A 270847-nucleotide genomic window follows, 5' to 3' on the forward strand; every position below is an offset into this window, starting at 1 on the left:
TCGCATTTTCTACTTACTATAAAACAGGAAGCATTTGCTGAGGTGAGTGGAGTATCAACAACTCTCAAGAAGTTTGACACCATCCAGGACAATGTAGACTGCTTGCTCAGTATCTCTTCAATAATATTAAATATCATTCTAGCAGCAGAACATGGTTGAAGTGTATATCATCTAAAAAATTAACTTCCGTTACTCACCCAGGCTACTCTTGCACCATCTCACAAACTACTGACAACTATCACCAAGTAGGAGAAGATGCAGGGGAATATCATTATCTGAAATTTCCCATTTAGTTTGTACAGTGCCCTGACTTGGGAATACATTGCCATTCCTACATTGTTGCTGAGTTCAAATCCTGGAATCTCCTCAATGAGGGTTCATTGGGAGCACCTTCAACAGGATTTCATGAAGTTTGCAAGCTTTCAAGAAGACAACTCACCAGCAGCTTTTTGAGGACAAGTAGAGGTGGACAATATTTGCTGGCTCTGTCAGGGACGTTCAAGTCCCAAAGGCGAATTCAGGGTCATGCAAATCAAAGGATCCATTGGGGGGAAATTAATATTTCAGAATGCAAAGACCCTTCATGCCATGATGTTGTGCTGACCTTGTAAGATGAATCTAACCCTTCTCTTCTACATAGCCCTCCATTTTTTTCTCATCCATGTGCCTGTACAATAATTTATTTAATGTCTTCAATGTATATGCATGTTTCGCTACCCTTGGCAGGGCATTCCACATACCTACCACTCTGTGTGGAAAAACTTACCTCTGCAAAAGTCTCTAGTTATAAGTCTCTTGTCATCCTCCTTTGCTCCAAAGAAAAAGCCCAAGCTTTCTCAACATGCAACTTCTGCTAAACTCATTTTTCTTGTTTCCACTTTAGTCCATAAACATCACTGACATCAATCTTAGCAGCACAGTACCATACATTTCAGTGGATAATAACTTGCTGTTGCTAGGGGCAACTTGTGCCATGGAAGTGGTTTGGGCAGATCTCAGTATATTTGTAAGACACAGGATATCCAAATGGTAATACAATCAAAGGTAAGATCTTACACTAAAGGTCTACATTCTCTTTGTTCTCTTTCTTGAGAGATACTGTGACAGTGTGTAGAATGGGTAAATCTCTCTTGTTGTAACAACAAACCATTTGCTGCAGGAACTAAGTGGATTGCGTACTATTTGTGCAGGGAAAGGATTTGTCAATATTTTCATGACCATTGGAGGGTTTCAACCTGAAACATTGAAATTGTTTGTTGCTCCAAATTCCAGCATTTTGCATTCTAGTGTCTGCATTGTACCATGTTTTGGCCTACACTTTGTAGTGTATTTAATATTCTATAATATTTGAGTAATATTGTAAATATATTGTTTGATAAAGCATTCTTTGCTTGTTTACATAATTCATTATGGATTATATGTAAGAAGCATGTGAATGACATACATCATTACACCACCATGTCATATGTGAGCGCTTCACTAAAGAAAATCTAACAAGCAAAATTAACAAGCAGTGATTACACCCATGAGTTCATAAACAGTGTGTAATGGGCAATTATAATAACTAGAAAAAAAACAAAACTGGCTGGCTACATCAGAAAGATAGATATGTTTGAATAACAGATAACTAGATGAGGTATACTGAATGAATTGAGCAGTATTTTGAAGCAAATGAAAAAGTGGAATAGCTGAAAAAGTATACAGTTTGCTTATCTATTTAACTGTTCCAACTAAACCAGCTGAAATGAGCTTTCGTGAAATTATTGCAAGAATATTTGGAACAACTGTTGATTGCAGAACACTTTAGGTTTCGTGACCAGAATCAAAAGGAAGTGTAATCCATTTCAGTTTATGTGGCTGAATTGAGGAAATTGTCTGAATCTCTTCAGGTCAGTGCTGGGCTTAATGATGCATAGAGAAATCATTTAATTTGTGGAATCTTACAAGAATGTATTCAAAATCAAGTTCCTAACTGAAGCACAACTCACATTTAAAAGAACAGTTGAAATCATTGTAGTGATAGAAACAGCAGCAAAAGACACAATTAAGTTACAGTCAGGAATGAAAGTGAGTGTGAACAAAATGGAAACTTACCTGGCTGAACAAATTGTGTTTACCGTTGTGGCAGGGGCTCGTATACACCAGTACAATGCAGATTTAAAGGTGAAACCTGCAGACAATGCACCAAAGTAGGGCATATACAAAGAGCATATTGGGCAGACAACAATAAATGGACAGGAAAGAGAAAGAGTTAAAAAGTCAACTTGCAGTTTCAAAAAAAGCACTAATCTGCATACTGTTGATGAAAAATATGATAATGATGAGAGTGACACAGGGCTGAGTAACCTTGAGACTTTCAATGTGAAAACTTACAAGAGACAAGCAATTTGGTTTACACCAGAAGTGAACAGCAAATTAATTAAAATGGAATTGGACACTGGCTTGGCTGTCTCAGTCATTCCACAAAATGATTTTGAATGGCATTTCAAAGATAATGAACTGAAACCTGCAGATATCCAGCTAAGAGCCTATACTGGAGAAAGGATAACTCCTGTGAAAATGTCATTTGTAACAATGAAATACGGACACCAAGAAGTCACATTGGGCTTGTATGTGGTAAAAACTGGAGGGCAGCAGTGTGAGGCCGTAATTGGCTGAGATAACTGCAACTTGATTGGAGATTTATTCAGCATTAAACTGAACTGCAAGAGAATTAAGTATGATACTGGATGATGTCACAGCCATGTCCAGGGATGGCACTGGAAAACTCAAACATATCAAGGGTTAAATAGTGTTAATTGCCACACCCAAGTTTTACAAAGCCCATCTGGCTCCTTATACCATCCATGATAAAGTAGTCAGTGAGCTAGATCGCATGGAGGCTATGGAAATTCTTCCAAGGTTGAGTGGAGCCCATGGGCAACATCAGTGATCCCAGTACCCAAGAAGAATAGGTTTGTCTGGATCTGTGATGATTTTAAGGTCACCATCAACCCAGTACTGAAAGTAAATTAATACTCTCTGCCCAGGAGAGAAGATATCATTGCAATTTTTTCTCGTGGGAAACACTTCAGCAAAGTGCACTTAGCTAAGCCCTACCTACAGACAGAGATGGTAGAAGAGTCCAAAGGGTCTCTCACCATAAACACTCACAAAGGATTTTATTGCTATGATTGGCTTATTTTTGGAGAAGCATCTGCACCCACACTGTGGTAGAAAGCTATGGACCAAGTGCTGCAAGGCTGCCCAAGTACTCTATGTTAGCTGGATGACATAATTGTTACCAGTGAGGATGACAAGGAACATCTCCAAAATCTAAAGACAATGTTAAAAAGATTAGAAGATTATAGGCTCAGAGCAGGACGTGGCAACTGTGAATTACTTAAACCAAGCATTGCTTACTGTAGTCACACCATTGATGGGCAAGATTACAAAAGTGTGCTCAGAAAATTCAAGTAGTGGTGGATGTCCCAAGGCCAAAGGACATGTTACAGTTGCAGACCTTTATAGAATTTGTCAATTACCATAACAAGTTTCTGCCAAACCTGGTTACTGTGCTCAACCCCTTGAACTTATTACTACAGATTGGGAAGAAAAGGCAATGGACAAAGCAGTGAGGTGGCTTTCCAAAAGGTGCCTTATGGTATAGGAGCAGTCATATCACATGCTATGAGTGATAGAAGTGAATGCCCCATAGTCTTTGCATCACATTCCCTAACTGCTGCTGATAAAAATTATGCACAGATTGACATAGAGGCCTTGACTCTGGTTCGGGGTGCAAAACGTTTTAAACAGTACCTTTATGGGAGAGAGTTTAACCTCATTACCGATCATCAACCACTAGCGTCCATTTTCAATCCATAGACAGGTGTTCCGGTGACCGCATGGTCAAAATTAATAAAGAGATGGGCTCTGTTTCTTGGAGGATTCAATTACAAGATCGAATTCAAGAGGATAACTAATCATAGAAATGCTGATGGATTCTCCTGTTTACCCTTGGAAAAGGAAAAACCTGAAAAATTTACAGATAGAATACACTCCTCTTGACGTATTCTCCCTAATGCAAATTAAAAGTCTCCAGGTAATTGCAGAGATGATCCAAAGGGAAACCAAACAAGACCCCTCACTGTCTCAGGTCTGCATGGCAACCCAAAATAGTTGGAATGTGCAGCAGAAACTCCAGTTCCCACAGTTTTACCAGCACAGGGATGAACTTGCCCTTGATGGGGGTTGCTTTCTGTGGGGATTGAGAGTTGTTGTACCATCCAAACTGAGAGTTAAAGTGTTGAAGGAGCTACATACTGGCCTTATAGGTGTGGTCAAAATGAAAGCATAAGCTCGAAGCCTTGTCTGGTGGCCTGGGATAGATCTGCAGATCAAGAGGCTTGCCATGTATTGTTTTGGATGCTAGCATGTCCAGGAGATGCCAAGAACAGCGCCTTCGCATCCCCACAAATGGCCTGCGTTGCCCTGGCAGAAGATTCATGTCGATTTTGCCAGACCCCTCATTGGCACAACTTCCTTGGTTGGAGCTACAAAATGGCCAGAAGCGTTCCCAATAGCCTCCACTACAGCTCACACAGAGTGGATGTGCTGGGAAGCCTCTTCTCAAAGACAGGTGTTTGAGAATACTTAGTCAGTGAGAACGGACCACAGTTTATTACAGAACAGTTTCAGTCAATCCTACAAAATGAATGGAATAAGACATGTTACATCTGCGCTGTGCCACCCAACCACAAATGGCTTGGTAAAAATGTTTGTCCAGAGTCTAAAGAATGCATTGCGAGCAATGTCAGAAGAACATAACACTGGATCAGAAGGTCTGCCAAATTCTTCCTTGCATATCGCAAAAACTTACCAGCTATGCTGTTCCTGGGTCGTCGGTTGCGCTCACATTTGGATCTCCTCAATCCCAATCTCAGAAGGAGTATGCAGGACAAACAGCTGAGACAAACTGAGGGCTCCTTAAACCAAGAGGTTTGATGTTTCACTCCTGGCAAGTGATTGCAGATATGTGTATATGACCAGAAATCAATACATTACATATTTGAATTGGGATGCATTCTATGTTAAGTTGGAACTTATAGCTAAGCAGGAAGGAATGTTGTGTATTTAATATTTCACTAATATCTGAGTAATATTGTAAATATATTATTTGATTAAGCATTCTTTATGGGTTTTATGTAAGAAATATGTGAATGACATACACCATTACACCACCACATTGTATGTGAGTGCCTCACTAAAGAAAAGGAAAACAAAGTAGATGAATATCCTGGCTCCCTTGTTTTTCCTTTGATTAATTTCTGGAGTTACAAAACATAATACCCTTAACCTGCAACTCTCACACAAATCAGCAATTTCTTGCTTATATTTATTTTAAAGGCAAAGGCCAACATTTACACTTGGTGGTTACTTTATTAGGTACCTCTTGTACTAATAAAGTGGCCACTGAGTATATGCTCATGGTCTTCAACTGCTGTAGCCCATCCATTTCAAGGCTCAATGTGTTGTGCGTTCAGAGATGCTCCTTTGTACAATACTGTTGTAACATGTGGTTATTTGAGTTACTGCTGCCTCCGTCAGCTTGAATGAGTTTGACCATTCTCCTCCGACCTCTCTCACAGAACTGCAGCTCACTGGATGATTTATGTTTTTCACACTGTTCTCTATGGGTAACAGCTAAACCTCTTGACCATGCCCGCATGCATTTATGCTTTGAGTTGCTGCCACATGATTGGCTGATTAGATTTATGTTTTAGTAAGCAGATGCACTAGCATACCTAATAAAGTGGCCACTGTGCGTATTTCCCATCCTTAATTTCCCTTGAGAGTCATACTGCTTTGGATGGATTTCCAGGATTTAGCGAAGATAAAATACTGGAGATATATTTCCAAATAGGGGTGGTGTGGTGTATGGGAACTGCTCTATTGGTCACCCCCCCACCACATCAAATGATGAAATTTGCCACTGAGCTAATACAGAAAATATCAACCATTTCAATATCCAGTATGGCCCACTATAATTTAACATCTTAAATAATCTGTTGATGATTACTCTTGAATTGTGGCTGCTAACATATATATATATATATATTGATGGTGTTGATGAGTCGTAAATCGCACAGGACAGGATTAGGTGAAGGTGACCTATTAGAAAAAAATGCATCAATACATGACACTATTTAATTAATGATTTATTTATTCAGTTTTTCTTGGAAATAAGACAAAATGAACAGTAAGTGTGAAAAGGTGATTTATTAATCTATAATATGCTGGCACTAATGCATCGTACTGTTAAAATTAGAACAACTGTCCATTAATAACTATTTTGTTTCAGTTAATTCCTGCTATCAGACACTAAAATCCAACAAGGAACAAGATACCTCTCATATGAATTGCTGTATGTATTAACTTTACATGGAAACTACTTGCAGCTTTTACACTGAGAATATGAAAGGATACAAGGCTACTATTCCATTAATTCTCCTGTTATCAAACTTACCTTCTGTGGCAATTAATCTATTACATGTAACTGGATTTGACATCTTTTGTAACTGGTTTACAAATGGTCAGATTCCTACTCTAAGCATGACCCAATTTTATATTTAAATGCCTTTAGTGAATAGTCGAAATGATTTCAGTTCAGCTGAAGAAAAGGGTGAATGTTATCATCATTCACTCTCAACAAAGAGGCATATTGGTTAGCAGGGTGTGTCAGTAAATAGCGTGGAGGTAAGTGTGACCACAAATTCATGGGTGTGACTTGCAAAGAGGAAAACAGTAACGGTGTGTGTTCACTGTTACAATAAATGAAACCCATGCAGCCTCCGATGTATGCGCATGAATAGATAAATGCCAAAACTAGAGGGTGTTGTTGGTGATACCTTCCCCACCTAAGGTTGTTTCACAGATTTCTCAAGCAAAATCTGCAGGAGCTGACAGCAACTTAAAGATGCAGAAATTTGTCTTTTGTTGCATGTTCTAACACACCATGTATCAATACTGTACATGTGCATTGAAATTCCCTTCAGAAATTGGCTGCAATGTCTTCAATGAAATCAAGCTTTGAAGCATATTTTGCATAAACAGGATTTTTAGGAACGATTTTCACAAAATGTGATGCCATTTTGCTTGAGTTGTGAGATTTTGATTGCATCATTTCTGCTAATTAAAATCTGTAGGGTTATTTTGTATCTTTGGATTGTCGTTCTCTCAGAGAAATATTACAAAATTTCATATTGTTTAAAATAACAGAAATGTTACTTGTTAGTTGTAGAGTCATACAGCATAGAAATTCATCCCATTTGGTTGATATCTTTCTAAATATTTCCCATCCATGCTCATGTCTAACCTGCTTTTTATAAGTCATTACAGTACCTATCTCAACCACTTCCTCTGGCAGCTTATTCCATATCCTTACCACCAGCTGTATAAAAAAGTTACCCCTTGAGATCCTATTAATTCTTTCTCCTCTCACCTTAAATCTATGCCCTCTAGTTCTTGATTTCCCAGCCATGGGGCAGGGGTGGGGGGAAAAACTGAGTACATTCAACCCATACATGCATTTCATGATTTCACACTCTTATATAAGATCACCTCTCAACCTTTTCTGCACTCTGTCTAGCTTAATACCATCTTTACTATAGCACAGTGACCAAAAATTGAACTCAGTACTTGAAGAGTGGTCTAATGACTGTTTTGCACAACCGCAACATAACCTCCAAAATTCTATATTCAATGCCCTGATTGATGAAATGTACCAAAAGTCCTCTTCAGCATATTATCTACCTATGTCAAGGAAACATGCACTTGAACTCCAAGGCCCCTCACCTTAAACATCTTTCCATCCCTCTGATTTACTGTGAAAGTCCTGTCTTGATTTGATTGTCCAAAATACTATGCCCCACACTTAACTGAAATAATCTGCCATTTCTAAGCCTACTTAGCCCACTGATCCAGTTACCATTATAATTTTTGGTAATCTTTTTCATTGTTAATGATATCCTTGTGTTCTTGTATAATTTTTTGTCACCTGCACGGTTACTAACAATGGCTCATATAGTACATTCTCAACCTAATCACAGATATAGATGACAAACTATTATTATCTTATCTTTTATCTTAGCCCTAAACATATTTATTACTTCAAATTTACAAAATGTTATAACTAAAAAATCTCTTTGTTTCTGAGTTTACTTTCTGTACAAACTTTTAAATATGATTGGCAGCTGAGCACAATTAATAGCATCACTATTACTGAATAGTGGAAATCCCCTCAGACTGCTTCCCAATAGCAACTAATGTTTGGGAAAAGAAATCATGTCACAGGGATCTCCAGAGTTTTAGAGGCAATTTTCTTTAAGGGCAGCACCAAGTATTGTAATTTCACAGCTAATTGTAAAACATACAACATAGAACTTCCCTTCCTTTGACCACTAATTTTCACTTGTGGATACTTCATGAGCAGAGATTAGCTTTCAGAAACACAGATAACTGCTTTTGTTCATCATTCAATTGCAAAATGCTCATTTCCACCTTGATTAATAAAGATTAAACTGCTAATTCACTAGATAATTTTTTTTTCAAAATCAAAATTAACCTCAAGGTTGAACCAACTCAGTAGATGTTCTTTTTTATTATTTTTATGCGATCTCTAACTCATTCACGTCTTCACTGTTCTCCAATTTTTTTGCATGTCTCCAATTTCCATGGCCACAGATATCTACGATACCAGAGAGTGAATTGTGGAAGCTTGTTCAGCTGTCTGGTCTAATATTTATCTTACATTCCTCCTTCAGCTCTTAATAACAAAGTCCGACTGAAATTTCTTCTCTCCAGACTAGAAATCATGCAACTCACCTAGTGGGACTAAGATCAATTAACACAGTGCACAGGCAGAATTCAATCTTATCTCCCTACCCTTGGGCAAAAGGCTGAATTGCACACTTCCTTATCAGCTGAATCATCTAAAGAAATTTGTAACTCCTTCAAATATTGGCACATATGTGCTACTCTTAGCATTAGAATTTCAGTGAATAAAGTTTGTACTGTAATACTTTCATTTTAATTGCTTACTGATGTGTATTCATTTGTTTTTCATCCCTATTTGCCTCTGGAACCAAATGGCTTGCTAGACCACTTCAAAATCCAATACGAATCCACCACTTTGCTGGCAAGATCAGTTCAAGTCAAGTGGAGCAGTTTATTGTTAAGTGCACAAGTACAGTGATGAATGGGTACAATAATAAACTTGCTTGCAGCAGGACTACAGACAACAGACAGGATATAACATTTACTAAAGTTATACCATATGGTGAAAAAGACTGTAAAAAACAAGTCTTTAGCCCTTAGTGCAAGAAAAATACACAGTCAGTGACGTCCATGATATTGCAAGAGGTGGTCAGTAGTATTCCATTGCTAAGGTAGGATTAGAGTTATGCAGGTAGGTTCAAGAACCTGATGGTTGTGAGAAACTTCGGGTTTCTGTACTTCCTTCAGTGAGAAGAAGCATGATCTTGTTAATGGGGATACTTGATGAAAGGTACCGTCTTATTTGCCTTCAGATTTACTTTGAGGGATACAAGTTAACTGAAAGGACTTTTATGACAATTCTGACAATCATTGCCACCATTACTGTTTATTTCAGATTTATTTCCCCTCGTTTAATACGAATCCCCCAGCTGTCACAATCAGGTTAAAGCTTTCAGAAAATGGTGTTGACATTCCCTGAATGCCGTCAGTTTTTCTAATTGGGTTACTTTAATGTCTTTAATAGTTTCTGAATGACAGATGCAAAACTGACTGATCTGTAGAGTCCTGCTTTCTGTCTGCCTCCTTGTTAGAATTAGAAGAATTACATTCGCCATTTTCCAATCTAATTTAACCTTCGCTGAATGAAATGAAGTTTGGAAAATTGAAACAAATGCATCAACTATATCACTAGCCATCTATTATTCTGGGACAAATTCATCACAAACTCAATCTCATCCTCACCGCAGAAATCCACACCAGGCTTACTTCCCTCACAGGAAAATAGCCACTCACAGGAGACCTTGCCCACGCCCAGGATTACGGCTGCACAGGTGGAAGGTCAACTGAGGAAGATCTGTACCAGCAAGGCTGCTGGACCGGATGGAGTTTCCCCACGATTACTGAGGGCCTGTGCTACTGAGCTGGGAGAACCACTACAGCGCATCTTCAACATGAGCCTGGAGCAGAGAAGAGTACCCAGACAGTGGAAGACATCCTGTATTGTCCCGGTACCGAAGAAACCACAACCAAAGGAGTTGAATGACTTCAGACCTGTTGCCTTGACGTCGCACGTGATGAAGACCATGGAGCGGCTGATAATACAGAATCTGAGGCCACAAACCAGGCACGCCCAGGATCCTCTTCAGTTTGCATATAAGGAGAAGGTGGGAGTGGAGGATGCTATCACGTATTTGCTGCACAAATCACTATCTCACCTAGAGGGGGTCAGTTGTGCTGTGAGGATTACATTCCTTGACTTCTCTAGTGCCTTTAACACCATCCAGCCCAAGATCTTAAGGCACAAACTAACGGAGATGGGAGTAGACTCTCACATGGTGGATTGGATAGTGGACTACTTGACAGATAGACCTCAGTATGTGCGGTTGGGAGACTGTAGGTCTGACACGGTGGTCAGCAGCACAGGGGCGCCGCAGGGAACCGTACTCTCTCCGGTCCTGTTCACCCTGTACACATCAGACTTCCAATATAACTCAGAGTCCTGCCATGTGCAGAAGTTCGCTGATGACACGGCCATAGTGGGGTGTGTCAGGAATGGACAGGAGGAGGAGTATAGGAAACTGATACAGGACTTTGTGATATGGTGCAACTCTAACTACCTGCGTCTCAATATCACCAAGACCAAGGAGATGGTGGTGGACTTTAGGAGATCTAGGCCCCATATGGATCCAGTGATCATTAATGGAGAACGTGTGGAGCAGGTTAAGACCTACAAGTATCTGGGAGTACAGTTAGACGAGAAGCTTGACTGGACTGCCAACACAGATGCCTTGTGCAGGAAGGCACAGAGTCGAATGTACTTCCTAAGAAGGTTGGCGTCATTCAATGTCTGTAGTGAGATGCTGAAGATGTTCTATAGGTCAGTTGTGGAGAGCGCCCTCTTCTTTGTGGTGGCGTGTTGGGGAGGAAGCATTAAGAAGAGGGACGCCTCACGTCTTAATAAGCTGGTAAGGAAGGCGGGCTCTGTCGTGGGCAAAGTACTGGAGAGTTTAACATCGGTAGCTGAGCGAAGGGCGCTGAGTAGGCTACGGTCAATTATGGATAACTCTGAACATCCTCTACATAGCACCATCCAGAGACAGAGAAGCAGTTTCAGTGACAGGTTACTATCGATGCAATGCTCCTCAGACAGGATGAAGAGGTCAATACTCCCCAATGCCATTAGGCTTTACAATTCTACCGCCAGGACTTAAGAACTTTTTAAAAGCTATTATTAATGCTTTTTGAGACGGTGATTTAGATGCATATCATATTTTTTTACTGAGTTAAGTATTGTATGTAATTAGTTTTGCTACAACAAGTGTATGGGACATTGGAAAAAAAGTTGAATTTCCCCATGGGGATGAATAAAGTATCTATCTATCTATCTATCAAAACATAGAGATATGTCAGCCACAGCACTTGTTCAGTATTCTTGTTCAGAAGTTATAATTTTCTAAGTTCTTTCCTCCCATCTAATTTCCAACTATAAATATTATTTGTAATCTCTATAATGAATGCTGATGCTAAATACCTGCTTAATTGAGCTGCTTCATCTTCAAATTCTACTTACAGCAGTTTTGAATGGACATTCAGTGTTAGGCAAAATGTCAAATGGCAACATTTGATTTTAATTGGTTAATCCCCCATACAAGACATCATACAACTCATCTACTGCAAGTTCTTTGTGAATAAAATGTGCTTTGAATGTGCTGTGACATGACATTGCTCGGCCTTATTTCTAGTGGTGATGAGACATCCTTCAGTGGGGAGGTTAACAGCCTGACACAGTGGTGCCAAGATAACAACCTCTCCCTCAAAAAAATAAAAGAGCTGATCATGGATTACAGGAGGAATGGTGATAGGCTCGCCCTGATCAATGTCAATAGGACTGCAGTTGAGAGGGTGAGTAGTTCCAAGTTCCACAGTATACACATCGCTGAAGATCGCACCTGGACTGTACACACCAGCTGTGTGGCAAAAAAAAAAGCACAACAGCGTCTCTTCCACCTCAGGCAACCGAAGAAGTTTGGCATGAGCAACCAAATCCTCAACTTCTTCTACAGGGGCACCATTGAGAGCTTGTGACTGGCTGTATCATCACCTGGTACAGGAACTGCACCAACCTTGATTGCTGGGCACTGCAGAGAGTAGTACAGACAGCCCAGCACATCTGTGGATGTGAACTTCCCTCCATTGAGGATAATTACAGCAGCAGGTGCACAAAGAAGGCCTGGAAGTTCATTGGGGACACCAGTCACCCCAACCATAAACTGTTTCAGCTGCTTCTGTCTGGCAAACAGTACCATAGCATTCCAGCCAGGACCAACAGGCTACAGGACAGTTTCTTTCTACAAACCATTAGACTTATAAATTGACATGTCGCTACATTGTGATGGTCATAACGTAAACATTTTTACTCCCTCACGTTGTGGGATGGATGTAAAATTTAAATAAATTCAAATTCAAATAAAGGGGACCATAGGGGTGTAAAATACTTAAGATTTCTAGAAGGCATTTAATAAGGTGACATGTCATTGCAGAAAAGCACCTCTTGGTGTAGGAGGTAATATACTGGTATGATTAGATTATTTGCTGGCCAATAAGGAACAGAATTATACCCAGGACCCAAAGATTAAGCTGCAGAAAGGGCTAGCTTCCCTGAGATTCAGAAGAGAAAGAAATAATTTGATCAACATTTAAGACATTAAAGGATTTATAGGGAATAAAGTATTTTTATAATGGTTGCCAAGTCTAGGATTTCAAAGTCAAAGTCAAAGTAAATTTATTATCAAAGTGCATGTATGTCATCAAATACAACCCTGAGATTCATTTTCTTGTGGGCATATTCAATAAATCAATAATAAAATAATAACCATAATAGAATCAATGAAACAACACATAAACTTGGACATTCAAACAGCATGTGAAGGATAACAAATTGTGCAAAATACAAAATTAAAGAAATGTCAATAATATATAAATAAGCAATAAATATCAAGAACATGAGATATCACCATATAACCATATAACAATTACAGCACGGAAACAGGCCACCTCGGCCCTTCTAGTCCGTGCCGAATGCTTACTCTCACCTAGTCCCACTGGCTCGCACTCAGCCCATAACCCTCCATTCCTTTCCTGTCCATATACCCATCCAATCTTACTTTAAATGACAATACCAAACCTGCCTCTACCACTTCGACTGGAAGCTCGTTCCACACAGCTACCACTCTCTGAGTAAAGAAATTCCCCCTCATGTTACCCTTAAACTTTTGCCCCCTAACTCTCAACTCATGTCCTCTTGTTTGAATCTCCCCTACTCTCAATGGAAAAAGCCTATCCATGTCAACTCCATCTATCCCCCTCATAATTTTAAATACCTCTATCAAGTCCTCCCTCAACCTTCTACGCTCCAAAGAATAAAGACCTAACTTGTTCAACCTTTCCCCATAACTTAGGTGCTGAAACCCAGGTAACATTCTAGTAAATCTTCTCTGTACTCTCTCTATTTTGTTGACACCTTTCCTATAATTCGGTGACCAGAACTGTACACAATACTCCAAATTCAGCCTTACCAATGCCTTGTACAATTTTAACATTACATCCCAACTCCTATACTCAATGCTCTGATTTTTAAAGGCCAACATACCAAAAGCTTTCTTCACCACCCTATCCACATGAGATTCCACCTTCAGGGAACTATGCACCATTATTCCTAGATCACTCTGTTCTACTGCATCCTTCAATGCCCTACCATTTACTATGTATGTCCTATTTGGATTATTCCTACCAAAATGTAGCACCTCACACTTATCAGCATTAAACTCCATCTGCCATCGTTCAGCCCACACTTCTAACTGGCCTAAATCTCTCTGCAAACTTTGAAAACCTACTTCATTATCCACAACGCCACCTACCTAAGTATCATCTGAATGAAGAGTCATTGATAGTGAGTCCATAGTTTGTGGGAACAATTCAATGATGGGGCAAGTGAAGTTATCCACTGGTTCAAGAGTCTGATGGCTGAGTGGTAATAACTGTTCCAGAACCTGTAGGTGAGTCCAAAGGCTCCAGTACCTTCTTCCTGATGGTAGCAGTAAGAAGAGAGCATGTTCTGGGTGGTAGGAGTCACTGAAAAAGGATACTGCTTTCCTGCTACAATGTTTCATGTAGATATGCTCAATGGTGGTAGGGAAGGCTTTACCATGATGGACTGGATTGTATCCAGTATTTTTTGTAGGATATTCCATTCAAGGGCATTGGTGTTTCCATACCAGGCTGTGATGTAACCAATCAATATACGCTCCACTACGCATCTATAGAAGTTTGTCCAAGTTTTAGATGTCATGCTGAATCTTGGCAAACTCCTAAGGAAGTAGAGGTACTGCCATGCTTTTTTCATAATTGCACTTACATGCTGGGTCCAGGACAGGTTCTCCAAAATAAAAACACCAAGGAATTTTAAGTTGCTAATTCTCTCTACCTCCGATCTACCAATGAAGACTGCCTCGTGGATCTCTGGTTTACTTCTCCTGAAGTCATAATCAGCTCCATGGTCTTGCTGACATTGAGTTAGAGCCTGTTGTTAAGGCACTCAGTCAGATTTGCAATCCCCTCCTGTATGTTGGTTTATCACCACCTTTGCTTCAGCCCACAACAGAGCTGTCATCAGAAGACTTGAATACAGCATTGTAGCTGTCATAAGTGTAAAGCAAGTAGAGCAGGGGGCTAAGCACACATCCTTGTGGTGCACTTGTGCTGAAGGAGATTGTGGAGGAGATGTTGTTGCCAATCCAAACTGTCTGGGGTCAGCAAGTGAGGAAATTGAGGATCCAATTGCACAAAGAGGTATTGAGACCAAGGTCTTGGAGCTTATTGATTAGTTTTGAGGGGATTATGGTATTGAATGCTCAGCTGCTGTCGATAAAGAGCATCTTTGGTCTCTGGATGTCAAGAGGTTGAGTGAAGAGCCAATGAGATATCATCTGCTGTGGACCTCTTGCTCCGTTAGGCAATTTGGAGTATATCCAAATCACTTCTCAGGCAGGAGTTGATATGTTTCATCACCAACCTCTCAAAACACTTCATCACCGAGGATGTAAGTGCTTCTCGACAATAGTCATTGAGGCTGGTTACCATGTTCTTCTTTGGCACCAGTATAATTGAAGTCTGCTTGAAGTAGGTGATACCTCAGGCTGCTGAAACAAGAGGTTAAAGATCTCAGTGAACACACCAGCCAGTTGATCAGCACAGGTCTTTGGTGTGTAGCCAAGTACCCCGTCTGGCCTGGATGCTTTTCATGGGTTCATCCTTCTGATGGCTACTCACATTTCAGCTTCAGAGACTGAAATCACAGGATCATTGGGGGCTGTGGGAGTTCATGATGGTTCCTCCATGTTTTGACAGTCAAAGCAACTGCAGAAGGCATTGAACTCACCTGGAAGAAAAGCCCTGTTGTTACCTATGCTGCTTGATTTTACTTTATAAGAGGGCATAATACTAAAGTCCTGCCACAACTGTAGAGCATCCTTGTTGATTCAAGTTTAGTCCAGAATTCCCACTTCGCCCATGAGATGACTTTGCAGACATCGTACCTGTACTACTTGTAACTTCTTTGATCACCAGATTTGAATGCTTCTGATCTGGCCCTCAGCAGATTGTGGATCTCATGGTTTGTCCAGTGCTTTTGGTTGGGGAAGACACTGAATAATTTTGTGGGACACACTCATCCACGACTGTTTATTAATAAAGTCCATAACAACTGTGGTGTATTCATTCAGATCCACAAATGAGATCTTGTACAGAGCCAAAACACTGGCTTGAAGCAATCCTGTAGCCACCTCCCTCCCTCCCACAACTATCTCTTTGTTGTCCTAATCTCTAGAGCTTTCCTCTTTAGTCTCTACCTGTATGCAGGTAGGAGAAGGACAGCCAAGAGATGCAATTTACCGAAATGCAGTCTGGGCTTGGTATGGTAGGCATTGCTTATCTTACTATAACGATAGACTAGTGTGTTGGGACCTCTGGTGCTACAGGTTATATGCTGATGGCAATTGGGCAGCGTTTTTTCAAACAAGCCTGTAGAAATTCCCGACTATAATTTGAAATGCATCAGGATGGACTGTTTCTTGTTTGGATATGGCATCATGCAGTATCTCAAGTGCTTGTCAGCCACTGGCAGTATGTAAACTGCGGTGAGGATTACGGAGGAAAATTCCCTAGGTAAATAGAATGGATGGTATTTGACCATTAGGTGATCAAGGTGGAGGGATCAAGAGTTTGACAAAACTGCCACATCTGAGCACTAATGAGAGTTAATCATAAAACACATCCACCTTTTGTCGTTTCTGAATCAGCAGTTCAGTCCATTCAGTAAATTGAGAAGCCCTTAGTTCTGACTACTGTATCTTGGGGTTATAGAAAGTAGAGCCATGCCTATTACAAATGAAGCTGGGAAAAAATTCTACATGCAAAAGCAGCTTAAGTTTAAAACCATCTTAACAAACAGCATTTGCTGTTTGATCAGTTTTTAATTTTACCTCTGAGATAGTTCAGGTGATATCTATCACACTACCAAGTTCAGGAACAGTTGTTACCTTTCAACTATCAGGCTCCTAAACCAGTTTGGATATCTTCATTCACCTCAACATTGAACTGATTCCACAACCTACAAACTAACTTTCATGGATTCTACCATTCACACTCTTAGTATGTATTATTTATTTATTTGTTTGCTTATTATTATTATTCAAATTTGCACAGTTTGTCTTCTTTTCCAGTTTGGTTGTTTGTCAGTGTTTGTAGTTTTTCATTGATTCTATTGCATTTATTTGTTCTACTGTGAGTGCATGTAAGTAAATGAATCTCAAGGTGACATGAATGCATTTTGATAATAAATTTACTATGAACTTTGATTCAAAGATATGAAGGAATATCTGGCAAAAGTGGGGGATAGATCAATGGTGGGATAGATAGGGGCTAAAATAGCCAATGCCTGCTTGTACATTCTCTGTTCCTAGTGTCATGTTGCTAGCTGTAGTAGCATAGTGGTTAGAATCCCAAAGCCTGGACTAATCGACTAGTCACTAGTTTAGTACAGTGGTTAGTTGTTTTAAATTCTATTAATTAACTATATGGTATTAGTCATCAGTATTGGAATATTTTTGATAACAATCTCAATAATCTCCTTCAGGATGTAGAAGCTTCGGAGAAGGACATATGCTTTTCTTACATCTTCTAATCTCTATTTGACACCATATCCACATTGTCATTGTTACAGCAAATGGCAATACTTGCTGGCTTGTTTGTATCTCCAGAATTCACTGAATGAGAGTTTTTGGGTGGATTTCTGGTAATGGTCTAAATTGTCAATATTCTTACTTTATAATTGTTTATAATTAATTATTTGTAATAGTTCACGTATTTTACGAGAAATTTAATAGAAAAGCTTGATATTTTTAAACTTGATCTCATTGAAATAAGGAGTAAAATTTTAATTCACATTTCTCACTGAAAGAAGTTTCATCTGACTATATCAGGGAATCAGAATCAGGTTTATTATCACCGGCATGTGATGTGAAATTTGTTAACTTAGCAGCAGCAGTTCAATGCAATACATTATATAGGAGAGAAAAAATAATAAATAAAATAATACTAATAACAAATAAACAAGTAAATCAATTACATTAAATGTATATCGAATAGATTTTAAAAACATGCAAAAAAACTGAAATACTGTATATTTAAAAAAGTGAGGTAGTGTCCAAGGATTCAATGTCCATTTAGGAATTGAATGGCAGAGAGGAAGAAGCTGTTCTTGAATCATTGTGTGCCTACAGGCTTCTGTACCTCCTACCTGATGGTAACAGTGAGAAAAAGGCAGGCCCTGGGTGCTGGAGGCCTTATTAATGGACACAGCCTTTCTGGGACATCGCTCCCTGAAGATATCCTGGGTACTTTGTAGGCTAGTACCCAAGATGGAGCTGACTGGATTTACAATCCTCTGCAGCTTCTTTCTGTCCTGTGCAGTAGCTCCCCACCCGCCCCCCCCCCATACCAGACAGTGATGCAGTCTGTCAGAATGCTCTCAACGATACAACTATAGAAGTTTTTAGTGTATTTGTTGACATGCCAAATCTCTTCAACCTCCTAATGAAGTATAGCCACTGTCTTGCCTTCTTTATAACTACATCAACATGTTGGGACCAGGTTAGGTCCTCAGAGATCTTGACACCCAGGAACTTGAAACTACTCACTCTCTCCACTTCTGATCCCTCTGTGAGGATCAGTATGTGTTCCTTTGTCTTACCCTTCCTGAAGTCCACAATCTTATGGACACAATCTTGTTGAATGCCAGGTTGTTGCTGTGGCACCATTCCACTAGTTGGCATATCTCACTCCCGTACACCCTTTCATCACCACTGAGATTCTACCAACAATGGCTGTATCATTAGCAAATTTATAGATGGTATTTGAGCTATGCCTAGCCACACAGTCATGTGTGAGAGTAGAGCAGTGGGCTAAGCACATATCCCTGAGGTGCGCCAGTGCTGAGTGAATGAAAATGGTTTTAAAAAATCATTCGGATATTTATTTGAAAAAAAGGACAGGGTGGCTTCAAGGATGAGAGGTACTTATATTAGGTTAATATTATTGATGTAAAACTATTTGATAAATATAATTTGGATGTGCTTTTGGTTAATAACAAGAAATGTTATCCTACAGATTATTACTTTTGATATAAGAAGTGAACAATTTACATGCATGAAAAGCATTTTCCATTATATTATCCAATTAAATGGAAAGATGGTAAGTCATTTGATCATGTTTAATGATAAACTATTAAATTCATATATAATTTCTGGGCTGTTTTCATTCCTGGAAAAATATCTAGTTGTTTATTTCAGCTGCAAGATGCTCATGTTAATTACAGCTCTTCAGTTGTATTATTCCACATGTGTAATTCAATAGGTCATGAGCATATAATTGTTGGTCAGATGTGTACAACACGTGACATCTATAATTCTGACTGTATTCTGGACAATCAATGACTCAGCCTACATTGAGTTGATTGAACTGTTGAACATTTGAGTATTTATTGAAAGTTGGAGGGTGTAAATGTGATTTTAAGCTATATTAAAATGACTAACCTACATTTCAATCACATTTAGGTGATTTTCTTCACATGGATCAATATGGTTATTCAAATCTTCAAGTTCGAATAGAATACTTGACTAAATATTGTTGAAGTAGTTGTACAGAAGTAGTGTGCTGATGGTGCCTTCAAAAGGTGAGCAAAATAAATGAAATTTTCCCTCTTTGTTCTGTATGCTTCATGAATCTATATAGTATTAATGCCAAGCCTCTATCAATATATTAATAGCAAACAATTAAGTTACATTTAAAATTAAAATTAATAAGTATCACGGAATAAAGAATCTATTGCATAAGTTATTTTTTTCTTCACTATGCAAAAGATTTAAAGCCAAAAATCAGTCACAAAATACTGCTCACACCTCTTTGTCTAGTGAGAATTGGGCAGTCATACAACACAGAATCAGGCCCTTTGGCCCATCCTATTCATTGAAGTGCACTTTTGTGCTAATGAAGTGGAGGCTCAAATAGAAAAGTAGGCCATAGAAAGAAGGTGTATTAGTTTTAGGTTAAACATCCTATCCTTATTTGAACCTTTGCTTTCCAAGATGACCATAGAATTTTCTCAGATCAACTTTATGTTATTAATCTTGCAAATAGAAGCTTTGATTTCGTTCAGCGGAGAAGAGGAACTACAGACAAAGTTCCTAACCATTCTTGTGTTTCCTATAGACTATAAAACAGTACAACACAGGAACAGCTCTTTTTGCCCACACCATCTGCACCCACTATGATGCCAATTTAAGCTAATCCCATGCACCTGCATGTGATCCATATCTCTCCATCTCCTGCCTCTTCGTCAGCTTGTCTAAATGATAATGTTGTAGATGCTTCCACCACTTCCCCTGCAGTTCATTCCAGGTACCCATTGCTCTCTAAGTGAAAAAAAAAATTGTCTTACAAATCATTTAAAATTCCCTCTCTGACTTACAGCTATGACTCATAGTAGTTGACATTTCCACCTTGGGTAAAAGATTCCGACCAATCTACCTTATCTATGCCTCTCATAATTTTATATACTTCTATCAGGTCACCCCTCAGCCTTGAACATTCTAGAGAAAACAATCTAAGTTTGCCCAGCCTCTCCCTTTACAAATGTGATGTTACCGGGTTTGCTGTCTGTAAAGTTTTGAACTTGAATGAAGAACTTAATCCCTTTCCAGTACAGATAGCTATGGGTACTCTGACAAAAGGGAGGTTATTCTATACCCACCTACCCTTCAAAGGCTAGATCACTTCCCTGTTTATCCTCCATGGCAAGTTTAATTGCTGAAACCCACTGTGCCCCCGACCAAGGAGGAGATAATTCCAGCTAAGTAGACTTAAACACAGTTCATTTACTTTTAGTGATATACATTTATTTTTAGATAAAATTCTTAAAACGCATTTAAAACTCTTAGAGGATTTCTATCTTATAAAAGTTTTCTAAACTAAAAATGTTTTCTAAAACACAAAGGATTTCCAAAACACAGGTACAATTTCTGTAAGCTAAAAGGACATATGAACAATTTGCATCCGTATAAGTCATTTGTCACAGAAATCGAAAGCAGGGGAGTGGATTTTAGTCAACCCATCTTTCTGTCATTCTTCTTGTCATCCCTTGACCATCTGTAACCATCCTGACTGCTCTCTATCATTTATTCTTTTTTTGCCACTTGGGTGACTTCACAAAGCTTCGGGTGACAGAGCTCCAAAACACACAAAATTAATGTTGTGAGGGCTGACTATCTGAGTACACGATCAGTTGTTTATTGTGCTAGGTGATAGTATCACTCTGATTTGTAAGTTTCCCTGCAGTAAATAACTTAGCCAGTGTTGCCTTGTTCAATGCAGGCCAATTAACATCACCCCATTGCTTGAACAGCTAGCCCCATGCTGTGGGCCAGAGCATTTGCTCTAAAGACAGTGCTGCTTGTTTGCAAATTTGTTCTTTTAACTTCCGACTGATTATTGCTTGCAATTTACATTAAAAACTGAAGGCTGGTTTTTGTTTATGACAAGAAGCTAAGCAAATAATATATTGGGTGTTTAACCCACTTAAAACAACTCCTTGATCCCCGGAAGTGTCAGCTGCATTTTTAGAAATCAAAATGGATTCTCAGCCCTGGATAGTGAATATCCATCACACTACTACAATCTAATCCAGGCAACATGCTGGTGAACTCTTCTGTACTCTCTCCAATGCCTTCACATCCTTCCAGTAATGCCATGATCAGAACAGTATGTGATACTCCAAATGTGATTTAACCAAAGTTTTATGCAGCTGCAACGTAACTTCCTGACTTTTATACTCATGCCCTAACCAATAAAGGCAACAATAGCTTACACTTCCTTTACCATCCTATCCACTGCTTTTCCACTTTCTGGGTACAACAGTAATCCTAAGGGTCTTGCTATTAACTTATATGTTCCTCTCACATTTTACTTCACAAAGTGCAACACCTTATACTTGTCATGACTGAACTTCTTCTGTTATTTCTCCACCCATATTTCCAACTGATCAGTATTCTCTTATATCTTTTGTCAACCTCCCCCATTATCCAAAACTCCAGCAATTGTCCTGTCCTCTGCAAACTCACCAATCAGCACATCTACATTCCTGCCCAAATCACATAATATAACTGATTTGGACAAATCATTCTTCATTACCCAATCTACCATTTTCAGGGAATTATGGACTTGAACCCCAGGGTCTCTTCTTTTCATGAATGACTATATTTAGACTATATTGGCTGGGACACTTATTGCTGTTGTGACTAATGGTTGTAGAGTGGTGTTTGAGTGGTTAGGAACAGAACAGGAGCAATTTTGATTTCCATAAATTAGATGTTTTGGAGTTAGAAAAGATGTAAAAGTCACAATAATTGAACATTCAGCACTGAAGAAAGTCTCTTAAATGGATCTGAATATTCGGTAATCAAACAATTCTTTTCTAGAAAGTGTGTTGACCATGTCATATTTATCATACCATACTTTCCAACAACATAGATGACCATTCAGCCCATTGACTCTGTGCTAGCTCTCAGACCACTTCTATCATTGGCCCACTAACTGCTGTATAACACATTCTTTCACATATCAACTCTCCTTATTCTCCTGCCACCCAAGTGCACTTTGCAATAGTTAATTAATCTGTGATGCAGGAGGTAACAGCACATTGGAGCTAAACTTACAGGGAAGAATGTGAAAACACACAGCCAAAACCTGAGATGAGGATTGAATCAGGCTGCAGAGTTGTGCAGCAACACACTAACTGATGCATTAGTACACCAGTCCCATTTCATCCCCAAAATTAAATCAAAATAAATAAAAAGGCTTGTATTTTTCACCTCTTCCAGGTTTAATTTTGGAAACCTAGCAGATAAATGGAAGCATGGATAAGTTATGAAATAGATAAATGCCACCACGGCTTTACCTCTTCCACCTCAGTGAGAAAATGCGTACCTCTACATCAGAGAAAATGATATTAAGAATCTGAGTACTTACCGATTTACTAGACGTACAGAAAATTAATTCCTCCTGTCTAGTAGCTGCAAAATATCTATCCGCCATGTTTCAATTTCAGAGATGCATTATTATTCTAGAGTAATATTAAAATAATTGTAAAAATGAACCATTCACATTGCTGCTTAAAGTTGAAAAGCTTAAAAACTAATGTAACTTCCATAATTATAATGTGGAACAGAAACAAACTGCAAATAACCAACCTCGTCTCTAAGATGAATTGCTGTGCTCTTGATTTTTAATGAGCCAGTAACAAATGTGATGAAAATTATTATTATTATTCTGACAAACTCTGCAATTAGACAAACGTGATCATACAATCCTTCTTCTCGCTATATACTCTGTTGAGTTGAGGATTTCTCTTCACTGCAGTTTTGTGGCGATAAGGTGTTGAGGCCAATGTGAGACTCCCAAATTTTGCCGGAAATGAGGCAGGAAATGTTTGGTAGGATGGACACGTGGATAGTTTGTTAAAATGTGTGTTTCTTCTGCCATTTATGTTGGATTTCTCTGGGGTCGTAGGCAGTCATAGGCCAGCGGCACCTGGAAGGAAACAGGGATATTTCATTTCTTTTCAAACAGTCCTTGAGAACATACAGAATCTTCCCTTCCATGCACTTGGGACACAGAATTGCTCAATTTACTTGTTCATGGACTGCAGACCAGAAACATACTGCTGTTGATATTTTACTGAAGACTTCACAATAACGACTCTATTTCAAATTCCTTAGAGTGTGGTTGCTGCTATGGCAGTGATTGGGTGGATAACTAAGTTGAAATTGATGTCTTCCTAGTAAATGACACCTTCCTGATAGCAGCAGCAAGAAGAGAGAATGTTCTGGGTGGTGGTGGGGGAGGGATGGGTCAATGATGATGGATGCTGCTTTCCTGTGATGTGCTCAGTGGTGGGGAGGGCTTTCCCTGTGATGGACTGGGCCGTAATTTTCCATTCAAAGGCATGAGTGTTTCGATATCAAGCTGTGATGCAGCCAATCAATATATCAAAACCACATATCTATAGAAGTTTGTTAAAGTTTTAGATGTCATTTAAAATCTCTGCAAACTCCTAAGGAAGTAGAGGCGCTGCTGTGCATCATTGTAATTGCACTTGTGTGCTGGGCCAGGACAGGTCATCTGAAATGATAATACTGAGGAAGCTAAAGTTGCTGACCCTCTCCACCTATATAATCCCAAAATAAAAAGAGCTATTGAATATTCATGATCACCCCCAAAAATATAAATGACTTTGGAAAGAATCTTAAATATAAAAATTCAACCTACTCCATACACTGAAAAACTACACAACATATTTACTAATCCCAAGTTCCCAGAACAGCTACAGAAAGTAAAAGTGCATGAACTTTCTACCCCACAGTTTTTGAACACAGGTCCCCACCAGGAGTGGTGAACGAATGCACTTTGTTGACATTTATAATGAATATATATCTCAAAGTATATGTACCATTATTACTGATACATCATCCATATAATGGATAGTAATATCAGACCATGTAATACCATAAGCTAATAAAACCATAAGGAAAAAGGAGGAGAATTAAGCCATTTGGCCCATCAAGTCTGCTCCACCATTACGTCATGACTGATCCAATTTTCCCCTCTGCCCCAATCTCCTGCTTTCTCCCCATATCCCTTTATGCCCTGACCAATCAAGAACCCATCAACCTTTGCCTTAGATATACTTAAAGACTTAGCCTCCACAGCTGCCTGTCGCAAAGAATTCCACAGGTTCACCACTCACTGGCTAAAGAAATTCCTCCTCATCTCCTTCCTAAAAGGACACCACTATATTTGTTCTCTGGTTTTAGATACTCCCTCCATAGAAACATCCTCTCCACATCCACTCTATCAACCACTTGATAGGTTTCCATGAGGTCACCCTTCATTCTTCTGAATTCTAGTGAATACAGGCCCAGAACCATCAAATGCTTTTCATATGACAAGCCATTCAATCCTGGAATCATTTTTGTGAACTTCCTTTGAACCCTCTCCAGTTTCAGCACCTGCATTCTAAGATAAAGGGACCAAAACTGTTCACCATGCTCCAGGTGAGGCCTCACCAGTGCTTTATAAAGTCTTATCATCATATTCTTGCATTTATATTCTAGTCCTCTTGAAATAAATGCTAACATTGCATTTGCCTTCCTCACCACAGACTCAACCTGCAAATTAACCTTCAGGGAATCCTGCACAAGGACTCCCAAGTCCCTTTGCACCTCAGTTTTTTGTATTTTTTTCTCCATTTAGAAAACAGTCAACACTTTCATTTCTTCTACCAAAGTGCATGACCATACACTTCCTGACACTGTATTCCATCTGCCACTTCTTCATCCATTCTCCTAATCTGTTCTTCGGTAAGCTTTCACTTCCTCAAAACTATCTACCCCTCCACCTATCTTCATATCATCTACACAATTTATTATAATGTGCAGAGGGAAGTGTATTAAGAAATAGACAAGTTTTAGCATAATATTAAAATAGGTAAACAAATTTCAGAAAGTTATAACAGAATGACATAAAGTAGTGTTAAATGAAATAAGTAGTTCACTTAAAAGAAATGCAGAATACATGTGTGACTTTTAATGTAAGCAAAATAGATAATTAAATACATTGGGGTTGGGACATACTTTCAAAAGCTTGCATTACAGTGAGCCAATTGTCTACATCAAAATAACTAACAATATCTATGTCCCAAAGTGATTAGTGATAATTTGCATCATAGTAGTTGTGCAATGTAAATGAATTTATCAGAACCTCTCTAGCATTTAAGATTAAAACTACTCATTTCTCTGACTATCATGCCTTTCTAATTTATACAATTGTCTTTTTAATATATCAAATAGATGACTTTAGCTTATTATCCATATCTAAGCATTCATACTTAATGACTTAAGACTACTTAAAATTCATTATTTAAAAGAAGTATTCATTTTCAGTGACCGTGTATTTTGGCATCTTTTGTTTCTTAGGACATCCTTCCTTCTTTATCTCCACAGTTTATTATTTATGAAATGTAAAAGTGCAAATGTTGGAACACTCAGTTTCCGTTGAAAATGAAATTGGGTTAATGTTTAATGCTGAAGAGCCTTCATCAGAACAGAGGTGAAAAACAAGATTGTTTTAAGTTGCAATAAAGGGTGGGAATAATGGTATGACTTGAATAACTAGTCAGTTCTAATGCAAGGTTATCTATCTGCAATATCTACTTGGCTTTCTTTTCTCCACAGATGCTGCCTGATCTGTTGGACATTTCTGGCATTCATCAGACTTCAGCAACCATTCTGGCTATTCATCACACAACTGTCTTGAGAAGAAAGCTGATGCTGTTTGTACCTATACTTTTGGAGTATTGAAGAACGAAAATCAGAATCAGAATCAGGTTTATTATCACCAGCATGTGTCCTGAAATTTGTTAACTTAGTAGCAGCAGTTCAATGCAATACATAAAATTGAAGAAGAAAAATAAAATATTAATTAATTTACAGTATCTGCTGTGTGCTGTGTGCATACTGATGCTTCTGGACACATCATCAGTGATGTTCCTGGAATCATCGGGTGTTTCGGGTCTTTCAACATCATACACCCTTCTCCAGGTGACCCAGCCGGGGCTGATCAGACCCCAGCTTGTGTCCAGATGGCTAGCTACACATGACTCCATGGCTCCCCTCTCTTGAGCCACAGCCACCTTGAGGCCCTCTCTGCCGCATCAGTGGTACTGCGGATGGCTCTTCTCTTCCTCTCTCCCTCGATGCCCAAATTGCTGTAGGCTCTGACTAAGGAACAGGCTGCGAATCGCCTATAACCAACTTCCACTGGGAGACACCACACTCTCCATCCAGCCTGCTGGCAGTTGCTGACCAGTCCTGCATACTTAGATAGCTTCCTTTCAAAGGCCTCTTCCAAGTGATTAATTAATAAATATATTGAACAGATTAAAATCATGCAAAAACAGAAATGATTATATATTAAAAAAGTGAGGTAGTGTTCATGGGTTCAATGTCCATTTAGGAAACAGGTGGCAGAGGGGAAGAAGCTATTCCTCAACTGCTGAGTGTGTGCCTTCAGACTTCTGTACCTCCTACCTGATGGTAACAATGACAAAAGGGCATGCCGTGAGTACTGGAGGTGCTTAATAATGGACACAGCCTTTCTGAGACACTGCTCCTTGAAGATGTCCTGGGTACTTTGTAGGCTAGTACCCTGGATGGAGCCGACTAAAGTTACAACCCTCTGCAGCTTCTTTCGGTCCAGTGCAGCAGAACCCCATCACCCCCACCAGACAGTGATGCAGCCTGTCAGAATGCTCTCCACGATGCATCTATAGAAGTTTTGAGTGTATTTGTTGACATACCAAATCTCTTCAACCTCCTAATGAAGTATAGTCGCTGTCTTGCCTTCTTTATAATTGCATCGATACATTGGGACCAGCTTAGGTCCTCAGAGATCTTGACACCCAGGAACCTGAAACTACTCATTCTCTCCACTTCTGATCCCTCTATGAGGATTGTTATGTGTTCCTTTGTCTTATCCTTCCTGAAGTCCTCAATCAACTCTTTTGTCTTACTGACATCAAGTGCAAGGTTGTTGCTTCAAAACCACTCCACTAGTTGGCATATCTCACTCCTGTATGCTCTCTCGTCTCCACCTGAGATTCTACCAACAACGGTTGTATCATCAGCAAATTTATAAATGATATTTGAGCTGTTTCTAGCCACACAGTCATGTGTATATAGAGAGTAGAGTAGTGGGCTCAGCACACACCCCTGAGGTGCACCAGTTTTGATTGTCAGCAAGGAGGAGATGTTATCACCAATCTGCACAGATTGTGGTCTTCTGGTTAGGACATCGAGGATCCAATTGCAGAGGGAGATACAGAGGCCCAGGTTCTGTAACTTCTCAATCAGGATTGTGGGAATGATGGTGTTAAATGCTGAGCTATAGTGGTATTGTCCAGGTGGTCTAAGGCCATGTAAAGAGCCATTGAGATTGCATCTGCCATTGACCCATTGCAGTGATAGACAAATTGCAATAGGTCCAGGTCCCTGCTAAGGCAGGAGTTCAATCTAGTCATGACCAAACTCTCAAAGCATTTCATCACTGTAGATGCGAGTGCTACCGGGCAATAGTCATTAAGGCAGCTCACATTATTCTTCTTAGGCATTGGTATAATTGTTGCCTTTTTGAAGCAAGTGGGAACTTCCACCCATAGCACTGAGAGGTTGAAGATGTCCTTGAATATTCCCGCCAATTGGTTGGCACAAGTTTTCTGAGCTTTACCAGGTACTCCATTGGGATCTTCCACCTTGGGAGGATTCACCCTCTTTAAAGACAGCCTAACATCAGCCTCTGATACAGAGATCACAGGATCAGCAGGAACAGCAGGGATCTTCACAGCTGTAGTTATATTCTCCTTTTAAAAGGTGGCATAGAGGGCATTGAGTTCATCTAGTAGTGAAGCATCACTGCCATTCATGCTATTGGTTTCATTTTGTAGGAAGTAATGTCTTGCAAACCCTACCAGTTGTTGTACATCAATGTTGCCTCCAACCTTGTTCGTAATTGGCTCTTCGCCCTTAAATTTCTCATTGAAATTTATTAAAATCTTATTGATTCCTGATGAAGGGTCTTGGCCCAACATGTCCTCTTCATAGATGCTGGTGAGATGGTGAGTTCCTCTAGCATTTTGTGTGTGTTACTCATTGAAAGTTATAGGATTCCGCGATGAGTTGACATGCAAGAAGCTGAAGGTATTTCACAGCTGGGGAAGAATCTAGAAGATAACAATCAGGAAATAGGTTTTTGAATAACATATGGAAGAGGAATTTCTTCCCTCAGAGGGCAATGGATCATTGGATTTCTCTTTTCAGAGTGTCTGAAGGGTGAGACACTGAAGAACTACACAAACTTTTCCATATTGTGAGTCAAGATAAATGGTGAACAATGTAGTTGTGTAAATGATCAGAACAACCAGGATCTTTTTGAGTGGTGGAACAGGCTCAAGAAGATCACATAATCTACCTGATCACTTTTTTAATGGATTCTGTTTGGGATTTTCTTGTTGGTTCTTTTTATTATAAGTATTAAGCAAAATCAGGTACATTAGATTATGAAAAAATTGAGACAAGACCAACTGTCACATTTGTGCATTTTGCTTATAATAAAGTGCATTTTAATTATATTAATAAAAGAGAACTAGACAAACGTGGGATGTTGAAAGTCTGCAATAAATAATCTGCTGGAACTCTGTGGGTTGAGCAGAGTCTGTGGGAGCAATAGAATTGTCAATGTTTCCAGTCAAAATGCTGCATCAGAAATAAGCTGCAGAGTTAAAACTTAGTCAACTCCATGATGGGCACTAGCTTGTATAATATCCAGGACATCTTCAAGGAGCAATGCCTCAAAAAAGGCAGCGTCCATCACTAGGGACCCCCGTCACCCAGGTCTTGACTTGTTTCCATTGCTACCATCATGAAGGAGGTACAGAACCCTGAAGCCAAATATTCAAAAAATCAGGATTAGATTCTTTCCCTCTGACATCTGATTTTTGAATGTTCATTGAAATCATCAACACTACCTCACTACAAAATATTTTTTATACATTTACTGTAATTCCAAATTTTCTTCTCTATTATTATGCATTGCATGGTACTCCTGCCTCAAAGACAACAAATTTCACAACATATGCCAGTAATATCCAACCCAATTCTGATTCAGAAATCCTCCATTCCCTTCGCAGATGCTGCTTAAACTGCTGAGTTCCCCAGGAAGTCTGTTTGTTGCTCCAGATTCCAGCATCCACATTCTCTCATGTCTCTACATTTTCAAATACTTGCATTATCTTAGTTCTTTATGAAAATTTCTCACGCCCTACCAGACTATCACGGCACTGACCAATGCATTCCAGGAAGATCAGAAAGTGGTCAGTGGTTTCTGCATTTTAAAGGTACTGTGGTTAAAACAAAATTAATGCAAGCATCACCATTGAGCTTGCATGGTGGAAAACAATTTTTTTTCTTTTATGCCACCAGTGTTCAGTTTCTATTAGTTAAAAGGTAAAATCTTTAAGCATTAAGAAGATATATTTGAATAGGTCAAATAGAACAACAGTCTATATATGAGTAAGGTGCTTTTAAGACCAGGAGTATGTTGCATATGACAGGTCTGATGCAGTGTAATGCTCGAACTTGATATTACAATTCTTTATATGCCCAGCCCCCACACCCACCTTAAAGTCGTTGCTAGTAAAAGCGATTCATGGTTTGCCTTATTTCATCTTTGCATACTGTAAAGAGGTGAATGGAATGTCTTCCTTCTTATTTCATAATATTCACAATTAATATTTTTAGAACATTCTATTTAAATTTGCATTGTACTTGGATAGCTTGCAGCAATTTCAATGAAATTGGCTTAATTGATGTCATGTACAAGTTCTAAAAATAGCTTTTCCCTGACACAGTGAAAATAATTTGTTCATAAACCTCACTGACATAACTCCAGCAGAAATGTTCTTATAATTTGCTGACATATTGTCTCACCCGAGGTATAAGTGATTTGTGCATAAATAAACATTCCCTCCTGCTACTAGTAATACACCCAGAAGTCATACGCTATTATATTCCCTACCCAGAGGAAGATCTGAATTTATTCCAATTAGTACATTTTGTGTATTGTATGAAGCATTTCTATTTGCTGTCTGTGCAGACATATTAATAATCTATATTAAGACTAACGTCTGTGGAGTTTTTCCATTGTTTCTCCAAATTTCTGACACATCTGAAATTAAGCTGGTCAAAACATTTAAATTACCAATGTAGACAAATGCATTAATTAGATAGCATTTATAATGAATCTAATCTACTTGCACTTAAATTGCCTCTATTCAAGAATAAAATCGATTCTGTCTCAGGTCAGCAATATTCCAGATTCAGTAGAATGGCTAAAATGGCCCTTGTTTTTACTTAGAGATGGTTTGAAATTTATTCTACACAACTCTCCAACCACAACACACACAACTGAAGAAAAACAATGATACACTTGAATGATATATTTGGCAACGATAAAGAAGATCATTCTGTTAGCTACACAGACAAAATGCTGGAGGAACTCAGCAGGTCAGGCAGAATCTATGGAGAAAAATAAACTGTTGATGCTTTGGGCCGATACTCTTCATCTGGTCAGTTATCATTTCATTAAATTATTTTGTTAGGAGCTGCAAATCAGTTAAGCACACCTCCAGTATGGCACTTAATCATAAGATTTGAGATTCAATCTGTGATTGAATATATTTCATGCTCATCGTCACATATAAGGCATATGGTATGTATAGTTTCAGACAATTCATGGTAAGTAGAAGGTAGGAAGAGAATAACTTTGGACTTTTAGCTCCAAAGCTTCTAACAACTTCAGTTTTCTGGTTGTATTTTCTGCTGGAAACTGCTGGCATTGATTGCAGAATTAATTAATAATTCATATTTCTTTGTGTCATGCAATTACCCAAATGGTGAATTAAATGGTCTCCGATCACTATCCACCTAGCAGCTCTGATGCTCCTACAGAGCTTTAAGATCTATGTAACGCAATAGAGTTAGCTGCAGTACAGAGATGAAAAGTCTGCCAAGATTCTCTTTGGCTAATCACAGTAAAGTGAGACGAAATGGAAAATCATATGTATGAATATCAGCTAAAGACAGGATTATCTTCCACGGTAATTACCTTCAAGTTGAGCAGCCTAGTAATATTCATTGTTCAGTTTAATTTGGGAAGAACAGTCACTTACACAAGGAAAAGAAGGATTTTTTTTTGTTTTTGCACACAAAATGCTTGAGGAACTCACCAGGTCAGGCAGCATATCTATGGAGAGGGATAAAGAGTTGATATTACAGCCTGAGATCCTTCATTAGGAGTGGAAAGGAAGACAGAAGAAGCAGAATAAAAAGGTGGGGCAAGGGGAAGGAGTACAAACTCGGAAGATGATCGATGAAGATAGGTGAGGGGCAAGTTAGGTGGATGGGGGAGGGAGACGAAGTGAGAAGCATGGAGATGATAGGTGGAAAAGGTAGAATGCTGGAGAAGAAAGAATCTGATAGGAAAGGAGAGTTTGTTGTTAATATTGCTAAGTGTTCCTACTGGTTGGTATGCATGTATCGACATCTACATCTAAATGCTCATTTACTGGTATGTTATGGTTAATTATTATCCAAATAATGCTAGTACTTAAAGTCATAGGAATATTACCACAGGGAAGGAATCCACTTGGCTCAACAAGTCCGTTCTGTCTCTCTGTAGGGAAATTCATTCAGTCCCTTTCCCCAAGTGAGTTACCCAATATATGCTATGTTCTTCTGAGCATGCTGCAGTCTTGTAAACTTAATATTGGATTTTACAACTTACTTTCTCTGTCTTTATCAAAATTGACCATTTCTGCTGCCAGTCATCCATCTGCAAAACTGGCTTAGTTTTTCTCAATGTATTTTACAACTTTTACATTTCTTTGTTTGCTTTTCACGCTCTCCGATAAGCATAAATTTATTTTCTCTCTCTCACTAACTGCCCCCATTAATGTATTGTCTAGATAGTCTATACAATGCTGTCTTCAATCTATCAGAGATATTGCATTTGACCTACCCATCTATCCTTCTATCCATCTTCTTATATCTTCTCTGCAACTTAAAATTAACTTGATTTATCTCCTTTCTAGTTCTGATGAAAGATATTTAACTGGAAATCTCAAATCAGAAATGGTAACTGTTTCTCATCGTATTGAGTACCGATACTGCCTGATTTAAATATTTTTTGTTTATTTCATCTAAGTCAAATAATCTGGTCATTGAAATAATCTTCTTCTTCTTCTTCAGCTGTCCATTGATTTCGATGTTGACTATGCTGAGAGTTTAGTCTCTGCAGACATGTTTATGGGCCACAAGACCAACATTGGATGGACACTGTCTCCCACATTGGTTGCATTTGTGATTTGACTGGTCTAGCACCAAATGCACTCATGACCTGCTTCATATTTCTTCTGCTTTTTCTCCTCGATAGCTGGGATTGTCTTCTTGACAATGCAGTGCCAACTTCTTCTGTCCAAAACATCTTTCTCCCAGGTGTTGACATTCATGTCAGTGTTCTTCATATGGCGCTTGAGCACATCTTTGTAGCGCAGCTTCTGACCACCATGCTTCCTCTTTCCTTCATGTAGCTCGCTCTAGAAAACAGCTTTGAGTAAATGATCATCGCTCATTCTTGTGACATGACCAGTCCAATGCAGCTGAGAAGCTGTGATGAGTGATTCTACACTGACTGTCCCAGCATGTTTGAGCACATCAACATCTGGTACCCTTTCTTGCCACTTGATGTGTAATACTTGGCATAAATTCCTGAGTTGTGTCTTGGTCAATTTCTTGATGTGCTTCTGATAGAATGTCATCGTTTCAGATAAATAAAGCAGAGATGGTAAAACAGCTGTATTATACATTTTGACCTTGGTTGCCATTTTAATGTTGTGGCGAGACCAAAGTCGCTTCTGCAAAGCACCAAAGACTTTTGTAGCTGATTGAATTCTCCTCTCAACTTCCAGATCTGATGAGTTGGTGTAGGTCACAGCACTTCCTAAGTATATGAATAGAGTCAGAACATTTCAGTGCTACCCCATTGGCCGATATGACTGGTGGCTGGGTCTCACTGGGACTACACAGAGGAGGAGGCTGGTACAGAAGTTCGGTTTTGGAGACATTGATTCTTAGGCCAAAATAAGTGGTAGCAAACGAGAAACAGTCTACATTTTCTTGAATCATATTAACATCAGTAGCAACCAGGGCTGAGTCGTCTGCATACAGAAGCTCTCTGACACCTATCTCTCTTGATTTGGTTGAGGCTTTGAGTCTTGACAGGTTGAACAATTTTCCATCTGAGCAAGTCCTGATGTACACACCTTTGTCCGAATTATGGTCCATTATTTCCAAAACTGCAGCAAGATATAGTGTGAACAAATTTGGAGCAAGAACGCATCCCTGTTTTACCCCGTGGTTAATGGTGAAGGCTTCGCTGGCGTCTCCTCCAATAGATACTTTGCCAGACATGTTCTCATTAATAGTTGAATTGATAGTTGTCATGGTTACAAAGTCAAATAATTGTGAGAGGAAGTGTCAAATAGATGGACATAATTTCCACATTGCAAGAATTACTGCACTTCAGAAGTTTTTCGTAAGACCACAAGATATAGGAGCAGAATTAGGCCATTTGGTCTATTAAGTATGCTCCGCCATTTTCATCACACCTGATCCATTTTTCCTCTCAGCCCTAATCTCCTGCCTTACCTGACCTTCCCCCCCACTGCCTCCTGCATCCCTTCATGCCCTGACCAATCAAAAATCTATCAACCTCTGCCTTAAATATACATAAAGACTTGGCCTCTACAGCTGTCTGTGACAAAGAAATCCACAAATTCACCATTCTCTGGCTAAAGAAGTTCCTCCTCATCTCCATTCTCAAAGGACACTTCTCTGTTCTGAGATTGTGTCCTCTTGTCTTAGATACTCCCACCATAAGAAACATCCTCTTCACATCCACTATATTAAGGCCTTTCACCATTTGATAGGGTTCAATTAAGTCAACCCTCATTCTTCTAAATTCCAATGAATAAAGTCCAGAGCCATCAAATGCTCTTCATATGACAAGCCGTTTAATCCTGGAATCATTTTCATGAACCTCGTTTGAACCCTCTCTAGTTTCAGCACCTCCTTTCTAAGATAAGGGGCCCACATCTGCTCACAATACACCAAGTGGGGCCTCACCAGTGCTTTATAAAGTCTCTACATTGCTTTTATATTCTAGTCCTCTTGAAATGAATGCTAACATTGCATTTTCCTTCCTCAGCACTGACTTAACCTGCAAATTAACCTTTAGAGAATACTGCACAAGGACTCCCAAATCCCTTTGTGCCTCAGATTTTTGTATTTTCTCTCCATTTAGAAAATAGTCAACCCTTTCATTTCTTCTATGGAAGTGCATGAATATACACTTTCTGAAACTGCACGTGCATGTAATGAGAGCGTCTTGGACCTCCAGGTGGTCCACAGCAGGGGTGATTGATAACTTTGTGGCCTAGGGTAGAAGGAGATGAGTTATACAGCTCTCACTAAATGCATGTGCAGTTCAACTCTTTGAGTGAAAATGCAGAAAGTTTGAAGTTAGTAACTCACCTCCTTCTATCTTAGGCCACGAACTTATCAATCACCCCATGCTGTGGACCACTTCTGGAGGTCCAAGACACCGACTTCTACAAAGAAGGGATCCGTATGCTCCATTACTGCTGAACTAAGTGTGTAAATGTAGGAAAAATAAATGTGCTAGGTTTTCTAAAATTGACTCCTTCTACCTTAGGCCACAGACTTATTAATCACCCCTCGTAATGTCTGCAAACTTTGCAACAAAGCCATCAATTCCATCATCCAAATCGTTGACATGAAACGTAAAAAGAATCAGTCCCAACACAGACCTCTGTGGAACATCCACTAGTCACTGGCAGTCAACCAGAAAAGGCTTCCCTTATTCCCACTCTTGGCATCCTGTCAATCAGCCATTGCTTTATCCATGCTAGAATCTTTCTTGTAATACCATGTAGCTTATTAAGCAGTCTCATTCGTGGCACCTTGTCAAGGCCCTTCTGAAAATCCAAGTACACAACAGCAACTGATTTTCCTTTTTCTATTCTGCTTGTTATTTCGTCAAAGAATTCCAACAGATTTGTCAGGCAAGATTTTCCCTTGAAGAAACCATGCAGAGTATGACCTAATTTATTGTGGTGCCTCCAAGTACCCTGAAACCACATCCTTAACAATTGACTCCATCATCTTCCCAACCACTGAGGTCAAACTAACTGGCCCATAATTTCCCTTCTTCTTCCTCTCTCCCATCTTGAAGAGTGGAGTGACATTTTCAAATTTCCAATCTTCTGGAACCATTCCAGAACCTAGTGAATCTTGAAAGACCATTACTAATGTCTCCACAATCTGTTCAGGGGTGCACACCATCTGGTCCAGGTGACTTATTTACATTCAGATCCTTCAGTTCGTCAAGAACCTTCTCTCTAATAATGGTATCTTCATACTCTTCATGACCCCTGACACCTGGAATTTGCACCATACTGCTAGTATCTTCCACAGTGAAGATTGATGAAAAACAGTTATTCAGTTCGAGTGTCATTTCATTGTCCCCCATTACTACCTCTCCAGCATCATTTTCCAGTGGTCCAATATCTACTCTTGCCTTTATGTATCTGAAGAAACTTTTGGTATCCTATTTAGGCTGTGAAGCACTTTAGAACATCAGAGATGCCAAAGATTCATGAGACTTTCCTTCTTTTTTTTATTTTCTTGATTCTTTCTTACAATTTTCTCTTCCTTATTTTCCTTTTTAAACTTTTTTTTTAACCATTGAGTATGACTTCTGATCAACTCTATTGGCATGGCAAGGTTATTTCCTATTTCAACATTAACTGCATTGACATTGGCTAGTGTTATCAACTCATTCTCTTCACCCCCAAGCTCCTTATCCCTGGTTTTGTTACTTACACACTTAGTTTCTCCAAGACTCTCTTAACATGTCTTCTGACAAGCTGTACAACTTCATCCTGAAATACAGTATATTCCTCACTTTTATACTGAACCCAATCGCCTATTACCTTATCAGCACTGGACTGTATCAGGACCTAGTTCTCTGAGAAAATTTAAAATTCTTATTATCTTTAGAGGTTCACTCCTTCCTAATGACACAACTTCTGTAACTTTTGCCTGTCTGCTCCTTTATTTGATTCTCCACAATTTATTTTTCTCTCACTTTCTTTTTATTCCATCAGGGCAGACTATTCAAAACTTGTATTCTGCTTTTGCCATTGTGAGAGCTTAAATGTACAAAGTTTTGGCCATTAGAACGGTTATTATGACTCCAAAGCTATCTGTATAAAAGACCTTCCTTGAGTTGTGAATGGTGCTATATAAAGTCATGTCTTTATTTCTTCAGCTTCTTGTTATTTAATTTTGTGTAGATATCCTATGAGACCCACATGAAAAAGATTATTACCTCGCCTGATTCATTTTCCATGTTTACTATTCAATATCTCTAACTGACACAGCCTGGTGTGGACTCGTTATTCCTCTCCATAGCTGCTGCCTGACCTGCTGAGTTCCTCCAGCATTTTGAGTATTACTCTGGATTTCCAGCATCTGCAGAGTCTCTAGTACAACATTTCCCCTCACAATTGTCGACTTTGCAACTATGATATACTTTGCCACATTAAAATATAAGGACAATAATTTATTTTTGTCTTTATCTTTAAAATAGGTTTTTAGTAAACCGATTATTCAGAGGAAAGGAAAACATTAACTTGTGCACATAGATGGAACCAAGCATCTTAAGCACTTCGCATGGCCAGATAAAAAAGGACCTTCATGTAAAACACCTATTCATTGTGGTTTGAAAAATAAATAATTTACATTTCAACTATTTAAATAAACATCCAGTTACAAGTTAATCTGCTATTTTATTTTAAAAATGTATCATTTTATTTAAAGATACAGCCCATCTTTCCAGCCCATCGACACACAATGGCCAGCAACCATCTATTTAACCCTAGCCTAATTACAGGATCATTTACAATGACCAATTAACCTACTAACCAGTACATCTTTGCAGTGTGGGAGGAAACCAGAGCACCTAGAGGAAACCCACATAATTCATGTGAAGAATGCACAAACTTCTTATATGTGGCACCTGAACTCCGGAACACACAAGCTGTCATGGCACCGGGTGCCCTAACTGCTATTTTACCATACTGCTCTTCTAATACAACAGATCTCCAGACAGAATATCATAGTACTAATAAGTTTACTCTCTGAAAACTTGTGTAATCAGGATTCCCAAAGTGCACTAAGAGTTTCCAGTGGTTGACACTTGGGTTTTTTTTACGCTACCAGTGTTACTTTCCTCTTCCTTTTTTTCCCTCTTTTCATGCCTTGTGGCGCATCAGGAGGCATTTTTTTTTGCCATTCCCTAGCCCTTGTCTGTTTTTTACGAGCCCGAGTTGCTAGTTCGACACACAACCCAGCACGGATGGAAAGCGAGCAAGGTGTCAGCTAGACTTGAACCTGGGACCATTCACCAGGACCCCAGTGCTGTTGCCATTACTTTCCTGTGCTGTCCCAATAACCCTCAAAGATTTTAACATTTAAACATCTCTTGAACATTTTGAGTGGCAGTGAACATTCCTACAAATATATTTTTCAGGTGCTGACAAATACCCAGTGTGCGTCCAATACTTAAAACATTCATCTCTTGCAGTTAAACCAACTTGATATTCCAATGCAGTATTTTGACCTGAAGTGTTGACAATTCCTTTGCCACTCCAGTTGCTTGACCCACTGAGCTTCTCCAGAAGGTTGTATGTGGCTTAAAGTAAAACTTTCAGCACTTTTAGGAGACACAAGAGACTGCTGATGCCAGAATCAAGAACAACAATCTGCTGGAGGAACTAAGCAGGTGCAGGGTTTTGACCGGAAGCATAGACGTTTCCTTTCCTCTGACAGGTGCTTCTCAACTTGTTGAGTTCCTCCAGAAGATTACTTGTTGGATGCTTTTTATACTGCTCATCTCATTCCACACTTCCTATTTGTGATTCTGAATGTAAGTTGACATTCCTGGTGTTGTGGAAGTTGTCACCAGGAATAGCTCATCTTAGTTCTGTTTGATGATACAGCAACAGTCTGCCGGAGGAACTCAGACGGTCAAATGGCATTTGTGTGTGTGTGTGGGGGGGGGGGGGGGGGGGAGAATGTTGAACTCCTTTGTGTCTCTCTGTTTGATGATGCTGTTTCCAAACACTGTCTCAGCGACACGAGAGACTGCAGATGCTGAAATCTGACACAAAGGCAGTGGAGGAACTCAGCAGGTCAGGCAGCATCTGTCAAGAGGATTGGGCAGTCTATGTTTCGGGTTGAGACCCTTCAGTTAGTGCCTCATGTAGATACTTACAGTGGTGGAAAAGACTGTCCTTGTGGGTTAAGTCCGCTTCTTATTCATTTTACAAATTCTCCACCATCCAGACCATGTCATTTTCTCACAGCTTCCACAGCGGCAGAAACCTTACGGGACTAAGTTCAACAACATCTACTTCAATCATTTGGTTCTTGAATCGTCTGGCACAACCCTCAGTATAACAACACTACGAACAGTTTGCAATAAAATGGGCTCTGTTTTGTTCTAATTGTGCTTTTTCTTGTAAAAAATTGTGGTTTATGTTTTTTTCTTGTGAACATTGTGATACTGCTGTATGTATTTCATTGCACCTGTGCCTACGTGTACTTGTGCAGACAACAATAAACTCCATTTCGACTTCATTGACTTAGCGGCATTTTTCCGCTCTATTTTAGACTTCTCAAAGAGGTGTGTGTGTGTGTGTGTGTGGGGAGGCTGGAGGGGGAGAAGATATCCTCTTTAAACGCAAGCAAGGCAGCCACTCCGCCCCCGATGACACTGCCGCCTCCTCCCTGCTGATCGGTTGCAGTTCAGGTCGCTGCCAGGAACGGCGCTGCTGAGCGCCCGGCGACTTCACATCCGGGCACGGGCGCTCGGATCTCCCAGGCAGAGACAGAAACAATATGGCGGAGGTGAGGCGGCGAAAGAGCTGGTTTTACCCCGATGTGATTTAATGACGGCGGCCGCGTACTTACCGGCTCCCCGAGCGGCCGGCTGTTGAGGTGTAGGTCGAGGTGGCGGAGCTTGAAGCGCTGGGGTTGTTGGATTTTGGAGCCGGCGGGGTGCAGGTATTGACGGCGAGTGATTTTGCATCGAGGGAGGGGGGTGATGGTGGGTGGGGGGCGCGAGCGCCTGTCCCGGCCGGGCTCGAGCTGACAGCTGCCCGCGCGTACTGCGCCTGCGCGTCAGCCAACTGTTTGTAAACTTCGTGCCACATTGCGCTGTGTGTGTGTGTGTATGTGCTGGAATGAGACCGCGGGGTTGTCTTACGTGCAATGCCGGTAGCTATCTGTATCCTAAGCGATTAATGGCTAGTACACACTTTGCCGTTTTGCGCACACCTAAGTACATTGGACGCACAATGCATGTTTTAGTAAATTGTGCGGCCACTTATTTATTTTATTTGGGTGTGCGCATGTGCGTGCAAGAGTGCGTATCTTTAAAGAAAATCCTTTTAAAAAAAAGCTGCAATGTGCAATAAAAGCCGGAAATGTTGAGCAGGTCAGGCCGCTTCTATGGAAGAGGAACTGTCAACGTTTCAGATCGAAGACCCTCCGTGTACTGACCTGGGGGGGGGGGGGGGGGGGATGGGTTTAGGGCGAAGGGTCTTCAACACGAATTGTTGACTCTGCTCTTCCCGCAGATGCGGCCTGATCTCCCGATTATTTCCAAGTGTTGATTGTATATATTTACGTACGGTTGTGTGTATGTGTGCACGTGTTCATACTTGTGTCGATGTTCTTTAAGTTTGTGTGTACAAACGCACTGGCGGGTATGTGTGCAAACATAAACTGCAAGCATTTAATTGCACATTCCGAAGCAAAAAGGATCTGAGATTTCGTTTGCAGTCGGTTCTTAACCAAATGTTGTTAACTCATCAGTGGAATTATCTTTCCATTCATTGTGCATTTGTAAACTGGTATGATGCACGTGGTAAAAATATATGAAAGATTGAGGTTTTTTTTTGCCGTGATCGACTTCCGATTCTTCTAACATAAAGCAAAAACTTATAACCTTCCATTGCTCTTTCCCCCCTCCCAAGAAAGTTCATTTCAGACCATGTTACTTTTCTACACGGCCTGTTTGAGTCTGTATGTCAAATGTTCGTTGGCAAGGCGATGAGCAATCAGTGGGTCGATAAGAATTTGTTGGGAGTGGGAAGAAATTGCCGGCGTTTCGAGTTAAAATCTTGCATCAAGAAGGTTTTTGTAAAATTATAGTTGTTAAGAGCGGTAAAGGAGTTTTGAAAACTTGTTTGTTGGCTTGCGATTGGATGACTTATTTCTGTCGCTAAATACCATTATGTTACAGTCAATGCATTGCTCTTTGCGCAAGTCTGGTCCTACAACGGTAATATTGGACATTATTCCGTCACAGTTGGGCGTGATAAACTCTGTCAAGTTGTGTAAATGACGTAAGGCAGGCAAACTGAATCGCATTGTTCAGTTGAGTGAAGAAATGCGTCAAAGCAGCAGAAGTACACGTGGGGCGGAAGATTAAGAGATTCAAAAACCGGTTTAATAGCTGAAAGTTGTTTTTATTTATGTTGTTAAGATCCGAAACTCTGGAAGGAGCTGCGAAATGTGACAATGGCTTTGTAGAAATTTGAAAGTCCAATGTAAAGCCCTTCATTGCAGAGTAAGAAAGATGATTAATCTCATATTCATTTAATTTAAAATTTGATAAACGATGGCGTAGAGTGTGGCGCTGAGGTTCAAATTTCCGATTTGGGTGCTTTTGTGTGGAGTTTGTATGTTCTGCCTGTGACTTACCTCTGGGTGTTCTGGTTTCCAATCGTATCCGAAAGACATACGTTTTTTCAGGTTACAAGACCATTATAAATTATACCTATTTATACTGTATAGGTAAGCGGCAGATTCTGTGGGGAGTTGATCAGAATATCGGTAGAGTAAATTGGTGGTTGATGGTTGCTGCTACTCTGTAGTCTTGAAGGGTTTGTTTCCGTGTTGTATCTCTGTGACTCAATGAATTCTATAATCACAATTTATATTGGGGACCAGTCATAATTTCCCACCAATATTCTAATAGCAACCTTGCCTCCTTGCATCCATGTCTAGTTGTTAATGGGTGAAAAGCACAACGTGCATTGTTTTGTTGTACATCTGTTCATTTTCATTTTGAGTTTTCTGGAGTAATTCTTCAGTAATAGCAAAATATACGAAAAGTATGCACATTTGAGTGCACATCTGTGCTGAAATATAAGAAAGCTGAGGGAGATATAATAAAATGAATGTCTTAATTAGCTGACAACCTGGACTAGATGATGCAATGGAATCCCATTCCAATCAAAATATAAACTGGAAGAAATCTGCCGTGCTGGAAATTCAAGCAACACACACAAAATGCTGGTGGAACGCAGCAGGCCAAGCAGCATCTATACGAAGAAGCACTGTTGACGTTTCACACCGAAACCATTCGTCAGGAAGATCCAATCAAAATATACTTTTGTTTGAGGTGACACTAGTAAGTTATAAATCTACATTTATTGAATAAACCTTAGAAGATAGTTGGACCTTCTTGAACTATTACAGTAGCTTGTGGTATAGATTCTGACCAGCAGCAATAAGAAATAGGCATGGATGCCCTTTACGTTATGGTTAATTTTGTATATTTTCTTTTCTATAGTAATTGTAGAATTAGAGTTTTAAAATGTTCGAATTCAAACATTGTTATAGAACTTCAGACTTATTGAACTAGTTCTTTTATTCATTCATCTGGTGTACAGTAGTTGTTAATGTCCTTGAAGATGTTGGTGAGTGTCAAGTTAATGTGAAGATATAGATTTTGCCCCAGTAGTAATGAATGAACTGTTGTATTTTTCTAAAACTTGATGGTATGTGATTTGGAGTGAAACTGGCAATTGAGGATCAGCCATAATGAAATGGCAGAGAAGACTCGATGGGCCAGATGGCTTAATTCTGCTCCTATATCTTGTGTTGTTATGGTGTTTTTTTGTTAGGAGGTAGATATTACAGATTTGGAAGGCATTGGCAAAATTACCTTGACAAATAATTGCACTGTATCTTGTAGATAGGGTGCCCCTATTTGTGCAGCTAGTAGTGGAGTTGCAGCTTGAAGGAGGTTGGTAGAATGTGGTGGGAGTTGTTCAAAATGTGGTGTGAATAAAAGAAAATGGGATTAGCGGAGTGTTTGTGTAAATGAGTTGATGGAGGTTGTCGTTTAATGGGTTGACGGTGGGATGGTGTAAATGGGCTGACGGTGGGATGGTGTAAATGGGCTGACGGTGGGATGGTGTAAATGGGCTGACGGTGGGATGATGTAAGAGGGTTGACGGTGGGATGGTGTAAATGGACTGACGATGGGATGGTGTAAATGGGCTGACGGTGGGATGGTGTAAATGGGTTGACGGTGGGATGGTGTAAATGGGTTGACGGTGGGATGGTGTAAATGGGCTGACGGTGGGATGGTGTAAATGGGCTGACGGTGGGATGGTGTAAATGGGCTGACGGTGGGATGATGTAAGAGGGTTGACGGTGGGATGGTGTAAATGGACTGACGATGGGATGGTGTAAATGGGCTGACGGTGGGATGGTGTAAATGGGTTGACGGTGGGATGGTGTAAATGGGTTGACGGTGGGATGGTGTAAATGGGCTGACGGTGGGATGGTGTAAATGGGCTGACGGTGGGATGGTGTAAATGGGTTGACAGTGGGATGGTGTAAATGGGCTGACAGTGGGATGGTGTAAATGGGTTGACGGGATGGTGTAAATGGACTGACGGTGGGATGGTGTAAATGGGCTGACGGTGGGATGGTGTAAATGGTTTGACGGTGAGATGGTGTAAGAGGGTTGACAGTGGGATGGTGTAAATGGGTTGACGGTGATTCATGTAAATGGGTTGATTATGGTTGGTGCAGACTCTGGGCTGAAGGACCTGTTTACATTATTTATGACTCCATGGTGTACACTGTAGTCTCAGTACACCATTGGATGATTGAATATTTTTAATAGATGTAAATAAGCTCATGTTATTGGGGCTGTACTGTTACAGATTAGCTTTATTTGTCACATGTATGTGAAAACATACATTGAAATGCATTGTTTGCATAAATGACCAATAGAGTCCCAGAAGGTGCTGGTGGAATCCACAAGTGTCGACGTGGTTCAGGAGCCAACCTAACATGCCCACAGCTTACTGACCCTTAATATCTGGACGTATTTGGAATGTGTGAGGGAACTGGAGCACTCAGAAGAAACCCACGCAGTCACAGAGAGAGCATAGAAGCTCCTCACAGACCGTGCTGGGAATTGAACCCTTATTGCGATTGTTGGCACTGTAAAGCATTATGCTATCCACTGTGCTACTGACTGCACCCCTTCCCACATACACATTTGTACAAATGAAGTATATTCTATCACTTCTAATGTATGCCTTCTGATTGATGCAACTTCGGGGAATTTAGAAACAAGTTATTTGCTGTGTAATGCTCAACTTCTATCGGTTCTTGAAGGGATTGTGTCCATTGTCTATTTAGTAGTGTTTCTGGTCAATGGAGATGTATTTTGTATGGATAGTGGAAGATGGTAGCATGTTATTTTATTTAGATCCAAGCTGTGTAATATTAACACATCTGGTCACATTATTTTGTAGGTAATAAAACAATTATTGGGTAGAAGTAACTCGGTGAATATTTCATCCTCAATGAAGGTGGAAACTAGTATATGAATATTGAGGAAAAAGTTAAAGCATTTGCAACCATTTTCATCCAGAACAGCTAACTAGATCCATTTTGGCATCCTCCAGAAGAATTGATTCAGAAGTTATCTGCTAATAGCACCTGATCCAGTCAAGACTATGGGACCAAACAACATCTCAGTTGTAGTTCTGAAGAATGCTCCAGAACTAGCTGCACTGCTGGTCAAGATGTTCCAGTACAATTATGAAAATTACATATATCTAACAATGTAGAAAATTTACCCAGTTATCTCCTGTTCATCAAAGCAGGAATATCCAGCTTTCTGGTGCTCTTATAGACTGATACATCAGGAAAAATTGGATTACTGCAAAAGACATTGAAGTTTTTATGATTTTGTGCTTGGGTATTTTCCCCTTTAGTTCCTCTCATTCCTTACCATTGCTAGATGAATATTGCCTTTCTCGATTTGCTTAGCTACATCAGCAGTGATACTATGTTGGCTGTTTTGCTCATAGACATTGAGGTGCCCTGCATAGGGTAGATACTGTGTCGTTGTTCACTTAAGTACTTCTTCCAGGTGGTCCCCAATGAGTATGAGTATTGATTCATTATCTGAGGTATGTGGTGGAATCAACAGGAAACTTTGTTACTCAGAATCGGATTCGGGTTTAACATCACCGGCATATGTTGTGAAATTGGTTAAATTTGCGGCAGCAGTACAGTGTATTACATAATACTGGAGGAAATAGCATGAATTACTATATATAATGTGTTATTGTGTATTTATATTTAAATAAGTAGTGACAAAATAGAAATAAAAAAGTAGTGAGGTAATGTTCATGGGTTCAATGACCATTCAGAAATCGATGGCAGAAAGGAAGACTCTGCTCCTGAATCATTGAGTGTGTGCCTTCAGACTTCTGTACCTCCTTCCTGATGGTAGCATGACCTGGGGACCCTTAATGATGGATGCTGCTTTATTGAGGTATCAATCCTAGAAGATATCCTGGATACTATGGAAACTAGTGCCCATGATGGTGCTGACTAAGTTTACAACTCTCTGCAGCTTATTTTGATCCTGTGCAGTAGCCCCTCTCCATACTAGATGGTGATGAAGGCAGTTAAAATGCTCTCCATGGTACATCTGTAGAAATTTGTAAGTTGGTGATATACCAAATCTCAAACTCCTAATTACATATAGCCACTATTGTGTCTTTGCAACTGCATCGATATTTTGAGTCCAGGATAGATCCTGAGAGATAATTATACCTAGGAACGTGAAATTGCTCACTCTTTCCACTTCTGATCCCTCCATGTGGACTGGTATGTGTTCCCTCATCTTACCCTTTCTGAAGTCCACATTCAGTTCTTTGATGGTAGTGGCATTGAGTGATTAATATGAAGTGATGTGGGCACCCTGGTCCACTCTTCCAAACTGCACCATTGTGTTACTACCTCTTCTATCATAATGGAGCATTGATGCAAAAAATGTAGGCAGCTAGTCACCTCATGCTTGTGAGAGAAATCTTTTGGTGAAGTGTAAGATCTATTTAGTGCATGGTTTAGAGCCGTGCAGCACATTTTCTCTAATGGGCTGAATGATGCTGATGGCTAATGGGCAGTTTTGAAGTGAATTGCCAGTATGTGCCAGTGGGCATGTCTGCATGTCCCTTAATTAGATTTCACCACACTATAGCACAGATAAATGGAATTGGTGTGAATGTAAGTAAATGTTTTACTATTTATATTTTTATGCCTTTCCTTGTGTATAAATTATTTGAGATTTAACATTTTTAATTCCTTTGGATAGATTGCTTCAACTATTTATGGGAATCTCTGACCAAGATGACAGAAGGGCATCTGCAGGGGATCTGTTTGCACTGCCCCAGGCCTAGTTGTCGCTTACAACTAGTCCACCTTGAACAATCATTGCAGTGTGGCTGGAAAATGGGCACCCTGTTGGGAGGTGAGCATAACATACTGATTGGATCCTGCATCTTCCAGCCCAATACCTCACTATAGCATTTTGATAAAACTAATTTTCATGAGGCATTTATGTCAGTCACATTGTGGTGGGTCTGTGGTCACTGGCGAAGTCAGATAAGGACAGCAGATTTTCATCCTTGGAATTTTTTTTTAATTGCAGTCATCACTTTTATTGATGCTATCTTTTTATTCCAGGTTGCTTAATTAAGTGAATTTAAATTCCCCAGCTCCCGTGGTGGAGTTTGAGCTCGTAACTCCAGATCTTTCATTCAAGTCTCTGGCATACTAATTCGGCAACTCAATCACTACTAAAGTGTGCACAATCTTTTGATACATTATGTGATGAGGTATTGTTCAAATGAATGACTTTTATTCTTTTTTTAAAAAATTGCTAATGTGTATATTGAAACCACACATTAAAAGTAGAATTGGAATAACACTTCAATTATTTTATTTTATTTAGAGATATAGCACGGAGCAGGTCCTTTCAGCCCTTCGCTGCACACCACCCAGTAGCCCACGTATTTAACACTAACCTAATCACAGGACAATATACAATAACCAATTAACCTACTAACCATTATGGCTTTGGACTGTTAGAGGAAACCGGAGGACTCAGAGAAAATCCATGGGGAGGATTCCTTACAGACTCCTTACAGATGATATTGGAATTGAACTCCGAACTCCGATGCTCCAAGTTGTAATAGTCTCGCGCCAACCACTGCACTACCATGGTGCCCAATTATGTTCTATTAAAACAGTTTATTTTATAACTTTGAAGAAATAATTAAAGGTTATAATGTGTATGTACTTTGTTTATCTTGAACAAAGTGATAAAGTCTGCGTAACAGATCCTTACTTCACAGGAGAGTATTAAGCTGGGGACAGTTTTCAATATCTACAGAGTTGCCCCTTAATGAAGGCAGATATTGGTGATAAAATCCATCATCTTTACTGTTAGCAGTGCTTTGGTTAAATTTCGAAGCATATTTAAAAATAGAATTCTCAGACTTGGCTGAGAACTTACAGAATAGGCTAGACAGCAGTGATCCATACCTGCCTTTGTGTTCTGAGACTTGGATTATCTACAGCAGGATCAGAAGGCACTGCAAAAATCTTACTAACGCTGTTTCTGTAAAATACTGTAAATTTACTGGAGCGATAAGTGAACCAAAGGAAGTGACTCCTTATAGATCAAAGACACGAGCATTCTGTGTGTGGCCTCTCGGTCGTGGTCAACCATAGGTACTGTGCCTCTGGTAGTCACTGGTTGGAGTGGCCTCTCCAGGGTGCAAGCATTGAGACCCTGATTACTCTCATTTGGCTGAGTGGGGCAGACCACCTCACCCTCATGCCTGACACCAGGCTCCTGAAACAGAAACTCTACTCAAAGTCTGTTGTGCAAGGAGGTTACTAGCCAGTGTCAGATCCATGTAATTTTTGATGCCTGTGTTTTATTAGGAGTTCAGGAATGAGCAAAGAACTTGGATTCATTGATTCTTTATGATCGTTTATTTTCCAGTTTAAATAAAGTTAAAAGGCTTTTGAAACAAAGTGAACAGCTGAGAAGCAAAGTATAGATTCAATGAAAAGAAGACGAAGATGGCACATTTGAAAAAAATCTACCACCTTTTTACTCAAGATAACAGAAATTCTTCAGATAGAAATAATTCAGTTAATATGCTACACAATTAAAACAATTATAACATGAGTATAATGTGCTAATACTTAGCCAATTAAAAATTAAATGGTATTGTAACCGCTATACCACCTTCTGCTAGTAAGGTGGGGACAAACCACCATATTGTAAAAAATGCATGAGTTTGTTAAAGATACAAATTGTTAAAATTATGAATTATGTCAGTAAAAAGGAAATTTTGATTAAAACTACAGTTTTAGTCTTGCATTAAATCAACTAATATCTTATAAATAGTATTTACAACAACAACTGATTCCAACACAAGGCAGAATTACAAGCTCAAAAGTTTGCTTGATGTACATCTAGAGTGACTCTTGGTATCTTCTCTCCCATAACCACTCTAAGATGAAACTGATAGATAGATAGATAGATAGATAGATAGATAGATAGATACTTTATTCATCCCCATGGGGAAATTCAACTTTTTTTCCAATGTCCCATACACTTGTTGTAGCAAAACTAATTACATACAATACTTAACTCAGTAAAAAATATGATATGCATCTAAATCACTATCTCAAAAAGCATTAATAATAGCTTTAATAATAACTGTTAAAGTTCCTTTCCAATCTTACTTGATTTGTGTATCTTCAAACTTTTAAGTTCTGACTAAGTAGTTCTGTTGATTCCACATTGCCCTAGGGTACATTGCAAATGCGAAATGAAGCCACTTCAGAGCCTTTTTGTATAATGCAAACCCTGAGTTCAGTGCAGTTGATTTCCATAATTTTTAAAAAACATTCAGATTTACAGTCTGTGCTACAGTTGTGTCTTTGTTACTGTACAGGGAGAGGCTTGATGTCAAAAATGAGCCACAGATATGACGTATGAAATGCCTCACTTTGCAATACCACTTCAAAAAATACTAAAGTAGTTTTCCATTGGGCTTCTTTGATTTAAGATTATCCATTGTTAATGTTGCTTTCAATATCTTTTGTCCATGCTACAGATAGAATTGCTGATATACAGTATGTTCTGTAAGTGGCATGAAGTGGGGTGAAAATGGTTTCAAGCAGTTGAAATGTGGAGCTTGAATTCTGAATAGTAGCTCGTAGTGAGTTATAAGTTGATGCATGGTGTAACCAAGTTACCAAACATTATTCTATTTTCATGGATTCACACAATCATTTTGTTGACATACATGTAAGGAGGAGTTGATATCTAAATTATGCATTTACATAGTGTCTTTAATTCAGTATAACCTCTTAAGGGCCTTCATAAGATCGTTTTCAAACAATATTTAATAGGCTGTTGAAGGTGATCTATTGATATTTGGTCAAAGTAATAAATATTGAAGATTATCAAGAGTCTAGTCTGTTGGAGGGGTTTAAGAACCTGGGGTCCAGATGGTTGGAAGCCTTCCTGCCAGTAATATATGAGAGGTGTGAATCAGAAGGTGGTAGGACTGGAAGAAGTTGGGGAGCTGAAATGGAGAGGAATTAGGGTCATGAATAAATTTAACAATAGGAAATATAATTTAAAAATATAGTGGATTCTAGTTAATTGGGACACATTGAGACCAGTTCATTTTGGCCCAATTAAGCGGCTGCCACAATTAGCCAAAATTTCATGGGAATAGTTAAAAAGGGATAAAAAGATAAACTACAGTTTAACTGAGTAACAATATATATACAGTGCTTATAAACAGTATTCAACCCCCCCACCCACCCGGAACTTTTCATGTTTTATTGTTTTACAACATTGAATCACAGTGGATTTATTATGGCTTTTATGACACTGATCAACAGAAAAGACTCTTTTCATGTCAGAGTGAAAACAAATTCCTAGAAATTGGTCTAAATTAATTACAAATATAAAACACAATAATTGATTGCATAAAGTATTCACCCCCTTCAAGTCAATATTTAGTAGATGGACTTTTGGCAATAATTACAGTCTAGGGTCGGTGTGGATTGGTCTTTATCAGCCTTGCACATATGGACACTAACTTTTCCCCATTTTTCTTTACAAAACTGCTCAAGCTCTGTCAGATTGCATGGGGATCATGAGTGCACAGCCTTTTTCAAATCCAGCCACAAATTCTCATTTGGATTGAGGTCTGGACTCTGACTTGGCCACTCCACAACTTTAACTTTGTTGTTTTTGCGCCATTCCTGTGTAGCTTTGGCTTTATGCTTGGGTCATTGTCTAGCTGGAAAACAAATCTCCAAAGTTGCAGTTCTCTTGCAGACTGCATCAGGTTTTCCTCCAGGATTTCCCTGTATTTTGCTGCATTCATTTTACACTCTACCTTCACAAGTCTTCCAGGGCCTGCTGCAGTGAAGCATTACCGCAGCATGATGCAGCTACCAGTATGCTTCATGGTAGGGATAATGTATTTTTGATGATGTGTGATGTGTGGTGTTGGCTTGAGCGAAACATAGCGTTTAGTCTGATGGCCAGAAAAGCCCAATTTTGGTTTCATCAGACCATTGAACTGTCTTCGAGCTGACTTCAAAGTCTCCCACATGCCTTCTGGCAAACTAGCTGAGATGTCATTTGAGTATTTTTCAACAGTGGCTTTATCTTTGTCACTCTCCCATGAAGCTGTGACTGGTGAAGCACCCGGGCACCGTTGTATGCACAGTCTGTCCCAACTCAGCCGCTGAGGCTTGTAATTCCTCCAGAGTTGTCATAGATCTCTTGTTGGCCTCCATCACTTGTCCCCCTTCTTGCACGGTCACTCAGTTTTTGAGGATGACCTGCTGTAGGCAGATTTACAGCTGTGCTATGTTCTTTCCATTTCTTGGTGATTGACTTAATTGTACTCCAAGGGATATTCAGTGACTTGGAAATTTTCTTGTATCCATCTCCTAACTTGTGCTTTTGATTAACCTTTCAACAGAGTTGCTTGGAGTGTTCTTTTGTCTTCGTGATGTATGATTCAGCAGCAGTTGGACCTTCCAGTTACAGGTGTATTTTTACTACAATCAATTGAAACACCTTGACTGCACACTCCACCTAACCAGTTATGTGACTTCTAAAACCAATTGGCTGCACGGTTGATGATTTGGTATGTCATGTTAAAGGGAGTGAATACTTAAGCGATCAATTATTTTGTGTTTTATATTTGTAATTAATTTATCTCACTTTGTAGAGATCTGTCTTCACTTTGACACGGAAGAATCTTTTTCAGTTGATCAGTGTCAACAAAAAGGCAGATTAAATCCACTGATTCAATGCTGTAAAACAATAAAACATGAAAACTTCTGGGGAGGTGTTTAATACTTTTATAGGCACTGTATTTAAATGAAATATAGAACAAATTCAAACAGTATTAAAACTACTACAGTACTCTAAAACTGTGTAATAGTTCTGAATAGTTATCGATGGAGGAATTCATCCAGTGTACACTTCTTATTCTTTGATTATCTGTAAATGAACAAAATCAGCACAGACACCTGTTGCAGATAATGAACTGTGTTCATACAGTGCTTTTGACGATTGCATCTTCTAAATCTTCATTTTCATTGTAATATTCAAGATAATTGTTGAGTCCTTCAAATTCTTTGTAGTTCCTAACTGGTTGAAGTAGTGAAATCGTGTAATTTTCACTTGCTAACCATCTCTGGCATCTCCAAGCCTGAATGCTTTACACTGCAGTGAGCAAAACAGTTCTGAATTGTCTCTTTGCTTTTTTCTCATCGACTGTCAGTGACAAAAATCACTGATTTTTGAACACAAGCGGATGCAACTGACACTATTTTAAAAACTTTGCTCTAAGCATGTTGTAGTGCCCAAAGTCCATATTCAAGTGCATGTGATAGATGCTAGTTGTAAACTGTGTAGCAAAGGTCTCCTGGTCCAATTAAGCAGCATAGTATTCCAAATAAATGAAGGGAATCCCAGCTATTTTCTTGATTAGTTTTTTTTTTCTTTTAATATTTCACAGTTTGGTGTTACCTATGTTAAGAGCGACAGATGTTTGGATAACCAAAAAAGCATTTTAATAGTCAAGTTGAGTGATTACAGAAGATGTTGGTATCATAAGAGCTAACTGAGATGTGTTTCATTAGTGATTTATGTAGATGATGGTCTTGCTAGCTTATCACTGGTCAGATACAACATTAAATTTATGACAGTGTACTTCATCCTCCGACTATTTGCTAACAGATAAGGATGGAATTGGTGACTACAGAATTTTCCCAATGCATTGACTTGCTTTAACAATAGCATTTTGGAGGAAGCATTTCACAAGAAATTTTTAAATTAAAAAAAAAGCCGCAGATGCTGGAAATCTAAAATAGAAACTGCTGCAAATATTCAGGAGGTCAGACTGTATCTGTGGAAGACAAACAGTTGATATTTAGGCTGTTTGATCCTTCACCCCAACCCTGACCCTTCATCCTAATCCTAACCTTCCATCAGAACATGAAAAGCTTTCAACTGTTAAACTGTTTATTTTCCTACAAATGTAGTCTGACGTAAGTATTTATATCATTTTTGCTTTCATTGAATTAAATTGACTTTATTTCTTACATTCTTCACATACATGAGGAGTAGAAATCTTTGCGTTACGTCTCCGTCCAAACGTGCATTTTAATCTGACAAGCAGTCTGACAATTCACAGAGATTGAAGGAGATGATAGGTCATGGTCAGTGAGAAAATGCATTGGAAGTGATTTGTTACCTGAACCATGTGCTAATTGTCACAGGGTTAATAAGATCATTAAATGTATGGCTCAAAGATTGGTGCAGGAGAAGTAGATTTGAATTTGTGGAACATTAGCACTGATGTTGGTGAAGGATGGAACTGTTCTGATGAATTGGGCTCCACCTGTCCCATTCTGAGACCAGGGTCCTGGGAAATTACATAACTAAAGCTGTGGACAGGACTTTAAACTAGTAGGGGGTGGGTGTGTGGGTTCAACCGCTCAGAAAAATATGGATAATATGAATGGGAAGAAGGATGCAAGGGAGGTTATTGAAGTACTGAATAAAACAAAAAAATTAGAAAGGGATAAGAATTTAACTTCAGGCAATATGGAGGCAAAATTGAAAAGAAAGGTGATGAATATAGAGCTGAAAGGTGTTATATTTTAATACACACAGTATATGAAAAATGATAGATGTAGCACTGTCAAAATTGGCAGGTATGATGTTGTGGGCACCATAGAGTTGTGGTTGAAAGAAGATTACAGCTGGAGCTTAACATCCAAGGATACACATCACATCGAATGGACAGGCAGGTGGGCATCGGGGTGGAGTAGCTTGATTAAGTAAAACATTAAATCAAATCCTTAGAAAGAAGTGACATAGCATTAAAAGATGTAGAACCCTTGTGGGTACAGTTAAGAAACTGAAAGGGTGAGAAGACTCTGGGAAGTATCTAAAGGCCTCCGCATAGTTGCCACGATGTGGGGTACAAATTATAACAGCTAAGTTTAGGGATGATACAAACTTAATTGGAGAAGGTGGTAGTGTTGAGGAAGCAAGTAGTCTGCAGAAGAACTTGGAGAGAAGAGAATGGGCAAAGTGGCAGATGGAATACATTGTCAGGAGTGTATAGTCATGTACCTTGGTGGAAGGACTAAAGGTTTAGACTATTTTCTAGGACCAAAGGACACAGCCTCAGAATAGAAGGAGATCACTTTACAACAGAGAAGAAGAGGAATTACTTTAGCCAGAGGGTGATGAATATGGAATTCATTGGTGCAGACGGCCATGGAGGCAAAGTCATTGGATATATTTAAAGCGGAAGTTGCTACGTTCGGGTTCAGAATCAGAATCCCATTTAATATCACAGGGAAATGTCATGAAATTTGTTGTTTTGCGCAGCAGTACATTGTAATACATAATAGAAAAAATCTATAAATTTCAATAAGAAATATACAGTACAGTGCTAAAGTCTTAGGCACATGTAAAAAATTCTGAAAAGCAAAGAAGCTTTCAAAAATAATGAAATGAAAAAATTCTGAATATCAAATACTATAAAGAGCAGTAAACAGTAAAAAAAAATCTAAATCAAATCAATATTTGGTGTGATCACATTTTGCCTTTAAAACTGCATCAGTTATCTTAGGTACACTATCGTGCAGTTTTATAAGAAAACTGGCTGATAGGCTGTTCCAAGCATCTTGGAGAACCTGCCACAGTTCTTCTTCAGACTTTGGCTGTCTTGCTTGCTTCTGTCTCTCCAGGTAATCCCAGACTGCCTCAATAATGTTGAGAGCAGGGCTGTGTGGAGGCCATACCATCTGTTGCAAAACTTTTTGTTCTTTTCACTGAAGATAATCCTTTATGACCTTGGCCGTGTGTTTGGTGTCATTGTCTTGCTGCAAAATTAAGTTGGGACCAATCAAATGCCTCCCTAATGGTATCGCAGGATGGATGAGAACTTGCTTTTACTTCTCAGCATTGAGGATTCCATTAATTCTGACCGTACCACCAACTCCACTTGCAGCCTCAACTTGCAGGGAACCTCTGCTGTGCTTTACTGTTGGCTGCAGCGACTTATCCATGTCGTACTCTCCAGCTCTTCTACAGACAAGCTGCTTCCTGTTTAAGCCCAGAATTTCAAATTTTGACTCATCAGTCTAGAGCACTTGTTGCCATTGTTCAGCACCCTAGTCCTTGTATTTTTGTGCATAGGTGAGTCTCTTGGCTTTGTTTCTGCTTTGGAGAAAAGGCTGTTTGGTTGAAACTTTGCCGTGAAGATCATTTCTGACAAGACTTCTCTAGACTGTAGAGGGGTGTACCTGGGTTCCAGTGGTTTCTGTAAGTTCAGAGCTTCTAGCAGTACAGCACTACTTCCAATTTAGAAAGGTTGTCAGTTTGATGTATCTCTCATATGCTACACTCAGTGTCCATAACTGACCACTGTTTTTAGTCCTCAACCTTGCTTGTTTCTTTGTGCTTCTTCAGAAGAGCTTGGACAGCACATCTTGAAACTCCTGTCTGCTGTGAAATTTCTGCTTGGCAGAGACCTTGTTGATGCAGGATGACCACTTGGGTCTTGTTGCTATGGTCACTCTTCACATGGTGTAAGAATTGATGATCTGAAGGTTAAACTGTCACATTGGTCACACCCTCACCTTGTTTGGTTGTCCTTCATACAGTTTGATTCCTTATACACCCATTTCTGTTTCAGTTAATCAGTTTAGCTTATTCAACTTTATTATGTCATTGATCATTAGCATCCTGTTTGTCGCCTGCAACACATCACAGCAGCAACGGAGGAAAGCAGGTGGTGGTTATGGCATCAAGATTTGACTGCCTTTTCTTAACTTTACTCATGAAGCAATTCTCTGTGGCAGGAAATTATGTTAAGAACACCTCTCTTTGCCTTATTGCTTTGCTGCCAGTAAGTTATTATTGATGAACTGGTCCATGACTTGTGATCGTCATGAAGCTAGTGCTGAGGAATTTTGTGGTGAGGTTTCTTGCTGTCCTCAGATTCACTCAGGATGTGTTGCTCTGCCAATTCTCAAAGATCTTTGTTATTAAGGCTCTCACTATGAGAATTCAGTAACTCTTCAACATTGCCATCATTAACATCCTCTAATCCCGTTTCATTGGCTTGTTCAATGATGTTTTGGATGACTGGTTCAGCCTGAAATACTAGGATGTCATTACATGCCTCAGGCCATAGCTTCTTCCACTCTTCATTCATGCAGTTTGAAGTTACTTCATCCCAGGCTGCTCTGATATTGTCTACAGCTTTCATAACGTTGTAGTTTTTCCAAAATTCCCTGATGGATTATTTGTCTTGACTTTTTGTTTCATCTACAAGTTGATTGAATGTGTGACAAAGGTAGTAGGCTTTAAAATTCGATATTACTCCTTTGGTTGGAGTAATGAAGTGGTGCTATGTGAAGGTAAAGTATACTAAGTAAGATTTATGTATTTTTTATTATTATTATTTTAATTTTTTTTCTATGTTATGTATTACATTGAACTGCTGCTGCTAAGTTAACAAATTTCATGTCACATGCTGGTGATAATAAACCTGATTCTGATTCTATAAGAATGCAGGTCTGAAGTGTGTCAAGGTTCTCAGGGCGACTGAGGCATTATCAAACGCCAGCAGTGCTGTAGGTTCAAGGTCATGCTCTTCACAATACCGTTTCACTGCTGGGTACAAATGTGAAACAAACCAATTTTGGAAAACATCAATTGTCACCTAGGCTTTCTTGTTTGATTTCAAAATCACTGGTAGACTTGACCTTAAAACGCCTTTCATTGCTCCTGGTGTTTCAGAGTGATACACATCATAGGCTTTAACTTAAAGTCACCTTTAGCATTGCCTCCTAGCAAGAGTGTTAACCGGTCCTTTGCAGCCTTGAACTCAGATGTATGTTTCTCTTCTTGGGAGATGAAAGTGCGAGGAGGCCTTCTTTACCAAAATAGACCCTTTTCATCCACGTTAAAGACAAGCTCGGGAGGATAATCGTCCTTTTCGATTATGGCCTTCAGTGCTGCAGGAAAATCATGGGCTGCCTTGCTGTCTGCACTAGACACTTCACCACAGATGTGTATGCTGTGGAGGACACTGTGCTGTTTAAATCTATCAAACCAACCTCTGCTGGCTGTGAATGTTTACTGGTGTACTTTCTTGAATATGATTATCAGCTGGCTTATAGGCATGTTTTGTTGTGTTTGGTCATCCATCTATATATTTAGTCTATTTTCCATTTTTTTTCAAGCAAATGGCTCCTTGAACGAGTCACCTTCGTTGATGATAAGTTTGGGGTTGTTGTTGCAGAAGCCTTATTCTTGTTTGCTTTTTTTCTAATTGTTCTGATTGTTGATGTAGCTAATTTCAAAGGGGCACCACCATCAACCTGATGCTCACTAGTTTCCAAATGCTGTATCACTTGCAGTTTCACATCCATGGTAATGCTCTTCCAAGACATCTTGGATGTACTACCCTCACTGGAAGTTGCAGGCCATTTTCTAAACATTGTGGGTGAAAAAAATTGAATATATTGGCGAGGGAGCAAGACGTTTACACACGCTAGGGAGGCAGAGCATAAACTAATGTGATTGGCTGTGAGTGGCTCAGAGTTTCTGTAAAGCGCTGTCATTGGCTTATAGAATGTTAACTGTTTTAAGTGTTTAGAATGACTTTTTGTCATTTTTTAAAAATTTCAATAAAGAATTGAACAACTGCATTGTAACAAATCAGCGCTCTGTGGGTAGTGTTATGCAGGGTCTGAGTTTTTTTTTGAAAAGTTGTTTATTAAAATGTTATTTTCTTTAACAAAATATAAGATATGTCTAATATTTAATATTTTGGAAAATGAATTACCTGAAATCTAAAATCTGCTGTTTTCCACTGACACACTAGTGCAGAAGACAGAAAATAAACATCTAAGCAAAGTTTATATAAAATATCTAGAGCGCTTAAAACTTTTGCACAGTACTGTATATGAAAATTTTGTGATTAATAAGGGTGCCAAAGGTTGCAGGAAGAAGGTATGAAAATGGTGTTGAGAGGGGATAAATCGGCCATGATTGTTCGTGCTCTGATGCCTATATAGGCTTATGACACAAGTTTAAGAATTGTCACCCGGAATAATCCAAATGAAACACCAGCTCCAAAATGGGCATTGAGTCAGCACTTTTACTTAGTTTATGGTACCAATCCAAGGGTAAGACACTGTCTAGTCTTTGGATGTATCTTGGGCAAGTTAGGTTTTTAATTGAATTGTGTTTTCAGCTCTTGCCCATTTATTTCTGTCAAGTACTCACATGTGTTTTGGCTATAAATTCATATTTAATTCCTTCAGTATCTCATTAATTTGCAAATACATGAAAAATAACGGTGGGTTATGGTATTTTAAAGAATGCTAACATTTTCTATTGTGTGCAAAGTTAATTGCTTTTCATTTTGTATTTTCAGGCCTCTGTTGGTAGACAGAGTCCTCGTGTGGTGTTGTATCGAACACAGAATCTATGTTCTTTAGAAAACAGAGTTCAGTCTGGAGGAGGTATAGTAATCAAACTGATATGATAACATACACTTTTGTATCTTAACATTTTCTTCTTTGGCAGTTTAACAGTTTTATTTATACAAGACTTTTTTTGTAATTGATCCCAAAAAATAAGGGATAGGAGCATGAATGGACCTTTGAGCCATCATGACTAAACTTTGACCTCAGTGGCATACCTTTTAATTTTCTTTAGTGTCCAGGAAACCTGTCAAACACTGTTTAGAATGAACAGAATAATTGAGCCTTTTATAATCATCCAGAATTGAGAATTATAAAGGTTTACCATCCTTTAAGTAATGATATTTTCCTCTCATTCTGGTAAACTCAATAGAACACTGTTTTGTCAATTAGCAAAATCACTGGAAATGAGCTAGAGAACACCTGCAGTACTTACTTTATGGCAAGTAGATCCTTGTTTGGATAAGGAGACCAAAAATATGCACAGAACTCCAGGCATAAAAAAAGAACATGACAAAAGGTGGAGCTAGGACATGGTGTGCAGTTTTGTCTGCTGTACTAGAGGGAGGACATGATTGCATTATGGAAGATACAGAGGATATTTCCTAAGTTGTTGACTGGGATGGAATGATTCAGTTTGAGGAGACACTGGTAGTGTGGGATTATTTTGCTTCAAGCAGAGGAGGCTGAGGTAGGACCTAATAAAGCTATATAAAATTATATAAGAAAAAAATAGATAATGGGAATTAGTAATAAATTTTCCCCATGGAGGAGGTGTCTTCAGACCAGAGAACATGGTTTAAGGTAATGAATAAGGTGTATAGAGAGGATCTGAGGAATATCTTTCAATGTACTGCCTGAGAAGGTGCTAGAGATGCGTACTGTGTGAAAACTTATGAAGCATCTGGATGAGCTCTAGATTTAGACTATGCTGGTAAATGGAGTTACTCTAGAAAGATACTTGATAGAATACGTAAATACTGGCCTTCAAAGGCCTATTTCTGTGCTGTATGATGTATGTTCATAAAGTCCTTTGGCAATTGCAATAAGACTTCTTTACTCGTATAATCTGATCTCCAACCCATCTCCCTTAATAAAGGCTGACATACTATTTGTCCCCTGATTGTCCTCCACTGATTTGTGTATGCACCAAAGCCCCTTGGAATATCAAAACTGCACAGTCCACATTATCTTAACAAGTAACCGCTTGTCTGTTACTATGACCAAAATGGATAACCTTGCGTTTTTCTATATTGTATTTCATTTACCATGTGCTTACCCACACATTCAGCTCATCTGAATCCTGTGATGCTACCTTACATTTTCTTTCATACACTGTATCCCACTGGTGATGGTGGCAGAATTATATAGCTGCACAGAATTATATAGCAAAAATAGGTGGTGTAGGTATTAAGATACTTGCCCCATGGAAAGGTGTCTAGGATCAGAGGATATAAGTTTAAGGTGAGGGGTATGAAGTATAGAGGAGATCTGAGGAACAACATAGAATTTGTCATTTGTTCCCTTCATCCAAGACATTGATATGAAACACTTGAATTTGTCATTCACTCTGTGCCAGGTTGTTCAAATTCCCTGAGGTCTTTACTGGAACTATATAGGTTAACAGTCCATTAATTTATGGAGCTTCAAGAATTTGCATTAAATAGCAAGAGTGTTCAGTTTCTTGGGTGATAATCTTGCTTTTCAGGGATTCCCTCTGCATACTTATGCATCCTTTGCTAGTAATCATGTGGTTCTTGGGGCTAAATTTTGAGTTCAGAATCAGAATCAGGTTTAATATCACCGGCATATGTTATGAAGCTTGTTAACTTAGCAGAAGGAGTACAATGCAATAGATGAAGAATATAGAAAAAATAAATCAATTACAGTAAATATATGTATAGTGAATAGTTAAAATAAAAATAGTGTAAAAACAGAAATAATAAAAAAAGTGAGTTAGTGTTCATAAATTCAATGTCCATTTAGAAATCAGATGGCAGAGAGGAAGAAGGTGTTCTTGAATTGCTGAGCATATGCCTTCAGGCTTACCTGATGGTGGTAATGAGAAGAAGGCTTGTCCTGGGTGATGGGGGCCTTTAATAATGGACGCTACCTTTCTGAAGTGCTGCTCCTTGAAGATGTCTTGGATACTGTGGAGGCTAGTACCCAAGATGGAGCTGACTAATTTTACATCTTTCTGTAGCTTCTTTTAGTCCTTTGCAGCAACCACCACGTCCACCACTCCCCCATACCAGAAAGTGATACAGCCTGTCAGAGTGTTTCCCGTGGTACATCTGTAGAACTTTCTGAGTGTTTTAGGTGACAAACCAAATCTCCTCAAACTCCTAATGAAATATAGCCGCTGTCTTGTCGTCTTTATAGTTGCATTGATATTTTAGGACCAGGTTAGATCCTCAGAGATATTGACACCCAGGAACTTGAAATTGCTCACTCTCTCCACTTCTAATCCCTCTGAGGATTGGTTTGTGTTCCCTCGTCTTATCCTTTCTGAAGTCCACAATCAGCTCTTTGGTCTTACTGACATTGAGGACAAGTTTGTTGCTACGCCAATACTCAACTCACTCCTGTATGCCCGCTTGTCTCCATCTGATGGCATTTGAGCTATGCCTAGCTCCACGGTAGTGGGTATAGGGAGAGTACAGCAGTGGGCTAAGCACACATTCCTGAGATGTTGATCCCCGTGTTGATTGTCAGCAATAGGAGATGTTATTACCAATTTGTGGTCCTCCGGTTAGGAAGTTGAGGATCCAATTGCAGAGAGACATACAGAGTCCTGGGTTCTATAGCTTTTTGATCAGGACTTTAGGAATGATTATTCAAATGCTTGAATGTCATTTTCTTACACAAATCTCTGCTACACAAAAATGTCCCATTCACCTGTATTACATTCTGTATGAGGACAGTCTTAGATATGTTTTCTTCCCTTATGATTTCTTGATCTATCAGGGTGTATATTACTTTCTCCCCTAGCCTTTTTCACCCATTCTTACCAGGTGGAAATTTGAGAGACTTGTTTCAGTGACAATAAGGTCTTATGAAGATGGAAATAAGTAGAGATGGAGGAATCCTAAGCAGTTCAGCAAAAATATTGGTTCCAGCATTTAGCACTTGAGACAGAACATAGCCAGAACAAATGAACACTTTAAAGCCATCAAAACTGGCCTTCTTGCTGTAATTTTTCAATAATTAATCTACAATTCCTGCTATCCTGAATAGTAGCCTTAAAGGAGTACCTGTGAAAAGAAAATCTGAGTATTCTAAATACAAAATGTCTCTAATATGAAAATGGTTCTTGCACAAATACATATTTAACAATACTTTGAAGCTTATCATAGTTGCCAAGATATTGAGAGTTTTCCTTTAAATTTGAAAAACAATTACTGTTTGGAAAGTTGGTGTTTTATATCCATTAGTTTTGAATGTAGAGAATTAAGTATTTTTGTTAAGACTGTGGAATGTAATTGTTAAATTTTGTTTTTGGTCCTGCAGCTGGCTCAATGGGCTCAGCAGATCACAGATTCAATTTGGCCGATATCCTGTCTCACAATTACACTCCTCAGGAAGAAGAGGAGACGCCTGAGGCAGATAAATCGTTTGAAGATCTGGAGAGGGTAATTTTTTAAAAAGTTCTCAACTAACCCTGTATATCTTACTGGTATAAGCCTAATGAGTCGTTTTTCAACAGCAGGTGAAACAGATTGAATACTAGCAACGTGTCTCAAATGGATGAATGATGTGATTCTCTTTTCATCTTTGTTTCTATGTTTCTACCACTTATCCCACCCAACCCCCACCCTCTCTGCAGCATCAAAATGTAGATGAGAAAGATAGTTGATATATAGAATTCTTTGAATGTAAAAGCACTCTATCTCCTTGATAATTGATCACGGGTAAAACAGTTCACTCTGTGTTCAATACTTTAGTTATTTAATCTAATTGCTGGCAAACATAGTTTGAACAGTGTCCTATAACAAATAGAATAATTTAGTTGAGATATTAAGCACTACATTACAGAGAACAGCAGAATGAGAATTTGGAACTTAAAAGTTATTTAACAGATAATTTAAATACATTTTGGCTAAGATTGTACCCTAAGTGTTTTGTAAAATATCTTAATGGTATTTTTTGTATTTGCATTCAAAAGCCTCAAAATGGGGGAAATGAGGAAATATGGTCAATTAATATTTATTTTAAATTTCTTAAGGAAAGTGATGTGCCTCTGGAAGAACTTCTAGCACTTTATGGCTATGAAGCATCTGATCCAATCTCTGAACATGAAAGTGAGGGCAGCTCTCCCAGCGAGCTTGCTGATAACTTGCCGGATATGACCCTGGACAAGGTTAGCAAATCGGAACTCTTAAGAGATCAATTAATAAGATAATCATACAATACAAATACTGGCTCTTCGGCCTACCAAGTCTGTGCTGATTATAAAGCACCCATCTATACTACTCTCTCTTCAGTACATGATCTATGGCTGCCTTTGCATTGGTGATTGAAATATTCATCTAATCGGGGTACCCAACCTGTGGTCCACAAATTCCCTGTTTAAATGTATTGGTCCATGGCATTTAAAAAAAAGTTTGGGAATCCCTGATAAAGATACCAATGATTTGTGAAAAATGCTACCATCTGTGGTGAAATCATTCTTGTATTGCCTCAATCATCAACCTCTTCCCTTCGATCTATGCTGTCTAATTTCAGACATCTCTGCTTTTGGGAGAAGTTCCTTCCTATATATGTTTATACTAAATTACTGCCGTTTTGTAATTTTATTACCTCAAGCAGTTTCTCAGCTGCTCACCCCTACTTCAATTTCCGCTGCTCCAATGAAGACATCCAATCTCTCCTCATAACTAAAATACTTCATCCTAGAGTATTTAAAGTACTATTGATACTCAGCTTAACATTTACAAAACCATTGTTCTAACTCTCTTGATGTTCTTTAATTAAAATAAGTGCATGGAAGATTTGGAAGAAGGGAGAGATGCAACATTTTTGATAAAGTTGTTGAACAGTACAACACAGAAACAGGCCAATCAGTCCATCTAGTCTGCGCCAAACCATTAATCTGCCTAGCCCTATTGACTTGCACCTGAACCATTGCCCTCCATATCTTCCCATTCATGTACCTATCCAAGTTTCTCTTAAATGTTGAAATTGACCCCACATTCACCACTCATGCTGGCAGCTCGTTCTACACTGTCACCACATGTTCTGAGTAAAGAAGTTCCCTCTCGTGTTCCCCTAAACATTTTACCTTCCACCTTTAACCCATGAATGCTAGTTGTAGTCTCACCCAACCTCAGTGGGAAAAAAAATGTTTGCATTTAGCCTATCTGTACTCCTCATCATTTTGTATACCTCTATCAAGTCTTCCCAGAACCTTCCACGTTCTAGGGAATAAAGTCCTAAGCTGTTTAACTTTATCCTATAACTTAGGTCAATAAGTCCCTGAAACATCCTTGTATATTTTTGTCTGCACTCTTTCAATCTTATTTATTTCTTTTCTTTAGGTAGGTGCCCAAAATTGGACACAATGCTCCAAATTGGGCCTCACCAACATCGTATACAATTTCAGTATAGCATCCCAACTGCTGTATTCAGTACATTGATTTATGAAGTCCAATGTGCCAAAAATTTTCTCTATGACCATATCTACCTGTGACGCTATTTTCAAGAAATTATGAATCTGTACTCCCAGATCCCTCTGTGCTCTACCACTCCCTTGTAAAACCTACTGTACCCTGGTTGGTTCTGTCAAGTGCAAAACTTCACGTTGTTAAATTCCATATGCCATTTTCTAGCTAATTTTTCCAGCTGCAAGCTTCAATAGACTTCCTCGCTATACTACACCCCCAACCTTGTGTCATCTGCAAATTTGCTGATCCAGTTTACCACATTATCATACAGATTGTTGATACAGATGATGAACAGCAGTGGACCCAGCACCAGTCCCTGTGGCACACCACCAGTCACAGGCCTCCAGTCAAAGAAGTAATCATCTATGACAACTCTATAGCTTCTTTTGTGAAGCCAATGACTAGTCCAGTTTACTACCTCATCTTGAATGACAAGTGACTGAACCTTCTTGACCAGCCTCCCATGTGGCACCTTGTTAAATGCCTTGCTAATTTCCATGTAGACAACATCCACTAATTTGCCTTCATCAAATTTCCCTCTACCTTCCTTGAAAAACAAGATTGGTTAGACATGACGAACCATACACACAATCATGTTGACTATCCCTAATCAGTCCCTATCTATCCAAATACTTATATACTGTATCCAGTCCCTTAACATACCTTCCAGAACTTTTCTACTACTGATGTCAGGCTCACTGGCCTATGATTTTCTGGCTTACTCTTAGAGTCTTCCTTAAACAGAACAACATCAGCTATCCTCCAGTTCTCTGGCACCTCGCCTGTGGCTTAGGATATTTTAAATATCTCTGGTAGGGCTCCTGCAATTTCTGCACTAGACTCCTACACAGGGTCCGAAGAAGCACCTTTACAGGTCCTGAGGATCTATCCACCTTAATTTGCATCAAGACAGTAAACACCTCCTCCTCGGTAATCTGTATATGACCTTGCTGCTGCATCTACTCACACTTGTGGACTCTGTGTCTATCTCCTGAGTAAATATAAATGCAAAAAAAAATACATTTAAGATCTCCTATCTCTCTTCTGGCTCCACGTGTAAATTAACACTTTGATCTTTTGACGACTACTTTTGTCCCTTGCTATCCTTTTGCTCTTAATATTTTGTAGAAGCTCTTAGGATTCATTTTCAGCTTGTCTGCTTGAGCAAAATCATGTCTTTTTGCTCTCATGACTTTTCTTTTAAGTGTTATCTTGTTTTCTTTTTGGTGTCACTTAAAAAAAAAAATCACTGCAGATTTTTTTTTACCACTCTTCGGTACCCTCCTCTCTCTTAAGGCTCTGGACACATTTGGAACTTGCATTCTATAATGAAGACAAATTTTTTTGTTGTTCATGCCCAATTATTGTGGAACAGTGTTTAATGGTAAATGTGTTGATTACCATCTGAATCTGCATCTTCGTCAACAAAAGTTCACTGCTTCACTGCATTTTGTATTCTCCACCATCTCTGATGCTATCTTTGGCTTAAATGGCTTCCTTCTAAAGCTAGATTGATGAAAGGAAAAAAAAAGCATAGTTGCAATTTTTACCATAATCTACATAACTATCAGCATCAGTTGAAATAGTTCTGATGAAATCCATTTCAATGCAAACTCCATAAGATGTAGGATCAGAATTAGGCCATTTGACCCTTTGAGTCGTCTTTGCCATTCAATCATTCTAATTTTTTTAAAGCCTCATTCTTCATCTTACTTCCTGTAACCTTTAACCCCCCTTATCATTCAAGAACCTATCAATCTCTTCCTTAAATATACCAAATGACTTGGCTTCCACTGCACTCAGTGAATTCTACAGATTCATCATCCTCTGGCTGAAGAAGGGTTAAGTCAGGGTATATCAGTGGTTTCTTGTTGGTATGGCTGAAGGGCCTATTCCGTGCTGTAAATTCTTGTTCATCTCAGTTTTAAAGGATTGTCCATTCATTCTGAGGCTATAATATGCCCTTGTATCCTAGACTTTTCTATTAATGGAAATATCCTCTGCTTGTCCACTCTATTGAGGCCTTTTAGCATCCTGTAGGTTTCAATGAGATCTTCCCTTATTCTTAATTCCATGGAGAGCCGGGTAAGGGACATCAAACGCTCCTCATAGGTTAAGTCTTTCATAACACAATTGAGTTTGATGTGGAAGTAAAAGAGTAAAAAACTAACATGGCTTGAAATTTGTTGAGGGAGAGGCAGATCATAATTTCTCTTTTTTTCCATTAATTCACTTACATTAGAGGTGGAAAATATTTTTCTGGCCTAATTATTAACTCTCTCAACTTTTGAACTTCTGAAGGACATAAAGGTAAATGTCTGTTGGTGGCTGGTTTCAGGGTTAGTCCAGCACTAAATATGATATGAAAAGAAATTTGAGCTGTGCAAATCTACTGAGAAAATAAAAGTGAACTGCTAAAACAGAAGCAGTTAACAAAATAAACCTACATAATAGACCTATTCATTTTGTTGACAGGAACAAATAGCTAAAGATCTTCTTTCTGGAGAGGAGGAGGATGAAACCCAATCTTCAGCAGATGATTTGACTCCATCAGTTACTTCCCACGAGGCATCAGATCTTTTCCCTCACCCTCTCAGATGTAAGTTCTGTGATACTTTGCTTTATAAAAACCCTAGGAAGGTTGCTATTTTAATATGCGGATTGCTAATTTGAGCCCCTGTCATTCTAATCCTAATTTCTCTTTTTATTTTCCTTTAATTGACCATACATTAGAGGTGGAAAGGATTTTTCTGGCCTCGCACATTCTGAAAAAATATGGAAGTAAGGAGAATGATTTGTGAATATGAATAATTTGAAGGAAAAGGCCTCCCTACCAACCATCTCAGTTTTAAACTAGTTATGTTCAACAAACAGGCTTTGTCAAACTGACAGAAAGCATGGGGGTTAAATAGTTGGAGAAGAATATTGGCGATGTCTGATAGTCATTCCAAGTTTCCTTGTGATCAAATTACATTAACTATCATTAATCTGATGTCCATGTCCTTTTTCGTTTTGAAGCCCCTTTAAAATTGTGTTCAGCCATCTGTGCCGCTTGTTGTTCTTCATATATTTTATTGTTTAGAGATACAGCACCACCCAATTACACCCTTATGATCATTTAACCTACTAACTTGTACATCTTTGGAATGTGAGAGGAACCTGGAGGAAACCCATGTGATCACATGAAGAACGTACAAGCTCCTCAAAGTCAGCAGCGGAATTGAATCTGGGTCGCTGGTGCTGTTACAACGTTACGCTAACTGCTACACTAATGTGCCGCCCAAATTGATCAACCTTTTTTTAAATAGTGCAATCCAAACAATTTGGTCTTGAAAATCTATGGCGTGTAAACAAATGGGTAATTTCCAACTTTAAGATTAGAAAACATTAAATTTCTATATATAACAAGAGAAAATCTGCAGATGCTGGAAATCCAAACAACACATACAAAATGCTGGAGAAACTCAGCAGCCCTGGCAGCATCTATGTAAAAGAGTACAGTCGACGTTTTGAGCTGAGACCCTACGGCAGGACCTGTACTTTGTTCCATAGATGCTGCCTGGCCTGCTGAGTTCCAACATTTTGTGAATGTTACCTTTTATATATCTTCTGTTTTGAGAAAGGAGTGCAGCAGTTGAACTTTTAAGTCTAACCTTTAAGTCCTGGTATTCTATCTTTTGTCAAGTACTTCCAGATTAATGTTGTGACATACTAGGCAAAGTTTTTTTTCAATTTGAATTTTAGCATGAATGCTTTACTTGACACAACAGATCCTGCTGTACCATTCACTTAAGTTATGGTTGATCTAACTTGATCTCAGCTCCACATTCTCAGTTACCTTTCACGCTCTTGCTTTCAAGAATCTATTTAAGAAAAATTAATTTAAAGACTGCATCAATTGCCTTGAAGGAAGAGGGCTTCAAAGTCTTAATAGCTGCAAAAATATTTTTCTTAATGGATGATCCTGTGGCGACCCACTTCCCGGCGCACTCGAACCGGCTCACAAAGTGGCGCATGCCGGCATTGAGGCCGGTCGCAAAAAGGGCGCCAAGCCTGTTTCACCAGCAAGGGGAAAAGGCCGCGCGCAGGACGGGACTATGAATACGCGCCCCCTACAGCATTCCACCCGGGGAGGGCGGGATCAGGAAGGCTTTAAAGTGAGGCCGCGAAGTTTGAATAAACCTCTTTTTGCAACTGCAGCTCACCGACTCCGTGTCGGTATTTCAGCGCTGCGTGTAGCACACCGCTACAATCCCTTATTTTTAAGCAGTGATCCCTAATTCTAAAATCTCCGAGAGGAAACTTTCTCTATACCTTATCCTGACCCCTCAGGAAATTGTGTTTCAGTCAAGTTTCCTCTCATCACTCCAAACTCCAGTAGATTGTAGCAGATTTATCTCGGGGCAGCACAGTAATGTAGTGGTTAGTGTAAACTTTACAGTACAGCTATAAGATCGGAGTTCATTTCCTGCTGCTGTCTCTAATGAGTTTGTACGTTCTCCCCATGACCATGTGGATTTCCTCCCACTTTCCAAAGACAAATGGGTTAGGGTTAGCAAATTGTGACTGCACGACGTGCACTGATCTGCAGCTCCTCAGAGACCATATTAAGGAACTGGAGCTGCAGCTCAATGACCTTCGGCTCATACGGAAAAATGCAGAGGCGATAGAGCTACAAGGAGGTAGTTGCAGGAGGCAGGTACCTGGAGGAGTGCCAGTAATACTGCTTTCGATGCTGTTGGGGACAGTTTACCAGGGGCGGGGGGGTGGGGGTCGCGCGCAGTGACTAGGTCTCTATGGCTCCAAAAGGAAAGGGGAATAAGAGGACTGCAGTAGTGAAAGAAAAGAAAATTCTGTGGACATGAACAAGACACCCAGATGGTATGTTGCCACCCAGGTGCCAAGCTCAGTGTGACGAGAGCACTCGGCAACTGAAGTCCTTACACATGTGTATTCACTCACACACAAACATTGCGTTGCCATTCTGCTGCTGCTGTTGTACTTCGGTGCCTTCCCTGGTATATCCTGTAATGAATCCAATGTTTCCCTCTGCATTTTTACATACACTCAGAGTCAGACACCAAAGTTGTTCTTTACTTGTACTTAACTGTAAGTCCTAAACTGAGCTAATGCTTTCGGTTTGGCTTCATGCTACCTTTCCTGCCATATGTGACAGAATATTCTATTTCCTTAGTAATGAGGTTGTGTAAATGTGTATATGTTATTTGTAATCTGAAATTAAGGTAGATACTTATGTTTATTTTGTAATGATTGTAAAAGCATATTCTGATTCATGTATAGTCTTAAGATAACTTTGTCGGTAATTGTTAAATTTGATGGTATCCTGGTGCCTAAAAAAAAAAACAGGGCTTATCCTTTCAATATGGGAGAGAGATAGGGGCTGCCAAGAGTTCACAATGGACAAGAATAAGTATGGAGCTATTATTGTGTTTCCTGGTAGATATCTTTTTTAAGTATTGGCATTTTGCTTTTCACTAATTTTCCCTAGATTTCGATTTTTGACACACCTAGCAAACACCCTTGCACTAAAGTACTAAGCAACTCCAGGCATTTTTCCTTTACCCATAACCCACGTTTAACAGTCAGGGACATCTTGGATTGGGTTGGCAGCATTCTGAAGGAGGGGAGTGTGAGCAGCCAGAAGTCCTGGTACATATGGGCACCAATGACATAGGTAGGAAAAGGGAGGAAATCCTGAAGAGAGAATAACTTCTTAGGTAGAAAGCTGAAAAGCCAGACCTCCAGGTAGCAATCTTGTATACAAACTGCCCCATCCTCAGCCCTATCACTCCTGTTCCCATCCCCCTATCAAAGTAGTTTGTACCCTCCCCAACAGCTCTAGTAAACCTGCCAACAAGGGTACTGAAACACACCAGTGAGGGTAAGAATAGGATGATTTGTTAGGTGAATGCATAACTGAAGAACTGGGGGCAGCGCTTCAGATTTCTGAATCATTGGGATCTCTTCTGGTGAAGGTAGGACGTGTAGAAAGGGAAGGGTTACACGTAAACCTGAGGCAGACCAGTATCCTTGTTGTTGTTGTTATTGAGTCCTGACGAAGGGTCTCGGCCCGAAACATCAACAGTGCTTCTCCTTATACAAACCCCATTTCTAGAAAAGTTGGGATATTTTCCAAAATGCAATAAAAACAAAAATCTGTGATATGTTAATTCACGTGAACCTTTATTTAACTGACAAAAGTACAAATAAAAGATTTTCAATAGTTTTACTGACCAACTTAATTGTATTTTGTAAATAAACACAAATTTAGAATTTGATGGCTGCAACACACTCAACAAAAGTTGGGAAAGAGTTAAAATAAGATTGAAAAGTGCACAGAATACTCAAGTAACACCGGTTTTGAAGACTCCACATTAAGCAGGCTAATTGGTAGCAGGTGAGGTATCATAACTGGGTATAAAAGTAGCGTCCATCAAAGGCTCAGTCTTTGCAGCAAGGATGGGTCGTGGCTCACCCCTTTGTGCCAAAATTCGTGAGAGAATTGTTAGGCAGTTCGAAAGGAACATTTCTCAACGCAAGATTGCAGAGAATTTAGGTCTTTCAACATCTACAGTACATATAACCATATAACCATATAACAATCACAGCACGGAAACAGGCCATTCCGGCCCTCCTAGTCCGTGCCAAACTCTTAATCTCACCTAGTCCCACCTACCCGCACTCAGCCCATAACCCTCCACTCCTTTCCTATCCATATACCTATCCAATTTTACCTTAAATGACACAACTGATCTGGCCTCTACTACTTCTACAGGAAGCTCATTCCACACAGCTATCACTCTCTGAGTAAAGAAATACCCCCTCGTGTTTCCCTTAAACTTTTGCCCCCTAACTCTCAAATCATGTCCTCTCGTTTGAATCTCCCCTACTCTCAATGGAAACAGCCTATTCACGTCAACTCTATCTATCCCTCTCAACATTTTAAATACCTCGATCAAATCCCCCCTCAACCTTCTACGCTCCAATGAATAGAGACCTAACTTGTTCAACCTTTCTCTGTAACTTAAGTGCTGAAACCCTGGTAACATCCTAGTAAATCGTCTCTGCACTCTCTCTAATTTATTGATATCTTTCCTATAATTCGGTGACCAGAACTGTACACAATATTCCAAATTTGGCCTTACCAATGCCTTGTACAATTTTAACATTACATCCCAACTTCTGTACTCAATGCTCTGATTTATAAAGGCCAGCGTTCCAAAAGCCTTCTTCACCACCCTATCTACATGAGACTCCACCTTCAGGGAACTATGCACTGTTATTCCTAGATCTCTCTGTTCCACTGCATTCCTCAATGCCCTACCATTTACCCTGTATGTTCTATTTGGATTATTCCTGCCAAAATGTAGAACCTCACACTTCTCAGCATTAAACTCCATCTGCCAACGTTCAGCCCATTCTTCTAACCGGCATAAATCTCCCTGCAAGCTTTGAAAACCCACCTCATAATCCACAACACCTCCTACCTTAGTATCATCAGCATACTTACTAATCCAATTTACCACCCCATCATCCAGATCATTTATGTATATTACAAACAACATTGGGCCCAAAACAGATCCCTGAGGCACCCCGCTAGTCACCGGCCTCCATCCCGATAAACAATTATCCACCACTACTCTCTGGCATCTCCCATCTAGCCACTGTTGAATCCATTTTATTACTCCAGCATTAATACCTAACGACTGAACCTTCTTAACTAACCTTCCATGTGGAACTTTGTCAAAGGCCTTGCTGAAGTCCATATAGACTACATCCACTGCCTTACCCTCGTCAACATTCCTCGTAACTACTTCAAAAAATTCAATAAGGTTTGTCAAACATGACCTTCCACGCACAAATCCATGCTGGCTACTCCTAATCAGATCCTGTCTATCCAGATAATTATAAATACTATCTCTAAGAATACTTTCCATTAATTTACCCACCACTGATGTCAAACTGACAGGTCTATAATTGCCAGGCTTACTTCTAGAACCCTTTTTAAACAATGGAACCACATGAGCAATACGCCAATCCTCCGGCACAATCCCTGTTTCTAATGACATCTGAAAGATCTCCGTCAGAGCTCCTGCTATCTCTACACAAACTTCCCTCAAGGTCCTGGGGAATATCCGGTCAGGACCCGGAGATTTATCCACTTTTAAATTTCTTAAAAGCGCCAGTACTTCCACCTCTTTAATTGTCATAGGTTCCATAACTTCCTTACTTGTTTCCCACACCTTACACCATTCGATATCCTTCTCCTTAGTGAATACCGAAGAGAAGAAATCGTTCAAAATCCCTCCCATCTCCCTCGGCTCCACACATAGCTGACCACCCTGATTCTCTAAGGGACCAATTTTATCCCTCACTATCCTCTTGCTTTTAATATAACTGTAGAAGCCTTTCGGATTTACTTCCACCTTATTTGCCAAACCAAACTCGTAACTTCTTTTAGCTTTTCTAATCTCTTTCTTAAGTTTCCTTTTACATTCTTTATATTCCTCGAGCAATTCCTTTACTCCATGCTGCCTATATCTATTGTAGACATCCCTCTTTTTTCGAACCAAGTTTCTAATATCCCTTGAAAACCATGGCGCTTTCAAACCTTTAACCTTTCCTTTCAACCGAACAGGAACATAAAGATTCTGTACCCTCATAATTTCACCCTTAAATGACCTCCATTTCTCTATTACATCCTTCCCATAAAACAACTTGACCCATTCCACTCTCTCTAAATCCCTGCGCATCTCCTCAAAGTTAGCCTTTCTCCAATCAAAAATCTCAACTCTAGGTCCAGTCCTGTCCTTCTCCATAATTATATTGAAGCTAATGCTATTGTGATCACTGGACCCGAAGTGCTCCCCAACACATACATCTGTCAGCTGACCTATCGCATTCCCTAACAGGAGATCCAACACTGCCCCATCTCTAGTCGGTACTTCTATGTATTGTTGCAAAAAGCTATCCTGCACACATTTCACAAACTCTAAACCATCCAGCCCTTTTACAGAATGAGCTTCCCAATCTATGTGTGGAAAATTAAAATCTCCCACAATCACCACCTTGTGTTTACTACAAATATCTGCTATCTCCTTACAATCTTACACATAATATTGTGAAAAGATTCAGAGACATCTCAGTGCGTAAAGGGCAAGGTCGGAAACCACTATTGAATGCGCGTGATCTTCGAGCCCTCAGGCGGCACTGCCTAAGAAACCGTCATGCTACTGTGACAATTATAGCCACCTGGGCTCGGGAGTACTTCGGGAAACCATTGTCACTTAACACAGTCCATCACTGCATCCAGAAATGCAACTTGAAACTGTATTACGCAAGGAGGAAGCCATACATCAACTCTATGCAGAAACGCCGGCGAGTTCTCTGGGCCTGAGCTCATCTCAGATGGACTGAAAGACAGTGGAACCGTGTGCTGTGGTCAGATGAATCCACATTTCAGCTAGTTTTCGGAAAAAACGGGTGTCGAGTTCTCCGTGCCAAAGATGAAAACGACCAACCTGATTGTTATCAGCGAAAGGTGCAAAAGCCAGCATCTGTGATGGTATGGGGGTGCATCAGTGCCCACGGCATGGGTGAGTTGCATGTATGTGAAGGTACCATTGACTCTGAGGCGTATATTAGGATTTTAGAGAGACATATGTTGCCATCAAGGCGACGTCTCTTCCCGGGACTTCCACGCTTATTTCAGCAAGACAATGCCAGACTACATTCTGCATGGGCTACAACAGCATAGTTTTATAGACACAGAGTGCGTGTGCTGGACTGGCCTGCTGCCAGTCCAGATCTATCTCCTATTGAAAATGTATGGCGCATCATGAAGAGGAGAATCAGACAACGGAGACCACGGACTGTTGAGCAGCTGAAGTCTTATATCAAGCAAGAATGGACAAAATTTCCAATTGCATTTCTACTACAATTAGTATCCTCAGTTCCAAAATGATTAAAAAGTGTTATTAAAAGGAAAGGTGATGTAACACAATGGTAAACATGCCTCTGTCCCAACTTTTGTTGAGTGTGTTGCAGTCATCAAATTCTAAATTTGTGTATATTTACAAAATACAATTAAGTTGGTCAGTAAAACTATTGAAAATCTTTTCTTTGTACTTTTGTCAGTTAAATAAAGGTTCACATGAATTAACATATCACAGATTTTTGTTTTTATTGCATTTTGCAAAAAATATCCCAACTTTTCCAGAAGTGGGGTTTGTAGATGCTGCCTGGCCTGCTGTGTTCCACCAGCATTTTGTGTGTGTTGTTTCAGTATCCTTGTTGGCAGGTTTGCTGGGGCTGTTGGGGAGGGTACAAACTACTTTGACAGGGAGATGGGAACAGGAGTGATAGGGCTGAGGATGGGGCAGTTTGTATACAAGCAGATGCAGTGTGTAGAAAGTCACAAACATGAGAAAATCTGCAGATGCTGGAAATTCAAAGCAATACACACAAAATGCTAGAGGTACTCAGCTGGCCAGGCAGCATCTATGGAAAACAAATGAAATCAAATCCTTAGAAAGACAGGACGTAGAATTGGAAGATGCAGAATCCTTGTGAGTAGAGTTTAGAAACTGCAAGGGTAAAAAACCCTGATGGGAGTTGTATACAGGCGTTCAAACAATAACAAGGATGTAGTCTACAAATACAGTGGGAAATAGAAAATGCACATTAAAAGGCAATGTTACTATAGTCATGGGGGATTTCATTATGCAGTTAGATTGGGAAAATCAGGTTGGTGGTGGATCCCAAGAGAGAGAGTTTGTAGAATGCCTATGAGATGGCTTTTTAGAGCAGCTTGCAGTTGAGCCCCCTCATGGAAAAGCTGTTCTGAATTGGGTGCTGTGTAATGAACCAGTGTAGTAAAAGGAATTATAGAGGCCTGAGAGAGGAGTTGCCCAGAGTTGATTAGAAGAGTGCACGAACACAGCAGAACAGCAACAGCTGGAATTTCTGGCAGCAAATTGGAAGGCAGAGGATAGATATATCCCAAAGAAGAAGTAGTATTCTAAAGGCAAAGTTGTCATGTTTTGTAACTCCACAAAAAACGTGGGAGCCCAAGAGAACGTGTATACTTCATTTTTACTTTAGTGAGACTCGCACATATGATGTGGCGTATTGAAGTATGCCATTTACATACTTTTACATATAACCCGTAATGAATTATGTAAATAACAAAGAATGCTTAATCAAACAATATATTTCCAATACTACTCAAATATTACTGAAATATTCAATAGACAATAAGGATGTCACATCCATGGCTGACAAGGGAAGTCAGAGACAACATAAAACAAATAAGAGAATATATAATAGAGCAAAAAATAGTGGGATGTTAGAAGATTGTGAAGTTTTTAAAAACCAACAAGGCAACTTAAAAAGCCATATGGAGGGAAAAGATGAAATATGAAGGTAAGCTAGCCAATAACAGAAAAGAGGATATCAGAAGATTTTGTTTTAGATAAAGAGAGGTGAGAGTAGATATCGGACCGCTGGAAATTGACACTGGAGAGATGCTAATGGGAAAATAAGGAAATGGCAGACGAACTGAATAAGTATTTTGCTTCACAGTGGAAGACAATAGCAGTATGCCCCAAGTTCAGGAGTGGCAGGGGCAGAAGTGAGTGCAGATGCTATTACAATGGAGAAGATGCTTGGGAAGCTGAAAAGTTTGAAGGTAGATAAGTCACTTAGTCCAGATGAACTGCACCCCAGGGTTCTGAAAGAGGTAGCCGAAGAGATTGTGGAGGCTTTAGTAATGATCTTTCAAGAACCACTGATTTCTGACATGGTTCCAGAAGACTAGAAAGTTGCAAATGTCATTCTATTTTTCAAAAGGGGAGGGAGGCAGAAGAAAAGAAATTATAGGCCAGTTAACCTGACCTCAGTGGTTTGAAAGATGTTGGAGTCGATTGTTAAGGATGAGGTTTCAGGATACTTGGAGGCACATGATAAAATAGGTCAAAGTCAGCATGGTTTCCTTAGGGGAAAATTTTGCCTGACAAACCTCTGGAATTCTTTGAGGAAATAACAAGTAGGATAGGCAAAGGACAATCAGTGGATGCTGATTTTCTGAAGGTCTTTGACAAGCTGCTACATTTGAAGCTGCTTAACAAGATAAAAACCCATGATATTACAGGAAAGATACTAGCATGGATAGAAGATTGGCTGATTGGCAGAAAGCAGGAATGGGAATAAAGGGGACCTTGGCTGGTTAGCTGCTGGTGACTAGTGGTGTTCCGCAAGGGTCATTGTTGGGACCACTTCTTTTCATGTTATATGCCAATGATTTGAATGACTGAATTAATGGTTTTGTGGCCAAGTTTGCAGATGACACAAAGATAAGTGGAGGAGCAAGCAGTGTTGAGGAAATAGGGAGTCTGCAGAAGAACCTAGACAGGTTAAGAGAATGAGCAAAAACATGGCAGGTGGAATGCAGTGTCAGGAAGTATATGGTCATGCACTTTGGTAAAAAGAATAACAGCACAGACTATTTTCAAAAATCCAAGGTGCAAAGAAACTTGTGAGTCCTAATGCAGGATTCCCAAATGGTTAACTGGCAGGTTGAGTCGGTGGTGAGGAAGACAAATGTGATGTTAGCATTCATCTTGCTAGGACTAGGATATAAAAGCAAGGATGTTGTGCTGAGACTTCATAAGGCACTGGTGAGGATTCACTTGAAATATTATGTGCCGTTTTGGGCCCCTTATCAAAGAAAAGATGTGCTGACGTTGAAGAGAGTTCAGAGGAGGTTCACAGGAATGATTCTAGGAATGAAATGATTATTGTATAAGGAGCATTTGATGGCTCGGGACCTATACTTACTGAAATTTAGAGGAATGAGGGGATCTCATTGAAACCTATCAAATTTTGAAAGACGTAGGTAGAGTTAATATGGAGCAGATGTTTCCTATAATGTGGGATTCTAGTACCAGAGGGAACAACCTCGTAATAGAGGGACTATCATTTAAAACGGAGATGAGATGGAATTTCTTTAGCCAGAGGGTGCTGAGTCTGTGACATTCCTTGCTACAGGTGGCTGTGGAGGCCAGATCATTAGGTGTATTTAAGGCAGAGGTTAATAGGTTCTTGATTAGTCAGGGCATGAAAGGTTATGAGGGGGGCAGGAAATGGCATTGAAAGGGAACATGGATCAGACATGATGAAATGGTAGAGCAGATGTGATGCCTAGATCCTTTTTTTTTTAGGTAATTATGTTTTTAACCCTATGCCATTCAGCAGGACAAAGATTATTATTTTGTGAGCTTGTACTTAATTGTTTACCTAAATAAAGGGAAACCAGTGAAATAAGTGACACAAAAACATTATTCTTTTCATTTATTTGCTGAGAAAAATTATCCAATACTATATGTATTTGTTGGGTAAAGTACATGTACCTCTGGGGTAATACCTTCTACAAAAGCTATGTGGAGTCAGGTGTTCCAATCAATGAGATGAGATTGGAGGTGTGGTTGGTAGAGGTGCCCTGCCTTATAATAAAAGACACACAAAATCACGTTACTGACGAGCCTGCTCTTCTCAAGTAAGATCTGTTATGTGCAACATGCCTCAATTAAAACAACTATCAGAGGACCTTAGAAGAAGAATTGTAGAGATGCATGAAGCTGGAAAAGGCTACAAAAGCATCTCTAAAGACCTGAGTGTTCATCAGTCCACAGTAAGAGAAATTGTGTAGAACAGAGGAAACTCAGTACTGTTACTACTCTCCCTAGGAGTGGGTGCCCTGCAAAGATCACACCAAGACCACAACATGCATTGCTGAAGGATGTGAAAAAGAATCCAAGGGGAACAACAGCAAAAGACGTGCAGAAATCTCTATAACTTGCTGAAGTCTCTGTTTATAAGTCCACTAAATGAAAAACACTGAATAAGAATGGTGTTCATGAAAGGACACCACAGAGGAAACCACTGCTCTCCAGAATAAACATTGTTGCATGTCTCAAGTTTGCAAAAGACTACCTGAATGTTCTACAACATGCTGGGACATTTGTTCTGTAGACAGATGAGACAAAGGCTGAACTTTTTGGCAGAAGTGCGCAAAACTCTTTGTGGAGGATAAAGGGCACTGCACACCAACACCAAAAACCTCATCCCAACTGTGAAGCACAGTGGAAGAATCATGGTTTGGGGCTGCTTTGCTGCCTCAGGGCCTGGACAGCTTGCACTGTTGAGGGCACAATAAATTCAAAATTGTATCAATTTTACAGAAGAATGTCAAGGTAGCAGTCCATCACCTGGAACTTAATAGAAATTGGATAATAGAACAAGACAATGATCTGAATGACATGAGTAAATCAACAGCAGAATATCTAAAGAAGAAAATTCATGTTTTGGAATGGCCAACTCAAAGTCCTGATCTTAATCCTATAGAAATCTTGTGGAAGGACCTGAAGCAAGCAGTTCATGCAAGGAAGCCCACTAACATCCAGAGTTGAAGCAGTTTTGTAAGGAGGAATAGCCTAAAATTCATCCAAGCCGATGTACAGGACTGTTCAACAATTACTAGAAACATTTAGTTGAAGTTATTGCTGTACAGTGGAGGGGAGGGGGGGTCACACCAGTTACTGAAAGCAAAGGTTCACATACTTTCTCCTACAAATACATGTAATATTGGATCATTTTTCTTAATAAATGAATAAGTATAATTTTTTTGTTATTTATTTAATTGGGTTCTCTTTATCTAATTTTAGGATGCATGAAGATCTGATCACATTTTCGATCATATTTATGCAGAAATAGTGAAAATTCTACAGGATTCACAAATTTTGTAGTACCACTGTAGATGCTCATACATGAAACTGTCTGGGCATCTCTGGAAATACGGCACGTTAGCCACTTGCTGACAGCCATTGGATTCGGCGGCAAGAAACCCACCTTTCTCAGGATTCATATGCCTAGGGTGTAAATGACTTTGGTCCTGCCTAATTCGTAAGTTAGGGATGTCTCACCCACTCAAACTCTGGTTTGTATGAATGCCATGTGATTTACTGACCCCGGCAATCACCTGTCAGCAAGAAATAACAGATTGTACACTGCATACAATTATACAGAAGTATATTTTAAACTGTTAACTTAACCAACCAGTTATTAAAGGAAATAAATACAAAAAGGACCCATTATACTTAAACAGAAACATGTGCACGGTGGAGTTCAAATCTTGAACTTGTCTGTAACTCGCGCGCTGGACCCTCAGTCTGCGTGGAAACACACACAGCCTTCTGCAGGTCGCTCGAAATCCAGCTTGAATCAAAGGGCTCTCCCACAGGATATTGGTCCTTCCTCCTCAAAGCCATTCATCTGCACAGAGAGAGCACCTTCTGCTACCGGGTTGGCATCCTCCACCATCTTCCCTCCAGTCTTCTCCCAGCTCTTGCAAAACAAAGATCTCTCCACCCAGCGTTCTCTAGAACCTTCTCTGAATTCTACCATCCTGATTGGCTGACAGCACATTCCTAAGTTGAACAACAAGCTTCTCATCTCAACTCAAACCCAAGCAAGTTGAAAGATGAACAGACTGCTCTTACAGAACTGCTCAAATGAAACACCTAAAGCACAGTAGTAAAAATCTTAACCAAAGTGTTACATGCAGACTATGCAGACCATCATTTCTTTATCTTTCATACGTTTTTGGTAACTACATGACAGAATTCTTTTCTTTCCTCTCCAGCTCTCAGCAGATACCCTAAACTCTTGGCATTGGGCAGGAAGCACATCAGGATGTTTTTTTTATCTATTATAGCTCAGCATTGAATACTATAATCCCTCAGAATTAACCAATAAGCTTCAAGACCTTGGCTTCAATCCCTCCTTGTACAATTGGATCCTCGATTTCCTCACATACAGACCCAATTGGCAAAAACATCCCCACAGTCTCCATCAGCACTGTTACACCATGCAGCTGTGTGTTTAGCCCTCTGCTCTAACGTTTTAGACTTACGACTGTAAGGCTAAGCATAGTTCCAATACCATATTCAAATTTGATGACGGCATCACTGTCTTTAGCCAAATCAAATATGGTGACGTATTAGCATATAGGAGGGAGATTGAAAATCTGGGGGATTGGTGCCACAATAACAAGCTGTCTCATAACATCAGCATGACCAAGGAGCTGATTATAGATTTCAGGAGGAGGAAACCAGAGGTCCATGAGCTAGTCCTTATTGGGGATGAGAGGTGGAGAGGGTCAGCAACATTAAACTCCTCGGTGTTATCATTTCAGAGGATCTGTCAAGGGTCCAGCACGTAAGAACCATTACAGAAAAGCATGGCAACGTCTCTACATCCTTAGGAGTTTGTGAAGATTTGGCATGACATCTAAAGCTTTGACAAACTTCTATAGACTTCTGGTGAAGGGTATATTGACTGGCTACATCACAGCCTGGTATGGAACCACCAATGCCCTTGAACAGAAAATCCCACAAAAAATAGTGGAGATGGCCCAGTCATCATGGGTAAAACCCATCCCACCATTAAACACATCTATACGGAGCGCTGTTGCAGGAAAGCAGCATCCATTAATAAGGACTCCCACCACCAAGGCCATGCTCTTGTCTCGCGTTTGCCATCAGGAGGAAAGTACAGGAACCTCAGGTCCCACTCCACCAAGTTCAAGAGCAGATATTACCCCTCAACCATCACGTTCTTGAACCAGAGGGTATAACTTCATTCAACTTCACTTGCCTCCATCACTGAACTGTTTCACGGTCTATTGACTCACTTTGAAAGATTCCTTATCTCGTGTAAGATTTTTTCTCAGCTCAAGCTGGTAAAACCTGAGGTGCAGGCATAGTCAAGCATGCTCATTTTTCAATTGCTTTGAACTTTTGGACTATTCTAGGGGTGTCTAGTATTGTGGCTTTCTGAAGGTTAACATAGATATTGCTGTGTAGCCCTAATTGTTTCATGCTATTGTGTAGCGCCTTTGGGATGAAACCAGTTGTAGATATTACTGTCAGGACAATGTATACCATGCTCATGTTCCAAAGTTTATCAACTTCCTTTTTTAATTCAGCATATTTAAGGTGTTTTTTACTCATTGATTTCTGTAAGTTATGTGTGTTTGGAATGGCTATATTTATTAACCTTGTTTATCCTGTGTATTATTATTTCTAGACAGTTATGGATTGTCCTATATGTAACAGAATAGTTATAATGTAATTTGTGGGATTCTGACTACAAAACTGGATTAGGCTTGTACTTATATTAAGATATGATTTATTTTATGAGTTTGTATTTTAAAGCAAGATTTTGGTGAATGATTGTGTCTGTGTAAGTAATCAAACTGCTACAGGATCCTGTAATGTGTTGGATTGTTTCTGGTTTTTCTTGGTATTTTCCATATTTATCATCATGAATTTGTTGGTCTTTTACTATGAATTTTGATTTTTTTTGTGTGTTAACCGCCTGTATTACCACAATGAACCCTTCTGTTTCTGGGAAGAGATCTCCAACTCTGAGCCTGGTGTTCAGCGTCTCCTTGTTGACATCTAGTCTGCTCAGATTGTGGGGATCTCTTCCATTTGTTAACTTTTTCTTCAATAGTGATAATTTTTTCTGGGTTGCACTCTCATTTAATTATAGTGATCTGTACTTCCTATCAGAATTGCATATACTCATGTGGAGTGCTAAACCCTGTTTTTGTTGATGAAAATATATCCTTAGAAGTTTTATCTGATTGTTGTATAGATTTATCATTATTATTTTTGGATTTTCAGTTTGTTGTCTTGCAAATTGGTTGTTGTCCTTCCTTTTGGTTGTGGACTTCTATTGATTCCACTGTGTTTCTTGGATTTACTGAGTATACTCACAAAAAAAATCTCAGGGCTGTGTATAGTGACATATGTACTTTGATAATAAATTTACTTTGAACTTTGAATTTTGAGCATAGATATAAATCTGAATAAAAATAGTAGTATTTGTCCAGTCTTGAGCAGTATTGTAGGTATATTTGTAAATCCAATGTCAGCAAGACCAAAGAGCTGATGGTGGACTTCAGGAAGGGTAAGACAAGGGAACACATCCCAACTCTCATAGAGGGATCAGAAGTGGAGAGAGTGAGCAATTTCAAGTTCTTGGATTTCAATCAATATCTCTAACTCTAAGGACCTTGCCTGGATGCAACATGTTGATGCAGCTATAAAGAAAGAAAGATAGCAGCTATATTTCATTAGGAGTTTGAGGAGATTTGGCTTGTCAACTAAGACACTTGAAAACTACAAGTGTACAGTGGAGAGCATTCTGGACTGGCTGCATCACCATCTGGGATGGGGGACGCTACTGCACAAGATTGAAATAAGTTACAGGAACTTGTAAAATTAGTCAGCTCCATCATGGGTACTAGCCTCCGTAGTATCCAAGACATCTTCAAGGAACGGTGCCTCAGGAAGGTAGTGTCCATCATTAAGAATCCCCACCACCCAGGACGTGCCCTCTTCACACTTACTGTCAGGAAGGAGGTACGGAAGCCTGAAGGCACACACTCAGTGATTCAGAAACAACAGCTTCTTCGCTTCTACCATCTGATTTCTAAATGGACATTGAACCCATCAACATTACCTCGCTACTTTTTTATTTCTGTTTTTTGCACTACTTATTTTAACCTATTTAATTGACATATATATACTTAATGTAAATACTTTTTCCCTCTATATCTAACATGTATTTCATGGTACTACGGCTATAAAGTTAACAAATTTCACAACATATGTCGGTGATGTTAACTCTGATTCTGAATTAATCTGTGTATTTAATGACTTACAAATCTCTTCTAATAGTTGTTAATTATATGCCTAGCAATAACCAGTAAATTGCATGATTTGGTGTATCCTTAAGCCACATTCATCTTGTATCTCACTCAGATTCTTTCATTGTTTCTGCTTCTCTGAACTATGTTTTTGGTCCCCTTTTTTAAAGACGTGTTCTTTTGCTGTTGGTGATTATAAAGCTGTAAATCATAAAAGAGACTTGGCTAGATCTGTGCAGCTTTGACTAAACAAGAAAACTGAATGTCCTGAAGCCTGTGATCAGGGTGGGTTATTACAGATGCAAGACTAAATCCACTGTTAAAATATTACAAGTGGAGTGAAGCAGTGACTTAGAAGAGCTGAAACTATCTCATGCTCTATGGGGCTATGTTTTCTGAGTTTTTTTTTAACTACTTGGCATTATTAATTCATGCCAGCAGTGAAAGTATTCAGTAATGTAGACTTAACAAATGGCATTAATTCCTAGTGGGGCCATCCCTGCTTTTGTGTGTCCAAGGAAATTAATCAAAAAATGTTAGCACGCAAGTACAGCAAATAATTGTGAAGGCTAATGAAACGTTGGCCTTTATTGTAAGGTGTATGGAAAATAAAAATAAGGATTTAGATGCAACTCTTGAAGGCACTAGTGATACTGCGGCACTGTGCACTATTGCTGTCTCAGTATGATGTTCTTGTGATTCCTGGTATGAAGCATGAAGAAAGACTGAACAGATTGGGCCTCTCCCTAGTGGATTACAGAAGAATGAGAGATGTTGAAATATAAGCGTCCAGAAGAATTGACAGGGCCCACGCGGAGATAATTTTTTCCCTACTGGGAAATAACCAGAGTTTTTCATTAGTGTAATTTACCCTCAATAATGTTAATTTAATATTGTTGTTTAATTCTGTGTTGCATTAAATACTGAGTCGTTTAGTTTAGGCAGTTATTAGTCTTCAGAAATCACTTTTTATTCGTCTGGCAAAATTAGATCTGTGAACTTTGCAAAAAAATACATTTAAACACAGGTTCTATTAAATTCATTTTCTTATCTATTATGAAAAATAATCCATTGCATTTGTACCAGAAGCACTAGTGTAGACCTGTAGTGTGGTCAGAACAGGCAACAACTGAGATGGAGAAAAAGGGAAGAATAGAATAGAATGGAATGTTTCAAGAAGCAGGAGGAAATTTAGATAAGGTGAAAAGGTGAATTGGATCTTGATTGCTAACCTTAAAAAAAGAAGAGTTTTAGCTGGAACGAGTGAAAGTGAGAGCAAGATGGAAATCAAGAGTTGCAAAAGGTGATGAAATGTTTGAGTGGAGGATTGGAGTGTGTAACAACACCAACATACTAATGTACTGGGAAAAAAGGCAAGGGAATGTACTTAAGTGAGGACAAGAAATGCACCATGTATTCCATGAAGAAATATGGATAGCTTGGATCATTATGGGTTGAAAACCATTGTGGCTATCATTATTAATTGAAAAGCAGTACATAGAATTAGAGAAGTTATTCAGTGTGATCAGTTGAATTAAGCAAAGGAATCTGGTGGTGGAAGGAAATCTGGTTGAGCCTCTATTCAAGGGGGATTTAAGTTCAAGAAGATGGAAGCCAATAGTTGATTTAGTTATGGGGAGTGGACTAGGGCATGTGGAAAGAATATCAATGAGAAGGTATTGGGTAGTACTGATCATAATTCTGTTCGACAATAACATTGTTGTGGTAAAAGCTAGGAGTCAATGTGCACGAGTCCACATAACCTTCTGCATAGGGTGCAGGAAAGGTCAATATGCCAGTTAAAATGACATATGCCATGCTTATATTCTATTTATTGAGATATTGACTATAAGAACAGTGATGCTTGGCAAGAACTATGTACATTAGGCTACAGTTTGTACAGCTCTGGTCAACACATTACAGGAAGGATAAAATTGCAGTAGGGAGGATGCAGAGGAGACTTGAAAAGGTGCTGCAGGACCTGGAAAATTATAGCAGTGAAGGAAGTTTAAACAAGCTAGAGCTGTTTTCTTTACTGGCTATGAGACCGAGAAAAGACACGAGTGAACTTTAGGAGATTGAGGAACCTGGAAAAAGTACATTGGAAGGAAAACAGGGTGCAGATATTAAGTATTTTTTAATTGGGGAGTAAATGAAGCAAACATTTTTAATTAGAGGGTGATTAGGAGGGGATCTGAAACATGCTCTATGAAAAGATAGCGGAGTTAGAAACCTTGAACAGTACTTGATCATTTGGAAAAGCTGTTAACCTGTAGCTGTGGAAGGCATCATTAGGCTTGGGAAATTTTTTCTGTCTGCCAAAGACAGAAGTTGTTAAATAATCACCACCTATGATATATTTTCTGATTTTACAAGCAAAGGGTTCACAGGTTATAATGTGGGATGGCATGTGAGGGTATTAGGTGAGAGAAAATCAACTGGTTGGAACCAACTATGTAGAAATAGTTGAAGTGCTGAAGATGTCAGAAAACTTTGTAGGTGGAGATGGGAAGAAGCTGGAAGTCATGAAAAAGGATAGACCACAGTTACAAATAATATACTAAGCAAGAACTGGCAGTACTGATTCTACTGGTACAGTACTCCTGTAGACAATAGGGAGAGGTCTTTTTTGGGGAACGAGATTGGAAGCTGGAAGGATGATTACTGAACTGTAAAGCAGAGCATGTCAAACATGCACATAAATATTAAAGTGCATATGTATACATTGTAAGAATGAGCATTATTTACAAATCAAAGTACTAGTACCCTAATAAATCTGCGTTTTTGTAATAGAATGACTGTTGCTAAAATCACTTTTAAGAGAGATTAAGGTAAAAAAAATGTACAACTTTCATAGATCCTTTTTGGATTGCTCCAAATTTCCTAAGTCATTGAAGTACCTTTTGCCTTTGTAAGAAAGTTTGAAAACTTATTTGCACATGGTGCAAATAAGATAAATCAGATAAATGACCCAACATTGGATGGTGAGAAACAATGGCCAGATTGACTAGGAGGTACAGACAAGGTCTACAAAGGAGAAATTAAAATCTTTCAAAGCTGTTTTTCACTGTGTAGGTCCCTAATATTAAAAGCTATTTTTAATAGTTGTCCTAAATTAAATAAAAAGATGCATATTTTTTGTTAGTTTTAAGGATTCTAACTTACTTTTTGGGGAACTGGACAGGTACTAAAATCCCTTCATAGGCTGAATTCTTCCAGCATTCCTGAAGAATTCCCCACTGGAGTTTCATTATTCATAAATACAATTTATTGATTTGGTATGTAAACAATTCACCACAGTCCTCATATCAGTGGTGCAGTAGAAGTGAGCAATATTATTTGATCACTTAACTATACCTGGTCAAGTGATAATCCTCTAGCTTATGTGGACTGGTGTAATGCATCGCTCATCTACACTTCGAATTCTGTTTCTGGCATTGATGTGAACTCCAAAATCAGCTTCAAAAACTGTGGAGAAACAAAATTTCACAGATCCAAGAACATTTCCCTTCATCTAAAGGCTACTAGATTTTAACAGCCGGTGATTGACTGCTTGAATAATTTAAAGCATTTTTATGGAGGTTATCTAGAACTTGTGGGTGATGTTTTCTGAGAGGAGGAAGTCATCTTTTCACATGTGGAACCCAGACATTTAACTTGAGAGAACTAACAAAATGACCACCAGCTTTTACTGTGTACATTATTATGTGCTGAGTTTCACTGTAGCCAGCAATGGAAAACAATGTCACAGTGTTGCACATGGTTGTGTGCTATCTGCTTGACAGAACAGTCAGTGAAAAATTAATCCTTGAGTAAATAGTCATTATTGACTTGGGTGCAAACTTACTTCAGTGCTGTGGGTTGAAGAAATTTTAGAATAGGAACATGAGGTTACAATTAAAATTTTGGCAAAAAGAGCCAAAAATACATTAGTTGGGTTCTTGCATCACAAAAATAGGCTGTTCACAAGTTACATAATTTACCTCTTTGGAGCCTCTTCTAATCATCTAATTTTGCTGGGATTTTCTAATACATTTTCCTTTGTGCTTGACAAATTTCCCTTAATGCATCTATGCTATTTATATCTCCATCCCTACCATATTGAGTCCCTTAATAATTAAAGACTGTATTGAGCCTTAATTTACTTGTTCTTTCCAGATAGATATATCTCTCCTCTGTGGCATCATTCTAGTAGATCTTTGCCTAGACTCTGTCTATCTAGTGCCTCTGTCCTCTGTATAATTTGGATTTAAGATGTGTACATGCTTTAGTCAGTATGTCATCTAATATTCACTATTCACAGACTACAGAATAGAATGGTAATCTGTTACTTTGTGCATCCTAGCAAAGTCAACCCATTAATGCAAAAATAGGAATAAGTAGTGATAACTTAATTTAGAAATTTTTAGCCAATATTAAGGATAGTCAAGGTACAAAAAAGGACATCCTTGGTAACTTGTACCACAATTCACCGGTCTTTTACTTAAAAAAAACTGAGGAAACATTGGTGGGTTAAGATCCTAGTTAGAATGCTCTCGAATTATTTAAAACCTTCATCCAGATACACACCTTTGCACGTTTGTGTGGTTTTGAGAAAAATTGGCTTCAGTATTTGATGAGTTATCTAGTATATAGCTACGAATAAATTCTTCTCGGGCTTCCAGCTGGGTACAGGTATCAATTATAACCGATGTTTCAATGACAAACTGCCACCTTCAGCAGGGATGATGCCTGAAGATGGCAGTGTTTGTCATCGAAATGTCGGTTATAATTGATAACCATACCCGACTGGAAGCCCAAGAAGAGTTTATTTCTCAGATACGCTGGGGAAGCATTAGATCCTAGTAGCTAACTGTTTCAGCTGTTAAATATCTACAGATGACTAACAGAGTCCATTTTTGAATTTCACACCTTTCAACATTTTCATATGAGTTAAACTGACCTTTCCCAAATCTTTTTCTTATCATCTTTAATTATTTGGATAGAGGTGCGGAGTTATTGACACTACTGTGAATATTTGATATGATACAATAGCCCATGTCAGTTAGGTTAGTTTTTTTTGTTATTTTTTTGGGGGGGGGGTCCATTTTTCCATTTTTTGTAACATACTATGAGCTTGGGAGGTTATTATATTTGGGTTATTAACTGTTTGTATTTGTATTTTAGCCTTATTAATTATGTACTCTCAAGCTCTCTACTCGATGTTTTTCTTTTATGCTTGTTTGAAAACTAATAAAAAGATTTTAAAAGAAAGTAAAAGAATGTCACACCAGTAAACCTACATGAAGTAAAAATAAATTATTGCTCCCTGTCAATTGTATTTAATTACTTTATTTGCATATTAATCACCAATTTTATTTGATTTCTAGCAAATTCTATTGAAGATGATAAGGAACTTTCATTAACAGATGAGGATTCTGAAGAAGATGATTCCATTTTGTCAAATGACTGTAAAAAGGTTTGTGCCTGCGAACATAAGAGACTGATAAAGGATGTATGCTACTCTAGATATTTAAGTTCAGAAGAGATACCACCATTACAGTATATGACATTAAAACAATTTTTGTAACAACAAGAAAATGCTTGTTCTTGACACAGTTGTTACATCTTTTACGTTCACTTTATATCATTTTTATCTTTCCTACTTTCATTGTTTTTGATAACACTTCACGTTGTTGAGATGGCATATAACTGTTGATACTCATCTTGCAAAATCTGTGCTTTAATTCCAACCCATTTCTTGTTACCTTATATCAGCTAAGATGCCAGAATTTGCATCTTTACTGAACTAAGACACGGAAAAATAATGGAAGAGAAAGCACAAAAGCATTCATTATATTTTGAATGGTAGCTGGGTATACGAGGTGGACAAGTGACAATATTTGTAAGGTTTATTTTACCAAATTGTTGACTGCAGCATGAAGTTAAGGTAGTTACACACATGGGTGCAACCTAAATAATCCAGCATGCTTGGGAATTTGATGCCAGGCTCATGGATCTTTTGGACTATTGGATCTTATTTTTTTAAACTGTTGCTCAGTGTTCTAGAAAATCCAATAGGTCTACAGGGAGTACAGGAAATGGGATCCTGCTTGGTTTAAAGAGAGCACAGGAAATGGCCCTGTTGGTTTGAATGGGAATTAAGGCCCCTTTGAAACCTCTGAGGAGTGAGTGTAAACAGTGAGGGAGCTGGAGCTCTAGCAAGTCAGAAGGGAGCAGTGGTCTGGGTGAGTCTGAGGGGAGCTTGGCAAATGTCACCTGGAAAGCCAGATGCTGAATTGTTGGGATTTCCAAAAGATTGAATAGCAGATTACAGCAATTTTGCTGTACTGGGTTTTGTTTTAAGAAGTTTAGATTATAGAGGTAGCTAAGTCCAAATTTATTCTAAATCTGTTTGAAACCTAAGAGGTATGATTGAATGGATTAAAATAAAAGGCTATAGTAATCATGTTCATTGCGGGCGTAGAAGCCGTATATCTATTTTTTCAGTTTGAAGGAGCTATGTATCTATTTTCTCTCTGTATTGTATTTTTGCAGTGTGGTTATTATGGGTAGTCTGTCAGGTGGGTTGGGGCATGGTAGAATCAAATGAGTATAGTTATGTGTTCACACTGGGTTAGTTCGTTGTTAGCCAGAGGAAGTGAGCCATGGCTTAAATAGACTAACTACTAATTGGAATGCTAATTTAGTTTGACTGCTGATTACGTTTGGTATCCCTTATATCGCTAATTAGAATGCTTTGTTACGCTGATTTGAATGTTAAGATCGCTACATCGCTAATTTAGTTTCGTCGGCTTTTTATCGCTACAAGATTGTTCGTCTTTGCTGGTTTCATAATAAAGGATCAAATGTACCTTTTTGATTTAGAAATTCATTATTTGGAAGCACGCCATACAGCGATTACCCTGCTGTAGTCTCTTAGCAGATTTGGTTTGTTTTCAAGTAACTGTTACAGTAGGAAAGGTGTTAAATTTATGAACTGTACCAATGAAGTAGGCAATTGAATTGGTGACTATCCCAGAATTTAACAATGTGTTACAGATGGTTGATGAATGAGAAGAATATGGAATATATGTAAAGCTTCTGCTTGTGTCAAGGTTGAGTGATTGGCGTGAGTGGCATTTTACCAGGTTGTTACATCAATGGAATTTGCATGCAGAGAATATTTGCTGCATTATGACATGAAGTTATAGAAAGATTGAATGCAACAAAAAATATGATTAGAACACAGTAATTGCAAGGATGGTTATAGAAGCTTTGATGTTTAGGTTTGCATGAAAAATCTTCGGCAAATTTTCTTGTAGAGAATCTTTATTCTCTTAATAACAGAGAAGGAAAAATGTAATGCCTTTATTCAGATAACAAAAGGCAGCAGGATGCAACATTGCGGTTACTGTTAAAAGACATTTGCCTTTCATTCGACTTGCCTTTGGTTCCAAGCATTAGAGGATTTTGTATTACAATTCATGGTAATTGAGAAAGGAAAATTTGTTCTGTTGTGTGCATTAAACATGCAATATTGTAACAGTTGAATTTGAACATAAGAATTGAAGTAGGAATAGCCATTTGACCTCTCATGTTCTCTGTTTCTGAAATTTGGTTCCATTAAAATCATTGTAGCAAATTTTAGAAGCAACTTTTAATGTGTATTTATTGAGTTTGTGAATCCTTTACAATTACCTGTTTTTCTGCATTAGTTATTCATAAAATATGGTCTGATTTTCACTTAAGGTTCAAAGGTTTACAACTCTGAAATTCTTCTTCTCCATGTAGCCACGAAACCAGGAAAGAAAACAATGGCAGCATGATCATCAGCCCCCAAATCTCCCTCCCCCATACACAAAATAAATTAGCAAGATCAGGCAAAAAACACAGAATATATAAAAGTATAGGACTGGGAAAAGTCTACAGTCCAAGTCCATTTCCAAAAGCAGAAAACTGGGTACATTCTCCGGGCGCAGCACCAGGGCTTTCCTTCTGCGGCAGCAGAGCAATCCCACCAGCAATTAGAAATAGGTGCCCTCTCCACTTCTGAGTAACAATAATAGACAAACACAATCTGCCTAAACTAATATCACACAAACAATTGTATTTTTCATGTCTTTATTGAAGACATTGTTTGAACATTCACAGTCCAGGCTGGAAAAAGTTTGTGAACTCTTGTTCCATTTAATAAATGGTATAACCTTCTTTAGCAAAGTAATCTCCACCAAGCATTTCCTGTAGCTGCTGATCAGACTTGCACAATGGCAAGCAGGATTTTCAATCATTTGTCCATACAAAACTGTTTCAGTTCATCAGTATTTCCGGGATACCTTCAAGACATGCCACAGCATCTCATTTGCGTTAAGGTCTGGACACTGACTTGACCATTCCAAAACACATTTATTCTTCTTTTTAAACTATTCTGTTGTTGACTTACTCTTGTGTTTCAGATCATTGTCTTGTTGCATGATTCAACTTCTATTAAGCTTCAGGTGAGGACCACCACCCTGACTTTCTCCTGTAAATTGTCTTGATATAATTTTGAATTCAGTGTTCCCTTAATGATTGCAAGCTGTCCTGGCCATGAGGTAACAGAGCAGCCCCAAGCCATGATGCTCCTTCTACCATGCTTCACAGTTGGGATGAGGTTTTGATGTTGGTGTACAGTACCCTTTTTCCTCCTAACATAGCGGAGTGTGCGTTTGTTTTTTTTCGGAGAGCAGTGGTTTCCTCCATGGTGTCCTTCCATGAACACTATTCTTATTTAGTGTTATTCTCATTGTGGACACATGAACAGAGACTTTAGCAAGTTCTCGAGATTTCTGCAGGTCTTTTGCTGCTGGATTCTTTTTCACCTCCTTCAGCATTGTGCACGTTGTGCTCTTGGCATGATCTTTGCAGGGCACCCACTCCTAGGGAGAGTAACAACAGTACTAAATTTCCTCCATTTGTAGACAATTTCTCTTACTGTGGACTGATGGACATTCAAGTCTTTAGAAATGCTTTTGCAGCCTTTTCCAGCTTCATGCATCGCTACAGTTCTTTTTCTAAGCTCCTCTGAAAATTCTTTTGATCAAAGCATGGTGCACATAAACATTTCTTTCTTGAGAAGAATAGGCTCATGTCAGTAACATGATTTTTGTCTTTTTATAGGGCAGTGCACCTCTACAACCCACACCTCCAGTCTTCTCATTGAATGGAACAGCTGTCTCGAAATAGCTTTTGTAGAAGGCATTACCCCAGGGGTTCACATATTTTTTTGAACCTGGAATGTGATTGCTTAGCTGGTGTACTCAGTATTGATGATAAGAAGCACAATTGTTTGTGTGTTATTAGTTTAGGCAGATTATGTTTGTCAATTACTGTGATTTAGATGAACATCAGACCACATTTTTTAAGTAATTATTGCAGAAAACCAGGTAATTGCAAAGGGTTCACAAACTTTTTCTTGCGGCTGTACATAAAGTAGGATGATTTTCTGCTCTTCTACATTTTCTTTGGCAATTGAAACCAGCCATCAACTGGAAGACAAGTTTATTGCCTATTCCTAATTGCCTGTGAACTGAATGGGTGATTTTGGAGAGCATTTAAGAATCAAGCAAATTTATAGATCTGGAATCCTATTTACATTAGATGGCAAACCTCCACTATTGGGTATAATCCAGTCATGACTGATTTTTAAAAAAACTGAAAAATATTGTCAATTCTATGCATTGAAAAAATAATTAAGAATATTAAATGAATATATAGTCCTCAACCTCCCTGACTGAATTTGAACTCTGATCTCTACATTGTTGGTACAACCTTCTGGGTTACTAATTTAACTGCTGTGTTACCTCCATACCCAATGGGGCTGATCCCATGTTTGAGTGACTACAACTTGTCCTGTATATTACCAAATCTAAGCATTATCTTGACCTTACTGAAGATTCCTAATTGTGTAATAGGCTTTAGTTAGATGCTGTTGTGTATTAAATCCTTTGGATAGAATTTGAGAATGTATTTTGTACCCTGCAAGATAACTTGACGAAGTGTGTGTTTTGATTTACTTTAGGAAATTATGATTGGTCCTCAATATCAAGCTCCAATTCCACCTTTTATAAGCAAATATAGGCAGAATGAAAAAGGTAAGATCAGAAAATGGTCTAAATTCCTTCTTGGTTACGTTTTTTTCATTTCAATCCTTTTTTTGATTTAAAAAAAATGAATAGGTACAAATCAAAGGAGAAGTTATTTTCAAATACATAATGCAATAAACGTACAAACAACAAAAGGGATGTATACTGTCAAAGTCTTATGAATGTAATGTTAGGCTATTGTGTATAAAAACAAAGAACCACAACTCCTCTTGGCAATTCATACAAAAAAACTGGAAATTTTTTTCCAAAAAAACCCACTGAACTAACCTAACACACAAAAAAAAAGACTGGGCAGTCCATTTGAGGATAAAATTACAAAAGAAAAAAGAAAACATCCTTCTGGTCAGCTCTGAACCTTTGTGGAGAAAGAGGGAAAAAAAAGAAAAAAAAATTACCTAAAAAAAAGAGAAAGAAAAAAGCATTAGATCATATGAAAATATTGAATAAAAGGTCGCCAGGTTTGCTCAAATTTAAAAGATGTATCAAACGTCTGACTTCTAATTTTCTCCAAACTTAAACGGGACATAATGGAGGAGAGCCAAAGAAAAACAGTAGGTGGATTAGAATCTTTCCAGTATTCCAGGTTACGTTTTTTAACAAATTACTTTCTTTGTTTCCTCAACTTTATAGTTCTTACTATTGTGGATTGATGTGGATGAAAATATTGTTTTGTTATAGAAATGAAGAAAATTGGGAGCGCGAACAGGAGCAGACTACATGGCCATTCTGTTATTCAGTATAGTTGTGACTGATCAGTCTTCTATTTTAATATCACATTCCTACTATACCCCCATACTCCTGATTGCCTTTTACATCTAGAAATCTAACTCTTTAATTATTTTCAGCAATGGTACTTGCTCATCCTGAAGCAGAGAATTCCACAAGTTCTTTATTCTGGGGTGATGAAATTTCTTTTCCTCATAGCCCTACGTATCAAAGTTGCTAAACTCCGGTGAATATAGCCTGTGTTATCCTTATGCAACAGTTCCATTACTCTTGCAATAGTTTGGCAAACTATTGGTGTATTTCCTCTCTGCCAGCTATATCCCCTTCTTGGGGATGGAGGCCAAAACTGCACACGGTACTCCAGGTGTGGTCAGCATAATTAGCAAGGTCTCCATATCCTGTACTCAAACCTCAATCCAGGCCAAATATCTTCAAATATGAACTGTTTGCTGTACCTACCTGTATGCTTTAAGTGACTTGTTACAAGGACACCCAGAACCCAGAATTTACCTTCTCATTAAAAGAACCTTTTGTCCTCTTTGCTAAATTCTAAACTGTTCCCAGTCATCAGGTCTGCTTTTTTTTTAACCTTTCTGATATTTATATATCCTATTTCTATCAAATGCCATCTAAATATTCTTTTGTAAACTGTCTTTCTAAACTTATTTTTGTGCCAGACAGCAATGAAAACTTGTGGTAAATCACATTAACATTCTTTAAATATTATCCATTGTCTCTCTCTGCTGTCAACCCATTTACAAAAAACTTCCCTAGTCTTCATAGTTTCTCAGATTAAAGATTAGAAAGAGATTGAAGGCTAGTTTTATTTGCCACATATGTTTCGTTTGAAACATCCAACGAAATGTGTTTTGTGCGTCAGCAAGCATAACACAGTCTGATGATTGTGCTGGGGTCTGCCTGTAAGAATTGCCACACTTCTGCTGCCAGTATAGCATGTTTGCTTAAATTGATCAGACGATCATGTGCTTATTCACTGAATAAGCACATTTTATACATGCCCATTAAATTTATTTTGTTTTGGCTCAGTGATTGCCATATTAATAAGTGCTAGTTAATGGTGGCGATTAATATTTAGGGTTTTCTATTACACTGTTGGTGCTTGACATTAAAGTATCATTCTCATTTTGTCTTTATATATTTTTAGCAATGCAATTTTTTTTAAATGTTGATTCTTCGTAAATGTATTTACAAAGAAACATGATTCTGTCAAGCTTTGTTCCAGCATGTGAATTGTGAAAAATTGCATCACTATATGGTGGGTAATTGAGTTTCAATAAAATGGTCTATAGTGTCAGTCCATGGCCTCCTCTGCTTCCACAATGAAGCCATTCTCAGTTTGGAGGAGCAACACCTCATATTGGGTAGCCTCCAACTTGATGGCATGACATTGATTTTCACTAGCTTCTGATAATATTGCCCCCTCTTCTTCACTCTTCTATTCCCCACTCTGGCTCCTCTTACCTTTTCTCTTCTCCTCATCCTCCTCTCAACTTCCCCATGGTGCTGCGCCTCCTTCCCTTTCTCCCATGGCCCATTCTCCTCTCCAATTAAATTTCTTTTTCTTTAGCCCTTTACCACCTTTCACCTTCCAACATCTCACTTCATTCTCCGCCACTCCCCAAAATGGGCTTCAACTATCACTTTCTAGCTTGTACTCCTTCCCCTCCTTCACCTTCATATTCTGGCTTCTTCCCCCTTCCTTTCCAGTCACGATGAAGGGTCTTGGCCCGAAACATCGGCAGTTTATACTTTTCCTTAGATATTACCTGACCTGCTGAGTTCCTCCAGTGTTTGTATGTGTCACTCTAGATTTCCAGCATCTGCAGAATTTCTTGTGTCTATAAATTTCTCTCTGCATTCTCCATAATGTTTTTCTTCCTCTTAAGCCCATCATTCCTGCTGGGGCTTAGACAGCTGACAGCAGTTCACCAGAGTCCTCTGTGCTGGGCTAGTCTTTCAAGTTGTCCCCAGGTGTAGCCCATCTTGCGTCTTCTAGGTGAAGATCCTTCCTGTCCCAAGATTGAGGACTACGGCACTTCTGTTGGTGTTTCTATAGCTCTAGGTATTTACAGGATGGGATTGTTAGCCCCATTCCAACCATCCTTTTTTCACAGCTGGGTGTGGGACAGTGCATGGCAGAGTTACTCCATAACGTAATTCACTAATGAAAGTCGATATAAGCAGATATAAGGCTTTGCAGTTTTTATCTGGCGTTGATCATGTTGTGAAAAGAGGAACCTATGAAATACAGTGACGCGCTGGATTCTCAGATTTAAAAAAAAACATGGCTGCAGCTTTTCACCATCCAACAATTCAAAATCTATTGAAGATTACAAATGGAAAAAGTAAAACATTTGTTAGTAAAAGAATATTTATATTTTACAACTAATTTATTGAATTGAAAGCACTGGAACATATTGGGGTGTTAAAGCACTAAATGCAAGTTTTATCAGTTATGTTTATTTTGAGATATCAGGTTCTGTTTTTTCTTAGGGTGAATATTTTCATTGAGGTTCTATTAACATTGATTCAATTTTAAATGATTTGTATTTGGTGCATTTGTTCTTTCTTCCATACTACTAGTTTATGATAATGAAGACCAGTTGCTGTGGGATCCCTATGTTCTCCCAGAAAGAAGAGTCGAAGAGTTTCTGTACAAAGCAGTAAAGAGATCGAGAGAAGAAAAATTAACAGAGAACTTGCCTGAAGGAATACTTGTAAAAGATAGTGAACAGGTGAGTAACCAGTCAATATACTTCCATTGAGTCTTATGTTCCTTTCTGTGTAGGTCTGATGGTATCTTAAAACCAAGCTGATTCCAAATTAAATAATTTTTAAAAAGGTATCCAGGGTAAATTCCATGTTGCAAAAAGGATTTTCTTTAACACTAGGTTCAACTTGAAGGGTACTTGACATCAGTAGACCTATTTCCAAATATACACAACAGAAAGGGCTTTGTATACACTGTATTATGTATATACTGTCGCTGTTTATGTAAGCCATGAACCAATAACATTCAACAATGTGGGACAAGCAAACAACATGCATCCAGTTATATAACTTGAAAACATTACTGCCTGAAAATAAATGGAGAGATTTTTAAAGCACGTGTGAGTTGCTAATTGGTTCTGGTTGATCTCCCTCCAATCTCCCCAGTTTTGATGCTTACAGCACTTTCTGTATTTTTTTAATATATTTATTGAAGATATCAAAGTAATTTCAGTAACAAATATTGCTTATATTGCCTTCATATGATCATTTTTCAGAAAGTGGTGTTTCTGATCTATGGATCAATTTTCAATCTCTCTTTAACTCCATAGGCTTTGTATGAGCTTGTGAAATGCAATTTTAATGCTGAGGAAGCTCTCAGAAGACTAAGATTTAATGTCAAGGTGGTACAAGGTATGCTTCCATTTTGTTTTCAATGCCTTTTCTAATCACTAACATTACATAAACTATTCAAGTTGGATGAGATATCTGCCACTAGTGTTTTCCATGTAGTATCGCTTTTAATGCTAATTGTATTTAAAGCAATATGAAGAATTGAAAGATCTTTGAAGTCCTGTTTTTTAGCTTTCTTCCTAGATTCCAATATTCATTGGTGCCATTATGTACAACTCCACTCCCCCACCCCCCCCCCCACCACCATGCTTCCCTCTAAGCCACAGAGCCAGACTCAGTGCCAGAGACCTGTTTGCTGTGACTTCCCCAGATAGATTGCTCACCCTCTTCGTCAATGATATCCAGAGCAGTATACTTGTTATTGAGAGGAACAAGAGTACACTGCACTACCTGTCTATTCTCTTTTCCCTCATCTGATTAGTCACCCATCTATGTGGTTCCTGCAACTTAGATGTGAGTGCCTCCCCGTAGCTCTTACCTTTCAACTCCTCATTCTCCCGAATGATCTGTAGGTCATACAGTTCCAGCTCTAGTTCACGTTCCCTAATACAGCCTATAAGGAGTTGTAGCTGGATGACTTCTTGTAGGTGTAGTCATCAGGAACACTGGAGGTCACCCTCAGACCTCCCACATTATTCAAGAGGAGTGCACATTCCTTGGGTTACTTTCTTGGTGCACTACCTGGTCAGTACCTGTTAGAGTCAGTTGTTAAGGATGAGGTGATGGAGTACTTGGTGACACAGGACAAAATAGTACAAAGTCAGCATGGTTTCCTTCAGGGAAAATCCTGCCTGTTGAACCTGTTGGAATTCTTTGAAGAGATTACAAGTAGGATAGATAAAGGGGATGCAGTGGATGTTGTATATTTGGACTTTCAGAAGGCCTTTGATAAGGTGCCACACATAATGCTGCTTACTGAGTTAAGAGCCCATGGTATCACAGGAAAGTTACTAACATGGTTAGAGCATTGGCTGATCTTAGGATGCAGCGAGTGGGAATAAAAGGATCCTTTTCTGGTTGGCTGCTAGTGACTAGTGGTGTTCCACAAGGTTGGTGTTGGGACCACTTCTTTTTATGCTCTATGTTGTATTTAGATGATGGAATAGATGGCTTCCTGCCAAGTTTGCAGATGATATGAAGATTTGTGGAGGGGCAGGTAGTGTTGAGGAAACAGGTAGGATGCAGAAGGACTTAAACAGATTAGGAGAATGGGCAAGAAAGTGACAAATGAAATACAATGTTGGAAAATGCATGGTCGTGCACTTTGTTAGTAGAAATGAATGTGTGGACTATATTCTAAACGTGGAGGAAATCTAAAACTTTGAGATGCAAAGGGACTTGGGAGTCTTTGTACAGAACACCCTAAAGGTTAACTTGCAATTTGATTTGGTGGTGAGGAAGGCAAATGCCACGTTAGCATTCATTTCAAGAGGTCTAGAATACAAGAGCAAGGATGTGATACTGAGGCTTTATAAGGCACTGGTGAGGCCTCACCTTGAGTACTGTGAACAGTTTTGGGCCCCTCATCTTAGAAAAGATGTACTGGCATTGGAGAGGGTCCAGAGGAGGTTTACAAGGATGATTCCGGGAATGAAAGGGTTATCATACGAGGAACATTTGATGGCTCTGGGTCTGTACTCACTGGAATTCAGAAGGATGAGGGGGGTCTCATTGAAACCTTCTGAATGTTGAAAGGTCTAGACAGAGTAGATGTGGAAATGATGTTTCCGATGGTGGGAGAGTCTAGTACAAGAGGGCATAGCCTCAGGATAGAGGAGCGCCCTTTCAAAGCAGAGATGCAGAGAAATTTCTTTAGCCAGAGAGTGACATGGCATCAAAGTTACGGGGAGAAGGCCAGGAACTGGGGTTGAGGAGGAGAAGGAAAAAGAATCAGCCATGATTAAATGGCAGAGCAACTCAATGGGCCAGATGGCCTCATTCTGATCCTTCGTCTTATGGTAAAGAAAGAAAGAGAAACTTATCAGAAATTCACCTCTTCTTGCCTCTGTCTCTTGAGTCAAAACCTTTAATCCCCACTCTAAGGATGTGGAAGCATTGGAAAGGGTACAGAGGAGATTTACCAGGATGCTGCCTGGTTTATAGAGTATGATTATGATCAGAGATTATGGGAACTAGATCTTTATTCTTTGGAGAGAAGGAGGATGAAAAGGAGACATGATAGAGGTATACAAGATATTAAGAGGAATAGATAGAGTGGACAGCCAGAGCCTCTTCCCCAGGGCACCACTGCTCAATACAAGAGGACAAGGCTTTAAGGTAAGGGGTGGGAAGTTCAAGGGGGATATTAAAGGAAGGTTTTTTACTCAGAGAGTGGTTGGTGCGTGGAATGTACTGCCTGAGTCAGTGGTGGAGGCAGATGCACTAGTGAAATTTAAGAGACTACTAGACAGGTATATGGAGGGATTTAAGGTGGGGGGGGGGGTTATATGGGAGGCAGGGTTTAAGGGTCAGTACAACATTGTGGGCCGAAAGGCCTGTACTGTGCTGTACTATTCTATGTTCTGACTCTGTTAACTCCAGCACTTGCCACTCCACTTAAACCTAATGTCCTTTTATTGTCCCTTACTAAAACTCACAAGCAACAAGAGTTCTTTTCAGTGTTTCCTGCTCTCTCACCGATCTCACTCTCATTCATAAACTTTCATTTGCAGATGAACTGTGTTCCTGGAGTGAAGAGGAATGCAGAAATTTTGAACATGGACTTCGTGTCCACGGGAAAAACTTCCATCTGATACAGGCAAATAAGGTAATAAGAAATGCAGAAAGTATTGCTGGTGCTTGATGCCTAAAATAAATATCAAACTTTATTGAAATAATATATAGGTAGTTCAGGCAGATTTGGTCTGGGATGAACAAGTTCTGATATACAAAAGGAAGTGCTGTCAATGTGTCTCTGTGATGTGCAAGGAAATAAACACTTGGAGAAAGCATACAGCCATGGGGAAAATGAGTAAATTCCATGCGGAGCACCAGGGATTAGGATATGCTAATAGATAGATAATGGATCACGGAAAATTACACTCCGTTTAGTTGGATGGTAGGTGAATCAAGGTGGAGTCACTAGGTAAGTAAGAATAAATGATGCACTTTGGTATGTTAAAAAAGTGTATGCATAGTAAAGTAGGCACCAAGAAACTTGGATGAACAGAGAGGTCTTGGGGTTCAAGTCTGTCAATCCATGATAGTTGCAAAGCATGTAGATAGGGTGGTGAACAAGGCATATGGAAAATTCTTTTTCCCATGGGAGGGCCATGAAAACAAAAGGACATAAGCTTAAGGTGAGAGGAAGGATTTTTAAAGGGAACTTGAAGAGAATGTTTTTACAGAATGGTTGATATCTGGATTTGCTGTCACAGGTATACATTGAAATGGACAATTGAACAGGCAGTGCATAAAAAGTTACAAGCCTAATATGTAAAGCAGAGACATGTGGGCCTAAGAGCCTGGTTTTTTTCCTGTATGACTCATTGACTATAATAGGTCATATGGAAATAATTGAGGATTTGGAATTGTTTTGCAAGTGCTCTTGTTGAATGGGCACCACCTGGGTCTTAAGGTCAAGAGATTTGCACTCAGTTGCTCTGCCCCTGTAGTTTGGCTAACAGTGCATGTTATAGTACAAGGGCAAAATATTACAAGTGTTAAGGAATCTGAGGAAAAATAGTAACTAGAACTGCTTACCGAGGACTGCATTGTCTTTGGGGAGAGAAAATGACAATATCTTAGACCAGTGACATCTTCGTTTTGGTTCAAATTATTCATTTTATATATATTAATGAGTTTTTGTCAAAATTAGCCAGTCTCATGTTCAACAATACCACATGCAGAGAGAAAATATGAAATTTGCATTGAGGTAGTGCAGTTCAGGCAATAACAGAATTCAGAATAGTATGTTTGTTACAGAGAAAAGTGCAGAACAGGTAGACAATAACAAGGTAGATTGTGAGGACAAGTGCCCATGTTATACTATGGTGCTGCTCAGTATCCTTAAAAGCATGATAGAAGTTGTCAAGCTTGGTGGTAAGATCTTTCAGGCTTTTGTATATTCTGCTCTTCGGGAGCGGGGAGAAGCGAGAATGTCCAAGGTGCTTTTGGGTGATTGATTGTACTGACTAGTTTACCGAAGCAGTGAGAAGTGTGCTGGTTTCCATGATGTATTGAGCTCTGCAATTTTTTATGGTCACAGGCTGAATAGTTGCCAACCAGTCTGTGACAGGATGATTTTCTGTGGTACATCGATTAAAAATTGGGGAGTATCAAAAGGGACATGCCAGATTTTTTTAGCCTCCTGATGTAGTAGAGGCAGTGGTGAGCTTACTTGGTTGTGCTGTCAATATGGTTGGACCAGAACAGACTATTGGTGATGTTAATTTTTTAGGGACTTGAGACTCTTGTATAACCATATAACAATTACAGCACGGAAACAGGCCATCTCGGCCCTTCTAGTCCGTGCCGAATGCTTACTCTCACCTAGTCCCACTGACCTGCACTCAGCCCATAACCCTCCATTCTTTTCCTGTCCATATACCTATCCAATTTTTTTTTTTAAATGACAATATTGAACCTGCCTCTACCACTTCTACTGGAAGCTCATTCCATACATCTACCACTCTCTGAGTAAAGGAGTTCCCCCTCATGTTACCCCTAAACTTTTGCCCCCTAACTCTCAACTCATATCTTCTTGTTTGAATCTCCCCTACTCTCAATGGAAAAAGCCTATCCACGTCAACTGTATCTATCCCCCTCATAATTTTAAATACCTCTATCAAGTCCCCCCTCAACCTTCTACGCTCCAAAGAATAAAGACCTAACTTGTTCAACCTTTCTCTGTAACTTAGGTGCTGAAACCCAGGTAACATTCTAGTAAATCTCCTCTGTACTCTCTCTCTTTTGTTGACATCTTTCCTATAATTTGGTGACCAGAACTGTACACAGTACTCCAAATTTGGCTTCACCAATGCCTTGTACAATTTTAACATTACATCCCAACTCCTATACTCAATGCTCTGATTTATAAAGGCCAGCATACCAAAAGCTTTCTTCACCACCCTATCCACATGAGATTCTACCTTTAGGGAACTATGCACCATTATTCCTAGGTCACTCTATTCTACTGCATTCTTCAATGACCTACCATTTACGATGTTTGTCTTATTTTGATTATTCCTACCAAAATGCAGCACCTCACACTTATCAGCATTAAACTCCATCTGCCATCTTTCAGCCCACTCTTCTAACTGGCCTAAATCTCTCTGCAAGCTTTGAAAACCTACTTCATTATCCACAACGCCACCTATCTTAGAATCATCTGCATACTTACTAATCCAATTTAGGACCCCATCATCCAGATCATTAATGTATCTGACAAACAACATTGGACCCAGTACAGATCCCTAAGGCACACCACTAGTCACCGTGCTCCAACCTGACAAACAGTTATCCACCACTATTTTCTGGCATCTCCCATCCAGCCACTGTTGAATCCATTTTACTACTTCAATATTAATACCTAACGATTGAACCTTCTTAACTAACCTTCCATGTGGAACCTTGTCAAAGGCCTTACTGAAGTCCATATAGACATAGAGACTCCATATAGACTCTTAACCGTCTTGACCTCAATACTGATGATGCAAGCAGGAGCATGTGCACTGCAACCCCCCCCCCCCCCCCCCCCACCACCTTACTGAAGTCAATGTCCAGCCCTTTAGGTTTGCTGACATTGAGGGAAGCTTTTCCTGTCATGATACCATGCCATGGGGCTATCTCCTTCCTGTCCTCCAGCTCATCAGTATTTGAGATGTGGCCCACTAGGTGGCATCATCCACAAATTGTTGGATTGAATTAGATCAGAACGGGACATGCAGTCATGAGTGTTTTGGGAGTAGATTAGGGGGCTGAGGACATAGCCTTGTGGGTGCCAGTGTTGAGGATAACTGTGGTGGAGGGGTTGCTACTTATGAATACAGTCTGTTGGCTAGGCAGTCAGGGATCCATTTGCAAAGGAGTCCTAGTCTAGAAGTCTGGAAATGAGGTTTGATTTGACTTACAGTATTAAAGGCAGAACTGTGGTCAACTAACAAATAGTCTTTACTGTGCAGATACTCCAGAGATGAATATAGGGCCAGAGAGATGATGTCTGCTATAGACCTGTTTTGATGGATGGGTGAATTGAACTGGATTGAGGTTGTCTGAGAGGCTGGCGTTGACATGTGCCATGACCAGCCTCTCCAGGCACTTGATGTAAGAACCACCGGGTTGTCACAAAAGCATGATAGCTTGTTTCCTTAGGTAATGGGCTGATAGTTATCCTGATGGATAATAGAATTAAATAGAATAGTTATGCAGATAGGATCCATCTTAATCTATAGCTACAAGTGAGTTACTTTATTGCTTGGTGCTAATGAATGAAGAATTACAAAAATAAAAGAGCTACAAGTAGATGAGAGCAGTATAATTGATGTGCTTGCACAGATTTCCAAAAGATTTCTAACAATGGAATTGGATACAGAAAACTATACTAGTGAGGTGTTTTTGAGACTGGAGACAAATATATTCTGATGTCTCTTGAGGAATTAGTTTTGATTCCATTATTATTTTTGATATGTATTATGCCAGAACTTACTGAGGCTACGTCCACACTACACTGGATAAATCCGTAACCAAAACTTTTTCTCTTCGTTTTTACCCTCCGTCCACATTAAAATGGCGTTTTTGTCCCCGAAACCGGAGCTTTTTAGAAACGCTTTCCAGAGTGGGTATTTTTGAAAACGCTGCTCAGGCAGATCAGTGTGGACGGGGTGACCGGAGACTTCTGAAAACACTATCAGACGGCAGCGCGCTATTTCATTGTTTTCTTGAACATAACCTAACAATTTCAGAACAGACGGCAACAAGACTGAAGCCAGAAGAGTTAGAAATGTACTCACCAAATGCTTTGACTCATAACTTACTGAATAAATAAGTATACTTACTTTGCCCTGTCTTCTGTCCTTGCTCGTATGAAGGTGGTTTACCTATTTATGCAAGAACTTCTCTGACAATAGATGTGTAACAGCCTAATGTAACATTGTATGGAAATACAAAATAACACTGATGAAGACATTAAAACATTTATACATTTAACAAGATGCTTTATTAATGCAACAGAGTTAGTCAGTTTTTCAATGTTCGTCGTCAGCCGGGCCAATCTTTCAGTGAACTCCCTGTCGGTTGTCTCCATACATTCCAGTATTTGTTTTTTTTTTATTTTTAAGTTCTCCTGCGCATGAGTCAACAGCTGTCTGTTGTTTTAAGTTTTTCCAGTCTGTAACTACACAAACGTGTACTTTTACGGCGAGATTTGACATCAAACATGTTGCTTGTTTTTGGTAGATGTGTCCTGCGCATGCACAGTAGGAGGAGATTCGCCGAAATCTCTGTTTCAATGTGGATAGAGATATTTTCAAAAACGCATAGTGTGGACGCCTATCGTTTTTACGCGATACCAGCGTTTTCAAAATTATCCGGTCTAGTGTGGATGTAGACTGAGTGTAACTCACTGCTAAGATATGCAATTGGCCCACACTCACCTTTATGCTAGAAATTTACAGCTAGTTAGTGAAGATAAAAGAGATTGCTGATGCTGGAATCTGGAGCAACAAACAATCTGCTGGAGGAATTTAGTGGATTGAACTACATCAGTTGTGGGCAAGTGGTTGTTGATATTTCTGCTCGAAACCCTGAATCAGTACTGAGAGTGAAGATGGGAGATAGCCTCCATAATGACAAGAGTGGGAGTGGTGAAACAGGAGCTCAATGTGTTTGATGGGCCGAGGTGGTTTACCAGTTGGTGCTGCTACAGGATTCAACGCAAAATTTAGAAGGGGCATAACTCAGAAATAAGTAACTGAGTTTAGCCGAGAAATTGAGGCTTCTGTGTCTTTGTAGGGGTCTGATCTTGCTGGCATTTGTGCTAAGAAATTCTGGCTGTTTTGCTTGCAACTGGTGACATTTGTCAGCAAGTTCTGACTCTTGATAGAAGTACAAATATAGCAAATGTTGGAATTCTGAAATTTAAACATAAGATCCTTCAAGCACTCAGCAGGTCAAACTGCATTTGCAGAGAAAGCAGTTGTCAGCTTTTCACATCATTATCTATCAGTAGTGTGATAATCCGAAGCACGCTTGTTTTAAGTTGCGGAAAGGCAGGGCGAGATGGAACAGAGAGAAAAGTAGGAATGTCCGTGATTGGGTGGTAACTAACCATCAGGTTGAACACCAGCAGTTTATCAAAAGGGAAAAAATGGAACAAACTGAAGCTGAAATTCCCAGCCAGAATACCAAAAATTGTGAACTACTAAGGATTCGAGTATGGCCAAATTGAGGATGAGGTTACGTTCCTGAAAATTCTATTTGGTATCTTTGGAATCATGTAGGATTGGGAGTGGGATGGAGGATAAAGTAATCAGACTACTAGAAGCTTAGGGTCACCCTTGCAGACTTTGAATGAAGGTGTTCTGCAAAGCAGTCACCCATTTTGTATTTAGTTTTTCAAAGTGGGGATATGTACACCGTAAGTATTGAATGTAATGCACAAAACTGGAAGAATTGCAAGTAAATTGCTTTACTGAGTCCCTGGATAATGGAAAAGAAACAAGTGCTGCAGCTGGTGTTGCAGCTCCTGCACTTGTATGGAAAGTACCTTGAAAAGGGGAGGGTTAATGGAAATAAAAATCATAGAGTCACAAAAGAGACAGTTCCTTCACAATACTAAATGAGACAATAATTATTACTAATGTAATCCTTTTGGTGGCTAAAATTAGGGAGGATGACCTTATTGAAAGTGGAGGCTAATGGAATGGGTGGGTCTCGTCCGGAAACATCAACTGTACTCTTTTCCATAGATGCTGCCTTACCTGCTGAGTTCCTCCAACATTTTGTGTGTGTTGATCATGTCCTTGTTCTGTGTAGCTCAACTATACTAACTCCCAATCTGCTTCTTGTAATGACTCTTTCATTTTCCCAACGTTTCTGTTCCAGTGGAAAGATTTAACATTGCAGTGTCTTTTAGATGTCTTCCTTCACTCTATCATCTTGTCAGAGTCATCAGCTCTGTGTTTCTTTTGTTTTCATTCTGCAGCTCTCACATCTTCTGCCAGCTATTCCTCCTTCCATGCCACCAGTATCCATATTCAATAAATCATTCTCTGTAATTTCTGCCATCTTCAATGGATTTGCAACACCAAATATCTTTTCCCCCTCTTCCCCTCAGCATTCTGAAGGAATTGTTCCTCCTAGTGGAATTGTAAGAACCATCATTAACCTATTCATGGTATTTTCCCATGCATCTAAAGTAGATACAACACAATCTTGTATCTTTTTTCTTCCCTCCCACCCAGGAACCAACCAGTTGTTCCAGCTTGAAGCAGCAATTCAAAACTTACACTTTTTCTAACTTGATGTATTACTTATAGTGCTCATGATGGTACCAATTGATACCAAGCATGGGTTGCATGATCACTTTGTAAAACACATCCATTCAGTCTGTAAGTGTGAAACCTGATTTTCCTATTGTTGTCATTTTAATCTTCCATTCCAACATGTCTTTGGTCCATTTTAAAGTTAAAGTCTGGTCCGAGCCTTTAGGCTCACCAGGCCGGTGTTTATGCTGGTTTCTGTGGCGTGAAGCGACTGAGAGTACGAGACTCCCCTCTGGATAGGACGCCAGTCTATCGCGAGGTTAACCCCCAGCAGTATGCCGGTACCCATTTTCAGCCTGGTGGACTGCAGCAATGTGTGGTTAAGTGCCTTACTCAAGGACACAATAAGCTGCCTCAGCTGGGGCTCGAATTCACGACCTTCAGATCGCGCCCACCTTTGGTCCATTGGATGGTGTCATACATGCCTAACATAAGCTAGTGGAACAATACCTCATTTTCAGTCTGGGCACATTGCAGTCATCAGGGCACAACTTCAGCTAACTTTTTTCTCTCTGCATAGATAATGCTGGATATTTCAATACATTTTCTTTGTCCCTTTCTGTCTCAAGCTGTGGTATTCAAAGTAATGGTTACCCTGACAACTTCCTTATGCATCCTGTCACTGACGTTCACCACCCTTCACCTTCCTTCCAATTTAAAATGTGCTTGTTTTCTCACTGCATTGGTACTGAAAATATCATTTTCCTGAACTTTAACTCTTGCCTCGTCCTCCATAATCTGCTGACTCCTTCCAGCATTTTCTCTTCTTGGCAGACTCTTAGTGTGGGCATTGTATGAACGTTTCAATGTTTACAGATGCATCAGGCCCATAAATACAGTGAACAAAGAGAATCATTAAGGATTTTAAGATCAAATAAGAAGCATTGAACAAGAGAAATATAAATTGATAAATTTTGGTAGGAGGAATCCAGAGAGTCAATATAAAATATTGTATATATTTAATGGGAGCACCCAAACAGTAGATAGTAGGAGTGTAGGTAATCAAATCATTGAAAGTTAATCAAGCACAAAGTACAACAGTAAGGCAGTTTTAAAATGTTGGTTTGTCTTCAGCTTGGAGATATTTGGTTTTGGGATGAATCTCAGAGTAGAGGTTTAGTGGAATTTTATTTTTCTTTATGGTGGGATCAGAGGAACAAGATTAATTATTCTTGGTGCAGATAAGGTTAATAATTGATGTGTTTGAAAGTGCAAATCAGTAAGGAGAAAGTGTTTTCAGTGGTAGAAAAGTCAGTAATCAGAGGATGCAGATTTTATGTTCAGGGGTAAAAAGAAACATGAAGATTTGGCCTTATAATTTGTAATGTACTACTGATGAAAGGAAAGTAGAAACGGGTTCAGCAACAACTTTCAGAAAGAAATTAGATAATTGATTGAAGGAAGTAAAATCACAAAGCTTGGGGGGTAAGTGGTGAAGTGGAACAAAGAACCAGCAAATTGATAAGGGTTAGGTAGTTATTTGTGCTGTATCATACTTCGACTGGCTAAGAAATTTCAGAATCATGTTTATTAAGACTGATATATGTTGTGAAATTTGTTGTTTGTACAATGGAATATATCCGTTACAATAAGAAAAAATATATATATTTATATTTATATAAATTAAATGAGAAGTACAAAAATAGTGAGGTGTTCATTTGTATATAGAATATACATTGTTTCAAAATAGGATTTTTTTTTTACCTAAGAAAACTTTTGATCAATGAAATTGTAAAGTTCCTGTGACTCAATCTTTTCAACATTTTGAATGTATGCTATGTGACTAGGTACGAACACGTTCTGTTGGCGAGTGTGTTGCATATTATTATATGTGGAAGAAATCTGAACGTTATGACTATTTCGCTCAGCAAACAAAATTTGGAAAGAAGAAGTACAGCCTTCACCCAGGTGTCTTGTAAGTATTAGTCAGATATATAAATTGTGCAAATGATTTGTTTAACATTTTAATCAAGATCAAGTTCACTGTCATTCAATCATATACCTGTATATCAACAAATGAAACAACATTCCTTCAGATCAAGGTGCACAACACAGTGTAAATAGCTCACACACAACACAAGGTAATATTATCACAAAGACATAAATAATAAAATATATTCCAGACAATTAACATTCAGCATAAGTTACATTTATGGCACAAATTTAAAAAGTAAACAGTATAATACTAATGGCGCTTCTTAAATTACAAGACCTGGGTGGTGACAAGGAGTTCAATAGTCTCACAGTCCAGAGCTGTTCTCCATCCTAACAGCCTTGTCTTAATACTACGGTACCTCCTGCCTGATGGTAGGGGGTCAAAAAGATTTGGGATGAACGACAATAATGTAACTGTTCGAGGACATTTAAGCTGGAAGTTCAATTTCTCATTTGTGTCAGCTTTACTCACATTCTGATTCAGAAAATTAAACTTGTGCTATTTTTGATTATCAGGTTTACATTATAGGCTTTTCTATGCAGTGAACTATTACTGATGTTTCATTGCTTCAACTAATTACTCGAATACTTGCTAAAATGAATGTCCCTTTCAGGAAGCAACAACATCAGTGACGTTGCTTAACTTTGGTTAATTGCCTAGAGCAGAGGGTCCCAACTTTTTTTATGCATAGACCCTACCATAAACCAGGAGTCTGTAGAACCCAGGTTGTGAACCCATGGTCTAGAGGGCTTTATTTTCCTCAGGTTTTTCCTCGTAATAATTTTTAAAATAACGAAGATATTTTGTGCTATTTTCGTCATTTTAGTTCCATCGCACAGACTAATTGCTTCCAGAGTTTTAACCTCTAATGCTTTATCTAGATGCCTATTCTGTTGACTGTTACTAACTCGAATCTACCATCCCTCACATTGCTCTTTAATTGAACTTCAATTAAAAATGGATTTTACTTTCTTCCAAATGTTTTCTGTTTTATAGATTTAAGATCAATTTTCTGATGCCCCCTTTCTGGAATGAAAAGGTGAAATTTGCCTAAAGTCATAACCAGGATCTCATCCCATTATCGTACCTATCTGTCCATATTAGACCAAATAAAAACGTAAACTATGTCAGAGATTCAAATGTCTTTGTAGATTAGTGATCAAGAAGAGTAAAATATGACAAAAAATGATTCAAAGACAATTTCCTCTAGCTGGAGAGTCTAACCCTAAAAGGCATAAGCTTAGGATAAAAGCTGGCCATTAAGGACTGGCCTACAAAATTTCTATACTATGGTAGGTTAATTTATCTCAAGTGGCTTTGAAATCTTGGGCACTGAAAATACTGAAGTTGAGCATAGACATTTCAGCACAAAGTAATGTATCAGAAAAATTCTTATTAAATAGTGGATAGAGTGTCTGTAATGCATATTCCCTATTCCCATTTGTTATGTTGTACTAAAGTCTATTCTTGTAATTTGCAAGTGGCAGAATAATGAATTTACTAAAATGGACACAGCTTACAGTTTTCTAGAATTTCAGAAACATTATTTGCAAAGCACAAAACAAAACTGGTCACAGCTCAAAGAACCTTTGAAAATGTATAATGAATTTGCATGTATCCCTTGATATCTCTCACTGTGTATAATCAGATAGACCAATATGAAAGATTGAGGTATATCTGTTAAGTATAAAAGTGTTGTGCAAAACACTGCTTGAGATGTCAGCCAATTGTAAAATGGGATTCAAGGCAGAGAGGGTGTTATGAGTAGAATTAACCACATGCAAATTGATGCTGAACAAAAAAACTGGCAAGAATTAGCTTCCAATGTTGTAAATTGTCCTGAATTGTTAAGTTTTATTTATTTCAGAAAGCCCAAAAGCAGCAAGCAAACTGCTTCTAGTTTCATATAAGCAGTCTTTTGTAGGGTTTGCATATTTTTTATGCGCCACAGTCCCAAGAAAACACCAGATTGCCTAGGGAGAGAAAGAGCTAAAAAGGAACAACAAGTGGGGGCAGTTGGCGCTTCTTGTGCGATACTCTTCCAGAGGAGACACTGGAGTGTGCATAATTAGGCACATGGCAAGGACCAATGAAAAGGAGTTAGGTTTAAGCAGAGCAGCGATTGTTTGAGTGGGGCAATGTTAGAATAGGGAATTGAAGTTTTGGCTTATCAAGGCTTTGGAGAGGGGAAGGCATGGGTAGAATTTATTTTTTATTTATGTATGAATGTTGGATGAACTCAATTGTCCCTGATGACTTCACCTGCAAGATGTGGATCCAGCTGCAGCTTTAACAGATCATGTTAAGGAGCTGGATCTGGATGAACTTTGAATCATTCAGGAGGCTGAGGGGTTAATAGAACGTACAGGAAGGTGGGTACACCCAAGGTGTGGGATACAGGTAACTGGATGACTATCAGGAGTGGGAAAGAGGATTGGCAACTAGTGCAGTGTACCCGTGTCCACGCTCTTCAACAACAAGTATACTGCTTTGAATACTGTTGGTGGGGGGGTGGCGAGGGATGACTGAGCAGAGGAAAGTCACAGCGGTCAGGTCTCTGGCACGGAGTTTGGCTCTGTGGCTCAGAAGGGATGATGGAGGAGAAGGAGAAGTGTAATGATAGGGGATTTATTGGTTAAGGGAACAGAAAGGAGGTTCTGTGGATGAGAATAGGATTTCCAAATGGCTTGTTGCTTCCAGGGTGCCAGGTTCAGGAATTTTCTCGGATTGAGTTGACAGCGTTCTTAAGTGAGAGGGTGAGCAACCTGAGGTCATGGTCCAAGTCAGTACCAATGATATGGGTAGTGTGGGTGATGAGATCTTGTAAAGTGATTCAGGGAGTTGTCAAGTCACGTCACTTTTTATTGTCATTTCGATCATAACTGCTGGTACAGTACACAGTAAAAATGAGACGTTTTTCAAGACCATAGTGCTACATGAAACAGTACAAAAACTACAGTGAACTACATGAAAACAACACAGAAAAAAAAAACTACACTAGACTACAGACCTACCAAGGACTGCATAAAGTGCACAAAACAGTGCGGGCATTACAATAAATAATAGACAAGACAATAGGCACGGTAGAGGGCAATAAGTTGGTGTCAGCCCAGTCTCTGGGTGTTGAGGAGTCTTGATAGCTTGGGGGCAGAAACTGTTACATAGTCTGGTCGTGAGAGCCCAAATGCTCAGGTGCCTTTTCTCAGATGGCAGGAGGGAGAAGAGTTTGTACGAGGGGTGCGTGGGGTCCTTCATAATGCTGTTTGTCTTGTGGATGCAGCGTGTAGTGTAAATGTCTGTAACGGCGGGAAGAGCGACCCCAATGATCTTCTCAGCTGACCTCACTATCCGCTGCAGGGTCTTGTGATCCAAGATAGTGCAATTTCCGAACCAGGCAGTGATGCAGCTGCTCAGGATGCTCTCAGTACAACCCCTGTAGAATGTGATGAGGGTGGGGGGTGGGAGATGAGCTTTCCAACTTAGTTGTGTGCTAAGTTAAAGGACAGAACTTCCATGGTTAGGATTGCTACCCATCCCACGTGCTAGTGAGGCCAGAAATAGGAAGATCATACAGTTTAACACATGGCTAAGGGGTTAGTGCAGGAGGAAGGCTTCTGATTTTTGGGTCATTGGGGTTTCTTCCAGGGAAGATGGGACCTGTATAGAAGGGGCAGTTTGCACCTAAACTGAAAGGGGGACTAATATCCTAGCAGGAGGGTTTGCTAGTGCTGCACTGTGGGGGTGGGGGGGGGGGGGGTAGGGGGTGGGTTAAATAGAACTTCAGGGAAATGGGAACCAGAGCTCCAAAACAGATGGTAGAGTGGTTGTGGAGAAAAATATTGTTATTCCTACAACATCAAGAAACAAAAAGTTGAGCATGGTTGGACTAATGATTTGAGCTGTGTAGATTTCAATGCATGGACTATTGCAGGGAAGGTTGATGAGCTTCAACCTGGATCAGCATGTGCAATTATGACTCTGTAGCCATTACAGAGACTTGGTTGTAGGGGCCCAGGACTGGCAGCTCATTGTTCAGGTGTTCCTTTGTTTTAGACATGTTCGAGCGGGAGGAATGAAAGAGAGAAGAGTGGGATTACTAGTCAGGGAAAATGCCACAGAAGTGCTCGGTCAGGAGAGACTGGAGAGATTTATGGGTAGAAATGAGGAGTAAGAAAGGTATGATCATATCATTGGCATTATATTACAGACCAGCCAACAGTCTGCAAGATTGTAGAGAGATCACAGGCTGTTGCAGGAAACATGAGGATGTGATAGTAGGTCATTTTAACTTTCCACATATTGACTGGGACTCCCATACTGTAAAAGGACTGAATGGGAAAGAGTTTGTCAAATGTGTTCAAAAAAGTTTCCTTAACCAGTACACAGAAGTCCCAGCTAGAGAGAGTGCGATACTAGATCTGTTGTAAGGGAATGAGACAGGGCAGGTGACAGAAGTTTGTAGGGCAACACTTTGCATCTAGCTATCAAAATGCCATTAGTTTCAAGTTCATTATGGAAAAGGATATGTCTGTCCTTAGGTTGAGAATCTAAATTGGAGAAATGCCAATTTTGATGGCATCAGAAAGGATCTGGCAAATGTGGATTGGGACAGGTTGTTTTCTGGCAAAGGTGTACTCGGTAAATGGGAGGCCTACAAAATTGAAATTTTGAGAATACCATGTTTGTATGTTCCTGTCAGAATAAAAAGCAAGGATAACATGTTTAGAGGGCCATGGTTTTTGAGAGATATTGAAGATCTGGTTAAGAAAATGAGGAAGGTGCATAACAGGTATAGGACAGAAGGAAGAAATGAGGTACTTGAGTATAAGAAATGCAAGAGAACACTTAAGAAGGAAATCTGGAGGGCTAAAAGAAGATATAATGTTGCTCTAGCAGACAAGGTGATGAAGAATCCTAAGGCCTTCAACAGATATATTAAGAACAAAAGGATAGCAAGGGACAAAATTGGTCCTCCGGAAGATCAGAATGGTAATCTATGTATGGAGTTGAAAAAGATGGGGAAGATTTTAAAGGTTTTTTTTTGCATCTGCTTTTGCTTGGATGATGGACTCAGTATCTTGATATCAGGCAATACAGCAGCAAGGTGATGTACATTACACATATTACAGAGGAGGAGCTCTTTGCTATCTTGAGGCAAATTAGGGTGGATAAATCTCCAGGGCCTGATATGATGTTCTCTCAGACCTTGTGGAGGCCAGTGCTGAAATTGTAGGGGACCTAACAAAGATATTTAAAACATCCATAGCTATAGGTGAGGTGCCAGAGAATTGGAGAATAGCTAATGTCATGCCGTTGTTTAAGAGAGTTTCTAAGAATAAGCTAGGAAATTATAGGCCAGGAAGCCTGACATCAGTACTGAGAAAGTTATTGGAAGGTATTCTAAGGAACCGGAAATATAAGTATTTTGATAGACAGGGACCGATTAGGGATAGTCAGCATGGCATTGTGCAGGGTAAGTCGTGTCAAACCAATTTTATAGAGTTTTTCGAGGAAGTTAACAGGAAAATTGGTGAAGGCAAGACAACAAATGTTGTCTACATGGAATTTAATAAGGCCTTTGTCAAGGTTCCGCATGGGAGGTTGGTCAAGAAAGTTCCGATGTTCAGCATTCAAGTTGAGGTAGTATATTGGATTATACATTGGCTTCCCTGAAGAAGCTAGAGAGTTGTTGTAAATGGTTTCCTCTCTGACTGGAAGCCTGTGATGGCACTAGGCAGATTGGTGGTTCAGCACAGACTAGATAGGCTGAAGGGCCTTTTTTTGGGGCTTTAGTGTTCTATGACTAACAAAATGTCTTCTTTTTAGAACCTATGCTTCTTGAATTGTGGTTATAGAAAATTTATTTACAGTATGTCATTGATGCTGGAATAAAAAATATATTGTTAGTAAATGTACTTGAGATTTGGAAGCTATTTGCTATATATTAGTACAAATCAGTAGTTCCAAATGGTGTCACTTCTAATATTGGCTGTGATCTTCTCTGCTTGCCATAGATTTATCAGTGCTTTCTCCAAGAGAATAATTATTGTTTTGTTTCGAGGTGAAGACATTCTAGGTGTACAATGGGGATATATTATTATAGTGTGTCAACAGAAAATTTATTACACTAACAGGGTTTGGTGATGGTTTCCATTTCATCATGCTATAATTAGTGTTGAAGGAATTTGAGAGATTTCCACCAGTGTGCAATTTTTCAGTGGTTATTGAGGCACAGTGCACACAGTAAAGTTTTCAGGATTTCTTTCCCTGTGCTCTGCAATGCAGAAGATCATGCTATTATCACTAATTTTACAATGCTATGTTAAATATGTAGATATTCAATTTACAAAAGATGTTCATAAAGACATCAGTAAATACTATCATTAGATTATTAATATAGTCTGGAAGAAATGGACTTTGTCCTGACCCTGCTTGAACAAAATTACAGGATGCCCATTGAATATACAACGTGCACAAGGTTTTGCATCTTTTCATTTTCAGGATATTATTCATGCTGCTAAACAACTTAAATAAACATGAGTTATTTTTCTGTAATTGCTTTTAGCTTCTACCCAGCCCCTTCATTTCCTCTCACACACTCAAAATGATAACTACAACAGGTACAGATTCTAACTGCCAAATGTAGATGGGTGTAAATGCCCTTATTTAAAATGCCCAATGTAGAAAGTAATCACAACCCAAATCTAAATAGTAACAATATTAATCACGTCGGTGATTGCAATTAGCTATAATGAAGTTTCACTGTAGCAGAGAGATGTATACTGATCATAGATAATCTATAGAAGCGCCTTGGGTTCCATCGTATAGTGTGACAACTGTGCTCAACCCTAATGAATGATCAGAATATTTTTCTTTTTGAACCATATCTTCAGAGGTCCTTTCCCCTCCAGAATTCTAACCTGACAAAAAGCTGACAGCAGGTGATTATTTTTTTGGCAAACGTAATGAGCACTCAGAGGATATGGAGGCAAAGAGGATCGCAGTCGAGCCTGTTTAGTTTGTGTATGTACTCAACATTGGGGATTTTCAAATTCAAGTTCTAAACAGGAATTCTGATTGTTATATTGAAATGTGGAGAGCTTGAATTATTTTGCTTTATTTATCCACATTAATTTCCTGCATTTAAATTGGTTCTCATTTCCCTCCTTGCAATTTTCCCTCTTGAAAGAGATTATATGGATCAGGACTTGGATGGTATGGAGGGTGAGAGTTGCAGCCACGCACCAAGCTCTCCACCCATTTCCTCTACTACCAGCAGACTGGATTCTGAGCAGGAGTCTATTGTACTTCATAACTCAGGTAATCCCCCCAACAGTACTTGATCTTAAGTTCTAATAAAGTAATTTATTAAGAGAAAATTTCAGACTGCTACAGAATAAAATTATATGCATTGACTGCGAATGCTGTCTATTGTTAAATGTTTAATTCAGGTTTAAATGTAATGGTTGAAATTTCATCTCAGAACTCCTGCACAATACAATCTATGAATGATGTCCATGTGCAAAATCCTGATTAATGTCAATTGGACTGGTGGTTTAATCCAGTGAGACCTCTTGTATTTTTAAGTTGATTTTCTGAGATTTAGTATGGCAGTTAAAGTATTCTTAACAGAACTTTGGCTGGACCTCATAGTTTTACATTTCTTTGTTCTTCAAATATTTGAAATGTCCTGGATTTAGATCCCTATTGTCTTGTTTTCACCCCATGGTTAATTACAATATTTATTGGTGTGTAATCTTAATTTGCTATAGATATCAAGTGTACATTAGTACAAATTATTCTGTTTTAATATTCTTATTCCCTCCCTAATGCATAGATTCTTTTTTACAGAACCGCAAGATGTTGAACTTGACACGAGTGCTAACAGTCAGATGTTTGAGTACCTCAGTCCTGCAGTGAACCGACCCGAAATGGATTGTTCACCGGATCCTATCTGTGACCAAGCAAGAGTTGCACCCACACACGACTGTGATGCTGTTCCTTTAGGGCAAGCTGAACCTGGATTTTTCCAGCTGGAACTAGATCAAGTCATTCTGGACAGACCAGCATTGGAGATGTCCACAAAAAAATTGAAGATGGATTTCTCATTGCCTACGTCATTTAATGATGGGCTGCCTGACAATCCCAGCAATGTGGATTTTGAAAATCACGCTTCACATATTGCTCAAGCAAAAATGTCTGTTGCCGTGACGAATTTTGGAAGTATTGATGTTGGAGATGTGAACAGTTTGCTCAGTGCTCATACATTGCACCACTCTGCAACTATTCAGTCGGAATCTTTATCTCAGTGAGAGCTAGAAGTCTTTGCAGATTATTTTATTTATATTTTACTTTAAAAGTTACTGGAAAACTATTTTTTGGCATGACATCAGTGATGTCTTATATTTATTTACAGTACATATTTGTTTCTCAAGAGGATGGAACCATTTATTTTTGGGCCCAGGTACATGAATGGGATCTAACCTTTTGGATGTCACATGGAGGAGACTTCCCCCACATTTTTACAGAACAAAACCTTTTTCATCTGTTAAGTTTTTGTATTCATCTTGTCAGTGAAATTGGATTCATAATGTTATCACCAACAAATCTCATTCATGGCAGTTATTCTGGTCATAAACATTTTTATTATTGTGCATGGTGTTTAAAGTCTAACTTTAGTCATTTCCTACATCTCAAGAAATTAATCAGTGTTCTTTTTAGATAAAGATGTGTGCATTTTGTGTGTGACTGATTTCTAGTAGTACATTATTTAACCAAACCATCTGGTAAAGGACATAAATAGCTGTTCCTTTGGTTTGGGCAAATGTGAGCTGATTGATTGGAGGAAACCCCATTCCATATCAATTGTTTAACTATCTCCCTTTTGATCTAACTCTGTCAGATGAGCCAATCTTGAATATTTCTAGGCTGATACAGAACAGTGATCTGGGTGTCTGAGAGGGCACCTAATATTCTGGTCATTCACTACAACCAGAATAGTACTAGGGATTGATTAAGGTGGATCCCAGGGATTCCTTATACCAAACTGTGAGCCAATTGCTGTGTGGACCTTATGTCACTAGGTGATGGTTTGTGGTAATACTTTGCTGTACATCTAGTGTTAATAAAGGGTATTGCATGGACCAGATATAATTTGTTCTTTCATGAAGTGAGGGCTGTAGAAATCTGCTCTTTCCTTAAAGTTTGCAGGTGAGATGAGCAACTGCCCCACCCCACCCTATCCTCAACCCATCAAATAAAAGTGCAATTCCTGTTGGATAGCTGCTAAGTCTCTTCAAAAACAACCAGTGTATTTTCCTTGATTTTCATGCTATGGTCCAATTGGAATGCAGTCACTGGTTATCTCCACCTTGCTGCTGGCCTGTAAACTGGCCGTTAAGTTAAGCATTTAGAACTGCCTTTATTTTAGAAGTGATTTTAGTTGGAAGCACATCTTGATTTTGCATATCTGAAAGACAAGCTGTCAGTACATTGCATTTATCCACATTGGGAAATGATGATGATCAATCTGGCATGCATTGTGATTGAAATCCTCCTCCAAAAAATATAGTCAAAAGATATTTTAAATTGTAAAACTGCAATGTCCTTTGTAGAACACATAGTGAGGAGAACTTTGTATGCTGCCATTGAGTTGCACCTTAATTGAGACAGTGCAACATTGAGTAGACAGGTGTTGCAGTAATCATCTTTTTGCATATTTTATAAAGCAACACTTAACAGTCTTGCACTGAAAAGGTCTATGCACTCAAACATTAACTTTCTCATACATTGTTACACTGCAATAAAAAGCAATCCCCATGTGTTAGGGAAACTGGTTTGGTAACTGTCTCTATTGAACTAATAAAGACTAAAGCACAAATTCTATACATTTGAAGCCATTTGTGCTGTATTTTTATTTATAAATGGCACTGAAAATCTTAGTGGTCATCAGATCATTTTACCCTCCTTTCCCCATACTATGTCAGGTGTTGTGCAATTTCTAAATTGTTCTGAATTCATCCTAAAGCCCTACTTGATGTGAAAGGACCTCTTCAGTGTTAATATGACATTGCTTGCTATTCAGTATTTTTAGATTATAAAAGTTACATTGGCAGACAAATATCAATTACTTGTAGTTAATAACCCCATTCAACAGTCAAGTTGAGAAGAGCGCAATTTTCAACTCTATTGATGTTTACTTTAGATATCTTACTCAAAAGTTTTCCCTTTTCCTGGAGCTTTTCTTAAAATATATGCTTTACAATACTTTTTCATTAAGGTGTTAAATTTGATTATTTTGTTTGAATGAATAGTCTAGTATTTTTTTATTGTCAACTGACTTCCTGGTGACTTTAGTGATGATTCTTTGGAGCTTTGTGTGAAAAGTGCCTCTTAAGTTTGCACATATTAATCTATTTTTTTTTGTATTGATGTCATCTTGGCTCAGTGAGCTAATGGCTCTGGAACAGCATTCAAGTAACTATGAGAGAATTGTTGGACATTGAGGGCATACTACTTTGCTTGAAGTGTTGTCTTTCCGGTGAAACGTTAAAACAAGTTTCCATTGGTCCTCTTATATGTGAACGGTTTCTTAAAACTATTCCAAGAATAGGTGAGTTTCCTAGTGTCCCTGCCATTATTTAACCATCTGCCAGTATCATTAACAGAAATTGTTATGTCATCACTGGCTGGCAAAATGATACAGGTAGATAAACTGGTTAGATCTAGCTTTACAAGAACAACATTCTGAAATATTTATATTTCCCCAAGCAAATACGAAGGTGGTATTTGCATTTGCATGAAATGCCAAGTATTTAAATTTTATATTGTAACTTAAATCTAGAAGGTGACAGTTTGTTATTTGTAAAGCAATTTTCAGTTGAATTGCTACCCTCTTCAGAACACAATCCAGTTAGTTAAAATTCAGATTTTGAAATACAACATCCTGCAAATTGCTATCTGACAGTAGCTTTTCAATGTTAATTCCTTACATAAATAATTTACTAATTTATATCCTTGCCTAATACTGAGAGGGGCTTAGTGTATGGAACTTTATCATGTCTATGCCAAAGTACTTTGCAAAACTTTTCCCACAATAATATTACTTTTATTAATTCTGTTCCTTGCAGGTAATGCACAATACATGCAGCATAGTTATTCCTCTCTGTAAATTATGCATTATGCCTTTTATGGCTCTGGCACAATATTTAAAAAAATAGTCCAATAAGGTTGAATCAAGAAGGAAGAATTTTTTTCAGTTTCTCAATGTGGAGAAATTAATATTAGCTATTTAGTATGAATGAATTACCAAATGTATCTTTAAAAACTTTGCATTCCCCTAGTAATGTTAAATATCATGTCTATTTGAATAAGGTTCTTGACTTCTTGGAGCAAAGTCAACTAACTGAAGTTCTGCATCTACATTAGGAAAATCTGTAATAGGATCCTCTGTAGTGAAAAAAACTCACCCAATGATTAGAAATAGTATCTGAAACAGAATCCTAAATTTTCTCACAGCTTTATATGTTATATTTGGCCACTATTTTGGGAAATGTATTTTAACTGGAATGAATGAATGAATGAATGCTAAAAGAGATTATTAGTGTTGTTAGAGAATCATTTAATTCCCACTGCCTGACATTTTGGAGTGGTATGGAGAGGAGTACTCCAGCGATAAATGTATTTGCAGCTGTGTGGCACCGGAAATCAAGGTTAAATGTCTTCAAAATTGTGCTGAGGTGTTGTACAAGTCTCAAGCAACAGTTGAAAATGTCAACTTCAAATTTTTCCAATGAGTTCAAATTTGCACTGTTTCTACATAAATGAGAATGACCTCTGTTAAAATTACATGAAATTGAAACTGAGGGAAAACAAATATTGTGAACAGTTGAGCAGTTTTACATTTTAGCATTTGTCCAAATCTTCCACTTTCTAGGAAACAGAATTTTTAAATGAGCCTAAAAATTGGTAGGCAGCATATGTTTAATGTCTAAACTGAGGATCTATTTGCTACCAATGTGCATCATCAACTGTCAAATTAAAAAATAAAGCTTTCCTACAGCCTGATTTTTAAATATCTTTCACCATTGCTATTATTGGATTAATGCCCTCCTTAATAAACTTAAACTTATCAACTGATCTGATCTCTCATATTTTTGTGAAGCAAAAGCTATCATTAAGTTAGAACAACTGAGTTCCTTGTGTACTTCCGTAACAGACCATTTGTAAAAGTACACTGATAAACTCTTCGGGATAATTTTACTTTCACAATTTTTGCATTTTTCCTGCTTTTTGTTGTAGTTGAAACGTGGAATTTCATTTAAAAAAAACCCACTGAAACAGACTTTCTTTTGGTGCTTTTCCTATGAATGTAATGTTTCTTGCTGTCAGAGATTGGTCCATTTCATCATGCAGAAAGGACAACTGGCTTTCAAAACTGTTCAGTCTTTAGTTTCATTTTTAGAGCTACCGGATGGACAGGCATGATTTTTATACTCTTGAGTTTGCTTTATGATTAGATTAGTGTGAAGCGTTGTTCCAATTGTGTTACCTTCTTTACTGTTTGTGTTCATAGACTTGCTTTCAAGTTGTTGAAATTATATGGCTCCAAAGACAATGATCACATTAAACATTCCTCAACTCAGTCATGTTGGGCCTGGCTATCCTTCTTCATTCATCTTATTATGCTAGCTTTTTTATGTACTGTATTTTACCATATAATTTATCATGCATTCTGTGTACATTTCTTAAAATCTTTATTTGCCATTCTGGTTTGCTTCCTTTTATTTTTGTTTGTGCCACAAGTTTCCCCTGTGCATCTGTTAACCCAGTATCAAACAAAGAGTCTGTCTCCAAAAAAAATAAAGACTTTTTTTGGGGAAAAAAGGAAATCTTGTTGCAAAGTGGGCAAAACATTTGTAGTTTGTTCAAGAATTTTCCCAGGAGGAGGGGGTGGAAAGTGTAGGGGTAAACATCTTTACCTCAATCTGCCCTAGCTCCAAGGTTTTTTTTGCAGGTAAATTCAAAGCTCTATCATTGTGGCACAGTAATAGGTAATTAAATCAACAAATCTGGTTAACATTGCTACTGTACTTCACATTGGTCAATTCCAGTCAGCCAATTGAAGAGCTGGACTTGAATGGCGGGTATAAACGGGGAAAGAAATGTATGCACTTGAGTACCATTGGGTAAAAACTGCCTTTGGAATTGGCCAGGCAAGTAAAAGCAAAGTATAGTAAAGGTATAAAATGGATTGTATCAATTGTTGCAAACCTTGCCAAGTTTGTATTTCTGAAACCAATAATGGGTGCCATAAGCTTCATTTTAAAAAAAATCTACAGTTGTAGGTACAATGGATGAGGCAGCAATAAGTCACCGTCCCATGATGTATTATAATGAGAGAGAATGGTATTCTATTCATATTGTGTAGTATAACTTTAAACTAATAGCAAATGTATTTTTGTGAGAATTTCATACAAGAATGTTGAGTTACAATGTATAATACTGTGGCATTGATGATTTCTAATGGAACAACAACCGGATATTTAGATGGTTACTGCATAAAATCTGTGAGGCATTTCTGTTATATAATGACTTGATACTCTTTGTCATTGATGGACTGATTTGGAAGATAAATGTGTATATTTATACATTTTCAGCCATGTATTTTAATCTCTCCGATCTTTTAGACACATACCTGAATGGCATTGAAACTGTTGACAGACCTGATGAATTTTTAATGGACTTAACATCAACCTAAGTTCATCTTATTCAAACCTACATTGGTTTAATGACAGAAAAGTGGTTGAAGTTTACTAATCAGTGTACCCAGTATCACTCAGACGTCTGATGGATTGAGAAAGCAGTGCGTGTCATTTCGGTAGACAAAAGCAAGGATGTGCATACTGTTGTAATAGCCATTATGAAAAGCAACTTAATTATTTAACTGCAATCACTGAACCTTTTGTATTTTGGAGTTCCAACCAATGTTTATCAGCCATGGAGAGAACAAGGAATTTGGTTGCATAATTGTCCAGTTTTGGAGAGGGTTTTGCTTCAAAAAAATAAGATGTTACTGATATTTTCTAATCAGCTTTTTGACTGTTCTTGGGTATTTTAATCAAGAACACACAAAAATTATGCATTTGCAAATTCTTGTACATTATGAAGTTAGATTTCATTATGTTAGTACAACTACATTGGTTGTACTAATTAAGTTACCATTGAAACTATTAAGTTGTAGTTTTAGAAGAGAAGAATCTCATGCTGCTGCTACTGTTCCAACCTGTTTCTTTGCATCCTTCTGCTACCTCTTACTAATGTTCAAGCTGTTTTTGCAAGGTGGGCACCAACTGTATAAAATCTTAATCTTATGATTGGTTTGAGGTTACAAAAATCTTATATTTGGATGGTTTGCCAATTTTTCCACATCCTTTTAATTACATATGTATTTTTTCCTTGTATTTTTCTTTTAAATTTCAGCTGCTGATGTCAATCTTTTGCACTTGGTCCATTTCAGAGTAGTTAATGAACCAAAGATCAAGGCTGGTTGAATAGTTCCAAGTGCAATTTTTGGTTGTAAATGTGTTTTAAAATGATCAGATATGGAAACTAATTATGCTCTCTACTTTTTCGTATGCATACTGATTTTTGATTTCCTTTGTCCAGTAATCATTAAGCATATTAACAAATGCGTGTACCCCCCCCCCTCCCCAATGGTAGCACGGAGTTTAGCACTACGCAATTATAACTTAGGGTTTAAGGGTTGGGAGTTCAATTTTGACCTTGTCGGTGAGAAGTTTGTATGTCCATCCCATGAGCATGTGGGTTTTCTTTGTGTGCTGTAGTTTCCTTCTACATTTCAAAGATGTTCCAGTTAGTAAATTATCCTGTGATTAGGGTAAGGTTAAATAGGTGGGTTGCTGGGCTGTATGGCTTATTGAGCCAGAAGGGCTTGTTCCATAAATAAAACTATTACTCACAGAAGTAGGAAAATTTAAGAGTATAAATTTAAAAATGACATATGACTCCTTCAAAGGAGAATTTATATGATACAATAAGTTACTCAAATCCCTTGTTCTCAACTGATGGATCTACCAAGCCATTTGCATAGGTGCTGTAGTTGAGGAAGTCAAAAGTGGTCATGCTTTCCAGTTTTGAAATCCATCAAATGGAAATGTGCAAAATCTGGTGAGGACGTAACTCACAGATTAAACACATCATGTCCTGATTTAGATTTACTCACGTGGGTGACGTTTCCAATTCCAGTTGGCAAATGAAATTTATCTAGGAATGAAGGGCCTTTACAATGTTTTGATTGTATTTCATGGCTTTTTCTCATGTACTTTTATTCTAAGACATTTAAACCACGCATGCATGTTTTAAAAAGTTGCATTCATTATTTGATATTTACCCTTGATAAGTTCTTTTTACAAATTCAAGCCTTTCACGATTTTCAAAAAAATTGCAAATCGCAAATGATAATTGATATGTATGCATTCTCCATAACATGTTTTAGAACTAATACAAAGGGGTTAAATATGTTTTGACATAGAATAAGTAATCTTTTTTTATACTGATACTGAAAATAAGGCCAATTGTTGTTTGTCAAGAATCAATTGAAAGATGCCTTTTCTAAAGTTAACTTGAGCAGAGGAAGTCTGTATGTATCTTTAACACTGCATTCATGCATGTTACACATATGTGACTTCAGATAAATTAAGGATCTGGTGATTGGATAGCCAATACCCATCTGTAAATTGTAACATTCCTTGTATGAGACTTCTCTCATTACTCTCAGAATCATACAGCTTGGCACTAAAAGAACAAGACGGCATATGAAATTTCTGTAGTAAAGAAGAAAATAGTGGTAAAATATTTTTGATGTTTCCTTGTAAATATAACAAGACTACGATGCTGTAATAATGTTAAACCTTCTGTAATTTGTATGTTGTAGATTTCCTGAAATGCCTGGATGTTTGAAAGAAGCAGTCTGCTGCAAAGTAGGAAGTAACCACTAGATGGTGAAACATGTTTATTTTTGTGGTCATTTAACTGGAGAAGTCTACACTACACTTTATAATATGATCATGGTTAACAGCTTTGTGTGCCTGTAGATTTTATATTCGGACAATGAAAGAACTTCCGTGATAATTCACCTTTTGCATATCTGCACAGGCTGATTTCCAGAAATCTGTTTTATACTGCATTGTATTTTATACTTGTATTGAGAATGATTTGCCCATCATACGTTCTTTTTAGATAAATTTGTATATGTTGTCAGCATGTTTTTATCAGTATCATCTCTGTTTTGTGTAGACAGATAAAATACCATTCTTCTTATCGATCGCCTTTTACAGATTTGATGTTTTACAATACTTCAGATTTTGAATTGAAATGAGAAATTTGGTTTGCAATGTAAATTATTATTACATTTTGAGCCAGCTTTTAAGAATCCTCCCAAACATTTAATCCCAAAGATAAACAAAAAATCCTCTTAATTCAGACAAAGGCAATGCTATAAACATTCCAGTCGGTATTATTTTCTTTTGTGTAATAAAAATTAGTTTATGGGGTAAGTTTCAAATTGACTTGGCTTGATGTCCCATAAATACTTTGAACTATTTTAAAAATAATTGCTAATATATTTAAGTTTGCACAACTACCAATTTGTCCAGCATTTTAAGATTACTGTGTAACATACGATAGTCTGAAACTTTTAAAATGTTGAGAACTTTATGCAAATACAGAAGTCCTTGTCATTCTATCTGTCGGACCTAACCTGTCTTGGTCATTATTGTAGTTATAATGAACTCTGAATCCAAAAATTGAAAATCCAATACACTGGTGAAAGCAGGTATCTTTCAAATATTTACAGTCTCTTTTTTTAACCTCATGTTGAATATAATCTTGCAACCTTTGGTTTGAAAGATTATCAGTCCACTCATTTCTGAAATGGCATTCCATGAAAATACAATGAGTACCCTGGCCATAAATAACTGGTAGTGGTTTTAATAATAAAAATAATTGTGGTGTTGAGTAATGTGAGAGACCATTTTGATTTCCATATGTAGCTAATATTAAAAGTTTGGTGCTCTTGCAACAGTTAAAATAAAAATGCTTTCGTTTATAGCATAATGATACAAATATTGAATTAAATTCAAAAATTGGGAAAAAAGTGCTGTCATCTGAAAGGAACCTAGGGGAATGTTCAAAACATTCTTGTGTTATATTCATTATATATAGTGTTCATTTATTGGAAGTGTGCCTTTTGAATAAAGGTCACTTGTAAAAGGGATTGTGTTTTGAATTTTTTGAACAGATTAAAGCAAAATACCATCATGTTCAACCCAATTTAAAAATGGCAGTGAAAATATTTGAACACTTTTGAGTTGTGGGAATTTTTTTACTGACATAGAATAATGTATTTTTGAAAATATCATGGTGGTATTTTTAGTCATTGCTGGCCTTGCTTACTACATGCTGTCCTGGAATATGAATATATAGAACTGAATATGGGATTTTTATTTGAAATCTGAAAGCTTGTTACAAGTATTGAAGATCTGATTGGATATACTTGGGGAGAGATTAAAAATCCCTTTTTAATTTTCAAGAAAAACAATTTGTATTAACTAGTTTTCAATTGTGAGAAGCTATTTCAATTACTAATAGGCAATAGATTTGTATGAAAGCTCCCAACTTCTGAAGACTTAGTTACTTTTTTGCTCTTATTTTCTGTCATGTGCGATGAGGTTTTAAAAGAGCATCCTTTGGGAGTCTGTAAGGGGTATAATGAGAAGTGACCTGAAAACCTTACCTACACCTCAGTAAAAACTGGTGCATTACACTTTTTTATCCCACTGAAGTATCTTGAAAGACTCTCTAATTCCAGAAATTGAATTAAGTATGTTTGCAGTGCCTGTCAGCCAAGTGATGATATGCCATGTGACAACATAACGTTTATGTACAGGCAGTCTCACCAAATTTGCTTGTTGCTAATTTAGCTCAAGTATTTGTATGACTGTTGTGCATGGACTGTGACTCTATCCTAAGTTTCACAAACAGTTTTGAAAAGGCTAAAAGTGTAACTACTGGCAATGTATTTGTGAAGTATAGAGTATTAAAATGCTGGGTGTTGAATTGACACACCTTGTGAAATTAACTGTGCCTAGCCAATCTGATTTAATACTTAAAATATCCCCTAAGCAATCTTGTTTCATTATACCTGTCTTCATTTTAAATGGGAATACTTGTATTAAACATTCTTAATGTACTGCAGGTGTTTTCTCACAATTTGGTTAAAATAGTTAAAAGTAATGCAGACTTCCCTCTCAATGAGTGACCAGTTTAGTATTGTTTGTCTCGTGTGAAAACTTTTGTTTGTCATTTTGTACAATACAATAAAACCTTGATAAATAAAGTCACTTTTCATGCTTGATTTACTGGATGGTTAACAATCTTGCAGCAACTTCCATCTTTCCATTCCTTATCTCACCTGCAGAAAATAATACAGAGGCATTGAAGTTGACTGGGAAGAAATGTATGTGTATCTCTTTTCTACATCAATGCAAGGTTTGATGATACACCGTTGAACCAGTCAACTTCAGGAATATTAGTCTTTATTAAACTGCATTTCACTTATCTAAAACTTGTTGCTCAAGTTCTTAACTTCCTGCTTCTTCCCCTGTGCATGTAATGGGCAGCAAAGTAGTGCGTTAGCACTGCCTGACAGCTCTGGGGATTCTGGTTTGATTCTGTCCTCAGCAGATGTTCATATGGATTTTTGCATTCTCCTTGTGATTCCATGGGTTTCAGATTTAATTTCTTCCCATGTGGTGGAAGATTAAGTAGCTTCTGTAACATACTCTTCAGTGTTAGTAAGAGACAGAGAAAGTGCAACTGATGGGCATGTGACAGAAGGAGTTGCAGGTCTACAGGGAAGTGATGATAGTGGGAATGTGGTTGATAGGATTAGTCTGTTGGTATGGTATAGACTGACTAGCTGTTACTTTTATTTTATTTTCTTTCACTTTATCCTTTCCAATTGGGCTTTTTTATATTAGTAAGTATTCTGATGGCAATGACTACCGTGTCTCCATGTAATATGTTAGGCTAGCAGTCCTGCTCTAAAAGTCTCCTTAAGTTGCGCAGTTCCAGTTTCCCAGACATCTTGAGATTTGTATTTCTAAAAGCATATTTAATAAACAACCTTCACTATCTTCTTGAATCCACTTGTGATGATAATCTATTTAGCTCCAAACGTTCTTGTTAAGCTCGTTTGAAATCTAACTCTTTAAACTAGCCAAAGAAGAACTGAGACTTGTTTCAAATGAGTCGATTTAATTTGATGCAAATGAAGCATTTCTGTATGTTTTGATGTACATGTGACAAATAAAGCTAATTATTATGTTTATATGATTAGATGCCTCTGTGTGGTACTTTGCATGTCAACAAGGTACCTGAAGTGACGTTGATCTGGGGTGCTGATGGAATTGCAAGGGATAGCGCCCTTGCAATCATTATACTGCACGTGTTGACATCTCCCGATGGGGCAAAATGCAGCTTTCTTTAAATATTATCTATTTTTAAAATTCAGGTGGTTGTTGGTTATGTGGTTTAGTCCAATCTTATTTAGCAACAAACAAGTGTCTTGGGCCTCTTTGTTAGAGCTCAGTATAATTGTATGGTGTTTTCATGAGATGTGTAGTGACCATACATATGGAGCCAACAGTCTTCAATTAAACAATACAGGTCACCAATGGTGTTGGTAAAATCTACATCTCAAAAATTGCTGTTTGTGGGAGCTAAAACATACAGCTGGAAAGAATAAATATTAAATATTCTCCCACTGAAGTCACTTGGGCATCAGAAACATTGGTAAGGCAGTGCCTTCATGAATCGTGTTACCTTGGATTTTTTAAAAGGTTTTAACCTAACTAAAGGAATTGGGGAGGATCAGTTGTTGAGAGAAAATGAGAAAGGACAAAGCAACAGTCTGCAGTAGTAAAATGGATAAATGATTACCAGAGTCTGTCAAGAAGGCAAACAGTTTTCAAGATAACAGTATGCCTCCAGTTGGAAACAGGGTACACTGGGAAAGAGACAAAACTGAAAGTTTGTTGATGATGGGACTTTGATCTTCTGGTTTCCTCCCACAGTCCAAAGACGTACTGGTTAGCAGGTTAATTGGTCATTGGGCTAGGGTTAAATGGGTGGTTGCTGGATGGTACGGCTCGTTCTGTGTTGTATCTCTAAAAAAACAAAAAAAACTTTTATCTGTATGCATAAACATGAAGAAGACTGCAGATTCTAGAAATCTGAAGAAAGGTCTATCTCATGGGAGGTTAGTTTAGTTGTCGGTCGAAAGCCGCCCCTACCGTGCTGGTCATCGATTGGACCGTTTGAAGTATGCAGCTGCTCTTTCCCTTCGGTTACTGTGTGTGCCACGGCACCAGTGTCCAGCTTCACGCACCTGAGGGGTATAAGAATAGCATGCGTAGGAGGCTCAGTCTCTTTCATCCCCAGGGCACGCTTCACATTGAGGCCACCACCAGTGCTGAAGAACCACTGGTAAATTATGCTGCAAGTATAGTGCACTCTTGGCGAAGTACCTGTTCAATATTTAGTTTTGCAGTTAGTGTAATTTGAGGGACTTGGATGTTAGGTGGAACCTTTTACTACTTATAAATCGATGATCCTCCAGTATTTTGTGTGTGTTATCTATATGCATGCTGCGTTTGTAACCAGATAGATGAATGGAGTGAATAGAAATAAATGAGTATGAGCTAATAAACATTAAAATGATAGAGTTGTAAGTGGCCAAGGAAATTTGACCTTTATCAGGAAGAACAATAAATAAGAGGAAAGGTGATAAGGAACAAGAAAAAAGTGGAAGTGAGAAAGAATCAAACCTCAGAAAATCAAGAAGCCAAATCAGTTTGGATGGAGCTAAGTAACAGAAAGAGACAGAAAACATTGATGGGAGTTGTAGGCCACTGAAATGTCATGGTACTGTTGATGTTGTGGTACTGTTGGGCATATTCATGGGAATAGAAGCACACGTAACAAGGGTAATTCAATAACCAAGAGAGACTTTACTGTCCATATTCACTGGGCATACCAAATTAGCAGTAATAGCATGTTGAATGTATCCATGCATTATATAAGAGGTGGGTTTCCAGATCAGCATGTTGAAAAACTTACTGGGAGCAGAGTATTTTAGATCTACTATTGTGCAATGAGGAAGGGTTAATTAATATTTGAGGAGTTGATGTTCCTTTGAGTGGAGAGGTTATAATATGATATTTGCCATAAAGAAGGTGATATATTCAAGAACAATTAATGATATACAATAGTAGAATCTGAAATTGGGGCATTATATCTAGATACAGCAAATGTGCATGATATGAGGCTTGCATTAGCTTTAGCAAATTCAGAAAATACATTTAAAAATAGGGAAACAAATGAAGGCTAACACTTTAAAAAAATATATGCAGTCATTTACAATAAGCATATATCTCTTTAGAGCAAAGCTCCAACTAGTTATGATGAAATGAAGGAACTTTCTAACTGATGGCTGTGGTGAATCAGTTGTTAAATTGATTCTAAACCAAGAGCTCCCAAACTTTTTTATTCCATGGACCCCTACCATAAGCCAATTGAAGGTTGCGAGCCTCTGTTCTAAACCAAAATCAATGAATACATGGATATTAAAGGAATCAAAGAATATGGTGATACTGCAGGAATAGGGTGCAGAAGTAGATCAGCCATGATCACAATGTTTGGCAGAAGAGATTGGAAGTGCTGGATAGCATGTTCCCACATTATGTATAAAAACTTTTACCGTGTCAGGCAGCATAAGTGAAAAGAAAAGGCATTAATGCTTCCAGTCCAAGATCTGAACTGCGGATTGTTCCCAGAATTTTCCATTCTTACTTCAGATTTCCAGCATCTGCAATTTTCCTCCTCCCATTTCTTATATCCTTAAATATGGTCGTGCTGAGAATGCACTTTGGATATTGCAAATATGGTCTTCCCACTGAAGAAAAAAATATACTTGTGAATGTGAGAGTGCAACAAAAATTCAGCAGACTCATCCAGTTGGGCCAAATGGCCTGTTTCTGTGATGTATGATGCTATTTAATTCAAATGTACAAGAATTCTTTTTTCTTATTGAATGTTTACGATCAAGTTCATAGTCTCAAAAAAAAGAAATTAAACTGTTATATTCTTATATGATGACTTCAGTACAAAAAGGAAAAGTATTTATTCTAGGATTCTGTAAATTATTAATATGATAATGTACCAGCCTGAATAAAATTATGACTAACAATTGTGTTGTACAAAATATTTGCCTCATCTTTTTACACATGCCTATCAAAATTTACAGTAATTCACAAAATATGAGATGTAGCTCAGAGCCGAGATTAGTTAAATTTCTCTTGAAAACATACACCTACAACTTAAGTCAGAACATTAAAATGTTTTGATTTTAGCTCAAAATACTTCGTGCTATGTTAATTATTTTACTTCAACTTATTATTTGTTTACTAAGTACAACAAATAGTCTTAAATTAATTACTGTAAAGGGACGATGATCAAAAAGATTTGAGATATGAATGCAGACATTGTGGATGATTTGGTTATCTCTAAGTGCTTGACATAATTATATGCAGCTTTGAAATTGCATACCTAAGAGGAACGTGGTTTCCTTTTTGTCTTGTTAATGTGTAATTGTTCAGGTTCTTAATGAAGGCAGTTAACTAATTCTTCAAATTTTCAGAGGTATCAGCTTCAATGTGTGAGATTTTTAAAGAAGATAAAGGCTGATGGATTTGATGCCAGCGCCCAGGTTAGATCTCAGATCTACCTCATTAACTGGGATAACAGATAGCTCACTGTGACATTGCTTCAGTGAGGTGGGTTCAGTTATAACTTCCAGTGCTCTCTTTGAGTCTTGCACATTCCCTTGGTGACTGCTGGGTTCCCTCAGGGGTGTCCGGTTTTCTCCACCAGATACCTGCTGGTTGGCAGGGTAATTGGCTGCTAGTGACTTGCTCCTAGTGTAGATGGGTGGTACATACATCAGAGGTTGCAAAAAGACATGTGAGATAGAATAGGTTATCGACAAATAAATGAGGGAGATATGCCAGTTGGTTGAGTGGTGCCGCAGCAACAACCTTACACTCAGCATCAGCAGGATCAAGGAGCTGAGTGTGGACTTCAGGAAGGGTAAAACGGAGGAACACAAGCCGATCCTCATAGAGGGATCAAAAGTGGAGAGAGTGAAAAATTTCAAGTGTCTGGGTCCCGATATCTCCGAGGACCTAACCTGGATTTTGGGGGTGGAGAGAGGCTAGTACTCAAGATCGAAGTAAGTTGCAGAAACTTGTAATATTAGTCAGCTCCATCATGGGCACTAGCCTCCGTAGTATACAAGACATCTTCAAGGAGCAGTGCTTTAGGAAAGTAGGGTCCATCATTAAGGACCTTCACCACCCAGGGCATGCCCTCTTCTCATTGTTACCATCAGGAAGGAGGTACAGAAGCCTGAGGGCACACACTCAGCGACTCAGGAGCAGCTTCTTCCCCTCTGCCATCCGATTCCTAAATGGACATTGAACCCATGAACAAATGAACAATACTTTTTTTTGCCCTACTTATTTTAACTTAACTATTTAATAGATATATAGAGTGCCTATAAAAAGTATTCACCCCCCTTGGATGTTTTCATGTTTTATTGTTTTTACATTGAATCACAATGGATTTAATTTGGCTTTTTTGACACTGATCAACAGAAAAGGGCTCTTTTGTGTCAAAGTGATCTAAATTAATTGCAAATATAAAACACAAAATAGTTGATTGCATAAGTATTCACTCCCTGCTCTTTAATATGACCCCCCAAATCATCACTAGTGCAGCCAATTGGTTTCAGAAGTCACATAATTAGTTAAATGGAGATCTGTTGTTGGAGACTATGCAGTCAAGGTGTTTCAATTGCTTGTAGTAAAAAATACACCTGTGTCTGGAATGTCCAACTGCTGGTGAGTTATTAGCCTAACAAAAACTACACCATGGATCCTGCTGAAGAATCTCAGCCTGAAATGTCAACTGTACTTTTTTCCATAAATGCTGCCTGGCCTGCTGAGTTCCTCCTGCATTTTGTGTGTGTCCCAGGAAGACAAAAGAACACTCCAAACAATTCAGCAAAAAGATTTTTGAAAAGCACAAGTCAGGAGATGGATACCAGAAAATTTCCAAGTCACTGAATATCCCTTGGAGTACAGTTAAGTCAATAAAAAAGACATGGTAAGAATATGGCACAGTTGTACATCTGCCTAGAGCAGGCTGCCTTCAAAAACTGAGTGACCATGCAAGAAGGGGACCAGTGAGGGAGGCCACCAAGAGACCTGTGACATCTCTGGAGGAGTGGCAAGCTTCAGAGGCTGAGATGAGAGAAAATACACATACAACTGTTGCCTGGGTGCTTCACCAGTCCTGGCTTTATGGGAGAGTGGCAAAGAGAGAGCCACTGTTGAAAAAAAAACAAGTGAAATATCAGCGAGTTTGCCAAAAGGCTTGTGGGAGACTCTGAAGTCAGCTGGATGAAGGTTTTGTGGTCTGATGAAACCAAAATAGTGCTTTTCGGCCATTGGACTAGATGCGATGTTTGGAGGCCAGACCTCAATCCAATTGAGAATTTGTGTCTGCACTTGAAAGGGGCTGTTCACTCATGATCTCTGTGCAATCTGACAGAGCTTGAGCAGTTCTGTAAAGTAGAATGTGTAAAAAATGCAATGTCCAGATGTGCAAAGCTGGTAGAAACCTATCCACACGGGCTCAAAGCTGTAATTGCTGCCTAAGGTGCATTTACTAAATACTGACTTGAAGGGGGTGAATACTTATGCAATCAATTATTTTGTGTTTTATATTTATAATTAATTTATCTCACTTTTATAGAGGTCTGTTTTCATTTTAACATGAAAGTCTTTTTCTTTTGATCAGTGTCAAAAATAGCCAAATTAAATCCACTGTGATTCAAAGTTGTAAAACAATAAAACATGAAAAGTTCCAAGGGGATGAATACTTCTAATAGGCACTATATATACATACTGTAATTCAGATTCTTTTCTCTATTAATCATGTATTTCATTGTACTGCTGCCATACAGTTAATGAATTTCATGACATGCCAGTGATATTAAACCAGTCTCTGATGCTGATTCTGAGTGGGATTAATGAGGCTGCTCTAAGAGCTGTCATAGATTTGTTGACCAAATAGCTGGCAAGGTGGATTACAGGTAAAGCAAGCTGTTCTTCTGCTGAGAATAAGAATGAGGTAGAACTGGGATAAATGTAGAGGCAAGCCAAGGTACTGAAAGTAAAACCCATAAATGTGGACAGATCCTTGGAATAAAAGGATATCTCTTTGGAACAAAGATGAGGAGGGGATTTGTTAGCCAGAGGAGTAGTGAATTTTGTATCTTTATGGTCTGATAAACCTTATTATTTCTAATTCTATTTTAGTTTTATATATCAGCTATAGATCTAGGTCTAGGTTCTCTATCTGAATAAGTGAATTATTATTGAGTTACATCTGCCACCCACGACACAGGCAAAACATAATATTACCACATTACAAAATAAAACTTTAATGTATAACAAGCAGAGTCTATAGCTGTTGAGCTCAGATCCTCTAAGGCAGAGGTTCCCAACCTCTTTTATGCCATTTACCAACACAACTAAGCAAGTAGTCCGTGGTTACCCTTGTTCTGAGAGGATTCCAATCAAAATTTTATTTCCCTTTAGTTTGGGCAAAACACACATATTGAAACCAGATTTTTTTAAAGATATTGGCATGCAAGCTTTTTTGATGTGTGGGAAAAAAAATGGCTTCTTAATCATTTCAGTTCATACTTTTTTCATTTTTCAAAAGATTCATGAAATTTATGAGATCTATCTGCCAGGAAGTCGCTCTACAGATGCTCAAATTTAGAAATGACTTTTTTAAACTATAAGCTTATATTCAGTATTATATTCAGCTTGGACACTGCACCACACTGCCCCGGCACTGCAGTGGAGCGCATTGACTCCAACGCTTCTTTCCCGGGGTGACACCACACCTTACCCTTGTTTCAAATGAGGTCATGCAGCTCCCCTGCCCTGCACCGTCCACTATGAAACCGGTGAGTCAGATTTGCAGCATTCCATATTAACAGTGTCCAACAGAGTTTTGCGATCACAAGAAAAGTCACTAAGAAGATCATTTGGTGTTCGACTGCACCCGTCTTTGTGCACTGACGACTCTGACTCTTCCCTAACGCAGGCATTAAGGCACGATCTGCACCAAATCCAGATCCTTCAGTTTCTCCGTCATTGAGCAACTCACCGGCGGGGTAAACCTGCAGTACTTTAAAATTTTAATGTTCAGCAGGGTCTTGTGCTCATAAAAAAATGTTTTAAATAGACATAAACACTTTTGGTTGACCCCGTGGAAGCCTCTGCGATCGATCGTGCCACCACCTCACCGGAAGGTCAGAGTGCTCTGTGGGTAGAAAGGCCCTGTTGGGTTGGCAAGCGCTGAGGATGAAGACCAGTGACACCTGTGGTCAGTGGCCTAGTGGACGAGGACTGGTGAGATTTGGAGATGGGTGTGGGCAGGAGGCACAGGGCTGCTGATATCCCTCTCCCCCTATTTCAGTGAGTTGCAGAGTTGGAGGTCCGTGCGAGTCCGGAGCTTGAGGCCTGGAATTCAAATTCCCATTAATGAGTTGAATGGCCGCTCTCCATGCTGTAACCCTTTTTGTAATTCTGTGTCTCATGCACTCCACTTTTGTCAAAAAAGGCCAAATCAATAGAATGCAATCACCTTTGTCATCTTGATTGAGACTTGTTATTCGTATGTTATTGTCTGAGTCAGTCACTTCACTGATCTAGCAAATAGTCCAAGTATTGAATAGTCTATTTGAATGCAACTTTGTTCTCTTGAACTCGTGGGTGAGTTCGATCATTTGTGAACATGGCAAACAATAGGATAGTACTTTAGTTCTTTAGAAACCCTGAATCATATTTAATGACCGTCATTCATTCTTGGTTTTAAGCAACATGGGAGTCATTATTCTGATTAGAAACTCAATCCACGAGTTGTTAAATTTTCCAATTCATGTTCAATTAAAATTTGGCATTGACTGCACGATGCAGAAATTTATTGTTTCATAATTCTTAAGTACAGAGTATAAATAAACAAAAGGAGGCTTTGCACATTGTTCCACTCTAAACAATGGCTGCAAGGTTAATACTTTATTCTGAAGGCAAATGAAAGGTGATAAAATATCTGTGACTGTATTTTTGCTCTGCTATTGTGTCAGACATCAAATACGCAGGCTCTGTGAAGTGTAAATTCAAGGACAAATTATTAAGAATGATAGAACCATTTGTGAATGCCCTTTTAGGTGTTATACTATTTATAAGTTTAATTCAGAAGTTAGCTAACCACCTAGATTTTGGCACTGGTCAGTAAACCTCACTTTTCTGGTTAATCTTCAAAAGTCATGTGAAACACCCTGGTTTCCTTGGCAGCTCGAGTCTAGGGAAGGCAACCTCCAGCCCCCGCCAAACTCGTGGTACTGAGGTGCTCTCCCACCCCAAGCCCCAGTTTGTGTGGATGCTGGCTGATTTGCTACCCTATTACAAAATGGTGCCACAAAATAACAGACAGCACACTGCATATGATTAAAGGAATTATATTTACGAATCTTAACTAAAGGGTTAGTAAAGAATGACAAAATGAAATAAACTCATTCTAATTAAACAGTCAAATGTGCACAAATTGGAGCTCATCTTGAACTTCTCTATCACTCAAGTGCTGGGCCCTTCATCAGTGTGAACGCCCACGCCACCTTCCGAACATTGCTTGCAATCCATCTCGAACAAACGGGTCTCCCGCCGGATCGTATGCTACAACCGGTTCTCCCCAGTGTCTTCTCTCCTCATCTCCCGCCGAACATAAGCCCCAAGACCAACCTTATTGTCCCCCACCAAGAAAACCTCCCGCTAATTGAATGGCACACGTTCCACATCATCCCTTATCTTCAACAGTAATCCAAACAAGCTGCCCTTCCAGAACTGCCAAAATGAAATACATGCAGCGTGGCAGTAAAAATATGAACCAGGGCATTCCGTATGTTTTCAGGGACGGTAAATTTAAACCTACAATGTGCAATACTTCGGTCTTCTTCTCAAACTAATCTATGTTTGCAACCTACTCCAAGCCTCTTTGTCCTTCCACTCTTAACCTCTTTTTGCTTTTACCGTTTTCCTTAGACTGTCAATAGTAGCTGTGCCTTCAGTCACCTTGACCCGAAGTTTACACCCACTCGTAACTCTTCTGCTTTGGCTTTAAACCCCTGTAGCAGCTACTCAAATAGACCAACGTTGCTCTTAGAGACCAAGCAGGGGCAGTTATCCTGTATGATACACCCTCTGATCCAATCCAGTAATAGTGCTCAAAAATTCAAAGTGTATTTGATCCTTTATTAGCAACTAGCAAAACATAGCGATGAAACTAAATCTTCAACATACTTAAAGCAGACTTAAAGCGAAGTTAGGTAAACTTAAGCAATTTCAAACTTAATTAAGCGGTCAACAAAAGATAGCACACCTAGCAGTCTCCAGCTCCAACTGCCAAAAAAAAATTTAGTATGTAATTTATTCCCTTTACCTTTTACCACACCCCCCCCAACCATGTTACTAACTACAGTACTGCAATAAACATAACAAATGTGCAACACGGAATATGGTGCAGATAGAAAGCAGATGTAAGGCTCCTACATCCCAGACCCCTAATTATTATACCATAATTACAATTACATACTACCAAAACACAGGAGACATGAAATCTTAACGTTTGCACAAATGTCCTCTTATCTTCTTTCATTTTCTTCCAGACATACATGCAACACTCATCCAGGCCAGGAGTTACCAGCACTTAGCCCAGTACAGAGTGATCTTTGCCACCACTCTCAGACAAGATAGAGTCATGAAGCTTCCAGAGCTATAATCTACAAACCTCTGTCCTCTCTAGGAGGCAAATTTTTGTCACAGGCCGACCCAAACAGCTGGATTTGGGCTTGATGAGTACCTGTCAGACAATCCTTTTCCACCTTGAAAAACTTGAATGGTTCTTTCCATGACCTATGGGTTTTGATGCACTGTGTCATCAGCACAATACCTCCTGGGAAGAAATTTTGTTTTGTTCTTGGCCATTTCTGGCATTCTTGTAGCTGCAGTAAAAATACCTGATCTGCCATTTCCAAAATAAGACGGACATATATTGATCTTGCTTCTAACTATGACAAACATAAACAGTTTCCTTTCAGAACTCTTCTGGTGGTAAAAATGGGAAGTCTTCAGAAGCAACAGATGATTTGGTGTTAACACTCCATATCACTGGGATCAGATGATTCTTTAGTAATTAGACAACCATATTTCACAAAGAACTGTGTGGTGATTTCTTTTGAACTTATAGTCCTTTAACATCTTTGGACTATTTTTACTGTGCCCATGGTCTGTTTTTTTATCAATTATGCTATTGTTTGCACTGTTGTAACTATATCTTGTAACTATGTGGTTTTGTGCAGGTCTTGTAGCTTTAGTTTTTGGTCTTGTTTGTCTGGTGGATTTGGAGCTCTTTTCCGGGGAACGCGCTAAGACGGAAGCGCGATATTAATACGCAGCAGCCTCTCCGGACTCTGGATTGGGGATTGCCAAATGTTATGTGGATTTTCTGGTGTAGTCTGTTTTGTCATGTGCTTTTGTGATATCATTCTGGAGGAACGTTGCTTCATTTTTTAACTGCATTGCATTTGTTTTTTCTAAATGACAATAAACTGAATCTGAATCTGAATGGAAGCAGAATTAGGCCATTCAGCCCCTCGAGTCTGTTCCGCCATTCCATCATGGCTGATCCCAGATCCCAGTCAAGCCTATATACCTGCCTTCTGGCCTTATCATTTGATGCCCTGACCAATAGGGAAACAATCAACTTCTGCCTTAAAAACACCCACAGCCTTGGCCTCCACTGCAATCTGTGGCAGAGGATTCCACAGATTCATTCTGTTCTAAAAGGTTGCCCCTCAATTTCAAGACCGTACCCTCTGGATACCGCCACTATAGGAAGCATCCTCTCCTCATCCACCCTATTTAGTCCTTTCAACATTTGGTAGGTTTCAATAAGATTACCTGCATTCTTTTAAATTCCAGTGAGTGCAGGCCCAAAGCTGCCAAATGCTCCTCACATGTTAAGCCCTTCATTCCTGGAATCATCCTCGTGAACTTGCTCTGGACTCTCTTCAAAGTCAACACATCCTTTCTGAGATATGGAGCCCAAAACTGTTGGCATTACTCCAAGTGTAGCCTGACTAGTAACTTAAAAAGACTCAGAGATTATCGCCTTGCTTTTACATTCTATTCCCCTTGAAATAAATGCCAACATTGCAATTGCCTTCTTTACCACAGACTCAATCTGTAAATTAATCTTCTGGGAGTCTTGTAAGAGGAGTCCTAAGTCTTTCTGAACCTCTGATGTTTGAACCTTTCCCCATTTAGATGATAGTCAGCACTATTGTTCCTTTTACCAAAATTCATTATCATACATTTCCCAATGCTGTATTCCATCTGCCACTCTTTTTGCCCATTCATCCAATTTGTCCAAGTCCTGCTACAATCATATTGCTTCCTCAGCATTACCTACCCCTCCACCTATTTTTGTATCATCTGCAAACTTTGCCACAAGCCTTCAATTCCGTTGTCCAAATCATTGACAAACAATGTGTAAAGTAGCGGTCCCAATACTGACCCCTGAGGAACACCACTAGTCACTGGCAGCCAACCAGAAAAGGCCCCTTTTATTCCCATTTGCTGCCTCCTGCCTGTCAGCCACTCTGCTATCCATGCCAGTATCTTTTCTGTAATGCCATAGGATTTTATCTTGTTAAGCAGCCTCATGTGTGAGCCCTTATCAAACGCCTTCTGAAAATCCAAGTAAATGACATCCACTGCCTCTCCTTTGTCCACCCTGCATGTTACTTTTTTGAAGAGCTCTAACAGATTTGTCAGGCTATATCTCCCTTTAGAGAAAGCATGATGACCTTGGCTCATTTTGTCATTAGTCTCCACAGTGCTTTGACTTATTTTATCTTTAGTCTCCAAGTACCTTGAAACCTTATACTTAATAATAGACTCCAAGACTTTCCCAACCACTGAGATTAGGCTAACTGGCCTATAATTTCCTTTCTTTTGCCTGCCTCCCTTCTTAAAGAGTGACATTTACAGTCTTCCAGTCCTCTGGGACCATTACAGAATTAAGTGATTCTTGAAAGATCATGAGCAATGCATTCGTTATCTCTTCAGCAACCTCTTTCAGGACTTTGGGATGTAGTCCATCTATTCCAGAATACTTATCCACCTTAGGACCTTTGAGTTTGCCTAGCACTTTTTCCTTTGTAATAGCAATGGCACTCATTTCTACTCTTGGACATCTGGCACACTGCTAGCGTCTTCCAGAGTGAAGATAAATGCAAAGTATCCATTAAGTTCATCTGCCATTTCTTTGTCCCCCATTACTAACTCTCCAGCATCATTTTCCAGTGGTCCAATATCAACTCTCACCTCCCTTTTACTCTTTATGTAACTGAAATAACTTTTGGCATCCTGTTTTATATTATTGGCTAGTCTGCCTTCATATTTCATCTTTTTCCTTCTTATAGCTTTTTTAGTTGCCTTTTGTTGGATTTTAAAAGCTTCCCAATCATACTACTTCCCACATATTTTTGCTACCTTATATGCCCTTTTCTTGGCTTTTATGCAAATTTTACTTCCTTTGTCAGCCCCGGTTGCCTACCGCTGACATTTGAGAACTTCTTCCTCTGTAGGATATATCTATCCTGCACCTTGTGAACTATTCCCAGAAACTTCAGCCATCTCTGTTCTGCCATCATCCCTGCCAGTATCCTCCTTCAATCCACCTGGACATGCTCCTCTCTTTAAAATTCTTTGAAATGTCTTTAAAATTCCCTTTATTCCATTGTGATACTGATACACATGACTTATGCATTTCCCTCTCAAACTGCAGTATGATTTCAATCATAGTATGATCACTGCCTCCTAAGGGTCCCTTATAAAATCTGGGTTATTACACAACATCTGATCTCAGACTGGCCTTTCCCCTAGTAGGCTCAAGCACAAGCTGCTCTAAAAAGCCATCTCATAGGCATTCAACAAATTCCCTCTCTTGCAATCCTACACCAACCTAATTTCCCCAATCCCCTTGCATATTGAAGTTCCACACTCCAATTCTGTCCTTCCCTTATTACATGCCTTTTCAAGCTCCCTTTGCTATCTCAACCCCACATCTTGGCTACTATATGGAGGCCTATATATGATTCTAATTTTTTTTTTATCCTTGCAGTTTCTTAACTCTTCCCACAAAAATTCGACATTCTCTGACCCTATGTCACCTCTTTCTAAAAATATAATTCCATCTCTTACCAACAGAACTACATCACCGTCTATGCCTTCCTGCCTGTCCTTTCAATACAAGGAATATCCTATGATGTTCAGCTCCCAACTATGGCCATCTTTCAGCCACGACTCTGTGCTGCCCACAACATCATACTGACAAATCTTTAATTGCACCGCATGTTTGTCCGAGAACTTATTCCGAATGCTATGTGCATTTAGATATAGCACCTTCAGTTCTGCAATCTTCGCCCTTTTGAATTTTGCTGCTGTGATACAATTTAACTCTTTGCTTGCCTTGTTTCAGTTGTTTCCTACAATCCTTGTTGATGTATCCTGTACGCAAACAACCAAAGCCACAGTAATGGACAAGCTGCTTCCTTCAGCTTTACAACAACTTTGTGACTTAGTTTTGTTGACACCTTGGCTTTCTGCCGGTAAAGTAATGTCATATATATTCCCAAACAACTAGACGTGTAGCAAACTTCTCTTGCCTTCACTAAAATCAACAACGTCAGTGAAAATAATCTTGCGGTTGTGCCTTTCTTGTAGTTTACAGACCACCTTTCTCCATTTATCCCTAAGCTTATGGGCAAATTTCTTTACAGTAATTACCGTATTAGCAGGCATGTCCAGCTCACGCATGTACTTCACTTCTTCCATGGTATTGCAGCAGTCTCTAAATATAAGACTGAAGCCTTGAAGAGCTTTCCCATCTTCACATTTGATATGCAGCCAAGGAAGAGCCTTTCCCATGTAGGCCGCTTCAAACTTTCTGGTCCTCACCAAAAATGTTTTGTTGTAAAGTTTTGATCTTTAAATATCCTACTACAGGTTGGCTTGCTGGGAAAGTTTGACAAGGTCTCTGGGGCAACTTCCAGTGAACTATTTGAGGAAATAGAGACAGTCACCATAATCTCCAGTTTTGCCTTTGGCACTGTTTTTGAATATTCTCAAAAATACATGATACTGCAATAGATCACCATCGAGACTTGAACCTCTCGTTTAGGCAGAGATGTGATGCCTTATTGTTGCACCACTAAGCTTGCTATTTCCTTTCATGTCCTTATTGTTTCCAGCACACTATTTAGACTTCTATCCTCTGAAACATGAGTGTCACCTTTCTGTAAATTAATGTCCCCAGAAGCACCTTGTGCTATTAGATATGACATAAGTTCAGAGTGCTGGCTGAGAGCGAACACCCTGAACTATCCCTTGGGTTCCTAACTTGTCGCTCATAGACATTGTATCCACAATGACATCGAGTATGTTGGATTTTCTCTGTGCCATGTCAAAGTAGGAATTCACGCTATTGAACTGTCCTGCTGGAGCACCTTTAGCACCAATAACACTTGAAGTCTTCAGCGCTATCCCTATGGCCATCTTGGCTGCAATTTCTTTCTGCAGGTTAAATTGCTCCACCTTTCTTTATATCTACTCCTTTCCTCCCATAAGTTGCTCTTCGATTCTCCGAAGCAGTTCTTCTATCTACTACTTTTGTTTCCAAAACTGTTTTTCTATCTGCTCTTCTTCTTCTTCTGCCTATGCATGGTTATCTATCAATTTTTGTTGCCTTGTCCTTAACTCAGCTAAATCAGCCTCCATTCTAATGCATGGCAAAGGCGGTATCAGACACATGGGATGCTTCGCTAGGAATAGAACCTGCTGCACACACATTAGACACACTGTCATCCTGAAAATCATCAGCTCTGTACTTAGTTAAACTATGCCCCAAATTTAATAAATATTTTCATTTGCATCAGCAACTTGACCAGCAATATTGTCAGTTTTGTTTCAGCTATTGTTCAGCCTCTGCTCTAACTATATCAGTAAGAGCCTCAATATTTGCAAAGCTTTTGGTTTGTTTAACTTTTTCTGAGATAGGAATTAAAGACAATGTTGTGTTGCTTAGCAAAATCATCATGAAGATTTTTCAAATGATCCAAATAAAACTGTACTTGTGAGACATTATGCTTTTCTTGCAGACAACTAATTAATGGTATTAAAGCTTTAATCTTCTTAATAATGTTATTATATTGCTTTTGAACACTTTCAGTTTTTACTGCTAAAGCTTTCTCAGTGAGCGTATTTTTTAAATTTATTCCTGACTTCAACGCCACTGCTTTCAGCTTGACTCGTGTTGTTTTGCAAGTGCGGCAAACCAAACCAAACAATGGCATTCAATTCCAATATTGGCAATCGAAATATTTCAGCATTTCAACAAAATCAATCAACAAACTCCCAGACAGGCACTACACTACAGGGTTTGCTGTCAGTGATAGCCATTCCAACCTGTGTTCCAACCCCAAACACACAATGTAAATCAACAGAAGGTCATTACTTGCCACAAGCTGCTCCTGGCTGTAGTGTCTCTAATTTCACTGGCATGTCTAAATGCTGATGTTGTTTGGTACAAATCGTTGAAATATTTTGTTGACAAAATGTAGCAGAAACTCCAACAAGCCTATGCTGCTGTTGAAGACCAAGCATGGGGAGTTATCCTATATGACGTGCCCTCTGATCCAATCCAATAATAATGTTCAAAAAGTTGAAGAAATGTGTTTGATCCTTTATGAGCAACTAGCAAAACATACAACCTTGAAGCGATGAAACTAATGAAGCTAAAGCTAACAATATTAAATGTACTTAAGCGAAGTTAGAGTTGAGTGATTTCAAATGTAATTAAGTGATCAACAAAAGATATCATACCTCCTTGCTCCCAGTTCTAAAATGCCTAAAAAAAATGGCATGAATTTATTTATTCTCTTTGCTCTTTGTCATACCCCCACCCACGTGACTTACTACAGAGTAAATGCACAACACAGAATACAATACAGATAGAAAACAGATGCATGGCTCCTTCAACCCCAGGCTAAGTCTTTCTCCTCAATGAAAAACTCAATCAACTTCCCCAGACTCTTTCTTCTTGATATCAATTTTTGTGGAACTAAATGCCAATGAGTTACCCAGGGTAGTGTTATAATATTAAGAATAATAAATAAATTATTATTATTACTAAAATAAGTAACTCTCTGGTTTAAGACTCTAGGAAGAGTCTGAATGTTGTGGGGCAGAAGGTTTAGACTGAGGTTTTCAGCGACCTCTTAACTGTCATTCAGTGCCTGGTACAAACAGAAAGTGTGAACATTTGTGATAAAGAATTAAAACACATATTGAATGACAAACACAATGATTAGATTTAATCAATTTAAATAACCTTCCTGACGGTCATTTTTTTTCACACTTCCTGAGGAAGTAGTAGAAGAGAGAGGTACAATTCCAACATTTAAAAGATATTTGAATAGGTATGTGGGTAAAAAAGAATTAGAGGAATATGGGGCAAATGGGACTAGCTCAGGTAGTCAAGTTGTTTGGCATTGACGAGTTTGGTTGAATGGTCTGTTTCTGTACTCTATAACTCTATGATTCAATACTCAACAAAACTCTGACCCAGTCCTGTTTTTGAATATGTGCTATGCTGCTTCTGTGTCTGTGCAGTTAGATCCCTGAAGATGGAAAATAATTGGATATAGAAATGTACCCTACTCTGTACAGTCAGAAAGGATGTGGAGGCCAAGTCATTTGGTATACTTAAAGTGGAGTTGATACACTATTGATTTGGAGGTTAGGGGGAGAAGGCAGGGAATGGGGTTGAGAGGAAAAATAAATCAGCCACGATCAAATGGCAGAGAAAGCTTGATGGGCCAAATGGCCTCATTCTGTTCCTGTGTCTTATGGTCTTATGGACCCAAATTAAATTTGTGGGAAAGCAATGTATCAATATGAATGATGCATTTGTTTTTTGGGTTGTAGACATCTTAGACAGTGTTATTCTTCAACATGGAAACATTTACTTAAGGCTTGAAAATGGTGCACAGATCCTCTTCTGAGGTGTATTTAAGTGAAATGCAGGCAAAGGCAGAACTGTCTGTTTCTCAGTCATTCTACCCTCAACAACACCAATAAACAGTAACTGCAGACTGTATTGGCTACCAAATGTAGTATATAGGCTACCAAACGCATTGCAGATACTTACCAATAACATTTCCCAAGCATCCATCTACCGCCATTGGAAGCAAACGCAAGCAGCAAGGCTTGGTGTGCTAAAGGGCCTCTGTAAATTGCCCTAGTGTAGAGTTGGTGAAGCTTTCTGAGACCGTGTGCACAAATTAGCAATAATCTTCTTTAAAAAAATTATATCGCGTGCCATTATCATTAACATTTGATAAAATGACAGCAGGTAACAAGCTTTGCCTCCCTTAATAGTGAATAACATCTCACTGATCCTTTAGCCAGAAGGTGATTTTATCATATTTTATCATTATCATATTATTATTAAGCAGATTAATTGATTATTGAATTGGTAAAACTAATTATAAGGAAAAGTGGAAAGTCCTGTTGCTTACTAATGTTTATTCATTGTTGTACCATTAATGAAAGTATAACAGAGACGAACAAATAAATGAAGCAATTTAAGAAAACCTGTTTGAAAATTAAAAGTATTATTTTTTAAAAATAATAAATACTCATGGAGCATCTAAGCTACACGCAGTATTCATTGTTTTTATCACGGAATATCCAGTTTGCATCTAGTGTGAAAACATATCACTGCCCTCAAGTTGTAAAATTCCTTTCACTGCTCCATTTGGCAGTAAAGATAATCATTATGTATTTTTTTTAAATTTTGGGTAGAGTTTAAAGAATTGAGGGGTGGCCAACAAATTTTTTTTCACTTGTCATCCTGGGCACGTGTCCAGAGATTTGCCACCCCTGCCCTAGTGTGTTGATTAGTGGTAGAACATGGGGAGAGCTAACGACAATATAAATGAGTGCTTGATGATTGTTGCTGAAGGGTTTGTTTCTATGGTGTATGACTCTATGGGACCACCACTGTTAAATGGTTCTCCTCCAAGTCACACAGCGTCCTAAGTTATAAGAATTTCACCATTCTTTCATCGTGGCTGAGTTTAAAACCAGGAGCTCCCTACCCAACAGCACTGTAATAATGTCTCTATCAGAAACACTGGAACGGTTCAAGAGGATGATTCAGACCCAGTTTTTCAATGGCAGTTCAATAGTTCCATTTATTATCAGAGAATGTGTGCAATATACTGCCAGAAAGTCTTGTTCTTCACAGACATCCATGAAAGCAGAAGAGTGCCGCAAAGAATGAGTGACAGTAAAAATGTTAGAACCCCAGGACCCCCTGCTCTCCCTGCACATTCAAGCAGCAATAAAGCACCAACCTCCCCCTCCCCATTTACTTCAGCAAAAAAACATCAGCACCCTCCACCCAACAAGCAAGCAAGAGCAAAGCCCCCAAGAAAGACTATGATCTGCTGTAAACTAATTGTTCACCCGACAATTCGACATACCACAGGTTCCCTCCCTAATAAAGTGACAAAGAGGTGTCACAGAGTTAGGATGGGCAGTAACATTGTCCTTCTAGTGACAACCACAACCCATAAGTGAATACAGGAAGAGACAGAAAGTCTGTTCCCAATTTCTACTTCCAGAGCTATTGAGTCCATTTTTTGGTATATCTGACGTAATGTTCTTGATCTGGTCTTCTAAATCATCAAGCAAGATTACAAAGTCAAAGTCGCGTGCAGAAGTGCATGTATGCACAGGTGCAATGGAGATCTTGCAGCAGCTTCACAGGCGCAGCGCATGAACTAAAGATTCACAAGAAAGAAATCATAGATTAAACACTTTTTACAAGAAAGAGTCCATTGGAGTGCACAAAGATCAAAGCCGTCATAGTGTTACTATACTGAGGTAGACATTAGGGTTGTGCAGATTGGTTCAGTAACTGCATGGTCGAATGGCTTACCCCTTTATGCTTGATTTATACACAATGAAGTGTGCAGTAGGATTATTTGCCACATTAAAAGGTTTAACATTTTCTTCAATCACAGATAAGTCCAAACAACCTGCTTGGCAAAATAAACTTCTGCACAAAGTTTGGCCAATATTTTAAATATTTGTTCTTGGAGTGCAGATGACAAGGGGAACGCTCATCCAAAACTACCACATGACCTGAAGAACTGAGTATAGACACTAGAAAATAAAAGTAGGAGTAGTCTACTTGTCTCCTCATGTCTATTTTTCTGTTCAATGTGATCATTGCTCAATTGCCCCATTCCTCCACTTGTCTTCTGTGCCAATTGCCCTGAGCCTCACCTCTCAACTCCTCCACTGTGCCAATTACGCCAAACTCAACTCCTCCTCTGTGCCAATTGCTCCAAGCTCAACTCCTCTTCTGTGCCATTTGCCCCAAGCCTCCACTCCTTCTCTGTGACAATTCCCTATACCCACCCCCCCCCCCATTACCCTGACCTTGCTACATATCTACTTTAAACACTTCTCATGTTATCCTCCAGAAATCTTGGGATGAGGTAAAGAAATCCAAAGAGTCACTACCATCCAAATTTCTTTCCCGGAATGGGATTAGTGAACCCAGATGTTTCCTTATAATACAGACCGATATTTTTACGATTACCATTATTAGAACCATCTTTTTACTCCAGATGTTATTTACAAAGCCCCTGTGGAACGTACTTCTGGTCAATATTTGGGATCACTATTAACCAATTAAATTAACAAATCTGCCACATTCTACATCTGAAGAGCACAAATTCCAGCACAAAACACACTGTTGAAAAGCATTCAGAGCAACAACTGTTTATGTTCTTCAAGGGTCACAAGATTGTAGCTATACAATTAAATGTGACTTTTCAGCTGCATGAAATTTCCACTTAGTTGTCTATTTTTGGCAAATGAATCAATTACAGTTCTCAACTCTTTTATATCTATTACCATCAATGTGTTTTGTTATCCTGCATATAAGTGTTCAAATTGAACACAATCTTCTATCCATTCTGGCTGACATATTAATCTATTCTTTCACAGGATGTTGGCTTCACTGACAAGAACAGAAATTGTTATTCTGGCCTAATGATCTTTGAATGTTCCCCAATTAACCGATGGCCCAATTAACCAGAATCGACCGTATTTGGTCATTGGTTTATCATTGAAGCAAGTACTGTGAAACTATTGAAAATCTTCTTTTGCATGCCATCCAGACAGATCATTCCAAAACATAATTACATCAAAGAAGTACCAATGGAAAAAACAATAACAAAATGGAGAATATAGTGTTACAGTTAGTTACAGAGAAAGTGCAGAGCACAAATATGGTGCAAGATCCATGATGCGGTTATCTGAGAGATCAAGAGTTCAGCTTTATTGTACAAGAGCTCTGTCAATGTGTCTTACAAGAGCAGGATTAAAGCTTTCCTTGAGCTTGGTGATGTGTGTTTTCGAGTTTTCCAATCTTCTGCCTGATTGGGGGGGGGGTGGGTGGTAGTGGGCGCATAGAGAGAATGTCCAAGATGGGAGGAGTCTTTGATCCTATAGGCAGCTTTATTTCGAGAGGACTAGAATATAAAAACAAGGGTGTAATGTTGAGGCTTTATAAGGCTGTGGTGAGGCCACTATTGAAATATTGTGAGCAGATTTGGGCCCTTTATCTAAGAAAGGATATGCTGACATTAGAGAGGGTTCAACGAAAATTCATGATAATGATTCCAGGATTGAAAGGCTTATCATATGAGGAATGTTGATGGCTCTGGGCCTCTCTACTCACTGGAGTTCGGAAGAATGAGGGGGACCTCACTAAAATCTATCAAAATTTGAAAGGCCCCGATAGAGTGGATGTGGAGAGGAACTAAAGCCCGAGGACACAGGCTCAGAACAGAGGGATGTCCTTTTAGAATGGAGATAAGGAGGAATTTCTTAAGCCAGAAAGTGGTGAATCTGTGGAATTCTTTGCCACAGGCGGCTGTGGAGACCAAGTCATTGGGTATACTTAAGCCAGAGGTTGATAGATTCTTGATTAGTCAGGGCATGAAAGGTTATGGGCAGATTGGGGCTGCGAGGGTAAACAGATCAGCCATGATGAAATAGCACAGCAGAACTGATGAGATAAAGGTCTAATTCTGCTCCCATATCTTATGGAATCAGGATCAATAAACAATCTGTTGCTCTGCAGGTCAAGCAGTATCTGTGGAGGGAAAGAAATTGTTCTCAATTTGAACATCAGGACTATTAATTGAAATCCAACCCTAATCAAAGAAAGGTAATATGTTTTGGTAAGAAGAAGAGGGAGGTCACTTACTATTTGGAAAATCTGAGCATAATGGGGTAGAGCTAACAAAGATGTTTTCAGGCATAAGTAGACCAGTCTAAAAGTTACATCAGAATCAGAAAGACCATAACATAGTAAACCAAGTATTTGGGTTTATATTTAGAGGAATAGAATTGAAAAATTAGGTAAGTTATCATAGACCTATATCAGACCTTGTTTGTACCACACTTTCAGAACTGCACGCACTTTTGTTTGCCATATAAAAGTAAAGGATAGAAAGACAGTGAAGGAGGTACATGAATATCAGAAATGTAAAGGTGTACAAGCTGTAGAAATGAAGGTGAAGGTGGCCCCCTTTGTTACTGGGTGAACTAATGATGTGAATTGTGGACTTCCTATAAACTTCCATTTGCAGTGAAGAATGTAACCGGAGGTCATCAGATGAAGATAGCTATCAAGGTAACTAGCAGGAAGTTCAGAAGAAACATTTTTATTTGAATCATGTTACGAATGAGGAAATGGCTCTCGTGTGGAGGTTTGAAGTGAACATTATAGGTAGTGGCGTAGTAGCAGTGCAATCACACAAGTAGAGTACATTGTTCTTCTAAAGGATTATTCACTTAATGGCGAATGCCTTTGGCGTAACTTCATTTAACATGGGGAGGCTGATGCACAGGCAGCCACCATGTGGTCCTTGACAGATCAAGGGGGCAAGGTCCAGAGGCATAGAATGCAAGATGACTGGGGACATTTCACTTTTGCAGCCTTCCTCCATTGTGGTGTGTCATCATCTTCCTCCAGCTCCACTGCTGAGGTCTCGGTTGGATTACTGTTCATCTGGAATCTCTCCCTTGACTTTAGTGCCATGATTGTCCCTACCAGGAGCTAAGCTCCAGGCGCCATCGCTCCCAGGATCTCAGGAACTCAGAAGCCTCTCCACCACAACAAGATGACGATCCTTGGAGAGGAATGTTATAGGTACATTTAGAAAAAGTCTGAGGAATTATTTGAGGGAGAAATAAATCCTGTTACAAGGTGATCTCACTGATAGACTTAGATGTAGAAAAGCAGGTTTGCGTTCAGCATGGACTGGTTGTCAGATATCAAATGGAATCCACCATAACCATTGTACTTGTGTACACAATAGACCATAGGCAATAGGTGCAGGAGTAGGCCATTCGGCCTTTCGAGCCAGCACCGCCATTCAATGTGATCACGGCTGATCATCTACTATCAGTACCCCGTTCCTGCCTTCTCCCCATATCCCTCAACTCTGCTATCTTTAAGAGCTCTATCTAACTCTTTCTTGAAAGCATCCAGAGAATTGGCCTCCACTGCCTTCTGAGGCAGAGCATTCCATAGATCCACAACTCTCTGGGTGAAGAAGTTTTTCCTCAACTCTGTTCTAAATGGCCCTCCCCTCATTCTTCAACTGTGGGCTCTGGTTCAGGACTCCCCCAACATCGGGAACATGTTTCCTGCCTCTAGCGTGTCCAATCCCTTAATAATCTTATATGTTTCAATCAGAACCCCTCTCATCCTTCTAAATTCCAGTGTATACAAGCCCAGTCACTCCAATCTTTCAACATATGACAGTCCCGCCATCCCGGGAATCAACCTCGTGAACCTACGCTGCACTCACTCAATAGCAAGAATGTCCTTCCTCAAATTTGGAGACCAAAACTGAACACAATACTCCAGGTGTGGTCTCACCAGGGCCTTGTACAACTGCAGAAGGGATCTTTTTTTTAATAGATTCCAAGGGATTTTGAACATTTGTGAATGTTAAAGTTAATTACATTCAAGGATAGTGAACTCTTTATCAAAACAATTGTGTTAATGCACCTGGCATTGTATGCTGGGGAGTGGCTGTCCTTCGCCCTGGTGATCTACTGGGATTCAGGTTACTTATCATTCAGGTGACTGACCCAGGACCACACTAGTGGAAACCTTGCAGTTTGGAGCTGGATCTTTGAGTCCATGGAAGATTTGCCCCTTTAACGGTGAATTAGATAGCTACACGGGCCAAAAGCAGTTAGTTGCGCTGAAATTGTAGATAAAAAGCTGGTCCACTTTATTATTACCAGGAAGCATCGATCTCATTTTCGTGTTAATCAATTTCAATCATTTGCCACAGTGCATTCTAGCTATTTGTCCATTTTTATCTTATGTGACCGTAGTACATGTTTGTTTTTCCCACTCTGTGTTTGTGTCTGGGCGCCTGTGTTGAATTGATAGCCCCTGTTACTGCCAAAAAAGAAGTTTCTTATCAAGTGTTAGCTCATCAGTTTTTGACTGAGTCAAGCTGTGTAGTAGTAGGATGAAATTGTACCGGTTATGTTAATTCAATTTTGGAATACCTTTATCTTTTAAGCTTAAATACACATTAGAACATAGAAGAGTACAGCTCAGGAACAGGCCATTCAGCCCACAATGTTGTGCTAAACCAGCTAAAAAGCAGATCAAAAAACACCCAAATACTAATCCCTTCTACCTACACCATGTACTTGTCTCTCCATCCTCTTACATCCATGTGCCTATCCAAACATCTCTTAAAAGTCTCTAATGTATTTGCCTCTACCACCATGCTAGCCAGTGCATTCCAGGCACCCATGACTCTGAGTAATAAACTTACCCCTCACATGCCCCTTGAACATACCCGCTCTCTCCTTCAATGCATGCCTTCTGATATTAGACAATTCAACCCTGGGAAACAGATATTCTCTGTCTACTAAGGAGGTGATTCATAGTGTGAGATGTATTTAATTGTATTGAATCATTAGTAAGAAGCAAAACAGTTGAATTTTCCATCCAAAATCTGGACTATCATTGCATTTTGTTATTGAATTGACTTCATGTCTTACATCCTTTACATAAATGAGGACTAAAAATCTATGTTGTCTCCGTTTGAATGTGCAATGTACAAATCATAACAATTTCTAATAAATAGTATGTACAGTAAGATATATGACTAAACCCTCAATATAGCTTAGAAATACAATTGTGTCAATGTGAATTAATCAGTCTGATGGCCTAGTGAAGGAAGCTGTCCCGGAGCCTGTTGGTCCTGTCTTTTATGCTGCGGTACCGTTTCCCGGATGGTAGCAGCTGGAACAGTTTGTAGTTGGGGTGACTCGGGTCCCCAATGATCCTTCGGGTCCTTTTATGCACCTGTCGCTGTAAATGTCCTGAATAGTGGGAAGTTCACACCCACAGATGCGCTGGGCTGTCCGCACCACTTTCTGCAGAGTCCAGCAATTGATGGAAGTACAGTTCCCAAACCAGACAGTGATACAGCCAGTCAGGATGCTCTCAATTGTGCCCCTGTAGAAAGTCCTTAGGATTTTTGGTCTCATGCCGAAATTCTTCAGCCAGCTGAGGTGAAAGAGGTGCTGGTGTGCTTTTTTCACAACACAGCCGGTATGTACAGACCAAGTGAGATTCTCGGTATTGTCAATTCCAAAGCGTTTTTATTGTTCTTATGTGTGAGTTTTAAAAAATCTCAATTATTAACAGAACAGAAGCTTGAATAATTCTATTTATAAACGTACTATTCTTTTTTTCTTCTGCTGCCCTCATTTTTTATATCTCTTTCAACCATTCTAGCTTCATCTCCTTCTCTCCTAGAAGTATTGTCTTCTTGTTGGCAGATACTGAGGACTCCTGCACTTCACTAGATGATCTTCATTTAGGAATGAACCTTGGCAAAGTGAGTTGCTAGGATACTGAGCACCAAGGGTTGTGTGACCAAGCCCAGGAATCAAATTAAAGAATCATAGAGAGACATAGAATAGAAAAAGGTGCTTTGGCCCACTAAGTCTACACCAGCCATCAATCACCCATTTACACATATTCCTATAAACTAGGGGCTCCCAAACTTTTTTATGCCATGGACAATGTTCCCTCTAATTTGTAATGACCAGTGTACGCAAAAATCTTGCACTGTGCAACCTCTTTCCTAATAACAACAACATGTGTGCACTGAATAATTTCTTCAATAAAAACAGTGTAAATAAACCAGTTCTAAAATCTGCGGACAAATCATCACAAGTTCCATGTTGTCAACACCATCCGCATCGGAAACCGGAAAAGGAAATGTGATTGTGTACGATTGTGAAATATACTTAACGTGCCATTGAGGTAGAGGGTGACAAGCTTTTGTGCACAGTTTAAATTCCTTTGTGCGCTAGTAGCAAAAGATGTGTGTGCATGCACACCTTAGAGGGAATATTGGCCATGGACACTTACCATTCACCAAAGGGTCCATGAATCCTGGGTTGGGAACCACTGCAACAAACCTTCTCCAAATTCTACCATTCATCAACATACTAGTTACAATTTACAGAGGCAATTAACCCACCAATCAACATGTCTTTTCGATGTGGGACAAAATCAGAGCACCCGGGGAGAAAGTTCATTCAGTCACAGAGGAACCGTGCAAAATCCACGCAGCAGATCAGGATCGAACCTGAATCTCTAGAGACGTGAGGTGGCAACAATCTAGTTGTGCCATTGAGCCACCCAAGTTGAGTAGGGTAGATGTGTCTTACAGAAAATACACAGGCCATAGAACTTGGTTCCATGGCATAAGTTTATTTGAGGCCTGAAGTGGTCTAACCTGTAATGGAGGTATGTAGAACCACAAACACAAGCATCCACAGATGCTGGAAATCCAAAACAACACACACAAAATGCTGGAGGAACTTAGCAGGCCGGGCAGCATCTGTGGAACAGTCAACATTTCAGAACAAGACCCTTCAGCAGGACTGGAAAAACAGATGAGAAGTCAGAGTGAGAAGGTGGGAGAAGGGGAGGAAGAAGTACAAGGTGGTAGGTGAAATTGGGGGAGGGGGAGGGGATGAAGTAAAGAACTGGGAAGTTGATTGGTGAAAGAGACAGAAGGCTGGAGAAAGGGAAATCTGATAAGAGAGGGTAGAAGACCATGGAAGAAAGGGAAGGGGGAGGAGCACCAGGGGGAGGTGATAGGCAGGTAAGGAGATAAGGTGAGAGAGGAAAACGGGAATGGGAAATGTTGAAGGAGAGGAGGGGAGGGCAATTACCGGGAGTTCGAAAAATTGATGTTCATGCCATCAGGTGGGAGGCTACCCAGGCAGAATATAAGGTGTTGCTCCTCCAACATGAGTGTGGCCTCACGGCAGCAGTAGCGGAGGCCACGGACTGATATTTCAAAATGGCCTCCAACCTGATGGTATAAACATTGATTTCTCAAACTTCCAGTATTGCCTCTCACCTCTTCACCATTTCTCATCCCCTTATCCCTCTCTCATGTTATCTGCTTGCCCACCTATTGCCTCCCTCTGGTGCTCTCCCCCCCCCCCTTTTCTATCTTCTATGGCCTTCTGTCTCTTTCACCAATCGACTTCCTAACTCTTTGCTTCATCCCTCCCCCTCCAAGTTTCACCTATCACCCGGTGTTTCTCTCTCCCCTCGCCCACCTTTCAAATCTACTCCTCAACTTTTTTTCTCCAGTCCTGCCGAAGGGTTTCAGCCCGAAATGTCAACTGTACTCTTTTCCATAGAGGCTGCCTGGGCTGCTGAGTTCCTCCAGCATTTTGTGTGTGTTTCTTGGATTTCCAGCATCTGCAGATTTTCTCTTGTTTCAGAATGGGAATGGGAAGTAGAATTGAAATGAGTGGCCTCCGGGAGATTCCACTTTTTCTGACGGATGGAACATAGGTGGTTGGCAAAGAGATCTCCAAATCTACGTCATGTCTCACCGATTTACAGGAGGCTACAATGGTAGTGTGGTGAACTACATATACCTGTCTGGACTGCTCCTGTGGCTCCTCCCACAGACCCCTGCTGACTGCTCCTGTGGCTCCTCCCACAGACCCCTGCTGACTGCTCCTGTGGCTCCTCCCACTGACCCCTGCTGACTGCTCCTGTGGCTCCTCCCACAGACCCCTGCTGACTGCTCCTGTGGCTCCTCCCACAGACCCCTGCTGACAGCTCCTGTGGCTCCTCCCACAGACCCCCTGCTGACTGCTCCTGTGGCTCCTCCCACAGACCCACTGCTCCTGTGGCACCTCCCACAGACCCCCTGCTGACTGCCCCTGTGGCTCCTCCCACAGACCCCCCCCCCCGCTGACTGCTCCTGTGGCTCCTCCCACAGACCCCTGCTGACTGCTCCTGTGGCTCCTCCCACAGACCCACTGCTGACTGCTCCTGTGGCTCCTCCCACAGACCCCTGCTGACTGCTCCTGTGGCTCCTCCCACAGACCCCTGCTGACTGCTCCTGTGGCTCCTCCCACAGACCCCCCCTGCTGACTGCTCCTGTGGCTCCTCCCACAGACCCCTGCTGACTGCTGTGGCTCCTCCCACAGACCCCTGCTGACTGCTCCTGTGGCTCCTCCCACAGACCCTGCTGACTGCTCCTGTGGCCCCTCCCACAGACCCCCTGCTGACAGCTCCTGTGGCTCCTCCCACAGACCCCCCGCTGACTGCTCCTGTGGCTCCTCCCACAGACCCCCCCCTGCTGACAGCTCCTGTGGCTCCTCCCACAGACCCCCCCCTGCTGACTGCTCCTGTGGCTCCTCCCACAGACCCCTGCTGACTGCTCCTGTGGCTCCTCCCACAGACCCCCACTGACTGCTCCTGTGGCTCCTCCCACTGACCCCCTGCTGACTGCTCCTGTGGCTCCTCCCACAGACCCCCGCTGACTGCTCCTGTGGCTCCTCCCACAGACCCCTGCTGACTGCTCCTGTGGCTCCTCCCACAGACCCCGCTGACTGCTCCTGTGGCTCCTCCCACAGACCCCCTGCTGACTGCTGTGGCTCCTCCCACAGACCCCCTGCTGACTGCTCCTGTGGCTCCTCCCACTGACCCCCTGCTGACTGCTCCTGTGGCTCCTCCCACAGACCCCTGCTGACTGCTCCTGTGGCTCCTCCCACAGACCCCCTGCTGACTGCTCCTGTGACTCCTCCCACAGACCCCTGCTGACTGCTCCTGTGGCTCCTCCCACTGACCCCTGCTGACAGCTCCTGTGGCTCCTCCCACAGACCCCCTGCTGACTGCTCCTGTGGCTCCTCCCACAGACCCCCCCCCCCCGCTGACTGCTCCTGTGGCTCCTCCCACAGACCCCCTGCTGACTGCTCCTGTGACTCCTCCCACAGACCCCTGCTGACTGCTCCTGTGGCTCCTCCCACTGACCCCTGCTGACTGCTCCTGTGGCTCCTCCCACTGACCCCTGCTGACTGCTCCTGTGGCTCCTCCCACAGACCCCTGCTGACTGCTCCTGTGACTCCTCCCACAGACCCCTGCTGACTGCTCCTGTGGCTCCTCCCACTGACCCCTGCTGACAGCTCCTGTGGCTCCTCCCACAGACCCCCTGCTGACTGCTCCTGTGGCTCCTCCCACAGACCCCTGCTGACTGCTCCTGTGACTCCTCCCACAGACCCCCTGCTGACTGCTCCTGTGGCTCCTCCCACAGACCCCTGCTGACAGCTCCTGTGGCCCCTCCCACAGACCCCCTGCTGACTGCTCCTGTGACTCCTCCCACAGACCCCTGCTGACTGCTCCTGTGGCTCCTCCCACAGACCCCCTGCTGACTGCTCCTGTGGCTCCTCCCACAGACCCCCTGCTGACAGCTCCTGTGGCTCCTCCCACTGACCCCTGTATAAAGGCAACTGAGGCCTGTTGCCCAGCCTCATCCCCCAGGATGTAGTGTTGTTCATTCTTCCAGTCAATAAAAGCCGATACCTCGCTTCTTACGTCTCAGAGTGAGTTATTGGTGGTGCATCAGGTAGATTAGATACAGTAGACTGTACAGTGATGAAGATTGTTCTGTGCAGTTAACATTCATTGCTAGATTATGTATGTTTGCAGCAGTTAGCATGTATCAGCAAACTAGCATTTAGAGTTCAACACTCTAACTAATAGCCTCTTAACCTTGAACAGAGGGTCAAAAGCAGAAAGGATTCTCTCGCCAATGACATTTAAAGGGATAGTCAAACATTTCCAGCTTAGTTATGGATTGATTTCCATAGTAGCTGCTGTAATTGTGCAAGTGTTTGGTAACTTTCAGGCGACCTTCAGAAATTTGATGAAGTTTATAGAGAGCAATAAAACTGAAGTTCTTTGCCCCACATCCTTCAGGAAACAGATGCTGCCTCACTCCCATCACAGATGTGTTCCCTTTGAAGTAGAGAACGTCTTGGAGATTTGGCTGAGGATTGGCAGTGCAGAAGTTGTTGCTGGAAAGGCAGAGGAGAGTGAGGAAGCAGAGAACAGGAAGCTCTTACTGCAGAAAGGTTTATGTGCCCAGGCCATTCATGGGCAATCTCAAAGAGCAAAACCAGTCAGGAATAATGAGTGAGATGTCTGCACTTCTGTAAACATATATACACTGAAGTCTATCACAACCATAGAACCATAGAACATTACAGCACAGAAACAGGCCTTTTGGCCCTTCTTGGCTGTGCCGAACCATTTTTCTGCCTAGTCCCACTGACCTGTACCTGGACCATATCCCTCCATACACCTCCCATCCATGTACCTGTCCAAGTTTTTCTTAAATGTTAAAAGTGAGCCCGTATTTACCACTTCACCATAACCGCAGAGTAGGGCATCTTGGCTGAAGGAAAGCGTTTATGAATCAGCTGCCTTCCAACATCACCCAATAATGAGTTTAAACCAAATTTGCATAAAATCATCTCTTAATAACTCTTGTGCATTACTTCGGGGCCTCTCTTCAAAGTTCCATGACCCTTTACATTCACATTCTCAGTATGATTTTCTTATTTGCCCAATTTGCCTTATTTTGCACACTAGTTGTTTGTTAATCTTTATGTATAGTTTTTCTTAAAGAGTCATTGAAAGTGAGTCTGCAGCTTGTAGAATTAACATGGAGGTGAGTGAAGTTATCAGCGTTGGTTCAGGAGCCTGCTGGTTGCAGGATAAGAACTGTTTGTGTGGGATTTAAGCTCCTGTCCTGCCAGATCTGGGGTAGGAGCAGTGTTTGGCCTTGAACGTGGACGCTGAGCATCAATGAGCTAGAAGGCCTGGTCATAGATTGAATCATCGTGCCAGATAAGCAGCATTTTAGGTCAGCAGACAGTCAACAAAGAGGGCATTCATTAAAGAACAGAGGTGAAAGCTCAGGCTCCTTACAGACGGTGCTGGAATTGAACTCCGAACTCTGACGCCCCAAGCTGTCATAGAGTCGCATTAACTGCTGTACTACATGGATTTTCAGAAAGGCTTTCACAAGGTGCCACACTAGAGGTTGCTTAACAAGATAGGAGCCCTTGGTATTACAGGAAAGATACTAGCATGAGTAGAAGATTAGTTGACTGTCAGGAGGCAAAGAGTGGGAATAAAGCGGGCCTTTTCTGGTTGCCTGCCAATGACTGGTGGCGTTCTGCAAGGGTCTGCTTTTTCCCATGTTATATCTCAATCATTTGGATGGTGGAATTGAATGCTCAGTTGGCAAGTTTACAGACGATACGAAGATAGGTGGAGGGGCAGCTAATATTGCAGAAGCAGGGAGTCTGCAGAAGAGCTTAGAAAGATTAGAACAGGCAAAGGAGAGTTATAGTGTCAGGAATTGTATGGTAATGCACTTTGGTAGAAGGGAAAAAAAAGCATAGACTATTTTCTAATCAGGGAGAAAATTCAAAAATCAGAGGGGCAAAGAGATTTTGGAGACCTCATTCAAGTGTATGGGGCTAAGTGGGGCCTGGGATCAGCCATGATGGAATGGCAGAGCAGATCTGATGGACCGAATGGCTAATTCTGCTCTTATGTCTTATGGCTTACAGTGATATTTTTAATAAATCCATTTTTGATGATTTTGATGTTTGAAATTAAGTTCAAAACCCTTAATTAGAAGATTGAATGAATTTTTTCATAGCGTAATGATAAACTCTGCCATTAGGTGTGTGTCTGTTCATTTAGTAATTGGTAATAATTCCAGCCAGTAATTTTTCCATCCATGCGTAATCTTCCCGAAATTTCACTACTCAGTAATTGTTCTTTGAGAGCCCATCGATAACTGTAACAGCTTGCGCCTAAGCAAAGCAATTACTTACAGATTCATCCTGGCATATCCCTTCAAGTGTAACATTGTACTGGAACATGTTATGGAGTTTAATTTTATTTCCCGCTCTCCTGAGGCCACTCACTATGTCCCCCTTCACTTCCAGTCCTGTTAAAGTGTCTCAGCGTGAAACATCAACAGAGATGTGACTTGATCTGCTGAGTTCCTCCAGCATTTTGAGTGTGTTGCTTAGTATGTTAGCTCCATTTTTTCCATTTAAGAATGTCCAAAAATTTACTCCTTGTTAGGAATTTGTTTTGAACAACAGTGAATGAAGTTTATGGGTATAGTTACAGTATGTATATTTACATTTTATTATTATTGTTTTATTTAATGCAAAATGTGGACCATGTGGTTCCTTTTTAAGGTTATCATAGCCAGGTGGGGGCCAGTGGGGATAAGCTCCCACTGCCTATTAAATGCTCCCAATGGGATGCCTTCTCACACAGGGGAAGGGGCAAAGGCAGGTTACTGGCATCTTAAAACCAGTCGCTCCAAGCATATGTGGCTCATCAAACCTGGTTGGTAGCTCATCTAAGGAGAAGGAAAACTCTGATCTCAAACCTCCGCTGCCTTGCGGCAAAACCCACTCATGAATAAGGCTTTGGGAGTGAACCCCGATGAAAAATCCAGAGCAGGAGTCCTTCAGGCAGTCATATGCTGAGTTCAATGTTGACTGAAAGCTCCTGCAAAACCGCTGGTGCCAAACTGTGTCAGTCTCTACACAAAGTACACTGCAGATGCTGTGGTCAAATCAACACGTACAAACAAGCTGGAGGAACTCAGCAGGTCTCCTCTACTGCCATGATGAGGCCAAACTCAGGTTGGAGGAGCAACACCTCATATACCCTCTGGGTGGTCTCCAGCCTCTTGGTATGAACATCGAACTCTCCAACTTCTGGTAATTCCCTCCCTCTCCCTTCCCCCATCCCATTTTCACTCTGTCTCCTCCTCCAGCTGCCTATCACCTCTCTCATGATTCTGTCTTCTTCTACTACCCATAGTGCTTTCCCCTTACATTCCTTCTTCACCTCTCCTGCCTATCCCCTCCCCGCTTCCCCTCCCCCACCCCTTGATCTTTCCTTTGATTGGTTTTCCTCCTGGCACCTACCAGCCTTCTCCTTCCCACCCTCCCCCCACCTTCTTTATAGGGCCCCTGCCCCCTCCTTCTTCAGTCCTGATGAAGGGTCCCGGCCCAAAACGTTGACTTCTCGTTTCCACAGATGCTGCCCGACCTGCTGAGTTCCTCCAGTGTGTTGTACATGTATCAGTCTCTGTTGTTCCTTTGAATTCATCAGTTGCATGGGGAGCAGGAATCTACTACATTGGTAACAACTCACTCTATATCATATTGCCCTGGGTTGTGTATACAGTATGTGGACAGCTAGGACACAACATCCATGGTCAACCGCCAACCAACCAATGAGGACCCCCCCCCCATGGACCATACTTACTAAATTTAATGCCTTGGTTATCCTGGTTCACACAATTGATCCTGAACTCCATTTGGCCATGAGACTGTGTAACTAATTAACATTGTGTGATTTTTACCATTCTTTCCTTGAGAACTTACTTGTCACATGTCCAAGAGCCTTGTAACTCCACCTATCCCTTATGCATATGTGTATCAATGCAAGTGTGGTACATTTTATGTTGGGGAATAGAACATGCCTTGAAATGGAATTAAACATGCTCATTACAGATTGAAAATGGGTCAACTATGATTGCCTCTCGCATTCAGCTCTTTCATACAGATTCAAATAAGCATGTCTCACTGAATAAACATGAATCTTTGTGCTACTCCTCTGAGTGGCATAACAATTGCTTGCAATAGTCTTCCCAAGCTCACTGCATTCAGAACTCTGTAGCCATTAGTTAACTGCATGCAGTTGCTTCTGCTAAAGCACAACTCTTCCAACTGGGATTGCAAGGATGAAGCAAACATTACACCTGAGTTTACTTTTATCATCTGCCAGGCACAAGAATCTTTTAATGTGTCTGAAAATCATTCTCATATTTCACAGTTTCCTCTCTTAATAGCATGCACCAAAAAGTAAACATCTTTGTAATTTTTCATGGAGAGTGCAAATATGACTCTGGATGATAATATAAATTTGACCGTGAATTGTTAGAAGCCATTTACAATTTCATTTCCATTCCTCCATGTAGACCACCTTTTGGTGTAGTTTTATCCCCGATAACCCTCACAACTAATGCTAACAAGAGGGAGATTGGAAACTGCAAAAGCTACTTCAGTGAAGTCAAGGATTCAAAGTTCATTTATTATCAATTTGCATATGCAGTATACAACCTTGAGATTTGTCTTCCCACAGACAGCTCAATACAAAGATCATAGACCTTGTTCAAAGAAAGACACCAGTCCCACCCCACACACAAAAAACAAGACACACAAATAGCAACAAGAAAGAACGAGTAAAAACACAGGATATAAAACACAAAATTGAAATAGTCCATGTTCAGTTTAGCTCAGTGTTCATTATCTGCAGGCAGCCCTGATTCAAAGTCGCCCAAAACAGCAACAGAAAAGAGAGCAACCAGGAACTATAGTGTAATCCATAATCCATAGAACCATAACTCAGATACCATTCTCTGAAAGCATCGAGAGAGAGACCATTTGAACACAGGAATCTTCCTTTGGGAGCAGTGAGCAAGGGGGAAAGAGAAGCCAACGCATGCAGACACGTTCTTCCAGCAACAGTGAGCGAGAGGCTGGTAGATGGTGCTATACACTTGCTCACCTTCTGTGCGCTCCTCAATGTTTGCAATCTTCCTTGATACTGAGATTGGCGAGAAATGGAATCAATTATGGGGTCATGCCCCATCTCTAAGCTGCTTGGCCTCGAGTCCACTTGCGCCCCAGAACCTTCTCAGAGTCAGCAAAGTGTCAGATCGCACAATCAGCCCGAAAACACACCATCAAACTGTAGATCACAGGGCCAGGACCACACTTGAAAGAAAAAGGCAACAGAAAAGAAGTGAAAGAAACTGTTTTGTGTACCACCTGGAGGATGTGACTCATGGTAGTATTGTTCGCTGGCGCCATCTTTATAAACAGAACAACAGTCGGTTGTAATTTTTAACTGAAGGGAAGTTTTTGATCTGAAACTCTGTTACTCATCACAGATACTACCTGATCATTCTGAGTAATTTCAGAAGTTCAACAATCTGTTTTATATTATTGCCCAACATCAAAGTTATTCCCATGGAGTAGTAACCCCCTCTTTCCCTTATACTCTTAAGGAGTTGACAGTGGTTGGAATTGTTGTATTTGTTATGTGATGGGAATTAAGTCTTGATAACAATGACCATGAAGCTATTGAACTGCTATATAAACAAAACCAACTGTTTAATGAAACAGTTTGCAGGAAAAATGTCAGCCACCATTACTTGCTCTGATCTATGGGTGGGAGACTTCAGAATGGCAGCAATGCCATTGAATCTTGTAAAAGCTCTAAGTAAATTCTTTATCAAAGTACACATATATCACCCTATCACTGTCCAATATGCCACTGGGTTTAGGGCAGCAATGAAGGTCCTCCATATCTGGCAGTGTTCAGGGCTTCCAACATCATGTCAGTAGCTTCCTCTCAGTTTTCTCTTCTGTCAGTAACACAAGTCCCAGATGGAGACTCAGGAATACCATCGCTGTCAGGTGTAGAAGGATCCTTCATTGCTGTATCTGTGAAAAATTTGTTTTACAAGTCAGCACTGCTAGCTCTGAGCTGAGCCCCCGAATATGGAGGACTAGTGGAGCACTCAGTCTGGCCTCCACCCTTTGACCTGTTTGGCATGGTGACCCTATGAAGAGCCAAAGCATAAAGCCCTGACTCCAGCCAGTATAGCTCTCCAGGTCGTAGAGGAACGCAAGCCTTCAAACCCAATGATAAGGTCACAGTCCTCTTGGAGGATATTACCAGACACCACTCTGAGATTCATTTTCTTGTAGGCATTCACAGTAAATACAAAGAATTATTGAAGAAAAACTGCACAAAACAAAGATGGACAAACAACCGATACGGAAAAGACAAAAAATTGTTCAAATACAAAAAAAAGGAATAATATTAAGTAACTACTATTGAGAACATGATTTGTAGAGTCCATAGGTTGAGGAATCAGTTCAATGTTGGGGTGAGTGAAGTTATCCACTCCTGTTTAAGACCTGAAGTCTGAGGGTTAATAACTGTTCCTGAACCTGATGATGTGGGACCTGACACTCCTGTATCTTCTTCCTGATGACAGCAGCAAGAAGAGAGTCTCCCTGTTATAGTAGTAGAATGCAATTACTTGAGCTGAGTATGGTGTTTTCCTAAGGGGTTGTCTATTATTGGGTCTTCAAGTGGCTATCAAATTCCACTTTAAATCTACCCGATGAATTGGCCTCCATAGTCTTCTGTGGCAATGAATTCCATAAATTCACTACTCTCTGGCTGAAGAAATTCCTTCTCATCTCTGTTCTAAATGGATGTCCTTCTATTCTGAGGCTGTGCCCTGTGGTCCTAGAATTCCCCATAATAGGAACCATTCTCTCCACATCCACTCTATGTAGACCTTTCAATATCTGTAGGCTTCATTGAGATCCTTCCTCATTCTTCGAAACTCCAGTACTCCAGTGAGTACAGGCCCAGAGACTTCAAACACTCATATGTTAGCCCTTTCTTTACAGGAATCGTTCTCATAAAACTCCTTTGGACCCTCTCCAATGCCAGCACATAACTTCTTAGATAAGGGATCCAAAACTGCTCGGAGTACTCCATGTGAGGTCTGACCAATGGCTTATAAAGCCTCAGCGTTAAATCCTTGTTTTTATTTTATTTCCTTGGGAGAGGAATGCTAATATTGCATTGGCTTCCTAACTGCTGACTCAATCTACAAGCTAACTTTTAGGGAATCCTGCAAAAGGACTCCCACGTCTCTTTGCATCTCTGATTTTTGAATTTTCCCCCATTTAGAGAATAGTCTATGTCTTAATTCTTTCTACTAAAGTGCATGAACATACACTTCCCTACAATGTATTCCATATGCTACTTTTTTCCTCTTTATCCCAATCTTTCTAAGTCCTTCTGCAGACTCACAGCTTCCTCATCACTACCTGCCCCTTCATCTTTCTTCTTATTGTCCGTAAACTTAGTCACAAAGTCACCAATTCAATCATCCAAATTATTGACATGTAATGGAAAAAGAAGAGGTCCTGAAACCTACCCCTGCAGAACATCACTAGACACTGACAGCCAACCAGAAAAACAACCTCTTTATACCCGCTCTTCGTCAGTCAACCAATCTTCTATTTATGGTGGTATCTTTCCCGTAATATGACGAGCTCTTAACTTGTTGAGCAGTCTCACATACAGCACCTTTTCAAATGCTTCTAAAAATCCAAGTAAATAAAATCCACTTGCGCTTTTTGTCTATTCTGCCTGTTATTTCCTCACATAATTCCAACAGATTTGACATGCAAGATTTCCCCTGAAGAAAACTATACTGACTTTGGTTCATTTTAGCTTTTGCCTCCAAGTACCCCAAAATCTTATTCTTAATAATGGACTCCAACATCCCAACATCCCAAACACTGAGTTGAGGCTGACCAGCCTATAATTTCCTTTCTTCTGCCTCCCTCCCTTCTTGAAGAATGGAGTAACATTTGAAATTTTCCACAGTGAGAGTCAATACAAAATACTTATTAAGTTCATACTCAATTTCTTTGTCCTCCATTAATACCTTTCCAGCATCACTTACCTGCAGTCACATATCTAGTCTCGCCTTTCTTTGCTCTTTATATAACTGAATAGAATCTTTTGGTATCCACTTTTATAATTATTAACTAGCTTGCCTTTATATTTAATCTTTTCTCCCCTTATGGCTTTTTCAGTGGTTATTAGAAGTTCCAAATCCCCTTACTTTCCATTAATTGTTTCTATATTATATAGCCTCATGTTGATTTTATGTTGGCTTTGACTTCCCTTGTCAGCCATGGTTGGATTATCTTGCCTTTAAAATACTTTGTTTTTGGGATGTATCTATGCCGTGTCTTCCAAACTGCTCCCAGAAATTCCAGTCTTCGCTGTTTTGCTATCATCCCTGCTAGTGCCCCTTTTAATCAATTTTGGCCAGCTCCTCTCTCAAGCCTCAGTAATTACCTTTCTTCCACTGTTACACTGGTACATCTAATTTTAACTTCTTCCTTTCAAACTGCAGTGTGAATCCTATCATATTATGATCACTATCTCTTAAGGGTGACTTTACCTTAATGTCCCTAATCAAGCAACACTCACAAAATGCTGGTGGAATGCAGCAGGTCAGGCAGCATCTATAGAAAGAAGCGCTGTCGAAGTTTCGGGCTGAGACCCTTTGTCAGGTCCCGGCCCGAAATGTCGACAGCTCTTCTCCCTATAGATCCTGCCTGACCTGTTGCGTTCCACCAGCATTTTGTGTGTGTTGCTTGAATTTCCAGGATCTGCAGATTTCCTCGTGCGTCCCTAATCAAATCTGGTTCATTACACAACACGCAATCCAGAATTGCCTTTCCCTTAATAGACTCAGACACAAACAGCCCTAAAAATCCATCTTGTAGGCATTCTACAAATACCCTCTCTTGGGATCCAGCACCAATCTAATTTTCCCAATGCACCTGTATATTAAAATCCCCATGACTATTGCAAAGTTGCACTTTGTATGGGCCTTTTCTATCTCCCTTTGTGATTTGTACCCGATGTTCTGGTTACTGTTTGGAGGCCTGCATATAGCTTTCATTAGGGACGTTTCTCCCTTGCAGTTTCTTAACTCTACCCACAAGAATTCTACATCTTCCAACGCTATATCACCTCTTTCTAAGGATTTGATATCAATTTTTGTCAACAGAGCAACCCTACCCCCTCTGCTGACCTGCCTCTCCTTTCAATACAAAGTGTATCCTTGGATGTTAAGGTCCCATCTAGGATCCTCTTTTAGCCACCACTCAGTGATGCCCACAATGTCATACCTGCCAATCTCTAACTGCGCTACAAGATCACCTACCTTATTCCATACACTACGTGCATTCAAATACAATATCTTCAGTCCTGTATTCATCATCCTTTTTGATTTTGCTCCACCCATGTTACACTTCAACTCTCCAACTGACCTCAGTTTTGCCCTATTCTCTGCCTGTCCTTCCTCATCATCTCTCTACACACAGCATCTACTTATATGCCATCTGCTCCATCCTCAGCCCTATCACTCGGGTTCCCATCCCCCTGCCAAACTAGTTTAAACCCTCCCCGACCTGCTCACAAGAATACTGGTTCCCCTCGTGTTCAGGTGTAACCCATCCTTTTTGTACAGGCCATACCTTTCCCAGAAGAGATCCCAATCGTCCAGTTATCTGAGACACTGCCAAGCACCAATCTGCCAAATCAATCCTATTCTTATCCTGACTGGTGCATGGTACAGGCAACAGTCCAGGGATTACTATCCTGTAGATCTTGCCTTTTGGCTCTCTTCGTAACTCCCTATATTCTACCTTCAGAACCTCCTCCCTTTTGCTACCTATGTTTGTATGTTCCTGTCAGGATTAAGGGCAAAGTGAATAAGAATAAGAAACCTTGGTTCTCTAGGGATATTGGAACTCTGATAAAGAAGAAGAGAGAGATGTATGACATGTATAGGAAACAGGGAGCAAATAAGGTGCTTGAGGAGTATAACAAGTGCAAAAAAAACTTAAGAAAGAAATCAGGAGGGCTAAAAGAAGACATCAGGTTGCTTTGGCAGTCCTCATGCTTTGGCAGGATAATCCAAAGAGCTTCTACTGGTATATTAAGAGCAAAAGGATAGTAAGGGATAAAATTGGTCCTCTTTAAGATCAGCGTAGTCAGCTATGTATAGAACCAAAAGAAATGGAGGAGATCTTAAATGGATTTTTTGCATCTGTATTTACTAAGGAAACTGGCATAGAGTTAATGGAAATAAGGCAAACAAGTAGTGAGGCCATTTAACCTATACAGATTGAAGAGGAGGAGGTGCTTGCTATCTTGAGGCAAATCAGAGTAGATAAGTCCCCAGGACCTGACAGGGTATTCCCTCGGACCTTGAAGGAGATTAGCGTTGAAATTGCAGGGGCCCTGGCAGATATATTTTAAATGTCGGTATGTACGGATGAGGTGCTGGAGGATTGGAGGATAGCTCATGTTGTTCCATTGTTTGAAAAGGCTCTAAAAGTAATCCAGGAAATTATAGGCCAGTAGGTTTGACGTCAGTAGTAGGTAAATTATTGGAAGGAGTACTAAGAGATAGGATCTACAAGTGTTTATATAGACAGGGACTTATTAGGGAGAGTCCAACATGGCTTTGTGCGTGGTAGGTTATGTTTAACAAATCTATTAGAGTTTTTCGAGGAGGTTACCAGGAAAGTGGATGAAGGGAAGGCTGTGGATGCCGTCTACATGGACTTCAGTGAGGCCTTTGACAAGGTCCCGCATGGGAGGTTAGTTAGGAAGATTCAGTCGCTAGGTATACATGGTGAGGTAGTAAATTGGATTAGACATTGGCTCAATGGGAGAAATCAGAGAATGGTAGTGGAGGATTGCTTCTCTGAGTGGAGGCCTGTGACTAGTGGTGTGCCACAGGGATCAGTGCTGGGTCCATTGTTATTTGTCATCTATATCAATGATCTGGAGGATAATGTGTTAAATTGGATCAGCTGATTTGCTGATGATACAAAGATTGGAGATGTAGTGGACAGTGAGGAAGGCTTTCAAAGCTTGCAGAGGGATTTGGACCAGCTGGAAAAATGGGCTGAAAAATGGCAGATGGAGTTTAATACAGACAAGTGTGAGGTATTGCACTTTGGAAGGACAAACCAAGTTAGAACATACAAGTTAAATGGCAGGGCACCGAGGAGTGCAGTAGAACAGAGGGATCTGGGAAAACAGATTCTCAGATTGTGGGTCCAATCTGAGATTTCCCCGACCCTGAGAGGCAACGTACCATTCAGGTGTCTCATTTATGTTCACAGAGTCTCCTGTCTGCTCCTTTAACTATGGAATCCCCTTTCACTACTGCAGTCCACTTCTCCCCCCTCAATATCAATAAGATTGAGAGAGTACAAAGGAAAATTTACAAAGATGTTGCCTGAGTTATAGTGAAGGTTTGAATAGGTTACAACTTTATTCTCTGAAGCGTAGGAGAATGAGGGAAGATTTGATTGAGGTGTACAAAATTATGAGGGATATAGATAGGGTAAATGTGAGCAGGCTTTTTCTACTGAGTTTGGGTGAGATTAGAACTAGATGACATAGGTTAAGAGCGAAAGGTAAAATATTTAAGAGGAACTGGAGGGGGATCTTCTTCACCCAGAGGGTGGTATGAGTGTGGACCGAACTGCCCGAGGAAGTGGTGGATGCAGGTGTGACTGCAACATTTATGAGAAGTTTGGATACGTACATGGATGAGATGGTTCTGGGGGGCTATGGTCCAGGTGTGAGTCAATAGGACTAAGCAGAATAAAGGTTTGGCGTGGACTAGATAGGATCTATTTCTTTGCTGCAGTGCTCTGTGAGAAGTGTTTGATGGCTCCGGACCTGTACATGTTGGAGTTTAGAAGAATGAGGAGGTATCTCATTGAAGCCTTCCAAATATTGAAAGGCCTAGATTGAGTGGACATAGAGAGGATGGTAACAGTAGATGGAGAGTATAGGACCAGTGGGCACAGCCTCAGAATTGAAGATCGTCCCTTCAGAACAGATGAGGAGAAATTTCTTTAGCCAGAGGGTGGTGAATCTATGAAATTCATTAGCACAGACAGCAGTAGAGGCCAAGTCCTTATATATATTTAAAGCAAGTAGCTTGGTAGGTTCTTGATTTGTAAGGGTGTCAAAGGTCACAGGGAGAAGGCAGAGGATTAGAGTTGAGATGGAAAATAAATCAGCCATGATTGAATGACAACGCAATCTTGATGGGCTGAATGGCCTAATGGAATCTTCCTATTCAAAATTTTATGAAGTTCTATCAGGTAACTACTCAGCTGCTCATGCTCTAGAGAAAACAATCCAAGTGTTCTCCATCCTTTCTTTCCAATAATAGTTATAAAATAGTTGTATAATAGTTATAAAAATATTGCATTCAGACAGAATAAGGATAAAACTAGGAAGATCACCCAGCATAGAGCACCTGGGTAGCATAGCAGTTAGTGCAACGCTATTACAGCTCAGGGCATCAGAGTTCAGATTTCAATTCTGACATCATCTACAAGAAGTCTGTACGTCCTTCGCATGGAACCAATGGGCTTTGCCTAGGTGCTCTGGTTTCCTCCCACAGTCCAAACATGTACTGGTTAGGTGGTTAATTGGTCATTATAAATTGTCGTGTGATTATGTTAGGGTTAAATCGTGGGGTTGTCAAGATTTGCTGGGCAATGTGCTTGAATGTCCTCAAGGGCCAAAACTGTGTTGTATCTCTAAATAAATTGACGGAGGCATCAGATATGGCAAGCCATGTCCCTGCCAAGTAAGCATTGCACCACATAAACCAGAGTTCAGCCAATTTGATTCACTTTACTTGAAATCCAAAACAGCTGAGATCAATGGACTCAGGAAAGACTCTGATTCTGAAGATTTGCACATCCAGCTGCCATCTGACAAAATTTGTATCAGTAAGGTTTCAATACTGGCATCTACTCAACAATGTGGAAAGTTGTATAGGTGTGTTCTGTTCAGAATCAACAGGAGAAAACTGCAGTCCCCAACCAGTCTATTCTCAGACATCTCCAAAGGCATGGAAGGTGTCAGCAACAGTAAAGTCAAGTGGTACATGTAACCAATAATCTGCTCAATACGAAGACTAGTTTGGTCTGTGTCTGATTCATTTGGCTCCAGACCTCACCACAGACATGGCTGTATGGCTAAACTTTAGAAGCAAGGTGAGAGTGACTGCCTTGATATCAAGACATCAAGGAGCTCTGGTAAAACTGAAGTCAGTTGGTATCATTGTTTGGAGCCTTGCACAAATGAAAATGCATCGTGGCTGTTGGAGACTGTAAAGGTTCATCAGTGCAGTGTCCTTGGCCCATATATCTTCATCAAACTCATTCTTTCTGCGCTCCATTAAAAGTTGCTTGCTGATAACTAAGCAGCATCCATCATCAGAGATCCGCACCACCAAGGTCACGCACGCTTCTCACTGCTGCAATCAGCTAGAAGGTACAGGAGCCTCAGGACTCACACCACCAGGTTCAAGAACAGTTACTACCCCTCAACCGTCAGACTCTTAAATAAAAGGAGAACACTACACTCAACTTTACTTGCCCGATCATTCAAATTTTCCCACAACCAATAATCTCAATTTCCAGGATTCGTCATCTCATGTTCTCATTATTGATTGCTATTTGTTTATACTTGCATTTGCTCAGTTTGTTGTCTCCGGCATTCTGGTTGATCTTTCATTGATCCTGTTATAGTTAATATCCTATAGATTTGCTGAATATGCACGCAAGAAAATGAATCTCAGGGTTGTATATGGTGACATACATGTACTTTGATTATTTTGAACATTGTTAATTCCCTTCACAGCCCCTTGAAGCAGTCTTTGCCTCAATGCAGCTGAAAATTGGCAAGTAACACGTGTGCTACAGTAACATCAGGCAATGACCATCTCAGATTTTTACAAAGAGGTGAAGATTCACTTTATTCATTACATGTACATCGAAACATCAAAACATACAGTGAAATGCATTAAACCAAATCAGAAATGATTGTGTTGAGCAGCTTGCAAGTATCACCACACTTCCAGAGGCAACATAGTATGCCCCCAACTCACTAACCCTAACCGTATATTTTTAGAGTGTGGGAGGAAACCACACAAGGTCATGGTGAGAATATACAAACTCTTCACAGGTAGCAGTGGAAATTGAACCACAATCAGTGAAAGCGACACACTAACTGAAGTGCCACTGTGCCACCCCAAGACAGAGTGTAATTGTGATATACAAGGTTCAATTGCTCAGACTAGCACATCGAATATCCTTGAGGATGGCTGAACCAGAAACCCACTGAAACAACCGTGCAAGCTCTACAGCCACATGAATAGGTTTGCAACAAGATTAATGCCTCAATAGTATGAGCAGTTAGGCACAGAGAGGATCTGTATTTACTGACAAGTAACTTTATTGGCTCAGTTGACAAGCATCTGAATTTTCACAACTAATTATCTGTGGGCACACCCTCTAAGTTTTCCTGACCCTCTATGAACAGTTAAAGAAGAGAATACCTGGGAAAAGGAGCCTATGTTGACCTGGTGTTCCTTACGGTCCCAATGTGATCTCCACATGTCCGATGTGCGGTACCCTGCATCCGTGATGGTTGGTCTTTAGAGAGCTGTTGCTGCCTGAGCTCCCAACTTTCTCCATTTTGATACTTTTCCCTATCAGAGCATTCTATGATGCTTTGATTTTGTTAGCTCAAGGTCATCTGACTGACCTGTGTCAAATTTTCATTGGATGTACTTTTTATGGTTTTTGTCTTCAACTTTATGCCTTAGGTGACTTAATTTGTTCCATTCAACACATTGACTGATTCAAACCAGTCAAGTTAGGCCACCCAGATACTGGCCTCAGATGGTGAGATTCCTTCTGCATTCCTGCCATTTACAAAATACACAAAATGCATGAGGAACTCTGCAGATCAGGCAGCATCTATGGAAATGAAGTGTACACAATAAACCGCTTCTTATCTGAGAATGGTCACAGGTTTAGCAGATTATTAGCAGAAACTCCTTGTGTTTCACATTCAACTGCTCTGATTAAGTTATCCTGGAGAAAAAATCAGTTATTCAAACAGTTCACAAAATGGTGGCTGCAAGGACTGTCTCTCAAAATGGCTGCCTCCATTCCTGTTCACTAATTGCAGTTCTTTCTGGCCAACAGGTCAGAATCTGGATACTCCTTATAAACAGCAGCTCCCTAAACCATCTGTGAGGTTTTATCCAGATGAACGTATCTTCAACAACATTCAAGAAATTTAATATCGTCATTTGATCTGTATCCCTTCCACCACCTGAATCAATCATCTCATACATCCCTTGAGGGAACTGGGGCTATAGCGTACCAATACAAATGTGTACTGCAGTGTGGTGAACTACATATACCTGTATGGACACGCCCCCTGCTGACTGCTCCTGTGGCCCCTCCCACTGACCCCGGTATAAAGGCGATTGAGGCCTGAGCCCGGCCCTCAGTCTCCAGGATGTAGTATGGTGGTTAACTACTGCTTGTTCTTTCTCCCAGTCAATAAAAGCCAATATCTTGCCTTCACATCTCAGAGAGAGTTATTGATGGTGCATCATGCAGTAACACACCTCGGCTACACCAACGGCATTTCCTAAACCCACATAAGGACAAGAGCTTCAGGTGCAAGGGTTCCTCACCACCTGCTGTATGTATTTCTCTTCAAGTTACACTATTTCCTGAAACTCCCTTCCCAACAACACAGTAGGAAGGACATCAATGGCTGAGGAAGGTGGCTCACCACCACATTCCCACATTCTCAAGGGTAATTAGATATGTGTGATAATTGCTCAGATGGTCCACAAGAACTTGCATCGAGAAAAAATGAACAATTACTGACATACAAACTGGTAATTTTCAATAACTATATGGAATACTCACTCCTGGAGTGTGCTGGAAACAACCGTGGATAGACAAGCAAACGCATTCACGTCACTCAGTTCTACTATCAGTTTGATTGCCTAGGAGCTGTCATTGTTGCCCTCCATGCCTTGTGGCGCATCGAGCGGCAACATTGCCATTTGTTTAGAATCTGTCGGGTTTTTTTTTACAAGGTCGAGTTACTAGCTCAATGCTTAAGCCATCACAGATGGAAAGTGTGCAAGGATCTGGCCGGATTCGAATCTGGGACCACTCGCCTTGAAGTCTGGTGTGGATATCAATACACCATTGGCTGGAAATTGCCTATGAGTAACTGTTGCTTAATCTTAGGAACTAGAAGATAGAACATAGAACATTACAGCACAGTACAGGTCTTTCAGCCCACGATGTTGTGCCAAACTTTTAACCTATTAAACCTTGTGCCTACAAGTATCTGGGAGTACAGTTAGACGAGAAGCTAGACTGGACTGCCAACACAGATGCCTTGTGCAGGAAGGCACAGAGTCGACTGTACTTTCTAAGAAGGTTGGCGTCATTCAATGTCTGTAGTGAGATGCTGAAGATGTTCTATAGGTCAGTTGTGGAGAGCACCCTCTTCTTTGTGGTGGCGTGTTGGGGAGGAAGCATTAAGAAGAGGGACGCCTCACGTCTTAATAAGCTGGTAAGGAAGGCGGGCTCTGTCGTGGGCAAAGTACTGGAGAGTATAACATCGGTAGCTGAGCGAAGAGCGCTGAGTAGGCTACGGTCAATTATGGAAAACCCTGAACATCCTCTACATAGCACCATCCAGAGACAGAGAAGCAGTTTCAGCGACAGGTTGCTATCGATGCAATGCTCCTCAGACAGGATGAAGAGGTCATTACTCCCCAATGCCATTAGGCTTTACAATTCAACCGCCAGGACTTAAGAACTTTTTAAAAGCTATTATTAATGCTTCTTGAGATAGTGATTTAGATGCATATCATATTTTTTTACTGAGTTAAGTATTGTATGTAATTAGTTTTGCTACAACAAGTGTATGGGACATTGGAAAAAAGTTGAATTTCCCCATGGGGATGAATAAAGTATCTATCTATCTATCTATCTATCTATTCTAAGATCAATCTAACACTTCCCTCCCACATAGCCATCCATGTGCCTATCTAAAAGCCTCTTAAATGTCCCAAATGTATCTACCTCTATCCCCACTCCCGGCAGCATGTTCCACGTGCCTACCACTCCTGTACAAAAACCTACCTCCAATGTCCCCTTCCTCTACTTTTCCCCAAACTCCTTAAATTGATAACCCCTCATATTAGCCATTTCTGTTTTGGGAAAAAGTCTTTGGCCATCCACTCAATCTCTGCCTCTCTTCATTGTGTGTACCTTAACATAAACTTAATCTTGTGTTTTCAGTAGTAAATCATTTAACATTTATAGAAGTGCCTTTGTACAAATTGTTCTTATAAAGTTTCCTTTGAAAGCAGCTGTACTAGCTAGATTGTGTAGGCTAGATATCTGATTATTGAACACATCAGTTTATTAATTCACATAATTCCCACCATTTTTCTAAATGTTTAATTAGACCTTCTGAGTCAATAGTTTGACATTCATAAATTGCCTGCATTTCCTTAGTGAATAAAGTGACTTGTAAAAATTTGATTAAATTTTGTTTAGAAAACACTTTGTTTAACACTCTGACTCACATTTTGCATTATTAGTTATCTCTTTTGAAATTCTTGAAGTGTTTAATTATCTACCTACAATTCTCCTATACCTACAATGACTGCAAATTAACAAAGCTCCTTTTGTCCAAAATATTTTCACAATGTCAGGTGATTCAGCTGTGTCTATAGTGGCCAGTTAGAAGAAAGTAGTGCAAGTCAAAAGGAGTTGGATGCTAATTCTCCTACTGTGTTTTAATTATAAAGAAACATTGATTATAAAAGCGTGAATTTTTTTTTTTTTTGAAATTCCATTAAAATAAAAGAATTAGTCACAACTGGAGCATTTCTATGGTTGAAAATCACAGGAAGAAGCAGAAAGCCTTATGAATAATTGTTAGAACAGTATGGAGCTTGAGGGAAGAAAGAGCTTCATCTAAAGGAACAATTGATTAGGTTGGACCTATACCATTGGGAGTTCAGAAGAGTGAGTAGTTGCTTTATTGAAACATAATGTTGAGGTTCATGAAAGAATCGATGCTGAGAGAATATTTCCCATCATTAGGGGAGCTCTATCTAAGGAATATAGTTGTAGAATTATGGGGTTGTCCATTTATAATGGGGATGAGGAGAAATATCTTGGAGGGTGCTGAATCTTTGGAATTCTCTATCTCTGAGAGCAGTGGAAGCTGTGTAACAAGTATATTCAGGGCTGTAAATAGTGTGATTCTTTGACACAGAGGATTCAAGGGAAATGGAGAACAGGCAGTAAGGTGGAGCTGAGGTCAAGATCAGCCTCACTGAACAGAAAAATAGATTTCAAGAGCAAGATGACCTACTCCTAGCCCACTTCCTTAGATTCTTAAAACTAAATAAAATGCTTAAAAGATAGAGACTGAACAAGATAAGGGAAGTGTTTTATCTTGGTGGAAAGGTTGAGAAGCAGGGAAGACAGATTTAGGTGCAGCAAATGGCATCAATCTAACATAAAGCCAATCAGGCATACACTCTAAATTTTTCCTATTTGTATTTAACCTATATGTCATGGAACTAACATTATGGGCAACATTAAGTGATAGTTTTCTGGTCGCTATCTAATAGTAATACAATAGCTGACAGAAATATCATTGCACCCAGTGATATTGTATATGCTATCTTGCTGCAATGATGATGTGGTTCTTTTCTGAAAAAATAACCGGAAATGGACAGTTGATGATCTGGTGACTGGTTCATTCGATGGTCTAGATAGAAGAGCCAAGGCTCCAAGGTGCAGGCTATGTGACTAGGAATAGAGTCTGTACTTTGAGTCATTGTGCAAACTGGAGGCTTGGGTTGCATAGTGCTCCCTTTATGCTCACTGGACTTACTGATAAGTTTATTTTATTAATGTACTGATGTGAAACAAAAATTCATTTGTGTATTGTTAGAGTCATACAGTAATAGTCATAGACCTCTCCAGCACAGAAACAGGCCCATTGGCCTATTTAGTCTGTGCTGAACCATAAATCTGACTAGTCCCATTGACCTACACCCAGACTATAGACCTCCATATCACTCCCATCCACATTACTCTTAACTATTGAAATCAACCCTGGCTGGCCCTCACAAAGTGCAACACCTCACATTTGACAGAATTAAATTTCACCTTCCGTTTTACAGCCCATTTTTCCAGCTGGTCCAGAAGGCTCCTCTGTTGAGATCGTTAAGAGCACCAAATTTCTTAGTGTTCACCTGGCTGAGAATCTCCAAGCCATCAGACTCCTCAATACCCAGAGTCTAGATTGACATCTGCATCATTTATTATTATATTGAAATTTGTCCTCTACTGTGCCTATTGTCTTGTTTATTAACTATTAAATAATAAATTATTATTCTGCCTTGCACTGTTTTGTGCACTTTATGTAGTCTGGTGTAGGTCTGTAGTATAGTGTAGTAGTTTTTGTGTTTTATTACATAGCCTAGTGCAGCCTAGAGTTGTCTCACATAGTCTAGTGCAGTTTTGTGTTGTTTCATGTAGCACCATGGTCCTGGAGGAACGTTGTTTCATTTTTACTGTGTACTGTACCAGCAATTTAAGGTCAAAATGACAATAAAAAGTGATTTGACTTGCTGCAAGCTTTGATGGTCTTCCTCACTGTCCACTACACCCCGATCCAATTTACCACATTATCTCCAGATCATTGATATAGATGAAACAACAAATGGACCCAGCTCCAAACCCTGTAGCACTCTACTATTTACAGACCTCTAGCCAGAGAGGCAACCACCTACAGCCACTCTCTGACTTCCTCTGTGAAGCCCACATCTAACCCCATTTACTACCTCAGCTTGAATGCCAAATGGCTGAATCTTCTTGACCAACCTCCCATGCAAGACCTTATCAAAGGCCTTGCTAAAGTACATGTAGACAACATAAATGGTTTCATGCCTTGGTTTCATCAACTTCCCTGGTAACTTCCTCAAAAAGTTCTATAAAAGTGATTAGACATGACCTACCATGCATAAGGTCATGCTGACTATCCCTAAACAATCCCTGTCTATCCAAATACTCATATAACTTGTCTCTTAGAATATCTTCCAATAACATTCTCACTATTAATGCATTCTCACTATCACTGGCCTAAAATTTCTTGATTTATTCTTAAAGCCTTTCTTAAACAATGGAACAACATTAGCTTTCCTCCAATCCTCCGGCATCTCACAAGGGCCTAAGAGCCTTTTAAGTATCTTTGCTAGGACCCTACAATTTCTACACTAGCCTCCCACAGGGTCTGAGGGAACATTGTCCGGCTTTGGAGGTATATCCCACTCTAATTTGTCTCAAGACTGCAAAGACCTCCTCCTCCATAATCTACAACAGAGCAGCTCTTGCGCTATCAATTTCTCCTAATTGTTTCTTCATTGCTTACATTAAAGTTTTGTTTTAGCTCTGCCTTTTTGTTCTCTCTTCACACTCATATAATTTATGTATAATTTATAGTTTGTGTGTTGTCTGTACCTAAAAACCTGTGATACTCTTGCTAGTAATCTTTTCATTGTACCTCCACCTCACCACGTTTGTGCATATGACAATAAAATCAACTTTAAAATAGAGTGATTGCCAAGCACAGAACAAATGAGTGCTGCCGAATGACTACATTGGCAAATGTCTCCTGCAGTAAGTGGTAATACCACTTCTCCTCTGAAGAAGACCTATTCAAGGTCAGTGTCAAGAACGGGTAGAGTGGAGGCTCCGCTCAAGTTCAGGGGACACCACCAGCTGTTTGCAAGGCCTCTGAGCTGTCTTTTTCTCCATTTTCCATTTAATGACTGGAACTTCATTGGACATTTAATCTTTCTATGTTTCCCCAGTTTAGCAAGAGTGAAGATCACAGGCAGGAATATTTCATTCCTGCAATAACTAAGATGCAACTGCACAAAAGTGCTAAGCCAATTAAAATAAAAATTCTCTGAAGTTACTGCAGAAAGAAAAACATCAGGGCTGCAGCTTTAAAACCAGCAGGCTTCAGGATAAAAATACGTTGTACGGGCAAGAAGCCCATTGTGCCTGGAGCCATCTGCAATGTTGATATGCCTGTCTAGCAACTTTTGCATTGAACCGAAGATTAGACAGGTCAAAGTTCTGCTTACCTTTTGGCAGGGAAAGCAGCCATTGGAAAATCAGGCACATGCAACAGTTGCACAGAGGTTAGTGGTCTGAATTTTTTAACTCATAGAGTTTCTTCAGTTAAGAGTCCTCTTTTAATATCTGTGTTCAATTATGCCTGGTTGAACAGTAGCAAGATACTTGAAGCATGGGAAGAGCGATGTAAGGGGATAGATTTTATTTTTATTTAATTTAGAGATACAGCATGGGAACAAGCCCTTCCAGCCCAATGAAAATACGCAACCCTTTTACACCCATGTTACCAATTAAAATACAAACCCATATGTCTTTGGAATGATGGAGGAAATCAATGCAGTCATGGGTAAAACGTACAAACTCCCTACAACCAGCAGCGGGTACTGGCACCATTGTAGTACTACACTACTGTGCCACCCCAATCTATGGCGACATAGTACTGGAGCCGTGAGAATAGATTAGGTAAAGGAATATGGCAGGGAAGAGAAAAGGAGCTGTAAGTGTGAAAGAAAGGAAATCAAAATGACGTAGGGAAAGGAGAGAAGGGTTAGATTGACCTTAATATAGATTAAAAGGTTGACACAACACCTTGGTCCAAAGGGCTGTAAGTGTGATAAGGAGAGAGATGGAAAGGAAGGAAAACAAATTAATGTAGGGAAAAGGAGAAGAAAGAGGGAAAAAGCCAGAGATGCTGGGGTATGGACTTGGAACAATTAAGTATACAAGACGATAAGAAGCATAGATCAAGTGCACAACGAGAGACTTTTTCCCAGGATGGAAGTGGCTAGTACAAGAGGGCATAACTTTAAAGTGATTTGAGGAGTGTATGGCGTGGTGGATGCATGGAATGCACTGCCAGAGGTGGTGGCTGAGGCAGATACCTTAGGGATATTTAAGAAAATCTTAAATAGGCACATGGATGATGGACAAGTGGAGAATGAGGAGTTTACAGATCGTAGTGTCGGGGAGGTAGTTATGCCAAAGGAGTGGTGCACAGGTAATTGGGTTACTGTCAGGCGAGGGAAGGGGAAAGGACAGGCAGAGCAGGGTTCCCCTGTGGCCATTCCCCTTAACAAGTATACTGATTTGGATACTGTTGGGGGGGGTGGGATGGCTTACTTGGGACAAGCTGCGGCAGCTGGATCTCTGGCACTGAGTCTGGTTCTGCAGTGCAGAAAGGAGGGTGGAAGAAGAGGAGAGCGGTAGTGATAGGGGACTCCATAGTCAGGTGTACAGATAGGAGATTCTGTGGGCATGACAGAGACTCCTGGATGGTTTGTTGCCTCCCGGGTGCCAGGGTCAGGGATGTCTCTGATTGCGTGCACAGCATTCTGAAATGGGAGGGTGAGCAGCCAGATGTCATGGTATACATCGGTACCAATGACGTAGGAAGAAAGAGTGAGGACCAGTGTGTATAGAGAGCTTGGTAGGAAGTTAAAAAGCAGGACCTCGAGGGTGGTAAACTCAGGATTGCTACCTGCATCACGTGCCAGTGAGGGTAAGAATAGGATGCTCTGGAGGATGAACATGTGGCTGAGGAACTGGTGTACGGGGCAGGTTTTCAGATTTCAGGATCATTGGGACCTCTTCTAGGGCAGGTGGGACCTGTACAAGAGAGACGGGTTACACCTGAACTACAAGGGGACCAATATCCTTGCAGGGAAGTTTGTTAGTGTTATTGGTGGGGGGGGGGGGGGGTTTAAACTAGATTTGCAGAGGGATGGGAACCAGAGTGTCAGAGCAGATAGTGGAGTGGGGGGTGAAAATAAATGATGTTAAAGGTTCATGCAAAGTCACAAATAGAAGGTTTGTGTGCGGTGGTAATAATCTTCTGAGGTGTCTATTTCAATGCGAGGAGTATTGTGGGGAAGGCCGACGAGCTGAGGGCGTGGATTGACACGTGGAATTATGACATTGTAGCCATTAGTAAAACTTGGCTACAGGAGGGGCAGGACTGGCAGCTTAATGTTCCAGGGTTCCGATGTTTCAGACATGATAGAGGCAGAGGGATGAAGGGTGGGGTGGTGGCATTGCTAGTCAGGGAAAATGTTACAGCTGTGCTCAGGCAGGACAGATTAGAGGGCTTGTCTACTGAGGCCACGTGGGTGGAGCTGAGAAACAGGAAAGGTATGAGCACATTAATGGGGTTGTATTATAGACCACCCAATAGTCAGCGAGAATTGGAGGAGCAAATCTGCAGAGAGATAGCAGACAACTGCAGGAAACATAAAGTTGTGATAGTAGGGGGTTTTAATTTTCCACATATTGGTTGGGACTCCCATACTGTTTATGGTCTAGACGGGTTAGAGTTTGTAAAATGTGTTCAGGAAAGTTTTCTAAATCAATATATAGAGGTACCAACTAGAGAGGATGCAATATTAGATCTCTTATTAGGAAACAAGTTAGGACAGGTGACAGAAGTGTCTGTAGAGGATCACTTTGGTTCCAGTGATCATAACACCATCAGTTTCAACTTGATCATGGATAAAGTCAGATCTGGTCCTTGGATTGAGGTTCTAAATTGGAAAAAAGCCAAATTTCAAGAAATGAGAAAGGATCTAAAAAGTGTGGATTGGGACAGGTTGTTCTCTGACAAGGATGTGATTGGTAAGTGGGAGGCCTTCAAAGGAGAAATTTTGAGAGTGCAGAGTTCGTATGTTCCTGTCAGGATTAAAGGCAAAGTGAATAAGAATAAGGAACCTTGGTTCTCTAGAGATATTGGAACTCTGATAAAGAAGAAGAGAGAGATGTATGACATGTATAGGAAACAGGGAGCAAATAAGGTGCTTGAGGAGTATAACAAGTGCAAAAAAAACTTAAGCAAGAAATCAGGAGGGCTAAAAGAAGACATCAGGTTGCTTTGGCAGTCCTCATGCTTTGGCAGGATAATCCAAAGAGCTTCTACTGGTATATTAAGAGCAAAAGGATAGTAAGGGATAAAATTGGTCCTCTTTAAGATCAGCGTAGTCAGCTATGTATAGAACCAAAAGAAATGGGGGAGATCTTAAATGGATTTTTTGCATCTGTATTTACTAAGGAAACTGGCATAGAGTTAATGGAAATAAGGCAAACAAGTAGTGAGGCCATTTAACCTATACAGATTGAAGAGGAGGAGGTACTTGCTATCTTGAGGCAAATCAGAGTAGATAAGTCCCCAGGACCTGACAGGGTATTCCCTCGGACCTTGAAGGAGATTAGCGTTGAAATTGCAGGGGCCCTGGCAGATATATTTAAAATGTCGGTATGTACGGATGAGGTGCTGGAGGATTGGAGGATAGCTCATGTTGTTCCATTGTTTGAAAAAGCTCTAAAAGTAATCCAGGAAATTATAGGCCAGTAGGTTTGACGTCGGTAGTAGGTAAATTATTGGAAGGTGTACTAAGAGATAGGATCTACAAGTGTTTATATAGACAGGGACTTATTAGGGAGAGTCCAACATGGCTTTGTGCGTGGTAGGTTATGTTTAACAAATCTATTAAAGTTTTTCGAGGAGGTTACCAGGAAAGTGGATGAAGGGAAGGCAGTGGATGCTGTCTACATGGACTTCAGTGAGGCCTTTGACAAGGTCCCGCATGGGAGGTTAGTTAGGAAGATTTAGTCGTTAGGTATACATGGTGAGGTAGTTAATTGGATTAGACATTGGCTCAATGGGAGAAGTCAGAGAATGGTAGTGGAGGATTGCTTCTCTGCGTGGAGGCCTGTGACTAGTGGTGTGCTACAGGGATCAGTGCTGGGTCCATTGTTATTTGTCATCTATATCAATGATCTGGATGATAATGTGTTAAATTGGATCAGCTGATTTGCTGATGATACAAAGATTGGAAGTGTAATGGACAGTGAGGAAGGTTTTCAAAGCTTGCAGAAGGATTTGGACCAGCTGGAAAAATGGGCTGAAAAATGGCAGATGGAGTTTAATACAGACAAGTGTGAGGTATTGCACTTTGGAAGGACAAACCAAGTTAGAACATACAAGTTAAATGGTAGGGCACCAAGGAGTGCAGTAGAACAGAGGGATCTGGGAAAACAGATAAAAAATTCCCTAAAAGTGGCGTCACAGGTAGATAGGGTCATAAAGTGAGCTTTTGGTACATTGGCCTTTATAAATCAAAGTATTGAGTATAAGAGTTGGAATGTTATGGTGAGGTTGTATAAGGCATTGGTGAGGCCGAATTTGGAGTATTGTGTGCAGATTTGGTCACCGAATTACAGGAAGGATATTAATAAGGTTGAAAGAGTGCAGAGAAGGTTTACAAGGATGTTGCCGGGACTTGAGAAACTGAATTACAGAGAAAGGTTGAATAGGTTAGGACTTTATTCCCTGGAGCGTAGAAGAATGAGGGGAGATTTGATAGAGGCGTATAAAATTATGATGGGTATAGATAGAGTGAATGCAAACAGGCTTTCTCCACTGAGGCTAGGGGAGAAAAAACCAGAGGACATGGGTTAAGGGTGAAGGGGGAAAAGTTTAAAGGGAACGTTAGGAGGGAGCTTCTTCACACAGAGAGCGGTGGGAGGGTGGAATGAGCTGCCAGATGAAGTAGTAAATACGGGCTCACTTTTAACATGGATGAGAGGTGTATGGAGGGATATGGGCCAGGTGCAGGTCAGTGGGACTAGGCAGAAAAATGGTTTGGCACAGCCAAGAAGAGCCAAAAGGCCTGCTTCTGTGCTGTAATGTTCTATGGTTCTATGGAGGGCGATGTAGGAGAGAAGGACTGTGCTGTAATGTTCTGTATTCCGCATTCTGTAAATGGGGACTGATGGGTAGGCATTAAATTAATGTAGACCAGAAAAGGAAAAAAAAAACAGGATGTGTGAAGAGGTCAGGGGATGGAGAAATGCACAGAGGGAAGGGGTCCTATAGATCACATAGAAGAGAGGGGTTATGGGGAAATGGGTTCACAATTGAAACTGGAGAGAGCGAGGAGACAGAGGGCAAAGGAAGTATAATTATTTCAGGGCAATAATCTCGCTTAACCTTCTGCAGATCTGGAGCTTTGTCTCAACAAGCACGAATCAACACTAAGACAGTTCAGGGATGGGTTTGTGAGAGTTGAACTATTCTTTTAATAAAGGGCATCAAAAGATTTGTTGCAACATAATTGAAAATAGTGTAATTGCAGAAATGCTTTCACTAAGCTATGAGAATTCGACTTGCTTGTTAACGCAAAAACAATCAAATCCCAATTGTGAAATGCTCTCTGCTGGTAAATAACAAGAAAATGCATCCAGCACTTCCGAAAACTTTTAACATTATTTGTCCTGTGGGTTAATCTGCAAGGAGTATTTGAAATCATGACTGAATGGGGCATAAAGACAGAATAGGTTGTATTTAGCAATGAAGTGTTTGGTACCAAGAGAGATAAATTTGTTTAATATAATATTTTTGGAATGCATTGTATGGGATTTGTTTTGTTACGCAGAGGGTTTCAACGCTGGGAAACAAACTGCTAAATTGGTGATTGAAGCCAAGACTATGGAAGCATTTGAGAATGAGTTTAACTGAGTTGAAGAAACACAGCAGGAAAGAAAAGACTATGGAAAAGGACAGGCATGTGGCTCAGGAGGACTGTGTGCATGATGGTGAATCGACAAAATGTTTGTTGGTTTGAATTATCTAATTTCAAGTTAAATCTTTGTTTTGTTCCATATCGTAAGACCATAAGACTTCGAAGCTGAACTAGGCAATTTGGCCCATCAAGTCTTCTCCGCCATTCCATCATGGCTGATTTATTATGCCTCTCAACCCCATCTCCTGCCTTCTCCCCAATATCATCCTTTACTCTCGGTTAAACCAGTAACATGGAAAAATTATTGCAGTTTATCTGCCAAATGGTGTCATGCTTAAAAAAAAAGAAGCTAACTTTGGTGTAAGCTTCTAATGTAGAAAATATGTATCCAGTTTAGCTTTCCAGTTTTAAAACAACCAGATATTGATCAACTTCTTCAATGATCTTGCTTGAGGGAGCAACTTGGGCAAGGTGTCTTATTCAAAGTACCCCGAGGAAGCCTAGCTACTGTAATGTTGGGTACGTGATAACCAAATCACTTTTTATGTGCGTTCACTAACAATGGTGGTGAAGTGGGATGGTACGGTAGCATAGCGGTTAGCTTAACACTTTACAATACCAGCAACCTGGGTTCAATTCCCAACGCTGCCTGTTAAGAGTTTGTATGTTCTCCCATGACCTCACGACATTCCTCCGGGTGCTGTTATTTCCTCCCACAGTCCAAAGATGTACCGGTTGGTAGGCTAATTGGTCATTGTAAATTGTCCCATGACTAGGCTAGGATTAAATTGGTGGACTGCGGGGCAGCATGGCTTGAATGGCCAGAAGGACCTACTCCATGCTGTATGTCAAATAAATAAACACTGAGGAATTAAGCAGATGAATATTTATGAAAAGAGCTCATTAAATTAACTTGGGTTACATGGATCCTGATTTCTACCATTTTCCTTTTGGTCCTCTGCGCTTTCAGAAGAAGGCCTACACAACACTTGAGGCGTGTTTGCAATAACATAAATGCAGTAAACCTGGGCAATTTCAAAAGTTTGGAGGCTAGCAATGGATAATGTCTTCTGGTAGGTTCACTTTAACCTACACTCAGTGGCTTCTATATTACCGTAGGTACACATGTACACCTGTTCATTAATGTAAATATAGAATGTGCCACTCATGAGACCACAAGAGATAGCAGCAGAAAGGCCAATTGGCCCATCAGGTCTGCTCCACCATTTCATCATGGTTGATCCAACTTTCCTCTCAGCCCCAATCTCCTGCCTTCTACCTGTTTTTTTCTTTGCCCTGACCAGTCAAGAGTTAATCAACCTCTGCCTTAAATATACATAAAGACATGGCCCTCCACAGCTACCTAGGGCAACAAATTCCAGAGATTCAACAACCTCTGGCTAAAGAAATTCCTCCTCATCTCCATTCTAAAAGGACACCCCTCTACTCTGAGGCTGGGTCCTCTGGTCTTAGACTCTCACACCATAGGAAATGTCCTCTCCACATTCGCTCTGTCAAGGCCTTTCACTTTTCAATAGGTTTCAATGAGGTCACCTCACATTCTTCTGAATTCCTGCGAATACAGGCCCAGAGCCATCAAACGCTCTTCATATGACAAGCCATTCAATCCTTCGATCATTGTCGTGAACCTCCTTTGAACTCTCTTCAGTTTCAGTACCTCCTTTCTAAGAGAAGGGACCCAAAAACTGCTCACAGTACTCCAAGGGAGACCTCACCAGTGCTTTATAAAGTCTCATCATTACATCCTTGCTTTTGTATTTAAGTCAACTTGAAATGAATGCTACCATTGCATTTGCTTTCCTCACCACAAACTCAACCTGTAAATTAACTTTTAGGGAATCCTGCACAAGGACTCCCAAGTCCCTTTGCACCTCAGTTTTTTGTATTTTTTTTATTTAGAAAATAGTCAACCCTTTCATTTCTTCTGCCAAAGTACATGACCATACACTTCCTGACACTGTAATTCCATATTCCATTTCATTCTTCTAATATGTCTAAGTTGTTCTGTAGCTTCTCTACTTCCTCAGAACTACCTGTCCCTCCATCTATTTTAACATCCTCTGCAAACTTTGCAACAAAGCCACCTACTTTATCATCCAAGTCATGGACACATAATGTAAAAGAATCATTGCCATCACCGACCCCCATGGAACATGACTTGTCACCAGCAGCCAGCCAGAAAAGGCTCCTTTTATTCCCACTCTTTGCCTCCTGCCAATCAGCCAATGTTTTATCCATGCTAGAATATTTCTTGTAATACCATTGGTCTGTAGCTTGTTAAGCAGCCTCATTGTGGCATCTTGTCAAGGCCTTCTGAAAATCCAAGTACAAAACATCAACTGATTCTCCTATGTCTATCCTGCTTATTATTTCTTCAAAGAATTCCAACATATTTGTCAGGTAAGATTTTCCCTTGAGGAAATCACGCGGACTACGCCTATTTTATCATGTGCCTCCAAGTACCGTGAGACTTCATCCTTAATAATCTCTCCAACATCTTCCCTACCACTGAGGTCAGACTAACTGGCCTATAATTTCCTTTCTTCTGCCTCTCTCCCTTTTTGAATAGTGGAGTGACATTTGCAACTTTCCAATCTAGTAATTCTTGAAAGATAATGACTAATGCTTCCACGATCTCTTCAGCCACCTCTTTCAGAACTCTTGTGTGTACACATCTGATCCAGGTGGTTTATCTATCTTCAGACCTTTCATTTTCCCAAGAACCTTCTCTCTAGTTATGGTAACTTCACACACTTCATGCCCCCTGGCACCTGGAACTTCCCACCATACTGCTGGTGTCTTCCAGTGTGAAAACTGATGCGAAAATACTTATTAAGTTCATCTGCCATTTTGTTGTCCCCAATTACTACCTCTTCAGCATCATTGTACTGTGCTCTGATATGAACTCTCACCTCTCTTTTACACTTTATGCATCTGAGGTAACTTTTGGTATCTTCTTTAAGATTATTGGCTAGTTTACTTAATTACTTTTTTAGTTGCCTTGGGTTGGTTTTTAAAAGCTTCCCAATCCTCTAACATCTCACTAATTTTGCTCTATTATATGCCCTCTTTTTGGCTTTTATGTTGGTGTTGACTTCACTTGTTACCCATGCTTATGTCATCTTTTCTTGAAAATACTTTCTCTTTGCAATGCATATATCCTGTGCCTTCTGAACGGCTTCCAGAAATTCCAGCTATTGCTGCTCTGCCATCATCCCTGCTAGTGTTCTTTTCCAATCAATTCTGGCCAGGTCCTCTCTCATGCCTCTGTAATTCCATTTATTCCACTGGTATACTGAAATATCTGACTTTAACTTCCCTTTCTCAAATTCCAGGGTGAATTTGATCATGTTATGATCACTTTCCTCCTTTTACCTCAAGGTCTCTAATCAATTCTGGTTCATGAGGCAGCAACTCAATGCATGAAACCTTGCAGAGTTCAAGAGGTTCCGTTATTGATCAGACCAGACATCAGAATGGGAAGAAATGTAATCCAAATGACTTTGACTGTGGAATGATTGTTAGTACTAGCTGGGGTGGTTTTAGTATCTCAGGAATTGCTGATCTCCTGGATTTTCATGCACAACAGTCTCTAGAGTTTACAGAGAATGATGCAAAAAGCATCAAGTGAATTCCAATCCTGTGGGCAAAAATGCCTTGTTAATGACAGAGCTCAGACAAGAATGACCAGAATGGTTAAAGCTAATAGAAAGGCAGCAGTAACTTAAGTCACCAGGTGTTACAACAGGGGTGTGCAGAAGAACACCTCTGAATGCACAGTACATCAGATCTTGAAGTGGATGGGTCACACCAACAGAAAGCAATGAACATACACTCAGTGGCCACTTCATTGGGTTCAGTACATATAGTGAACTGCACCACTCCCCACCAAGTTGAAACACTGTCCAACACACACAATGCACTCCTAACTTTTGAAGTCTTATTTTCCACTCTAACTGAAGTCCTCACCCAACCCAACCACCATCATGAGTCTTCCATGGCATTCCCTTTGGCTCCCACCATCTAACCAGTTTTTCATCACTCATTACACAGTGGCAGAGCAAACAGATGAAATGTTTTGAGCCCTGCATAATCAAATTGATACAAACGATGCATTTCATTTTAAGTTTCAATGTTCTAATGTACATGTGACATGTTCCGGTTGAAGATGGCGCTAGTGAAGCATAGCAATGACTTGCTGGCAGCAAACAAAGCTACAACCTACTTTGTTAATAGTGCATTTTCTTGAAAGTGATAACTGCAATCAATAGCCCATAACTTCTCTTTTGGAGTTGAGCTTTTGAACCACCTGTACAACATGACATTTTTGCACCATGAACTGAAGTCTCAAAGGTGTAGGACAGTTGCGGTGTGGTGTGTATGGGCCGATCGAGGTGGCAGGCCTGAGAGTGGGGAACAAGCTAATGTTTAGCCATTGCTGGAGTGGAGTTGGGGGTGATTTGAAGCAGCGGAACTGAGGCAAGGCAGAGATGAGACGGCAGAGTCTGGGCCCGAGAGCGAAGGACAAGCCGATGTTTGATCGATTTAAGCACTGGGCTGATTGAAAAGGTCAGGGTGTAGGGGGCTGAAGGTGAGGAACGGGTCAGTGTTCAGTTCGCTGGTCATGAGGTTTCCTTGCTGCGCCCTGCAACTAATGAGCTCCTGGATCAGCTGTGAATGGCTTTGTTATTGTGATCTCACTTTAGTGAACTTCAGTTCTGAATGTAATTTCATATTTTCATTGCTTATATGATTCATTTTCCCCCCTGCACACTGGGTGCTTGACGGTCCTTTTTAATGGGTTTGTTTGGGTTTCTTTGTTTTGTCGCTTCCTGTAAGGAGACAAATGTCGAGGTTGTATATAGAAAACATACTTCGATAATAAATGTACTTTGAACTTTTGAACTTTGAAATAAAGCTGATCTTTTTAATCTTTTAAATACTGCAGCACACAGTCTTCAAAACAACTGTTGCCTTACCATTCACTACCTTAACATTCCTCTCCAGTCTGAAGAATTTCTAAGATAGGGCCCACCTTGCCTTATAATGAGTGAGGAACAAACATTGTCTGGGGCACTGGGGAACTACCAACCTTATTGAATCTCTAAGTTTACAGATAGTGTCTCAGTCTAAAGTCTGATTTTTAAAAAAATGACATCCTCTACAACATAATACCTATTTAGCACTGGACTGAAATATTAGTCTAGATTAGCCAAGACCCTGGAGTGTTCCTTGACTTCAACACCTTTGAAGAAGAGGCAAGGTGTAACACTAAGGCTTTATAAGGCATTGGTCAGACTGCATTCTGGAGTACTGTGAGCGGTTTTGAGCACCATGTCGAAAGAAGGATTTGCTGGCATTGGAGAGAGAGTTTAGAGGAGTTCAGAGGAGTTTCAAACGAATGATACCAAGAATGAAAGGGTTAATGTCTGAGGAGCTTGTGATGGATTTGGGCTTGTACTCACTGGAGTTTAGAATCCCACCCCCACTCACTGGGGTTCTCAATATTTATTGCTTAGTTATTTATTATTATTTCTTTTATTTTTCTATTTGCATAATTTGTTGTGTTTTACACAGCGGTTGTTTGTCCGGCTCTGTTTTATACAGCTTTTCTATCGTGTTTCTTTCTAATTACTATGAATACCTGCAATAAAATGAATATCAGGGTGGTATATGGTGACAAATACTGTATACACTTCCATAATAAATTTACTTTGAACTTTAGGTCAGAGATGAGGAGGAATTTCTTTAGCTAGAGGGTGGTGAATCTGTGGAATTCATTGGCACAGATGGCTATGGAGGCTAATATTTAAAGTGGAGATTGATAGGTCCTTGATTCACAGGGGCGTCAAAGGTTATGCGGAGATAACAGGAGAATCAGGTTGAAATGGAAAATAAATCAACCACAATCAAATGGAGAAGCAGACTTTAAGGGCTGAATAGCCTAATTTGGCTCCTATCCCTTATGGTCTTATGTTCTAAGGTTACTACCACAGCCTTAGCATGTGCCTCTATAACCATACGAAGGTTAATGCCTTAAAACTTACTTGGACTGGTTAGTTCAAAAATTGTGTGAGAGAGCTCTGCACTTTTGCTCAGTGTCCATCTGTACATGTTTAAGAGTTAGCTGCTCTGGCTTATTATGTCAAGTGAAGCTGAGTCCAATTCCGGCATCTATATTCTTTATGGTGTTTCATCTACCACTTGCACAGAGGCAGGTGTAAGCAAACAGGCAGTAATAAAGTGAGAAACAGCTGTGTTTCTGCACACTCCGTAGCTACGCAATGACACTGAGGGTCCCACAGCTGCTGGAAATCCAGAAGAACACACACAAAATGCTGGAGGTCAGGCAACATCTATGGAGAGGAATAAACAGCCGATGTTTTGGGCTGAGATCCTTTGTCAGGACTGGACTGAAAGACAGACAGACATACTTTATTGATCCCGAGGGAAATTGGGTTTCATTACAGCCGCACCAACCAAGAATAGTGAAGAAATACAGCAATATAAAACCATAAATAATTAAATAATAAGTTAATCATGCCAAGTGGAAATAAGTCCAGGACCAGTCTATTGGCTCAGGGTGTCTGAAACTCCGAGGGAGGAGTTGTAAAGTTTGATGGCCACAGGTAGGAATGACTTCCTATGACGCTCAATGTTATGTCTCGGTGGAATGAGTCTCTGGCTGAATGTACTCCTGTGCCTAACCAGTACATTATGGAGTGGATGGGAGTCATTGTCCAAGATGGCATGCAACTTGGACAGCATCCTCTTTTCAGACACCGTCAGAGAGTCCAGTTCCACCCCCACAACATCACTGGCCTTACGAAAGGTGGAAGAGGTCAGAATAAGAAGGTGCGGTGGGGGGGGGGGGGACGAGTGCAAGTTGGCGAGTGGTAGAGGAAACCAGGTGAGCATGAAGAGGATGGGTGGGGGAGGATGGATGAAGTAAGAAGCTGGGAGGTGAGAGGTGGATGAGGTAAAGGATTGAAGAAGAAGGTATCTGAAGACAGTGAACCATGGGTGAACATCAATGAGGAGGGGCTTTAGAGTGAAGTGGTAGGCAGGTGAGGAGAAGAGAAGGTTAAAAGGAGAGCCAGAATGGAGAATGGAGGAAGAGAGTAAATAGCTGCTAAAACATCTCAAAGGTTCCGAATCTAGATTTGTTGGCTTTTTTGTTTAGATCTTGGACAATGGTCTTTAATTGCTTTTATGTTACATTTCTGTAAAATGCTTCAACTGTGCTCTTCAATATTAAACCAACTCACCAAAGCAGGCTCATGCAGTGCTCTTCTTGAGCAAAATTACAAAATAATATCGCATAGCCCATCAGCTTCTGCTCTCTGACATCCAGCTTTTCCTTGCTATGAGAGAATTCCATCTCTCCCCTATGTTGCTCTCTTTGGAATTGGTTTATTATCGCTTCACATTCCAAGATACAGTGAAAAATTTGTCTTGCATATTGTTCCTAGAGATCAGATCATTACACAGTGTATTGACCTAGAATAAGGTAAGAGAGACTCCCCCTCCACACCTTAACTGAGGTTTACAGGAGCACCATTGAGACCACCAAGACAAACTGCATCTCAACTGGTCTGACAGCAGCAGAACATCAGACCGGAAGTCCCTACTAAAGACTGTGAGAACAGCCGGCAGGATAATAAGTTGTCTCCCTACCATCCTTCGGGGACATTTATCAGGAGTGCTGTGTACACAGGGCCCTTGGTATTATTAAAGCTCCCACCCATCCAGCCAGCATCCTCTTTACCATTCTACCATCAGGCAGGAGACCAGATGCATAAAGACAAGAATGGTCGGGATGGAAAACAGCTTCTTCCCTCGGGCCATTAGCCTTCTGAACTCCCTGCTGCATTGCATTCGAGGTGTCGCAGGATAATTTGTACTGAACCCTACAAAATTTGATTTATGTACTTTAATTTGTTTATGTATGCATAATTAATTTGTAGATTTAATTCTTACTTTCCGAAATTACTGTATGTTACATGTGCGTTATGTGTGCCACTGTGCTGTACAGCCTGGTCCGGAGAAATGTTGTCTTGTTCGGCTCTATACCTGTATATAGTTCAATGACAATAAACTTGTCTTGAACTTGGACTTAATAACAATGTAGAATGAGGTGTAAATGCTATTGAAAACGTGAAGTGGATAAACGATGGAGTGCGAAATCGTAATGAGGTAGGTTGTGAGGTCAAGGGTCGGTGTTGTGGTACAAGAGGCCCATTCATGAGTATGGTAACAGTGGGAGAGAAGCTGACCTTCAGCATTGTGGTACGTGTTTTCAGGTTTTTGTATCTTCTGCCCAACGGGAGAGGGAAGATTTGAACGTCCAGGGTGTGCTGACTGCTTTACTGAGGCAGTGAGTTCGAACAGTTCACAAGACCTTCTGTCACGGGACTTTGAGAAGCCACGGGATTACGAAAGGTTATTTTTTTCTCTTTCATGTGTAGAGTGAGGCACTTGCAACCTCTCGTCTCCCGGAGAGTACAGTCCCTGACGCAACAGGAGCCCTCATCAGACCACTGAACGGAATTGCGCTATGAATCCTGCGCAAACAGTATCAATTTTTGGAATACAGTAGACGAACAATCATTCTCATGCGCGTCACAATGAAATGGGTTGGCGAAAGGACGCAGAGTTGCTCCGTTTCGAATCCTCATTCGTTCCGCGTGCTGTCAATCATGCACAGAATCCAGGAGATTAAAAGTTTTCCGCGAAACCGGTGTTCTCCAGCACTTTGACAAGCAGTATGCGGGTGTCTGGAACGTGCTTAAATGTGAAGTGAATTTTTTTTTACCATTGCAGTTTGAGCTGAAGTTGTTCGGTAGGATTCCAGGTAACTCCGTTTCTAACAAAAGTTTTATTTTTGCCGTGCTGTTGGTAACTATATGTATGTATGTATTCTGGAGGGTGGAAAGAGGAGACAGTAACAGTGATACCGAAATTGACTTGAATCTGAATCTGACATTTATCTTGGTTGACGTTTGTATATATACCCCGCCGAGCATGCCCACGTTTAACCTGGAGGCAATTAACCTGATTTGCCATTAGTTACACAATTTTCGATTTTCGTAAGGTAAATATTTTATGTAGCTAATTGTTTTGGAAGTTTGGAAAAATGTTCCTGTATTTTTTTTCTATAGGGAATTTCCTGCAGCGACCTGGCACCGCATTTACCTGATGGGTTCGAATAAGATGATCGACACCCAATGTTCAGCCCTTAGTGATCATTTTAAAATTGTCCTCCCTCCCCCCCCCCCCCATCCCCTCTCCACGTCCGCCCTCTTCTACCTCAAAGCCCAAAACCCAATTTGACACGTAAATTAAGGTGATTTAGTAGATTAGATTCTCACAGCATATAGACTGTGTCCTCTTCCCCCCCCCCCCCCCCAATGATTTTAACTTGATTTTTGAACTTGGGCCTTCTTGTTGAAAAGCTATTTCTGAGCAAAGGAGCAAACTTACCACTTCCCAGAACCCAACTATTTTATATGGGCTCCACATTTAAAATAACTTACAAGAAAAATTAATATATAGGATTACGGGCCAAGAGCAGGAATGTGGGATTAAAATAAACCCTTTGGTTGGCATGCATATGTGTTGAATGCCCCCCATTTGCTGTACATTTGTTTCGTTTTATTAAGGATCTGAGTGTCATGAGTGCTTATGTACATATTAATTGCTCCCTTTAGAAGCAGGAGGTGAGCCCATCTTTAACTGAGTGGTTTGACTGGCCATTTCAAAGGGTGCTGAAGAGTCAAATTTCAAAGTAAAACTTATTCTCAAAGTCTGTGGATGTTATCATATGCAGTACTATCTTGAGATTCATTTTCTTACAGGAAAATGAAGAAATAAAATAAGAGTTTCCAAGAAAAATTATACATAAAGATTGACAGGCAACCTATGTGCGAAAGAAGATACAATTGTGCAACTATATGGTCTGGAGTCATATTAATCCGAGCAGCTGTGGGTGTAGACCTCCTTCATTGAGGGATATTAGTGAGACACAGTAGTTTATGTGGTCATCTTTACTAAGACAGAAGACACACTCAACGTTTTAAAAACAGCTTCTTTCCCTCCACCATCAGATTACTGAGTGGACAATGAACCCATGAACACTAACTTACTGTTTTTGTTTTTGCACAATTTATATACACTCAGTAAAGCAAAGATGCTTTCAAAAATAATGAAATCTTTCTGAATACCAACAAATCTTAAAAAAGCAGTAAAATAGTAAAAATCTAAATCAAATCAATATTGGCGTGGCCACCCATTGTCTTTAAATCTGCATCAGTTCTTTTAGGTGCACTGCCATGCAGTTGTGTAAGAAAATTGGCTGGTAGGTTGTTCCTAGCATCTTGGAGAACTTGCCATGGTTCTGCAAACTTTGCTTGTCTTGCTTGCATCTGTTTCTGCAGGTAATCCCAGACAGCCTTGATGATGTTGAAATCAGGGCTCTGTGGAGGCCATACCATCTGAAACCATATGAATAAAATTCTTGGGTGCCTAAGGCTTTTGCAGAGTACTGTATATAATTTCTTATTGTAATTTATTGTTCCTTATGTATTATACTATTGCCACAAAACAACTTATTTTACAATGTATGTCAGTGATATTAAACCTGATTCTGACTCTAAGACTAATGATAGTTTTCCCTTATATCCCAGGTTTTAAACTGCAAATCCATGGTTGTCCTGTTGAGGATTGGGTTCTATCTTCTATACTGTGCATATAGGTCTTGGTAAAGTAACTCCTTTACAGTGTATTTCTTTGATTCTCATGGAGTAGCTTTTAGGATTTGAATTCATTTTTCTGCAATACTTCACTATCTTTTCTTTTTGCCAGCAGGACTATATTTAAATAGTCAGGAAAAGCTGTTCTTAAAGCAATTTGTAAAATAATTCTTGTTGCACTCATCTCTCTTGCTTTTGTAATTCTGCTTGCCATTTCAATAGACAATAGACAATAGGTGCAGAAGTAGACCATTCGGCCCATCGAGCCTGCACCACCATTTTGAGATCATGGCTGATCAACTACTATCAATACCCGGTCCCTGCCTTGTCCCCATATCCCTTGATTCCCCTATCCATAAGATACCTATCTAGCTCCTTCTTGAAAGCATCCAGAGAATTGGCCTCCACTACCTTCCGAGGCAGTGCATTCCAGACCCCCACAACTCTCTGGGAGAAGAAGTTTTTCCTTAACTCTGTCCTAAATGACCTACCCCTTATTGTCAAACCATGCCCTCTGGTACTGGACTCTCCCAGCATCTGGAACATATTTCCTGCCTCTATCTTGTCCAATCCCTTAATAATCTTATATGTTGCAATCAGATCCCCTCTCAATCTCCTTAATTCCAGCGTGTACAAGCCCAGTCTCTCTAACCTCTCTGTGTAAGACAGTCCAGACATCCCAGGAATTAACCTTGTGAATCTACGCTGCACTTCCTCTACAGCCAGGATGTCCTTCCTTAACCCTGGAGACCAAAACTGTACACAATACTCCAGGTGTGGTCTCACCAGGGCTCTGTACAAATGCAAGAGGATTTCCTTGCTCTTGTACTCAATTCCCTTTGTAATAAAGGCCAACATTCCATTAGCCTTCTTCACTGCCTGCTGCACTTGCTCATTCACCTTCAGTGACTGATGAACAAGGACTCCTAGATCTCTTTGTATTTCTCCCTTACCTAACTTTGCACCATTCAGATAATAATCTGCCTTCCTGTTCTTACTCCCAAAGTGGATAACCTCACACTTATTCACATTAAGCGTCATCTGCCAAGTATCTGCCCACTCACCCAGCCTATCCAAGTCACCCTGAATTCTCCTAACATCCTCATTACATGTCACACTGCCACCCAGCTTAGTATCATCAGCAAATTTGCTGATGTTATTTTCAATGCCTTCATCCAAATCGTTGACGTAAATTGTAAACAGCTGTGGTCCCAATACCGAGCCCTGTGGCACCCCACTAGTCACCACCTGCCATTCCGAGAAACACCCATTCACCGCTACCCTTTGCTTTCTATCTGCCAACCAGTTTTCTATCCATGTCAATGCCTTCCCCCCGATGCCCTGAGCTTTGATTTAACCCACCAATCTCCTATGTGGGACCTTATCAAATGCCTTCTGAAAATCGAGGTACACTACATCCACTGGATCTCCCCCGTCTAACTTCCTGGTTACATCCTCAAAAAACTCCAACAGATTAGTCAAGCATGATTTACCCTTGGTAAATCCATGCTGGCTCGGCCCAATCCTATCACTGCTATCTAGATATGCCACTATTTCATCCTTAATAATGGACTCTAGCATCTTCCCCACCACCGATGTCAGACTAACAGGTCGATAGTTCTCTGTTTTCTCCCTCCCTCCTTTCTTAAAAAGTGGGATAACATTAGCCATTCTCCAATCCTCAGGAACTGATTCTGAATCTAAGGAACATTGGAAAATGATTACCAATGCATCCGCAATTTCCAGGGCCACCTCCTTTAGTACGCTATGATGCAGACCATCTGGACCTGGGGATTTGTCAGCCTTCAGTCCCATCAGTCTTCTCATCACCGTTTCCTTCCTAATGTCAATCTGTTTCATTTCCTCTGTTACCCTATGTCCTTGGCCCATCCATACATCTGGGAGATTGCTTGTGCCTTCCTTAGTGAAAACAGATCTAAAGTACTCATTAAATTCTTCTGCCATTTCTCTGTTTCCCATAACAGTTCCACCCAATTCATTCTTCAAGGGCCCAACATTGCTCTTAACTATCTTCTTTCTCTTCACATACCTAAAAAAGCTTTTGCTATCTTCCTTTATATTCCTGGCTAGCTTGCGTTCGTACCTCATTTTTTTCTCCCCGTATTGTCTTTTTAGTTAAGTTCTGTTGTTCCTTAAAAACTTCCCAATCATCTGTCCTCCCACTCTGTCATACTTCCTTTTTTTAAATTTTATGTGCTGAAATAAATTGCAAGATTAGGTTTGTAAAAATGTTTTGTTAGATGGTAATCTTGAAACAAATGGACAATAATTGGATTCTGGGAAGTGGAACGTTTGCTCCTGTGCTCAGGAATAGCTTTGCAACTAGATGGTCAAGGTTCAGAAATCAAGTTAAATCATTCGGGGGGGGGGGGGGGGGGAACATTCTAACTGCTGTGAAAACTTAGTTTAACAAAACACTTTAAAGCAAAGATTAGGCTTGCAGTCTCAGACAATACTATTCTCATGAGCAGTAGGTGACCAGCAGGTAAATCTTGTTAGTGTTTGCTGACAAATGACTGACCCAGGTTCAGAACAACAGACTTCAATGTAGAGATTGAAACAAGTTTATTCACAGGAATTTCATCAGAACATCAGTGGCTCAATCGAGTGACACTGCAAGACGAATCATTCTAGAAACATGAGGACCCTGCAATAAGTGCAAATCGGGAACCACTTTAAATAATCACAGTGCGCAGAAAACCCGTGCCAGTCAAAATAAACTTGACAAGATTAAAGAGAAAGCACAAGGGCTTAACGACTGTAGATAAGATGACAATTAATAAATACAGATGCAAGGCCCGCAGAAAACGTAACAAATCTAGGGTTCTGAACAAGACGGAACTGAAGTGATCTTCCCATTTCATTTATACTTTTACTGAAACTATAAAGATCCTGATTTTGATTGCTGCATTAAATATTAGCAACTTATTATTAACTGCTCCAGAAGGAAAAAAAATGAGATCTTTACATCCTCTAAAATATTGTATGTATCAGCTTTCAGCAAGACTTGTGCATGATGAAATTAAGCAAATACAGATACTTATGGTGAATTACTGTTTGGTGGACACAGTCTTGTTTATTTACCTGTGCTTTATGACCAGATCTCAGCTTGTGCATATGGGCAAGGGGGCAGAAAAGGTATGGCTGCCAACAATCATATATTATGCCGAATAATTGTATTTAAATAAACAGGGTACCACTAGTCAAAAGTTGAGCTGAGGGTGGGCCCAGGGTATCCCAAAGCCAGCAGTAAAACAAGTTTGTACAGTTTATTTTAAAATAAACCCAGCACCACTTGGGTGTACTCCTCCAAGAGGACCACAACCTTGTCATGGCTTGGAGGCTTGCATGTATCAGTGAGCCAGAGCGCCCTGTTGGCTGGAGTCAGGGCCTTGTGCGTTGTCTCTTGATAAGGTCACCCATGCCAAACTGGTCAAAAGGTAGAGGCCAGAGTAAGAGTGGTCCATGGGTGCTCCAGTTTCAGGAGTTCGTTTCAGGACTAAAAACCTTGACTGGTCAAAAGAAAAATAGTTATGGAACCAGCAATGAAGAATCTTTACAAATAAAGTTGGAGGACCTTCACTGTTGCTTTAAATGCCAGCAGCACAGCGGGCAGTAAGTGTAAGTACTTGGGTGCACTAAGGTTGTGATTGCAGACCAAGTACAAAATTGCTGCTTTCTTAAAAGTTTTTGCTATTAAAATTACACCTGTTACCCAGAGGTCCTTATGATTTATTCACCAGAAATAAACTAAGCAGGTGTACTTTGAACAAAAGATGGAATAGAAGTTTATAAGAAAATGCAACCAATACACAATTGACCAGGACCTGTGCATAAGAAAATGTTAATACAAAATTTTACTGTGACTATTGTTACACAATTGTATTTAATATGCAGTTGAAGTACTAAAGGTAAATTGTATTGGGATGTACTGCAGTGTATGAGCACCAGATATTACAATGCTGCATTACAGTGCTGCTGTGCTGTTTTTATTAATAAGAGTTTTATTGTGACTATTACCTGTTTAAATTTGATGTGAAGCTGAGGTCACTAATGGCTGTTAAGTATTGGGATGAATAGGAAATGTTCCATTCTGTTAAAATTGTTCCCTTACTATATTTGTCTTCTTAAGAGATATTGGTTTTGTTTTCAGAACAAATCACTATCCTTTCTCCAAGTGCCTTGAAGGTGGTGGAGAGGTGTTGTTTTCAAACCCTGCAATGGAGTGCATGTTATTTAAGAAGGAATACTGCAGGGGTCTGTGTGATATCTATGATCTTGTAGTGACATAACTCTAACAAGATGGTGTCCTTTGAGATTGGAAGTTTGGGAAGATCAGTTGTAGAAGCCAGACAGAGTATACTTTGAATGCTGTGTGGATAGCAGAGAGAGCACCACTGGAGGAAGGAATAAATGTTTGTGGCCCTGGATGGGATGCCAGGTAAACAGATCTTTAACTGGAGACCTGCATAGACCCAAGCAATTGGAGCCTTTTGATAGACAGCTGCAACAGCTTTTGCCCAATCTTGTGTTGGTCTTTATTAGCTTTATTTGTCACATGTACATCAAAACATACTTTGAATGCCTCATTTGCGTCAGATGTGCTGAGGGAAGCTCGCAAGTGTCACCGTGCTCATTCCATATACCTATAACCCTTTGTGAGGGGAACTTATCTTTAGAATTCTCTCTCGCTTTCATCCTCCATCCACTGGTTTAGTCTCCTCTACCGGTGTGGGATTGGGGTGGGGGGGGGCTATGACAATACATCTTGTCATCTTGGAATTCTTCTTCGATTATGATTGCTGCTTACAGTCATATTAACATGTTTTTTGCCTTTAAACCAACATTTTAAAAAATTAAGGCTATTAAAATATAGGATGATTTTTCTTTTGTTCACCTGAAGATTGAAAGACAAGATTGGCATTATTTGTCACATGGAAGATTACAGTGAAACATTTTGTTCCTGACAAGTCAAATCAGTGAGGATTGTGCTGTGCAGCCTGCAATTGTCACCATGCTTCTGGCAAAACCATAGCAAGCTCACAACTTGTCCTAGCCATCTTTGGAAATGGAAGAAACTGAAGCAACCCGAGGAAACTCGCAAGGTCACGTGGAATAATGTATAACCTCTTAACAGACAGTATCGGGAATGGAAGACCAAACCAAGACTTGGTACTGTAATAACATTACGCTAATTGCTTTGCTACTGTGGCACCTATAGTGTTGTACTTTTATGATGTGAAACTTTGATGTATCTGTTCCTGGCATGTAATGGTTTGCAGAGCAGGAATTGAAATACTTATTGATGATCTGAAGAGTATCCAAATATTTATCTATGTGGAGCTGCCAATAAACATAACATGCTGGTTAACAGCTCAGCCTGGTTTGTAAAATAGCTTGAATTCTGCCTACAAGCGGTTGTTTCTAAATGATGGGAAGTGATGCTACTGAACTGTGTGTAGGATGCTGGAAGCTGTGTAGCTAACACTATTGGATTTATGATATTAGGCACCCTTGTAAAATAAAAACAAGGTGCAAACTTGCACAGAATGCCTTTGGCTTTATTAACCAAGTGAAGTGCATTTACATGTATAATGCAAGTGGCTATATTGTTACTTAAGATCCCAATAGTGGTGATGTGATAATGACTGATGTTGAGAAACAGATTGGCCAGAGCACTTAAAAAGTTTACATAGAAACCTGACAGCACAATACAGGTCCTTCGGCCCACAAAGCTGTGCCGAACATGTCCCTAACTTAGAGGGCTATGGGGAAGCCTAGTAATTTCTATTTTTCTAAGCTCCATGTACCTATCCAAAGGTCTCTTAAAAGAGCCTATCGTATCCGCCTCCATCACAGTTGCTGGCAGCCCATTCCAGGCACTCAGCACTCTCTGAGTAAAAAACTTACCCCTGACATCTCCTCTGTACCTACTCCCCAGCAACTTAAACCTGTGTCCTCTTGTGGCAAGCATTTCAGCACTGGGGAAAAGCCTCTGACTATCCACACGATCAATGCCTCTCATCATCTTATACACCTCTATCAGGTCACCTCTCATCCTCTGTCGCTCCAAGGAGAAAAGTCTGAGTTCACTCAACCTGTTTTCATAAGGCATGTTCCCCAGTCCAGGCAACATCCTTGTAAATCTCCTCTGCACCCTTTCTATGGCTTCCACATCCTGCCTGTAGTGATGTGACCAGAATTGAGCACAGTACTCCAAGTGGGGTCTGACCATGGTCCTATATAGCTGCAACATTACCTCTCGGCTCCTAAATTCAATTCCACCATTAATGAAGGCCAATGCTCCGTATGCCTTCTTAACCACAAAGTCAACCTGCTCAGCTGCTTTGAGCATCCTATGCACTCAGACCCCAAGATCCCGCTGATCCTCCACACTGCCAAGAGTCTTACCATTAATACTATATTCTGCCATCATATTTGACCTACCAAAATGAACCACTTCACACTTATCTGGGTTGAACTCCATCTGCCACTTCTCAGCCCAGTTTTGCATCTTATCAATGTCTTACTGTAACCTCTGACAGCCCTCCACACTATCCACAACACCGCCAACCGTTGTTTCATCAGCAAACTTACTAACCCATCCCTCCACTTCCTTATCCAGGTCATTTATAAAAAGCACGAAGAGTAAGGGTCCCAGAACAGATCCCTGAGGCATACCACTGGTCACTGGCCTCCATGCAGAATATGATCCATTTACAACCACTCTTTGCCTTCTGTGGGCAAGCCAGTTCTGGATCCACTAAGCAATGTCCTCTTGCATCCCATGCCTCCTTACTTTCTCAGTAAGCCTTGCATGGGTTACCTTATCAAATGCCTTGCTGAAATCCATATACACTACATCTACTGCTCTTCCTTCATCAATGTGTTTAGTCACATCCTCAAAAAAATTCAATCAGGCTCATAAGGCACGACCTGCCCTTGACAAAGCCATACTGACTATTCCTAATCATATTATACCTCTCTAAATGTTCATAAATCCTGTCTCTCAGGATCTTCTCCATCCACTTATTAACCACTGAGTTAAGACTCACTGGTCTATAATTTCCTGGGCTATCTCTACTCCCTTTCTTGAATAAAGGAACAACATCTGCAGTCCTCCAATCCTCCAGAATCTCTCCCATCCCCATTGATGATTCAAAGATCATTGTCAGAGGCTCAGCAATCTCCTCCCTCGCCTCCCACAGTAGCCTGGGGTACATCTCATCCAGTCCCGGTGACTTATCCAACTTGATGCTTTCCAAAAGCTCCAGCACATCCTCTTTCTTAATATCTGCATGCTCAAGCTTATCAGTGTGCTGCAAGTCAACACTATAATCACCAAGATCCTTTTCCATAGTGAATACTGAAGTAAAATATTCAATAAGTACCTCTGCTATTTCCTCCGGTTCTGTACACTCATTTCCCACTGTCACACTTGATAGGTCCTATTCTTTCACATCTTATCCTCTTGCTCTTCACATACTTGTAGAATGCCTTGGGGTTTTCCTTAATCCAGCCCACCAAGGCCTTCTCATGGCCCCTTCTGGCTCTCCTAATTTCCTTTTTAAGCTCCTTCCTGGTAGCCTTATAATCTTCTAGATCTCTAACATTACCTAGATCTCTGGACCTTTTGTAAGCTTTTCTTCTTGACTAGATTTATTACAGCCTTTGTACACTACGGTTCCTGTACCTTACCATAACTTCCCTGTCTCATTGGAATGTACCTATGCAGAACTCCACATAAATATCCCCTGAACATTTGCCACATTTCTTCTGTACGTTTCCCTGAGAACATCTGTTCCAAATTTAAGCTTCCAATTTCCTGCCTGATAGCCTTATAATTCCCTTTACTCCAATTAAATGCTTTTCTAACTTGTCTGTTCCTATCTCTCTCCAATGCTATTGTAAAGGAGGTAGAATTATGATCACTATCTCCAAAATGCTCTCCCACTGAGAGATCTGGCATCTGACCAGGTTCATTTCCCAACACCAAATCAAGTAGTCTCTCCTCTTGTAGGCTTATCTACATATTGTGTCAAGAAACCTTTCTGAACACACCTAACAAACTCCACCCTATCTAAACTCTTTGCTCCAGGGAGATGCCAATTGATATTTGGGAAATTAAAATCTCCCATCACAACAACTCTTATTATTACACCTTTCCAGGATCTGTTTCCCTATCTGCTCCTCGATATCCCTGTTACTATTGGGTGGCCTATTAAAATAAAAAAACACCCAGTAAAGTTATTCATAACTTTCCTGTTCATAACCTCCACCCACAGAGACTCCATAGACAATCCCTCCATGACATCTATCTTCTCTGCAGTCGTGGCACTGTCTCTGATCAACAGTGCCAACCCCCACCTCTTTTGTCTCTCTCCCTGTCCTTTCTGAAACGTCTAAACCCCGGCACTTTAAGCATTCCTGTCCCTGAGCCACCCAAGTCTCTGTAATGGCCACTACATCATAACTCCAAGTACTAATCCACGCTCTAAGCTCATCCACTTGGTTCTTGTTACTTGAATTGTGCCATACGGTATCAGGAATTTAATGTCTCCCTGAAGACATCTTGTCCAATATCGTTCTGAAGCATCAGTGCAATGGACAACACAAAGCATTTTAAGGCCATATCTGGGAACTTGAAGTCCTGGACATATTGAGAGAGCCGTAATGCAAACGGTACATTTCACGTAACAAAGAAACTTGAATCTTGAATCTTTCACTCTGTGCTTCATGACACTTGTAATGGAGTTCAACAGCAGGACGGTAACTCAAGGGATTCAAAAGTTTTGAAATACATTTATTATCAAAGTATGTATGCAGTGTACAACCCTGAGATCCCTCTTATCCAGTCTTGAAACAAAGATAACCATGGAACCTGTTCAAAGGGGAACATCAAACCCCACCACCAGGCACAAAAAAACAAATAGCACAAATGACAAGAACATCAACCACCCCACATCCGCATGTGTTTAAAAAAAAATTGCGCAAATGAAATAAGAAAGAACAAGCATAAACACAGTTCAGTGTTCATTATCTGCAGGCTGCCCCGATTCGAAGCCCGAAATGGCAAATGAAGAAGAAGTGACCAGGAACTACAGTCCAATCCACAAATCGCAGACTTGACTTGGGTACCATCTTTCAGCATCGAGGGAGAGAGAGAAGGACTATTCAAACACAGGGACCTTTCCTTGGGAGCAGCAAGTGAGAAGGAAAGAGAGACTGCTACAAGTGACTCCCTCCTCCGGCAGCAGCGAACGGGAGGCTGGTCGATAGCACTGAACACTCACTCGCCTTCTGCACTCACCTCTGTTTCAGTCTTCCTCAATGCTTTGATCGGTGAGAAATGGAGTTGATCACGAGCTCATGTCCGTTCTCTAAACTGCATGGCCTTGCGGCCGCTTGCCTCCCAGAACTTCTCGAAGACTGAAAGTAGCAGATCGCTCAAATGGCCTGAAAACACACAAAGCTGTAGATTGCAGGCTCCAACAGTACCAGAACCACGTTTAAAAGAAAAAAAGACAAACAAGAAGTGAAAGAAACAGTTTCATGGATCATCTGGAGGATGTCACCTGGTATTGTTGTTCACTGGCGCCATCTTCTCCATCATTACTCTGTAGTACTGTAGACAAATCTGTTATAAGCATATTGGTGCAGGTTTGCCTGATTTCAAGTCAAGTCACTTTTATTGTCACTTCAACCATAATTTGTTCATTTCAATGGAGAGGGAAGGCTCTTTGTGGCATAGAGACAAAAGAGATTCTGCAGATGCTGGAAATCTTGAGCAACACACAAAATGCTGGAGGAACTCCGTAGGTTCACCTGACGGAGAATCTCATCTGGTCCTTCAACACCAGCTCCATAGCAAAGAAAGCCCAGCAGCGTCTCTACTTTCTGTGAAGGCTGAGGAAAGTCCATCTCCCACCCCCCATCCTCATCACATTCTACAGGGGTTGTATCGAGAGCATCCTGAGCAGCTGCATCACTGCCTGGTTCGGAAATTGCACCATCTCGGATCGCAAGACCCTTCAGCGGATAGTGAGGTCAGCTGAGAAGATCATCGGGGTCTCTCTTCCCGCCATCACGGACATTTACACTACACGCTGCATCCGCAAAGCAAACAGCATTATGAAGGACTCCATGCACCCCTCATACAAACTCTTCTCCCTGCTGCCATATGGGAAAAGGCACCGAAGCATTCGGGCTCTCACGACCAGACTGTGTAACAGTTTCTTCCCCCAAGCTATCAGACTACTCAATACCCAGAGCCTGGACTGACACCTTGCCCTATTGTCCTGTTTATTATTTATTGTAATGCCTGCACTGTCTTGTGCACTTTACGCAGTCCTGGGTAGTTCTGTAGTTTAGTTGTTGTTTTTTCTCTGTGTTGTTTTTTACGTAGTTCAGTCTAGTTTTTGTATTGTGTCATGTAACACCATTGTCCTGAAAAACGTCATCTCATTTTTACTATGTACTGTACCAGCAGTTATGGTCGAAATGACAATAAAAGTGACTTGACTTGAGGTCAGGCAGCATCTAGGGAGGAAAATGAACATTCATCGTTACAGGCAGACTCCTGAAGAGGGGTCTCAGCCTGTAACATCGAACATTTATTTCCCTCTGTAGGCGCTGCCTGACCTGCTGAATTCCTCTGGCATTTTATATGTGTTGCTTCTTGATATGGGCAAGATTCAATAAGTTAATGTGTTCAGGATCTTGAAACTGAACACTACTTGGCTTTCTTTAAAGCAAGGTTGCATGTACTAACTTGTGGAATATGCTTAAGGCAGGGATTACAGCTGCTAGAATCTGGCTCTTCAATCTGCTGGGAGAACTCAACAAGTTGAGCAGCATCTGTAGAGGGTGGAGGGGGGTGGGAAGTGAGAAATAGTTGCCATTCTACATCGAAGTCTGCATTGGATTTTTCCTTCCCCCTTACCTCTTCTCAACTGCCTATCATCTCCAGTTGGATTCCCTTTCTCCTGTGCTTCATGCTTGTCCCCTGTCAGTTTCCTTCCCCTTCAGTCCTTTATCTTTCCTACCCACCTGGCTTCATCTATCACCTTCTAACCATCCTCCTTCCACCCACCACTCACTCCCCACCTTTATATTCTGGCGTCATCTCTCTTCCTTTCCAGTCCTGAAGGAGGGTCTCAGACTGAAACATTGGCAGTTTGTTCATTTCTATAGATGCTGCCTGACCTGCTGAGTTCCTCCGGCATTTTGTGTGTGCCGTTTTGGATTTCCAGCATCTGCAGACTTTCTAGTATTGGATTCAAACGCAAGGCTTCAACCTGAAATGTCGATTGTTCTTTGCATTCCACACCTTCCACAGACCTGCTGAGTTGGAGCAGCAGATTGTTTGTTACCCCACTAATCTGAATATGTCCTCTGTTAACATCGTTTTAATTAATTATTTTATTTGTTTCGAGACGCAATGTGGAACAGACCCTTCCGGCTCAATAAGCCACACTACCCGCTTAATTAACCTTACGCTAATCACAGGACAACTTACAATGTCCAATTAACCTACCAACCAGTATGTCTTTGGACTGTGTTGGGGGCAGGGGGGGGTGGGAGTGGAGCACCAGGATGAATCCCACTCAGTCACGGGAAGGATGTTCAAACTTCTAACAGCCATTGGCGGAATTGAACTCCGAAATCCGCCCCGAGCTATGACAGCGTCACACTAACCGCTAGCGGTGATCTGATATAGCTTAGAAATTTGCAGTTGGAGCTCTTGAGAGAGGACTCTCCTTTCTGAAGGTATTTTATGCTGCCAACCCTTATTCTGCCAGGCAGGGAGTTTCTTTTTGTGAATGAGGTGTGGATGCTGGTGGTACCATCAGCATTTATTGTCCATCCAAAACGGTCTCTTCACTACAAGGGCAATTAGGAGTTGATCACACTGCTGGCTCTGAAATTCCATAGACCATACTGACCTAACAAGCCAGATTTTGTCCCCTGAAGGAACTTTGTATATCAGAAAAGATAGTAACAACAAAATGCGTATCATGATCAACATTACCAACTCAAAATTTGGAACTGAATGTATTTAATTCATTTCATCTGGCTTACTGCTTTGTATTGGCATAGTGGTTAGTGTAGCATTATTACAGCGCTTAAGTCCCTGGCTCAATTCCTGCTGCTGTCTGTAAAGTGTTTGTATGTTATCCTCATGACCTTGTGGGTTTCCTCCGGGTACACAAGTTTCCTCCCGCATTCCAAAGTGTAATGCTAGTAGGTTAACTGGTCACATGAGTGTAATGGGGTGGCGCAGGCTTATTGCGCCAGTTACTGCACTGTATCTGTAAATAAATAAATAATATCTGCTTCTAATGCCCCTCTGGGTTGTTTTCCCTCATTTGTCATGTGCATGACGTATGACATAGGTGATCATGTTCTTTTCATGACCATGATTGTTCTGGGCAAATTTTTCTGCAGAAGTGGTTACCCATTGCTTTCTTCTGGGCAGTGACTTCACAAGAAGTGTGGTCCCAGCCATTATCAATACTCTTCAGTGACTTGCCTGCCTGGTGACTGTGGTCATATAGCCATGATTATGCACCAACTGCTCATGTGACCACCCACCACCTGCTGCCATGGCTTCATGTGACCCGGATCCAAGGGTCATCAAAGAACTCCACCTATATCCCCAACTTAATGATTTCCAAGCTCTTGTGACTTTTCTATTCCCTTTGTCTTTGTGCCCATTTCTTTGGCCAAGAGCCTTTTCTCCCATATTCAGAATTCCTTATCCACTGTGGTTCTTCCACTCTAGATGTATTTATTATATCACAAACTGCTAATAGCCTGTTGACAATGTCACTTACTCCTCCTACTCATCTGAACTTGTAGCTTTCCACTTATTGAAGGCCAACTCAAATGCTCACATCAAAACCTTCTGGCAAGGGCAGTGCATTTAATGTTTGAGCTTGTCTCTATCCCACAGCTGCAGAAGAACATCTCTGTACACCAGCTCTTTCCTCCCTCAGTGACGACCCAGTCAAAGAATATTGAACGATTGTCTCCCAGCTAGTTACTGGTTTCACTTCCTTTCGGGATTTTCCCTCAGCAACTAATAACATTGTAGTCTCTCCAAGCGGAACATTCCTGATTTTTAGCCTGTAGCTGCCCCATGGAATTTCTTCTTCAGTTCTATTTATTCTTCCCTTACCTATATTGTTCCCATTCTGTTCTCCACATCAGACTTTTTTTCTTTGTACCCTGTTTATTTTTGCATTGAATGTCCAGTTTTACTACACCTCCATTTTATACCAGGATGGCCGGTGAAGCAATACATACTGTACGTATAACTCAGCAGGTCATTGAAAACAATTCATTTTAAGTACTGTGTTCTAATGTGTCATGTTGGAAGATCAGGTGTTTCTCGTTCACTTATACGACCAGTGGAGTTGTTTAGTGCTTATTAAATCTAGCATTTGCTCCAAAGCTGAATTAGTTCTTCCAGCTGATATATATCTGATTTATCTGTTGGAGGAGATGGCATATGGGGTAACACAAAGATATATTTGTAGATTAATAGTGTATCCTGGAGCACTAGCGTAAACACAGGCCCTTTGCTTCATCTAGTCCATGCCAAGCTTATTCTGCCAAGTCCCATCCATCCGCATTTGGAATGCAGCCCTCCATCCATGTACTTGTCCAAATTTCTCTTCAATGTTGAAATTGAAACTGCATCCAACATTTCTGCTGTGCATTAATTAGATTAATAGCAGCCTTTGATTTGTTAGATCAAACAATTCTTGTTTATGATCACCAATATTTCCAGTAATTGTCTGTTTACTCACTTTTAGACAACGCTATTTCACCCTCCCATAGTGATAATGGCCTGTTGTTGAGCAACAGTCTCGGGAGTTCTGACATTAATTATACTTTGACTTAACCAGTTACAGTTCACTTCCTCACCAATGCTCTCCGCAAACACGTTGAGCTAAAATGCGGCAGATGACCACTTGCTTGCCATCCTAGCGAGTGCATTTGCTGCGTTAACTTGGATGAAGCAAGATTAGCGCGTCAGTACTTGCAGGGAGCCCAGCAGTTACCACATAACGTGTTTTAGTAATCTATCCAAAAAAAACCCACTAATTATTTGCCTGAGTTTAGCACATGAAAAGTTGTCTGTAAATTGATGCAGGGAAGGTTTTCTCTTTGTAGGGCGCAGAGAAAAGAAAATATCTGTATTCTTGATGCACCATCAATAACTCTCGGAGACGTGAGTTGAGTTAAGGTAGGCTTTTATTGGCTGGAAGAAAGCACAAGCAGCAAGCGACCACCATACAACATCCTGGAGACTGAGGAAGGGGCTGTGCCTCCAATCGCCTTTATACCGGGGTCTCTGGGAGGAGCCACAGGAGCAGTCGGGGGGGGGGGGGGGGGGGAAGGGGGTGTCCAGACAGGTATTATGTAGTTCACCACAATTCTGACAAAAGAATTTTTCACAAGGGGTATAAAAGTGCTGCTTTGTCCTTTTAAACAGTCAAAATAATGTTTTTTAGCAAGTAAATAAATTGTTATATGGGTGTGACATTTAGATTAATTTAACACCTGTGGTCAAACAGGATGGGAGATCCATTAAACTAAAATGAATCGGATAAAAGTCTAGTCTATTCATCAACTTTAAGGCAGTTTTTAAAATTTAAATATCTCGTGCAGGGATTTTAGGAGCAAGTTTTTTTTTTGTTGATAGGTTGTGGAATGAATGAGATGTTCACCAATACAAACCATATTTTAGTTCTCTTTGCTCAACTCTTTTTTTTCCAGTTTTTCCTTTCATCATCTCGAATGCCATGATCAATGGGGATTAAATTGACTCTGAAGGTTACATTTTCAATGTTTATTATCTAAGAAGAAATAGAACGTGTATAAAGATGGTGTTACTGGTTGCTGGGTAACCACTTAATTATCCTGCCAGGTGACCTTTCATTGTATTTCCAGTTGGATGTTCTATTAAGAGGTACCTGGCAGGATAATAAACTTCTTGGTTTGTCTGTCTGTCAGTCAGTCAGTTAGGTAGTCACATAGCGCAAAACAGGCCTTTCCAGCTCAAAGAGTTGTGCTGCCCATCAACCCACTTATTTAACCCTAGTCTAATCATAGGATAATTTATAATGACCAATTCACTTACTCTCTAGTTATGTCTTTGGAATGTGGGAGGAAACCAGAGCACCTTGGAGGAAACCCACACAGTCACGGGGAGAATGTACAAACTTAAAGACAGTGCTGGAATTGAACTCTGAAGATGTTATTACTGTTGTGCTAACCATAATGATAACTCTGCCATGGATGGTCTGAAGCCTGGCTGTGAAAGGAGGAGGGTTGGGCATGGAGCTAGCGAACCCATCCTGTAATAACCCAGAGCTATAGAAATGCCAACTGAAGCTCTGAAGACCTCATCCCTGGGAGAGGAGGGATATACCAAGAAGGTGGCCTATACCAGGAGAAAGTTTGAAGGTCTGGCCCAATACAGAGGACTTTGGTGAGCACCCTATGCCATTGTAGGGGAGATGGGGCATAGGTAAGTAAGTGATCACTACACTACCATGGCACCCAACAATAATGACTGAAGTATTGGTTTCATGCACCCAGTGGCCTTGTTATTAGTACATCTGTGCATTAATGCAAATATCTAATCAGCAAATCATGGGGTAGCAACTCAATGCATAGAAACATGCAGACATCGTCAAGAGGTTCAGTTGCTGTTCAGACCAAACGTCAGAAGAAATGTGATCTAAGTGACTTTGACCATGAAATGATTGTTGGTACCAGAGTAACTCAGAAACTGCTGGTCACCTGGGACTTTCATGCACAGAGGTCTCGAGAGTTTCCAGGGAATGGTGTGGAAAAACAAAAAAAAAAATGCAGTTAACAGTTCTGTGGGCAAAAACACCTTGTCAATGAGTGAGGTCGGAGTGGAATGATCTCTCTCATTCATGACTGGTTCAAGCTGACAGCAAGGCAACAGTAACTCAAGCAACCATGCAATACCACAGTGATATGCAGAAGAGCATCTCTGAATGCACAACAATCAAACCTTGAAGTGGATGGCCTACAGCATCAGAAGGCTACGCAGGGTTCCAATCCCATACCTAATAAAGTAGCCATTGAGTGTATTTGGAGCTTGCTAATTAATGTTAATGTCTACTGGTACCAGCGACCATGAAGCACATTGATATTCCCCTGAGGGAGTCTATTGTATCTGTATTATGGAAAGTGAAGAAAAGTCTGCTTTTGAAGGAGGTGCCACTTACCAGTTGCTTGGCATAAGACCAAACTTCTTCTTAAAACCCAAATGCAAATTCAGTCTTGCTGTTATTGATCCACTTCTTGTAATTGCATCAACTCCTTCATTAGTTGAAAATTAATTGCTGCTGGGCTGCCAACTGGAAAGGAATCTTCTAATTCTGGCTGACATTCCCCTGCTTTGCTTTGACTTGGTGCACATTCTGGCAACGGTTAGAAACATTTAAAAGATCGCAATTTGTTTTTACTCAGCTTAGTGCCAATAGTTGCAGATCTCACTCCGAACAACATTCAGTTCTTTGGTGCTCCCTTAAGTACAAAGTATTTCCAAGATGGTTGGCTTTTAATCTTTTCTGGAGCTCCCCATTGCCAGCTATTTTTTTAATTCTCCTCTCCATTTCCACACTGACATGTCTGTCTTCACTTTCCAATGCCCAGGAATGGAGAAAATTTACAGAAAATGGTGGGCACAACTGAATCCATCCATAGGCAACATCCTTCCCACCAATGAGCACATCTACAAGGAATGTTGTCCCAAAAAAGCAGCAACCATCATTATCCAGGCCATGCTGTCTAAGGAAGGAGGTACAGGAGCTTTTGGTACCACATCACCTGGTTAAAGATCAGTTATTAGCCTTCAACCATCAGGTTCCTGAACCAACATTGATACCTTAATTTACCATAATAAAACAGTAACCCTCAGGCTTGCCTGCTCGCATTTGTCTAGAGGAATCAGCCTTCGGCCCTGCCAGACTGGGTAATCACATTTGTGTGGATGCTGTGTAATGTACCCACAGTTACAAACCCACAGCGCAAAATATCAGACAGTACACCATATGCAATTAAATGATAGACCTTATGAACCCTAATCTGAATATAGGGTTAGTAATGGAAATACACAAAACAGAAAAAGGGCCCAAGTCAAAGTCAAAGTCCCCATTGGAGCTCACTCAGTAGTCATTCTTCCACCATTGATCTCCTCCAAGTGGACCTTCAGATCACAGTCCACTCCGTCCGGTGGTCTGCCAGCTCTCTCCAAACGCAACTTCCCTCTTCATCTCTCCTCGACAAAAGACCATGAAAAACCTGGCTCCCAGACACAGAAGAAAGAACAACGTTTCTCCCATTGGATAGCCACTGAATTCCAAAATCCCATTATCTCTAGTCATAACCCAAACATTGCTGCTATAGAAACCATTACCTTAACAGTGGAACATTACATAGAAGCCATTACATTAGCCTTAGCAGTGAAACCTTACAGCGTGTTACAAACAGATTCCACAACCTATGCATTCACTTTCAAGGACTCTGCAACTCGTGTTCTCAAATTCTTCCATCCATCCATCCACTTTTGCACATTTTGTTCAACTTATTGTGTAGTTTTGTGTATCCAACAAGCAAATTAATCATGGGGCGGTAAATGCTGATATATACATAATTTGTTAATAATTTCACTTTGAAGAATTAGTGTCTATTGATGACCCACACAATCACTGGATAACATTGCAGGGGAAAGAAGAAATGTAAAATAGATTGCTTTTTTCTCTATAGTAACAACTGTCATTACAGCTTCACTTTATCATGTTAGAAATGTGGGTTATGATCAAAGAAAACAATGGCTGGAGTCATTTAGCACTTTAGTGCAAGGATGTTTGTTAGGTGCATCAAAAATCAAACTTAGAAAAATTAGCATAAAGTAAAATGGAATTATTTACTAAATGATATCTACAAGGAAACATAATAATAGATTCATACTTATTCTTGTCCAGTATGAATTCCTGGCCTGTATCTTCCTTTCATACTGAGGGCAATCAGCTCCTTTTATTAGGAACTAGGACATAACATCTTTGGACTATTTTTGCTGTGCCCATGGTCTGTTTTTTTTATCAATTATGGTATTGTTTGCACTGTTGTAACTATATGTTAACTATAACTATATGTAACTATGTGGTTTTGTGTAGGTCTTGTAGCTTTAGTTTTTGGTTTGTTGGGTGGTAGAGTTGGTCTCCTGACTTGGTATGTCTGGGTAGTCTTGTTTCGTCTGTTGGATTTGGAGTTCCTTTCCGGGGAACGCGCTAAGACGGTAGCGTGATACTAATACGCAGCAGCCTCTCCGGACTCTGGACTTGGGGATTGCCAAGCGTTGTGTGGATTTTCTGGTGCAGTCTGTTTTGTCGTGTGCTTTTGTGATATCATTCTGGAGGAACGTTGTTTCATTTTTTAACTGCATTGCAGTTGTGGTTTCTAAATGAAAATAAACCGAAATTCAATTCAGTTCAATACCATCTTCAATTACTAACAAAGTTAACTTAAAACTACACGTGAATTAGAATATGATGCACCCCACAGTGTAATTACACTTATATTACAAAATAAACAGATGTATCTACCTTAAAGACAAAGAATATGTACATATTTACACATCCCCATTACTAAAGATGCGGAATATTCTAAAGAATGATGGAAAAAGCCAAACTGAGCAATCAACTAGATTTAGGACCCAGCAAATGCTTTGGGACTGCTGGGAAATGACAGCATGAAACAGCAAAACATCGAACATAATCACATACTTGAAATTAAGTACAAATAAAGAATTAAATTAACCTAAACTTTGGTGTCTGACTCTGAATGTATGTAGCAATGCAGAGGGAATAGAGTGGGTTAGTTATGAGAATATACCGGGGAAGACATTGAAGTGCATAGACTCACCACAACAACAGCAGAATGACAAGGCAATGTCTGTGTGTGAATGAATGCACGTGTGTAAGAAGCACGTGTTTACTGAATACTCTCAGTCATACAAGTAAAGGAATATTCCATCATATTTGGGCCTAGTGTGTGGCAGTACTACTATACAAATCCTGCTTCAGTTTATTAGGCCTCTGTGTTAAGCTAGTTGTCTGGTGGAGTTTTTTAAAGGCAAAATTCTTTCTAAGGTGGGAGATTTGGTAAAGGTAATGTCATTGAACATCAATAGGTAGTGGTTCGATTCTCTGCCAAGCTGTGTTTGTTTGCCACTTTGACTTTATGAATTCATGATCTGCTCAAATGCTTGTATGTAGAATTTGAAATGGGACTGTAACCTTATTGGGTCACCAAACATTCCAGTGAGATTTCATTGATGAAATAACAAAAGACAGGCTAATAACATTGTACTGAGAAATTCCTAGTGTTCTGGGTGCAAGATGGTTGACGCAAGTAAGCAAAACATAAATGATACCAAATGATCCCCTCTGACCTTATTAAATGAGCATATACTCCAAAACTTAACATATGCATTCAGATCATAAAACTGACTGCATATGTGGTTTTAATTATGCTTATACTTTGAAGCTTCATGTTGGCTGTTGGGTTTTCCAAGAAGGCATTTGAGACATTCAGTGATGAACTCTAATTAAAATGTAATGAGCTAGAGACTGGTTAACAGATTGTTCTATCACATTTCTTTTGTTTAATATTTTAGCAACGTGGAGGTTTAATTATAATCTTGGAGAACTGAAGAAAGACTCTGAACTCTATTTCCATCCACCATCGTCTAGTAATGTGTGTTCAATGTCAGCTAGAAGGAAGCTAGGTCAAAAGCTCAACTGTGTTCTACTCCCTCTACACCCACAACTGTGCGGGTCAGCACAGCTCAAGCAGTATCTATAAATTTGCTAATGACACAACCATTGTTGGCAGAGTTTCAGATGGTAATGAGGAGATGTACAGGAGTGAGATAGATCAGCTGGTTGAGTGGTGTTATAACAACAACCTTGCATTCAAGATTGGTAAGACCAAGGAACTGTTTGTGGACTTCAGGAAAGGGAAGTCGAGGGAAGAACACCAGTCATCATCAAGGGATCAACGGTGTAAAGGGTGAACAGTTTCAAGTTCTTGAGTGTCAACATCTCTGAAGATCTATTTGATGCAATTGCAAAGAAGCATGACAGTGGCTGTATTTCATTAGGAGTTTGAGGAAATTTGATATGTCACTAAAGATGCATGCAAATTTCTACAGATGCACTGTGGGGAGCATTCTAACTGGTTGCAGTGTCATCTGGTATGAATGGGCCACTGCCCAGGATCAGAAAAAAGCTGCAAAGAGTTGTAAACACAGCCAGCTCCATCATGAGCACTAGCCTCCCGAGCATCAAGGACACCTTCAAAAAAAATGTTGCCATCATTAAGGACCCCCTTCACACAGGACATGCTCTCTTCTCATTGCTGCTATCAAGCAAGAGGTACAGGAGCTTGAAGACACACACTCAATGTTACAGGAACAGCTCCTTCCCCTCTGCCATCAGGTTTCTGAATGGACATTGAGCCTATGAACACCACTTCACTATTTTCCCCTCTCTCTTTGCACTGTGTTTTATCAGGTGTTCAATGGATTTCCGTTAATTGGAACACGTTGGGACCAGTACATTTTGACCCAAATAAATGAAGTTTCATGGAAATAGTTAAAAAGGTATAAAAAGACAAGCTATTGTTTAACTGAGTAATAAATTATGTATTGAAATGAAATACAGAACAAATGAAAACGCTATAAATACAACTAAAGTACTATCAAACTGTGTATTTGTTTCTAATAGTTATCGATGGAAAAATTCATCCAGTGTATGCATTCTTTTGATTTTGTTAATTTACAGTTAGCACAGGCACCTAGTGTAGATAATAGACTGCATTCATACAATGCTATCGACAATTGCATACTCCAAATCTTCTTTCTCATTGCAACATTTAAGAAAATTGCCGATACCTTCAAATTGTTTGTAGTCCCTAACTAAGTAGTGAAATGAGTTCATTTTCATTATTGACCATTTCTAGCATTTCCAAGCCTGAATGCTTAAAACCACAGTGAGCAAAGCAGTTTTTGAATTTTCTTACTACTTTTTTCTCGCCAACAAATCAGTGACAAAAAAAACACTGCTTTTTTAACATAAGTGCATGCAACTGACATTATTTTAAAAATTGTTCACTCTGAACATGGTATACTGTATAACGGTCACACAAGTGCATGCATCAGACGCTACTTGGAGACAATCCCCTGCCCCAATCAAGTCGCATAGTATCCCAAATAAATGAAAGGAATCACGGCTATATTCTTGATTAGTTTTTGATCTTTAAGAGTTATCTTAAGTAAGCCATTCCCCTGATAAATTGATGGCCCAATTAACCAGAATTCACTGTATGTATTGTGATGTACAGTATAGTTTTAAAAAACATTATTATGTATTGCATTGTACTGCTGACACACAACACATTTTATGACGTGCCAATGATATGAAACCTGATTCTGATTCTAATTCTCAGAAGGGAAGTCAAAGACAGTATAAAAGCAAAAGAGAGGGCATATACCATAGTAAAAATTAATGGGAAATTAGAGGATTGGGAAGCTTTTGAAAGCTAATAGAAGTGAACTAAAAAGCGATAAGGAGAGTAGATGAAATATGCAGGTAAGCAAGCCAATAATATAAATGAGGATACCAAAAGTTTTTTTTCAGATATATTAAGTGTAAAAGAGAGGCAAGAGTGGATATAGGACTGCTTTAAAGTGACACTGCAAAGGTAGTAATGGGGGACAAAGAAATAGCAGATGAACTTAAGAATTTTTTCATCAGTTTTCACTGTTGAAGACACTGGCAGTAAGAAATTCGAGAGTTTCAGGGGCCAGAAGGGAGTGTAGTTGCTATTACTCAGGAGAAGGTCCTTGGGAAGTTGAAAGGTCTGAAGTCAGATAAGCCACCTGGATCAGATGGTCTACATCCCAACATTCTAAAAGAGGTAGCTGAAGAGATTGTGGTGGCATTAGTAATGACCTTTCAAGAATCACCAGATCCTAGAATGTTGTAAATATCAGTCCACTCCTTAAGCAGGGAGGGAGGCACAAGAAAGGAAACAGTAGGACAGTTACCTGACCTTAGTGGTTGAGAAGATGTTGGAGTCCATTGTTAAGGATGAAGTTTTGGGGTACTTGGAGGCAGATGATACAATAGGCCGAAGCATGGTTTCCTTAAAGGAAAACCGTGCTGACAAAATCACGGTAGCATAGCGGTTAGTGCAATGCTATTACAGCTTGGGGCATCTGAGTTCAGAGTTCAATTCCAATGTCACGTTTAAGGAGTCTGTACATCCTCCCCAAGGAAGATGTTAATTTTCTCTAGGTGCACCGGTATCCTCCCACAACCAGATGTGCCAGTTAATAGATTAATTGGTCATTGTAAATTGTCCCGTGATGAGGCAGCGATTAAGTTCGGTGTTACTGGGTGGCACGCCTCTAAGGGTTGGAAGGGCCTATTCCACACAGTATCTCAAATAAATAATTAAATTGAATAAAATCTGTTGGAATTCTTGGAGGAAATAACAAGCAGGATAAGTAAAGGAGGTTGTTTACTTGGACTTTCTGAAGGCCATTGACAAGGTTTTGCACAGGAGGCTGCTTGACAAGATAAGAGCCTGTTGTACCATAGGAAAGATACTAGCATGGATAGAAGATTAGGGGTCAGTGTTGGGACCGCTACTTTTCATGTTTATATGTAAATGATTGGAGGAGAGAATTTATGGCATGGTGGCCAAGTTTGCAGATGATATGAAGTCAGGTGGAGGTAGTGCTGAGGAAGCAGTGAGTCTGCAGAGGGCTTGGACAGATTGGGAGAATGGGCAAAGAAGTGGCAGATGGAATACGATGTAGGGAAGTATATGATCATGCACTATTTTCTAAATTGAGAGAAAATTCAAAAATCAGAGGTCGAAAGGGACTTAGGTGCAGGATTCCCTGGAGGTTAACTTGCAGGTTGAGTTGGTGGTAGGGAAGGCAAATGAAATGTTACCTTTCATTTCAAGAGGACTAGAATATAAAAGCATACTGTATATGTAATGCTGATGCTTTATAAGGCATTGGTCAGACCACACTTGGTGTACTGTAAACAGTTTTGCTCCCTTTATTTAAGAAAAGATGCGCTGTTGTTGGGGAGGGACTGGTGGACATTCATGAGAATGATTTCAGAAATAAAAGGTTCAATGTATGAGGAGCATTTTAAGGTTTCTGCCCGTACTCGCGGAAGTTCAGAAAAGTCATGGGGGATTAGATCCTATTGGATATTGAAAGGCCTAGATAGTGTGAATATGGAGGGTATGTTTCCTATAGTGGGTGAGTTTAGGACCAGAGGACACAGCCTCAGAATAGAGCTGAGTCCATTTAGAACAGCTATGAGGAGGAATTTCTTTTAGCCAGAGGGTAGTGAATCTGTGGAATTTATTGCCACAAATAGCTGTGGAGTCCAAGTCACTGGGTATATTTAAAGTGGAGGTTGATAGGTTCTTGATTAGTTGGGGTGTCAAAGATTTTCGGCAGAAGGCAGGAGTGTGTGGTTGACGTGATGAATGGCGAATTCTGCTCCCATGTCTTATGGTTTGTTCTTCTGATGCACACTTGGGATTTGGTTGTCTTTGTTGTTGTTGACCGTCTATGTTCTGTGGCGTTTTTCATGCGTTCTCTTGTGTTCCTTTGTTTGTGGCTCCCTGCAAGAAGATGAATCTCAAGTCTGGTTCTGGTATACATCATTTGGTCCTGTGGTGGTAAAATGCAGCTGCAGTTCACTGTAGTTTTTGTATACTGCACTGTGAGAGAATGCTGCACCAAACCAGTCAGTAATGGCTGATGTGAAAATGGATTCGTATCATCTGATTAGGGCAATGCTATTGCAGCTTGGGGCATCTGACCCCTCACACTGTCTGGGGTCCAGAGTCCATATTTTAGAGTCGTAGAAAACTACAGCACTGAAACAGGCCCTATGGCCCATACTATCTGTGCTGAATCATTTAGACAGCCTAATCCCATTGACGTGTACCCGGACCATAGCACTCCCTACCCCTCCCATCTATGTATCTGTCCAAATTTATCTTAAACATTGAAATCAAAATCACGTCCTCCACTTGCGCTGACAGCTCATTTCACACTCTCACCACCCTCTGCGTGAAGAAGTTTCCCCTCATGTTCCGCTTAAACATTTCACCAAACACCCTTAAGCTGTCACATCTTGTTGCAGTCTCGCCCAATCTCTGTGGAAAAAGCCTGCTTGCGTTTACCCCATCTCTGTACCCCTTATAATGTTGTACATCTCTATCAAGTCTCCTCTCAGTCTTTTACATTCTAGGGAATCTAGGGCATAATGCTGTAACCTATTCAATCTTTCCTTATAACTCCAATCCTCCAGTCCTGGCAACATTTTTGTGAAGCCTAGAAGCTAGTTTGGTTCACTTGAGTCTATGTCAGCTGTCAAACCCTAACCTTCTCCACCCACCTCCCCCCTCTCTAATTTTCCCTGTAGTGTCCTGCCCATAACCCCATCAAAACTTCTGCCAAGTTCCAGCATTTGCTTACATGAGGGAAAATTTGTAGTAACTAGTCAACTTGCACGTCTTTGGGATGTGAGAGGAATGGGGAAACTCACAATCAGGGATAACGTGTCTAATTCACACAGAACCATGGGTCAAGATTAACCCTGTGTTCCTGCAACTGAAGCAGCAACTCTACTAGCTGTGGCATCCATTGTTACCACCATAAAATTGTGTCTTTTTGTGCTGAATCTCATTAAACTTTTCATATCAGAATTTTTGTTGTAAATACAGCATTCTCTACAAAACCTAATTTGAAGAGAAACCAAGTGGGGGAAAAAAAACACTTGTGGGGTATTAAGCTAGTTTTTCTAACTGAGTTTTAACAATTAGATTGTAAATTAACTGCACATTTTAAACATATAATTTTATGTATCAATAAATTGTTGTAGAAGTACCAACAATGGATGTCACTTAAATTAACTAGTACAGAACTCTATAAGAAGCAAGGTCAACACACTCAAGATGTTGAGGAACTCAGCAGGACAGGCAGCATCAAGACCAAAGAATTGATTGTGAACTTCAGGAAGGGTAAGACGAGGGAACACACACCAGTGCTCATTGAGGGATAAGAAGTAGAAAGGGTGAGCAGTTTCAAGTTCCTGGATGTCAACATCTCTGAGGATCTATCCTGGGCCCAACATATCAATACAATTTCAAAGAAGGCTTGACTGCAGCTATATTTCATTAGGAGTTTGAGGAGATTTGGTATGTCATCAAAGACACTTGCAAATTTCTACAGATGAACTGCAAAGAACATTCTATATAGCTGCATCTCTGTCTGGTATGGGGGGAGGTGGAATTGCACAGGATCAAAATAAGCTGCAGAAAGTTGTGAACTCTATCAGCTCCCTCAAGAGCACTAACCAACATTTTCAAGGAGTGATGCTTCAAAAAGTTAGCATCCATCATTAACGACCCCCATCACCCAGGACGTGCCCTCTTCTCAAAATCAGGAAGGAGCCTGAAGGCACATACTCAGTGAATCAGGAATAGCTTCTTTCTCTCTGCCAGTCTGATTTCTGAATGGGCATTGAACTCATGAGCTTGACATCATACATATTTTTCCCCTCTTTGCACTACTTATTTAAACATTTTTAAAGTATATAATATACAAATAATTTCTTGGCTGGCTTCCAGCTGGGTACAGGTGTCAATGTTAACTGTTTTGATGACAAACTCTGCCATCTTCATCAGGGATGATGTCTGGGCATGTCTAGGCAGGTGGTATTTATACCCCCATTATCCATCCCTCCTGATTTTGGGACTGCCTGGTGAAGAAAGCCATTGAAGTAAAACTAGAGGAAAATAATTTTAACAAAGAGGAAGATATCATTCTAAGGAATAACTGGAACTCAATTGTAAGCAAGGTTGGAGAGTGGAAATCTGATTGGATGAAAACTAATCAATCAGTTAAAATCAACTAGGGTACCTGGCTGGAAGCCTGAGAGAGTTTATTTGTCAAATACGCCAAATTTACGGTTTTTATTATTATGTTTTACAATGTACTGCTGCCACAGACAAGTTTCACAACATATGCCAGTGATATTAATTCTGATTTTGATCTATGTAAAGGAGTAAACTGATGACATATTGTGCTAAGAGCCTTCATCAGGTCCTTTCTATTCTTCTCCATAGATGCTGCCTGACCTTCTGAATTCCTCCAGCATTTTATGTGTGTTGCTCTGGATTACAAGCATCTTGTCTTTAAGCATACACAATGTCATCCTGTAAGCAGGGGCAATGGCTGACATGAAGCCAATTTACATATAGTGTGAAACATGAACAACATTAATTAACTTTTTTTTCATTCTGGAGAGAGAAAGAAGTAGAGTTAAATTTCCATTCTATTCCATAATTTCCTTTGAATGCTGCTCCTACCCTGGCCACTTGTGCTGCAGAGTGGTTGCTATTTTGAAGGTGTGCAGGGAGCATGCAAAAAATGTTGAAGAAGATAACCATAAACAGCATATCCACACCGCCATTAAAGTGCGAATGATATTCTACACTACCATTAAGATCTTAGCACTTGAAATTGAGTGATCATCTGTTTCCCTGGTCAACCTTGTTAACAGTGAATAGGTTCAAATGCAAAGATGGCAATGTTTGCCTCCTGTATAATCCTTTCCATAATATTGCCTATAAGCTAATTTTTGGAGCAAATGGAGACATTAATCGTAGCAAAATGCTGGTTCCAATTAATAAAACCATTTGGTTCAATTGTTTCCAAACAATGAAATATTGCTAATGTAGATGGTTGTTTAATTGACACCTATTTCAGGTGATAACACAAACAAGACCATGAACAAATGTTGTTTGCCCTATTTATGTGGGAAGGAAATGGCTCATAGTAACTTAATGAAGATCTTTGCTCATGTCATTTATCAATGGCTTGGATGCAAGCCAATCTTTTTTTTTTTTTTGATGATACTATATATTGCCAATATAGAGAAGGCAGCAGTATTAAGTTAGAATCACTGATTAAAATGTTCCAGCAAAACTAGCAATTGATAGATAGATAGATAGATAGATACTTTATTCATCCCCATGGGGAAATTCAACTTTTTTTTTCCAATGTCCCATACACTTGTTGTAGCAAAACTAATTACATACAATACTTAACTCAGTAAAAAATATGATATGCATCAAAATCACTATCTCAAAAAGCATTCATAATAGCTTTTAAAAAGTTCTTAAGTCCTGGCGGTTGAATTGTAAAGCCTAATGGCATTGGGGAGTATTGACCTCTTCATCCTGTCTGAGGAGCATTGCATCGATAGTAACCTGTCGCTGAAACTGCTTCTCTGTCTCTGGATGGTGCTATGTAGAGGATGTTCAGAGTTTTCCATAATTGACCATAGCCTACTCAGCGCCCTTCGCTCAGCTACCGATGTTAAACTCTCCAGCACTTTGCCCACGACAGAGCCCGCCTTCCTTACCAGCTTATTAAGACGTGAGGCGTCCCTCTTCTTAATGCTTCCTCCCCAACACGCCACCACAAAGAAGAGGGCGCTCTCCACAACTGACCTATAGAACATCTTAAGCATCTCACTACAGACATTGAATGACGCCAACCTTCTAAGGAAGTACAGTCGACTCTGTGCCTTCCTGCACAAGGCATCTGTGTTGGCAGTCCAGTCTAGCTTCTCGTCTAACTGTACTCCCAGATACTTGTAGGTCTTAACCTGCTCCACACATTCTCCATTAATGATCACTGGCTCCATATGAGGCCTAGATCTCCTAAAGTCCTAAAAACTCCTAAAAAATTGATGTATTTCCATTCAGTTGCATGTGAGGTTATTCATTTTGGACCAAGTACTAAATAATCCATGAATTTAAAGGTATAGTTTAGTGGCTGTATGAAAGTATTTGGGGGATCCCTGTGCAAAAACTCCTTAAGACCATAAGACATAGGAATAAAATTAGGCCATTTGACCCATTGACTCTCCTTTGCCATACTATCATGGCTGATTTATTAATCCTCCCAACCCCATTCTCCTGCCTCTTCCCTGTAACCTTTGGCACTCTTACTAATCAAGAACCTATCAAATTCTGCTTTAAGTACACCTGATGACTTGGCCCCCCACAGCTGTCCATGGCAATAATTCCACAGATTCACAACGCTCTGTCTAAAGCAGGGGTTCCCAAACTTTTTTTTTTAATGCCATGGGCCAAGGCTATTAAGCAAGGGGTCTGTCAACACAAGGGTGGGAACCTTTGCTCTAAAGAAAAATCCCATCTCAATTAAGTACAAAATTCAGTGACAATTAAATGTTAGCCCTTTATAACTGGAATAGAAAGGGGAAGGGGTCTCACTGCTTATGTAATCTTAGTAAGACCATTTTCTTTATAACTCTGCGCTGCATCATAATTGTTCAAATTATTCATTCATGTGAAGTTTGGGAATTCTGACATTTAATACCTATCCCTGAATACCCTCAATGTCAGTTCTTCCTTCACTTTGGGTAAGACTGCTCTTGCAATGCTGCTGCAGGAATTCGAACCAGTGAAAATGAAAGGCAGTATTTCTGAGTAAAAGCACCCCATGCAAATTAAATCACATAACACACAAAGATGTGGCAATGTGTTTAATTTTCAAGGCATTCAACTCTCCAAGAGATTTAAGAACATCTTAACACATGAAGATGCATTTCAGAGCATATCATATTGGCAGCTGCTGAGTGGCCACTAATAATGGAGCAATTAAACTCTCAAGGCTAGTATTGGAAGTATGAGGACTGAAGGTCTGGTGGAGTTGAGAGGTAGAAATAAAACACAATGAAAATTTTAAAGTTGACCCTCTTTGTGAAAAGGGGCAATTTGGATCATCTAGCAATGGAAAAGAATGAATGGGACAGTCACTGCGAACGTGACATACAACCCCATAGTCAAGTCTGTTCCATCATTCAGTAAGGCCATGGCCAGTTCTATATCTGTTTACTTCCTTGCTTGATTTCCAAAACCACTGATTCCCCTCAAGTGTCTTTTTATCTATAAAAAAAAATCCATCAATCGAGATGGATTGAACACACTAAATGATGGAATTTCTGGGACTCGGATCCCAAAGGATTAAGTCTGGGATACAGTGGCATTTTCGCGTTGCAAGATACTTAAAGATGTGAGCTCAACTTTTGTTGGACTTTGGTACAATTTTGTGAACAAGAGCAGAGAATCATTCCTTGTATGGTTGTCTAAACTTAATGAACGGCAAAAGTGACAAGATCAGTGTGAATTAAATGAATAATGGTGATTAAAGTATATACTTTTGGTGCAGTGTATAAAAAAAATAATAAAAATAAAATAAAACAAAATAATAAATAAAATAACTTCACAAAGCTTAAAATTCAACATTTGTAAGCAATAATATTGATGGAAGATTGTTGATCATTAATTGCAAGACACCCTAGTTTTGGTTGTGTTGGACTCTCCAGTATTGAGAATACAGAGAAGTCTTTTGTAAATACCAGAGCAAGTGCACTGTCCACACCATCTCTTTGGATACCTCTTGCATTCCTGGATGTGTTATAGCCTCATTATAACCTTCATTGAATGGTCATCAATTCCAGTGGGATACCCAAAACGTTCTAGTCTATGCATCCTATCATTACAAATGCTTTTCTTGACATGTTGTCCTGTAGTTGCAGAACCCACAATTCTTCCCATTTGGGAAAATTCTTCTGTTTACTAAGGCCTGTGGTTGGGTAAGCATAGAACATTACAGCACAGTACAAGCCCTTACCAATAACAAGTCCTCTAAGGTGTCAGGATCCCAAGAATCTTGACAGGAAGATATTTGGTGTTTATTCTTCACATGAATAAAATCCACAAAATATGCCCCCCTCCCTGACTATAATCAGTTTTATAAGGGGAAATGCCCCAAGGATAAGCTGCCCAATCCCCAACATTTGGTCCTATAACCCGGTGCCAAAAGTTGCTTCAGTTACATCCACAGCTGCTGCTCTGCTGTCCATTACAATGTTAGGAGCTTCAAAACTCAACTTGGGAATGGCTGGCATTGCTCCCTGTTGCACTGTTCAGTTTCATGCTAAGTTCTCACTCTACAAAGAAAACTCCAATCTGGAGAGAAATCCAGGGCTTTTTTTGCCAAAAATGTGCTTGGAGCTCATGAGTAAAACTGGCATTTCTAAGCTTCAATGTGGTTTTAGTAATTAAAATGATTTCTATCAAACTAGTTCTATCCTCTTTTTAGTATGTTGGTAAAATATGACAGCAGTTTAAGAGACTATGATATTAAAGAGTAGATGTTGCATTTATATATAAAAAATACTACAAAGCTGTTCTCATTCATCCATCTGGGCATTTGAATCAAACACATTTCTGAAAGTTATGGGGAATTCAAGATTGATTAACATCAGTGTATAGGAGAATGAAATGCTACTCCAGATCTAATGCAGCATATAAAAACACATTAAAATAAAGAACACAATAATATAAAGCACAATGAATATAAATACATAAAATAGCTTTTGTGCATAGTTTGATTATATGTACATAAAGTGACACTAGGCACAGGAATCTGTACATAAAGTCAGTCTGACAGGAAATGATAAAGTAGTGGTGGTGGGTTAATGAACCTCTCTCCTCTCCTATCAGATTCCATTCTGTCCAGCGTTTTACCTTTCCCATACACATTTCTTCACCTTTAACCTTCCAGTTAGCCCTCTTACCCTCCCCTCTAATTTTTTTTAAATCTGGCATCTTCCCCCTCCCTTCTCAGTCCTGAAGAAGGGTCTTGGCCCAATGCGTTAACACTATATTCATTTCCATAAATGGCTGACCTTCTGCATTCCTCCACCATTTTGTGTGTGTTGTAATGGTTGGAGGTTTTGATCAGCTTTACTGCTTGGGGAAAGTGACTGCTTTTGAGTTTTGTGGTCCTGGAGTGAATGCTACATAGCCTCTGCCCTGATAGGAGTGGTCTATGAGGAGGATGAGTGGGATCCTTCATGATGTTGCTGGCAATTTTTCTGGCACATTTCTGTATAAATGTGTCCTTGAGGAATGTAGGCTAATACCAGTGATGCGTTGGGCAATTTTGACTACCCATTGTGGAGCCTGCATAGCTTAAGCTTAGCAGAAAGGGGATTGTGTCAGCAACCTTATATGACATTCAGAGGTTCAGCAATTAATATCAAAAGATGGTGGATTAACATATTCCACAAGTTTAATTGGCTGGAGATGAAAATGTATTGGAAAGCTAAAGCAGAGAGACAAACTGTTGCCATGGCTGTGCCATTAAACTTTTGTGATATTTAACTCAATTATTCATGCAGATACATGAAGTAGTGAAATTCTCATACAACCCAACACAATGCAGCTCTCATAATTTACTTTCATAATCAGCTTTCCTTTAAATGGAAAAAAAAACTTAAAGTTGATCTGAAGAATAAGAATCTGGCTTCATAATCCAAGGTCTTTTAATCCCTCAGCCCCCAGGATGAATGCGGTGAAAATCTGTTTGCGATTTGTTCTTGTGAGTTCATTAAGATCTGTTGCCTGGTAATGTATCAAATGCCTCCAAGCTGCTGAGGTAGAAATACTCTTCGTTGTGCACTAAAAACATCCAAACTGAAATTCAAAAATCAGAACCCCCTGGTTTGGTGAATGTATCCAATAAATGGTAGAAATCCAGTCAACTAGAGTGTTAAAGATCCAATCCTAGGAATGTGGAAGTTACCTTTTGTTCTGTGATAAAGCACGGTGACAGACCCTTCTATCCCGATTACACCCATGTGACCAATTAGCCTACTGATTGAAAACGAACCATCCAGAAAAAACCCACGCTGTTACGATACGCCCGCAACTATGCCAGCTTCCAGGATTTAGAAGCTTAAACTTCCCAAAGTACAGATAGCAGATGCTATTTAAAGGTTCAGGATGGACCCACTAATTAGTAATCATGTTTCGGGTATCAAGAATTGAGGTTTTGAGGAATATCTGAACTGTGGTTCCATGCTCAACTCCAGGCCAACAAGTGATATCCTCTAGTGTTTGTTTTGTGCTCGACACTGTTTGATATCGAACCTTGCTTCAGATACTTCTAGAGCTTGAGTCCAAACCATCCTCATCCAGGACTCTCATCAGAGTACAATTGAGCCACCATGGAATCAAGGGGTTGTAAGAGCCTTTTGGCAGCTGTGGCCAACCACAGCAAGAAGATTTCCAGACAGAGCCTGGAAATACATAAGCTCCGGGTCGCTGTTGGCTGACTATTGCCTGAGGAGGCCAAGGTCGCTCGTGTGAGGCTGTCGGTTGCTTTGCAGATGCAGTTCATTTTCCAACCCCGAAGAGATCTGACGGTGAACCGGGTTCTTGCCACAGCTTCCTCATCCAATGCCCATCAGTATTCGAACTCCAACCATCCTGGTTCCCTGCAGAGTGTGGAAAGGAGGCTTTCATTATCTCTCTTCTGACTGGGAGAGCCCTGGCCTGGGCTACTGTGCTTTGGGAACGTAGGTCAGAGGTGTGCTCGGATCCAGATGAATTCTGGGCCACCGTGAGGAAGGTGCTTCATCACCCTGCTGAAGCTAGCCAAACCTCAGACTGCCAAATGAAAATTCGATGGGGGGGGACGGTCAGTGGCTGACGGCATGATTGAACTCCAGACCTTGGCCCAGGTGAGTGGTTGGAACAGGGAGCTCTTGGCCATGCTATACCGCCATGTTCTCCAAGATGAACTGAAGGATGCCCTTGTCTTGGGAGAGGCAGCAGAGCACTTGGAGGTTCTGATCAACCAGTCTATCCATCTTGATAATTGTCTGGCACAGCAAAAGTGAGGCCACTTCACGAGGTCGAAGAGAACCAGCCTGAGTCTGTTCCCTATGTATTGCAGTTCAACTCTCCAGCCTCAGACCACAACCAGCCTGTCGCCTGCTCAAGATCCAATCGAACCCGTGCAGGTCGGTGGCACTGCACTATCTGCCAGTGAGAGGTCCCGGTGTTGGTGTCAAGGTTGCTGCTTTTACCGTGGGGAAGCAGGTCACCTGCAGGCCGATTGCAGAAAAGCTAAGGCCGTCCAGTGTCGGGAGGACTGTGATGGTAGCAGCCACTGCGCCCAATCACATGGATTCTGGTTTTGTGGTGAAAGTGGAGCTCACCTGTGGCAAGAACTTGAGGCAGTTTGAGGTTTGTGTGGACTCGGGGGTAGCTGGTAATTTTCTGAATTTAAGAACAGCCTGACAGTTTGACATACTGCTACAAGAGTTGAGCCAGTACATGCCCACTACTGTCTTGGAGGGCCGCCCACTAGGCACCAGGCAGATCTAGCAACAGACTGTGGAGTTGCAGATGAGGTTAGAGGATCATGTGGAAGACGTTAGTTTCTACATTATTGACTCTCCACTTATTCCCCTGACTCTTGGGTCCCTTTGGCTGTCCCTGTGTAACCCATCTGTGGACTGGAGGGAGGGGAGAATCATTGCTTGGTCCAGTCATTGGAAGAAAGTTTGTTTGTGGCATGGTGTTCTGACACCCAGATTCTCCAGCGACCAATAGCCCATGAGGGGGCAGCCATCAGTGCGAGGGAACCTAAGACCTTCTGGAGACCCCATCCTGTCCTCGAGCGGTCAAGCCAGTTCCAGCCAATGGGACTGTGCGAGTCTTGACTCTGTCTATTCGGGATCCCACAGGAGCTAGAGAGAGGGAATCTCTTGGTTCAGGAACAGTCCAAGGAGACGCCCGAGTAGTCTGGGGAAACTCGCCGCCAAGTTTAAGGCTTTCAGCCATCAGGTCTCAAGAAAGGGAGAGAGTCCTGTACGCCAATACTTGAAGCCTCTTCCGGGGGGTGGGGTAAGAACACACTGTAACACCTCACCGCTGTTGCCTGAGGATACAGACTAAGGATTCTGCCTCTATTTCTACAAAGGAACTTTGTGATCATAGTAACATGACTCACAGGTCCGTTGAATCACCCCTGCCTCAGGAGAGATCTTCAAAGGAAGCTCCGGAGGAGATAGGGACACCTAGAGCGGTTGAAATCCCTTCTGTCTGCAGGGACTTGGAGGAGGTCTTCAGCATGGAAAAGGCCTCAACTCTTCAACCGCACCGACTCTACAACTATGCTACGGACCTGCTGCCTAGTACTTGTCCCCTGCGGGGTCAATTGTATGCACTTTCAGGCACAGAGAGAAGTGCCACAGGCTTAATTCGGCCCTTCAACTCACCCGCTGGTGCAGACTTCTTTATAGATAAGAAAGATGGGAGCCTGCTGCCATGCATTGACTGTAGGACCAAGACACATATCACCCAAGAATTACTACCTCCTTTCACTCATAAATACTGCTTTAGAGATGCTCCAAGGATCACGAGTATTCAGAAGACTAGACCTATGGATTGCATGCGATCTGGTCTGTATTAGGGAAGACGATCAGTTGAAGACTGCATTTGATACACCAACAGGGCACCATGAGTACCTGGTTATGTTCTCCAGCCTTGTGAGTGCTCCAGCCATTTTCCAATCCTTTATAAATGAAGCGCTCTGGGATACTCTCCATAAGTATGCCTTTATCTACCTAGTTGATATTCTAATCTTCTCGAAGTCCATGGAGGAGCACATCGCTCACGTCAGGGACATTTTTAAGAGGCTTCTGGACCATGGACTTTATGTCAAGTTGGAGAAGTTGGAGTTCTATGTGACGACTGTTTCATTTTTAGGTTTCATCATCTCTAACGGCGATCTCAAGATGGACCCTACCAAGACCCAGACAGTCAGAGACTGGCCACCACCATCGAGAATCAAACAAGTCGAGTGACTCCTGGGGTTTTCTAACTTCTATTGGATGTTCATCAGGAACTTCAGCTTGGTGGCAGCTCTGCCGGCGACACTAACTAAAAAATCCATGGGGCTTTTTGTCCGGATGATTGAAATGGTGGCTGCTTCTGCAGAGCTTAAGTGTGGTTCACAACAGCTCCCATCTTAGACAATAGACAATAGGTGCAGAAGTAGACCATTCGGCCCTTCGAGCCTGCACCGCCATTCTGAGATCATGGCTGATCATCTACTATCAATACCCGGTTCCTGCCTTGTCCCCATATCCCTTGATTCCCCTATCCATAAGATACCTATCTAGCTCCTTCTTGAAAGCATCCAGAGAATTGGCCTCCACTGCCTTCTGAGGCAGTGCATTCCACACCCCCACAACTCTCTGGAAGAAGAAGTTTTTCCTTAACTCTGTCCTAAATGACCTACCCCTTATTCTTAAACCATGCCCTCTGGTACTGGACTCTCCCAGCATCTGGAACATATTTCCTGCCTCTATCTTGTCCAAACCCTTAATAACCTTATATGTTGCAATCAGATCCCCTCTCAATCTCCTTAATTCCAGCGTGTACAAGCCCAGTCTCTCTAACCTCTCTGCGTAAGACAGTCCGGACATCCCTTGGTTCCTCCTAACCTGGACTTTCCCTTCATCATGGAAGTGGATGACTCAGACATTGGAGAAGGTACCATCTTGTCCCAGCGACCACCTTCGGACGGTAAACTGCACCCATGTGCATCCTTCTCCAGGCAGCTATCCCCGGCAGAGAGGAACTATGACATCAGAAATCGAGAGCTTCTTGAGGTTAAGTTAGTCTTGGAGGAATGGTGTCACTGGCTGGAGGGAGCCAAGAACCCTTTTATCATTTGCAATGACCACAACAACCTGGCTTATATTCAGGAGGCCAAGAGGCTGAATTCCAGGCAATTCCAGGCTGAATTCCAGGTATAAAGACCTTTATATTCCACAAAGGTGGGCTTTGTTCTTTAAGCGCTTTGTATTCTTCCTAACCTACTGACTGGATGCCCAGCTCTGTCAGTTTGATGAACCAGAATGAGCGGAGCCACCTACCACCATTTTGTCCCATTTTTACCAGTTCATTGGGGTAATGATGATCTTGCTCACAAGGCCCAAGCGCAAGGGAAGATTCCTAAGATCAGTCCTCCAGGTAGGCTGTTCTTCCCAAGTTCTGTACGGTCCCAGGTACTCCAATTGGGACATTCGTCGAGAATGACTGCACACCCCGGGAGAACCAGGACCCTCCAGTTTATCAAGAGGAGGTTTCGGTGGCCCGGAATGATGAGAGAAATTCGGCAGTGCATGAGAGGTGTGCGCCCGGAACAAGGAAGCCTGTACCCGGCCTCAAGGGCTCCTCCATTCCCTATCTGTTCCAGAGAGACCTTGGGCACAGACCTCCATGGACTTTGTCATGGGTCTCCCGCCATCCAAGGGGAAGTCAATCTTCATGGTAGATGTCAATCGGTTTTTGAAAGCCTGCAAGTTCATTGCCTTGGAGAAGCTACCATCTGTGGAGATGGTTGAGGTTGCCCTGGACTAGGTCTTCAGGAACCACTGGAGATTGTCTTGGATCGTGATACACAATTCACATCACATTTCTGGAGGGTGTTTTGCAAACTGTTAGGAGTAACAACAAGCCTTTCCTCTGGTTTTCACCCACAGTCCAAATGCCAGATGGAGTGGACCAACCAAGAGTTAGAACATACCCTAAGGTGCCAGGCCTGAGAAAGACCTGATGAGTGGTGTAACCATTTGATGTGGGCAGAAGTCACCCACAAAACCTTACAGCATTCCGCACATGAGACGTCACCGTTGGAGTGCCAGTTTCGTTATGCTCCACCTCTCTTTCCGGAACAGGAGACCGAGGTTGGGGTCCCTGCAGCCGAAGATCTCGTCCAAAGTTGCAAGCAAAGGTGGATTAGGACAAGAGAGACTTTCTGGCCTCTACCCGGAAAGCGGAGACCAAGGAAAACTGAAAGAGAAGTTGGGGACCTGTTTTACAGCCTGGGCAACAGGTCTGGCTGTCCACTCATGATTTGCCTCTCTGAGTGGAATCTGGAAAGTTGGCACCCAAGTTCATTGGACTCTTTGAAATCCTGAGGAAAATAAACCCAATGGCTTATACCTTGAAGCTCCCCAAGACCTGAAAGATCAATCCCACCTTCCACATTTCTAAATTAAAACCTGACTGCACCAGCTCCTTAGCCCCACCACCATTAGCCTTGCTGCCACCCAGGTTTATCGAGGGGGAACAGATCTTCATGGTGAAAAGACTTCTGACGCATACTTTTCAAGGGATTCGGCGATATCTCGAGGACTAGGAAGCATTCGGACCCGAGGAGAGGTGCTCGGTGCCCAAAAGAGACATCGTAGATCCAGTTCTTAGCCATCACCACCTCCTCCAGCAGCTAGGGCCGACAGGAGCCGGCTGTACAGGAGGGGCTCTGGTTACAAGATGCCCTAACTGCACCAGCTTCTGGAATTTTGACAATCAAATAGCTGGAGTACGAATAACCAGCATGGCCCCTTTAAGGGTTCAGGACAGTCCCACTAATTGGTAATCAGGTTTCAGGTACCAAATATTGAGTATTTAAGGAACACCTGAACTGTAGTTTAGTGCTCAGTTGTAAGCCTGATAGTGATACTGTCTAGTGTTTGCCTTGTGCTCAGATCCAGTTTGATACCGTGCCTTGAACCTTGCTTTGGATACCCCAACATTTGGGTCCGAACCATCCTTGTGAAGGACTCTCGTCTCACACACACAGTACAGAGGAATGTACAACCTCCTTACAGACAGTGGCAGGAATTAAACTGCAATAACATTATGCAAATTGCTTTGATACCTTGCTTACGTGAAGGTATTAGCAAAGATCAAGTCTGATTGATGTATGCTTTTGTAACGGTGGGATCTGGGAATAACATGGGGGAAGTGGAACTGAGCAGAGATGTAGGATTCTTTGTAATACTGATTAACAGAGTAGGTTGAAAGATCTAAATAGTCTACATAAGAGCAAGAGAACAGGGAACACAGATGAGCTAACTGGCCCCTCAAGTTTGCTCTGCCACTTGGATTGTGGTGATCCAGCCTTGGTATCAACACCACAACATCAACAAATGCTTATAAATTTGTCTTGAGCACATTCCATGTTTCTCTAAGGTCTCAACAGTAGAGAATTCCAAAAATTCCTGAACCACAGAAGAAATTCCTACTTCCTTTTTTAAACTGGCAACCACTTAAGCCATGCCCAAATTCTAACTGCCAGACTAGATGAAGTATCCACTTGTAAAACCTTAGAATTTTGTGTTTCAATGAGTCCATCTCTACTCAATGGAAGAATGAGACCCATTCTGCTCATCCTTTCTTCATACCTGAACTCTTTCATCCCAAGAATACCATTCTCCCAACCACCTTATTCTGGTTCTTTTTCCCTTCATTTCCAGTCCTGATGAAGGATCTCGGCCCAAAGGGTTGATTGTTTATTCTCCTCCATAGATCCTGCCCAACTTGCTGAGTTCCTCCACCATTTTGTGTGTGTTTTTCAGTATTATCTCCAGTGCATGGATATCATTTCTTAGATATATTGTCCAAAACCTACTTGCAGTATTCCATGTTAGATCTCTCCAGCAGTTGCACCTGTTCTCTTCACATCACGCCTTATGTATCCCTTCCCTCTCATGGTGTACAAAAACTCTTTACAACCATTGAGTTGTAGTCGGTGATGTGCAGCAGAAAGCCCAATTTGAATACCAGCAGTGCAATAGACCAATCTTGTTGCTAGTTGAGGATAATCAGAGCCCAGTAATCATAAGACCATAAGATATAGGAGCAGAATTAGGCCTTCTGGCCGATCGAGTCTGCTCTGCCATTTCATCATGGCTGACCCATTTTCTCTCCCAGCCCCGATCTCCTGCCTTCTCCCCATATTTCTTCATGCCATGGTTAATCAAGAATTTATCAACCTCTGCCTTAAATATACACAATGATTTGGCCTCCACAGCTGCCTGTGGCAACAAATTCTACAGATTCACCACTCCCTGGCTTATGAAATTCTTTCTCATCTCTGTTCTAAAAAGGACATCCCTCTGTTCTGAGCTAGTGACCCCTGGTCTTAGACTATCCCTCTACATCCAATCTATTGAGGCCTTTCAACATTCGATACGTTTTGATAACTGGTATTTATGATGTAATCCCATGAAATCTTTACATCCGCCTGGTTTAGCTAATGACCTCTTACTTTAATGTTTCCTCTGGAAAGTTATACTTTTAAAAGAATATCACCATCAATACTACCAAGCTGGCGTTTGATCTGTACTAACTCTGGATAACCAATGCAGAACATTGGTTCCTGATTCAGAAATCCCTGTTTGGTGGGCTGCAATGCCCTGGTATTTCTCATTCTGGATTGGAAACTCAGATTAGATTGGGTTTCCTAGAGTCAATGTTTGTGGAATTGGGAAGTTCTTTTCCAACAGATTGGGTTCCCAATTCCAAGACTGACTTAGGCTGTGCTATAGATGTGAATTTGTTTCATTACTGCAACAAGAGTTTTAATTAATAAAAATTGGTCATGCAATGAATTCTATATGGCTTATTGGTCACTATACTAAACAAAAATTGAGTTCTCCCAAGACTTGGTTTGTTTTATGTAACCCAGGTTAATTAAACACAGGGATGTAATGTTAGAAAGCTCCACCTATGGAGGGATGAAAACGAGGTTTACCGAATTTAATAAGAAAAAGTGAGCTATGGGAGAACGAGGTGTGGCTGATGGGGCGTGGACAAACAACAGAAATACAGCGAACGATAGAAACTAACTAAGATATGAACTGTTAAAAGTGAAATTCATAGTTAGTATCTCTACCGTACTTCCTGGAAAACCTCAGGGTGAAACCGCTGGAGGGGAGACGATATTGATAAAAAAGATACCTGCACATTGAAGCTACGGCTATAATGAGCATCAGCTGTAGCAAGACATTATCGGCAGAGAGTAGTGTACAAGATCTCTACTGTGTAACTGGGAATTGGTTCTGTTAAATCATACCAAGGGATTTGGTGAGTTAAAACGCTTGGTGTTCAGAGTATACAATTTGTGTGTGAGGTAAAGTATGTTTAGTAGTGTTGTTACTGAGAAATGTTTGGAAGTGACAATATGATATGGAGTTATTTTGAAATAGAAAATAGAATTCGTCTAAGAACTTGTAGATTGTAATCCTGTTGTGTACAGGTCAGGTTATTTTTTGTGTAAGTATTGTGAATTGACACAGTACGATGAAGCAAGGGGTTTGCGGAAACTCTGGCCTAGAGTGTCCAGTGTTGGCTCATGCTTTGATTCTATTAAAATATTTTGTATGTAACCATCGTAACCACCCGTCTCCTCCTATCGCCACCCCTCCACTGCTGAAACTTAAAAATAAAGCCCTGTGTTTTCACACTAGGAACCTGAATGCGACAATAAGAAAAGTCACTGAAAAGGTCACTGAGCATTTGTCAAAGGTACACTGTGTGTATTAATGAGGATATGCTTCTCTCGTAAACATTTTGCAAGTAAAGCTGATGCTCTATGGAAACAGTTGTGTAAGCTGAAGGAAGCCAATAAACAGTTTGGTTTAATGAGAAGTGTGGGTATTCTCCATTACCAAAGGATGTGCTCAGTGCCTTGCTAATTTTCTCTGCAGCAAGACTGCACTAACGCTGAAATTATTAATACATCCTTGGTGTCTTTAATGGGCTGAATCATCTGGAAACTGTTGATTTTCAATTAAACATGAAAGTAACATCGTAGTGGAACATTTTGATTCCGAAAGGATCTGGTTAATGCACAGAAGTGTTTAGTAGCAATCTGAGGTGTAAGTAGTGTTGAAAGTCAGTCTGTAACATTGGCAGAGTTTTACCTCATAAAGATGACTGAGTTTGGTGGAGATAAATTATACCCTTAGAACCTCATGCAGGAGTTCTTCGTGGCTGTGTCCTAGACACACTCATCCTCAGTTTTATTAATGACCTTCTTTCAAGTGTAAGAACAGAAGTGGAGATGTTTGTTAACACAATGTTAACTTCCATTAATAATTTCTCAATAAAGGAAGCAGTGATCAGTTGAATGAAGCAGGATCTAAACAGGGAATGGCAAGCTTCAAAAGTAGTGATCAGGCCATTGAAATGACAAATGATGACCATCTCCAAAAGGAGTGAGTGTAATCAATTAACTATGTCATTCAGTGGCTTTGCTGTCTCCAAATCACCCACCAGCAAAGCTCTGGGGAAATAAACCATTTAAAAAAAAAATATTGAATTTTCAAATAGGTTACAGAAAGAAAAAAAATTGTCAACCCTTCCCCCCTCCCCCCAAATATATCCCTATGGAAAAAAAAGAGAAGAAAAAAGAAAGAAAGAAAGAATGCCTGGATATCGGAAGATCCCCACATGCTCCTTGGAGTTCATAATAGCTTTAATATGTATATTTAATTCTTTCCCCAGATAACCAATAATTTTATCTTCGGAGCACCTAGATATTTAATCCTATCTTTTGTAAATAAGGGCGCCAAATTTTCAGAAATATTTCATATTTATCTCTTAAATTGTAAGTAATTTTTTCAAGTGGAATGCAGCTAAAAATTTCATCCTTCCAATGATCTATACTTAAGTATGAATCCGATTTCGAAGTAACTGCAATAGCCTTTTTGGCTACTGCCAATGCAATTTTTATGAATTCTTTCTGATATTTATTCAATTTGGATTTTGATTTTATCCCTTCAATATCGCCTAGTACAAATTATGTTGGATTATGTGGAAGTTGTATTCCAATAATTTGTTCCAGTAAAACTCTTAAATTTGTCCAAAATGGTTGAATTTTAAAACAAGACCAAGTAGAGTGTAAAAAAGTACCAATTTCTTGATTACATCGAAAACATTGATCAGATAAATTTGAGTTTAATCTATTTATTTTTTGTGGTGTAATATATATTTGATGTAAAAAGTTATATTATAAAGTTAGTCGAACATTTATTGCATTTGTCATACTGTCAAGACATAATCTTGACCAACTTGTTTCATCAATTTTAATATTCAAAACAGTTTCCCATTTTTGTCTTGACTTATGAATTCCTTATTTAATTGCCTGTTTTTGAATCAAATTATACATACAAGAAATAAATTTTTAAATTTTTCCTTTATGAATTAAAGTTTCTATTTCATTAGGTTTCGGCAATAACATTGTTTGACCCAGTTTATCTCTTAAATAAGCCCTTAATTGGAAATAACAGAAAAGAGTGTTATTTGATATTTTATATTTATTCTTTAATCGGTCAAATGACATTAATATACCTCCTTCAAAACAGTCTCCTATATATCTAATCCCTTTGTGAAACCAGTTATATAAAAGTTGATTATCCATTGTAAAAGGGATAAGTTTATTTTGAATTAAAAGTCTCTTTGCTAATAAAGATTTCTTTATCTCATCATCAACATTTATCTTATCCCATAAATCAATCAAATGTTTTAATATAGGAGATTCTTTCTTTTCCTGTATCCATTTAGATTCCCACTTAGATATAAAATCTTCTGGTATATTTGCTCCTATTTTGTCTAGTTCTATTTTAATCCATGCCGGTTTATCTTCATCAAAAAAAAGATGCAATAAATCTAAGTTGATTTGCTTTGTAATAATTCTTAAAATTTGGGAATTGTAACCCTCCTAGGTCAAATTTCCATGTCAATTTTTCCAACGATATTCTTGAGATCTTAGAAAGGAATTTCCTCACACATTTTTTTAACTCTTGAAAAAACTTCTGCGGTAATTGTATTGGTAGTGTTTGGAATAAATATATTAATCTAGGGAATATATTAATTTTTACAGCATTGACTCTACCTATTAATGTTATTGGTAACATCATCCATTTATCAAGATCCTCTTGAATTTTTTTTAATAATGGCAAATAATTTAGTTTATATAAATTCTTTATATCATTATCAACTCTTATACCTAAATACTTTATACCATTTATCAGCCATCTAAATTGAGTTATTAATCGACATTGACTATAATCTCCTTTAGTAAGGGGTAAAATTTCACTTTTATCCCAATTTATTTTGTACCCTGATATTTTCCCATATTCTTCCAATCTAGAAGATAATTTACACAACGAATGCAATGGGTTAGTTAGATAAATCAGAACATCATCAGCAAATAAGTTAATCTTATATTCCTCCTGATTAACTCTGAAACCCATAATATCTGAGTCAGTTCTAATTAATTCAGCTAATGGTTCTATCGCCAATACAAATAAAGCAGGTGATAATGGACAACCTTGTCTAGTTGATTTTGTTAACTGAAGTGATGTTAAAATTTGGCCATTTGTCACCACTTTAGCTTTGGGGTTAGTATTTAAGGTTTTAATCCATTTTATAAAAGATACTCCTAATCCATATTTTTCCAATACCTTAAATAAAAAATACCATTCCAATCTATCAAATGCTTTTTCTGCATCCAAAGCAACTGCCACATTCATTTCTTCCCTCTTTTGTGCCAAATGAATTATGCTTGCTTTCTTTTTACAATATTTTTATTCAGAAAAAAAAAGATTTACAGAGTGCAACACATAGGTACATCTCAACATAACTTGTGTACATTCATATATTGTAATAAAATTGATCAAAATGTTATAGCATAACACATAAAGGTATACCACTCTGTAATCAAAAATTTAAAGATAGGTCATACATCATAAAAGAATTTTTTTTTAATATATAAAAAAAAGTCAACCCCCTACCAACTACCAAAGAAAAAAGCTGATGGATGACAATGGATAATTAGAAAAAAAAACATATTCACTTAAGAATAGAAGATAAAAATATACATAAAAGTCTGTACACTGTTAAACTTTATAAATTGGAAAAGTAATTTAGGAAAGATCCCCAAATATCATAAAAAGATTGTTTCGAATTTAAGACTGAGCAGCGGATCTTTTCTAAATTTAAATACGACATAATATCACGTAGCCATTGAAGATGTGTAGGAGGAGTAGACTCCTTCCATTTAAGCAAGATTGCTCTTCTTGCTAAAAGAGAGGTAAAAACTAAAACCTGTAGGTTAGGAGTATTTAAAGTTATATCTTCATTTGCAATAATACCAAACAAGGCAGTAAGAGGATTTGGGTCAAATTGGACCCTAAAAAGTTGAGAGAAGGTATGAAATACTTCCCGCCAAAACTTTTCAATTGTAGGGCAAAACCAAAACATGAATTAAAGAGGCATCAGCAGAGTTGCATTTATTACAAAGTGGAGAAACATTCGGGTAAAAACTGGAGAGCTTCTGTTTAGAAATGTAAGCTCTATGAACCACTTTAAATTGTAGAAGAGAATGACGAGCACAGAAAGATGATTTATTAACCCGTTTAAGAATTTTATTCCATCCATCATCAGAAATCTGACAATTTAGGTCATCCTCCCAAGCTTTTTTTATTTTATCTAAAAAGTCTTGTCTAGAATCAATCAACAAGTTATAGATACCGGTAATAGAACCATTAACAAAAGGTTTTAAATTTAAAAGATCGTCCAGTAAATTTCTATCAGGACCTATAGGAAAAGTAGCTAATTGGAGAGGTAGAAAATCTCTAATTTGAAGGTATCTGTAAAAATGTGATTTTGGGAGTGCAAATTTATTTGACAATTGGTCAAAAGAAGCAAGAGATCCTGAGATAAACAGGTCCCAAAAACACTTAATACCTAATTCATCCCAATCTTTAAAGACTTTTATCAGTCATGGAAGGGATAAAAAAATAATTAAGGAGAATGGGAGATGATAATGAAAAATTCGCTAAACCAAAACATTTTCTAAATTGAGACCAGATCCTTAAAGTTTGCTTAACAATTATGTTATCTGTTGTTTTATTTGCCGAAAAAGAAGAGTATGAATCATGCTAAGTAACCGAGTTACATTATCTGCCGATTGTCTATTTTTAATAAATCCTGTTTGGTCCATGTGTATTAATTTTGGTAAGTATTTAGATAATCTATTAGATAAAATCTTTGCTATTATTTTATAGTCTGTGTTCAACAAAGAAATAGGTCTATATGATGTTGGCTTTAAAAGATCTCTGTCTTTTTTTGGCAATACTATTAAAATAGCTGTCGATAAAGATTCTAGAAGTTTATGCGTTCTTTCCGCTTGGTGTATTAGCTCCATAAAAGGAGGAATTAATAAATCTTTAAACTTTTTGTAAAATTCAGGTGGAAAACCATCTTCTCCTGGAGATTTATTACTCTGAAGTGATCCTAGAGCTTCTTCGACCTCTTTTAATATAAAAGGCACATCTAATCCCTTCTGTTCTTCCGAATTCAATTTTGGGAGAGTTATTTGTGATAAAAACCTTTCTATCTCAACAATATCATTTTGTGATTCTGATTGATACAGTTCAGAATAAAAAAATTTAAAAGTTTCATTGATTTCTAAAGGTTTATAAGTAATTTTATTTACACTTGTTCTAATTGCATTTATCATTTTGGAAGCCTGGTCTGTTTTTAACTGCCAAGCAAGAATCTTGTGTGATCTTTCACCTAGTTCATAATATCTCTGTTTAGTTCTCATAATTGCTTTTTCTGTTCAGTATGTCTGGTGTATTATATTGTAGCTTCTTATTAACAAGTTGTCTTTGTTTTTCTTCTGTCATATATCTTTGAGATTCTTTTTCTAATTTTGTAATCTCTTTTTCCAATTGATCTATTTCTACCATATATCCCTTCTTAATTTTAGAAGTATAACTTATTATCTGGCCTCTCAAATATGCCTTCATCGCTTCACATAATATAAATTTATCATCAACTGAATGTGAGTTTGTATCTAAAAAAAACTGAATCTGATTTTTCATAAAATCACAAAAATCTTGATGTTTTAATAATATTAAATTAAATCTCCATCTGTAAATTGATTCCTCCTTATCCATCATTATCATTGTCATTATCAAGGGGGAATGACCTGACAATATTCTTGCTTTATATTCCATATTTTTCACTCTGTCTTGAATATTCACTGATAGTAGGAAAAAATCTATCCTTGAATAAGTTTTATGTCTATTTGAATAAAATCAATAATCTCTTTCTCTTGGGTTAATTCTTCTCCATATATCAATCAAATTTAAATATTTCATCAATGATAAAGTTAATTTTGCTACTTTTGGTTTTGTAACAACCTTTGTTGACCTATCTAAAACTGGGTCTAGACAAAAGTTAAAATCTCCACCTATTAATATTTTATCATGTGCGTCAGCCAAATTCAAAAAAGCCTCTTGTATAAATTTTACATCGTTTTCATTTGGTGCATAAATATTCATAAGAGTCCATAGTTCTGAAAAGATTTGACAATGTATAATTACTTATCTTCCTGCAGAATCAATTAATACATTTTGTATTTTAATTGGTAAAGTTTTGTTGACCAAAATTGCAACTCCCCTCACTTTTGAATTAAGTAAAGCTGCTATAACATTTCCGACCCAGTCTCTCTTTAATTTCTGATGTTCTATCTCTGTTAAATGTGTTTCTTGTATAAAAGCTATATCTATTTTCATTTTCTTAATGTATGTTAAAATTCTTTTTCTTTTCACCAGTCCATTAAGCCCATTAACATTAAAACTTTAAAAATTCGGTAAATTAGTCATTATTTTTAACGGGGTTACGCCAGTCTATAATAATACATAATATTTCAACTCTCATAGTACCTTGGGGAATTATTTTAAAATTCTTCATGTTGCTATGTACTTTGTTTGTCTACTAAAATTTTCAAGCGCATCTATTTTTTCCAACAGTTGTTTTCTTTCTGATGTCCAGGCAAGAATATTATCTTCCATTTTATTCACTCTTTCAATAGTGTCTCTCATTATTTCTTCCAGCTTTTTAACTTTCTTGTCCATTTTTTCCTGTTTTTTCACCATTTTATCAAACATAGTCTTCATATTTTTAATATCTTCTTTTATTATTTTTAATATTTTAAATTCTTTTAATTCATGCATTATTTGCGCCAGAGCTTCTCTTATGTCTCCAGAATATCTTCCAACTCCAACCTCTTCCTTTTGTTCTTCTTTTTCCTCCTCATCTTCATCTGTATGTTCTAGAGAATCAGAATCCACCTCGGGTTCATTTTCACTTTCACTTCCGCTTCCAATCGTAGCTGGGATTTGTAGTTCAAATTGCTCATGTTTGCGCATGCCCTTTCCTTCACGCATGCGCAGTTCCTGTTGTTTCTTCTTGGACACTGTTGATGTTGCCGCCGATTCCTGTTCTGTATCGCTGGAGGTGAGATGCACTTGAGTCCGAGGCTTCTTCATGGCGGTCGGCCCAGCTTGTACTGTCTTCAAAGTAGTAGTTTTCTTCTGCGTCTGTTTAGGAGGCATATCTAAGGAAAAGCCTGAGTAGTTTAGACGTAGTTTTTAGAAAATATTTACTAACTTTTCTTCACTTAAACATTAATTTATTAGTTTTTTACGGGAGAGCTGGATTTCCACGTCTCGATCCTACGTCATCCCGTGACGTCCCCCGAGAAATAAACCATTGATCAGAAACATAACTGGGCCCGCTGCCTAAAAGGTGCTTAGATGAATGGAGCCTAGCAATCTTGAAATATTGATTTCCTGACGCCTTAAAGTCTTCCCATCATCTAAGTTCAAAGTAAATTTTATTATCAAACTACATATATGTCAACATATACAACCCTGAAATTCATTTTCCTGTGTGCATACTCAGCAAATCTAAAGAACAGATACAATAACAGGATCAATGAAAGATCAACTGGAGTGCAGAAGACAATAAATGGTGCAAATGCAAATATAAAGAAATAGCAATAAATAATGAGAACATGAGCTAAGGAGTCCTTAAAGTGAGATAATTGGTTGTTGAAACATCTTAATGGATTGTTAAATGAGTGTAATTATCCCCTTGTGTTCAAAAGTCTGATGGTTGAGGGGGTAGTAACTATTCTTGAATCTGGTGGTGTGAGTCCTGAGGCTCTTGTACCTTTTACCTGATGACAACAGTGAGAAGAGAGCATGACTAGGTGGTGATTTTTGGTGATAAATACTGCTTTCCTATGACATTGTTTCATGCAGATGTGCTCAGTAGTTGGGAGGCTTTACCTGTGATGTTTTGGGCTGAATCAACTACCTTTTGTAGCATTTTCTGTTCGAGAGCATTGGTGTTTCCATACCAGGCTCTGATGCAGCCAATCAGTGCACTCTCCGCTACACAACTGTAGAAGTTTATCAAAGTTTTAAATGTCACGCCAAATCCCTGCAGACTCCGAAGGAATTAGAGGTGCTGCCATGCTTTTTCGTAATTGCACTTCCATGCTGAGTCCAGGGCAAATCTTCAAAAATAATAACACCCAGGAATTTAAAGTTGCTAACCCTCACCAACGCTGATCCTCCAATGAGGACTGGCTCAGATTTGGAATGCTTTCCACTTGTCAGAATTAATGCAGCTACAACAACTCTCATGCCTGACTTCATTTAGGACAAATCACCTTCTTTATGGGCACCCCGTTTACTCCATTAAATGGTACAAGCATTGTAGCAGTTAGCAGTGGCCTACAGCATCAGTGATCAGAGTTTTATAAGGAGATGATACATTCTTCCCGTGACTGTGTGGATTTCCTCAATGTGTTCCGGCTTCCTCCCACATTCCAACGGCTTACAGGTTGGGGTTAGTAAGCAGTGGGCAAACTGTGTTGGCTCTGGAAGAAATACAAAGAGATCTAGGAGTCCTTGTTCATCAGTCACTGAAGGTGAATGAGCAAGTGCAGCAGGCAGTGAAGAAGGCTAATGGAATGTTGGCCTTTATTACAAAGAGAATTGAGTACAAGAGCAAGGAAATCCTCTTGCATTTGTACAGGGCCCTGGTGAGACCACACCTGGAGTATTGTGTACAGTTTTGGTCTCCAGGGTTAAGGAAGGACATCCTGGCTGTAGAGGAAGTGCAGCGAAGATTCACGAGGTTAATCCCTGGGATGTCCGGACTGTCTTACGCAGAGAGGTTAGAGAGACTGGCCTTGTACACGCTGGAATTAAGGAGATTGAGAGGGGATCTGATTGCAACATATAAGATTATTAAGGGATTGGACAAGATAGAGGCAGGAAATATGTTCCAGATGCTGAGAGAGTCCAGTACCAGAGGGCATGGTTTAAGAATAAGGGGTAGGTCATTTAGGACAGAGTTAAGGAAAAACTTCTTCTCCCAGAGAGTTATGGGGGTGTGGAAAGCACTGCCTCAGAAGGCAGTGGAGGCCAATTCTCTGGATGCTTTCAAGAAGGAGCTAGATAGGTATCTTATGGATAGGGGAATCAAGGGATATGAGGACAAGGCAGGAACCGGGTATTGATAGTAGATGATCAGCCATGATCTCAGAATGGCGGTGCAGGCTCGAAGGGCCGAATGGTCTACTTCTGCACCTATTGTCTATAGTCTATTGACACTAGTGGGCTGCCCCCAGCACATCCTTGTGGATTGTGTTAGTCATTGACGCAAGCGAAGCATTGCTCTGAATGTTTTGATGTCCATGTAACAAATAAAGATAATCTTTACCATGACAGATGCTCACCCTCTTCACCACTGATCTCCATGGCTGCATTGTATGAGTTGCAAAATGTACCGCAGCTACTTGTCACGCTTACCCCAACAGCATCACTAAAGTCCACAAACTCTTGCCATCAAAGTACGCAAGGGCAATAGATTCAAGGGAACATCCCCTTCAAAACTGCATGCTTGTTGCTGCTCCTTGATTGCCACTGCCTAATCTAGGAGCTCCTCTCACTCCTCCCACCTCCCATTAATAGTCAGCAAACTGCAAGGCTGTGGCAGCTTAAGATGGCAGGTCTCTATCACCTTCTCATGGGTGATTGGAGATTGACAATAAATGGCACATGTGCCACTGAAGCCCATATCCTGAAAATTAATATAAGGGTTGCTGATTGGCTGGAGATATGACCCCAATGCAGTCCATGCTATGACGGTTGTCATAAGGACTGAGGAGATCTACACATCTGATGCTACGTCTAATATCTGAGCATATTCAAGGCTGAGATCACGAGATGATGGCACTCAAAAGGAAATCAAGACATTGTGGAGTTTGGATGGGAATGGAAGATTGAAGCCCAAGGAGGAAATGGCAGAGAAGGCTAGAAAAGCCAAAAAATGGGTTATCTCCTAAATCTTGCTTTTAATGCTCTTGCAGCATTTTGCATTGTAAAATAAGGTGAATTTTTCACGAACCAACTTTATGCATCATTTACATGATCATTTTATTACTGTTCTAGATATTTCTGAACTAAATTGCCATGACAGTGAAGATATCCTGCTCAATGCTGGAGCTTTGGTGTCTGCTGCTACTCCTTAATGGTGCAGGTGAGACTTGCGTTTGAAATTAAAGACCTGAAGCAGAGAGGACTTTAAAATTCCGATGAGTTTGCAGAAATTGCTGTCGGTGCATCGACAGCTGATTTTTAGATTTTTAAACATCTTTCATCCTCAAAAATATCTGAAGTACAGGACAAAAAAATGGATGCTGAGACTAAGGAGTGAGTGAGTGATCAGAACTCCCTAAAGCTGGCAAGCGATGGGTGGGTCCAAGTCAGGAAGCTTGATGGGCAAATACAGGACAGGAGCATGGAAATAGTAACACGAGCTGGGAGGTAAGAGGTGAACACTTGCCTGATCCACTGAGTTTCAAATTTACAAACAAGATGCTGGAGAAACCAATTCTTTTTTTCTCTGCAAGTTCTCAGTAATTGTAGAAAATAAAAGCTTTTAATATATAATTTTACTTGTAGGTCCGGCGTGCCATACATGTATAATGGAAATAGCTTTTATATAGAGGTGAAGGGAGTGAAATATTTCCTATAGTGGGGGAGTCTAGGATCAGAGGGTGCATCCTCAGAATAGAAAGATATTCATTTAGTACAGAAATTAGGAGGAATTTCATTAGCTATAAGTTAATGAATTTGTGGAAATCATTGCCAGAGACAACTGTGGAGGCCAAGGCATTGGGTACATTTAAAGCGGAGGTTAATAGATTATTGATTGGTAAGGGCATCAAAGGTTATGAGGAGAAGGCAGGAGAATGGGGTTGAGAGGGATAATAAATCAGTTGTGATGGTGGGCTTAATTCTGCTCCTGTGTCTTATAGCCAATCTAGTCCATGCTAAACTATTATTGTCTACTTCCGTTGTCCTGTTCTTGGACCATAGCCCTCCAAACAATGTACCTGTCCAAACTTCTCTTAAAAGTCAAAGTCAAATCAACCTTTAACACTAGTAAGACATGCCATCATGTTTGGCATCTCCATATAAAAATTTAAGCAGTTTCTTCATAAAATCCATCCAGCTATTTCGAACTGCTTCAGTCTAATCCTTGCCAATTGATTTAGGGCTGTGCCTTCTGGTCCTGGACTCCCCCATTATAAGAAACATCCTCTCCACATTCACTGTATCTCGGTCTTTCAATATTTTTCAATGTAAATTCTCTTCATTCTCTGTTGTTGTGTTCTATGACACTGTTCTGATTCTGATGTGACCAACGATTCACCGTTGATCAGTATTCTTTTGAAAGCTTTATGGAAAGTAGATCATTATAGCTCATTTATTCTAAATTTTCATCTCCTTTATTCTAACACCTACTGTTCCATGTCTAGACTGCATTTTGGGAAATCTGATCACTTGGCTGTCCTCCTTCTAGCTGCATAAAGGCAGAGGCTGAAGAGCAAAGCTCCACAGATAAGGACAAGAAAGGCATGGTCACTGGAGGCAGAGGAGCAGCAACAGGATTGCTTTGGGTCTGTGGACTGGGCCATGGTAAAGGATCTGCATGAATACGTCACAGTTGTCACGGACTTTATAAAAACAGTTGTAGATGAGTATGTCCCCACTCATTCAAAATCATTCAGAGTCTTCCTCAACCAGAAGCCCTGGAAGAATCATGTGATCCACATTCCGCTGAGGGCCAGATCAGAGGCATTCAGGTCAGGCAACCAATTAAGATGCAAGAGATCCAGGTACAATCTCTGGAAATCCATCTCACATGCAAAGTGTCAATTCCAGACCAAACTTGAATCACTGAAGGATGCTTAACAGCTGTGGCAGAGCTTGAATGCTATTACCTCTTATTAATGACCCTGTGATTTCAATCTCTGAAGTTGGTGTGAAAGTATCCTTTAAGAGGGTGAACTCATGGAAAGCATCCAGCCCAGATGGAGTACCTGGCTGACTACTAAACATCTGTGCAGATCAATTGGCTGGAGTATTCACTGATATCTGTAACCTCTTGCTTCAACAGTATGATGTACCCACCTGCTTCAAGCAGGCTTCAAATATACCGGTGCCTAAGTAGAACATAGTAACCTGCCTCAATGACTATTATCCACTGTGATGAAATGTTTGACAGGTTGGTGATGAAATATATCAATACCTGCCTAAGGTATCTTGGATCACCTCCAGTTTTCCTACCATCGCAACAGGTCCACATCAGAAACAAGAAAAAAAACTACAGATGCTGGAAATCCAAGCAACACGCACAAAATGCTGGAGGGACTCAGCAGGCCAGACAACATCTATGGAAAAGAGTACAGTTGAATGTTTCTGGTTGAGACCCTTCAGCAGGACTGGAGAGACAAAGAAGAGGAATAGATTTTAAAGGTTGGGGGAGGGGAGGGAGAAACACAAGGTGATAGGTGAAATCAGGAAGGGGAGGGGTGAAGTAAAGAGCTAGGAAGTTAATTGGTGCAGAAGATACAGGGCTGGAGAAGGGGAAATCTAAGGTTGGAGGCTACCCAGATGGAATATAAGGTGTAGTTCCTCTAACCTGAGTGCGGCCTCAGGCCATGGATTGACATATCGGAATGGGAAATGGAATTAAAATTGGTGGCCACTGGGAGATCCTGCTTCTTCTGGCAGATGGAGCGTAGGTGCTTGGTGAAGTGGTCTCCCAATCTACGCCAGGTATCGCCAATGTACAAGAGGCCACACGAAGAGCTCCGGACACAGCATATAACCCCAACAGACTCATCTGGAAGGACAGTTTGGGGCCACATCAGATGCCATTTCAATGGCTTTTTACTCAACTCTGGAACATTTGGAGAGCAAAGATGATACATCATGATGCTCTTTACCAACTACAACTTGAGCATCAAATACTGCAATCCCTTCAAATCTAAACAATAAACTTCAAGACCTTGACCTCAATTCTTCCTTGTGCAATTGAATCCTCAATTTCCTTATTTGCAGACCCCAGTCAGTTCAGATTGGCAATAGCAACTCCTCCACAATCTCCATCAGCATAGGTTCACCACAAGGTGCATAGCCCCCTGCTCTGCTTGCGTTATACTTATGACTTTGAGGCTAAGCATAGCTCCAGTACTTTTCCAGTTGCTTCTCCCACTGTGTTCAACATGCCACCTTTTCCACCTTTAGGAGGTACCTGGTGTTCCTGTGCCAGATGCTTCCACAACAATGGGATTGTTTCTCTGCTACCTGCAATGTTTATTCTCATGTTTGTGCTCCAATGTCATTTTCAGGTTTACTGACGACACCACTGTCATTGCCGAATTAAAGCTGGTAATTAATCAACATATAAAAGGGAGATTGAAAATCTGCCTGAGTGATGCCACAACACCAACCTCTCATTCAATCTCAGCAAGACTAAGAAGATGATTATTGACTTGAGTAGGAGAAAACCAGAGGTCCATGAGCCAGTCTTGATCAGTGGATCGGGGTGGAGGGGGTCAACAACTTTAAACTTCTCAGTATTATCATTTCAGAGTTGCCCCAGGCCCAGCACAAAGGTGTAATTATGAAGAAAACATGGCAGCATCTCTACTTCCTTAGGGGTTTGCACAAATTCAGCATGACATCTGAAACTTTGACAAACTTCTATAGATGTGTCGTGGAGAGTATTTTGACTTGTTGCATCACGGCCTGCTGTAGAAACACCAATGCCCTTGAATGGAAAATCCTACAAAAAGTAGTGGATACAGTAGAGTAGATCATGGGTAAAGTTCTCCCCACCGTTGAGCACATCTACACAGAGTGCTTTTGCAGGAAAGCAACATTCATCGTCGACGACCCCCATCACCATGCTCTCTTCCCTCTGCTGCCATCAGGAAGATGAGCCTCAGGACCCACACTACCAGGTTCAGGAACATTACCTTTCAACCATCAGGCTCTTGAACCAAAGGGGATAACTTCACTCAGCTTCACTCGCCCCATCACTGAACTGTTCCCACACCTATGGACTCTCTTTCAACGACTCTTCGTCTCATGTTCTTGATATTTATTGCTTACTTATTTATTATTACTTATTATTTTCTCTGTTGTGTTTGCACAATTTGTTGTCTTTTACACATTTGCTGTTTGCCCATCTTGTTTGATCTAGTCTTTCACTGATTCCATTGTGATTCTAGTATTTACTCTGTATGCCCACAAGAAAACAAATCTCAGTGTGGCATATATATGCTTTGATAATAAATGTACTTTGAACTTTGCACTTGAAGCAATGATATACAATGTATCTGGAGCAGGAACACAGGATAAAAAGGAATTGGACGGCTCGGTATGTTTTGAGGTTGTGCCTGGAAGTGGTTCTGTGTGGCGGGTTGCTGGCAGTTGTCTTGAGATATTGACTGAGAAAGAGTCTCCTGTGTTGAATGTTTGTCTAACGTTAATGGGGTAGTTTATATACTGTACTTGTACAGGATGGCCTATGCCCTTTGTCTGTGATTTTTCTAAAGAATGCAATGTCTCAAGATGTCAGACATCGCCTTAAGCAACACACACAAAATGCTGGAGGAGCTCAGCAGGTCAGCCAGCATCTATGGAAATGATGAGACAGTTGACATTTCAGGCCAAGACCCTTCTTCAGGATTAGTTGAAATAAGCTTTGTTTTAGGCACTTTAAAGTAAGGTGCCTAAAACAAAAGTTATTTTGACTGATCCTGTTGTAGCAACAGAGGTTGGTAGCTTCTGATACTTCCATTTTATTCCTTTACTCACCTGTCGTTTATCACAGAATACCTAATATGATAGTAGGGAAGGAGGAGAGTTCTTACTGATTATTTCCTTAAATTCTTTGTCCATTGTTTACTTGGCCCAATCTGACCTATTCACACCCATCCTTATTGACCTTATGAGTTCTTGCTGACTGTCCTCTTGAAGATTTAACTCATTATTTCCTTTTTCTACTGTAATTTTCTAGGGTGAATACGTTGGCATTCCAGAACGATTTCCTTAAGCTCTATCTTTAAAAGCACAATCAGTATAAATACATAATATTAGCTTGTATACATAGACTGTGCATAAAGTGACACTAGGTACAGAAGTATCTGTATATGAGGTGACTCTGACAGGAAATGATAAAGTAGTAGTAGTGGGATGGGTAGTGGCTGAAATTATTTATCAGCCTGAGGGAAGTAACTGTTTTGGAGTCCGGTGGTCCTGGTGTGGAAGCTGCGTAGCACTCCATGGGAGTGGGACACATAGTTCATTGGCAGGGAGAATGAGATCCTTCCTGATGTTGCTGGCTGTTCAGTTCATTCAAAGCAAGTTTGATTATCTGTGGAATATCCACTCATGTCTGTTATCTTTTGAAACTCCAAAACATAAAAACTAGTTGAGAGGAAAACAGGGAGAATCCACAATGCTTGTCTAACTTTGCTTTTACTTTAAATAACACATGCACATCTCACATGGTAGTGTCAAGATGTATCCAATTCACATACTTTTACATATAACCTCAAATGTATTGTTTAAGTGAACAAGAATGCTTAATTAGACAATATATTTACAATATTACTCAAATATTAAATACACAACAATGTCCACTTTGATTTGCAATAGAGATATATGGTGTCTTCTACAACTTGTATCCGTTAACTCACAATATAAACAGAAGATTCTGCAGATGCTGGAAATCCAGGGCAGCACACACAAGGTGCTGGAGGAACTCAGCAAACCAATATTTCAATTCCCCACTCTGCTCCTCCTCCCTTACTTCTCATCTGTCTATCACCACCCACTGGTTCCTCATCCCTTTCCCTGTATCCCATGGTCCACACTCCTTTCCTATCTGATTTCTCCTTCTCCAGCCCTTTACCTTTTCCCCTCTTCCAGCTTCTTATGTCATCCTCCCTCCCCCATCCACCTGGCTTCACCTGTCACCTTCTAGCGTGTAATCCTTCTCCACCCCCTCTTCCTTATTCTGGCTTCTCACCTCTTCTTGTCCAGTTCTAAGATGAAGGATCTCGACCTGAAATGTCAACTGTTTATTCATTTCCATAGATGCTGCCCGACCTGCTGAGTTCCTTCATAATTTTGTTTACATTGGTTGAATATAAGTACCTCGGTTTTACAATGGTCTTGACAATTGAGAGTAGAGAGTTGTTGTACTGTGTCTTCACCAGGACAGGCTATGTGGAATATATCAGTGATGCTCAACATAATTAACTCATACAGACTCAAATAAACATAGATATGAGTCCAATAGTGTGTGAGTCTAGGACCAGAGGTCACAGCCTCAGAATACAAGGACTTCCCTCTAGAACAGAGATGATGAGGAATTTCTTCAGCCAGAGGGTATTGAATTTGTGGAATTTACCACACAGAGAGTGGTAGGGGCCAAGTTACTGCGTATATTTAAAGCGGAGGTTGATGGGTTCTTGAATAGTAAGGGTATCAAAAGTTACGGGTAGAAGGCAGAAGAATGGGGTTGAGAGGGAACATAAATCAGTCACGATTGAATGGCGAAGCAGACTTGATAGGCTGAATGGCCTAATTCTGTTCCTTATGATCTTGTTTAGTCATTTTTAATGGGTTATTTTCCATTTCTGAAGCCTTGCTGTCATTCTTCAGTCAGCTCGCTGGCTGTGAAAGAGATTAAAGAAAAATAACTTTATTTATTTAAAGGTTTGGAAGAATATAATCAAAATAGCACAAATTTGGCAACATCTGACAACTCTGATTAAATGCAACAAGAAAAACTAGCATTCTATCCAAGCTGGCATGAGCTCCGATGATAGAGGTTTCCAGCACTTCTCTGGCAAAAATCAGCTACCATATGTCTTAATACTTTTTCAACAGATTCCCTGCCTGACAACAGGCCAGCTTACAGACACTGGGGACTGACTGTGAGTTAAGTCTCACATGCATAATTAAACTTTGTTGAGACAGAGGTTCGGGGGAAGCAGGGAAGATATCAGCTGACCATAAGCCTCCAAAGTATGTGGGGAAATAGACGCTGCCTGGCCTGCTGAGTTCCTCCAGCATTTTGTGTGTTTTGCTGAGTCTTTGATAAATTATTCCATACGTTTCACTTCATTGACCTCATGCTGGTGAAAGTGCAAAGTGAGTGCAACTGATGGCCAATATACCACACACACAGACACACACACACACCTCTATGACAACCAGGCTAAACTGCTCACCCCAAGTTCTCACAAATGCCACTAATTAATCTGCTTAAAGAACCTTTCTTAAACAAAATGCAACCTCATCCATTAGCAAGTTTGATAACATTTTAATTCTGTTCTGGGACTGCGTTGATTGACCTGCGTGGATCTCTGACACTGATGTCTTAATTTTCAGACGCTGTCCACGTGGTCTGGAAAAACTGCAGTCATATTGCACTGAATTCCTCAGTTCTTCGTCTCGGTAATCCTTTAACGGCTGCCTGCTTGTTGAGAAGTGAAGCGTGTGCCTTAGACTACAAGATTAACCCAACTGCTGTGGTCTGGCAAATGAACGGGGAGGAGATTTCAAGAACCCAGTACAGTGTGTTGAACAACCAAGCGTCTGCAGTCACCTTACCTAATTTCAATCAACTCGAAGGGAATCTGACTTGTTCTGTTCGCAACAACGGATCACTGCAGCTGCTTCAGTGGGCTGAAGTCAGAGCTGGATGTAAGTTCACAGCAGGAGTGAATGGGGTTACAGTTAATGGAAAAGAAATTAATTACCTAGCAGCATTAGATGGTGTACTTCTGCCCGCCAATTGGAAACACTACTGAAGCTCTTTCAAACATTTTGCATACTTTTATGAATATTTGTTTCCTCTGCCATAATAAAATTGATTTGTAGAATACTCATTCAATGTGAAAAAATGTTAGGAGCTACTGCCTACTCCTCTGAAATAGGGAGGTGGTAATTTAAAATTGAGGAAGATGTAATGGGAATCTTGGTTTTCTACTGGATGCTCAAGGGTCATATGGTATAAAATTTTCAAGGTATACCTGTAGCTGTATCAGGAACCAGCCATGAACTGTTTAATACTCTGCTGGGAGCTACCTTGCTTTCAAGTCAGAAGGCTGTAGGTTCAAGTCTCAGTTCAAAGGGTTTGAGCACTAGATCTGGTCATTGAATTTTGAATTTACTTAAATCTGAAATCTATCCCACAATGGGAGGGAGTAAAAATCTCCGCGTTATGACTCCGTTGCAATGTACAGACATGTGAATTTAAAAGTCTAATGGCTTATAGAAAGAAGCTGTCCCATAGCCTGTTGGTCCTGGCTTTGATGCTGTGGAAGCGTCTGCCAGACGGAAGCAGCCGAAACCGTTCATGATTGGGGTGACTGGTGTCCCCAATGTTCCTCCAGGCCTTCGTTTTGCACCTGCTGCTGCAAATGTCCTCAAAAGAGGGAAATTCACTGCTTGTCTCTGCTTTACTGAGCGAGTAACGATCTGCTTTTGAACTCTTATCCTTTAAAGCAGGGGTGCCCAATCTTTTTCATGTCATGAACCCCTACCATTAACTGTTGACCCCAGCTTGGGAACCCCTGATTTAAAGTGATATATGCGATTCTCTCGTGATGGTATTCAATCCACTGCCTGCAAACCATAGAACCATAGAATATTACAGCACAGAAACAGCCCTTTTGGCTGTGCCGAACCATTTTTCTGCCTAGTCCCACTGATCTGCACCTGGACCATATTCCTTCATACACCTCTCATCCATGTACCTGTACAAGTTTTTTTTAAATGTTAAAAGTGAGCCCGTATTTACCACTTCATCTGGCAGCTCATTCCACGCTCCCACCACACTCTGTGTGAAGAAGCCCCCCCAATATTCCCTTTAAACTCTTCCCCCTTCACCCTTAACCCATGTCCTCTGGTTTTTTTCTCCCCTAGCCTCAGTGGAAAAAGCCTGCTTGCATTCACTCTATCTATACCCATCATAAGTCTATACAGCTCTATCAAATCTCCCCTCATTCTTCTACGCTCCAGGGAGTAAAGTCCTAACCTATTCAACCTTTCTCTGTAACTCAGTTTCTCAAGTTCTGGCAACATCCTTGTAAACCTTCTCTGCACTGTTTCAACCTTATTAATATCCTTCCTGTAATTCGGTGACCAAAGTTCTGAATTCAGAAGATCTTAAGCCTTATCCAATGTGTAGATAGCTACAAATACCCTCACTAAAGAGAGGCTGTACCAACTGTTATCTACCTACTCTTCAAAAACTAGATCTCTTCTGTTTATCCTCCATGGCAAGTTTAGCTGGCAATACCCACCAATTGAGCAGTGGGTCCTCCCTCCCTACCAAGGAGATACTTCCAGCTAACAAAGTAGTTTAAACATAGTTAATTTATTTTTAGTGATGCACATTTAAATTTAGATAAAATTCTTAAAACACATTTAAAACTCACAGAGGATTTCTATCATATAAGAGATTTACAATTTACAAACTATTTCTAAAACATAAAGATTTATAAAACACAGGTACAATTCCTGTAAGCTAAAACGACGTACCAATGAGTTGCAGACGAATGAGTAATCCGCCGCAGAAATCAATAGCAGAAGAATCGATCCTAGTCACCCCATTTTTCTGTCATTCTTCTTGTCATTCCTTGTCCATTCATAGTAAGCCTGACTACTCTCTTAAATGTATGCAGTTTTTTTTGCTACTCGGCGACTTTGCATGCATGAGATATTTTTTCAGGTACCTTTGTTCTGGGAAAGTCATACTCTCTCATGAGCACCATTTTGTGAAAATATAGCTTATTAGAAGTAGTCTTATTACAGCGTATCTGCTCTGGCACTTTACCTTGGCTGATCGATTTCCCCCTCAACCCCATTCTTCAACCCCTCATAACCTTTCATGCCATGACTTATAAGAACCTATCAATCTCCACCTTAGGTACTTCAAATGTCCTGGCCTCCACAGCCACCTATGACAAAGAATTCCACAGATTTACCACCCTTTGGCTAAAGAAATTCCTCCTCATTTCCATTCTAAATGGACGTCCCTCTATTCTGATGCTGGGCACTCTGGGCCTAATCACCCACTACAGGAAACATCCTCTCCGCATCTTTGAGATATCCCCTCATTCTTCTAAATTCCAGTGAGTACTAGCCCAGACCCATTAAATGCTCCTCATAAAATAAGCTTTACATTTATGGAATTATTTTGTGAACCTCCTTTGAACCCTCTCCAGTGGTAGCACGTTCTTTCTTAGATAAGGCACCCAGAACTGCTCATAATACTTCAAGTGAGGCCTCACCAGTGCTTTGTAAAGCCTCAGCATTATGTCCTTGTTTTTATGTTCTAGTCGTCTCAAAATGAATGCTAATATTGCATTTGCCTTTCTCACCACTGACTCAACCTGCAAATTAACCTTTAAGGAATCTTGCATAAGGACTCCAAAGTCCCTTTGCACCTTGGACTTTTGAATTTTCTCCCCGTTTAGAAAATAGTCTGTGCTCTTATTTCTTCTACCAAAGTGCATGACCATATACTTCCCTACTCTGTATACAATCTGCCACTTCTTTACCCATTCTCTTAATCTGTTTAAGTCCTTCAGCAGCCTCCCTGCATCCTCAACAACACCTGCCTAAAAATCAGCCTTATGTGTGACACATTGTCAAAGGCTTTCTGAAAATCCATGTACAAAACATTCACTGATTCTCCTTTGTCTGTCCTGCTTGTTATTTCCTCAAAGAACTCCGGAGATCTGTCAGCCAAGGTTTTCCCTTAAAGAAACCATGCTGACTTTGGCATATTTTACTATGTGTCTCAAAGTACCCCGAAACCTCATCCTTAACGATTGACTCCAATCTTTTTCCAACCACTGCCTATCTGCCTATAGTTTCTTTTCTTCTGCCTCCCTCCCTTCTTGAAGAGTGCAGTGACATTTCCAATTTTCCACACTTTTGGAACCATGCCAAGATCTAGTGATTCTTGAAAGTTCATCACTAATGCCTCCACATTCTCTTCAGCTACTTGTTTCAGAACCCTGTGGTATAGTCCATCTGGTCCTGGTGACTTATCTAACCAGATCTTTCAGCTTCCCAAGCCCCTTCTCCCTAGTAATAGCAATAACACTCACTTCTGCCCATTAGCCTCTCAAAAATCTCACATAGTACTAGTATCTTAACAGTGAAGCCTGATGCAATATACTTACTCAGTTCACCCACCATTTTCTTTTTCCCTCATTACTGTCATGGTCCTGATCATTAATTCCCTATCTTGCTCCTAGTTTCCTTTTAATATGATTTGATTCCAAATGTTAATTTCCCATTTACTGCTAATTCTCTTTGATGATGACACACTGGATTCTATCAAGACCTGCAGCATAAGAACGCTGGTGTTACAAACATTAGTCACCAGATTGTTGGTCTTTTTCCTGTGAGATAACTATGTTTCTCGACTGCTTAGAACTGCTTGTTCTAAGTTAGCTCCAGTTTCAAGGTTTACCTATGAGACTCCGTTTCTCTGAGTCAAGGCTCTGTGTCAAGATCCCTCCTGTTTGCTGTTCGGTGCTTATGCCAGTGTAAGCATCCAAACTCAATCTCTGTGCCTATGTCCTGCACTTAGGTTCGCTTCCTTCACTCCTTGCAACAATTACTACCTCTCCAGTATCATTTCCCAGTGGTCTGATATCTCTCTCACTTCTCTTTTACTCTTTATACATCTGAAAAATCTTCTGATATCTCTTTGACATTATTGTCGAGCTTACTTTCATATTTCATTGATTTCCCCTTATGGCTTTTTAATTTGCCACCTTTTGGTTTTTAAAAGCTTCCCAATCCTCTTAACTTCCAACTAATTTTTGCTCCATTATATGCCCTCTCTTTGGCTTTTATGTTGGCTTTGACTTCCTTTGTCAGCCATCATTGTGTCATCCTGTCTTTAGAATACTTCTTCACCTTTGGGATGTATCTATCCTTTCCCTTCTGAATTGCTCCCAGAAACTCCAGCCATTGCTGCTCTGCCATCATTTCTGCTAGAATCTCATTATAAGCAACTTTGGCCAGCTCCTCTTTTGTACCTGTGTAATTCCCTTGACCATTACGTAATACATTTGACTTTAGCTTGTCCATCTCAATTTGCAAGGTGAATTCTCTCATATTATGATCACTTCCTCCTAAGGGTTCCTTTATCTTATGCTCCCTAATCAAATCTGGTTCATTACACAACACCCAGTAGAGAATAGCTGATCCCTTAGTGGGTTCAACGATGAGCTGCTCTAAAAAGCCATCTCATAGGCATTCTACAAATTGTCTCTCTTGGAATCCAAAATCAGCACCAATCTGTTTTTCCCAATCTACCTGCATATTGAAATACCCCATGCCTATCGTAACATTGCCCTTTTGACGTGCATTTTCTATCTTCCATTGTAATTTGTAGCCCACATCCAGGCTCCTGTTCGGAGGCCCGTATATAACTCCCATCAGAATCTTATTACCCTTTGCAGTTTCTCTCCCCACAGTGATTCTACATTTCTGATCATATGTCACCTTCTTCTAAGGATTTGATTTCATTTTTTTACCAATAGAGCCATGCCACCCCCTCTGCCTACCCACCTGTTCTTCTGATACAATGTGTATCTTTGAATGTTAATCTCCCAATTATAATCTTCTTTCAGTCTTGACTCAGTAATGCCCACAGTGTCATACCTGCCGATCTGTCACTGTGCTACAAGTTCATCTACCTTATTCCATATACTGCATGTATTCAAATACAACACCTTCAGTCCTGTATTCATCACCCTTTTTGATTTTTGTCCCTCTGCTAAACTTCAACTCATCCCACTGACTGCAAATTTTCCCTATCCGTTCATTTTGTATTGTTATTTTATTGCCTCTCATGCACGTCACCCTCTTCCTGCCCCATATGCTCAACTAATTGTTCAGAGCCAAATTCTATAATTATGCCTCTCCTTTAAAACTTACCTGAAAGTGTACCTCCCAAAGTTCAGGATTCAAAGTAAATTTATTATCAAAGTACTCCTACTCCACCATTATTAATTTTCCTGCGGGCATTCACAGTAAGTACAATAGAATCAATGAAAGACCACTGATCACCCTTCCTAGTAATTTCTTCTTCAGATAATAATTCTATGCCTCTGAAGCATTTCATTCATTTTTCTCTATTTAAGATGCATCATTAGATGTTATGTTGTAAAATATGACCAGAATTTCACTTTTCCCTGTTGTGTATGATGTTCTTACCCCAAAGAGGCACAATTATCGTATTATAAGGTTAAATGGATTCTCAAATCACACTTAAAATTAGTCTTGATGGAGCTTATTACAACTTAGAGAACAGTTTAATATCTCTTGTCTTGTAATGTGAACTGCTTCTTCCATGCCACCCATATGATATTTGCTAATGCTCTGTTGAGTCATCCCAACATAACCACAATGATGCTTTTGGGTTTTGTTTATTTCACTCTAAACCTTGTGAAGGGGCAGGTGAAGTGGAATTGATTTAAAGTAAGTGTGTGTGTATTTACACTGAATGCCCATTTTCTTTGGTACCTCCTGTACTTAATAAATTGGCCACTGAATTATGATTGTAGTGTTTTGTAGCTGTAGCTCATCCACTTCAAGGTTCAGTATGTTATGCCTTCAGAGATGCTCCACAGTTGTAAGGTGTGGCCTTTTGAGTTATTGTTGCCTTCCTGTCATTCTCCTCTGACATCTCTCATTAACAAGTCGTTTTCGTTCACAGAACTGCCGCTCACTGGATTTTTTTTTTTTGCTTTTTGTGCCATTCTCTGTAAACTCTAGAGACTGTCGTGCGTGAAAATCCCAGAGGATCAGCAGTTTCTGAGATACTCAAACCACCCCATCTGGCACCAACAATAATTCTATGGACAAAGTCACATTTCTTCCCCATTCTGACATTTGGTCTGAACAATAGCTGAACCTCTTGACTATGTCTACGTGTTTTTATGCATTGAGTTGCTGCAATATTAGATATTTGCATTAACACACATGTGTATGTAATAATGAGGCCATTGAGTGTATGAAACCAATGCAACACTCACAAAATGCTGGAGGAACTCAGCAGGCCAGGCAGCATCTATGGAAAAAAGTGCAGTCGACATTTTGGGCCGAAACCCTTCAGCAGGAAACATAGAAACAAGGATGAGGAGTAGATTTAAAAGGTGGGGGAGTGGAGAGAGAAACACAAGGTGTTAGGTGAAATAGGGAGGGGAAGGGATGAAGTGAATAGCTGGGAAGTTAATTGGAGAAAGAAATACAGGAGTGGAGAAGGGGGAGTGTGATAGGTGGGGACAGAAGGCCATGAAAGAAAGAAAAAGGGGGAGGAGCACCAGAGGGAGGCGATGAGCAGGCCCATCTTCAATGCTTCAGCACAGTGGCATTGCAGCTCGTGCAGTGCTATTACAATTCAGGACAGAGTTTAGAGTTCAATTCCAATGCTGTCTTTAAGAAGTTTGTACGTTCTCCTCATGACTTCTTGACCAAGCCTGCGTGCTCTAACGCATGGGTTGATCCCACGTGGTTGGCTGATTAACAAAGAGGTACACAGGTGTACCTAATAAAGTGGCCACTGAGTAGTTATTTTCGTTGGCCCCAAAACACTTCACATAAAGTACTTCTGCGGGTTCTGAGGTAATGCTAGGAAACCAGAAACCAATTTCTAATTAGTTAAATGTGTTTGTTATTGTCACAGGTGCCGTTACAATGGAGAAAATTTTGTTCGCTTGTTGATCATGCCATGGATAAGTCCACTGAAGTAGTTAAAAGAAAACAATGTATAGTTTAGCAGCTACAGAGAGTGCAGTGCAAGGACCACAAAGAGATAAATTGGGAGATACAGAAAGTATTACCATCAAGAAATCATCTTTACCATATGAGTAGACCATTTGAGAATCTGATAACAGCAGGATAGAAACTGCTTGATTCAGGTGGTAACTTTAAACTTTTTGTGCTTTCTATCCTGCTGGAGAGGGGAGAAGAGAGAATAGGCAGAGGGTAGGAAGGGCTCGTGGTTTGGTGGCTGCTTTCCCAAGGCAGAGGAAACTGCAGATGGAAGCGGCTCCCCGAATGAAGAATGTGATCCAGGGCCAGACATGATCTTCTCCTTTCCAAGTTGATCAAAGAATAAATATTGGCTCGATAACTTTCTGGCTTTTATTCCAAATAATACCCTGGAATCTTGCATCCTCATGAGGGAGCCCAAGAGCGTCTGATTTAACATCAGATCCATAAAACAAGTAAATATTGTTACTCAGCTGCAAGTGCTGCCAGTTGATTAAAACCAGCCTACAGCAAATAGGACAACCGGCCTGTTTTTATGTTAACTGTTAGTTTCTCTCGGCAGCTTGAGGTATTGGATTCACATTTCCATAGGCCAACTTATAGGGATGAAGCCAACAAGGAAGAAAGCATAAAAATATATATTTCTCAAAATACCTTAAAAGTTCTTAAGAACTTAAGAGTTCTATTATGACTCAACATTGCCATGTATACAGAATGGTGCAATTGTGTTGTCCTCCAGCTGTTTGTTTGTGTGTAAAATAATGGTCGGCATGGTGGCATAGCGATTAGAGCCAGTGACCTGGGTTCAATTCTGCCACTGCCTGCAAGGAGTTTGTATGTTATCGCCATGACCGTGTGGGTTTCCTCTGGATGCTCTGGTTCCCACAGCCCCCCCATTCCAAAAACATACTGGTTAGAAAGAAATTGGTCACATGGTTGTAATTGGGCACCGCAGGCTCGCCTTTAGACGCAGGCCCTGTGTCTCTAAATAAAATAATAATTATAGGTCACTGCAACGTGACATGTTTAAACTGAGAAATTAAAGGACATTTGCTTCCAAGTGAGAAGATTCATCTTATGATGGTGTAATTACATCTGCTTGTCTTCTCAGTGTTGAAACAAATAATTTTCGGCAACCATACAGCTTCACCAGACAAAAGCATTTTAATTTGCCTCATGGAGAAGTATAATGAAAACTAAATGATTATAGAAAACAAATTATTAGAAAGAATAGCCATAAGGGTTGAACAAATGATAGGTTTCTCAGTGATTAGAATACAAGGACTCCCTAATCCCTCTAATCACCAACAACTTGTACTTTCTCACTATTCAAGAATATTCTGCCTTTCTACTAAAGTAAGTGACCTCATACTTTTTCACACTCTTATCCCTCCATCTTCCATCTGCTCAGTCACTCTAAATTCCCTTGAAGCCTCTATGCATGTTCATAGCCCACTCTGCCACCTATCCTGGTCTACAATGAGAGATAACAGCACTGTGTGAAAGTCTTAGGCACACACACACATACACACACACGTGTGTGTGTGTGTATGTATTTGTGTGTATATATATATATATACACACATACATAAGAGTTGTTAAGAATTTTCCACAGTACTGTGGTAATTTTATGTATTGCACTATACTACTGCCACAAATATAAAACTAATTTCATGACATACGTGAGTGATGATAAACCTGATTCTGATATGGGCTTCTATTGTGGACTGAGATTGCGAAGGGGGCAAGGGGAAGGAGATCATGGTTTGGAAAAGGGGAAGGGAGAGGGAAACATAGAATAGTACTGCACGTTATAGGCCGTTCGGCCCACAATGTTGTGCCGACCCTCAAACCCTGCCTCACATATAACCCCTCACCTTAAATTCCTCTATATACCTGTCTAGTAGTCTCTTAAACTTCACTAGTGTGTCCACCTCCACCACTGACTCAGGCAGTGCATTCCACGCACCAACCACTCTCTGAGTGAAAAACTTTCCTCTAATATCCCCCTTGAACTTCCCTCCCCTTACTTTAAAGCCATGTCCTCTTGTACTGAGCAGTGGTGCTCTGGGGAAGAGGTGCTGGCTGTCCACTCTGTCTATTGCTCTTAATATCTTGTACTCCTCTATCATGTCTCCTCTCATCCTCCTTCTCTCCAAAGAGTAAAGCCCTAGCTCCCTTAATCTCTGATCATAATCCATACTCTCTAAACCAGGCAGCATCCTGGTAAATCTCCTCTGTACCCTTTCCAATGCTTCCACATCCTTCCTATAGTGAGGCGACCAGAACTGGACATGGTACTCTAAGTGTGGTCTAGCTAGAATTTTATAGAGCTGCATCATTACATTGTGTCTCTTAAACTCTATCCCTCGACTTATGAAAGCTAACACCCCATAAGCTTTCTTAACTACCCTATCTACCTATGAGGCAACTTTCAGGGATCTGTGGACATGTACCCCCAGATCCCTCTGCTCCTCCACACTACCAAGTATCCTGCCATTTACTTTGTACTCTACCTTGCAGTTTGTCTTTCCAAAATGTACCACCTCACACTTCTCTGGGTTGAACTCCATCTGCCACTGCTCAGCCCACTTCTGCATCCTATCAACGTCTCTCTGCAATCTTTGACAATCCTCTACACTATCTACAACACCACCAACCTTTGTGTCATCTGCAAACTTGCAAACTTCTACCCCCACATCCAGGTCATTAATAAAAATCACGAAAAGTAGAGGTCCCAGAACAGATCCTTGTGGGACACCACTAGTCACAACCCTCCAATCTGAATGTACTCCCTCCACCACAACCCTCTGCCTTCTGCAGGCAACCCAATTCTGAATCCACCTGGCCAAACTTCCCTGGATCCCATGCCTTCTGACTTTCTGAATAAGCCTACCGTGTGGAACCTTGTCAAATGCCTTACTAAAATCCATAGTCAGTGGTGGAGGCGGACACACTAGGGAAACACCAGAGAGACATTCTGTAATGATTAATAGACTAATTGTTTGGAATCAAATGACCATACCTGGTGTTTGGGCTAAGTGAGCAAAACATCAATGAGTGGTGGTCCCTGGCTGCCATTTCCAACATCCTTTGCTCCCACAAGGCACTCAAGGTATATATATGTGCGTAATACTTTTGCACAGTACTGTACACAATTAAACCTCAAGACAGATACATTAGGGTTAGAGGTGGATGCAATAGGGTATTTTAAAAGACTCTTAGATAGCTACGTGGAGCTCAGAAAAATAGAAGGCTATGAAGTGGGAAAATTCTAGGCAGTTTCTAGAGTAGGTTACATGGTTGGCACAACATTGTGGGCCGAAGGGCCTGTAATGTGCTGTGGGTTTCTATGTTCTATGAGGTAGGAATTTCAGAAGGTGGGTGTGTTGGTAGAAGTGCTGAATCAGCCAAGGTGATGGGTCAGTAGGGCTTTGGATTTGATCTGTCAGATGTCCAGCTACAATTGCTGTCTTCCTGCATATAGTCAATTTTCACCAATTCCTGACCTCTGTGCCTTTCTCAACTGGAACTTCATCAGTAATCTGGAATGGAAATGAATTTTATGCAAGCAACCTCAAAATCTGCATTTCAGCTTGCCTCATATCACAATGACTTGAATGATCCCTACACAACTATTCGAAATTCCAAACCGTCATAATTGATTGGGGGAGGTTTCTTCCAGGCTCCCAGCCGAGTATGTTTCAAGCATGCCATTCTTCTTCTTGAGGTGACTAATTACCCTGTGGGCAGGAATACCACGTAATGGAAGCATGCAGGTAAATTCAGCTGGACCTCAGGAATATACCTTCTGCCAGGTTTACCCCATGCACTGTTCACAAGTAGCGTGCAAGTTCAAATCCAAGCCTACGCGACATCCACTTGCTCTTTTCGATACTGTTAGGTTAAACCACATCATTGAAATAATTTGCGGGGGGGGGAGAGGGGTGGTTAACATTTAGTTCCAAAATAAAATAGTAAACGATTATTGCAGTTGGTTTTTCTCCAAGGTAAATATGCACAAGATGGTATTTGTAACCAAGGTACCAATGACATGGTAGAAAGAGTGATCAGATTCTGCACAGGGAGTTCAGGGAGTTAGGTGCTAAGTTAAAGGGCAGGGGTGTGATCTCAGGACTGCTACCTGTGCCAAGTACTAGTGAGACCAGAAATAGGAAGATTATGCTGAGTGAACCTTGTCTCCTTAGAGCGACGGAGGATGAGAGGTGACCTGATAGAGGTGTATAAGAGGATGAACGGCATTGATCGTGTGGATAGTCAGAGGCTTTTTCCCAGCGCAAGAGGACACAGGTTTAAGGTGCTGGGGAGCAGGTACAGAGGAGATGTTGGGGGTAAGTTTTTTTATTCAGAGAGTGGTGAGTGTGTGGAATGGGCTGCCGGCAACAGTGGTGGAGGCGGATATGATAGGGTCTTTTAAGAGACTTTTGGATAGGTACATGGAGCTTAGAAAAATAGAGAGCTATAGGTAAGCCTAGTAATTTCTAAGGTAGGGACATGTTTGGCACAACCTCGTGGGTCGAAGGGCCTGTATTGTGCTGTAGGTTTTCTATGTTTCTATATGGTTTAACATGTGGCTAAGGAGTTGGTGGCGGAGGGAGGACATAAGATTTTTGGATCATTGTGATTTCTTCCAGGAAAGGAGGGACCTGTATAGAAGAGACGGTCTGCACCTTAACTGGAGCGGGACTAATATCCTAGCGGGAAGGTTTGCTAGTGCTGCATGGTGGGGTTTAAACTAGAGTTGCAGGTGGATGGGAACCAGAGTGCCAGAACAGTTAGTGGAGAGGTTGGGGAGACTGATGCTGTTCAGACCTCAAAGTCAGGAATCAATAGGCTGAGCATGATGCGACTAATGTGCGGAGCTATGTATGTTTCAATGTAAGATACATCGCAGGAAAGGCAGATGAGCTCAGGGCATGGATCAACACCCGGAATAATAATGTTGTAGCCATTAGTAAGACTTGGTTGTCAGAGGGGCAGGTCTGAGAGCTCAGTGTTCTGGGGTTCAGTTGATTTAAATGTGACAAAGCGGGATGGATTAAAGGAAGAGGGGTGGCATTTCCCTAGTCAGGGAAAATGTCATGGCAGTGCTCAGTCAGAACAGAGAACTCGTTTTGTGAGCCATTATGGGTCAAAATGAGAAATAGGAGAAGTATGACCATGTTAATGGGGCTATATTACAGACCACCCAGTAGTCTGAGGGATTTAGAGGAACAAGTTTGCAGAGTGATTGCAGACTGTTGCAAGTAAAATCGTAGGTGATTCTAACGTTCCACATATTGACTGAGACTCGTATACTGTAAATGGACTAGATGTGATAGTTTGTCAAATGTGTTTAGGAAAGTTTCCTTAATCAGTACGTAGAAATTGCAACAAGAGAGTCTGTGATACTTGACCTCTCATCATCTGTCGTTCCAAGGAGAAAAGGCCGAGTTCATTCAGCCTAAAGCAACCCAACATAAGGCACGCTCACCAATCCAGGCAACATCCTTGTATATCTCCTCTGCAATCCCATAGATTTCTCAAAGTTGCTGTGAAAGTTGATAGGGTGGTTAAGAAGGCATATAGTGGGGAGATGAGTTTAAGAACTGTGAGGTAATGCTGCAAATCATAAAAATAGATTCTGCTGATGCTGGAAATCTGGAGTAACATATACAAAATGCTGGAGGAGTCGGCCAGCATTTGTGGAGAGGAATACACAACTGACTTTTTGGGATATAACTCCTTTATTTCTCCATAGCTGCTGCCGGACCTGCTGAGATAACATTGTAGATCTATGAAACTCTGGTTAGACCACACTTGGAGTATTGTATTCAGTTCCGATCACCTCATTATAGGAAGAATGTGGAAACTTCAGGGAAGGTGCAAAGGGGATTTACCAGGATGCTTCCTGGATTAGAGAACATGTCTTATGAGGGAAGGTTGAGTGAGATAGGAGTTTATTCTTTGGAGTGAAGGAAGATGAGAGGTAACTTAATAGAAAGAAATAAAGATTATGAGAGGGAGAGGGAGAGTGAATAGCCAGGGCCTTTCTACGGGGGTAGCAATGGCTAATACTGGAAGACTTCCTGTTAAGGTGAGTAGAGAAAAGTTTACTGGTGATGTCAGAGGTAGGTTTTTGACACAGGGAGTGGCAAGAGTCTGAAATGCAGTGCCAGGGGTGATGTTAGAAGCTGATACGTTAGAAACATTTTATTTATTTATTTAACAATAGAGATTCTTATAAGCATAGATGAAAGAAAAATGGAAGGTTACGGGCTATGTAGGAGGGAAAAATTAGAACGATCTTGGAGTAGGTTAAAAGACCAGCACAATAATGGCTGAAGAGCCTGTACTGTGCCAAGTTAATTGTCATTTTGTTATAGATCAGGCCATAGGATATACCGTGTTTATTTAATGCAGTTGTGTGTTTAGTAAATTAGTAAATCTTACCAAGTGCTCCACTAATGCAACAAAATGGTCTGAAGTGCAGAAAGGATTTGTTTAGCATTAGACCCTGATGAAGGGTCTTGGCCTGAAATGTACTCTTTTCGATAGATGCTGCCTGGCCTGCTGAGATTCTCCAGCTGTTTGTGTGTGGTGCTCATGTTCAGCATCTTGTGGTCGTCAAAGCAAAAACATGCAGAAAAATCAAGGTGATTAACTGCCCCCTACTGGCAACCTACTGGAATTGCACAGAGCTAAAGTTTGAATTTGTATTTTCAGAGCCAGTACCACCTCATCTGTGACTTGTCAGTAAGGAAAACTTTGCCTGGTGTTCTAACCAGCCTTCAGTTCATAAATTAGCTACCTGGTGTTTGTAGGATCCTGCTTTATACAGCTCTACAAAACAAACACTGTACAAAATCATTTCTTGGATGGGAAAATGCTGTATGACATAGTGTACAATTGTGTTACCAAAGGCACGTTTGTCTTACCTGCTGTAAATAAAAAAATTGCAGGAATTAATTTAGAAGAAATTATCAGCTTTGTGCATTATGACAAAATGTGCAGGGGTAACCAATCCTACAGTTTCCAGGAAGCATTTAAATCCTCCAGTGATCTTCTTTTAATCACTTCCGTTCCTCTCCACTACAAACACTGGAATTTCATCCGATGTGGAACTATCTAATGGCACGTCATTTATTTGGCAAATTAGATCACTTTTGAGATTGTGGAAGTCCTGTCTGTCTTAACGTTGAGGACTCTTGAAGATTTTTCTTGGAACACAGTGACTAGGTCCGTGATAACCTCAGATTTCCACTTGGAACAGTCTATCACTGGCATATAATTGGATATCGGGCAGTGAGCCCTCTCCAGCTGGGACACAGCAGGAAATGCAGTTTCTTCCTAAGGTGACCACAAAGCTGTCCACTATGTTGCATCTGGATTATTGAACTAGATGGAGATACCTTAGTCCTGTTTGATTAGTATAGCGGAGAGTCTGTGGCATGGAAGAACGTATCTGGTTAATTGGTGGGACAGACTGTAAGGGCTGAATAGGCTTCTACTATAGATAGGTACTTAGATTCAGCTGAGTGTCTCCAAACAGAGACAGCCAAAAGTGTCATCAGCCCTGATTTGATTTCCCATCTTGTCAGAAGTAAGCATTTCCACAGAGCACGACTGAATTATAGTTAGCATGCCTGTTTTAAGGACTTGGAGAGGATGTTTCCAGGAGGACTAGTGGGCACAACCTCTGAATAGAAAGACATCCCTCTTTTTTCAGATATAAAGCAGAGTTTATTTAGCCAGAGGGTGAGGAGTCTGTTGAATTCATTGCCACAGACTGCTGTGAAGGCCAAGTCTTCGGGTATATTTAAAGATTGATTTTTGATTAGTAAAGGCATCAAAGGTTATAGTGAGAAGGTAGAAGAATGAGAGGGAAAATAAAGTAGCCATTATTGAATGGCGAAGCAGGTGAATGGACCAAATGGCCTAACTCTGGTCCTAAGTCTGTGGTCTTATGGTAAGAATACACAATGTTGTATGTTTGACCCAGATGCTAACCAATAAGCAGTAAGAATTAATTAATTATTATTACTTTGTAGTTCAGTTCATGGGACATAATGTTGACATCGAAGACTGCTGATGCTGGGATCTGGAGCAACAAACAAATGGCTGGAGGAACTCAGTGGGTCCAGCAGTCTTTGGGCTGTGGGAGGAGACTCTAGCACCCGGAGGAAACCCACGTGGTCGCGGGGAGATGTACAAACTCCTTACAGGCAGCGGTGGGGAATTGAATCTGGGTCACCTGCACTTTAAAGTGTTGTGCTAACTGTGTAGTCGTGGTTAGTACAACTACTTCTTGCTGCTGCCGAGGTAACAATGTCCTGGTCTCATGGGGTTCTCCCCCTTCCACTACCTCCTGCCCCCTCCATTTGGCAGTGGGCTTTAGAACTTTGGTTGAATGACACACAGAATTGCTTCATGAATGGGGAGGGTCCAATCATGATTTCTTTTGCTCACTTTGGCAGCCTCAACACCTAAACCATGATTTACCCTACCGTTAATGCCCCTCCTCCCCTTCTTACCCCACCCCTGACATATTTAGTTTTTTTTTCCTCTCTCTCTGCCCATCACCCTGCCTGTTCTCCATCTCCCTCTGGTGCTCCCCCCCCCCTCCCCCTTTCTCCCGAGGCCTCCCATCCCATGATCCTTTCCCTTCTCCAGCTCTGTATCACTTTCCCAATTATCTTTCCAGCTCTTAGCTTCATCCCACCCCCCTCCGGTCTTCTCCTATCATTTCGCATTTCCCCCTCCCCCCACTACTTTCAAATCTCTTAGTATCTCTCCTTTCAGTTAGTCCTGACGAAGGGTCTCGGCCCGAAACGTCAACAGTGCTTCTCCTTATAGATGCTGCCTGGCCTGCTGTGTTCCACCAGCATTTTGTGTGCGTTGTTTGAATTTCCAGCATCTGCAGATTTCCTCATGTTTGCATGATTTACCCTGAAAGGATCTAGTCCCATCATAGCTTCTCCATTGAGGAGCTTCTATTCAGCTGGTGTCTGAGTCGAACCATCACCCTTTTGGCATGGAGAGTGCGGCCAGGAACATTCAGAGGCAGGGGTGAGTGAGGACCAAAGCCAAGAAAGCGGATCAGCTTTCTCTCAGGATCTTGGATGTCTTGGTTCTGTGGGCTCCAAGGTGAATGATGAGGTTAATATGGAGCCATCAATGGGCCAAGTGTGACTGGGACAGTATTGGTATTGATTCGGTATTGGTATTGATTCATTATTGTTATTGATTCATTATTGGTATTGGTTCATTATTGGTATTGGTTCAGTATTGGTATTGATTCATTATTGGTATTGGTTCAGTATTGGGATTGATTCATTATTGGTATTGGTGCACTGAGAGTCTTTTGTTTTGACAGGGTCGTTCTAAACATTAAATATATCAAAATAATAGAAAGGAAAACAGAATGGAGAATATAGTGTTATAGTGGACGGGCAGGTAGATGCATAAAATGCAAGGACCATAATGAAGTAGATTAGGGGATCCAGGATTCGTCCATTAGTGTAAGAGAATTCCGTTTCAAGAGTTTAAGATTACCTTGATCCTGGTGGTAGAAAACATGCTGTTAAGTTTTTACATCTTCTGCCTGACAGTAGAAGAGAGAATGGATGGGGTGGGAGGCACCCATGACTATGTTGGCTTGAGGCAAAAGACCAGCCGTGAATATACTGAATGGTCGAGCTAGCCTGAGGAACCACGTGCTGCCTGCTGCTTCTATTTCTTACGTTCTTCCTAATACATTGTTAACCATAAAATGTTTTCAAAAAAATCTATGAATGACCTTAAAAGTTAGTCATTAACATGCATTACGCATAAAGAAGATAATTTGACTGTTGTTATCTGGTCTATGCAGTCAAGTCAAATCAGGGTCACTGTCAAATGTAAATGTTCAATAAAACCCAGGTACAATGGAAAGCTTGTTTGCAGCAGTATCAGAGGCACGTACTGTAGGTTCAGACAACATAGAATATTAATTTGTATAAATACAAGAATGTCTGCTGATGCTAGATGTTTAAAGCATTCGCCATAATTGGGACTTCCCTGGGGCCAAACATTTTAATTCTGATTCCCATTCCAATGTGTTGATCCATGGCCTCCTCTTGTGCCAAGATGAGGCTGCCCTCAGGGTGGAGGAGCAACACCTTATATTTCATCTGGTAGCTTCCAACCTGATGGTGTGAATATCAATTTCTCCTTCCAGTAAAAAAAATGTTTCCTTCCCCTCTCTTCTATTCCCTACTCCGACTTCTTTCCCCTCCTCCTTCCTTTTCCCAGGATGGTCCACTTTCCTCTCCTATCCGATTCTGTCTTCTCCAACTCTTGACCTTTCCCACCCACCTCGTTTCATCTGTCACCTTCCAGCTAGCCTCCTTCCCCTCCCACCTCCATATTTTTATTCTGACATCTTCCCCCTTCCTTCTTAGCCCTGAAGAATGGTCTCGGCCCAAAACATTGACCATTTATTCATTTCCATAGGTGCTGCCTGACCTAGAGAGTTCCTCCAGCATTTTGTGTGTTGTTGTTTTTAATTATATGTAAATTCTACAAAACAGTACAAAATGAGACATTAGTGCAAAAGAAAATATAATTGGAGACCTGATCAAATCAGAAATGATTTCTATGTGTCAAAATGATAGTGTTTGCTTTCTTGCAGACCCTCCAATGAAACCACGCCTTTTATTCTGCACATCGTACTGGACCTCATTTGCAGTACAGAGCATTGTTTGTAATTGGGATCCAGGATCTGAAACATACCTGGAAACAAACTTCACATTACATGTGTCAGAGTGAGTAATATGATTCGATATTTCACTTTGTTCAAAACTGGGTGCTACTGTTACTTACTTACTGCCTGTTACACCGCTGGCGTTTGGGGCAGCAATGAAGGTCCTCCATCTCTGGCGGTGTTCAGGGCTTCCTTCATCGTGTCAGTAGTTTTTTTTTCTCAGTTTTCACCACTTAATCATACAAGTCCCAGGTGGAGACGCAGGAATACTGTCACACTCAGTTGGTGAAGGATTCTTCATTGTTGTTTCTGCAATAATTTTGTTTCACCAGTCAGAGTTCTTAGTCCTGAGCTGAACCCCCCGAACCTGGAGGAGCGGTGAGTCACTCTTAGAATGGCCTCTACACTTTGACCTGTTTGAGATGGGTGACCCTATCAAAGCCCAAACTGTTCGTTCATTTCCATGGATGCTGCCTGATCTGCTGAATTCCTCCAGCGTTTAATGTGTGTTGCTTTGGATATCCAGCATCTACAGAATCTCTTGTGTCCTTGATCCTGTATATTTCTGTTTATATCACCTATGTGAGCCATAAATTCCAGAGACTTGGAACACAAATCTAGAGTAGCAGCTCCGTAAAATAAACTCTTCTTGGGCTTATAATCAATATCTGTACCCGGCTGTAAGACCTAGAAGAGTTTATTCATCAAGCCCTCTGGGAAAGCACTAGATCCTTTTTCAATTCCATGAAATGTTAATTGAGGCCTAAATTGTTGGAGGTGTTGTCTTTCTGATGCGACATTATACCGCAACTCTGCTTTCTTGTGGAAGTTGAAAGACCCTCCCAGCACTATATTAAGGAGCAGGTGTCCTAGCCAGCATATTTCCCTTATTCAACATTGTTAAGAGATAGATTTATTATCTCATTGGCATCTTTGGAAACATGTTATATATTGCAAATTTGGTGATATGAGCTTTCTGTATTACAGTAGTGGCTAATTAAAATGATCGTGGCCACTTCTGGAAATCCCGAAAGCAACATGAAAGATTTGTCCCACCTAAATTGTAGCGGGTAGGCTCTCAGGGTCAGTATCCTTGTTACTGCACGGTGTCTAACGTCA

At 40.1% G+C, this 270847-nt stretch overlaps 1 protein-coding gene and 1 long non-coding RNA gene across 6 annotated transcripts; one reads left to right on the top strand and one right to left on the bottom strand.

Annotated features, from left to right (window-relative positions):
* Nucleotides 1-22893: 22893 nt before the first annotated feature.
* Nucleotides 22894-39812, bottom strand: LOC140739780 (uncharacterized). Its single transcript, XR_012101749.1, has 3 exons — nt 39651-39812; nt 23115-23454; nt 22894-22987 (listed from the first exon to the last, which is right to left on the bottom strand). It is a non-coding gene; the product is annotated as an uncharacterized lncRNA (long non-coding RNA).
* LOC140739777 (mesoderm induction early response protein 2-like) lies at nt 39478-120220 on the top strand. Of its 5 annotated transcripts, XM_073068289.1 has the most exons (15): nt 39567-39743; nt 46165-46320; nt 50885-51052; nt 57884-57971; nt 61443-61564; nt 62158-62292; nt 66071-66194; nt 87761-87849; nt 92431-92503; nt 95846-95997; nt 96583-96664; nt 99337-99431; nt 107934-108061; nt 115272-115402; nt 115934-120220. In XM_073068289.1, exons 5-15 carry the CDS (start codon nt 61451-61453, stop codon nt 116392-116394), a joined length of 1584 nt encoding a protein of 527 aa, XP_072924390.1. In that variant the 5' UTR covers nt 39567-39743; nt 46165-46320; nt 50885-51052; nt 57884-57971; nt 61443-61450; the 3' UTR covers nt 116395-120220. The 5 variants fall into 5 exon arrangements, with proteins under 5 accessions (XP_072924388.1, XP_072924390.1, XP_072924387.1 ...); XM_073068287.1 differs by lacking the exon at nt 50885-51052 and having other exon boundaries at nt 39478-39587; XM_073068286.1 differs by lacking the exon at nt 50885-51052.
* Nucleotides 120221-270847: the final 150627 nt, after the last annotated feature.

Source organism: Hemitrygon akajei, chromosome 16 (genome assembly GCF_048418815.1).
Source record: "Hemitrygon akajei chromosome 16, sHemAka1.3, whole genome shotgun sequence".
Taxonomy (NCBI): Eukaryota; Metazoa; Chordata; class Chondrichthyes; order Myliobatiformes; family Dasyatidae; genus Hemitrygon; species Hemitrygon akajei.

Bases quoted from the DNA above. Each gene is read 5' to 3' on its own strand.
- LOC140739777 (XM_073068287.1), top strand. From the start codon at position 61,451: ATGGGCTCAGCAGATCACAGATTCAATTTGGCCGATATCCTGTCTCAC. The intron at 62,293-66,070 runs GTTAGCAAATCG...TTTTGTTGACAG, and splicing joins CGGATATGACCCTGGACAAG to GAACAAATAGCTAAAGATCT. The intron at 87,850-92,430 runs GTTTGTGCCTGC...GATTTACTTTAG, and splicing joins TGTCAAATGACTGTAAAAAG to GAAATTATGATTGGTCCTCA.